This window comes from Salvia splendens, chromosome 7 (assembly GCF_004379255.2).
Source record: "Salvia splendens isolate huo1 chromosome 7, SspV2, whole genome shotgun sequence".
NCBI lineage: Eukaryota > Viridiplantae > Streptophyta > Magnoliopsida > Lamiales > Lamiaceae > Salvia > Salvia splendens.
Genome location: NC_056038.1, coordinates 2,434,555 through 2,678,347, shown reverse-complemented (window position 1 = coordinate 2,678,347; position 243,793 = coordinate 2,434,555). Strand labels below are relative to the sequence as shown.

General features: G+C 38.4%; 34 protein-coding genes, 1 long non-coding RNA gene and 4 pseudogenes across 65 annotated transcripts; 23 read left to right on the top strand and 16 right to left on the bottom strand.

Annotated features, from left to right (window-relative positions):
* The first annotated feature begins 1,205 nt into the window (after window positions 1-1,205).
* LOC121742573 lies at window positions 1,206-3,598 on the top strand. The gene is made up of 3 exons (XM_042135754.1): window positions 1,206-2,034; window positions 2,782-2,936; window positions 3,012-3,598. The coding sequence occupies exons 1-3, from the start codon at window positions 1,470-1,472 to the stop codon at window positions 3,267-3,269; spliced, it is 978 nt and encodes a 325-aa protein (XP_041991688.1). The 5' UTR covers window positions 1,206-1,469; the 3' UTR covers window positions 3,270-3,598.
* Window positions 3,599-4,544: 946 nt separating this feature from the next.
* LOC121742697 (cytochrome c oxidase assembly protein COX15-like) lies at window positions 4,545-10,469 on the bottom strand. Of its 4 annotated transcripts, XR_006038088.1 has the most exons (10): window positions 10,238-10,469; window positions 9,072-9,367; window positions 8,555-8,777; window positions 8,232-8,471; window positions 8,062-8,136; window positions 7,663-7,794; window positions 7,435-7,587; window positions 5,933-6,010; window positions 5,026-5,106; window positions 4,545-4,946 (listed from the first exon to the last, which is right to left on the bottom strand). XR_006038088.1 is itself a non-coding variant. In XM_042135923.1 (9 exons), exons 1-9 carry the CDS (start codon window positions 10,454-10,456, stop codon window positions 4,851-4,853), a joined length of 1,512 nt encoding a protein of 503 aa, XP_041991857.1. In that variant the 5' UTR covers window positions 10,457-10,469; the 3' UTR covers window positions 4,545-4,850. The 4 variants fall into 4 exon arrangements, 3 of the variants coding, with proteins under 3 accessions (XP_041991857.1, XP_041991860.1, XP_041991859.1); XM_042135923.1 differs by lacking the exon at window positions 5,026-5,106; XM_042135926.1 differs by lacking the exon at window positions 5,026-5,106 and having other exon boundaries at window positions 9,072-9,387; window positions 10,238-10,375.
* A 3,570-nt stretch (window positions 10,470-14,039) lies between these two features.
* Window positions 14,040-15,947, top strand: LOC121811230 (protein trichome birefringence-like 36). The gene is made up of 5 exons (XM_042212043.1): window positions 14,040-14,401; window positions 14,793-14,964; window positions 15,034-15,215; window positions 15,279-15,437; window positions 15,521-15,947. The coding sequence occupies exons 1-5, from the start codon at window positions 14,070-14,072 to the stop codon at window positions 15,816-15,818; spliced, it is 1,143 nt and encodes a 380-aa protein (XP_042067977.1). The 5' UTR covers window positions 14,040-14,069; the 3' UTR covers window positions 15,819-15,947.
* A 5,232-nt stretch (window positions 15,948-21,179) lies between these two features.
* On the top strand, window positions 21,180-29,214 carry LOC121741758. 2 transcript variants are annotated; one of them, XM_042134644.1, is made up of 16 exons: window positions 21,180-21,380; window positions 22,128-22,612; window positions 22,848-23,091; window positions 23,675-23,955; window positions 24,129-24,287; window positions 24,441-25,202; window positions 25,284-25,375; window positions 25,870-25,932; window positions 26,019-26,107; window positions 26,185-26,250; window positions 26,477-27,103; window positions 27,282-27,356; window positions 27,551-27,618; window positions 27,728-27,785; window positions 27,995-28,205; window positions 28,398-29,214. In XM_042134644.1, the coding sequence occupies exons 2-16, from the start codon at window positions 22,197-22,199 to the stop codon at window positions 28,964-28,966; spliced, it is 3,780 nt and encodes a 1,259-aa protein (XP_041990578.1). In that variant the 5' UTR covers window positions 21,180-21,380; window positions 22,128-22,196; the 3' UTR covers window positions 28,967-29,214. The 2 variants fall into 2 exon arrangements, with proteins under 2 accessions (XP_041990578.1, XP_041990579.1); XM_042134645.1 differs by lacking the exon at window positions 21,180-21,380 and adding an exon at window positions 21,446-21,549.
* A 1,329-nt stretch (window positions 29,215-30,543) lies between these two features.
* On the top strand, window positions 30,544-35,470 carry LOC121742404 (ferredoxin-like). Of its 5 annotated transcripts, none has more exons than XM_042135528.1 (3): window positions 30,546-30,965; window positions 31,069-31,600; window positions 32,151-32,524. In XM_042135528.1, the coding sequence occupies exons 1-3, from the start codon at window positions 30,864-30,866 to the stop codon at window positions 32,327-32,329; spliced, it is 813 nt and encodes a 270-aa protein (XP_041991462.1). In that variant the 5' UTR covers window positions 30,546-30,863; the 3' UTR covers window positions 32,330-32,524. The 5 variants fall into 5 exon arrangements, 3 of the variants coding, with proteins under 3 accessions (XP_041991463.1, XP_041991462.1, XP_041991464.1); XR_006038046.1 differs by having other exon boundaries at window positions 30,547-30,965; window positions 31,063-31,600; XR_006038047.1 differs by lacking the exon at window positions 31,069-31,600 and having other exon boundaries at window positions 30,544-30,965.
* A 1,804-nt stretch (window positions 35,471-37,274) lies between these two features.
* Window positions 37,275-40,104, bottom strand: LOC121742667 (ribosomal lysine N-methyltransferase 4-like). Its single transcript, XM_042135873.1, has 5 exons — window positions 40,000-40,104; window positions 39,533-39,920; window positions 39,056-39,252; window positions 38,193-38,484; window positions 37,275-38,108 (listed from the first exon to the last, which is right to left on the bottom strand). Exons 1-5 carry the CDS (start codon window positions 40,011-40,013, stop codon window positions 37,449-37,451), a joined length of 1,551 nt encoding a protein of 516 aa, XP_041991807.1. The 5' UTR covers window positions 40,014-40,104; the 3' UTR covers window positions 37,275-37,448.
* Window positions 40,105-42,802: 2,698 nt separating this feature from the next.
* LOC121810979 lies at window positions 42,803-49,611 on the top strand. Of its 2 annotated transcripts, none has more exons than XM_042211728.1 (13): window positions 42,803-43,168; window positions 43,652-43,768; window positions 44,472-44,536; window positions 45,098-45,203; window positions 45,829-45,900; window positions 45,985-46,044; window positions 46,119-46,248; window positions 46,321-46,514; window positions 46,623-46,807; window positions 47,414-47,541; window positions 47,714-47,988; window positions 48,414-48,654; window positions 48,814-49,611. In XM_042211728.1, the coding sequence occupies exons 1-13, from the start codon at window positions 42,911-42,913 to the stop codon at window positions 49,437-49,439; spliced, it is 2,457 nt and encodes an 818-aa protein (XP_042067662.1). In that variant the 5' UTR covers window positions 42,803-42,910; the 3' UTR covers window positions 49,440-49,611. The 2 variants fall into 2 exon arrangements, with proteins under 2 accessions (XP_042067662.1, XP_042067663.1); XM_042211729.1 differs by having other exon boundaries at window positions 43,038-43,168; window positions 43,656-43,768.
* A 1,076-nt stretch (window positions 49,612-50,687) lies between these two features.
* Window positions 50,688-54,136, top strand: LOC121741654 (diphosphomevalonate decarboxylase 2-like). The gene is made up of 10 exons (XM_042134506.1): window positions 50,688-51,123; window positions 51,586-51,784; window positions 52,139-52,202; window positions 52,318-52,381; window positions 52,468-52,548; window positions 52,656-52,742; window positions 52,913-53,070; window positions 53,181-53,229; window positions 53,528-53,652; window positions 53,754-54,136. Exons 1-10 carry the CDS (start codon window positions 50,914-50,916, stop codon window positions 53,965-53,967), a joined length of 1,251 nt encoding a protein of 416 aa, XP_041990440.1. The 5' UTR covers window positions 50,688-50,913; the 3' UTR covers window positions 53,968-54,136.
* On the bottom strand, window positions 54,123-59,774 carry LOC121741655. Its single transcript, XM_042134507.1, has 9 exons — window positions 59,642-59,774; window positions 58,896-59,152; window positions 58,609-58,820; window positions 58,098-58,350; window positions 57,790-58,002; window positions 55,348-55,502; window positions 55,060-55,278; window positions 54,698-54,959; window positions 54,123-54,609 (listed from the first exon to the last, which is right to left on the bottom strand). The coding sequence occupies exons 2-9, from the start codon at window positions 59,148-59,150 to the stop codon at window positions 54,310-54,312; spliced, it is 1,869 nt and encodes a 622-aa protein (XP_041990441.1). The 5' UTR covers window positions 59,151-59,152; window positions 59,642-59,774; the 3' UTR covers window positions 54,123-54,309.
* A 478-nt stretch (window positions 59,775-60,252) lies between these two features.
* On the top strand, window positions 60,253-62,568 carry LOC121741961 (pre-mRNA-splicing factor cwc22-like). Its single transcript, XM_042134952.1, has 3 exons — window positions 60,253-60,686; window positions 61,166-61,355; window positions 61,459-62,568. The coding sequence occupies exons 2-3, from the start codon at window positions 61,349-61,351 to the stop codon at window positions 62,454-62,456; spliced, it is 1,005 nt and encodes a 334-aa protein (XP_041990886.1). The 5' UTR covers window positions 60,253-60,686; window positions 61,166-61,348; the 3' UTR covers window positions 62,457-62,568.
* A 152-nt stretch (window positions 62,569-62,720) lies between these two features.
* Window positions 62,721-66,551, bottom strand: LOC121741960 (R3H domain-containing protein 2-like). Its single transcript, XM_042134951.1, has 5 exons — window positions 66,062-66,551; window positions 64,955-65,657; window positions 64,327-64,690; window positions 63,068-63,459; window positions 62,721-62,981 (listed from the first exon to the last, which is right to left on the bottom strand). The coding sequence occupies exons 1-4, from the start codon at window positions 66,312-66,314 to the stop codon at window positions 63,409-63,411; spliced, it is 1,371 nt and encodes a 456-aa protein (XP_041990885.1). The 5' UTR covers window positions 66,315-66,551; the 3' UTR covers window positions 62,721-62,981; window positions 63,068-63,408.
* A 554-nt stretch (window positions 66,552-67,105) lies between these two features.
* LOC121741407 (R3H domain-containing protein 2-like) lies at window positions 67,106-72,354 on the bottom strand. 4 transcript variants are annotated; one of them, XM_042134141.1, is made up of 6 exons: window positions 71,871-72,354; window positions 70,231-70,933; window positions 69,616-69,979; window positions 68,317-68,712; window positions 68,127-68,228; window positions 67,106-67,565 (listed from the first exon to the last, which is right to left on the bottom strand). In XM_042134141.1, exons 1-4 carry the CDS (start codon window positions 72,121-72,123, stop codon window positions 68,662-68,664), a joined length of 1,371 nt encoding a protein of 456 aa, XP_041990075.1. In that variant the 5' UTR covers window positions 72,124-72,354; the 3' UTR covers window positions 67,106-67,565; window positions 68,127-68,228; window positions 68,317-68,661. The 4 variants fall into 4 exon arrangements, with proteins under 4 accessions (XP_041990075.1, XP_041990074.1, XP_041990077.1 ...); XM_042134140.1 differs by having other exon boundaries at window positions 67,106-67,560; XM_042134143.1 differs by having other exon boundaries at window positions 68,180-68,228.
* A 74-nt stretch (window positions 72,355-72,428) lies between these two features.
* Window positions 72,429-74,945, top strand: LOC121741408 (nifU-like protein 4, mitochondrial). Its single transcript, XM_042134144.1, has 3 exons — window positions 72,429-72,820; window positions 73,190-73,351; window positions 74,254-74,945. Exons 1-3 carry the CDS (start codon window positions 72,604-72,606, stop codon window positions 74,712-74,714), a joined length of 840 nt encoding a protein of 279 aa, XP_041990078.1. The 5' UTR covers window positions 72,429-72,603; the 3' UTR covers window positions 74,715-74,945.
* A 974-nt stretch (window positions 74,946-75,919) lies between these two features.
* Window positions 75,920-80,804, top strand: LOC121742427 (hippocampus abundant transcript-like protein 1). The gene is made up of 14 exons (XM_042135562.1): window positions 75,920-76,567; window positions 78,184-78,295; window positions 78,389-78,501; window positions 78,581-78,703; window positions 78,787-78,959; window positions 79,083-79,158; window positions 79,301-79,387; window positions 79,518-79,598; window positions 79,685-79,717; window positions 79,844-79,897; window positions 79,996-80,037; window positions 80,114-80,192; window positions 80,284-80,354; window positions 80,434-80,804. The coding sequence occupies exons 1-14, from the start codon at window positions 76,382-76,384 to the stop codon at window positions 80,530-80,532; spliced, it is 1,329 nt and encodes a 442-aa protein (XP_041991496.1). The 5' UTR covers window positions 75,920-76,381; the 3' UTR covers window positions 80,533-80,804.
* A 387-nt stretch (window positions 80,805-81,191) lies between these two features.
* Window positions 81,192-83,817, top strand: LOC121811630 (organelle RRM domain-containing protein 1, chloroplastic-like). 2 transcript variants are annotated; one of them, XM_042212512.1, is made up of 9 exons: window positions 81,192-81,586; window positions 81,901-81,998; window positions 82,131-82,371; window positions 82,444-82,541; window positions 82,651-82,686; window positions 82,842-82,922; window positions 83,017-83,085; window positions 83,169-83,275; window positions 83,359-83,817. In XM_042212512.1, exons 1-9 carry the CDS (start codon window positions 81,243-81,245, stop codon window positions 83,449-83,451), a joined length of 1,167 nt encoding a protein of 388 aa, XP_042068446.1. In that variant the 5' UTR covers window positions 81,192-81,242; the 3' UTR covers window positions 83,452-83,817. The 2 variants fall into 2 exon arrangements, with proteins under 2 accessions (XP_042068446.1, XP_042068445.1); XM_042212511.1 differs by having other exon boundaries at window positions 82,621-82,686.
* Window positions 83,818-83,943: 126 nt separating this feature from the next.
* Window positions 83,944-86,530, top strand: LOC121811631 (GDSL esterase/lipase At5g03610-like). The gene is made up of 5 exons (XM_042212514.1): window positions 83,944-84,137; window positions 84,228-84,404; window positions 84,922-85,199; window positions 85,818-86,103; window positions 86,200-86,530. The coding sequence occupies exons 1-5, from the start codon at window positions 84,074-84,076 to the stop codon at window positions 86,391-86,393; spliced, it is 999 nt and encodes a 332-aa protein (XP_042068448.1). The 5' UTR covers window positions 83,944-84,073; the 3' UTR covers window positions 86,394-86,530.
* Window positions 86,531-89,328: 2,798 nt separating this feature from the next.
* Window positions 89,329-90,715, top strand: LOC121740857 (copper transport protein ATX1-like). Its single transcript, XM_042133490.1, has 3 exons — window positions 89,329-89,451; window positions 89,930-90,005; window positions 90,274-90,715. Exons 1-3 carry the CDS (start codon window positions 89,443-89,445, stop codon window positions 90,504-90,506), a joined length of 318 nt encoding a protein of 105 aa, XP_041989424.1. The 5' UTR covers window positions 89,329-89,442; the 3' UTR covers window positions 90,507-90,715.
* A 1,302-nt stretch (window positions 90,716-92,017) lies between these two features.
* On the bottom strand, window positions 92,018-93,548 carry LOC121741666 (annotated as a pseudogene).
* Window positions 93,549-96,858: 3,310 nt separating this feature from the next.
* Window positions 96,859-97,523, top strand: LOC121740979. 2 transcript variants are annotated; one of them, XR_006037726.1, is made up of 2 exons: window positions 96,859-97,015; window positions 97,271-97,523. It is a non-coding gene; the product is annotated as an uncharacterized LOC121740979 (long non-coding RNA). The 2 variants fall into 2 exon arrangements; XR_006037727.1 differs by having other exon boundaries at window positions 97,214-97,523.
* Window positions 97,524-100,805: 3,282 nt separating this feature from the next.
* LOC121811290 (transcription factor TFIIIB component B''-like) lies at window positions 100,806-107,441 on the top strand. 3 transcript variants are annotated; one of them, XM_042212115.1, is made up of 18 exons: window positions 100,806-101,138; window positions 101,666-101,826; window positions 102,484-102,552; window positions 102,637-102,795; window positions 103,171-103,226; window positions 103,295-103,355; window positions 103,470-103,646; window positions 104,095-104,163; window positions 104,253-104,405; window positions 104,684-104,922; window positions 105,015-105,266; window positions 105,347-105,758; window positions 105,833-105,933; window positions 106,089-106,129; window positions 106,323-106,488; window positions 106,650-106,794; window positions 106,912-107,027; window positions 107,127-107,441. In XM_042212115.1, exons 3-18 carry the CDS (start codon window positions 102,495-102,497, stop codon window positions 107,280-107,282), a joined length of 2,361 nt encoding a protein of 786 aa, XP_042068049.1. In that variant the 5' UTR covers window positions 100,806-101,138; window positions 101,666-101,826; window positions 102,484-102,494; the 3' UTR covers window positions 107,283-107,441. The 3 variants fall into 3 exon arrangements, with proteins under 3 accessions (XP_042068049.1, XP_042068052.1, XP_042068051.1); XM_042212118.1 differs by lacking the exon at window positions 100,806-101,138 and adding an exon at window positions 101,173-101,497; XM_042212117.1 differs by lacking the exon at window positions 100,806-101,138 and adding an exon at window positions 101,173-101,569.
* A 5,974-nt stretch (window positions 107,442-113,415) lies between these two features.
* On the top strand, window positions 113,416-120,451 carry LOC121742578 (pleiotropic drug resistance protein 2-like). The gene is made up of 20 exons (XM_042135761.1): window positions 113,416-113,654; window positions 113,955-114,452; window positions 114,535-114,655; window positions 114,773-114,861; window positions 114,970-115,054; window positions 115,136-115,426; window positions 115,522-115,612; window positions 115,716-116,616; window positions 116,682-116,842; window positions 116,913-117,016; window positions 117,096-117,261; window positions 117,344-117,570; window positions 117,665-117,997; window positions 118,077-118,367; window positions 118,446-118,529; window positions 118,693-118,826; window positions 118,899-119,126; window positions 119,275-119,446; window positions 119,523-119,777; window positions 119,872-120,451. The coding sequence occupies exons 2-20, from the start codon at window positions 114,040-114,042 to the stop codon at window positions 120,142-120,144; spliced, it is 4,419 nt and encodes a 1,472-aa protein (XP_041991695.1). The 5' UTR covers window positions 113,416-113,654; window positions 113,955-114,039; the 3' UTR covers window positions 120,145-120,451.
* Window positions 120,452-121,025: 574 nt separating this feature from the next.
* On the top strand, window positions 121,026-125,713 carry LOC121811616 (protein GLUTELIN PRECURSOR ACCUMULATION 3-like). Its single transcript, XM_042212490.1, has 16 exons — window positions 121,026-121,167; window positions 121,277-121,374; window positions 121,845-121,983; window positions 122,077-122,105; window positions 122,191-122,287; window positions 122,365-122,420; window positions 122,510-122,617; window positions 122,958-123,014; window positions 123,269-123,360; window positions 123,867-123,951; window positions 124,260-124,412; window positions 124,501-124,577; window positions 124,731-124,892; window positions 124,979-125,091; window positions 125,176-125,269; window positions 125,359-125,713. Exons 1-16 carry the CDS (start codon window positions 121,100-121,102, stop codon window positions 125,428-125,430), a joined length of 1,500 nt encoding a protein of 499 aa, XP_042068424.1. The 5' UTR covers window positions 121,026-121,099; the 3' UTR covers window positions 125,431-125,713.
* LOC121811617 lies at window positions 125,685-127,506 on the bottom strand. The gene is made up of 4 exons (XM_042212491.1): window positions 127,145-127,506; window positions 126,203-126,313; window positions 126,000-126,080; window positions 125,685-125,823 (listed from the first exon to the last, which is right to left on the bottom strand). The coding sequence occupies exons 1-4, from the start codon at window positions 127,352-127,354 to the stop codon at window positions 125,749-125,751; spliced, it is 477 nt and encodes a 158-aa protein (XP_042068425.1). The 5' UTR covers window positions 127,355-127,506; the 3' UTR covers window positions 125,685-125,748.
* Window positions 127,507-128,059: 553 nt separating this feature from the next.
* Window positions 128,060-132,173, bottom strand: LOC121811452. Of its 2 annotated transcripts, XM_042212310.1 has the most exons (5): window positions 131,812-132,173; window positions 130,846-130,966; window positions 130,204-130,634; window positions 129,732-130,053; window positions 128,060-129,476 (listed from the first exon to the last, which is right to left on the bottom strand). In XM_042212310.1, exons 1-5 carry the CDS (start codon window positions 131,844-131,846, stop codon window positions 128,460-128,462), a joined length of 1,926 nt encoding a protein of 641 aa, XP_042068244.1. In that variant the 5' UTR covers window positions 131,847-132,173; the 3' UTR covers window positions 128,060-128,459. The 2 variants fall into 2 exon arrangements, with proteins under 2 accessions (XP_042068244.1, XP_042068245.1); XM_042212311.1 differs by lacking the exon at window positions 131,812-132,173 and having other exon boundaries at window positions 130,204-130,627.
* Window positions 132,174-134,621: 2,448 nt separating this feature from the next.
* On the top strand, window positions 134,622-140,196 carry LOC121741504. 7 transcript variants are annotated; one of them, XM_042134276.1, is made up of 18 exons: window positions 134,622-134,774; window positions 134,834-134,971; window positions 135,233-135,283; window positions 135,392-135,628; window positions 135,795-135,893; window positions 135,997-136,052; window positions 136,333-136,444; window positions 136,799-136,978; window positions 137,073-137,321; window positions 137,680-137,859; window positions 137,956-138,123; window positions 138,217-138,339; window positions 138,509-138,808; window positions 138,907-139,005; window positions 139,082-139,258; window positions 139,356-139,564; window positions 139,647-139,679; window positions 139,894-140,196. In XM_042134276.1, coding segments are annotated over exons 2-18 (2,409 nt in total). In that variant the 5' UTR covers window positions 134,622-134,774; window positions 134,834-134,836; the 3' UTR covers window positions 139,895-140,196. The 7 variants fall into 7 exon arrangements, 6 of the variants coding, with proteins under 6 accessions (XP_041990210.1, XP_041990214.1, XP_041990212.1 ...); XM_042134277.1 differs by having other exon boundaries at window positions 134,656-134,774; window positions 134,820-134,971; XR_006037887.1 differs by having other exon boundaries at window positions 134,638-134,971; window positions 139,647-139,806.
* Window positions 140,197-140,302: 106 nt separating this feature from the next.
* On the bottom strand, window positions 140,303-143,136 carry LOC121741505 (GRF1-interacting factor 2-like). The gene is made up of 4 exons (XM_042134282.1): window positions 142,843-143,136; window positions 142,251-142,327; window positions 141,021-141,105; window positions 140,303-140,890 (listed from the first exon to the last, which is right to left on the bottom strand). The coding sequence occupies exons 1-4, from the start codon at window positions 142,921-142,923 to the stop codon at window positions 140,558-140,560; spliced, it is 576 nt and encodes a 191-aa protein (XP_041990216.1). The 5' UTR covers window positions 142,924-143,136; the 3' UTR covers window positions 140,303-140,557.
* A 170-nt stretch (window positions 143,137-143,306) lies between these two features.
* LOC121742604 lies at window positions 143,307-151,076 on the top strand (annotated as a pseudogene).
* Window positions 151,077-151,263: 187 nt separating this feature from the next.
* On the bottom strand, window positions 151,264-155,057 carry LOC121742603 (probable leucine-rich repeat receptor-like protein kinase At5g63930). Its single transcript, XM_042135796.1, has 2 exons — window positions 151,878-155,057; window positions 151,264-151,741 (listed from the first exon to the last, which is right to left on the bottom strand). Exons 1-2 carry the CDS (start codon window positions 154,900-154,902, stop codon window positions 151,413-151,415), a joined length of 3,354 nt encoding a protein of 1,117 aa, XP_041991730.1. The 5' UTR covers window positions 154,903-155,057; the 3' UTR covers window positions 151,264-151,412.
* Window positions 155,058-166,935: 11,878 nt separating this feature from the next.
* LOC121811127 (growth-regulating factor 2-like) lies at window positions 166,936-169,051 on the top strand. 2 transcript variants are annotated; one of them, XM_042211926.1, is made up of 4 exons: window positions 166,936-167,535; window positions 167,657-167,821; window positions 167,903-168,254; window positions 168,323-169,051. In XM_042211926.1, exons 1-4 carry the CDS (start codon window positions 167,250-167,252, stop codon window positions 168,915-168,917), a joined length of 1,398 nt encoding a protein of 465 aa, XP_042067860.1. In that variant the 5' UTR covers window positions 166,936-167,249; the 3' UTR covers window positions 168,918-169,051. The 2 variants fall into 2 exon arrangements, with proteins under 2 accessions (XP_042067860.1, XP_042067861.1); XM_042211927.1 differs by having other exon boundaries at window positions 166,937-167,535; window positions 167,906-168,254.
* A 2,509-nt stretch (window positions 169,052-171,560) lies between these two features.
* LOC121740917 (protein IQ-DOMAIN 17-like) lies at window positions 171,561-173,881 on the bottom strand. 2 transcript variants are annotated; one of them, XM_042133578.1, is made up of 4 exons: window positions 173,714-173,881; window positions 173,404-173,637; window positions 172,320-172,640; window positions 171,561-172,116 (listed from the first exon to the last, which is right to left on the bottom strand). In XM_042133578.1, exons 1-4 carry the CDS (start codon window positions 173,825-173,827, stop codon window positions 171,688-171,690), a joined length of 1,098 nt encoding a protein of 365 aa, XP_041989512.1. In that variant the 5' UTR covers window positions 173,828-173,881; the 3' UTR covers window positions 171,561-171,687. The 2 variants fall into 2 exon arrangements, with proteins under 2 accessions (XP_041989512.1, XP_041989513.1); XM_042133579.1 differs by having other exon boundaries at window positions 171,996-172,103.
* A 2,119-nt stretch (window positions 173,882-176,000) lies between these two features.
* LOC121740981 lies at window positions 176,001-177,069 on the top strand (annotated as a pseudogene).
* A 4,221-nt stretch (window positions 177,070-181,290) lies between these two features.
* On the bottom strand, window positions 181,291-185,755 carry LOC121741392 (polyadenylate-binding protein-interacting protein 12-like). 6 transcript variants are annotated; one of them, XM_042134125.1, is made up of 11 exons: window positions 185,476-185,755; window positions 184,839-185,390; window positions 184,350-184,460; window positions 184,218-184,262; window positions 184,055-184,127; window positions 183,862-183,974; window positions 183,702-183,761; window positions 183,563-183,610; window positions 183,415-183,483; window positions 181,698-181,759; window positions 181,291-181,615 (listed from the first exon to the last, which is right to left on the bottom strand). In XM_042134125.1, exons 2-11 carry the CDS (start codon window positions 185,277-185,279, stop codon window positions 181,558-181,560), a joined length of 1,080 nt encoding a protein of 359 aa, XP_041990059.1. In that variant the 5' UTR covers window positions 185,280-185,390; window positions 185,476-185,755; the 3' UTR covers window positions 181,291-181,557. The 6 variants fall into 6 exon arrangements, with proteins under 6 accessions (XP_041990059.1, XP_041990056.1, XP_041990058.1 ...); XM_042134122.1 differs by having other exon boundaries at window positions 184,839-185,380; XM_042134124.1 differs by having other exon boundaries at window positions 184,839-185,374.
* A 5,568-nt stretch (window positions 185,756-191,323) lies between these two features.
* On the top strand, window positions 191,324-195,458 carry LOC121741665. The gene is made up of 7 exons (XM_042134520.1): window positions 191,324-191,512; window positions 193,419-193,588; window positions 193,796-193,917; window positions 194,714-194,784; window positions 194,869-194,955; window positions 195,056-195,269; window positions 195,454-195,458. The coding sequence occupies exons 3-7, from the start codon at window positions 193,878-193,880 to the stop codon at window positions 195,456-195,458; spliced, it is 417 nt and encodes a 138-aa protein (XP_041990454.1). The 5' UTR covers window positions 191,324-191,512; window positions 193,419-193,588; window positions 193,796-193,877.
* Window positions 195,453-198,115, bottom strand: LOC121741393 (annotated as a pseudogene).
* Window positions 198,116-207,411: 9,296 nt separating this feature from the next.
* LOC121811169 (two-component response regulator-like APRR3) lies at window positions 207,412-211,122 on the top strand. The gene is made up of 8 exons (XM_042211967.1): window positions 207,412-207,753; window positions 208,566-208,727; window positions 208,807-208,937; window positions 209,030-209,188; window positions 209,289-209,466; window positions 209,549-209,834; window positions 209,918-210,554; window positions 210,639-211,122. The coding sequence occupies exons 1-8, from the start codon at window positions 207,513-207,515 to the stop codon at window positions 210,744-210,746; spliced, it is 1,902 nt and encodes a 633-aa protein (XP_042067901.1). The 5' UTR covers window positions 207,412-207,512; the 3' UTR covers window positions 210,747-211,122.
* A 7,799-nt stretch (window positions 211,123-218,921) lies between these two features.
* LOC121810892 (NDR1/HIN1-like protein 26) lies at window positions 218,922-220,065 on the top strand. The gene has a single exon (XM_042211614.1). It carries the CDS (start codon window positions 219,294-219,296, stop codon window positions 219,939-219,941), a length of 648 nt encoding a protein of 215 aa, XP_042067548.1. The 5' UTR covers window positions 218,922-219,293; the 3' UTR covers window positions 219,942-220,065.
* A 1,292-nt stretch (window positions 220,066-221,357) lies between these two features.
* LOC121741664 lies at window positions 221,358-222,305 on the bottom strand (the record flags this gene model as incomplete). The annotated part of the gene is made up of 1 exon (XM_042134519.1): window positions 221,358-222,305. A coding segment is annotated over one exon (750 nt), but the record flags the coding sequence as incomplete, so codon positions are not given.
* Window positions 222,306-231,888: 9,583 nt separating this feature from the next.
* Window positions 231,889-232,317, bottom strand: LOC121741661 (RING-H2 finger protein ATL40-like). Its single transcript, XM_042134515.1, has one exon. It carries the CDS (start codon window positions 232,315-232,317, stop codon window positions 231,889-231,891), a length of 429 nt encoding a protein of 142 aa, XP_041990449.1.
* Window positions 232,318-236,492: 4,175 nt separating this feature from the next.
* Window positions 236,493-237,370, bottom strand: LOC121741517 (putative germin-like protein 2-1). The gene is made up of 2 exons (XM_042134300.1): window positions 237,229-237,370; window positions 236,493-237,013 (listed from the first exon to the last, which is right to left on the bottom strand). The coding sequence occupies exons 1-2, from the start codon at window positions 237,344-237,346 to the stop codon at window positions 236,493-236,495; spliced, it is 639 nt and encodes a 212-aa protein (XP_041990234.1). The 5' UTR covers window positions 237,347-237,370.
* Window positions 237,371-243,793: the final 6,423 nt, after the last annotated feature.

The window sequence follows — 243,793 nt, the reverse complement described above, 5'->3', positions numbered from 1 at the left end:
TGAATGTTGGAAACTGTATATGATCAAAATCATTTCAATAATCCACTAATAAATCTTGTTTTCTTTTTTGAAGCAATCTCATTTGCACAAATAATTAAATACATAAAAAAATATATTTTTCACACCATATAACTCAACTTATTGACCTAATTTATCATTTTGGGGTTCCACGACCTAGTATTTTTTAGTAAGTATACTGATCCATTTAATTACTATAATTTATAAATTCATTTTTATTCACCAAGATTGTCATAATTAGACTTATCATAATTATTATACATTCAACAACAAATTTTAAAATATGTAAGAAACCATTATTTCGTAGAGAGATAAGTACTATAAATACAAATAATTAAAACAAGTAAATAATGAGAATTGGTTGTTTTGTTTGTTGCTTCAATACGCTCCACGTGGCCCACATAGCTCATAATTGGGCTTGGGCCCAACAAGCCGCCGCTCCTCCATTCACGTCACAACGGCTATGAATAATTTATTTTTCTCAAATACAATTATTCATATTAATAGGTAAATAGTAATACTAGTATTATTATAATTCCTTTTTTTTATTACTTACATTTACTTTTACCCAACTTAATTGAATTAGGATTACGATGCCGTTATCCATTTAATTTTAATAATTAATTCCACAGTCGCAGCTCTAAATATGCTAAGAGTTGAACGACGTAAACACGGAATTTAACGCCATTTAAACTAGTATTAAAAGCACAATATTTATCACAGATACAATTAAATTAATAAACAAACATTTCCACGTGTCTGCCATGAGGGGACATGATCATAATTTCTTTCATTATTTTGATTCATGGACTTGAATAACACATTGTTTTTGGTCACACTAAAAACATATTACCAATAAATGAAGATTCGGTTTAGTGATTTTTAGAGGATAAAATACCAATTCCGTCAAAATCTCACATATAGTTATTTTTTAAATTTCAAAAAAACAGTACTCATAATAAACTAGGAAATGAGATTCTCTAAATAAAAAGTTAACATCCAATTCCACAATATCTAATAAATTTGTCATCTAATACTACTTGAATTTGAATAAGTATCATTATAAGATATAATTATCTTAATTAACCTGACACGTGGACGAGCACGTGACCCCACCAACGATCACGTGACCACCTTTGACTGATCATCACCATTTTCCTCCATTACTGAAATTCATAACTCAGCAGTAATAATCATAAGAAAAAAAAATAAAACAAAAAACCCATTAATCTGCTTTTTCCATTCTCTCTTCCCTTCTGAATCAAGCAAAATCCACATGCATTTATACATACACTATACATACAACCGCTTCGTCGCCCTCATTTCTGTTTACGCGCCGTTTTCTCCCCAACCAAAGCAGCCATAAATCTCGCAAGAAAATCCAGCTTTCTCACTCAATTACTCATCTCACATTTCAATTCGGTTCCATCCTTCTTGGATTTCTCAAAAAAATGGGGAATTGTTTGGGGACAACGAAGAAATCGGCGGCGGAGATCGCGCCGTCGGAGCTGATGAAGCCGGCGCCGGTGATAAAGCTGTACGGGCATCCGGACAGCTTCGCGACGTCGCACGTGAGATTAGCCCTCTCGTACAAGCCGGTGACGCTCCAATTCGTGCCCTCCGACGCGCAAGAAAACCCTACGATTATGTACCGGAACGACGTCGTCACGGGCTCGGTGGAGGAGATTCTCAGGTATTTGGACGCGAAGTTCCCCGACCCACCGGTGTCGGCGGCGGGGAGCGTGTGGGGGTGGTGCGGGGAGAAGACGCCGGCGGTGGTGTGGGTGGTGATGCTGCAGCATCGGAGCATGGGCTGGCATCTGGAGAGGATGGAGAAGTGGGCGGCGGACATGGAGGCGCGTGGGGGGAACGCGAGGGGGGATCCGTCGATGGGGAGCCCGAGGATGGAGGTGAAGAAGTTCGCAAAGAGCTACTCGCAGCTGCAGCAGGTATTGCTCGAGCACGCGCAGATGGAGGAGAAGGTCATGTTTCAGATCCTCGAATCCGCCGATCGAGGTAATTGGATTGGATTTTTACTGTTTCTATGGATAATGTCTTCGATTTTGACCTAAGGTACAAGTGTCTATTGCGTATGTACAACGTTTTTTTTTGCAGTCTCCGTTTTTTTGGGGGGAAACAGAATTTGATGTGAATGTGAGATCTAAGCTACAATATTTGTCGATGTTTTGTGTTTTTTGTTTATATTTTATAGTTGTATTGTCTTTTAAGGAAGTGTGTAAATTGGTTCCTTTTGATGGGAGTAATTAAGGGCATGATGTGTTGTTCATGAAGTTAAAAGAGGAGACTTTAAAGGGATGTAAAGCTCAAGTTTTATCTTTAAGTTCTTGATGACTAATTTCTTCTAGATTGGAACTTGAAAGTTGCAAAATTTGATAAATTGTTTTACTGATTAGTGATTACTAATTAGAAGAATAGGCCAAAGTTGTGTGCTTGGTTCACTAGTTATATTCAGGTGCGAAAGAAGAAGTTGATTGATTAGAAGGGAGTGGAAATTCGATATCGAACACTAATTTCTTGAGGAAAATCTAGAGTAAGTTGAGAGGGGCATGTGAATTGGAAGGTGTGTGAATTGGAGACTGCAAATTTTCTGTATAAATGGTGTCTAAATGTTTGCAGGAAACTGAGATTAAACTCAGAAATTGTATAGTGAATGTTTGCAAGAATTTCTAATGATTGCTTTGTGATGGTTGATTTGGAAATGATTTACATGTCAGTTATTGATGGTTCCAACGCATGATTTAGGGTTGTGCAAATCTGCAAACGAGGATCACGCAAGAGACCTACCTATAATGAATGGTATAAAAGAGGAGATTAAGATAATAGGAGTCATGAATGCCGGGAGCCCAGACTACCAAGAGGCCCTCGGTCGCCTCTTGTCCCGTCTCAAGAAACTAAAGGTGGGTTGGATCCTCCTTCTGTGCTAACCTTTAGGATATAAGACAAAGTCTAAACCTGCCTGTTTTTTACACCAGGAAAACTGCAAGCAACACTTTGAAGCGGAGGAGCGCGAGCTGCTGCCACTGATGGAGGCGACGGACTTGAACAAGGTGCAGCACGAGAAAGTGCTGCAGCAGTCCTTGGACGCGATGCGCGAGACGCACTCTCACCTGTTCCGTTTCTTCATGGAAGGGCTGTGCCCTCAAGACGGGATGCACTACTTTGGGTTGATCAAGAGATACTGCGACAACGTTCGAGCATCGCTTATGCTGCACATGACGGTTGAGCAGTGAAGTTGCCAATATTCTTACAAGGTAATTAAAAAGGTAGCTTTGCTGCTTTTTTTATCTGTTTCTCAACAGAGGGTGGTTGGTTTCCTTGCATTGCCATCAGAAGAAGAGATTGTGTCACTAGTGATTTTTTTGCTTTGGTTAGTTGAAAAGCATGATTTCCACATCCCACCAAACCTGGTTTGTAATGTATATCCATCACCAAAACTGTTTCATTGTAGAAAGTTATGAGGATTCATATTTTTCTTGAATTAGAGTTTCAGATCTTTGTTTGATGCAACTACAAGTGTATGTATATATGTATCTCAATACTATATTAGACAGTTTGAGCATCAGATTCCCACACACAAACACACACATCAGAGGTCCATCCAGCTATTCTTTAGATGTTTCCTTTAACTTTTGGTCTTTTTCTTTACAGCCTCTGCTTTTTTCTTGAAGCATTGTTGCAAGTTTTGAGGTGTCATGTCTTGAATGTTTATCCCATTTTTCGATCGAAATCCAATGTCTATAATGGTTCAATCAATTATGTTGTTTTTTTTTAAAAAATTTATTTCATTGAATTGAAATGATTAATTAATATTTTGCAATGCCATGTGTCTAAAGATTTAGTGAAGTATGAGGCCAAAATTTTAAAAAGTTAAAAGAGATTTTAATTGTAGATTTATCAAATGATAAAATGGGATATTATATGGGGGACAAAAAGTGTGTATATGCTTTTCGATTTTCAATGGAGATCTATTGTGTGGTTCCTAATTAATAATAATGGCAACAACAACAATTCTATCAAGAATTCATAATGTGGTTTTCAATGTTTCATTATTGGAAGGAAGAAATTGGTCTTTTTTTTTGTAACTAATTTTAATCCAACGGCCATTTGTTATTCATATGCAAGTTCTAGCACTTCAACAGAAAATTTCTCAAATCAGACAAACAAACAAACAAATAAATTCTAGAGTAAATATATAATATCATAACAAAATTTTAGTGTGTGTTACAAAATATACCACCGATTATTTATGAAAACGGAAATTTAATTTATTTTACCAAAACTATGAATTTACCAGTATTAAAATAGTAAGTAGTAAAGAAATTGGTGGGTTGAAAACCCAAAAGAAAGTAGGTGTTTTTAGGCCCACAAACCACCATGTTAATTGTATCATCATGCCCATTATCTCAAACATTCAACACTATTAGGATTACAGATTACTCAAATAATAGCAATACAAACAAGTGGAGCACTAGTTTATTATACAAATAAAAATTGACTAGGACCAATTCACATTAACATTAATGTATTTGTATTTTGCAGATTGAAGACACCGTAGTAAAATACATCATGGTATATTATACACAAAATGATACACGGTCAGATCATGATGTACAATAAACACACACACACACCATTTTTATTGCTTAATTGTTACGATCATAATCTCTAAAAACATTGTTTAAAACAAAATAGAAAGCATGCAAATGTAATTACGGCCAAGGCCTCCGGCGCCGCCCCGCCTCTGTCGCAGTTTCCTCCGCCACGGTGAGGGTGGTGGTTGTTTCCTGCACCGGCTGCTGCATACACCGGGGTCACGCCACCACCACTAGGGACGTGTGAGCCTCCGGAAACCACCGGACTGCCTCCGCCAACACTGCCGGCGTGGGCCACCGTTTTTTCAACTCCTCCTGCACAGTCTTGATTGATTAACATGATTTCATTTCTTTACAAATAAGAAATTCAAGATTGAAAATATAATACTCCTACCTAGTTGATGAATGAAAAGGAAAAGGAGAGGCATGAGCACAAGTAGTAGAAACAGCCTTTGTTTGCTTCTCATTTTTGCCTCTGAGTTTACATACAAAAACAACAAAGAAAAATTGTTGATTCATGTAATTTATATATAATCTTATTCCACTCTTATTACTAAAAGTCACAAAAAGGCTAATATTCTTGAAATGCAATAATCACTTTAAGTTATCTTATCTGTTTGCAAAAAAAGTTTATTTAGTTTGTGATGATATCGTACAGTCGAATCTTATGTAGATGGTGTTCGAGTAAAATAAGGAACTTTTCCAAGAGTTAAAAATGGAATTGGCAAACTCCAAAAGAATTTGTGTAAACTTTTTAAGAGCCCCAATTTTATTTTATTTTTATTTTAAGTTAACCAAGCAAATCTTACTTGTGAATAGTCTAAACTGAGGTTGTCATCTCGATAAGAAATTATATAAATCAAAGTCTTAGTTGAGTTCCATGAATACTAACTTCCCCCTTTATTCTAATAGTGCATGTTTTAGGTATAAATTGATTTGATTGATGTCTTTATTTTACAAATAATAACTTGTAGGAGTAAAAATTTTAGACGATCCACACATACTGAATTTTCTCCTTTATTCTAACGGTGCATGTTATAGGTATAACTTGACGTAGCATTGTGATTGATGCCCTTTTACTTTTGATCAACTTGGGCTAATTTGATACTCCTCTTTATTCTCACCAAAGGCCAATTGCTAATCAATGTTCAGCAGCACTAACACATCTTAAAAGTACTTAGGACTTATTCAGACAAGATTTTTTGCTAGTTCATAGTGTGTATCAATGATCTTAATATAATCTCAAGGTGGCTTTATCTGCATATTTATCCAAGCAGTTGTAGGATGGTCTGGAGTAGTACCTGAAGCAGTGGTGGCGGACGACGTTGGGGTCTAATATATTGGCAACAATTATAGGGTATTTTTTCATGTCGTCGTAGCTGAAAGTTGCAACAAAGATCAACAAAGATGCGCATGAGATGAGATAGAAATAATTAAATGATATGAAAATTCGAGTTATGTATATATATTTAATATTATTAATTATGAATAAATTTTGAAATAAGTTATATAACATCAAACTTTTTGTGTATAATAGTTGTGACACAAATGAGCTTGGCAGGAATCAACCACAGGCCGTGGAGTTGCTAGACCTAGCAACTCACTGCTTGCGCCATTGAGTGGATACATGATTATAATGAATATAGACAAGCTTATTTGGAATTGTTGGGGGTTCCATGGGTCCCCCAAGACCCTTCATAGGTCTGCCACTGACCTAATGTGCAGTCATACCCATTTTACTCCTATTCTATTATAAAAGTCAATATAATGAAAGTATGGTCCACAATCCACTAATTTATTTCCTTATTTTTCTTTGTGAAGTCAAAATAATTTCTTAAAACTCTGTGCCAAATCAAAATGGGACTATAAATAGCGGACGAAGAGAGACTTTAGTTGATAGTGCAAGTGCTTAGGGCACTAGTCTTTCGATCTTCTCAAGGGCCGTGTTCGATTCCTATTGGCTACAGACAAATACTCCCTCCGTCCACAAAAGATAGTCTCATTTGTGGATGACACGAGTTTTAATGAGAAATTGGTAAAAAAAAACGAGGAGAAAAAGTAGTAAAGTAAGAGGGATATGGGAGAAGAAGTAAGTAAAGTGAGTGAGAGAATTTTTTAGAAATGAGACTATTTTTAATGAACATCCCAAAATAATAAAATGGGATTATTTTTCATGGACAGATGGAGTATTAACATAACTTTGGGCCCCAATGTCAGGCCTTATTTCAAATGAAGCTTCTTCTTCAAGAAGCAAATGCTTTATCAATGTTATGCAACAGTGCCATTAAAATCTAGATTTACAAACAAGCAGGGATTTGGAAATTGAAGGAAATGAAGGAATAATATCAATTTGTTCGAAAAAATACACCACAATGCATGTTATTGGGTTGGGAACAGCAAAACGTTACCATATTTTATGAAATGAACAGAAGGTACATTGGTGGGGATAAGACTTTTTACGTTAAAAAAAGGAAATGCCATTTTAGGAGACCCAACCCAACACATTTTATGGCAAATTGAAAGAAATATTATGAAGGTCAAATTCTTGTCTCTCCCACAACTCAAAATTAGTTGGAATAACCATGAAGTTGGGATTTGCTCACAGTTATTGCACAACGAAAAATCCTAGTCGCCTAAGTTGATGCAATCTGTTGATTAGTGTGCATTATGTATAGATGGATAGATAAATGAACTAAAATGCATTAAAATGTTTATTTAACCTTTCGGCGAAAAGCAAAGAATTACACAAGGAAGTGTAACTACCAGATCCTGCACCATCAGGTCAGGTTATTGTTTTACTTACAGAAGAAAGAGTTTTGAGGAGTTGAGGAGAAGGTCGTCTCACGATGTGGTTCAGATATATTGCGAGGGTTAAGAGGGTCAACACGCCCGCCTGATGAAGAGTGCTCAGTGAGGGCGGTGCAGTCGACAAGAGAGGAGCTGTCCCCAAACTAACCTGCAGGATAATGGCCCTTTTAGAGCAATTCCCACAACAATGTTTGTACACATACAAGGAAGTTGATCTTAGTACCTGAACTGCAGCAATGCCAATAGTGCTTCCTATTAAAGGCCGTAATGCAGGAGGTATATCAGGTGTTCTCGTCGACCACCACAGGCCACCAATGGCAAGTAAAGATGCAGCAGCGAGTACTTGGTGGACAAGCTGGCATATAGAAGAAAGGCATATGAGTTTGATTATGCCATGCTTCTGCCGTGAAGCTTGTCTCGTGACTAATAAACACTGTTTAGTACTTGAACATAATCACAACCGATAAATTAACTTTGCCATGTAAAATTGTGATGATTATATATGGTTAGTGTTCTAAGTTTCATTACTTGTTAAGACATTTGATTCAACGCCTCAAAATTGCTATATTCCACACGGAAAAACTACAGGCGCTGTTGGTGTATCATCAAACAGATTTTGTACCTGAGTCTTCAAGACAAATACATCATCTGAAACCCATCCCTCGCTGGTACGTGAAGAAGCACTAAAGGCACCGCCCTGGAAATATCAAATCTACTTGGTTATGTAACCATACATAAATTTCACTTCAAACGATTCAGTTAGAAAACTGACAAAAGAAAAGGTATACTTACACTTTCAGCCACAAATGCTCCAGAGATAGCAGTGATCCCAACAATAAAACTTACAGGGAGAACAAAACGCTTGACCTTTGCTGCCTGCTGAACCCAGGCTATTGATTCCGCAGGGGATTCAGGCATGGCGACAGAAAGAGCCGTCCAAAAGAGCCCGGAGTAAACAGCAAAGGTTGAAACCGAATGAGCTGCTAGGTGGTAAAAACTTACTCTTGGTCCAGCAAACTCAGACTTGGGTTCCTAAGAGAAGGAAATAATTTTCTTTAGAAACAAAAAGCTATCATAATCAAGTAATGTAAATGCGGTAGAAACTTTAGCTTTACCTCTGAACACTTGGCTGTCCACCGCCCTATTAGTCCCTGCCCAGCACAAAGAGCAAATAGTCCAGAGAGCCTAAGTCCGAGGCGGAGTGTAATATATCCTTTTAAAAGAAAATATGAAAAAGGTACTCCAAACATAACGGCCAATGACCTTCCCCACAAAACATGAGCATACTCCATATAATACATTAACCTAAAATCATCAATAGTCATCTCTTTATTTACTCTGCAAAAATAAAAACAAGATTGGTTAACTGTTAAAAGTCATCTCAGGAAAGCTGAAAAAAGTTAATAAAATTGAAAGAACATGCATGTCCAGTAGCATTTCAAGTGCCCCCAACATGTACCAAAAGCCATGCAAAAAACCATAATTGTCATGGAAAGGGTTTAAGAGAAACAATCTGCATTATATACTTATTAAGCAAAACATTCTGATCTTGGAGTAAGCAATCTAAACAATGCTGAGGGCAGTGAGTGAGAGATAAATAAAAAACAAATTGGATTTAGTGACTTGATTTACCGTTTGTATTCATGGGATTGCTTGTATTTTTCAAATTCTGCCAACCAATCGTCATTAGAGAAAGGAAGACGGCCAGTGAATTTCCAGTCTGTCATTGGAAGGCCAGACTTAGCCAGCCGTGTGACGCCACCGAGAACCACCATGCTGTACACCCAAGCAGCAGATACAAAAAGCCAAATACCAACTACTTCCTGAGCATTGGACCCAGCAGTGACCAGAAGTTTCAATCCTTCTGTTCCTTTTGCATTTGCGGATGTGGAAGTTGAGAAATTCCGGAATGAGCGAATGTGGAAGTTCTGGACAGATAACAACAGTCCTATGTAAGGATTATGGTCTAGTTAGAAAATGAATTCAATAGCATAGTCTGAAAAGAGTGGATAAACTATTACGCATTTTAGAGCAGAAAACAGTAGTATAAGAAAATGAGTTGTATGATACTGTATATCTTAAATTTTCATCTAGTCATAGCAATTTCCAGTATTCATTTTAGTAATTAGCTGTACAACAGGTCATGTAGGAGTCAGAATTCTAGCATCCCCGATTGAAAATCTTAAGAAGCAAAACAACATCAAAGCTACCTCATGAAACACTAAGTTATTCAAATAGGAACAAATGTCCAATGAACAAAAGGATGCGCATAAAGCTCAATACAATTTATTGCAACTCGTTCTAGTCAGGAAAGGTTACAAGTGTTAGAATCCAGAAAAGAGGCAATATCCTAACCTAAAATAGCACATTGCATCAAAGCCAATATAATTATATGCAAACACAAATCATCATAAAAGACATTCATGTTGTTCACGCAATAAACATGACAAGAATTGCACTAAATGCATAACTCCAAAATGTAATATCAACGAAACATTCAGAAGCAAACGTTAGAGTACACCATCGAACCACCGAAACGAATAGCCTTACACAGGACAGGAAACAAGCAAACAAGCACCTTAACAAGCTCATACAGACTGAAAACTGCCGCAAACAAATCATTTTTTAGCTCATCGACTGATTAGACAAATACAATTTCAGCTCACTTCTCCGAATTTCTAGTGTCCAAAACATATAACTAGAGTAGATATTAATGAACGCGTTTTCTGTTGTGACGCTACAAAAGAATGAAAACAAATGAATCACAGCAGCGAAAGAAGAGACAAAAATTTGAATACCTTAACATTATTTTGAAGCAATGACCTCAAACCACAGCCAATGAAGCTTCCTGTGATTGAGGTTTTGACGGAAGGAATGATTCTCGAATAGTAAAAGCTTGACTGTGATTCGGTTGAAGGAGTGGAATATGCTTTCCATTTGCAAAACTTCGATTCAGAAGATTTGGGGGTTAGGGATTTGCTCCTCCTCAGAAGCAAAATCAATTTGTTTTCAATCATGATGAAAATTAGATTTGAGTACTAATGTGCTATTGAATATGTGGGTATATACGTCCAAAATTAATCCAAACTATCCGTTCACAGACGTCCCCAAACCGAACCGAACCGGCCCGGAACCATCACCGGCGGTTCCGAACCGGAACCGGAACCGTCGGCGACGGTTCGAACCGTGCGCAAACCGTAACCGGCGGTTCCGACAGCTTTTCAGGCCTATTTTCGACCTACACGTTAGGCTTTTCAGAAACCGTCAGTGGAACCGCCGGTTTTCGTCAGAACCCATTGACGAAACCGGTTGTTCCGTCCCAAAAACCGCCGGTTCCGGCGGTAAACCAACGGTTCCGCCGGTTTTTCGATAAAAAAAGAGAAGTATGAAAATTTTTATCTACCTTGGGACGCAAAGTTAATATTTGCTCTGATGTGTGGACGGATTCTTACCATATAAATTCTTACATGGGAATTTCATGTAATTTTATAGATAATAGTTGGACTTTAAATAAACGTTTAATTAGTTTTAGACAATTTCCTTCACCACACACCGCACAAGCAATTGCATCTTTAATTATTCAAGTTTTGAATGATTATAATTTATACAACAAAATATTTTCGGTTGGTTTTGATAACGCAACCGCTAACACGGCAAGTATACCCGAATTAATTGTGGCTTGCTCTCCGGTGATAAGTGGTAAGTATTTTCTCCAAAGATGTATATGTCATATTTTAAATTTATATGTACAAGATGCTTTGTCTTTATGGCAAAGACATATTCAACCTATTACAATAGCTGTATCCTTGATCCACTGGAAGTCTCATATTGGCAAGGCGTGGAAGAAGTATTGTCATTCGAAAAAAATAAGGTACACAACTTTTAATTTAGATGTGTCTACTAGATGGAACTCTACATATGATATGTTGCATTCTACATTAGATCATATAGAATATTTGGTTGATTTTTATAGAACTTTCCCCGTAGATGATTTATATCTAACCTCTTCTTGTTGGGATCAAAGCATGAATTTATTTAAATTATTCAAAGATTTTAGAAATGCCACCGTTGAGTTATCGAGTGTGTATTATTGCACATCCGTTCGTGTTTTAGAACATTGCATGTATATATCACTTGGTTTTAAAACTGCAATGAAAATTCCGTAAATAATCTTGAATTAATGTGTGTTTTATATTGAAAAATGGCTAAGTATTTCAATGAGATCCCAACGGTTTTTTTGCTTGCAAAAGTTTTGGATCCAAACTGGAGACTAGTTGGTACTTTAAAAATTTTAGAATTTTATTACAACAATTTGGCTTCTATTGATCTTGAACCACTCCGAGCTTTGCAATCGAATGACGAGGACGGCGACAACAACATAAACCTAGCCCAAACATTCCAAATAAACCTCCCCCACCTCTCAACCCTGCAAAGAAGTTTTGAGTTCGATTTGCGGGCTCTCTTTCACGATTACGAAGCCAAGTACAACAATACCCACCAAGTGAGACCTAGACCCCCCGTCAAACACATAACTTTGGCTTCTTCCAAGTTGATGACCCCGACACCTAATTCCAATTGACGTACATATACGGCTACAGCAGCGGAGAAAGGATGGCAAATTTGGCAAGTGAGTTAGATTTCTATTTTGACTCACACTTTCCTTTCAATGATGAAGAAGGAGGTCCTGTTCCCCAATAAATCGACGTCCTAGATTGGTGGGGATCACACGAGAAAGATTTTCCCATCCTTGCATCAATGGCCAAGGAGATCTTTTCGGTTCCGACTTCCACTGTCGTCGTCGAGTCCGCCTTTAGTGTTGGAGGCAACGTCTTGGACGACAGAAGAAGTAGACTCACCGGGCAAAACATGGAAGTCACCATGTTACTTGATGATTGGTGCTCCGCCGAAATTAGAGACCAAGAAACGGATTGGGACAATCAAGTAGTACAACCCGACCAAGACTACTTCCCCGACGAAGAGTAGACCAATTCCTCTGATCAAGCCAAGTAGGTAAGCAATGTAAGAGAACTACGTGGACTTTGATTCCAAAATGCAATTGAGCATTGAGGATACGTAGGCATCTCAACTTAAATTTTAAATTTAAGTTGAGCTCAAGTCATTTTCCTTTATTTCTTTTTTCTCCCATTTGTTTCGAATATGTAATTTGTAAATTGTAATCAAGACTTTAAGTCTTTTGTAATTTATAATTTTTAAGTTGTAATTTGTAAATTTTAAGTTGTAATTTGTAATTTTTAAGTTGTAATTTGTAATATAGTTGAAATTTGTATCAATAAAATTGCATTTGTACATCACATTATTCTAATTTTATTTATGCAAGTATATTTACATTTTTTACTTGAATTACAATTTTAACAAAAATAAATAAATAAATAAACATGAACCGCCGAACCGGCCCGGAACCAGACAGGAACCGGCGGTTCCGGACCTTGACGTGAACCGTCGGTTCACGGTTCAAGAACCGGAACCGTCCAAGCTAGGACGGGCCGGTTCAGGTTCAAGAAAATCTTGAACCGGAATCGGCGGTTCCGAACCGTGAACCGCCGGTTCCCGAACCGTGGTGACGTCTCCGTTGCATGGTTTTATATTTATAAACTTAGGCTTCATTGAAAAACTGTGTTTTAATTAAGTAATTCACCAATAATTTACTATTTGACTTTATGTTGTAAATTCGACTTCACTAATATTCATCGGCTTTTCATTTTAATTAGCAATAAATTATTTGTAAAAAGTAGGGCAAATGTTTGATTTTATTCAATGCATATGCATTTAACTGAAATGTCTTCATTTCTTGAGTAATTGCTCCATGGATTATTTGGTTCGACAATTTGTAACAAAATATTTTTAAGCTAAGTTGAACGTTAGGTAGTTTTTTTATAATTACATTGAGGATGAGATATTTCATTGTAAAATGCTAAAATGATAGATTATTTGACCAAGAAACTACACCACAAATTTGTTTTTATGATATGGATTTAGTAAATCGAGCAAGCTCAAAAAAAGTTGTGCCATTTAAACTTTATTTGATGGGCCAAAAGTCTCGCTGAATCACTTTAGCATGCAGGCCCATAGTCTCGGTAAAACAACTATTCATTTGGTGTCTTGAAAATCTTGTTCCTTTTTTTTAAAAAAATACATAATAATAATAATATTATGAAACCAAAGTTTCTACATAGTTAAATGATTATAACAAAAAATAATAAAAATGAAAACACACACATACTTTTGTGTAAATATGCATGAGCACATAGCATATAATTAATGATATATTCACGTGGGGTTGGTGGTCAAGTAACCCCACATCCTGCTCACAAGAGTTCGAAAACTTCATTAAATTCAATTTTAGAGCTTCCACTACACCATGGCGGGACAATTCTAATTCTTTGCGTTTGTGATATGCTGTCAGACATACGAGTTTCGTTTTCTGTATTCGCCACAGTACAGTATGAAAGTACTAAAAACAAGTCAAAAGCAATGAGTGTGAGATGGCCCATTTAATTTACCGCAACTCAAGCCAAGATTGAAGAAGCACAAAATCTTGTCAAAACTTTCAGGCATTATAAAACACACCTCACTCACTTTCACTCACACCAAAGACTTTCCTGTCTGAAAATGGCAGACTTCCAAACCAATAACCCTCTCCTTCTCTCCCTCTTCTTTCTTCTCTCCCTCTCCTCCTCTCTCATCCAATCCTCCAATTACGACCAACAAGAGCTCCAGTGGCTAGACGACAAAGATGACGAGATCTCCATGTTCCAAAGCAGACACTCATCCCTCAGAAGCTGCGATTTCAGCAAAGGAAAATGGGTCTACGATCAAACCTACCCTCTCTACGACGCCAACTGCCCCTACCTAAGCAGCGCCGTCACCTGCCGCAAAAACGGCCGCCCCGACTCCGACTACGAGAAGTGGAGGTGGAAGCCACATGGCTGCTCTATTCCTAGGTGATCACCCCATTAATGTACTAGTATTCAAGATTCTTTGGAGTGTACTAGGATTTTTTGGAGTTCTCTAGAATTTTTGGAGCATACTAGGAATTTTTGGAGTGTACTAGGATTCAACATTCTCTGGAGTGTACTAGGATTCAAGATTTTTTGAGTGTACTAGAATTCAAGTTTCTTTGGAGTGTACATGGATTCAAGATTCTTTGGAGTGTTCTAGGATTCAAGATTCTTTGGAGATTTTTTGGAGTGTACAAGGATTCAAGATTCTTTGGAGTGTACTATGATTCAAGATTATTTGGAGATTTTTTGGAGTGTACTAGGATTTTTTTGGAGTGTACTAGGATGCAAGATTGTTGCATATGTGTATAATGTATGTGTTGTGAAAATGCAGGTTTGATGCATTGGATTTTCTTGGAAGGATGAGGAGGAAGAGGATCATGCTGGTGGGTGATTCCATAATGAGGAACCAGTGGGAGTCCCTCGTTTGCTTGGTCCAGTCCGTGGTCCCGACAGCGCGAAAATCGGTCATCTACAACGGCCCTACTATGGCCTTTCTTGCTCTAGTGAGTGTTCACATTTCATAATTTTTTGCACGATTCAAGAATGAGTCATGACTCTGCCAATTTGGGCAGGATTTTGAGATGTCTATTGAGTTCTGTTGGGCTCCTTTCTTGGTGGAGTTGAAGAGAGAGGCTGATGGGAAGAGAATACTGCACCTAGATTTGATTGAGGAGAATGCCAAGTATTGGAGAGGTGTGGATGTCCTCGTGTTTGATTCGGCTCATTGGTGGACTCACTCGGACAAACGAAGCTCGTATGATCACCCGTTTCGCCTCTGTTTTACGCGGTTTTAGTGAGTGATGTTCTTTTCTTGCAGGTGGGATTTTGTGATGGAGGGGAACAATGTGTACAAAGGCATCAATCCATCACTTGCTTATGAGAAAGGGATGAGAACTTGGGCAAAGTGGATTGACCTAAATCTTGATCCTAGGAGGACTAAAGTGTTCTTTAGAACCATGTCACCTAGACATAACAAGTACTACTATGAATCTATGATTAAATATTTTATTACAAATTCTGATTATTTAAAATAATCCAAATCTTGGCTTGTTTCTGCAGGGAAAATGGAGGGAAGTGTAGTAAAGATACGGAGCCGTTGAAGTATCTAACCCGACCTCATGTCCCGGAGCCAATGGTGGTTCTGGTGAAGGTGCTGAGGAGCATGGAGTTCCCGGTGTCGTTTCAGGATGTGATGACGTTGTCGGATTTGAGACGGGACGGTCACCCCTCGGTCTATGCCCGGGTAGCCGGGGGGAAGAACAACCAGCTAGTGAAGGATCACAGCTCTGATTGTAGCCATTGGTGTCTGCCTGGAGTGCCTGATACTTGGAATGAGATCTTGTATGCAATGCTTTGAATTAGGACGAATGAATAGTTGTGGTTGAAGTTTATGATTGAGTTAAGCTTTGCCAAGTGTTTGTACCTTTGATCTATTGTAAAAATGTTATGTTTTATAGTTAGATGTTATGCTTGTTTGCTTTTTACATTTATTGAGTCTTCTTTTGTCTTTTTGAAAGACGGTGTTATGTTCCTATTTCGATGTCGATAATATGTGTTACGTGTATACTGATGATGTCGTTTTATACATGTTATATACTCCATATTACTAAAAAAAATTAAGTAATGAGACTCAATATTATCTAAATTTCAAAATTTCTAAACCAAATTGGGATTATTTTATATTGAGTGTGATCATTATATGACATTTTGTGTCATTTGGCATAAACAATGATTTTATGAAGTCCCAATGTAATGTTATAGAGGGAAAGGCAATGCAAAAGAAACCCAAGCCATAGTTATATTTAATGTTGAAATGGGGTGTGAAATGACCAATTAACCCTTGGTGACAAATTTTCGTTCATTTGTAAAAATTGACTGTATAGTTTGCATTTCTTCACCTTTTTTTTATCTGTGCCATTAATTCCTCCTTGTGACTTTACAGCACCAAATGTAAAATCATAGTGTCTGAAAACACTACATGATGCTTTGCTAATTGCCATTATTAGGGCAAACTTTTTTTGCATTGCACTCTTCAATGATTGTTACCACTTCTAGTGAAAATAAAGATTCATGTTCTTGAGCAGTAAATTAGATCAAATTTTATAATGACTATCAAAGATGTCACTTTTTTTTTGAGTTTCAATCTTATAGGAGTATATCAAAAAATAACAGAGTACACAACACCGATAATAACACAATCTTATTTTTATCTTTCTAACTCATCTCAGGTCTATATTAGCAACACTACCAAGCAAGACCTTACATTCATGAACTTAACAATTTGATTTGGAATTTTTTTTTACATTAAATATGAAATACATATGAGAGTTTTGCAGTAGTTAGTAATTTTCTTGACCGATTAATAATCATGTAAATTACTCTTGCTTTTTATTGGAGAATGGATTAGTTGTGTTGGTTGAAAAAGTGAAAGTGGTTTTTTGTTCTTCACCAAATTTAAATAATTGTCTGTAAATAATTAAAGTATGCAATGACTCCACATCCTCTCTAGTTTACTTTAGATCCTTCCCTATCCTACTTCAAGCTTTTTCCAATTAATCACTGTTTAACTCTTTATACTCTGATTATAACTTTAACTACACTAAATTAAAAAAGAAAATATATAAAATCTCAACCTTCAAAGAGCTAAACTTTATTTCCTTGTAAAATGAAAATTTAGTTATGCACAAAAAAATTTCAATAGTATACACAAAGAAACCTCAGTAAATAGTTTATTCCAAACACAGCAGATAGGATTCTATACATTCACCTATAAATGCAGCAAACCTCCAGGAAACACCATGACCTCCCCCTTGTCAAGAACCTTACCGAGGATAGATCCTTCCATCCGCCACGAAGGCAACCTCAGTTGCTCGTGGGTGATAACGTGGGAAGTTTATGCCACCGGGCTCAAAGTTCGCGCGAAAAAACAGACATGCCACAAGGTTGATAACACTTAATATAAAGTTACAATTATTGTTTCAAAGGGCAATCATCTCTCTTCCACTGAATTGAGTGAATACAGAAGCAACTTATACAGTAAGATGTGAAAGATAAAACGAAGAAAATAGGCCGGAGCATGAGAAATTCTGCGTTTTATTAAAGCAAGGCAGTTAAAAAAAAACACAATCCTGTTTGAGTACCTGAGATAAGGAACTGTTCAAAGCAGCTACTCCGTTTAATGATCATTTCTTTTTCTTAAATATAGTCATGACCTTTTTAATGTTTTGAAATTTTGCATGAGTTCAAATTTTCATGTCCAGTATCAATAAAAATTCTGGAATAAATTTATAATAGTATATCGTATATAAATCCAAATTCAAATATTATGAGTAGTGTTAAAAAGCTAATACTACTACTATATTAGTTCAACACCAGGATTTGATGAATGATGATAATTTATGTGCTTGCAAACCATCGAAGTTTTTTTTTTATTACAGCAAGAGCAAGAGACAATTTTTTTCACGTTTTCAAATATAACTAATTCATTAGGGCATCCGCAATGGTACGGATGTCCCGGCGGATATCCCAAAAACACCTCCTGCCACGTCTTAAAGACTTCCCACTGCACTGCCACGTCATAAGGACATCCCACTTCACAGTGGCGGACATCCCCAAAGAATCCCGACGGACTTCCCACATTAATAAAAATTCACAAATTCACCAAATTATAATTTACGGAATTAAAATTTACGGAACGATTACGGAATAAAATTTTCATTAAAAAAAAAGAAAGGTACATTTAAAAAAAAACTAAAAAAAGTACATTTCAACAAATAAATATTTCATCCACGACGACCCCTCCGCTGCCATACTTCTTCAATTATACCGGACGTCCGCGGAACTCCGGTGTCCGCAGCGGACGTCCGTGTCCGCGTCACCTTTGCACAATGGCGGACGTCCCACACGGACGTCCGGCACGCCGGTCGGACGTCCGCCGGGACGGGCGCTATTGCGGATGCTCTAAATATATATATATTTTTAAAAATTATAAATTAGTAATGTTTTTTTTAGTACTACAACGTATAGGACGTAAGAGCATGCGCAGCGGTGGCGTCCGTCGCCACCGCCGTCCGCACCGCTGGCACGGACGCCATCCGCCGCCGCTGCGCTCGCGCCGCTGGCACGGCGCTGCTCGATGTATCGAGCACGTCCGTGCCAGCGGACGCACACGTGGCGCGCTCCCATTCGTCAACGGCATAGCCGTTGTGTTTAAACAATTTTTATTTTTTTAAAAATCGGTATTTAATTATAAATAATGCTAAAAAATAAAAAAAATATTTTCCAAATCCCAAAAATATGGCCGTTTTTTCCCGTTTTTCTGAATTTTTTTGATTTTTTTTATTTTTTTTCCCAAAATCATCTATAAATACACACATTCATCACTCATTTATCACATCAATTCACCTCTCATTCATCTCTCATTCATAATTCTTATACAAACTATCAACACATTCAACCTTCACTCAAAACATCAAATGGATTTCACTCATCTTATGGCGGAAGCGGAGCGCGAAGAACAAGAATACTACGAACAACATCGTGCCGCTTACGAAGCATATGTCGCGGCGAATACCCCCGCTCATCCTCCTCAACGCACTAGATCAAATCGCCGCTACATCCATCGTGACCGAGAGGGAGCCCACGAAAGGCTCGTTCGACTACTTTGCCGACCATCCGCGGTTTCCGGCAGATTACTTCAGGCGCCGTTTTCGCATGTCAAAGCGCTTGTTCATGCGAATTGTCAACACATTGTCCGCACGTGTTGAATACTTTCAAACAGGTGTAGATGCAGCCGGCCGGCAAAGTATCACGGCGTTGCAGAAGTGTACGTGTGCCATCCGACAACTCGCTACTGGGCAAACGGCCGACATCTTCGACGAGTATTTGCATATCGGTGAGTCCACTGGAATCCTTTGTTTAAAGAATTTTTGCGAGGGCGTTCGTTCTGCTTTTGGGGATGAATTCCTTCGGGCACCCACCACCGATGATTGCCAACGGTTGCTTCGTCTTCACGAATCAGTCCATGGCTTTCCCGGAATGCTTGGCAGCATTGACTGCATGCACTGGAGGTGGAAGAATTGCCCGACTGCTTGGAGGGGGCAACACTTAAGCGGTCACAAAGGCGGCGGCCCAACACTTATCCTTGAGGCGGTCGCCGACTATCGCCTATGGATTTGGCATGCATATTTCGGCGTTGCCGGATCCAACAACGCCTTGAACGTGCTCTATTCTTCACCACTCTTCAATGATGTGATGAATGGTGTAGCACCGGCGATCGACTTCACCATCAACGGAAATACATACCGCATGGGTTACTATCTCGCCGATGGTATCTACCCAAGGTGGTCGACGTTCGTGAAGACGCTCCACAACCCGCACGACCCGAGACAGGTTCTTTTTGCGCAGCGTCAAGAGTCAGCGCGGAAGGACGTCGAAAGAGCATTCGGGGTCCTTCAAGCTCGATTCAACATTGTGAAGGCCCCGGCTCGGCTGTGGTACGTGAATAATATCGCCGACATCATGTTCACGTGTATTATATTACACAACATGATTATAGCCGACGAAGGGCCGAGGGTGGCTAGCTTCTACGACGAGGACGAAGCCGGAAGCTCAACAGCGAGGTCTCCCCCACGCCGAGGCGAGCATACGACGGTTGGCCAGAGGATCGAGACAAGACACACAATGCGCGATACTCGAATCCACAATCAACTACACGAAGACCTAATCAACCACATGTGGGCGAAATTCGGCAACGAGTAGTGGTTTTTTTTAATTTTTAGGATTTTAATTATGTAATTTTTAATTTTTAGGATTTTAATTATGTAATTTTTAATTTTATTTGTCATTTGTAATATTTATTGTGGTTTTTAAATGAATTTTAATATTATGGAAATGTTATTGTTTAATTGAATTTTAAATTAATTGTGTCCGTCCTTGCGAAAGAGCACAGTTGTGGGTGTTGTGCTCTTGCCAGAGAGCAGGCATGAATAGTACCGCCCGGGCCCACAACCGTGCCGCTGGCAAGAGCACGGTTGTGGATGCTCTAATCATTTTTTGCTTACTTGGTTTGATACGGAAATTTATTTGTGATTGTTTTTGGTTTATAGATATGATTGACACAATGCTTGTAGACTTATGGATAAGATGATTAGATTACTATAAGTAAGTGGGTTTAGTTGGTGGGATTGGTAACCCAAGTATACCACTTAAATATTCAACCTATTTAATTTTCGTTGACCAATTTTCTATAGTTGGACGAAACTGTCCTATCTTGAGATCGACAACAATTTCCAAAGTCGAATTTTGTGAAATTTTTCTGTCATCATATATAGAATTGCAATGAAATATTATATCTTATGTTTTTCTTAAAAGATTAATACTAGTAGTAGTAATGATTTGTCTCATGTAGTACTTTGAATCTTCAGTTTATTGTTAGTTGAAAGAAAATATCTTTATCAACTAAGAGTAATTTTTATGTATAATGTGTTTTCTTTTTTAAGTTAACTGAGAGAAACTATAACAAAACTAGTTTGTGACAAAATGTTCTGACATCATTTTCGCCTTTTGTTTAAAAATGTCAACCTTGGTCAAAGTTGCTTCGATTGCCCAGACAATAATCCCACTTTTATTCAGATATACACTAAAAAAAGTTTAAAAAAAAAAACAAACACCAAAATGTAAGTGAGGAATAAGTACAATTTTTTCCCAAATTCAGTATCAGAATGAAAGCAATAAAAAACATGTTCTAAATTTTAGGGCAAAAAATCTAATTAATTTTGCCCCCAAAATCCAGCTATCTAATTTATTACTGTCGCCGTCTCTCTTTCTCTCTCTACTGACGTATATTCTCTCTCTCTTCGATTTCCCCCTTCTGTCTCGGCGGTAGAGCTCTCCGATCCCGGTCGATCTATTAATGCAGGTTAGCCTGTTCGATCCTCTCGTGTTTAGCGCGATTGATTGGAGCTGGAAGCTGTGTAATTTATTGAATTTTGGAGGGAACGGGAGTTTATGGATAAACCCTAATTTAGACTTGGTCAATTGGGGGTTTTCAGTGTTTGAATGCGAAATTGGAGTGTTTTCGCATGCAGTTTATATGCTGGCTTGTGATTCACTGCTGCTTTTCTTCGCTTAATTTGGATGATTCATGTTCAATTTTGTTTTTGGTACTTTAGGTGCGAATTCATCGAATTGATAGGCAGTTACATGAACTGTTGTGTATTGGCATATTTCTCTCGTATGGTTCAATGTTGTCTTTTGGGAATTGTATGTTTGTAGTTTGATTTGAGCCGCTAAAGAATTGTTTTTGAAGCGTGTGGTTAAAAACTGCAGAGTGAATTGTTGGACAGTTAGATCATATTTGACGGGATGCTTCACTTGTTTGTAAAGAGAATACTTAAGTATTTGAATGATTTGGAAGTTTAACTATATTTAGAAATGTCAGTGTCAATCACGGAAGTCTTTAGTTGCCCAATTTCTGTTGGTACTGAAGTGCTTCATTTTGAAATGAGATTACTGTATCTATGCGCCTTTGACTAAATACTGCTTATCTACACCCCTGACGCATTCTGGGAGTTCCTTTGTGATATTTTGTGTCAAAGTTCATAGATGGTAAACGATGTAATATCCTTCGAATCTCTGATGACTTTTACGTTTCTGGCTTTTCCAGTTTTTGCTGCATAGGTCGTGTGAACTTTAAAGAGGAAGGACTTAGAGACATGAGTTATTCATCCTAATAATGGATGGAAACTCAAGGTATGAATTGATGTCAGCCAGTTCAGATACTAATTTTGCTGGTAACTACCAGAGTAGTCAGAGGGGATACGCTTCTCCCTCTTTGGGTCGGTCTTCAAGTTTCAGAGAAGGTTCAGAAAGTAGGAATATTAGTTTTGGGAAGGCCAATTCTCGAGGTAGTGCTATTTCACCGGGAGATGTGCCTTCATTATCTCAATGCCTAATCTTGGAGCCGATTGTTATGGGTGATCCAAGACATGCTCGGTCTGGTGAGTTGAGGAGGGTTCTCGCTAATTCAACTGGGAGCAATTCGGAAGAGAACTCTTTCGGATCTGCTCATCTGAAGAATTCACCTCCAGCAGCTGTTGAGGAGCTAAAACGATTAAGAGCAAGCGTTGCAGATACTTGTTTCAAAGCCAGGTAAGTTTAGATACTTGTTTGGAAACCTTGCATGTGCTGCGCATTGAAATGAATTGGCCATTTACTCCATTCTCTGTTTATGTTCCAGAGCCATATCATACACAATCTTTTGACATGTGTGCTAAATTCTAAAAATTATGTAATGGATTGTCTAGAACCTTGCACTTGTATGATTTTTTAAATTTTCTTATCATCCTTTGTATATTCTGAAACAAACACATCTCTTTTTGACCAGCGATCGAGCTAAAAAGTTCGATGAGCATTTAACTAAGTTGAGCAAATATGTTGAGGCCTTGCCCTCTAAGAAGCCACAGCAGCTGCGGAATGAGCTGTTGACAAATGAAAGATCTAGTGGTGCAACCTTGAAGATATCTCAGATACATCGGAACTCTTCTGAACTGGGAAGTCAGAAGTTTGATGACCGGTCTAAGAATGTTGGTCTCAGTAAGCGGTCGCGTACCTCAGCAACTGAACCTCGGGTTTGTAAAACTAGAATCTATTTATTATCTCTGCTGTGTTGGGTTCTAATATCATACTTCTACTTAGCAAATAGATTGCTAGTTGAAAGTGCTCATCCCACATCTTACATTCTGTTACCAGTGTGTCAACGATACCAGTCTCTCTTTATTTTTGATAAAAACGAACACACTGCTGCCAAGAATATTCACCCCAGTAACAATAGGAAACCAAGAGTCATGACTAGAAATAACAATAGGAAAGCAAGATTCAGACTAGAAGTACAAGATAACCACTATTCACTCTAAATTGGATTACTTAATAGTAGCAGGAAAGATTGCTGATCATGCACTGAAGAGCTTGTGTACATTGTGAACTCACATTTCTATTTTTTGTCCTTTTACATGTAAAAGTTAAAAATGGTACATATCAAATAAGTATCTTATGATTATTATGCCTTCAATGCACTGGTATCTACTTCACATTCTTGCGTTTTATATTTCTAGTGGTTATCAATTGAGCTTCATTAATAGTTTTTGCAGTTTGCACATTGGGCCATTTTCTTTATTGTGTTTAGAATTAATTGCGTATTTTTTCCATTTTCAGGCAGAATGCAGGAATAACGCAGTACTGCGCCAGCCTATGATAGTGACAAAAGAAAGAGACATTCTAAAAGATAACATTGCAGATTCTGATATGGTTGAGGAAAAAATAAGAAGGTTGCCTGCAGGTGGAGAAGGATGGGATAAGAAAATGAAAAGGAAACGCTCTGTTGGTGCGGTATCTTCAAGATCCCTTGACAATGATGGTGAACCGAAACGCAACATGCATAATAAGCTTTCTATTGATTCTAGCATGCTCCCTGGTGATTCTGCCCATGGTTTTAGGTAAGCAAGTTTCTTGTAATCTTGTTGCCATTATTCACTGAACTATCCAGAAATTGTGCAGCCTACTTGTTTTTCCCCGGAAATTAGTTGTTTGTGGGAAGTATTAATTTATGGAACGGTTGATGGTATTTATTTAATATCATAATGTCTTTGCCCTGGATCTATTTTGACAGATCAGGATCTTCGAGCGGTAAAAAGCTAGAGCCTATGCCATCTCCTGCTGGTTCTACTCCACGGCTAACTTTCAAAAGTGAACAAGAAAAATCAATGCTCTCAAGGGATGTGTCCACGGGACCAATAAAGGAGCGACCTCTGGGAAAAGTAAATGTTAAGTATGTGCCTCTCTTTTTATACATTTGTACTTAGGCTAAGATCTTTATTTCAAACTTATTCCTTCCGCAATAATCATCCCCAATCAATTTAATTATTTAGTTTGACCTGAATTGGAATTTATGGGAATGACAATTCTGCTGGATCGCCTTTAGGTTGAATAATCGTGAGGAGAACCATACCATGTCATCTAGTCCAATTGTAAAGGGAAAGGCTTCAAGGGCACCACGGAGTGGCTCTATGGCTGCTGCCAATGCTCCTCGTGTGGCTGAAACTTTGGAGAGTTGGGAACAGGGCCAAGTTGTGACTAAAAACACTTCCATTGGTGGGCCTAACAATCGCAAGCGTCCCTTACCTTCAGGATCATCCTCTCCCCCAATAACTCAATGGGTTGGTCAGAGGCCACAAAAGATGTCACGAACAAGGAGAACAAATCTTTTCCCAGTATCAAACAATGATGAAGTACAGATGCAATCTGAAGGGTGTTCTCCTACGGACTTTGGTCCGAGGATAAGCATTGGTGGGATCAACTCTTCCCTTCTTTCCAAGAGTTCAGCTAATGGAAGCCAAAATTTTAAAGTAAAATCTGAAAATATTTCATCTCCAGCCAGATTGTCTGAAAGTGAAGAATCTGGTGCTGGTGAGAGCAGAATAAATGATAAAGGTGTGGGAAGTTGGAATCAGGAAGAAAGGACTGCAAATGCAGGGCCAAGTGTTGGGCCATCAACAATCCCTACAAAAAAGAATAAAATTGTTGCCAAAGAAGATATTAGTGATGGTGTGAGAAGGCAAGGGCGAAGTGGTCGAGTTTCACCATTTTCTAGGGCTAGCATTTCACCAACAAGAGAAAAATTAGATACTGTGGTGGCAACCAAGCCTCTTCGAAATGCAAGGTCTGGTTCTGAGAAGAGTGGAAGGTACTTTATTTTCTTTGCTGATAAGCTCTAGTTTTCTGTAATTTTTTCCAATTTCTCATTATGTCTATGGATATGCCACAGCAAGTCCGGTCGTCCTTTGAAAAAGCTGTCAGACCGCAAAAACTTTTCTCGTCTTGGCCATATGACAAATGGGGGATCTCCTGATTGCAGCGGTAAGCCTTTTAATAAATTTTAGGTTATGGGCACAGTGCTCATGGAAGATTTAGTTCTTGTAGTTTTCTTGATTGTACTATGTGGTTACTGGTTAGTGGTAGATAAAATCTGTACATTGTAGGTTGATCCTAATTTGTTTGACGTTCTGACTTAACTTTTTGTTTAGATCCATGAATTACTACCTGTATTTGTCGATTTCTTGAACCGTGTAGAGCCTAGACTAAGATAAAAGCTCCATTTTTTGGATTTTTCTAAAAATCAGTACCTAGTTATAGTCAATAGAACTTGTGCCTTGTGCTTAACTTGCTTTATCAGTTAATCATATGCTCTTGTTTGATAAATCAGTCTTACTGCTTTCACTTTAACCAGTTCATGGCATGTTTAGAATGAAGTACGATCCCCTTAGCAGAATAAGTGATAAGAACCTTAAGCCAGTTTACATGTCTTCAGTTTTGAATTAATTATAACAAAATGAGGTACTATTCCTTATCAGGGGAATCAGATGATGACCGAGAAGAACTCATGGCATCTGCCAATCTGGCCTGCAACTTTAGCTGTAAGCATCACCGTTATTTTTATTTTCTGGTAAGAAAGTTTATCGTATATGTTTTGCTGATAATTCATGTCATATCCATACTGCAGTCAAAGCATGTTCAAGTGCCTTCTGGAAGACATTTGAGGCATTGTTTGCTTCTATTGGTCCAGATGAAAAGTCATACTTATCACGAGAGGTGAAGCCCTATTGATGGTTACGTTGATTCTCCAATTTTTGTTCTCGATTCCTAAAAGTTTCTTTATTTTGAATCAGCTAAAATTGGCTGAAGAGTCATGTACAAGTTTGTCTCAGTATCGGAGTAATGGGAACTTTGATCAGGTGAATGTGCTTTGTAACTAGTATCTTTCATCTTATTGCATTTGAACCTCATTCTGCAACACTTGTTGGTTCATTAGATATTCCCAATCTGCTATTTGTTTCTTGTCTTGAGCTGAATCTTTTGTGCATCTGTCTTCTAATATTTTCTAAGAGAATTTGTCACAGCTCTCTTTTTTTACTGTACCTGAGGTCCTGATGTTTAAAGTGCTTGCTTTTCTTTTACCAGGATGATTATTTCCGTAAGGATATGCCATCTTCTGGGTCTGTTTCTTTCAGAAGCAACCATTGCTCGAATTCTTTGGATAGGATGGATTCTGTTGAGCAGCATCAGAACTCCTCTGTAGGTGGGTCCTCAGATGCAGAGAAAAGATTTGGCAGAAGTACTCCACTTTATCAGAGGGTACTATCTGCTCTCATCGTGGAAGATGAAATTGAAGAGTTTGAAGAAACTGGATTTGGGAGACCAAGGAATTCAGCTAATAATTCACACTTCCTCTCTGAAACTGAAAGTCAGCATATGAGCAACTTAGACTTCTCCGAGCCAGTAATTGGTGCTCAGACAAGGAAAAATGGTAATGTGCATAAGATTTTTCCTTGTAATGGGAATATGGATGTGGATAGGAGCCCCAGTGCACAAGACTATATGTGTAATGGTGATCTGACACAAAAAGATGGTTTCATGCACTCAGAGGTTGAAGTTTTGGTTAGGCTTTCAAGATTTGAGCATGCTCCACAAAGCCTGCTTCCGAATAATAGTGGCATTTCTTCCTTAGATTTTCAATATGAGCAGATGGGTGTTGAAGAAAAGCTTGTAGAAGAACTGCAGAGCATTGGCCTGTTCCTGGAAGCTGTGGTAAGTTTCAGATTGTAAAAAGACTGATACTGAAAATTAAGTTTCATAATGGCCATCCTTTTCATCATGCTAAATCCTCTTAGTGACATTATTGATAAGTTAAAGTGCAAATATGAGATATTAATTCTTGCCTATTTTTATGTATTGTGTTTTTGATGGTCTAATTGATACAATGCAGCCTGCATTGGATGACAAAGAAGATGAGGGAATCAACCATAAAATTGCTCAGTTGGAGAAGGGACTTCTTGAACAGGTCATCTTGCATGATATCATTTTTCTCAGAGTTATTCTTTCTTGATATCATTAAGATATACATTTCTGTGTATTCGTTGATGAGCAGTTCTTTGTTATTGCTCATGCTTCCTTCCCTCTCGAACACATACTCTCAACATCGCAAGGCTGTCTGCATCAATGTGATTGATTTTCTTTCTTGTGCTTAAAATTTAGGTTCGAAAGAAGAAGACATGCTTGGATAAAATAGATAAGGCCATTCAAGAAGAAAATGACATTAGAAGGTAAGTTACGTATTTCTTGGATCCTTCCTATGTTAAGACTTTGTTATCAAGGAGCAGAATTATTGTTAGCATCTAGTCATGATATATAACGTGTTTTATTGTACGCCAGGGACCCTGAGCAGGTTGCGATGGACATGCTTGTTGAGTCGAGCTACAAGAAACTTCTGGTCAGTTTAAATTCTTGATTCTGTCTCTCTACTTATCACTTGAGATAGAGTTATTATATATTGAATTGTTGAATTTTCACTGATTGGTTTTCTAAAGTTTTGTCAGTAACCATCATGAGTATTTAGCAAGGCACTGCACCATTTCCTCTTTTATTTATGTTAATCAGAACTACCTTCTCATTTAGATTCCTGTTTGGAATGATTTACAGGCAACTAAAGGAACCTTGGCCACTAAGCTTGGGATTCTTAAGGTGTCAAAACAAGTTGCTTTGAATTTTTGCAAGAGGACGCTTATTAGATGCCTTAAATTTGAAGATTCGGGTATCAGTTGTTTTTCTGAACCTGCACTCAGGGAGGTCGTATATGCACCACCTCCTAAGTTCTCGGAGATGGATCTACTTAACCCAGCTTCTGCCAATGGTAAGCACTTGAATCTTGTTAAATGCAGTTACAAATAGTCAATGCAAAATATGATCCAACTTCGGGCAAGTCAATAGTTCGGTAACGATTTTCAGTACATCTTAGAAGCAATATTTGCATTTCAGTTTTATTCTCTTTGTATTTTATCTTCTGTTCGGGTTAACAGTCAAAATGCTTTTTATGATTCGGCAGATACACTTGGGACTTCACATCGTTTCGATCATGGTGTTGCTAAAAATGGGCCAGTATCAAATAGAGGAAAGAAAAAGGAACTATCGCTCTATGATGTAGGTGTTTCTGTCTTCCGAGCTTCGTCTGGTCTAGGCATGTCTGGCGGTGCAAAGGGAAAGAGAAGTGAAAGGGATAGGGATTCAAGCAAGAACGGGAGGCTGTCCATGGGTGGTGCCAAGGGCGAGCGCAAAACAAAAACGAAACCCAAACAGAAAACCGCTCAGCTTTCCATGTCTGGAGTCAACAAAATCACGGAAACAGGCAGTGAAGTAGCAAACAACAGGAGAAAAGATGTTAGATTCATGTCTTCCGGTAATGCCCCTCCCGAGTCATCGGAAGACGCGGCTGACTTCTCAGCTCTGCCCCTCGACAACATCGACGGGATAGAAGAGCTAGGCGTGGACGGTGACACAGGCGCACCGCAGGATCTCAATTCTTGGTTCAATTTCGAAGTGGACGGTGAAGAGCACGACGACGTTGTCGGCCTCGAGATACCCATGGATGACCTCTCAGACCTACTCATCTTCTGAGCCCTCGTTGTACAGCTTCTCGGAATACTGATTTGTTTAGAGGAATCGACTGCTCATTTTTTAAAATTTCATCGTCTTGGCCTAATGGCTGTTGTAAGTATACATTTTTGTTGTAACTTAGGAATAAGTTCATAGTCATCATATATTTATATCTCAGAGTAATTCTTTTCTCCATTAAGAGATGCTATGAATGTAATTTTATAATTCTTTTTATATTTATTTATTCAAAAAATACAAGTTGACGTCAATGAAAGGTACAACTACCAAACCTAAAACTGCACCGGTTTCTTGAATCTTTTGTCATTTCTTATTTCTCTCTGCACATAAATACATGCAGATCAATTCTTGCCTATGTCAAGTTGAAATAATGAAGTATCTGAGGCTTCATAAGTCCCAAGGTGAGACAAGCTTCGCTGCCACAGAGGCTCGTGGTGGGAGCAACGATGATGATGACCGTGGAGTCGACAACCAGAAGGTGAAAAGCCTGATGGAAGCCATGCATCGAGTCATTTCATATCGCAAAAGAAAGAACCCGTCTCCAGATGCTGCTGCGCCGTCTGGTTCACACCTCGGGCCAAAGAGATCTACCGGTGGAACCAACAGACTGTGAAGTGCTCTACAGACTACAAGCGTCACAAGTGTGGTATAATAATGTGTGCAGCTCTCTCTCTCAAATTTACACTAAGAATGTAATGATGAATTCTGGATTTCTTTGAAGAATTTCTTTTATTAATGGATTATGGATTCAGCTGCACACCATCAGACTTTTGTGAAAACCAAGAACTAATCAATAATCATCAGAGCAAAAATCACAAGATAAGCCTTTGGTTTCTGTTCTAACATGGCCTTCTGCTTATGCATCAGTCACAATATCCATCATTTTATATTTTGGGAGTAGTAGTAGTAGTATTCTATATTCAAATCTTATCAAAATTCATAATTTAAATGACTATGATCCTTTTTGTTATGATCTAAGTGTCCTTTCTTTTCATCTTCTAAAAAACAAAATTAACATTTTTTGGTGAGTCATACTCCATCCGTGATTACATGTCCTACTTTTTGGTGACTCGAGTTTTAAGAAATGAAGAAGTATGATTAAAAAATACTCCCTCCGTCCCCGAATAAGAGTCGCTAATTTCCTTTTTGGGCCGTCCCCCATTAAGAGTCACTATTCATTTTTACCATAAATGGTAGTAGGTCACACATTCCACTAACTCACTCCAATCACATTTTATTATAAAATCAATATAAAAAAGTGAGTCTCACATTCCACTAACTTTTTCAACCAACTTTTCTTTACATTTCTTAAAACTCGTGCCCGGTCAAACAACGACTCCTATTAGGGGATGGAGGGAGTAGTCAAATATGTATCTTATTTTATAATAAAATGTGAATGCAATGAGTTTATCAGTGAAATAACACAAATGACAATAAATGACAAAAATGAGAAAATAAAATGGATGAAATATTAATTTTCTTTGATGATAAACCGCCCCTCCCCCCCAAAAAAAAATTTATATCAATTTGCATACTCCAGAATTAATTTTGTTAAGAGTTTGACTACATTTTTGCAAAGATTTGTTTAACGAGACCATTATATTTTTTCTTATATTCTATTGTAATTTGCATACGTACTTCTCCATTTCAAGAAAGGAACCCTAAAAAAGTAAAATCTCACTCTTCCTGAAACTTCCCCAATCATCACGCCACAACCAAAACCAATGAAAACCCCTTAATCTGATTGATTTCTCATTCGATATCTCTAACTCTCTCGAGTTGCTGTTTAATCGAGTGTTTCTTGATTCTTGAAACTCAAATATTTCAGCCTGCAATTTTTTAAAGATCAATTTTTTCTTCACAGATACTTGAATACATACAGATTGAGCAGAAAGGAAATATGGGTGTTGGTTTATCCGTGCTTAATAAAGTCAGGGGCGGATCTCTATATGTTATTAAAGAGAGGCAATTGCCCCACCTCATGTTTTTCATCCCATCCCAGGTATTTATATACCCATTTTAAATTAATTTCTTTTAATCTTCTACTAAATTTAAAAATTCCTCCATATAAATTTGCCCCCTTTCCTACAAATTCCTAGAGCTAGAGGCCGCCTCTGCTTAAAGTGTGCAACTTTATTCATCTTCTTCCTCTCCCTCCGAATGTTCGAGTTCACTCTGCTATCAATCCCCTTCTTGTATGCATCTCTCGTCTCATTCTTGGTTTCCATCGCATCCCATCCCATCCATCAATCAATCTGCCGATCCTCTTGGGCAAAGGGTCAGATGGGAATTTCCCAATCTGGTCTCTGATCATATACAGCCCTTACCTCTATTTCGTGAGGGCTTTTTCCTTCATCAGAGGGTTCACTAGTGGAGAGCCTCCATATAGCAAGATTGATGAGGGGTTGTATGTTGGGGGGTGGCCTTATGCCCCTGATAAGCTGCCACCTGGCAACCCCGCGATCGTTGATTGCACGTGTGAGTTGCCGAGGAAGAGGGAGGTCACGGGGAGCGCGTACCTCTGTGTTCCCACGTGGGATACGCGCTCCCCTGACCCGGGGGAGATTGAGAGGGCTGTGAAATGGGCTTGCGGGAAGCGGGCTCAGGGCGTCCCGGTTTTCGTGCATTTTGCTTATGGTATGATCCCTGCTGGTTTTGGGGTATTTGATGGTTGAAATGTCATGATTGTGATTGTATGTGTGTCTTACATTTGTGTATTGTGTGATTTCTTAGATTGCATATGCTTCTGTTTTTGTCCATTTTACCATTGAAGGTGATGTATCAGGTTGGAGTTGGGATCAATAATAATTAGTTTTGTGATTTATGTTTGAACTCTGATGCTCATGATTGTTTGAATGTTTTTGATGTTGTAATGCTTAGTACTTGGTACAAATCTTGTTCATTTTCATTTCATGTATTAAATCTTGAACATTCTTTATAGGCATTGAAAACAAGTAAAGTAAGCATGTTTTATGCAATTGTAGCATCAAAATATCATGTTAAAACTCAATGTTCAGTTCTCACAGATCCTTACTTGCTTAGTGAATGAATACTTGCTTTATGGTTTAGTGAATACAACTGCCTCTATTTGTTTTTTCTTCTGTAGCTGAACCGTGATTGTCCCCTTTGGGGTTGTATGGTTGAGCAATGGCCTCGTCCCGAGTTTCTTACCCTGTGATCGTTTCAGGTCATGGGCGAAGTGTGGCTGTAATGTGTGCGCTGCTAGTTGCTCTTGGGTTGGCAGAAGATTGGAAAACTGCGGAAAAGATTATCAAAGAGAAACGACCTTACATCCGAATGAACTCTCTTCACCGAAAAGCCTTGGAAGAATGGTCCAAGGACAGGCTATCCACCCCAAAAAGATAAGGTAGAGATGCATGGAGTAGATACTTCTATTCTTCATTTTATCATTGTATTCTGATACTACAAAAGTAATTTCCCAATTTCTGTTAATCATATAAATGTCCAGTGTCTCTCTCTCTCTCTCACACACACACAGAGAAGTAGTTCTCAACTGTAACTGTTTAATGCCAACTATAACTATTTAATATAGTAGTGATACACTGTGATAGCCAAGCGACTATAGGGAGAGCACATAATGGCTTATACAATGGTAAGTCTCGACATATTCGTCGGCGACATAATACTGTGAGGCAGTTGATCACAAGTGGTGTTATCGCAGTTGATTATGTAAGATCAGTGGATAACTTAGCGGATCCGTTAACGAAGGTTTAAACCGTGATCAAATGCATAAATTGCTAAAAGGAATGAGACTGAAAACCATATTTTAAAAGATGATTATAGTGGTAACCCAACCATACGATTGGAGATCCCATGGGCTTGGTTCAATGGGAAAACGAAGCTATATGAATCTAGTTGTAACACTCAGAAGATTTTTAATCTTTGTCTATTCTTTAGAAAGCATTGAGTGTTGTAACCTGCATATGGTAAGAGGCTAAGTTTTGACTTTTAATGATTCTTAGAAGCCTCGAGAAGGTAGGTATTGCAGGATACCTAGAAAAGGAATCACCTATGTAAGTGAAGAAGTGTGGGCCGCTTCAACTTGTGAATCACTTATGAATCCAAAGTGGCGTTCCATAGCCAGTAAAGGACACAAACGTGAGAACTGATGAGTTTGTAAATAATATTGTGTCAATATTATTGTCTCGGTATACACCAAGGAGGAATGGTTTAAGGCATCACGTCCACCAGGCCGCCAGTATGCCCGATAGTGTTGACTATGGAAAGTTCAAAGCTCCAAGCTACTATTTCAAATGCAATATTGTTTCTCGAGAATTGAGCAAAGAGTATGCATGCATGCATGCATACACGTCTTGTGTTGGTTTGAGCTTGCAGTGCTCTAACCAATGTGGGGGATTGTTGAAAACGTGTTAAATATGAAAGGCTTCAAGCTTTTCATATTCAAGTCCTTTGGCCTTTCATGTAAACCTTCATTTGGTTTATGGTATCTCTTAATACCAAGACTTTTGAAGTGGTCTCTCTTATCCTATAAATAGGTGGGTTTGAGAGATGAGAAACATACCAACAAAAATCATTCTCTCTTCTCTCTAGCTCTCTACATCATAGTATGCATATAGGAGCATTGCATAGCTCGATTCTCGGAACTCCATCAAGTTCTCCGGTTCCTAGCAGGTTTGAGGTGCTTCTACACGCTAGGAGGAAGTCGTTATATCTTTGGGGGCAATACGCCATTCCGTGAACACTAGTCGGGGAGTAATTTATCTTGCGAAAAGAGGATTTCCCTCGACTCGACTTACTGTTGGTTTGTTTTATTATTTCCGTTATAATTTTCATTCCACTTTTGTTGTTATCTTCTTTCAATTGTAGTAATAGTTAGAGTACCGCCTACACGTCTTGGGAATTTTATCCCATTATTTCTAACAACTTCCGCATAGCGAACTCCGATCAATTTCTCTCCGGCGAGTTCAGCGCAAACCCCACCGTTTTAATTGTTTATTAATTAATGTATTTCAATAATTATACCAATGGATTGGGCCTTTGAATTGGGCTAGCAATATAGTGTGTAGAAAATTTGAAGCCCATTGGACTTCAACATATGGTGGTGATTACAAATTCCAGAGCATTCTTGAAGAGTCATGTCCTAATTCCCACCACCTTATCTTATGATTCAATATGGTTTTGCCAAGAGACAGCTCCTAAGCTGACTTTAGATGGGACCCAGAGGTCATCTCTGTCTCTGATGATCTAGCTCTTGCCACCACAGCATAAATACACTACCATGTTACCTTATGGCTTATGCTAACACTAAATCACTTCACTTTCTATTTTCCAATTTACTACATTTCTCCTTTTCTCTCTAGAAGCTGCTGCATCCTTCTTGAGGTCTCTCTCCCTCTCTCTCTCTCTCTTTTGGGAATGAGTAAATGAGTTACTGTTTTCTATTGCATGATATTACATGTACTAGTCTTGTTTGTATAACTCATGACTGGTTTGATATGATAAATTATGGTGGGAGAAAGAAAGGGTCATTTTTTTTACAAATTAAGTCATATAGTCCGGAGTAGATGAATATTGAACTTTTTAAAGATTAATCTCTATGTAATTCTTCTTTATATTTTTGTCATCATCTTCTGTTTTGCTAAGGGAAATAGCATGCTATAGTACCATAGTCCATAGCATAATCTCACCCCTAAGAGTACATATTATGGTAAGATCATAAATCTGAATACTGAACACAACTTTGTAATAAGTAATGGATTAAGAACATAATTTTTGGGGATTGGATCCACTAGGTTGAAATAGTTTGAAGTTCACTAGGGGTAGATTGTAATTTTACAATGTGAATTAATAAAGGGCAGCCATATTCATGCTATAGATCACAACTTTGTTTGTACATATGTTTCAGGTGCAAAATGTGGAGCATCACCATTCCTTCACCATCCCTACTCAAATCACCACCATCGCTAAAACCCGGGGCTCTACGCCAAAACTTGGCCTCAATAGGCCCGGGGAAGGGCGTTTCAAGCGTGTTTGGCTTGAAACCGCGCCCTTGCTTCAGGGCGCGCGCAATGGCGACCGTGTACAAAGTGAAGCTCATAACACCGGAAGGCGAGCACGAGATCGAGGCCCCGGATGACCAATGCCTTCTTGATTCTGCAGAGGCGGCTGGCATCGAGCTGCCTTACTCGTGCAGGGCCGGCTCGTGCTCGACCTGCGCTGGCAAGCTCGCCTCGGGCTCGGTCGACCAGTCGGAGGGCTCGTTCCTCGACGACAAGCAGATGGAGGAGGGATATGTCCTCACCTGCGTTTCCTATCCCAAATCGGATTGTGTTGTTTGTACTCACAAGGAAGAGGATCTCCATTGATATCACGTTATGTTCATATTAATGAGAATGGTTTAAAACTCAATTATTATAGTCCTATTTAATTATTTGTATAATGTCTGGCATTAATTTACTATCCAAATAAATTGAACATGGTTGTAAGTTTATTTTATAGAGGAGTACTGCATAATTTTCTTTTCAAGTAACGATTTTGGTTTTTATGAAAAATCAAATCAGCAGTCGATCAAAACGAACCAAGTCAAAATTAAATATTTATGAATATGCCATTTTTTAAGTCATTTTCCCACACCATTCATTATAATTCCCCTAAAATATAACTTAACGACAAAAATAATCCCAATTGTCAAAAAGGACGACCAAATGAGATTACTAACATTATCTATTAAACAAATATAGTATATATAAAAAATAGCCATGAAGAAAAGAAATTAAATATATTCATTAGTTTACACTTTTTTTTTTGGCGCCCCTACCATTTGACCACTTACCCGAACCGGACCGGTCTGATCCAACCAAAACGAATCACACCGGTAATCTTTTTTGGGACCGGCTTTGACCGGTTCGACTTCCAAATATAGAGCTGACGATCCTCGAAAACCCGGTTTTCTTGCCGTCACCTCCCTTGAACCTGACCCTCCCCGTGCAAGATACTCGCGGCGAAACCGGTTCGGTTTCATGTACGACCGCCTTGCCGCCCGGTTCAGACCGGCTTCTAAACAGCGGCTTCTTCTCCGGTGGATTACCGGTTTTCTGGACCTTCTGAAGAGCAGAAAGCGGCGGCGCGAACGATTTTTGATGGGAGGCGGCGGCGGAGCGCTGAGAGAAGGATTTGAAGTTGCGGTGGTAGCCTATCTTCAAGGATGATTTGCGCTGCATTACAGCATTGCGATCGAACCATTCGCGTTCGTCACCGGTGGGGATGTAGAAGGATTCCGGTGGAAGATCGGAGGAGGTTTCCGATAGATCTAATTTCGATTGATCAAACGCCATTAGAATCACTCTAGAGAGAGAGAGAATTGGGAGGGAAATTTTGGAAGGGGGAAGATTGAACAAAGCATGAATATAAAAGAGATTTAGTCATTCATTTTGTTATAGATTTTGTATTTTATTTTGAGATAATTACGAATTATATGCATATAAATAGAATTTGGCATTAATTGCAATAGTTATATAAATTTTGAATTGTTGTAATTAGGAGTTTGGACTAAACTTTTTAAATTGTTGTAATTATGAATTAGGACTAAGATTTTTAATTAGATATAGATTTGGGAGATGAGGGAATTATATGGTATGCTGAGTACGTTATTTCCGATGAAATACCTTAATATATCAAGGTAAATGTAAACATAGAAAATATATTAGGATTGTCAATGGCAGAAGTTTGAACATGGATGTTTCAAAATTTTCTAAGATGAAATTTATTGAGCTCATTAAATCCAAGAACCGTAATTGATATTCCCATCATTAAATTTAACGACTTCCTTAAATTTCAAACTTTAAAGTCAATATTCAAAACCGTTAAGTGCTGTCACTAATGATCTCATCTATTTCATATTAAAATTCACATTTGATTTTGATCATTCAAAATTTGTCATACCTCGATCTATTTCAAATTTGATGTATACCACCACCAAATTTGCATACATTTTAAGGCTATCACTTATTTATACTATCCTTCAAGCGTCACATCTTTTTCCTCCTACTAATAGGTCGAAAAATCAAATTATCACGGTCACAAAATAAACTTTGAAACATTATTGATTATTTAAAAAACATTTTTAAAGTTTCGAATATTATTTATATTCTACGTCAACGTCAACTAAACAACTTCCTGAATTTAGGTGGATTAAGGATCAGTTAGGTAGTATTTATTTATTAGTACTATTATTTCGTTAACAATAATATTTTTTTATAATTGATTAACATAATAATTATTGCAAAAAATGCTAATGATTAACATAATAATCTCATGGAACAACTGAGAATCGTAGGAAAGTTATGATTTGATTCGTATGAATCGAATAGATTGACAAGAGTTATAATCCAAATATAATGAAACTCCAATTCTCGCAACATGTAAATAAACGGCCAGTTTGAGCGGCATAAATAAAACTTGGAGCAATGAATCTGCTTTGCTTTACTGCATTGTTCCATCACAGTCACGTCTCCGTTCCTTTCCTCTTTCTTCCTCCATTAGCGGATACTATAGTTGCAGAATAGCGTCTGAGTTTCTCAAGTATCCTCCTCTCACTAATACGCAGCATCAACGAATGATGCAGCTTCCCCTCCGTTGCACGACAGCACCCGTCACGCGATTTCACGTCTTCCTCCAGAGAACTCGGCCCGTACAGACTCTCTCTAGAGTCAGCAAGGGAAGAAAGAGCTGCCCCAACGCCCGGCGTCAGCAACAGTTTCTTGCTCGGATCCGAGCCTTTGGCAGACAGAACGATCTCCTTATTTAACAACTGGAACTTTGCTGCTGCGTTCGTTTCTCCTGTACCCGACACGGCTTGATCAAGTGCAGGGGATTCATCCTTGGGCAACAGCATTATGTAGAGTAAAACCAACAGCTCGTCTTGAGGCTCCCCGTCACATGAGATTTCAAAGTATTCGGAATCTTGATCCCCACATCCCGAGTACCCCATCTTTCTCCAGATTGATAGCCTGCTTCTACTTTGGCGACATGAAAACAAAGATAAGCTCCACTGGACTACAATATCTAAGTCGATGTTCAGAATATCAAAGGGATTATCAGCTTCTGTAAATCCATATCTATGCAGAAGGGCTGCATTGCCTAAATGTCCATATGTATTGAACACCTGAAACAATATTAGTCTTTTCAGAACCCATCGACAAAATTATGCTGAATTGTTATCTAGTCACACTAGGGCCGATATAAATACCTCAGCTCCAGCTTTGACATCTTTGATCATGATAATTTCCAGGAAGGGAGACTCATTTCCTGAGCCCGAAGAAAGTTCTAGGTCACTCCCACTTCCATCTCCTCTTTCCGAATGAGAATCATGAATTACCGGCTCATCATCTCCATCACTTTCATGGTCATTACCCTCCTTTTCACTGGAGGTGTCATCATCTCCATCACTTTCGTGGTCAGTACCCTCCTTTTCACTGCCGGTGTCATTATCAGATTCAGTTGTAATATGTACATCCTCAGCAGCTGTTTTGTGATTAAACCTAGATTCACGAGAGTGGAATCATTGAGAGATGGGAAGAAGAGCTGTGAAGAGAAGGATAAACAACATATCGACCCCTTTGAAAAGCATCACTAGAACACTCAGTCAGAATGTCAGACAATTTGGCCTCTGGTGAACTATACAGGAACAAAACAAGAATGCATATGCTTAAGATGGGATAGTGTAATTAAACAAAATACATTAATCAACACAAAATAACTTTACTTCGATCTTAGTTGTTCAATATTCAGATACCTCAGACGAATTTTCATCAACACGAAAGACCAGACTTTAGACGTTTCAGATTCAAATGAGCTTTTCAGCAAGCAGCAAAGCAAATAAATATGTTAAATCGATCATCTGTAAGCTAAATATGGATATGACATTCTGGAAACAGGTCATGGAAAACATAAAAGGTCCGAAACAATGATTCAGAGATCTATGTTTCAGAGATTTTTGTGTTAGTACACTAACTTTGAATATCTCATCCGAAATAACCTTCACAAACAACAAAAATCCATGTCCTACATTTTCAATAGTGGCAAACATTATGAGATTTAAGAAGAACTCACAGATCAGCCAAAGGGACCATGCCGTAGCCATGATACTCATCGACCTGAAATGACCTCGAAGCAACTAGACTCTTTGCAGCAAAATATTCATCAACGGTGAAAGATTCCGGCTTTAGCTCAAAAGAGTCCAACTCCAAAACAGGTTTTATGCATTCCTTCCAGTCTTCAAAGACCAGAGCCTTGTCTTCTTTAACTGTCTGCCTACACATTCCATTGATTGTTTGTCAATACACTACAGAGATACTAATATGTGCTCAAAAACCACAGACTATTGATATGTAGATGCTTCAACCTTGTGGTTTACAGATGAAAATAATCAAATAGAGGCGAACTAATTAGGTTTCAATTACAATAATAAGTTAGTCATGATTAAGCTCTAAGCCTCTAATTTCTAATCGTAATTAACTCAATTATTTGCTTTAATATCTGAATTATCATGTATCATTCTTGAGTGAGCTTTAAGCGTGATGTTCTGACCTTGTGCAGTTCAGTTCCGGCGAGGAGAGAGTCGATTTCGGAGATTGACCAGAGCAGCGGAATGGGCTCGAAATTAGGCAGTATCTGCAAGTACTCGAACCACTTCGAATCGGCGCCGAGGATCTTCTCGTACATTAGGGCAAAGCAGAGCCCTAAATTGCCGCCGAGCTCCGCCTCCTCGATGAGATCGCTGGCGGCGGAAGTCGCGACGGTGAGGCAGCTCTGCTTAGGGATCTTCGCCACGACGTCGCCCTCCTTCAAGTCGCTTAAGGCCTCCACGGAGATCGGCGGCGAGTCGTTGGCGCAGCCGCTTTCGGTTGCGAATAGAAGGGCGTCGCTCCACTCTACGCCTTGGTCCTTCATCCACCGTTTGAATGCTCTCATCTTTCTGCAATTCATAGGCGATTAAAAGATGATAGTGTGTTGTATTCGGAAATAGGCGGCGCGGATGATAGAGGCGGAGTTACCTGGCGGCGGCCATTGCGCTCCGGCGATGCAGGGAGACGACGAGAGTTGGGCTTGGCGGCGCCGTCTTAGTTAAACACTGCAATTAAAACTATGGTAAATTCTCGGTATATTATTTATTCCTATTTATATTATCATGTCAAAATGAAAATATATGAATAATTTATTTAAAAAGTTATGAATAGTTCCATGTTGTTGTCAAATTATTGTCACACTCGTCTAATGAACGATCGATTCCATAATATTCTCACTATTTCAAAGTGTGAAATAATTTTTATGAAATGATAAAAAAAATGAGTAAAGGTCAAACTTGGTCATATCCTAAACATATGGTTTGATCATAAATATTACGTTTTGAATTATTGCATCCTATACATTTCAACTCGGGCCAAAATGGACGGAACCGTCAACGCTTTTTAATCAGATTTTGACCTAATTAATAAATTTGTTAATAATTTTTAATTATTTTAAAATAAAAGTATTTGTTCTAAATAAAATGAAAAAAATATTTATTCTAAATAAATAAGATTCCTTCATTAAGGTGCCTCCCCTCCGCCGTTCCAGCACCGTCCACTCCCGAGAACCCGCTGCTCCGCCTCCACCCAACCCCCAAAACTAATCGAAGTGAGCCGCTCCCTTCCCTACGACTCCCTGACCCCCGCTTGCAGCCTTCCCCTCTTCAATCACATCTTTGGCAACACCTACAACCTCCCCTCACCGCCGCTAACTACTCTTTCCCCTTCAACTCCAACTCGTCCAATGCCGTCCTCCAATTCTCTGGTGCCTCCAACGGTACGCAATATGACTGCATCTCCGCTGTTTGGCTCGCCGGCGCCGAGCTCCTCCGCACCAGCACCCCCGAGCCCATCCCTCAAGGGATCTCCTTAACCTTCCGCAAATACATTACCCGCTACTCCACCCTCCTCCACCGCTGAAACCTTACCCTCTTCGTCATGCTCGAGAACATCGTCGACGACTTCTACATCGACATCTTCCACATCAACATCACCTTACTCTTCAACAACATAATAGAATCCCCACTCAAAATACCCCTAGAAAACACATACGCAACCCCCAACAGTCATTCGCGCCCACTGCGTCGCTCGAATTGGACCAAATCCTTGCCGATTTGACCGTCTCGATGTCCGCCGCCGGAGAGGAATGGTTCTAGTTCATAATCCCTAGCAACACGTACAGAGCCGTGATCGAGGTCTATGTCTCCGCTCACAGTGACGACGAATTCGGGTACTCAAACCTGCCTGATTACTACATTTAGAGAAATAGATTAAACGTCAAGCAAGACAATGGCATCTTCAGCGAGGTTCTCGTCAAGCTCGGTGCAATCGGACCTTTCAACCTACATTCCTACAAAGTCGAGCTTACTCCATTTCTAGGTATGCTGCTCGACGACAAACTGCACAATTTCCGATTCGGAGGCGCTGAATCGACCCCCTTCTGGCTCGTGGACGCCTAGTTTTAAATAATTAGAAATATCAATGTTGTTTTAATTCACTTTAGTATTTTAAATTAATTAATTAGTTGCTAATAAAAATGAAGGGGGCTAATAATCAAAATTAAGAGTTTAATTAGGTCAAAATCTGATTAAAAAGCGATGACTGTTAATATTTATCGGTTCCATTTTGGACTAATTTTGGCCCGAGTTAAAAGTATAGGATGCAATAATTCAAAACTTAATGTGTAGTACCAAAATTGTAAAATGGTCATATGTTTAGGACCAATTTTGACATTTACTCTAAAAAAAATATAATTATATAAGATCTAAAATCATCAATTATATAACAAAATGTTATTATGAAATCATAAAACTAAATAACTTTTGAAATAGAAAAACGAACGCGGATATGTTGATTAGTGTGGCAATAAATCCAAACCGCATATGCATATTTCTAATCAACCATTTAAATTTAAATAATTATACTCCGATTGTTTCAAGAATATTCGATATCTACACTATCAATAAATTAATTACTACTACTTCTTTGGATATTTCATTTTAATTGATATATTTTTTAAAATGAAAATATCAATATCTCTTTTCTATTCTTTTTTATTTGACTCATAAAATAAAATTGAAAAAGTCATCTATCAAATAGAAAATATTTCACTTAAAATGAGACAAAAGGAATATAATTTAAGGTTACTAAGAGAGTCTATGGTTTATAAATTGGAGTATGATTGAGGTGTGATAACGCAAGTTATAGTTATATTTGTATGTCTGAAAAGTCGAAGGGTGCCAATTTATTCTAGTTAGGTCTAAATAATTAAATTCCATTATACTACTACTTTAGTTGTTAATATTGGTATGGGGGCCTAAATGAAATAGTACTAATGTGTAAAGAGACAAAGGACGAAAAATCCATCTACAAAGACTTTAGTGCATCCACAATGGCGGACGTCGGACCGGCGTGCCGGACGTCCGCACCGGTCCGACGTCCGCCGGGACGTCCGCCATTAGGCAGCATGCATACGGATACGGACGTCCGTTGCGGACACCGGAGTTCCGCGGCTTTTTGGGACGTTCGTCGGGATGTCCGCCATTGCGTTGACACGACGGACGTCCCGATTTTTTATTGTTTTTTATGGATATCCGTCGGGATGTCTTTGGGGATGTCCGTCATTGTGTAGTGGAATGTCCTTATGAAGTGACATGAGGTGTTTTTGAGAAGTCCGTCGGGATGTCCCCGGGATATCCGTCCCATTGTGGATGCTCTTAAAGTGTTAAACAAGGGCCTAGAAATTTTCAAAGTGCATTACTAGTTTTATTATGTTTTTTTTTATTGGCGCGGTTTCTAATTTCACAAAAAAAAACTCAAAAAATTTTACGAGTGAATTCAGCTCTGCGTTTTGTTAAAACCCTAAACCATAAACCCTTCTACCATAGAACGGCAGAAAATGTCGGCGCCGGAGGCCATGTACGATGTCGCAATGAAACCGAAATTGCTCCGTTCGCTGCTGAGGGAGTACGTCCCCGATGAGAAGCATCCCTTCACTAACCCCTCGGAGCTGTCGTACGTTGTCTCCGCCGTCAAAACCCATAAATTGTTATCGGAGCGGACACCCCCTGAGACGCAACAGGATTTGGTGGACGCCTGGAAATCGGCCGTCGATTCATGGGTCAATCGATTGCTCGCCTTGGCGTCTAGCAATTTGGTAATAAGAAATTTAATTTGCATTTAATTGTTTCATTGTTTTCGTAGCTAGTCTGCATTGGGACTTCGTCAGTTCGTTGTACAGGTTTTGTTGTAGTATCTGTGGTTTATGTGCTGTGTTTGCTCAATCAGACAAGCAAATAGCACCGATTCAGATTTTACTGTTTCTAGTAGTTTGACTGAAATGTGGAATGGATGAGATATGTGCCTAAATTTCTCACAAATGTAAAATTAAATAAAGTGAACTTTTCTTGTGGTGATTTTATCCTGGCTCAATAGATTTTGTTTTTGGGCATCAATGTGTGCCGGTGTAATGTAGGTTTATTTTGTAAATATTTTTTCATTCTATTTTATTTTACTCTTTGGTGTCTTTCGACATGTTTATGGTCGCTGGGTATTTTATGAGTAATTGATATTTGATGAAGTTAATAAATATGGTGACATGTACTTATATGTTTTTTTGGTGTTCATGGATGTTCTTTAGCCAGATAAGTGCTGGGCTGGGATATGTTTACTTGGATTGACCTGCCAACAGTGCAGTTCAGAGCGCTTTTTAACTTCATATGATGTTTGGTTGAACAAGCTTCTCGCGCATATACAGGTATGTTCTGCTATTTAATACTCCCTCCGTTTCTTCATAGTTGAGGAGAAACTTTTCGGCACGGAGTTTTAGAAAAGAATGTTGGATGTGTTAAATAAATAGATAAAAAAGTAAGAGAGAGGAAAAGATAGAGAGAATAAAGTATAAAGTGAATAAAGTAGAGAGAATAAAGCAAGAGAGAGTAAAGTAAGAAAGAGAAAAAAGTTACCATATATGGAAATGACTCAACTATGAAGGAACTTCCCGAAATGGAAAAATGACTCAACTATGAAGGAACGGAGTAGCTAAGAATGTAATCGTGCAACCATAAGTATTGTTGGTTCATATTCTTTAGAATTGAATGTAAAATATTGTTATTAAGCTTCCCATGGTTCTAAATAATACTTTGCAGATGTAGTGTATTCATGTTATTTTAGAGGTGAAGTCTCTCTGCACTAAAATTAATGAGCAGAAAGAACTTGTGGGGAGATTAAAATAAAAGAATTTCAGAATCGTAATATACTCCCTCCGTTCCAAGCTAGATGTCATACTTGGGTGGTGGCACGGGATTTGAGGAGATGTTATTATGTGTGTTAAGTGGAGAGAGAAAAAATATTTTTATATGTTAATGTGAGAGTGATCTTTTTTCCAAAAAAGGAAATGTGACATCTACCTTGGATATATATTTGTTTTGTTTACGTTGTTTCTTTTATCTTCTTACCAGCCTTCAGAAGTTTCTCATTTTGTGAAGGCATCTTCTTGTGCCTCTCTATCAGATATGTTTACAAGGTATGTGGATTTGAACTGGTCTTTGTATGTATGTTCATTATCCATGCTGTTTCTATTTAGTTCTTGAAAAAGATACGAGTCAATCACTTTTTTTATTGTTTTGTATGAAATGTGCCATGGTGGAATAATGGAAATTCTTTAGATTCTATGTATTAGAAACAATTTGAAAATTAGAGATTCTTCAGTATTACGTGTCTCGCTCGTGTTGCTATGCAGAGATATCTGTGCACATATTAGTTACACTTCTCAAGTAATAGGCAATGGGAAACAAAGAAAAACCTCCATATGGGGATCTTCAAACTAATACAAAAGCTTGGGTCTTGTAAGGTGTGTAGTGTAGTTGACATTTGTATCAACCTATTAAAGAATCTGAGATAGATATAGTCCAGTGTGCCCTACAGAAAATTATGTTAGGGACTAGGGTGTTATCTGCTTCTTCATGTCAGATGTGAAGGTTCTGTTTGATCTGTTAAATTCTAGCTGTCATATAAGATTTAGCTGTTGTGAACTTATTACACTATCTTGAATTGTTTAGTTTTCTAATTTTGTTATGTGAATTAGGCTGGATGATTTTTCAAATGTGAAAAAGGATGCAACTTCGCTGGCAACAAAAGTTACTCAGCAGTCACTGAAGCTGTTAAACGAGGAGAACTCATCTGTTGTATTGGTTGGTATATCACAGGATTCTCGTGCACTGATTTTTAATGTGTTTTGGTGTGATTTTTTTTTGTATTGGATAAAGTTGTGATAGATGGGCAGCACATGTATTATGTAAGTGAAGGTTAGTTAGAATTGTTTTCAATAGTGCGATGTAAGTGAAAGATTTGTGATCAAAATGCTATTATATGTGTACGACAGACATGACTTAAACTAAGGTATCTGTGGTTTGGTTCAAAAAGGATCTGTATTGCAAACTCATTCAAGTGCATTTAGAATTCAGATGTATTGCACCTATCAGTGGCATGACAGTTCAGATCTTTATTTATAGATTTATAGTTAATTAGTTAAATATATACTTCCATTTTATTTAACTATATGCAGACTTGTTTTGGAAGATATCTAAGATTGGAAAAAGTACAAATAAGCAAAGGATACTGAATTTGTACTGAGCTTGCCTTTTTACCTTTTGTTTTACTTCATCTATATTTGTCAAAATTATTTTATGGCCCATCAAGTCATTATTATGAAGATGTTGACTCTTATAACACTAATTGAAAAGTGATAGTTTCTGCTGTGCAAGTTTAATCATTTTTCCTTTTTTTTTTCTTTTTTCTGGGATGAATTAAATGCAGGAAGAAGCTATGTGTCTTTTACGTACCTTGATTGATTTCGTTCCATCAGCAGTTCACCGACATTATGACAGTGTAAGTGGTTACCCTTTATAATCTACAAACATACGGTATATTTGAAGAGATTTGACCTCTTGTTAAATGAATTTATTATTTTAGGTTGAAGCTGCTATTGTTTCAAAGCTCATATCTGGAAAATGCTCTCCAAGTGTTTTGAAGGTGGGAGTTTGTGAAATATTTGATTTGTCACTAAGTTAAAATTAATCTTACCAAACTACTGGCACTTGGTACAGAACCTAGGCCATGGGTTATCACTGCTTCCAAAATCCAGAGGAGATGAGGATAGCTGGTCCCTGATGATGAATAAGATTTTACTTTATGTAAACAGCCAGTTGAATGATGCATTCCAGGGTCTTGAAGAAGGTACTGAGAGAAGTTTCCATTAGCAGTTGCTGACATTAGTAGTAATCACATGTCTAAGTCGTTTTATTACAGAGACCAGAAATGCTAAAGCAATGAGGGCTTTGCTTCCGGCCGGCAAAGAACCTCCACCTCCACTAGGAGGCTCAGAAGTGTCTGATCAAAGCTCAGATATTTCAACCAGGAGCCCCGAGCGACTGTTGGCATCTAGAATTTCTTCTCTTCTGCAGTGCTGTTCTGACATGCTAACAACTCCTTACCCTGTTATGGTATTCTCTTATTTTTGCATCTGCTTTCGAATAAAAGCATGAATTCATCTTTTGCGGTTTGATTTTCTGCCAAGCAGAGTAAAGAATAACACTTGTGTGAAACATCAGGTTCATGTTCCTATTTGTGGTTTAATAGCCCTTGCTGGGAGGGTGCTATTGGTCGATGGCTCCTTACCTCTATCTTCTTATTCTTTCATGACCACCCTGAAACAAGAATTTGTTTGTTCGGAAATCCCAAATATGCAATTCCAAAGTCTGGAAATCCTCACTGCTATTGTCAAGGGGCTGGGCAGGTATATCATATATTCTCAAAGAGCAACTGATACCAAACAAGAATTACTGTACCGATGATGTTGATCTGATGTGGTGCTTCTAAGGGTAGCATGCTTATATCTTTGGCTACAGGTTTAGGTCTAAGTGCATACCATTTCATATCACAGCACTGTGTCAATAAGTGTTAATAGAAGAAACAACTTTGCCATGTAAGTAAAGGTGAAAAAAGAAGAGTAAATCACCAAGAAACTATTATACCTGAAAAGAGACGTATGGTCCTAAGCTACATTCTACCCAAAAGATGAGTGTAGGAGAATATTGTAGATATTTCAATTGAGTTCCCTAAACTGTACCGACTTTTGTAACAATCGCAAGCATTTATTAGCTGCCTGATTTGAATTTAAAATTATAAAAGTACAAATGGAAGATTGTAGGATGACTGAGGCCACAAATAAGGAGTTCCTACACAGATCATTGTCTTGTTTCAATTGTTGTCTAGTCTTCTAGAATGTAATACTACAGAGTATCTGTTAAAATTCTTCGAAGTGCTTCAGTTTTAATTTTTAAACAAAAGTTCTTCAAGCTAGCTCTGTTGATGTTCAGACTTTCTTATTTCTTTCACGCAGCCAAGTCTTACCTTATGTTGCGGAAATTTTTGAGTTGCTGAAAGAATACTTGAGCAGATGTAAAATCCCTGGGCTGAAGATAAAAGCATACTCAATTCTGAAAGTCCTCCTAATATCAATGGGCGTTGGTACGATAACATGTTTTAAATTTTTATTATTAAATGCTGATGGGTAGACTCCTGTAACCATGACATTTACAGCGTTTCAGCTTGAAAATGTTTACATTGCGCGTGTGTAATGTTGAGTGGATGCAATGAAGTCTTCGTTTTGTCATAGTCTTTATTTTTGCTCTTTGGGCAGGGCTTGCAATTCATGTTAGCCAGAATATTGTCAGCAATGTATTCGTTGACTTAGATTTCCTTGGGATTGAGAAGGACGTCAAAAGCTCAGGTGCAAACACAAAGGTCCAGGCAGAATTGTCCAATGACTTCCACTATAAGAAAAGGAAGCGTGGTAAAGTTTCATTGCAAGAGCAGCCTGCTCATGGTGATCTGGAAGGGAAAATGTCAATTAATTCAACTCCTATATCCGTGAAGATTGCAGCGTTGGAGGCACTAGAAGCACTCCTCACTGTGGTACGTTCTTCTGACGATAATCATGAGTTAAGAATTTAAGATGCAAGTTTTTCTTTGAAATGTTTCATTCCATCTTGTATCCTCAGAAATAGATGATATAACATTGACTACCACCTTTCAAATGCTCTGTTACATTCTAATGGATGGTAAATCCAAAGTGCCAGACTTTGAGAATTTTTCTTGGGCGTTTCAACATTGAGATTCATTCTTTCTGAAAATTACCACAGTACATGTTTTAAGCATGAGGCCCACAATGATGTCCATCTTAATACCTGAAATATAGTTTTTGGTTTAGTTCAAGTAAAAACTATCTCATACCCAACTATATAGTAATAGTAGCTGTTTTTGCCCTGTTAAGTTAGACAACGGTTGAGTGTTTGTAATATTATATTCATTGAGTTGAACAAATCTACAATTGTCAACAGGGTGGTTCAGTTAGATCTGAAAGCTGGCGAGGAGACGTTGATAAACTGCTTATAACTGTGGCCACATATGCTTGTAGAGGAGGGTCCAAGGAGGAAAGGAAGATTCTTCTATCAGGTGATGCTACGCCTACGTGGGCAGACTTCCAAGTAGCTGCATTACGTGCACTTCTGGCATCTCTTCTTTCGCCTGGCAGAGTACGCCCATCTCATCTGGCGCTTGGTCTACAGCTTTTCCGTAAAGGTAATATATTATGCTCAATCGGTCTTCCTTTCTTGAATCTTACAAATGTACAATTGCCTAAGAGTATGCATAGATTCGTCTGCTGCACAATAACGAATATAGACACGAGATGCTCTTTCTGCTGCTTCTCTCTGTTGCTTATGCTTGTATATTCTGTAGGCACGCAAGCAGCAGACACAAAGCTTGCTGAGTATTGTGGGCATGCACTGCTGGCTTTAGAAGTGCTCATACACCCGAGGAGCCTTCCTTTGTTGAATTTCAATTCCGATGGCGATGGGTATAAAGCTCTTGGCCACTTGCGCGATCCTATATACCCTAGTGGAGACAGACGAATTCCTAATTATCAACATGATGGGCCTGAATCAGAAGAAGACGACCTCATTGAAAATTGGCGTGGAAAAGACGATGAAATGGAAATTCAAGTCACAGAGAGGCAACAGCCCATGGACCCTGCTGACGAAGTCACTTCTGGTGTTGATGTCCTCAAGAAAAATGAGGTTACAACCTCAGAAAATGGTCCTGACAACAATGGCATTGAAGTGAAACGCTTCAAAAGTGGCCTGTTGGAAAACGTCGAGCTAGAGCCTGCGAATGGGAAAGCTGCACCAGTAGAGAACAACGTCACAGCTGAGAGTGGTGCGGTTTCTGTTTCAGAGACTATACTTGAAAGAATATCTGCTAGATTATCTAATATCGACAGAAGTAATGCGATGATGTTCGAAGCAGACGATGAAGCTGAAGATGTATTTCCAGACATCGTGGATGGCGATCCAGATTCTGACTAGATTATTGAGACTTGATGGTTCACTGGTGGAGTTCAAGAGCTTGCTCTGATTAATGTTCAACACCAAATTTTGATGGATGATAGTAGCAAATTTTTGAGTTATTGTAGTTTATGTGTACTACATTTTAATGTCATGAAAATTACCATTTTAATGATATGTGATCTCTTGATAACTGTGTGTTTGATTCGCTAATGAAATATCTTAAGATGGATAAATTATCACATGTTTCTATATCTTAGTACTTAGTAATTGGAGATTAAACTGAATTATTTTCATTCATAGTTTGACTCAACAGGTCAATCAATTGGTGCTGACTTATTTGGCTGTTTTGGCTTTTTTTACTTTTTAAATTTGTATATCTCAAAATTCTAAATACAACAGCTTACGATTATAATATCGTTTAAAATACTGTTATATTGGTAGTAGCCTTGTACTAATATAAGATTGCTCAAGTCACACTACTAGTCTATAAGAAATTCTTTGTCAATTGTACCAATAATAAATTAAGAAGGCTACACTCAAATAAACCTATATTCATTTAGGATACAAGAGTACTAATAAATAAATATTTTAGGCACACCATCACTTTTTATATTCAAAGCTTGGCTGTCTAATTTAGACTCTTCAATTTATTCACACTTGACTTAGTGGAGCACAATTTTTAATACTACTATAGTATGATATTTATTGACAATTTTCAGCAGCCTTCCCACTTAACCTACCACTCCACCACTGCACCACTTAATAGTCAATTAAGTAGCACTATACTAAGTGAGTGTCGATTTTAAGTTAGGAGTAACTTTGCTATTTTTTTAACTATTCTATTGATTTAAATACGAGAAATATTGTGTATGACCATATTAATATACTACGACTCAAAAGCTATAATTTTAATCTGAAAAATATAAATTACAGGATTAGATTAATATATTTTAACTTTCAAATTATACACAATTTCCTACTAATCCAAATCAACTGAGAAAAATATTAAAATTATGATTTATATTTAAAAATTGTGATAAAATTGACACGAAAACTTATACTAGTTTTTCTGACAATTTATCCTTTTAAGTTATTAATTGTTATTGATAATCATGTCACTGATGAAATGTTTTAAATTTTGTCATCTAAATTCATAAATTTTTTTGAGTACATGAAAAAATCGAACAATATTTATTTTGTGAATTTAAAAACTTGGGATACTAACATGAGTTATTGACTAAATTAGTATGCAACGGCGCAGGCAATGCTGGTGCCTAGTTTGTAACGAAGCCTAACTAACTGTTTTTTAAGCTCATTCAATTCAACAATGGCGTCTCTCTAAGCTGACCAATCTACCCCTTCCACACACACTGCGCATGAACGTATACCTATAAACCAACTCAATCCACACACATTTGCATAACTACTTCGCCTCAACCTGTCAGATCCGATCCACACCAGCCACAGCGAAGGCAGAAATCGAGACAATTTCATGGCGGCGGACAAATGGGTTCTGAGTGTGACGGCGCAGACGCCGACGAACATAGCGGTGATTAAGTACTGGGGGAAGAGGGACGAGGAGCTGATTCTTCCGATTAACGACAGCATCAGCGTGACTCTCGACCCCGGCCACCTCTGCACCACCACCTCCGTCGCTGTCAGCCCCGCCTTCACTCATGATCGTATCTGGCTCAACGGGAAGGTACAATTACATCGAGTTTTATGATTTTTTTTTCTTGCTTGCCTCTTTAATTTTGTTTGAGTTGATGCCGTTTGACCTAATTGTATTTTGTATACAAATGTGTGTGTGTGTGTGTTGTGTGTGTTAATTCAGGCTTGAACTGATGATTTCTGCAGTAAAAATTATTCCACTTTAAGATAAGGTTTGAAGAGATTTATGAATATGATTAAAGGTTTGGTTGTTTTGGTCTTCATAGTGAATGTAAATTTGAAGATGGGCTTGTTCAATTAGTGAGTTGAGTTTGCTAAGGAATGTAGAGTTATGAGTACAATCACAGGAGATATTGAGGAAAAATAACCAGGCTTGGCTAGTGTCCACCATTGCTGTAGCTTGATAAGACTATTTGGGAGTGCTGTATCCGTTCGATTAGCCCTATGATTTTTTAACAGTGCAGTATATCTTATGTGTTTCTTGCTTGTGTAGGAGGTATCTCTTTCTGGTGGCAGATTCCAAAACGTGTTGAGAGAAATTCGCTCACGTGCTACTGATTATGAGGATGAGAAGAGGGGCATCAAGATCACAAAAAAGGAGTGGGAGAAGCTGCGTGTGCACATTGTTTCTTATAACAATTTCCCTACTGCTGCTGGTTTAGCATCATCAGCTGCTGGTTTGGCATGCCTAGGTAATTTGATATTCACTCAATCACTTGCTTAAAAATAAGATCCTGCCTTTTTTTTTCCTGTTCCACATCACATGATTATCTTGCACTCTTTCAAACAATGAAGCATTTCTATTCTTAGAGTTGTGTAAATGAACTTTCTGATTGCCTGAATATGAATTTCTGTTTACCTTAAAAAAAAAAAACTATGAATGGTTGTTTTGGGTTGTTCACCCAAAATTCTAGTTCTGTGTTCACAAATTTTCAACAAAATATGTTGATTATTGCAATTTTCAAATGTCTTTTAGTATAGTAAAGTGGCTGAAATATTTCAGTTCTACATCCATTCTAACTAAGGTGATCATTTTTATTTTTCAGTTTTTTCCTTGGCAAAGCTCATGAATGTGAAAGAAGATCACAGCCAATTGTCTGCTATTGCAAGGTAAATATAGATTTCCCGAGTTCATTGATCTCAGATATGTCCTCACTATCTTCTGACCAGAACCGATACAATTTATTACAAAATTAATTACTATCTTTTTCTGTATACATATCAGGCAAGGGTCAGGAAGTGCTTGCCGCAGCTTGTATGGTGGATTTGTCAAGTGGATCATGGGAAAAGTAATTTTCATAAATAGATTATTTTATATACTTTTTGTTCTTTGATTATTGTTACTTTTCTAATTAATTTCCCTGGATGACTGCAGGAGGATAATGGCAGTGACAGTGTTGCTGTGCAACTTGCCGATGAAAAGCACTGGGATGACCTCGTTGTTATTATTGCAGTGGTGTGTATCCGTATCTATCTTAACATCACATTCATTTACTAGCTTTTGTGTAATTGTGTTATTATAGCATATTACTTGTTATTAAGTGGTGTTTGTTTGAATTTCAGGTAAGCTCAAAACAGAAGGAAACTAGTAGTACATCTGGAATGCGTGACACAGTTGAAACCAGTGAGCTTATAAAACATAGAGCAAAGGTATGCCAGTGACATTCCCTAATACTGTATGAACTTTGTCAATATTTCACGCCTCACTTGATTTTTGAAATCCCTCTCGAGTCTCTTTGCTGTCTTTGTCTTTATGTTGGATAGTATGGCATCAGTTTTTAGACTGACGAAGAATCCAATGTCTTGTTGAAATTTCACAGGAAGTAGTACCGAAGCGTATAAAAGAAATGGAAGCAGCTATAGCTAAGCGTGATTTTCCTTCTTTTGCTCGTCTGGCTTGTGCGGACAGTAATCAGTTCCATGCAGTTTGCCTGGACACCCTGCCCCCCATATTCTACATGAATGACGCATCCCACAGGCAAGCACCCTTCTTCAGTTTTAATCAACACCATATTATCTTTTCAAATAATTGAGCATTTTTTTTTGTAAATCGTCACTTTGAAGCTCATCGAGTCATGAATATTTCAGGATTATCAGCGGTGTTGAGAAATGGAATCGTCATGAAGGAACACCTCAGGTTAATCTCTTTCTCTTTACATCTAGAATGAATAGGGGAAGTTTTTTCAACTTGCCTTTCGGAACAATCACCTTTGAACTAATAGACAATTTTTTCCACTTTCTTTGGATGTGAGCCTTTTCGTTCAGCTTCACAAGCTGATAAGAAATCAAGATAGTCGAAACGCAACTCCCTATCCACAAATGGATTGTTTGAATGCCCACTTCCTATTAATCTCTTGTCACTCAACACGTTCCAGTTATTTTAAGATAGACTTTAGCTAGAACCAGAAGGTTACTAATAGAAAGATGATTTACAGGTGGCTTATACCTTTGATGCTGGGCCAAATGCAGTTCTAATCTCAAAAGACAGGAAGACTGCAGCCCTTTTGCTTCAGAGGTTGCTCTTTCAGTTCCCTCCTCAATCAGATGCAGACTTGAACAGGTAGTTCCGAGTTCCCAAATTATAGGTGTTTCTTGCATACTATATAATCTTGACACATGATAACTCATGTGCTCTTCTGTATGCGACCCCCATTTCCACAGTTATGTCATTGGTGATAAGACGATACTAAAAGATGCTGGCATTGAGGACTTGAAGGATATCGAAGATTTGGCTCCGCCTCCTGAGAATGCATCAACCCAGAGATGCAGGGGAGATGTTAGCTACTTTATTTGCACAAAACCCGGGAGAGGACCCGTTGTGCTAGCCGATGAAAACCAGTCTCTTATTAACCCTGAAACTGGGCTGCCCAAGTGAATATCCACATTTCAAAAGTCGTGTTCGTACTGAGAAAATTCAAGATGTGAACCTTTATATTAATTGTTGTAATGAGTTTTCTTGTTAAGCCATTTCATCTTGCTTTTTTACCAAATTATTGTGTAAACATCTCTTCAGAAATATAAACAAATAAATTCAGTTTGCCATATGTCTGTTTTCCATCTCATTATAATGCAAACACTATTCCTCGTACATAATTTCCTTACTCCAAAACTCATTCTAAGCTACATTCTATCAAGAGTTGGGATTAAATTCATGTAACATGAAGTCTCAACAGACACAAGAATAACAACACAGTGCAGGTATCGAACATTTCTAAAATCACTTGTCGCCTACCAGGAGCGCGTTCAAGATAGCATCTGTCGCGGTGGTGTCACCATGTGGAAACAGATGCCCAGCATTTGGCATTTCATGGTATTGTATCCACGGGAGCTTCTTCGCAATGTAGCGCTGCAGAGTGACGGGAACCAAGCCATCATTATCGCCCTGCCACACGTGCACAGACCCTTCTCTGTTGAGGAAAGGATTATCAAGATCCATAGGATCAAAATCCCAACTCCCAAACCCAATCATCATATCACGGTGAAGTGACTCGAACAGCCCCTGTTGCGTTGAATAATCCTGTCGACAAGCAAGATAAGAAGCTATTTGAAGTAAAAGCAGTTTCCTCAGTTTCATGCCATTCTAAAAATGAGATGAAAACAAGTACCTTGTTAACCATTGAAGCCGATAACTTTGCAAGAACTTGGAGATCCGGTGCAGTGAAATTAGGTCTTCCAGCAGCAACACTGGAGGGAGGAAACCATTTCTGAGTGTTCCACCAATAAACGAGTGAAGGAGCGTAGTGTGCCACCCGTAACGCCCATTGGTCTTGTGGGAACTGCTCATAGTATGCTTCTGTTGCTAGCTTCGCAGGAAAACCCGGCCACCAATAATTGACAACGGGTGCTATCATCGCCACTCCTGCTAGCCTGCCATCATATACCAATTTCACATAACCAAACCCAAACAGTTGATCATATGAAATCAAGGAGTACTAATTGTACACAGTATCAAAGTACATTTTTTTACCTATGAGAAATGTACTTGAGGCAACCCCAAACCACTTGCCCTCCCATGGAAGTTCCAATAATGTAAAACTTGGGGCCGAGTGCTAGTTTATCTCTGAGCTCCTCTATGTCCAACGCAATGCTCTCCATCGTTCTTTTTGGGTCAGGATCACTCTCTCCATAACCCGGTCTATCAAACGAAACCAAGTGTATCCCCAGTTTCTCAACCAATGCCTGAAAAGTACTTACAAGTCACCTTCACCAAGAGCAGAGATAGCTAACGAGAAAGGGCTCTATAACTCAAAACCATACCGATCTAGCAAAGTGCGCCTCGTTTTTATTAGAGCCAAATCCATGAACCAGAATGATCTTATAATTAGCTGTCTCTTTGGAGACTCCATGCTCCATGTAGGCTAAGTGTCTTCCATCCCTAAGTCTGATTCTAGGCCCTTCGACTGATGGGCCACCGGTGGTGCCACAGAGCCGAGGGGTTGGAGGACACAGGGCTTGGTATGACCACGCTAGTAACGCGATCAACAACACTGCTATAGCTTTCCAAAACATAGCTGCCATAGAGAATACTAGTATTATACATGAGTCCTTGTGAGAGTTTAATCTCTAAAATTTAAATCAAGAGAGTGAATTTATAAAAATACAAGAGGGCAAGAATTGGTTAGCACAGTCTCTTAATCCCACTAGTCACAAAATAAAAAAACAAAAGCTTCATGTATTTTTCTTGAAATCGGTTGTAGCTTCATCAGATTATTACATTGTAATCAACTGAAAATATAAGATACATCCCAGATTCAGAATAATCTACTCCAAGAATCCAAATTCACAGCAAAAGCCCAACTAAAATTTTCAAGAAACAGGATAATATGAATATATTTATGAATATGAATCTGAAAATGGAAACAAATACAACTTCTCCAACAATCCCACATATTAAAAAACAAACAAAAACACACATATAACAAGAATCTGAAATCGAATTATGTGCAATAAAAATCTCAAACAGAAATTAAGTACCAAAGCTTCAACCTTTGAGAGACAGTGTGCTCTTTGGATTGCTTCAGCTAATGAGTTAATCCACCAGTTTGAAAAACCAAAGAGCAAAGTAAACAAAGAGGGAAAAAATTCGGTTTTGTTTATGAAAATGGTGGTTGAAGTTAAATATTTTTCAAAGTGGATACGCCTACTGCATCAATAGTGATATCAGAAGCAACTAACACATTTGACTTTTATCTATTTTATAATCATATAAATTGAATTTTTTTCTTCTTCCATAATTCGTAGTATCATTTATTATTTCTTTTTATATTATAAGACCAGTAACTCATAATAATATTATTACTCGTGAAAAAAAGAGTGGAATCATAAAATGAAGAGAAATATAAGGATAATTATAAATTTATAATGATAAGATAAAAGAAATTAAATAGGAGTAATACTTCGTTATTTTGTGTTTAATTGAATATTTAAATGTAAGGATCAATAATGCATTAACAAACATGTCTAAGATTCCCTATATCTATAGCATTCGTACAATATTTATTAGTGTCATTAAAAGCCAATGGAGAAATATCTATTTTATCGAATATAGTTTCGCACCTAAAATTTGGTAGGTGGGATAGATCAACAAAATAATGAAAATGTGGTTGTAGTAGTTTTGCCTTTTCTCAGGCTCTTGTATAAAGTTTTAAACTAATCTATTCTACATTGTAGCCATCACGTTGCAATTAATTGCGGTGAGAATATTTTAGAAGTATTTTAATAATTTATAATTTTAATATATTTTTGAAAATATTATTATTGAATTAGTTTTATTTAACATTAATATTGCTATTTGATAAAATTAAGTTTAATGGTAGTAACTATATGAATTATTTCTTATTTTTTTATGTTTAACTAATTTTATTACTAACTTGGTTATCCCGAGTTTGATATAAATTTTAAAATATTGCTGCTCAATGATAGCTTTCTAACACAGTAGTATTCATAATTTTGGATTTTAGTGAAAAAAGATGATCTAAAATAATTTGAAAGTCACTATTACGAAACTCTATGTTTTCATTTTTATAGTAGTATACTAGTATGTATGTACAGTTAGAAAGATATTATTGAGAGCTTTCAAATCATACTCCTAAAAATTGATATAGGACAACAAAATTTAAACTTGTATCAAATTCTAAAAAAAGTAAAAGTTTATGTTTGGTAAGAAATCAAAATTTTAGTATACTTTATCAAAATTAATTCATAAAATAGATATTTCTAACATTTGTTAATTTTTTTAGGTTGTGACTTGTGACACGTGTTGAATAGAGTTACTAGGCGTAGTAAGACTAGGAGTAGTATCTTTGTCATCCATAATAGTAGTACAATAAATAAGTCATAATTACTTGTAGACAATTCACAATAAATAATTAACGTAGTAAAAGAAAATTTTATGATAATTAAATTTTGGTAATATCATTATTCATCAAGAAAGACCCTCAAAACCAGCAATCATCAATCAAATGCAATGAAAAAAATGTTTGCACACTCTTGATGCGCAGACTTGTTCTTGTAAAGGTTCTTCACATAAAGAATCATCTAGAATTGAAATAAAATTGAAGTAACAATCACCCTCAATGCATAAACATGAGCAAAAAAAATATCAGTGAACCATTTTATAAGCCATCAAAAGCTTGCTCAATATGGCATCTTTGACAGCAGTTTCACCACATGAGAAGAGATGTCCAGCATTTGGCAGTTCATGATATTGCACCCATGGCAGCTCCTCTGCAATGTACCGTTGAAGCGACACGGGCACGACCCCGTCATCAGTGCCATGCCACAGATGAACAGAGCCCTCCCCATGTGGGAAGGGATCCTCAAGCTGCATTGGATCAAGATCCCTGTGCCCGAATCCCACCATCATGTCGCGGTGGTAGGACTCGTGCACGCCCTGCTGCGTCGCGTACGCCTGGTCACATCAACGATCGAGCAATCATGTCAGCAAGAAACCGAAGATGCTAATGGCATTGCCCTGTGAGAGGGAAAGTGTACCTTGTGAGACACTCCTGAGGCAGCCATTTTAGCGATGATTTGGAGGTCGGGAGCTGTGAAGTTTTGGGTCCCTGCAGCAACGCTGGAGCCCGGGAACCATTTCTGAGTGTTCCACCAGTAGACGAGCCAGGGGGCGTGGCGTGCAACACGCAATGCCCACTGGTCCTGCACGGGTTGAAGATGGTATGCCTCTGTGGCTAAAGCCGGGGGAAAACTAGGCCACCAGTAGTTCACAACTGGAGCTAACAATGCAGCCCCTTTTACCCTGTCACAGTTTATAAAGTTATACAGAATTTATCAAAGAAAAACACCTAAACATATCAATAATGAACAAAATATGTGATCTGAGGCAAAATTATAGAACAAAATATGTTATCCGAGGCAAAATTATAGAGCAAAATATGTGATCTGAGGCAAAATAATTAAGCAAAATATGTGATCTGAGGCAAAATTATAGATCAAAATATGTGAAATGAGGCCAAATTATAGAGAAAAATATGTGATCAAGGCGAAACATTATTACCTGTGAGGAATGTATTTGAGGCATCCCCAGACAGCCTGTCCTCCCATGGAAATTCCGATGATGTAAAACTTTGCACCGAGTTGTAACTGAAGTCCGAGTTCTTCTATGTCTAATGCTAGGCTCTTTATGGTCCTCTTTGGGTCGGGATCGCTCTCTCCATAGCCCGGCCTATCAAAGGACACGAAGTAAATGCCCAGTTTCTCCACCAAATCCTGTTGGAAGCAAAAATAGATAATCATTTGCAATGTTCCTATTACCTCCATAGCAAAAGGGGATAACGTTGGTACCGTGGCAGTGATGGAGGCTTCGTGTTTGCTAGAGCTGAAGCCATGGACCAAGATGACCTTGTATTTGGCTGCCTCTTTGGGGACTCCATGCTCTTTGTATGATAAGTTCCTTCCATCCCTTAGTTGGATTCTAGGTCCTACGAGGGGTGGCCCGCCCTTTGTGCCACAGAGGCGTGGTGGTGGTGGTGGGCGGAAGGGCCGATAAGCCCATGCCACGAACCCAATCAACAACACCACTCTAATTTTCCAAGACATTGCTGTGAATAGGGGAAAAACACATCTCAAAAGAATTCATTTCCTTCTTAGGTTATAACCCTACATTCATGGCACTCAATTTCTATGATCAAATCTAATTCTCACAAAACCAGAGGCATGGATCACTCTATAGCCTTGAATTAAACACAATTTATGTGAATGTATGACTCATTGTGTGTTAGTATGCACAAAACAAAATAAAAATTGGAATAATGTGGAATTGAAAACCTAGTTTCACCATGCACCCAAATTCATAGTGCTTAAATACAGCAGAATTCAGATAATTTTTCATTTTTATTATATATTGCTAACAATAAAACCTTACAAATTCCAAAGAAACAGAGGATCATTCATGTACACACCAACATCATTAGAAATTTCCTAACAATCCCACAAAATCAACACACACATAGATATATGAACAAACCAAAATTGGAATAATGTGAAAGTGAAAGTGATCAAACAGTATGAATTCAACAAAAAATTGTCACCTCTATGATAGCTTTCTGTAGAGATTGCTTCTGCTAATGCATTGTGTGTGTGTGTGTGTGTGTGAAGTAGATAGTATTTGAAAAGTGAAAGTTGAAATGTGAAAAGCCAATATTTGAAAGTGACGAGAGAAATTCGTTTGGTAAGACTATACTTTGTGTTAACTCTTAAGCAAAGAATATTACCAAAAAAAAAGATAATATGGCCTTTATACACTTTAATGCAAAAGTTTTTTAATTTTACTATTGGAAATAAAAGCCTATGAAGTATTCAAATATTCAATAATTATATTGCTGATTGCCACACTTATACATGAATATAAATCGTTTATATACGATAAACCATAAATGTAGTAATATATCATTGATTGAATAAGTTATTGTTTCTAATAAACTATGATGATCAATATTTTTGGATTCAAACCTTAGTCAATTACTACTAATTTATGGAGAAGTAAAGATACGTACCACTCCTAAATATCTAATTGGTAGTATTAACTTATTAAAAAATAATTAAATAATGTTGCGAAACAGATAAACATATCTAATTAGATATTTTTGTTAATATTGTTTTTATGGAAATAAAAATCAAACGGATATTTTTGATATGGAAATATCGTGATTACTGATTAAGGTGGCTGTTCATAAGGAAATAACGATCAAGATTGTTAATCCTTAATCCTTATATATATCGATTTCCTTTACAAATCTATATAAGCAGTGCACAGAATTTTGGATCGAGATTGATCAATTCAATGGAAATCTCGGATAACAGCCTTGAATATCAAAGAGCATCAATGGATGGGTGAACAAAGTGACCGCCGCGAACATCAGGAACATTGTTCCGGAGCTGTTTGCTGAGAATCTGATTCGAGGCCGGGGTTTATTCTGTCGAACATGCCTCAAGTCCCAACTCGCGTAGCCGGGATTCACCGACGTTTTCGCAGCTCTGGTTTCTGTCGTCAACGCCAAGTTCCCTCAAGTAGGCCATCTTTTGCTGCGGAGGATCGTACTGCAACTGCAGAGGGCGTATAAACGCAACGACAAGGTTTGTATCTTAAATTCGTTTGAATATGGTTGTGTGTTATGCTGAATATCTGTGCCTAATTGTGTGTTATACTGAATATCTGTGCTTAATTGTGCATTGTGATGAAAATCTTTTGGCTGTCAAACCATAATTTTTCCCCCCCTATTTTCGTTAAAATTCTGAAAATCTCTGCTTAATTGTGTGTTATGGTGAAATCTGTGCTTAATTGTGCATTAGGGTGAAAATCTTGTTGGCGGTCAAACCCTAATTTTCCCCACTAATTTCGTTAAAACCTTGAAAATCTCTGCTTAATTGTGTGTTATGGTGAAAAATGTGTTTAATTGTGTATTATGCTGGAAATCTTGTGGCGGTAAAACCCTACTTTTTTCCCTAATTTCGTTAAAACCTTGAAAATCTGTGCTTAATTGTGTGTTATGGTGAAAATCTTGTGGTGGTCGAACCCTAATATTTTCCCCAATTTCGTTAAAATCTTGTGGCAGACACAACTAGTTGCGGCGGTGAAATTCTTAGCTCACCTGTTGAATCAGAGGATAGTTGATGAGCTTATCGGCCTTGAGCTGCTGACGTTGCTGCTGGAGAAGCTGACCGATGATAGTGTTGAAGTAGCTGTTGGCTTTGTTGCAAAATGTGGATCCTTGCTGCAGGACCTTTGCCCCAAAGGAATGAATGGTAAGACTTAAGAGTCTGGTTTGTTATTGTTTAGGCAAAAAAACTGTAGTTGTTGATTTGCAGGATATATCTCTCTGAAACACTGTTTCTTCGATCTTATCAGGTGTGCTTGAGAGGTTGCGAGGGATTCTTCACGAAGGAGATATAGATAAGCGTGTCCAGTTCTTGATTGAAGGCCTCTTTGCGTTGCGGAAAGCAGCAAAGTTTCAGATTATGCATCCGGAACTGGACCTGGTGGAGCAGGATGACCAATTCACTCATCAAGTTTCTCTCTTGGATGAGATAGATGGTGACAGTGGTTTAGATGTGTTCCAGCCGGATCCCCAGTTCGTGGAGAATGAGAAGATGTACGAGGACCTAAAGAAGCAAATACTACCTGAAAACGAAGATGATGAAGATCAAATTGCAGATTCAGTGGATAGCGATGAGGAAGAGGAAGAGGACGAGGAGCAGATAAAAGACCAGACCGGGACAGACTTGGTTAACCTCCGGAGAACCATCTATTTGACAATCAAGTCAAGTCTTGATTTTGAAGAAGCTGGACATAAGTTGTTGAAGATCGGCATATCTGGTCTGGAGATGGAGCTGTGCGTCATGCTTTTGGAGTGTTGCGGTGAGCAGACAACTTATCTCCGCTACTACGGACTCCTCGGGCAGAGGTGGTGTCTGACGAACAGAATCCACCAAGAGAACTTCGAAAAATGTTTTGCCGACCAGTACTCCATGATTCACCGGCTGGACACTGTTAAACTGAGAAATGTCGCAAAACTATTCCCTCATTTGCTGGCCACGGATGCGTTGCAGTGGCGCATCTTGGACTGCATTCAGTTAACCGAAGAGGAGACGACTTCTTTGTCTCGGATCTTCCTCAAGATTCTCTTGCAGGAGCTGTCCGACCACCTGGGAATTCGGTTGCTTAATCAACGCCTGAGTCAAGACTCGTTCGAGTCTATTTTTCCCAAGGACAGTCCGAAGAACACTAGGTTTGCTATCAAATTCTTCACTTCCATTGGACTTGGTGGGATCACAGAGAACCTGCGTGAGTATCTCAAGAACATGCAGAACGAAGGAAAGCAGAAGAAAAGGAAAATTAATGTATAGTACTCCTAGTTAATCTCGTAGTAAATTTTAGTATGGTTATCATCTAAAAATTTTGAAATGTGTAAAAGGCTATAGATGTGAATTGAAATATATTTCCATTATGATTGGACCATATGTAGTGTTCATAATTAAAACAATTTAATTAAAGTGATGACACGAACAGATGATTATATGAATAATTGAAGTTTTCTTTATTATACTTGACGTATCTTATTAAGGAAATTAAGATGCTATCTCAATTAATTGTATAAGTAAAAATTAGACTAAAAGGAGAATCCAGTTCTCAATTAAGATATAGTAATTCACAGTTAGAATAGCAACGATGGCAACAAACAACAGAAGGCGTAAAATGGGGCATTACAATTGCTATCATGGAATTTAAGATGATCAATCAAACTCAAGCATAAGACAAGTCATAATAGCCACAAGTCTAAACAAATTATATTCAGCCGACTAACAGACGGCAATATCCTCACTTGATACATTCTTCATCCTGCGTCGCAGTCAGCCATATATGTACCGGTGCTGTGACAACAAAGCAAATCGGAATAAGATAAAAATCCAATTTTATTTTTTCAACAAACAAGAGATGAAAGCCAGTAGTAATATACCCCATGACGAATGCAGAACACTGTGATGTTGCAGTTCATGGGTGGATTTTCATCATCATCATCATCATTACAAAGCAGTAGCAAAGCAGAGGTCTAGGGAACTCATAGTACAATCTTTTGCATTGCCACTGTTCTCATGCTCCGTCTACACGACGAAAGCCATATAAACTGAGAGTAGCTGAATGGGTACAAGCAAAGAGCACATGATTGAGCACCATCCAGCATATCTCAGTTTCTTATGCCTGCACCCCACTCGGTTGGGCCAAATTTGCTGCCCTAGCAGCAACAGGTCAACCACACCCAACTCGATTCTGAGAGGGTGCAGGCATGGCCCAAGCCCCTCACCGGGGCAGGGCTAATCTGAAACTTGCATCAGGTTGTTGCTGATGAGACTGAAAAGAGAGATGAGTTCAACTTAGGATCATAAATGATTGTCGAGAAATGTCTATGTCCATTAAACTAAACAAGGTAGACAGAGATGAGTTCAACTTAGGATCATAAATGATTGTCGAGAAATGACTATGTCCATTAAACTAAACAAGGTAGACAGGCCCTTAAATCAACTCATTAAATGAGACTAGTCCCTCAAAACAATTATAAAAATGAATGCACAAACACATCAGTAACACTGTATATGATAATGCACCTGGGATTGGAGGATAGTAGTTAGCATGTGTCATTACAATACATATCCAATTAGTCACTCGTGTTAGCAAAACTTGTCATTATTGAAGTTATAGAGCAACCAGCAATGAAAACAAAGATAAACTCCTTACCCTAACCAACCATAGGGTGATACTATATGCAGTCAATTGCTTCATCAGTTACAGGAAACTTACAGCAATCTTACAACTTTCAACATCAAAGTTTTATTATTTAAACAAGAATGTGTTATTAAAGAAAAAAAGAAACATTTCAGAGTCTCAGACATGTAAGGAAACAAACTTCTACAATCTACATGGATCATAACAATAAGCAAATGTCTATTGATTCCCAGTGCTACTTTTATCTAAAGTAAATGAGTAATATTGTCAATTTATTATGAAAGGACAGCATTAATCCATAAACTGCACATGGAAGTGATGCATAATCCAGCAGCTCCATTATATGCTAAAAACCAGAAATAACAGATAACTTATATCATGAAAATACACTTAGGAACAGTTTCCCCTCAAATATTATTAATGATTCCAAGTCCTATGATGTGTGACCTTTAAGCACATCATGATAACTGAAGTGATGCATTTTACATATCATACCTGTGAAAAAGGCTGGTGAACTGGATCAAGAGGATGGAGATATGGCATTCCAGGTCGTTGACAAGGGTATTGGGGAGAACGTAAATAAAAACCAGAGTTTGGTGGGGCATTTACATGACCAGAGTTAAAAGGAGGCATTTCTGCATGACCATATCCAATGCCAGCTGGAGGAGATGGAGCAATCCACGTCCCTGGTATGTGTTGAGGAAGATGCATGGGTTGGTGCTCTGAAGAAATTGGGGGTCGGTGACCAGATCCAAGCTGTGGGAATTCAGTGTTGTAATTCACTGCAGGTGCATACATAGGCTGAATGGGGTACGGACTTCCACTAAATCCAAAGGCAGGATCAAACCTCTGCAAGTATCTGGAAAGAAAAATGATATACTAATGTGAACTGATTATAAAGATAATGTGCATCTTTTGAAGCTGTTCTAAAGGTCATTAACATACTACTATTTCCACAAGGACACTGCATTGTACTAGGATATCACCAGACAAACTAATAGTAATATGCAAAGATAATATACGAGGAAATCATATCTTGATAGGAAGAGATCTGAAATGGTAAAAGATAAAAAGGACTATTGGAAAGAGGTAAAAAGTATTGGAAACGGAAGATTAAATATACCTGTCATAGTTCCTGTCATAGTCAGGATCTTTCCGTTCAACTTCGCGGTCCCTAAAGACCGCCACCCGACTATTTGTCTTTGGTCTTCCAATTGGTTCTCTCTCTGTCCTACTCTTAGGTAACCTACTGCTAGATGTCGAAGACTCGGACAAGCTTCTGGCAATAACCCCATCGGATCCACCACCTCTCTCTTCTGCCTTGGTTAGTCCTAAGGAACCATGCTGGAAATTATCATGAATCCTGCCATCACTTCCCTGTCTTGCAGCATAACTCCGCATAGAGCTGTTCGAACTAAATATCCGAGCCCTAGCCCTATTGTATTCCTCCTTTCTTTCTTCAACACTTTTTGCACTGTTTGATTTTTCAGAATGCGCATTCGAATTGCTATTATTTAGATGCCCTTTTTGTGGCCTCTGCTTGATTGCAACCTTAACCGCACCAGAGTCTTCATTAGGTAGATTTACAGGGATGTCAGCAAGACGAATCAAAGGAAGTCGAATATTAGAAGTCTTGCGAACAATGATTTTGGAGCCAGAACCATCTATAAGGCTATTATCCAACAAAACCATGGACTGCAGTGAGTAGTGCTGTGCAACACGGTGAGCAGCCAAGCGTAAATAAGAAGTGGGCAACTGTTGGAATTCCATCTGCTCCCTTGTAGGGTCCCGAATGAACTTCTCCACATCCTGCTCCATTCTCAACACTGCACAAACATGTCATCTCATAATTTTTTATAGATTCAAGACAAAAGATGACGACCAAGGTACTAATATACTGTTGATGACCATGACATAACAATCATCAGGTATAAACTTTCTAGCTGGATTGAAAACCATCAAAATTCAAAATTTGTGTTAAAGATTGTCAATTATTTTGGGAGCCAATAATAAACATTGATCAAACCAATAGATTGTTTTTTTACAGATCGAGCTTGAATTATATAGTATAAGCTTCTTAATCTATTTTTATCAATCCAGGCCTAAAGGGAAGACAATTCAAGTATTTAAGCTCGGTTTTCCAGTCATGAATACAGAGGTAAAATTGAGAATTTAATGATTCAAAACATGTACAGCTCTTCAATTAGCAGTCGGAGATGGAAAAACTCACCAGAGAGCCGCTCACGAGGATTTTGTATAGCTTCCCGCAGAAACTGATCTACTGTGTTGATCAAATCCTCCAAAACACCCAAAGCCGGTGCGGATTCCTCAACTCTCTCCTCCTGCTTGTTGGAGTTGATACTAGAAGACTCCTTTCTGGAGGAGTGCATGAGGCGGCGCATGCCCTCCTCCACGTCAGCAACCTCCCACGACTCCGGGCCGTCCTCCACAGAGCCCAGCGATGACGCTCCGGAGCCTTCCATGGCTTCTTCGAATAATCGTGGCCGATTAGTCTTCAATGCTTGGTTATTGAACAGAAAATCGTCAAATCCAGCTCGAATTCGAGAGAATATGAGTGTCCGATTCGAAAGAGCCGTCGAATTTCATCTAAACCGCGCGCTGATTGGGGGAAAAGGTGAAGTTTTGATTAGGGTTTGTAGAGAGAGAGAGGGAGACGATAGAGGAGAGAGAGGTCAGCACGTGCAAGCCACATGATGCCTTTCTTCGGGGAATATGAATGGATTCTACTCGGTGGGAATGTACCACTTTCTATAGGAATGGTACAACTGTAAGATTCAATTAAATAAATTCATAAAATATTTATTTCTTGAAGGGGAATTAGTGTCACAAGGGTACTCCCACATATGTGAAGCTTATAAATCTTTAAACTTATAAATTTGAACTTGACATCATTGAAATTCAAATTTTATTATTCATATACGGTTATTGCAAATGAATTTAAAAATATTAGCATAAGAAAACTTAATGGGATATATAAAATCATCTAAAGAAAATAGATGGGTAGGACTACAATACATGGGTAGTACTTATAATTATAGGTCAATTTAGGTATTTATATTTTATCTTCAACTTTAAAGTTCACTAAAAATAAATAATTTTAAATTTGTAGCCGATTATAAATGACGTGGGAATGACATGATAAAATTACTATTAAAACGATAAGTTAACATGTTAAAACGATGGGGCTAGCAGGTTCACAGATAATTTGTGAGTATCTCAAGAACACGCAAAAAATAAAGTTTGTTCCTTATACTTGACTCACACAGCATTGGGATGTTTTTCATATGTAAATTTATTCTGTTTTTGTGAAATAACAGAAATGGGGATTACAAGATGTAGATGGGGTACAACAATAAGCAGAATAAACTAGAAAAACATTAGCAGTTTTTAGAGAGAGAGAGAGAGCTGTGCTTCAATGGCATAACACTGATAAGGACTTTGAATGTCTTGAAGAAACATGTTTCTACTTGTGAGGTGTTGCTGAAGTAGAGCTGGTGTTGAGCTGCATGGCCTCTATTTCTTGAAGCTTCTGCTTTATTTGCAACCAGGCCTGATTCTCCTGGCTGATTCTCTCGGCTATCTTGCGCATCTTTTCGTTGCATCAGCTTAATGTTCTCCAAGTAGAGCTCCGTGTTCTGCTTCTCCATGTCAAGCTCCGACTTCTGCTTCTCCATGTCGAGCTCCGACTTCAGCTTCTCCATGCCTCACCTGTGCTTCAAGTGCAATCAACTCAGGTGTTGTGTTCGTTGTTAAGACAATTGATCTTGTATTTATACCAAGAGAAGAGCAGAAAAAGCAACAATAGTTGGGTTAAGACAGGCTGTAAAGGTTCTGAAATTGCCAAATTTGGTGGTGTGGTATGCAATGTGAGTGTGAGTGGCAATGAGACAATTATGTCAATGTGTGAGTATTAAGTGGCAATGAGATAATTATGCCAATGTGTGAGTATTAAGTGGCAATGATATAATTATGTCAATGTGTGAGTGTGAATGGCAATGAGATAATTATGTCAATGTGCGAGTATAAGGTGGTAATGAGATAATTATGTCAATGGGTGGGTGTGAGTGGCAATGAGACAAATATGACAATGTGAGTATAAGTGGCAATGAGACAACATCTCTTGCAACCCTCCAGCTAATGCAGTTAGTTAACAAATAATCATTAATAAATAAAACTCTAAAGCACAAATTAGGACATTATAATCCTAGTGCAACATAAAATGGGGCGTTATAATTGCTAGTATCAGTAAGCAAAGTCATGACCACAAGTCTAACCAAAATATTTTCAGCCAGACAAACATCGCTCCAACAGATGGGAATATCCTCACTCGATACATTCTTCGTCCAGAGTTGCAGTCAGCCATATGTGTACTGGTCCTGTGACAACAAAGTGAACCGTAATAAGATCAAAATTTGTGTTTATTCTGTCAAGAAAGAAGAGATGAAAGCAAAGCAATCGATATACCCCATGACAAAAGCAGAACACTGATGTCAAAGCTCTGATATGTTGCAGTTCATGGGTGGATTTTCATCATCATCATTACAAGCAGTGGCAACGCAGAGGTCTAGGGAACTCATACAATCTTTTGCACTGCCACTGTTCACATGCTCCGTCTACATGACGAAAGCCATATAAACTGAGAGTAGCTGAAGGGGCACAAGCAAAGAGCACATGATTGAGCACCATCCAGCATATCTCAGTTTCTTATGCCTGCACCCTACTCGGTTGGGCCAAATTTGCTGCCCTAGCAGCAACAGGTCAACCATGCCCAACTCGACCCTGAGAGGGTGCAGGCATGGCCCAAGCCCCTCACCGGGGCCGGGCTAATCCGAAACTTGCATCAGGTTGTTGCTGATGGGACTGAAAAGAGAGATGGATTGAATTTAGGATCATAAACTAGAAATGTCTTTGTCCATTAAACTGAACAAGGTAGACAGACAGGCATTTAAATCAACTCATTAAATGAGACTAATCCCTCGAAACAATTATATTAATGAATGCACAAATACATAAGTACCATGGTATATAATAATGCCCCAGACCAATGAAGATAGTAGTTAGCAATTTAGCATGCGTGACTATGGTATATATCTAATTAGTTATAAGGGTAAAAATGAATCCCAGGCCCAGGGAAGTACAATTGTACCCTCTCATAAAGTCCCGGATCAATAAAGAAATGCATTTCTGCTCCACTGTTGCAATAGACACCTAGGGCACCATAGGCAATTAGGCATTCAAGTAATAACACGTAGGGCGAACAACATATGCACTTCTAAGCACAGTTAGAAAACTGAGCAACAGAAGGAGATCCAATGCCTAAGGACAAAGCTATCATGAGCTGCGACTAGTGTAAATGCAAAAAAAGCAAAGACAGAAAGTTACAAACTATTTTAGGTCAACTCCTCTAACCAGCTCTCTATAATTTTATAGAAAGGATGGTTTTCATATAAGTAACTAGCTGATAGATGAGTAAGTTGAATGGGATAAAATGTCCATTTATGGTCATGAAAAGCCATACAAGAAAACATAAACATTCCAAAAGTCTCCTACAACTCAGGAGTAGCATCTTCTTTGTTGGAACTCATTACTCTTGTTAGAACAATTTGTCATTCTTGAAGTTATTGAGCAACCAGCCATGAAAACAAAAATGACTTCCTTGCCATAGCCATCCACAGGATGTAAAAGGTGCAAAACTAAAGAGATGTGAACACGTGGCCTTTAAAGCACATCATGAACTGAAAAGATGCACTTCACATATCATACCTGTGAAAAAGGCTGGTGAACTGGATCAAGAGGATGGAGATATGGCATCACAGGTCGTTGACAAGGGTATTGAGGAGAATGTAAATAAAGACCAGAGTTTGGTTGTGCATTTACATGACCAGAGTTAAAAGAAGGCATTTCTGCATGACCATATCCAATGCCAGCCGGAGGAGATGGAGCAATCCACGTCCCTGGTATGTGTTGAGGAAGAGGCATGGGTTGGTGCTCTGAAGATATTGGGGGTCGGTGACCAGATCCAAGCTGTGGGAATTCAGTGTTGTAATTCACTGCAGGAGCATACATAGGCTGAATGGGGTACGGACCTCCACTAAATCCAAAGCCAGGATCAAACCTCTGCAGGTATCTGGAAACAAAAATGATATATCCATGTCAACTGATTAACAAGATGATGTGCAATCTTTTGATTTGAAACTATTCTAAAGATCATTAACATATTACTATTTCCTCAAGGACAGCATACTACATTGTAAGATATCACCACACAAACTAACAATATGCATTCCCTAACTAAGATAATATACAAGGAAATCATATCTGGAAATGAAGAGATGGTAAAAGCCTGAATGATATTTGAAACAGGGAGATTCAAAATACCTGTCATAGTTCCTGTCATAGTCAGGATCTTTCCTTTCAACTTCATGGTCCCTAAAGATCGCCACCCGACTATTTGTCTTTGGTCTTCCAATTGGTTCTCTCTCTGTCCTACTCTTAGGTAACCTACTGCTAGATGTCGAAGACTCGGACAAGCTTCTGGCAATAACCCCATCGGATCCACCACCTCTCTCTTCTGCCTTGGTTAGTCCTAAGGAACCATGCTGAAAATTATCATGAATCCGGCCATCACTTCCCTGTTTTGCAGCATAACTCCGCATAGAGCTGTTCGAACTAAATATCCGAGCCCTAGCCCTATTGTATTCCTCCTTTCTTTCTTCAACACTTTTTGCACTGTTTGATTTTTCAGAATGTGCATTCGAATTGCTGTTATTTAGATGCCCCTTTTGTGGCCGCTGCTTGATTGCAACCTTAACCGCACCAGAGTCTTCATTAGGTAGATTTACAGGGATGTCAGCAAGACGAATCAAAGGAAGTCGAATATTAGAAGTCTTGCGAACAATGATTTTGGAGCCAGAACCATCTATAAGGTTATTATCCAACAAAACCATGGACTGCAGTGAGTAGTGCTGTGCAACACGGTGAGCAGCCAAGCGTAAATAAGAAGTGGGCAACTGTTGGAATTCCATCTGCTCCCTTGTAGGGTCCCAAATGAACTTCTCCACATCCTGCTCCATTCTCAACACTGCACAAACATGTCATGTCATGATTTTTTATAAATCAAAGACAAAAGATGATGAGAAAGGTACTAATAAACTGTTGATGACCATGACATGATAATCATCTGGGATGGATATTAGAAGAGTGAAATATAAGTTTCAGTTTTTCACAGATATCAAGAGTCAACTATGCATACATAAATTAAAAAAAAAAACTATGCATACATAAATTCACAGTATCATTCTTCGCGAACGTTATTATGAAGGATGTGCAGGAAAGTACTCAAGTACATCATGCAACTGATCACTTAATTTAATTCAGCTTCGAGCTAGAAAGTGGTTGCAAAGTATTTGGGATACATTATCAGTTTTGATAACTGGACACGAATTCAAGTACTCTGTATTTGCTAAAACATTATCAGATAAATGCTATCAGATAAATACCCCAAAATGCTTGTGGTCATAACTCACATATGCTGGAATTCAATTTTCTTGTCCTTGATTTGAAAATTTTTTGGTAATTACTGATCCACCGAGCCCCTCCTCCCAGAAACTGCTTACTAAGTTTTCTAAAATAAGCCCTTCCTAAATGTATAGCCTCGCTAGTCAGCTACTATAACAATATCTTTGTGTATACATATGCTCAAAGATTAATCATTAGTTCAGAACAAACTTTCTAGCTTGATTGAAAACCATCAAAATTCAAAAATTTGTGTTAGAGGTGGTTAATTATTTTATGAACCAATAGTAAACATTGTTCAAACCAATAGATTATTTTTTACAGATCGAGTTTGAATTCCAGATAAGCTTCTTAATCTATTTTTATCAATCCAGGCCTGAAGGGAAGACAATTCAAGTGTTTAAGCTCGGTTTTCCAGTCATGAATACAGAGGTCAAATTGAGAATTTCATGATTCAAAACATGCACAGCTCTTCAATTAGCAGTCGGAGATGAAAAACTCACCAGAGAGCCGCTCACGAGGATTTTGTATAGCTTCCCGCAAAAACTGATCTACTGTGTTGATCAAATCCTCCGAAATACCCAAAGCCGGTCCGGATTCCTCAACTCTCTCCTCCTGCTTGTTGGAGTTGATACTAGAAGACTCCTTTCTGGAGGAGTGCATGAGGCGGCGCATGCTCTCCTCCACGTCAGCAACCTCCCACGACTCCGGGCCGTCCTCCACAGAGGCCAACGATGCCGCTCCGGAACCTTCCATGGATTCTTCGATAATCGTGTCTGATTAGTCTTCAGTGCTTGGTTATTGTACAGAAAATCATCAAATCCAGCTCGAATTCGAGAGATGATGAGCGTCCGATTCGAAAGAGCCGTCGAATTTCATCGATAAACCGCGCGCTGAATTGGGTTAAAAAGGTGAAGTTTTGATTAGGGTTTGTAGAGAGAGGGAGACGACAGAGTAGATAGAGGTTGTCACATGCAAGCCACGTGATGCCTTTCTTCGGGAATATATTATATATAGACTTCGACACATTTTTGTTTGTATTTTTATATTTACATTTAATTAATTACTAGTAATTCGTATAATTCGTATAGCATACGAATTTTCCCCCAAAAAGAATTAGCGACACAGCGGCCAGAGCGCCAATCACCGCCGCCGGAAAACTGGGAATCAACTCATCCTCCGCCGACACAACTCGGAAATTTGAGGAAAGAGGGAGCAAAAATCGTTTGATTAACAATGAAAATTTGGGGAAGACTGATAAATCGAGCAATTCTTCTGAGCAGTAGCAATGGCGGATTACTATCGAAACCCTTAAATCCTCGAAATGGGGCTTGTGGGTCCGGCGCATTCCGCCGGAACATCTTCTCGTCTGCCTCGTCTCCTTCTAGTTATTTGTCGGATTTGAACGTGCTGAAGTCTTCATTACGCTCCTCCCAGCGGAATCAGTTCCAAGGTCTGTTCAGCTGTAAATATCTTTATGTGTCTGAAAGGCAGGATTTTGATAAATTGGTAGGCGGATTAGGTTAATTTCATGTTTATTAATTAGTGAAAATAAGGCTTCCGAAAATCCCTACTGTTTGAGGGTTTGAATAGATATTTGTGTTTGTTAGCGCTGATAATAGTTGGTTTTCGTAAATTTGCTGTTCCTTTTATTTAATTGTGTGTGAATAATGAGATTGGTTTGTGTGCGCTATCTGTTGGCCTTCTACTGTTTGAGAGCGAGCACAAGTGGTTGGTTTTTCATATGAAAACTACTTGATGTAGAAACAGATTTCTGCAGGGTAATGTTTTTGCTAACAGTTCTAAACTTGGGATATGACAGAGCAGAGGAGGAGCATGTTTATCCAGACACAGTCAACTCCTAATCCCGCCTCGCTGATGTTCTATCCCGGGAAGCAAGTTATGGAGACAGGGAGTGCCGACTTTCCTAATGCACGCTCTGCTATGAGTTCGCCACTGGCAAAGAGTCTTTATGGAATTGATGGTAGGCATTATCTTCCTACTCTCGAAAAAAGGGTTTACATACACAAGTTTCTGTTAGTTATATGTTTCTAATGAGCTGGTACTGCACCTTGGAGAATTTATTAGTTGCAGAAACATGATACACTGAAGATTTTGATATGTGCTGTGTCGTCCAATGACTAGGCTTGTAGTCGAATCTGGAGAATAAGACAAGATAGAATTTGTTTCTAACTTGGAGTTATATAAATCGCGTATATAAGGCACAGTTTCTGCATTTTGCTTGTGCCTTGTATTTAGATTCTGGCATATCATTTCGGTTTGGCTTATGATTTTTCCGTTTTTGGAATAGAAGGACAATGAATGAATTAATTAAGAACATTCCTACGAGTGCATTAATTAAGCGAATGACTCTCGAGTTGGATTTTCCATATGGGGACTACTCAAGGAGATTGCTCTTATTTGGCATAATTATGTAAGTTCCATGAGCATTATGTAAATTGTTTCCAGTGGGAGAGACAGCGAGCACCTTCTTAGTTATGGGATCAAAAACAGAAACCTTGCAGTTGATTTTGCATAGGAGAAGAGAGACAAAATGTGATTGTCAAGAAAAAGTTTAAGATGAGATTGAAATTGCATTCACTAGAAATTAGGTGGTTTGAAGAACCTTATAATGAAAAAATTTAATTCCGTGTTGGTTCATGGTTGTAAGAGTATGTGCATGATATTCATTAAGCTTGGCTCTTCTAAATATCATGAGAATGTCTCGTGTGTTGTCTGTGATATCATGTATCCAAGCTACCATCATGTCATTATCTATATTAGACTTTCTAGAATCTTATCATCTTCAGATATGGAGTATAATTTTTAGGTTAATGATTTCATTGGAATTGATCATAAGTTCATAACTTATCCTTGACTGTGCAGGAGTGACCAGGGTCTTCTTTGGATCAGATTTCGTGACCGTAACAAAGTCAGATGAAATCTCATGGGATTTGCTCAAACCTCAAGTCTTTGCAGCAATCATGGATTTCTATTCTTCTGGACAGCCATTGATATTAGATTCAGCTGTTGCTGCCTCCATGGACACAGCCATCAAGGAGGATGATTCAGAAACTGTTGCCATGATCAAAGAGCTCTTAGAAACTCGAATCCGGCCAGCAGTACAAGACGATGGTGGTGACATAGAGTATGTAGGGTTTGATCTGGACACCGGAGTAGTTAAGCTGCGAATGCAAGGAGCCTGCAGCGGATGCCCTAGCTCATCCGTCACTCTGAAATCTGGGATTGAGAACATGCTAATGCATTACGTCCCCGAGGTCAAAGGTGTGGAACAAGAATTTGATGAAGAAGAAGATGCAACGCTAACTGGAGCGCCACACGAGTAATTGACACTCTATCACCACAGTCCACACACATACACATAAAAGAGGAATAAACTTACTACTACTACTAGTTTGCCTATCTCTCCAACATTTCTCATTCCGTTTGTTCTTTGTTGCTCTTCGGTAGCTAACTTGTTGCGATCATTTGATCGTTTAGCTTTCTAGTAGCGCATTGAAGCTGAGGAACAGTGAACTTGCTCGGTTCTGCTTAAATATTTTTGGTGCTTGATCTCATGATCTGTTACACTGTATAGTTTTTATCATCAGAAACCAACCTGCAAAATTAATCTTCAATTTCAAACTTGAAAATAGTTGAAATTGTATATAGTCCTTCTCTGAATAAATTTTTGCCGCGTGCTCATATTGTGAAATTATGTGGATATTCAGTCTTTTTCTACTCAATTTTAAGTTTGCCAAAAAAACCCACGTCTCATGCGGCCATTAATTTTGCCTATACAACTTGAACCAATGACTACCATATGTTTCATAATTAATTATGCAAAAGATATTCTTAACTCACATGGGCAAGTGTTTAATTGATTGGTCGAATTATTATTATTAAAATAATTATCATTGTATAAAATACTCTTTCTATTTACAACTAAAAGGTCAATTTTTTAACACTGAGATTAAAAAATGCAAAATAATGACGAGTTAAAAAGTTAATGAAATATAAATCTCATTTTTTAATTGGAGTACTTTTATCTCTATCTCAATTAAGTTGAGTCAGAATGTCTGGACACGGAGATTGAAATTACGTTGAACAGTAGGAGATGAATAAAGAAGGATGATGAAATAAAGTAAGAGTGATTATATATTTTATTTTTTATTAAAAAGGAAAAAATAATTCAATTTAGTTTGGACGAAGGAGTATAAATAAAATGAGTTCTATATGCATGCTTATCATTTGATTTAAAAATGAAATATGATTTTTATTGGATGGATAATTTTAGTAACAAACGAGTGGCTAAAGTATTACTCCATTAATAAACATGTGTTACATCTTATTTAGAAGAAAATTTGTAAAAAATAAACCGAGACTAATTAACATAATTTTTGTGGATGGATAGCAATCTGAAGCTTCAATCATCCATCCACCACGTGGCACCAACTGCTCCCTTTCCCTCCACCTGCATTTACTACTCTAATTTCATGTAAATTCTCCAAATTCATGAAGAATCAATGCAGCAGCAGCAAAGGGTGGACTGCTAAGCATAAAGTTTGTGTCTTGATCCCAAATAAAATCTGAAAGAAATAATGAAATGGTGCGGGTCCAGATTTGATGAAGTTGAAAGCCACTGGAGCGTGCTATCCATTCGCTGGCCACACGCCCCATCCATGGCGCCACGCGAATTCACCGTGCCCCACCCTATCCCAACGCAGCCGCCCCGTACCACCAATTCAGCACGAGGTACACCTCCGCCACGAACCCCCGTCGATTTCTTTAATCCTAAGCGTTTGAAAATTAAAACCCGTTGTTGGACGGTCCAATCACATCGCCATTGCTGAAATTAGTTTTCCCAACTACCCTCCTTTTTTTCCATCCTTGAATAGCAATAGTATAAGTTAGAATTTAGATAGAGAGAGAGAGAGGGAGTGGTATTGATTATTGATCATCAAGAACTCTATAGGAAGAGAGGGGAGTGGGGAAAGTTGGGATCTTGGTGAAGATGGCGGCATGGTTGGAGGGGCTGAGGCAGCTGAGGCCACTGGTGCACCTGCTGTTGCCACTGATGGTGCATTGGATTGCTGATGAGATGACTGTTTCTGTTCTGGTTGATCTCACAACTAACGCCCTCTGTCCAGGAGAGGAGAATTGTTCTGAGGCCATTTACATCAATGGCATCCAGCAAACTGTCAGTCTTTCTTCCTTAACACACACACACACACACAATTCTTTTGGTTGGAAGGTTAAAGTTGTGAATTTTTTACAATTTACACTGAATTTTGTATGAAGTGTTTAGTTCTGATATACTTATCCATTTGACTCATCTGGGCATGCCTAGAGTTTGTTGATTTTCTTGTTATGTGTTCTTGGATTCTTGGTAAATTTCTGTGGTGTTTTTAGAGGTTGATTGGATTTGGCTCCCGCTGTAATGTAATGAATTCATGTACAAAGCGTAAGAGTGCAAGTTTGAGATATCTTTGGGTTGCTTGTGCCATTTGATTAGTGAAGATATTTTCTATATTCTTTAGTAGTAAAGGTCCATATTAAATTATAAAACTATCCCACTTTTCAATGACTGATGTTGATTTATTGTTTTTAATAAGCTTATCCATTGATTTTAATTTTATGCAGAAAATGACATTTATTTGGTTTTTTACTTTTTCTAGTTACAGAAAGAAAACCCTTTTTATTTATGCATTGTTTAGTTCACTTATATATTACAGAATTTAATGGCCATAATAGGCATCTCTTGTGGGTATTTCTTTTAAATTGACTACTGAGACTGATACACATACGTCACCGGATGTGTATAACCATTACAGTCTGTTGTGATCGTTTGACAAAAGCTAATTTTGATAGTTGTGATAGACCACTGAAGGTGCTCTTGTGGGCATCAGTTTAGTTCAGTGAGGAGAATATGGCTGTCATCAATGAAAGGGAATTCTGTCAGTTTCCAATTTGTCAAGCTATGGATCAATGGCATACATGACATTATCTTGCTGAGTTTTACTACGGATGCCATATTAGAATAAAAAAGCTAATTCGAATACAAGGTTGTCTTAAAGATTTATAAGCACGGGCATTGTCTATCTCTTAATGACAAAGATAAACGCTGATAGGGAATTGGGGATATATAAGTTCTTTGTATATTAGCCAGATAAGTGAAGATGCTACTAATCAGGTCAACTTGCAGTAGTGATATGGCCAGGCTTTCAAATATCATGTCACAGTTGAGACCATTTATGTATACATTTCAGATTGGATTTCTGATTGACTTTCATTTGAGTGCTAGAGAGGAGATATTAGCCTTTTATTTATTAGATCTGCTGCCTCTATTTAGATATTATCCTGGTGCAGAAATATTGGATAGAGATTATAAGGTCAAGAAAAATGATTGAAAAGGCACGCTGCTTTGGAGATTTTTATTGCTGGTTACCAATGGGGACCAAGGCCGGAGGAGTAGTGTGGTTAAGGCAATGAAAGTTCATTTCCTCTTTATTGATATAGTTACTACAAATCTTCACCCAGGGAACCTGAAAAAGAATTAAATAACCAATCAGAGTTGAAAAACAAATGAAGGGGAAGGAATATCTCTTATGTATAACCTGACCAGCAAAGTCTATTTTTTTGCTAAGGATACATTGTCCATTAACCAAAGAAGCTTATTGTAGCAAGACTGAAGGAATAATTACCAATGCAATTAATACCGCTGCTTAGTATCTCTATAATACTTGTTGCACCACTGCACGCACTGCATCGATATTGTACTTCTCTGAATTCAGCTTGTGTTTTGTGTGTTTGTAGATTACCGGAATATTCAAGATGATAGTTATACCCCTCTTGGGTCAGCTGTCTGATGAGTATGGACGTAAACCTTTCCTACTTCTCACAGTATCGACAAATATTGTTCCTTTCTGTATGTTTCCTCGAAGCCTTATAATATTCACTATTCTTTGTTGTTGCTTTAATGTACTCCATTTGTTAACCACACATATCATCATTTTTGCAGCTTTACTTGCGATCAATCAAGCTAGAGGAACAGTCTATGCTTATTATGCTATTCGTACTATTGCTATGATAATAAGCAAGGGGACCATTTTCTGCATTGCAGTCGCATATGTTGTAAGTTCATTGCTGATACCATGCAATACTATCTGCCAATACAAGAACTGTGTTTACTCACTCTTTAACAATATCTCAGGCCGATATAGTCGATGAGGGCAAGAGGGCTGCTGTTTTCAGTTGGATGACTGGCCTTTTCTCTGTATCACTTGTCATAGGAAACATGCTAGCACGTTTTCTTCCGGAAGAATATATTTTCCAGGTAAACTTAAGATGTGACCTTTTCTCCATTTCATGTATCGGTCTTTTACCCACATAGTTATGTGACGTTACTTTCAATTTTAGGTGTCGATAGTTCTGTTGACCTTCGTCCCAGTTTACATGTGGCTGTTTCTGAACGAAACAGTGAAATCAACTCGAAAATCAGACCATGATATTTCTTGCTTAAACAAGGCAGTTAGGATTGTTACAAATCGATATTACTCGATGAAGAATGCTGCTTATATTGTTTTTAGCAGGTAAATATTAGACGTTTCGCATTCATTTTGTCTATGAATACACATTTTCTGATCTGATTCTGTGCAAGCATAAATAGCCCCAATTCCTAAAATCTTATACTAATAGCCTTTTAATTTCCTTAGCCCAACGCTTAAGCGCATTTCTTTCGTCTCCTTCTTCTATGAGCTGGGATCGTCGGGTATCAGCAGTGTCATAATGGTACGTCTCTGACAACTGTATCAGAAGTTATTGAAAACTTCTACATATACACTTTTCATATTCAATTTTTCCTTTTCCATCACATCTGTCAAAAAATGGAAAAATGGCATACAACCATTAATAATCCTTTATTATCCTGCAGTACTATATGAAAGCCGTTTTTGGTTTCGACAAAAATCAATTATCAGAAGTTTCGATCATTGTGGAAGTTGGCTCAATCTTTTCTCAGGTACTTGATCTTATGCTCTCGGGATTATTTTCGTATTTAACCACTGTCATGAACCTCCATCCATTTGAATTGTTGCTGTGACAAATGTCTTCTCATCCTAATTCTTGCTCGTTCAATTGCTTGTTTGAAGATATTGGTGCTTCCGCTACTTAATCCTTTGGTTGGCGAGAGAGTGATTCTTTGTGCAGCCTTGCTCGCGTATACTGCATATGTGAGTTACTATAATACGTAAAAGAAATCTGAAAACATCTCCTTTTCTCCAAAAAGAAAGGGTCTCACACGAATTTGTTTACGCAGGGATTGCTTTATGGATTGGCCTGGGCACCGTGGGTATGTAACTCGTATAGACACATGCTAGAACTACTCCGACTGAAAATTTAGATTTATTTTTTTTCCAGCAACCACAACGTTAATTTTTTATCGTGTAGTTCTTGATTGCTAACCATGCCAACACAGGTGCCTTATGTGAGTACTTGTTTTGGAATCATCTATGTCCTTGTCAAACCCGCTGTAAGTTCTTTTCTTTCCTCGTCGTTGCCAACAAAATAAATGTAGATTTTCTCCATCATGATCTCGTCTAACTTGCTCAATGTTTTCAAAAATGGCAGACGTATGCAGTGATATCCAAGGGATCAACTTCAGCAGATCAAGTGAGTTCACTTCTGAATACTAATGATGGATCTCTCGGCTGTGTTCTCACTTGCATCTCTCGTTTTCTTGAATCAGGGTAAAGCGCAAGGCTTTGTAGGTGGCGTGCAATCCATTGCAAGCTTTCTTTCACCACTTGCAATGAGTCCTCTAACCAGTGAGTCTGCCACTCGATTATATCATCCAGATAAAGGAATGCCGTGGAGTGCATCTGATTATCTCTTTTTTCGATCTTTTCTTTTTCACAGCGTGGTTTCTATCAAGCGACGCACCTTTCAACTGTAGAGGTTTCAGCATCATAATCGCCACACTGAGCACGGTAAGCTAGCTTGATACATACATGTCTGCACTGCTTAAGGTTTGGAGCGTGTTTGCCTTATTGTGGCTCGATTGCTCAGGTGGTGGCGTTGTGCTTCGCGTGGACACTTAACCTAGACGCGCCAAAGAAGAACGCGGAGGAGCAAACGGAAGATGTGGAAACACCACTTCTGTCATAATCATCAACTACTGGTGGTCATGAGAAGGGAAATCTACTCTTTGGTTGGATCTCTCTCTTCTCTCTAGTATGGAAATGATGGTATTTAAGTGAAAATTTTGAGGGAGAAGATGGATGACATGTTGGCATGGTGTATAGGTTGATGGGAGAGATAGAGAGTACTAGTTTGTATGAAGTAGTTCCACTAAAATAAGCTCTTCTTGGAGCCTAATTAAATGTTGTATCTTATGAAATTTTATTATATCTATGAAATTCGGTTATTATCTTATTTTATTTTTGTTGTGTAAAATTTATTTATTCTTTTCATCCATTAAGCTAATTAAGTTAAGTACTACTACTGTACATAAAAATAGGTCATTTTGATAGGTTAGAAGTTCACAATTAGTTTAATTAAGATTAGTACAGTTTTATTGAAACTATATAACTACTGATAGTTTACAATATTTTGACAATAATAAATTAATTAAGAATCTAAAACCAAAATCAATTTTTAATATATTTACTGTTAGAACTTACAATGGGGATATTTCTGAAAAATGAAAGAAAAAAGAATTAGGCTTAATATGAGTAAAAATGAAAAAGGATTAAAATAATTCAATTTTGAAAAATGGACATTTAGATAGTTTAAAAAAAAATTAATTTAGAGTGAAAACTGAAAAACTGCACAAAATACTGCTATCCCTTCACCGATTCATGGTGTTGTAGTGAGACATGGAAGCACAGCTCTCTTCTTTAGCGGCGTTTCCACCAATCTTTGCTAAACATTCCACAGTCCCACACTGCAAAGTTCCCCCTTGCAACATCTCCTTCCCCGCCAGAACAACTTCTCGAGACCTCACCTCTCCAAATTCTACTTTTCCATCTTTTACTTCGACAATTATAAGAGCACAAATTGCTTCAACTACCTCTTCTTCAACGACCCATTCTGGAAAATTCAGCACTCGCGGCGATAATCAGCATTGGAGGGTGGTGGTCGAAGCCCCGCCGCGTGAGCTCATCGCTAGGTCCCAAATTATCGATTACTATGTCAGCAAAGTTAGAAGCGTTTTGGAGAGGTGAGCTTTTGTTACATCTTCGCAAGATTTTACCTTTTTCAATTTCTTGATGTTTTTTATTTCATGTTTGTGGCTCTTTTGTTGTTGATGATTACTTGTTTGTAACTTTTCTTGGAAGTTAGAAGAGTTTTGGACAGGTGGGTTTTTATTATATCTTCGCAAGACTTGACCTTTTTCAATTTCATGAATAATGTTTTTGATGTTTATGTTTGTGGCTCTTTTGTTGTTGATGATTGGAACATCATGTTCTTATCTCTGTGTATATGTGTATGTGGTAGAAATTGGTTTAATCTTGGTGGTGTTGTTTTTCTCAGTGAGAAGGATGCTCAGAGGTGTATATATGATGCTTCCTGTGATACCCATTTTGGTTTTTGCTGTGACATTGATGAACAAAGAGCTAATGAGCTAGCAAGTATGTCTCCCCTTTTCGCGATGTTGATGCGTTATCGTACTGTATACATAGCTAAATCATAAATAAAGACAGGTTTCTTTTGAATGGAAGTTGTGGCAATAGTGATTTTTAAGTGATGAATTTTGACATCAGGTGTGCCTGGAGTGTTATCTGTTAAGCCAGACCCAGATGTTGATTCTACGCAGAAAGACTACAGCTATCCGAGTATTGAATTGAGTACTGATTCAAAGCCTTTGCTTGGAAGCACGTTGCTGTTTCCTGCTGGGACTACTAAGCAGTGGCTTGTTCGGATGGAGAGACCAGCAATCGGAGCCATCAGAAAGGCGCAAGTGGTTGATTATTACGTTCAAGTCTTGATGAGAGTTTTGAGGAAGTGAGTAGTCTTACTCAATGCTCTATGACTCTTGATTCCCCCTTTTTGAGATGTTTCATTGTGTTTTTTCAGTGAGAGTGATGCTCAGATGTGTATTTACCACATTTCCTGGCAATCCAATTTCGGTTTCTGCTGTGAACTAGATGATGAGTGCGCTCGAGAGTTAGCTGGTTTGTATGCTGCATCTTAATACATACGATCGACATTTTTGCTATGATAAATTGGTGACAGATATACTCACTGGTGTAGATGTGCCTGGTGTTCTATCAATCCTGCCAGACGAAAATTTTGGTTCAGATGATAAAGATTATGCAGGTTTTTCATCATTAAAACCGTTTTACCCATCCTATGGAATCTTCGTATTTTTCTTTTTCTTGTTTCGTTCTTGCTTGGCTCTCTGTCCACCAAAGGTAGGCCATAGAGTTACTTGTAAAATATTGGTGAAGCAACAAAACCGTATGCATTTGCAGGTAAGAACACCGGAGCCTCTGAAAATTCTTCAGCTTCGACACTGGCAAACAATATTCGAACAAAGAAGCTCTTCGTGACTGGTATACTTCAACTCATATACCCATGAAATTTCTGTTTTGTAAATCTATACGTGTAATTTCAGCTGAAAATACTCGCGTTGTGTTCTGTCCTTAGGTCTCTCCTTCTACACGTCTGAGAAAACATTACGCGCAGCGTTTGAAGGTTTTGGTCAGCTCGTTCAAGGTAATGAATGATCAAACATTTAGAGCGCGATTTATGAAATGAATGACCTTTATTTCTAAGCTTTATTTTTTCACTGCCATCAGTTAGAATCATAATGGACAAGATCTCCAAGAGGTCTAAAGGCTATGCCTTTGTCGAATACACTACGGAAGAGGCTGCGAGCACTGCACTCAGAGAAATGAATGGAAAGGTATTCCCATTTGTTATTTCTTGCAAGAATCATTCTCAACTCAAACAAGATTGTTTGATGTTTTTCGTGTTTCCTCATCTCAGATCATCAACGGCTGGATGATAACAGCCGATGTTGCCAAGACCAACCCACCAAAGTTCAGCAGGTCCCAAACCGGAGCCACTGCTGCATCTTGATGCATTGCGTTATATCTTCCCAGCACGCGAATTCAACCAATTTGTTCGTGTTTCTGCTCAAGCATGCACGCACACTGACCAGACGGTACAACACCGTGATTGTATCATCATCCGTTGCCATTTGTTCATCCGATCAATCCATCAAGAGATGATGAAACACGAAGGCGACCACACAGCTCGTCGGACAGAGGTTAGAGAACTGCTGAGGATGCAAATTTACATGAAAACTGTACAAAGGTTGTAAACCACTGTTTGGATTTGTGAAGCTTTGTTCATGTAATAATATCTGTTTTTTTCTAAAATGACTTATAATCAAACAGAGGCCTCAAGCATCTTAGCTAATTTTATTTTCACATTTTAATCTTATTTTTGTAATCTAAATTCACTGGTCATTAATTAATTTTGCTGTCACTCTACCAACCAGCTCCATCCATGGTTAATTATTCATTGGCATTATTTATCTAATATTTATTGTCTGTGAAATTATAGTAACATCATTTATTGCATTCGGTGTTAAATTTACAAGTTTCAGTTATTTCTCACCTGCCACAACTAATCAATTTATATAAATCTTGAATCAAATCAATACTATTTTCATTACATTTCAATTTATCGACCAAAAATGGGAAAGAAAGTGGTCTTGACACTATTCATCTGCCTCCTCTCTTCTGCTGTTCCCTCCAAAGGTTTCACACTTTTCTTCAACATTTTTACTACAGAGAGAGAGAGAGAGAAGCACAGAACAATTTGATGTCTGACATTGATATTTGAAGCAGGAAAGGATGATGTTGGTGGAAGAAATGTGAAGCTGCTGTTCGCGTTCGGAGATTCTTATGCCGACACGGGAAACCTGCAGTCGGATTCAGTATCGTGGAAGTCGCCTTACGGCCTCACTTTCCCCGGAGAACCTTCCGGAAGATTCTCCGATGGCCGGGTTCTTACAGATTACATTGGTATGTTTATGCATATAAGTATTATACGTACTACTATATGAATACTCACAATTCATGCTGACTCGAAAAATGTCTTACCAATTATGTTTCACTTCGTCTAAATCTATTGTAGTGTAGTCAATTTTATCACCACATAACAAATTGTGGAACAGAAAATACTACTACTAGTATACAATTTCGTGCAAATAAATTCGGTTTCATTAATTAATTAATGAGTTAAATAAAAAGATACTCCTATTTTGTTAAAATGGTGGCATACATATGTGCGACATAGGATTTTTTTATTGAGTCAGTAATTTCTCACCTACCGTTACCTGTGTTTTCATATGTTGGTCTAATTTTAGTAATGAAATTAAATATAAAGTTTTGATATATGTATACATAGCATAGGTGCCATTCAATTATCATGACTAATTATCATATAATAATTAATCTACAAATAAATTGTGAGATTCAATCACATGAACCAAAAACAATACATATTTGATCAATACAATTCGATTGTTACACCTTGCAGCCTCGTTTTTTGGCGTAAGGGCGCCTTTAGCGTACCGTCGGATCAAGAATTACGGCGCGAAATCAGTGGTAGAAAATGGGATCAATTTTGCTCATGGAGGCTCTGGGGTGTTCCAGACATTGTATGATCTACCAAACATGACCACACAAATTGATTTCCTCCAACAACTTATAGAGAAAAACGTGTTTGCCACACACGACTTGAGCTCCTCGATCGCCCTCGTGTCCCTTGCCGGCAACGACTATGGTGCTTATCTAGCTAGAAACGGCGCCTTCCAGGTATTCAAGTTGTTCAACTAATTACATTTCCTATTTTTCTAATCATATTTTTATTTATATATCGTGTGTCTATTTATAAATTATAATATCCCAATCATTACTATAAAAAACATCACGGACAACAACAAAAAAAAAATCAATTTATTCTACTAACTTTTAGTGATTTTATCATTTTTATCCCAACATTAGAAATTTATCTCACTTAATTTTATCCAATTTTTTTTCAATTTGATATTGTTTCAATCTTTTCAACTTGTATCAATTTCTATTATTAAAATTTCACTCCAACAATATAATGGTGAAATGTTTTGTCGGAGATGGCCAATTAGTTTTCTTCCAAAAGTAAATTATGTACATGAAGATTAATTTTTTTTTAAATAATTATCTGAAACTTTTTTGTCCCTTTCATGTGAAAGATCGGAAAATAATGAACTAGCTAATGTATTCAAGATAACTAAGTAGGTTGGAAATTATATGATAAAATTAATATAATTACTAAAGGTTGAGATAAAAATTTAAAAATTTAAATGTAATTTAGAGTAAATATAAAATTATTAAAAGTCGGGATATATTCGATCATTAACCCTTTTTTTAATCACGACGAACCTTGTGAGTCAGGGACTAGAAGGATTCTCAAGATCAGTGATCACCCAACTGATGTCAAATGTGAAGAGGCTAAATAGTTTTGGAATCAAGAAAATATTTGTGACAGGAATTGGACCCTTAGGTTGTTTGCCTCAAAGCACAGCCTCAAATTCATACCAAAATTGCAATGCAGCACTCAATAATTTCTCAATGTCACACAACCAATTGTTGGAGCAAAATATATTTCAATTGAACTCTGAGGCTGCTTCTCCTATCTTCACATATTTGGACCTCTACACTAGCTTCCTTTCTGCCTTGGGTACGAAATCTCGAATTTCCTGAAACGTCTTGACTGATAGTTCACGAGTTTGAATTTCACCTAACGCTTTTTTGGGTTTTTGTGGAATTTAATTAGGAGATGTGCCAAATAGATTGAAGCCATGTTGCAGTGGTGAGTGTGGAGGAGTTGACAAGAACGGGAAAAAGAAGTATGTGGTGTGCGGGGATCTTAGCCGTTCGATTTTCTGGGATTCGATCCATCCGTCTGATTCGGGTTGGGCTGCTGTTTTTTCTACTCTTAGGAAATCTATGCAAACTAATCTTGTTTGAATAATCACCTTTTTGTGTTAGTTTATACTACTATAGTTGATTGATTATGTTTCTATTGTGCTAAGACGACCTATGTCGAGTCTAAAATATTCCCTTCCGTCTTTATTCTTTTATTGAACTTTCTTTTTATGAGTGCATTTATGGACGCATGGTTAAATTGAAATTGCCAGTTCAACCTAAAATTGGACCGATGATTTCGATCATGGAATCATGATCATCTCTCACAGATTGAACAGAACTACTAGTTCTAATGGTTTGGTTTCGATTTCAGAATTTTTGGAATAGTTAATAATCAGCTTTGGCCCATAATCATGATAACTTGGGGAAAATTGTTAAAAACCCAGACAAAATTGCCTAAAATCATTGATTTTAGACTGGAATTGAAACTTTCAGTTACCAATTTAAACTCGAAACTGTGAATTTATTTGACTGACTAATTACACTTCCGCTTCTCTTAAACCGTATTTATCGATCAAATGAGAACAGAGAAAGATGATGGGCATCATAATAAAATAATATTTGTGTTGTGTTTTTTTTTTGTCAAAATAAAAGGTTGCTAGTTGAGTTGGATAGAACTTATTTTTGACATTAGGGTAAGAGAGCAATCCCTGAAATCAACTAAATGAGGCCACCCAAAGCCCAATGGATAATGGAATTTGTTTTAATTTATACTGCTAAACTTTAAAGAAAAAGGCAATGAAGTTAGATCCAACATTCAAAGGTTCAAATTAAGATAGTATAATGAAATGGCCTTCCCCTAAAAAAGCTAACAAATTTTAAAAAAAAACATAAAGGTAACAAATGAAATAAATGAAGATATCATAAGACTCGACACAACTAATCAAACAAACAGCGACTTTTGGCCATTTTATAGTAGTATTATTGAGTTGTCACAACTCGTTTATTAAATATTAACTAGTACAATTTGTACTACCATAACTAATCTTGAAAATTATGGATTACCTAGAATAATCGAGTAAGAATATTGACCTTTTGTCTAGAACGATTGAATTGAATTGTCAACCATCAAGTTAAGGATGAATTTAGCCAAATTAAGAAAGGGGGTAAATAGGGAGAACAAAACTACTGTATAAGTTTGAGAAATTTGAATCTTCGATACCAAGCCCTAATTTTTTTAGAAAATGTCATTTTTTATCTTATTTTACCAATTGTGCATTAAAATCTATATCCAACCAAAAATCCATATTATTATGGACCAAACAAGTATTATTTTGATCATTTTATAGAATCATGCATGGATTGTTTTTCTTTTGTAATTTAAGTTAAAAAGACACTAGCTAACATTATTTTGAGATGTCCGCATCAATTATAATTTATAAATATAAATTCTTGGTATGATATTATTAATATTTCCAATTCACTAGCTACCAATCAATTGCAATTACTTCTTCTGAACACAGACTTCCATAAGTACAATACTAGTATACATTTTCTAAATGATTAAAAAACCCAACAATTGATCATATAAAAATGATTTAGTGCAATAAGAATCATGTATCGATTGCTACCATTTTTTTAACCTTCCAAGTTAATAAAATGTACTACTCACTTATTACACGTGCATGTACTTCTTGAGCTTTGAAGTAGTACATCTTTGCAATTGTAGTACCATAGAATAAAGAGTATAGTATTTGGTAGTACTACTAATAATACTAACCCTAAAGAATAGAATGTGGTATTTTTAGGTCCACCTTAATCGAAAAAATATGCCTTCCTTCTACGATATGCCAAGAAATTTGGTTACCAATCCACAAATTTCCCATTTTCAACAACTTTAGGTACGTTAATTAGCTTTATTCATTTACTACCTTCTTATAATTAATAATGATGTGGTTTCCTTTAAATCGTAAAGGATTCTGTCCGCATCTTATTACATTCATCAATGCACTTGCTCGAGTGACGTGAGATACGAATACTTATTCTAGTATTCGTGTCTGAACATGATTAGTGGGTGCTTGAAAATATATTTTAAAAATGAATAATTATTTTAATAATATGGAACCTGAAGTATTTGATACGCATCGATTTTCCACAACGACATTCCATGATATTGAGTGATTAAGGATTTGAAAACCTTTGGAAAAAAGAAAAGCCATTGAATTGAATGTGTATTTGGACCAATTTGAATCAAAATGATTCAAAATTGACTATATTTGGGGTATGAGTAGCTTGTGAATATGATATTGTTTTTGGAAAGGACCCAATAAATTTAGAGATATTTTATGTGATTTTTGGATAAAATGTAAAATACTGAATTTAGAAGTGCAATTTATTTATTGGTGTGTGTGGCGGCGGGGGGATCTAGTTACTTTTCTATAATAAAATAAAATTTCTAGAACTTTCTAAACAAAGAACAAAATAAAACTAACGTTTAGATATATTGGCAAATTGACATTATGAGAAAATGAATTTATGTGCGGTGTAGCTAGTTATATTCCTATTTAAGTTATGATGTTTTTATTGATTTTTGGTTAATTTTAATGTGAAACTAAAATACAAAAAATTATACTAGTATACTTAAAAAAAATTTAGTAATGATTCCATAATAATTAAAATCAAAATTAATATAACAAAGTTAAATATGATCTAATAACAAATCGATATTGTTATGAATAAAATGTCATTGTTCTATTTTGAGTGTTAATCAAAACAACATTGATATATGACTGATTTTGTTGTCGCATTATATTTAATTTATTATATTAATTTTGATTCTAACCATTAGAGACAATTGCAAAAAATAGAAAAAATGATGCTATTATCTTGACACTGTCATACTCTTATCTAAACTTATTAAAATGGATTTTAAAATAATAAAATTAAAAATATCAGAAAAACAAATCCAGAATGAAAATCACCTGTCAAATCAGATTATTTTAAAATATTTATGTATTGTTTTAATAAATTTCTGCTCTATAAATATCAACAAACTCAGCGCCAAAGTCTCATCCCATCCCATTATCATAACCTTCTCTGACTTTTTTCCATCCCTCTTTCTTCATTGATCAGCTGCAAAACCTCAATCATCATGTCGCAGGTGAGTTTTTTTTTTGCCTTATAATACTTCAATTTTCCCCTAGAATTTAGTTGACTTAACTTGGTATCCTATGTTTGTGCACTTCTTTTGATTAGAATTTAATCTCATTTCGTCTGTCTTGCTTGATTGGTGGATTATTAAATTGATTGACTTTAATAAAAAAATTTTGGAAAAGATTTGATCTTGGGAAATTACTGTATCTGGGGTTTTGCATCCTAAGCTAAAAGAATGCTGAAAAGCATCAATTTGGGGCCAAACATGCATTGGATCTGCTACTTGTGGAAAAATCATGTTGTTTCTTTGCAGTCAACTGTTCTTGATTTTGAATCTTGTTTTGATTATTTTGTTGATTCTTGCTTAAATTAGGTTTCAAATTATGATCTAGATTGGTGAAACACTAAGTTCACATTTAAGTTTCTTGAAATTTATTGTTGAGAATTTCTATGTTTTGATTTTATCTTACTTGATCCTATTGCAGACTGTGGAGCTGAAGGTTGGCATGTCATGCCAAGGCTGTGTGGGAGCTGTTAAGAGGGTTCTTGGAAAGTTGGATGGTTTGTCAACTTCTCTATACATCCATAGCTCTAAGATCATCATGTTTATGAATATGTTTTTTAGTCCAATACTTGGAAATTTATTTGTGCTTGTTTCAAGAATCAATATCATCAACTCTTCTCTTTCTGATTTGGGTTTTTTTTTCTGCATCCATGATTTTTTAGTTAGTATGCAGTTTTTGTACATTGAATATTATGCTTCATTAAGCAGCTTATGTTCTCTTGCTAGTATGGTATTGAGAGATGGAGTGTTATTTGAACTCTACAGGTGTTGAGTCATACGACATTGATCTCGAGCAGCAGAAGGTGACTGTGAAAGGCAATGTCCAGCCGGATGTAGTTCTCCAGACTGTTTCAAAGACTGGTAAGGCGACTGCCTTCTGGGAAGCTCCACCAGCGGAGGCGCCAGCTGCCAAGGCAGCAGAGGCCGAGGCGCCAGCAGCTGAGGCACCAGTGGCTGAGCCAGAGATAAAGCCTTCGGAGACTGTTGCTGCAGCATAAATTTGTAACTCTGCCTTACTAGATTTTTAAGTACTATATGGAAGCAAAGATATGGTCTGTTGTATTCGACATATGTAATCCCTAATAACTTCTTGCACACTGCTTCTGCTTCTGCTTCTGCTTCACCGTGTAATGTGCTTTTCCTTTGTGTATCACAAGAGAGATGTTTATCTTTTATTTAAGAAATCGAAACAGTGGATTGTAAACAATGGTGATGCTGTTTCTTTAGTAGTATCAATTTATGCTCTTATAAGTTTATTGTATACACAGACAGGGTTTTGTTTTGATCAGGAACATCGTCAACAAGGTGATCCTAATCAGTAATGCAGACGAAGCAACATGCTCACATCGGGAAGCTGCTCAATCATGGCAGTTTTATAGTGTTTCACTTCAGGTACTCCCATCCCTGCTTCTGGATATCTGTTTCAGAGTTCACCTTAATGAATTGTGTTACTCATCGACCAAGTATTCAGCGTCGTTGCTGTGCTGATTCTCTGTAGAGAAACTTAGTCACCTGCCTAAAATGGAAGAGGTGGGATACCTCAGAGGCTATTTTATTTATAGGAGATTAAAGGACTTTATATCATGCTGGTTGTGTATAAATTCTACCTTAACGTGCTCGAATTTATCGCCACTGTTCAGCAGGAACGAGAAGAAGATGACGATGCTCTCATCTGTTGGCTGGTACAGACTGAAAAGGCACATCATCAGTATACTCTCTTGAAGATTACTGGTATATATATATATATATAGCTAGTTAGTCATCATATTGTTGCATCACACATTGAGCTTTCCACGTTCTGCAACGAGCCTTCCAGCTGCTAGACTCGTGCACCATCTGCTATGAAACTCGAATGGTGAAACGTTCCCTTTTTTTCCCAAACCAAAAACACATAATATGTATCAATCCACCTGAATAGTTGATGCATTCTTGATCAAGTCTTGATCGCGCGCACTCAACAAGATCAATGGTCTCGATCAAGTCCTGATCTCCGGTATCTAACCTAAACGAGGCATACACCGTTGCCTCGGATCAATCTGTAAACAAAATCAGCAAACCAGAAATCCTCTCTTTCAGCTTCAGTCCAATACGTGAAATATTGTAACATGGCCATATTAACGTGACAATTATTCCACATAAAAAGAAAGTAACCATTTTTAATTGAACGAAATTTACTATTTATGCCATCATAAATTTGTTCTATTTAGTCTCATTAACATAAAAGTGTTATCCGATCGAATATTGTTGATTTCGGATCGTCCAATAATTCATCGAAATCGCGAACAACACCAATTGATATTATAATTAGAAAAGAATAGTGGGCATCAATACATACTTAGAGCAAATCGCATGAAAAATATTATACATTTTGGCCAAAAAGTTCCATTTCATGAATGCAAACACTTGAAATAGATGGAACTCCATAAGATCAAAATTAAGAAGAATCAATAATAGGTGGTAGAAATATATATGATCAATGTCCAATACTAATGTTTTTTTTGTGTGTGTATTAATTGATTCTCATTAGTTTGTTTCTCTCCAAATCACCATAGGCATTGATCTTTCCCCGGCTATAGCTAGCCGAAACACTTCTCTCGACCCGGACCGTATCCTCATTCCCATGCACCATTTCAAACTCACCCCACTTGTTCCACACCTCATGATCAAATCTCGGATCAGCAAACTGCGACGCATGCTTGTACAATGCACGACCACGATCAATCTCCCCGAGATTCTCCTCAACTTGCGTGTATCTCAAACACATGACCTTCACATCCTCGTCCGCAAGCTCTGATCCGTTGATGGCTTGCTCGAAGATCTCCCTAGTCTTTGTTATGCCATACATTTCAGCTGCCTTGATAATATATGTTTGTGTACATTCCCAATTTTTCTATATGCAAGACCATAGTCTTCCTCCATCTTTGCATATTCAAGATACAAAGGCTTCACTAATTCTGCAGGAGCATCTACAATAGCCCTCTCGAATATATCTCAACCTCGTTCCATCTTAATTCCTCTATATTTCTCATCAAATTTGGACAGATATGCAACAAATTTGAAAATATAGGTCAACCAAATATCCTTCACATGTGGGTACTTGAAGATTGTCACACCTCTCTCATAAACTTTAAATGACTCTTCAAAGTAGTTGTGTTCCTGGACAATGAATGAAACAAAATTATAGTTAGTTATGTCTAGGTCTAGTTGGCAAATACTTCTCCTACTACTAAATCGAAAAAAAATAAAAAGTACTAAGTACTTACATTTCAAATCTACTATAAGAGAATTAATATCACTATAGTGGAGTACTACATTACTATAGAAACATGAGACCAAAACCAAAGAAGTTACTTGGAAAAAATTGTACCTCTCCACTTGATCTGGGCAGATGGTTCGTAAGTAGCACGTTTCATGAGGTTGTGTGCGGTTTTGAATTTTTTGTGTCCGAGCTCCATCTCCGCCCATTCACACCAAACGTTAGCAAGATGATCAACAGCATTGTAATCAACCTGCACAGCCTTATCAAAAATGGCGCGGGCATTCGAGACATCTCCATGAGTCTCATACAATTTAGCAAATGCAACCCACAGAGTATGGGGTTTCCCCACAGCTTTGAAGGGGTCAACTGTCCTCGCAGCTTCTGCGTAAGTCAAAATCTGTTTCGTCGGATTCCCTTGGAAAATCCTAACTCTCACACACGCACGCACATTGTGAGGGTTCTGCCTCAGTTGAACATTGTTAACTAACTCTGAACTCCTGTGAATCAGATGTTCATATCTGTCCAACAGCATATCCACATCATTTTCATCCTTGAACCAAAACCCTTGTTCATCATCATAATCCATATTCTTCATTTTGACAGACAACACAGTCTCCTCAAATTGCGAATATGCATCAAACACGACGCTGAAATCCCTCTCTGTGGTTACTGCCACCATCCCTTCCTCAAACACATCTCTTGCCTTGTCAAGAAGGCCTCTTTTGATGTAATAATCAGCCAAGCATGTCCAAAGACTGCCAACTTCAACTTGAGGGACCATGTTCCATCCTAAAACCAAACCAATCAATGATAGTAAGAGTGGCTCATGTGAGTTATATAGTGATTTAAGCTTGTTCTTCCACTGATGTGGAAATTGGAATAATTAGATAGTACTTCTGTTCCAGATGTTCATCTTTTCTTTTTAGTTTGTCTCATTCAAGATATACACTTTCTATTTAGAAATAAATCCATCTTTCATCTCACATCATGAAAATGAGGCATGCATCTTCTTCAAGTTATTATCCAATAATTAGAATATATATATCAATCGGTCAAAACAAATGATAAGGCTCAATATTGCAAGTGCTCAAGTCTTTTCATTTAATTAAATTAAATATAAATTATATCAACGATTTTCCAATACGTTTGAAAAGCCATGAGCTATTTTTAAGTCGGTTGTTTTGTCACCTCTAATCTATATTGTCCATGATATGTTTATGCTTTTTGAAGTTTGCTTTAACTTGTCGTCATCCTTACTATAATGACTTAAAAATACATTAATAATGACCTAAAAATGATTTATATATGCTTGGTTCTGCATTTTTTTTATTAAGAATAAATTTTGTATAGATCAAAACCCTCTCTATATATATATATACTCCCTTCGTCCCCAAAGAATATGCATTTTGGGTTCGGCACAAGTTTTAATGTAAAATTAGTAAAGTAAGAGAAAGATGTAGAGAAAAAAAGTAATTAAAGTATTGGTAGTGGGGGATGTGTCTCGCCTCATTAGAGAGAAATGAGTTTTCAAAATTGAAAAGTATATATTCTTGTGGGACGGACTAAAAAAGAAAGAGTGCATATTTTTGTAGGACGGAGTGAGTATATTTTATCAGGTTAACCCGTAAATTAACATACTATTATTTATTTGCGACAAGTTATGTGTGACATCAGATTACACACTATGTAGGGGTAATAAAAATCAGACATTTAATTACAGACCAAATTGGAAAGAGAGACATATCCATTTTATCTGCACACTAGACATTAGATTGGAATATTATATTACATATCAAATAAGTGACTACGTCCCAAAATAAAGATCCTATTTGATTTATAAATTAGACATTAGACCAAATAATAAAGTCGACATTAGATTAGAGACCAATTAAATTGGAGAATTGTTTGGAGATCCTCCCCCAAACATTCTACTTTGTTATGGCTGGTTTCTTAGCCTGGCCACACTCCGAGTCATTGGACCTCTCAACGAAACCACCAATAAATAAGATAACTTATCTAAAAATACTATAGCTTGTTAAGAGAGATTCTATAAATTTTACAATTAAACATTAGAGTCCGTGTATAGAGTCATAAAATAATCAATTATAAGAACGAAAAATCTTGAAGGGGACGAGGGTGGGTCGAATGCCAAGGATATGCGAATGGAGTTGAGCTGGGCTAATGTGATGAACAAGATAGCATTAGAAGCCACCAATTCAAATCAAGGAAGCTTATTGTTTTAGCATTGAAAGCAGCCTCGTTTTATTGAGGTGTTCACACTGTTTACTAAGATAATAACGTCGTACTATCGCCTTTGCAATTGCTTAATTATTCTCAGAAATGTCACAGTATCCTCAAAAATTATTTGTCTATAACCCCACTTATTTGCATTTCTCAACCCTATTAACGATTTGTTATTTGACAAATTACGCAGATTTTATGAATTCTCAGTTTTAACATAAGTTTCAGTTTTGAAACTATAAAATATATAGTGCATCAGCTCTATCTGGAGAAAATAAAATTGGTGGGGTAGGGATGGACATTTCGATATTACATAAATGCACTCCTACAAGTAAAGGGGGTTCGGATGGTTATTGGTTGTGCTCGAAAGGTTATGAATCTATTTACAAGTCCAATCCCAATGTCTTGATTTCTAGTGGCAATACAGCGTGTGCCCATATATATATATATATAATGTTGTAGAAATAGATAGAAACAACACAACTTATTTGTGAATTCGTGATACACAATTCACAAATGCCAGGTCCTTGACATTTGTGAGTGGCCTCAGTATTTCATGCAACATATCATTTGCGATAGATTCTAGCGCCATTTAAAGCTGGGGTGAGGGAATTTAGAATTTATTACATACTTATTTAATTTATAATTTAGACAGGTGATTATTTAATTTGTAGTAATAGATTGGGACAATTTATTACATACTCAAATAATGCAAACACATCTCATATATACATTAACATAATTAATTTGTTATTATTAACTATTATACATTTTGTGAGCTCATTGTTTTGTCAAAACAAATGATAATGCTCAGTAAGTATTGCAAGTGCTCAAGCGTCTCTTTTCATTTAATTAAATAGATTGTGTCAACAAACAATGCAATGCATTTTGTGCAAGTAAATTTAATCTCCATCACGTTACGGTCTCTTCTCAGCCAATCTCTTTCAAAGCTTCATCACATATGTGGCATTTGAGATATATAATGTCTCATTTTGTCGTTTTCATATGTCTGTAATTATAAATTCTATTTTTTCATTCTATATAAATGCACTAGATTCTACTAAATCATTATACTCACCTAATCAGGTTTCATTAAATAAAATAATGCATAAAAGTGATACTCATGATCTACTAGCTTTTTGCACGTCTAATTTAAGTAAATGGTTAAATAAAACACAAATTTGATCTAATTTGTGTTTTTCATTCTATATAAATGCAATCAGATTCTACTAAATCATTATACTCTCCTAATCCGGTTTCATTAAAAAATTAATGCATAAAAGTGATACTCATGATCTACTAGCTTTTTGCACGTTTAAATTATATAAATGGTTAAATAAAACACAAATTTGATCTAATATGTGTTTTTCATTCTATATAAATACACCAGATTCTACTAAATCATTATGCTCACCTAATCAGGTTTCATTAAAAAAATAATGCATAAAAATGATACTCTACTAGCACTAAAGTATCGATATATGTCCATAATAATATGTTTGAAGCCACACATATAAGTAACAACCAAATCATCAATTAAGACACGAGATTCTTGAAACTTACAATCAGTAAAAAGACTAATGAAAATGAACGCACCATGAAATTCTAGTCTTGGAATTGAAGTCTCCGATTCCAATTCTGTTGTTCGGCATTAAAAAATAGGTGGATTTGGAATTAGAATTGTTGATTTGGAATTGAATTCCAATTCAACTATTCTAATTCCATAGATTAGCAAAAGAATTGTAAATCAATTGCATGAAAAATCGGGTTAAAATTAAAAAAGACGCGGACCTTTTTTCGGGTCAATAATGAAACGGGTCACATATAAAACAGGTAAAAAAAGCCCTAGCCGCTTTCTCTCTCCCTCTCTTTTCGCGTTCCCTGTTTTTCTCTCCTTCCCTCTCTGGCGAGCCGCGATTCTTTTGGAAGAGATGTTGAATTATTTCGCAGGCATTTCGATACAACTGTGCCCTAGCCGCTTCTCTACGATTGATTGATGATAATCTGGTACTCAAATTTTTTACCATGAGTTTCGTGTTTGATGGAAAGCCAAAGTGAAATTCTAATTTTTTTTTGTTCAACTTTTGAATTTAACCGGTTCTTTCAACAAATTTGTAGTTAATTTGTGTTTGATATTCATTTTTTTTACATGAGGGGCTTTGTATTCAGTATCCCAATTTAGTTAATTTTCACCATATAATGCAGTTTATGTTGTGAGCAATATGTGAGAGGGGAATGGTAACTGAACGAGTGTAGATGCAGGTTTAATCCATGTTAATTTATGGGTGAATGATACGCTACACATTCAAATAGTAAGAGGCAGCTAGCTAGAAACGCAGCTTGAAGAAAGAGGCAGCTATCTAGCAGAATAGTAGGTCTTGATTATGATAGGTGAATGATACACTACACATTGTAAGTCTGTAACACATATTCATATATATAAAGTAGTAGTAGTATCTATGTATGTAAGTATGCATGTAGATTAAATCTCAGCAGACAAAGCCTTTTCATCTAATTCCCCCAACTGCCTGCTACCTCACTTACTCACTCTTATAATATCTCCATTCTCATGTCTACTAATACCTTTATTCCATTATTTATTCTTGTTCATGCCATGAAGTGTTAAATTTCAATCAGATTCCTAGAGTTACTGATGCAGGATAGATTGGATCATAACACTAAGGGCATTAGCAATGGGGCGCCCTAAGGCGCGCCCTAAGGCGCGCCCTATGGCGCGCCACGTCAGCAGTTTTATCCTCCTACCTCCCCACCTGCAGTGGGGCGCCCTAAGGCGCGCCCTAAGGCGCGCCCTATGGCGCGCCACATCATCATTTTATTTATTTGTTTAATTGATTTAAATGTTTTCAACTAACAATTAATAACGAGTAAATAAAAAGGTCGAAATAACAAACGGGGACACATTAATAAAAAAAGAAGTTACACCGTTCAACTTACAAAAAAAAAAACTAAGTCGGTGCAATTCCCAACTTCCGACGCAGTTCATCTATCAATGCCCGGAGGTATTCGGCTTCGTCGGGGTCGGTACACTTCTTGAGGGCCTTGTGCGTCTCCAACAACGTCCTCGCCATCGACGCTGTCGCCAACGACGAATACACTTCGGCTGCCTGGGGCGAGAGCATTTCCGGGAGCGGAGGTGGGGTTGCAGCGGTCGAGGATGAGGTCGCGGCCGCCTTCCCTTTGGCCTTCGCAGCCTTGACGCCGGGAGGACGTCGGGAGGACATCGGTGTGCCGGAACCGCTGTCGTCCACGTACAACCGGTTGAGGTCAACCGGTTGATTGCCGCTGCCGCTGCTCGTGTAACCACCAACTTCGGTGGTCTTCATCCTCTTTGGCGCACTAGTGTGCAGAATTCCACCTTGGAATTTCTGCTTGTCCCTCAAAAGCGTCCAGATGGCCTCGTGCTTGAACTCGCCGAACATCGACCGGTACGACAATATCGCTTTAGCACGCACGTCTTCCCAGCTCTCGCCGCTCCCCTGTGCCCGCGCGCACTTCTCGAACTCCGCCGCGTACAAGTTCACTTGCTTCTTCACTTGATCCCAGTGCTTGCGGAGTTGCTCACGCTTGCGCTTGTACGCGTTCGGCGGCTTGGCCGCATTGTAGAGGTCGGCGATGCGCTCCCAGTACGCGAACTGCCTCTGGTTGTTCGCGAATATCGGATCTTCCGATATATCTACCCAACACCGGGCCAAAATGAGAGTTTCCTCGTCGGTGTAGTTTGTACGACCGGGGGCGTACTCATCGCAATCACCGGGAGGCGGCAACTTCTGCGCCCGCTGCCGGTTCCGCTTCTTTTTGGCTGGGGCGGAAGCGGTCGCGGCGGGGTCGGGATCGGCCGCTGCGGCGTCACGTCGGGAGGGGGCGACTGGTCGGGTTGGAGACGGCTCCATGTCCGACAACCCATACGAGTCCGTACTGAAATCGGGATCGTATTGGGCGTTGGTGTCGAACGAACGATATTGGCCGGGTTCTGTACCCGGCCAACGCGCATCTCCACTAAACATAGGACTATTTGGACTTGAAGCCATTTCGTAGTAATTATGTAAATGTAAGTTTCGAAAGTGAAATTGTGAAATGAAATGTAAAACGAATGAACTCTATTTATAAAACAACCAAACCGCGTGCCATCGTCCGCGACCTATCGTCCGTGTACGCCACAATGGGGAGGACGATGGCGCGCCCGATGCCTATCGTCCGCAGCCATCGTCCGTGTACGCCACAATGGGGCGGACGATGGCGCGGACGATAGGCATCGGGCGCGCCATCCTCCGCGCCCTTAGTATCGGCCGCGACGATCGTCCGCGACCTATCGTCCGTATCCGCAATGGGCGCGGACGATCGATGGCGCGGACGATGCGCGCCATCGGGCGTGCCATCGTCCGCCCATTGCGGATGGCCTAATGGCCTCTTCCATAACGTACAAAAGATAAGTATTCAATGATACATAAGCATACTTAAAGAAACTCAACAAAGTTATCATGGTATCTTGCATCATTCCATGATACATTGATGGTGTGGTTGCTAAAATGCTATTGACTGTGGACGTATTATAGAGCCCAAGATTAAGCTTATGTCTAGGATCTCATTAACTTGCATCTTGTCATTGAAAATGACCTTTTGGGTTCATAGCACGAGCTTTGTTCTGTATTCTAAATGACAAATTAAATAGCTCTATTTTCTGGCAGGAGAGAGTGATAATTTTATATTATCTTACTTTGAATTCACAGGTGTCTATAATGACATTAAATCTTTATGATTACATGAAATATCATTATATCCGCCACTAAAAGTTCTATTTTTTCCATTTTGTGTAATGAACCATATACTCCGCTAAATGTCTAAATCATTATACTCACGTTTCATTGAAAAACTAGCACTCCCAACTAATCTATATAAAAATGAGACATACATTGTATTATACACATTTAGATTATGTAAATTGTTAAATAAAACACAAACTATTATCTAATTTATTAATATATGTTAAATGCAACAAAAGAATCGATACATGCATGTCCATAACAATATGTTCGAAGCCATACACATAATTGATAAATAAATAATCAATTAGGACAGATTTTTGAAATTGTGACGACCCAAAGGAAAAAGAAAATGCTACCTATTGGTATAATAATTACCAGAAGAGAGGTTTATCTTCTTTGGAGAAGACAAAGTGGAAGTCGCCAATCCGACCACAGTTGAAGAGGTAGCCATTGTTGGTGCTACCATTTCTCTTTCTCACTGTGTGTGACTGACGACCCCAGCGATGGCGTCGCGATTCGGGAGTCAGAGAGCGGTGTTGTCGGGCAACGAGAATGAAGGAGAGGAAGAGAATCGGCGGTGTAGGGATTCCAGAGTGGATTTAGAAGAGAGAATTGACGATTTGCCAGTTTCAAAACGTAAATACTAGTAGTAATAAATTTTAAAATCTGTTGTAAATACTAGTAGTAATAAATTTTAGTCCATGCTACGGTAAGTGAGACATGTTAATTAGTTGTTAAATAAAGAAAGAAAAAAGTAAGTTAATTAGTGGTTAAATAAAGAAAGAAAAAAGTAGTAAGAGATTATTGTTAATTAGTGCCGCATCAACATTCAACATGTTAATTAGTTGTCAATATATCAATCTTTTTGGTATTTTACGTATTTGGCTTATTAATGTATCTTGTAGATTATTGTATCTTTGGAGAGAGAAGTACAAAACGTTAATACTCATAAATAAAATAAAACAGAATACACAATATAAAGAAAACCAAAAATCCCCTCTCATAAAATAAACTACTACTCCATAAAACACAATACACAACATATAAACCCTAAAAGAGTAAAATTATTTAGCAACAATCTAAAATAAAATTAAAAACCCATAATTATAAGATTTAAAACATTAAAAGCCCAACATAGAGTAATACACTACGCCTCCACGTCTCCTCTTCCCCCTTGCCGCCGCTGCGCTCACCTGTTCACCCACAGCCTTGCCCCGCCTCTCCACCGCCTGCTTCGTCACTCACCTGTTCACCACAGCCGTCCCGGCAGTTCATAATTTGGTTTGACACAAATTTCTTCACCTCCAAGATTCAATTTTTTGTTGCCGTCGTCGCGATTATTGGAGGTCAGCACAGCCGTTTCTTCTTCTCGCCCTTCTCTCTCTATGTTTTACTTTTGCAGACTCAATGTTTTATAATTGTTCCAAAACTTATTGGGAAGCTAGTATTTCATTGGACCAATATACTTCTAATAGTGTTTGCCATCAATGAGTTTCCCACATTGGGCCTTTCATATGAAGCCCGAGAAAATAAACACGACGCTCTTTGCGCGCGAAATAACTGCCAACGCCGCCCTACTGCCCCCGCCGCATCTCCCATCTCGCATGCGGCGGCTTATACTTCTTTTCCCTCTTCCAATCCACCATTGATATAGAAATTCAAGCTTGGATCTCGAAAGTCCAAACCCAATTATTGTGAAAATAAGGTTGGAAATCCTTCTGATTTTCCAGCACCCTACAGTTGAAATTGTGTCTCAAGTAGAAGAATTTCATCCTAGGTTGAGCAATTGAAATTGGGATTTTGTTTTTTATTTTCATATATAAGCATGCATTTGTGCTAATTCATATGTTTTGTCATAAATGGGCGCTCTCAGCTCGACTAGCGCCATCCTCTCAGCTCGACGTGTGCCATCGGTCCCCCACCAAGTCTCCGGTGAGCCTTGGGAGCAAAGCTTTCAGTCAACAGGCCACATTTTCGGCGCGATTCGGGAGCTCCACTGTCGGCAGCGGTTCCTCGTTGAATAACTGAAGAACGGTGAGTACAATGTCAAGTAATAGTTGTGCAATTTATTGAATTTAGTGTGCCCTGTATGTGTTGGCTCTAAAATGCGGTGTTGCTGTTTGGGATTGAAGCTAGGGTTCTACAATTCTATTGTGGGGCCTACAAATTCTAGTGAATTTTAGTCTGCCAAGATCAATTTGCCTCCATAAATTTTCTCATTATTATGTGTTTTTGCTGCATATGATTTTGTGGGATTATACCTGAGATCCATGACATACTGCTATTTTTTAGTCTGTCAATTCAGTGGCACTAATAGATTTGCCGGAATCGTTCTCATTGATATTTGATATATACAGTTTCTATACATTTGAATCATTATTTTTTACAATTGATGCCTAGATGTTTAAGTTTCTTTCTTCTTTAACTAGATTTGTAAGATTATCTAAGTGATTGTACTGTATGAACCCCTCAAGGTTACTGAATTCCCTAATTTAACAGACATTATGCTACTGAAATAAGGAGAAGAGACAGAGTTGCATAAATGTTTGTGTGACTATGTGAGTTCTTTAACCATGGGAAAACTAATGAACTAGTAGCCCTCACAAATAATGTCACCGATGAGTGATGGCAATGACTTAAGAATGAAATTAGGTTGTTTCCTGTTTGTAATTGAGAAATTGTTTTGTGCAGGATATATTGCGATGGCTGATGATTTCGATCCATTTGATGATATCTTTGGTGACGGGCCAGTGAAGAATGGTAAGATTTTGAGTATTTTTGGTCTCCTGTTTCAAAATGTGTCTTGTTATGCAATGTTATTGATGATGTTGCATGCCTAAGCAGCTAGGGCAGCAGGTAAGTTTCGGCCCAAGCCAAAGGTCCAACCACAGAAGAAGGTCTCAGCAAAAAGTTCGGTTGCTTCCTCACAGGCAGTCCAAACTGTTCATTCTGCACCACATGACTCAAGTGAACCTATCCACACTGTGAAGCCGCTGGAGCAAAGTTAGTAATTTCATGGTTGTTTGCACATTAGTTATTTTGGTTACAAATCTTTTTTTTGAACAGTACCAAAAGTCATCTGCCTTTCAATTGTTTATCAAAAACATAGATGGATACTAGTACGATTTCGGTTTTGAATCTTCTGCCTAATGACAACACAATGGCATGCCAAATCATTGATTTTGTACCTAGTAGTTGAGTCATTCTATTACGAATGTAGAGCAATTAGAGAACGGTTAGCATTATTTTGGTTGAGTTTAACAATATTTAATCACCTAAAAATGTGTTTGAAGAGTGGCAAATGAATCTTGTTGTGCAGTTTTATTATTAAGGATAGATTGATATTCAAGTATTGATTTTTCCTATATGTGATTTCAGGTTTAGATGTTGTGCCAAATGACAAGCCCGACTTTGATGCTGTGTCAGTAGAAGAGGTGAGTACTTTAGTTCTATTTCAGGATCATTCTTTTAGTCCGCTGATGCAAATATTTCCTTCGCTTAGAATCCTGATGTATTAATTGGGTCTGAAGCTTATGCTGATTCTCTTCATCACTCTGATATCGGTAAGAGAATACTCTATAGTGTGATTGCCCTCTATTTACCGGTTATTTTTTCCCTAAGCTCATCTTAGCTATCAATTTGGCTACTAATACCAGCTACTTTACTTTACCTCACAGGATGCACCATCCCTTCTTCAAAGGAAGTAGCTTCTAATTCCCCCAACGATGAGAATATAGGAGGAAGGGTAGGGACTCAGGTTTTTTCATCCATTGACAACTCTACAAATACATGTAAGACGGCTGAGGTTACTAAAGATTCTGACCTGGCATCAAGAGTAGATGCCTTAGGTGCTGGTGAGCCTATAGTTTTAAGTGCTGATGCATATAATGACATGAATATTACTTGATAGATACACTTGCTCTGCGCATTTGTGACAATTACCTATTGGCTTGTTTAATGATGATGATATTCCTGGCTAGAATGTTTCCAATTAAATCATTCTTTTACAATTGGTGCCTAGATATTTATCTTTCTTTCTTAGTATTTAACTAGAGTTGTAAGATTACTTAAGTGATTATACTTTAGGAACTCCTTAAGGTTACTGAATGCCCTAATTTAACAGTAAGTATGCTACTGAAATAAGGAGAAGAGATAGAATTGCATAAATGTGATTTTGTGAGTTCTTTAATCATGGGAAAACTAATGAACTTGTAACCCTCACATATAATGTCACTGATAACAATGGCTCAAGAACGAAATTAGGTTGCTTCCTCTTTGTAATTAAGAAATTGTTTTATGCAGGACATGTTGCAACGGATGATGCTTTCGATCCATTTGATGATATCTTTGATAATGAACCAGTAAAGAATGGTAAGCGGCTGGGGGGGGGGGGTTTGAGTTCATGTTTCAAAATGTGTTTTGTTATGCAATGTCATTAATGATGTTGCATGCCTAAGCAGCTAGGGTAGCAGGAAAGTTTCGGCCGAAGCCAAAGTTCCAACCACAGAAGAAGGTCTCAGCAAAAAGTTTGGTTGCTTCCTCAAAGGAAGTCCAATCTGTTAATTCTGCACCACATGACTCAAGTGAACCTATTGTTAAGCCGCTGGAGCAGAGTTAGTATTTTCATGGTTGTTTGCACAGTAGTTATTTTGGTAACATATCTTATTTTAACAGTACCAAAAGTTATTTGCCTTTCAATTATTTTTTCTTATTTTCAACAGTACCAAAAGTTATTTGCCCTTTCAATTATTTTATTGGAAAGATATATGGGACATATTAAGAGAACTCTATAGTTTGATTGCCCTTTATTTGTCCAGTTAATGTTTCCCTAAGCTCACCTTAGCTATCAATTAGGCCTACTAATACCAATTACTTAATTTACCTCACACAGAATGCACCATCCCTTCTTCAAAGGAAGTAGCTTCTAATGCCCCAAACACTGAGAATATAGGAGGAAGGGTAGGGACTCAAGTTTCTTCATCCATTGACGACTCTACAAATACCTTTTATGTGGCTGATGCTACTAAAGAGTCTGATCAGGCAGCAGAAGCAGATGCCTTAGGTGCTGGTGAGCCTCTAGTTTCAAGTGCTGATGTATATAATGACATGGATGGCAGACGAGTAATAGAGGTAAAGGGCCAGTTTTTATGTGTTTGTGTTGTTTCTCAACCATTGACTTAAACATGCATTCACTGAGTTTGAGCTCCAATTATCAATTTCAGGAGATGGATGTCATGGATTCTGTAATGCCGGAATTAAACTCACTTCAACAAGATTCTGCAGAAAATAATTCGATTCCTACATCTCAAAACGGCGATGCTGTTGATCTTTCATCTCCGGGATTCACTGATACTTTTCCCACCAAATCAACATCTGAACTTTCTTTGGATGAAGAGTCTATAAATCTGATGGAGGTGCCTAAATCAGACTCGTGTATCCATGTGGAGGATTTGCCTGAAGTTCCCTCTAAACTAGTAAGTTATTTGTTCTATAAGTTGTTCTGCTTGAACAGCTATTTGCAGCTTAACTTATGTTGTGTTTTCCATGCTATTAGGCTTCTCGTCGAGCAAAGACCGGAAAGCGTAAACCCAGTGCTGCATCAGATAAGCAGCAAGCTTCAACATTAAGTGAGGAGACTGGAGCAGCTGGTAGATCAGTACGCTCAAAGAAAAGGGATACGAGTGTCAGTAAATTAGTGGACGAGGAAGGAGATGAAACCCTTTCCAGTGGGCAGGTCTTTGAAGAGCATCCTTTCAGTTCTGCAATAGATGAACAAAACATAAATGGTGAGCAACCTCAAGTGGAAAATGGATCACAAAAGAAAAACTCGAAGCGGAAGTTGAAGAAAACTGAGAATGACAAAGAAAAACCACCTAGAAAGAGCAAGAAGGCAAAAGAGGCACCAGAACAGGAGACATGCACAAAGCCGAAAAAGTTCTCTCACTCTACTAGGCGGAGACGAATTTGTAAGTTGTCTGGTACTGATCTGTATTTAGTTTGATTCCGGATTAATATACTGACGAGAAACATTTCAATGTAGTGGATAAGAATTTGCTCAACATTCCTGAAGAAGAATTTAACCCTAGAGAGCTGTCTTTTAGGAATTTGATTCTCCTTGCAGAGTACAAAGAGAAGCAGATGGTATGTGTAGTATGCATTAAATTTGTTTTATCGATAGCCTAAAGCTTGCAACTACTAATGGATGTAAAAATTTTCAGTGAAATGTAATTTCAAGTTTACATTGTTACTTCTCCAGTTTTTATTGATACAACCATTTGATCATTCAAATTATGCAGAAAACAACGGGACAGGCAGCAGCACCTGCAACACACCAGAGGTAGTATCATCTCTTTGGTTACAGTAAAATATAGTCATGTTAGAAATGGTGAATTTTGGCATGCCTGAGTGAGTGAGAATGACTAGTTTAATCATTTGAATTATACTAGAAATCTAGAATTACTCTTGACAATATAATGCCTTATGTTATGTGGATGCAACATAAGGTTCTGGGTGTTTTGTTGCTTTTGCAGTACTCGTAATTCTGATTACAATTATGATCCATCTACTGGATTGTACAATAACGATGAAGAAGACGGAGCTCAAGAAGACACCACAGAATACTTCAATTATCAGTCTAGAATGGAAAAAACACCCAGAGTAAGATGGACAAAACAGGATACTGAACTATTCTATGAGGTACATTTCCTTCTTCTAACACATAAATGGACTAGAATGACAGTTTTGCGTCTGCTTCATAATGCGGATTATAAACAAAGGAATAAAACTCATTATTCTCCCCGTGAACCGAATCAAGTCCCTACCGAGTCTTAATCTTTTGTTTCTAATCTATTTGACAGGCCGTGCAGCAGTTTGGGACAGACTTTTCTATGATAGCACAGCTTTTTCCTGGCCGTACCCGGGAACAGATAAGGAACAAGTACAAGAAAGAAGAACGACAGTACCCACTGAGGCTTCGTGAAGCCTTTACTAACCGCAGCAAAGGTGAGCTTCCATTAACTCTACTTAATTTGGGAAGATCAGTACCGAATGTTTGAAGTAAAGATACTTGTTGGATATCTCTATAATATGTCTCAATGTCGGTATATCGCCATCGTGCAGATCTGTCCCATTTCGGAAAGGTGATAGAGAACTTAAATAAAATAAGGGAGCAAGAAGAGTTGGAAGATTGCACGAGCACCGAAGGGGTCCCGGATGAGGGTGTGTCAAATGCTGATGTATGTTTGCTGTTATACCAATTCACATCATCTGTACCTAACCTTTTCTATTGTTGTTAATGAAAATTCTCTTATATACCTTTGTCGTTCACCGCGAAGGATGATGGAGGAAAGCACGAGGATGGTAAGAAAGAGGAGAATGAGGACGCAGCCGAGGTTCAGAGCGCTGCAAAGCCGGAGATGGAGGAGGAGGAGGACGAGGAAGATGAACTGTCGAGATATAGCGACATTATGAGTGACATGGGTTTCCTGTAAAGCAATTACTATTATTTGTATTCCATTTGAGTCGATCTTGGTACTTAGAGGATATAATATTGTCTCAAAACCACTCGGCCAAATAGGACAGAGTTTATTTATAAAACCAATGATTTGAATATTTAGAGTTCCAACAAATGAATAAGATTATTTCTGTCATATTCCTACTTTATTGAAACTCTATCTATGTCTATCATTTAAAATCTTTATTGTTATAGATTAATGTGAACTGAAGTTTAATCTCATTTGAAAGCCACACGAACCATTCGCTTTTATTGGCTAGTCTCAATGAAGAAAACTAGTATCTGCTTTATCAAAGCAGCTAATTTTATACTCTATTAGTCTGCCATTACATATTCTTACTCTAATTTCGCATGAGTTTTACGAAATGTAAATGAAAATCAAAATTCATTTATAAAAATAGTAAAAATAAAATAAGATATTTTAAAGTGAACCGACAAAAAAAGGAATTTATAGTGAAATATATGACTATAAGGGAAAATTGATCTGGTTTTATTGAATAGTAATATAAGAACAAACAAAATTGATGGCATAGACTTTGACTTCAGAAGATGGTCTATATTGCAAACAACTTGCCGGGGTTGAGTTTATAGGTATACCATATTTGATTTGATTCGATAATTTAGACAAAGATCGAATTTTTTAGCTTGTCACTTAAATTCAAAACGATGTCAAAAAAAAAATATTTTTATTTAAGAATCTAGGTCTTTCCCATATGACAAATATTTTGGCTTACACGGGTCACTTCAATCTCGAATAATTTCAATACAATTTAATCTTAAGCAACCGAATACTTTCGAATAAATGGTTTTGCACTTTTAAAAACTTAAATGCCCAAATAAAGTCAAATCGGTGCTTAATCCAAAAGTAAAGAAGATAAAGACGAAACCATTTGATTCGTACTTAAAAATACGCACAGCTCAGTTGGTAAATGTATCCTCATGTGGTTGCTCTAAACACAAACCATTTTCCTAAAAATGTTCATTAATTTGCTACTCCTACAATTCACTGCGTAAAAGGGAGGTATAGATATTAAAATAACATCAAAACAATGAATGGTAAATGTAAAATATCATTTGCAACAAACACAACCAACTACAAAGACTGCAGCTTTTTAAACTCATCAACATTTATAAAGTCTTACAGTATTACATATCAACCTAAACCAAATGAAACTAGTGAGTTTACATGCACAGTTCATAGCCATCTTCTTCACTATAATACCAGAAAATGTGTTCAGTCTATGGGAGTAGATTTCAGTGAGTTATTTGTTGTTACAATCAAAATGGAAATTGTTAGAAGATTACACGGAATCAACACCAAATCAAGGGAGATTATTTGGGAGGATATTAGGCTACAATTAGAATATAGCAATAATGATAATTTAGGTTTACCATATTTGTAAATATCTTTACCTTCTTAACCGTGTACAATCTCTGTGAATAATCAAGAAGAAGAACCCTTTTCTCCTATTGAGTTTTAACATGGTATCAGAGCGGGTCGCCGACTGTGGGTCATATTTAACTGACCCAGCAGTATATCTGGGCTGAAACCGAAAAAAAATGACTGACCCAGCAGTATAACTGGGCTGAAAATTTGGGCCAAGTGGTCCCAACCGATCGAAAAAAATTGGACCGATTGTCCAATCGATTAGAAAAAAGTCCAACCCTTCCAAGGTTCACCTTGAAGGGTTTGGAAGGGTTTGAGGGAGGGTGTTGGCAATTGAAACTAAAAATATAACATATAACTGTCCCACATCGGTGTCAAGATAAAACTGAAACTAGTATATAAGTCTCATGGGTCCCTCCTCCTATCACCAATTGGTTTTAGGATGGAACCCACGGATTTCTATCAGAAATCAATAAGTTGTTTCATTTGCTGTATTGTTTTCAAGATTATATACTTAATAGGCTAAAAACAGAAAATAATTATGAAGTCAGCATGTAAATTTTGCTTGTGCTGATTTGTACACCACGATTGAATTTTTATTAGCATATGGGTTGGATTAAACTAGTATTATCTGCTTCTTTGCTCTTTCATGGTTGTGTATTAGCTTTATTGAAAGCAAGATGGGAAGGTTGTGAGGGAAGAGGTTGATTTCGCCAACATGGGGGTTCAAGAAAGGAAGCATCTCATGGATAGTATACTTAAAACGGTTGATGATGATAATGAGAGGTTTCTTATGAGGGTGAGAGAGAGGACTGATCGGTGAGGCAACGTTTCTTTCTTTCGTTCTTTCTTTCGTTCTTCATATACTCCCTCCGTCCCTCTAAAGATGACTCACTTTCCTTTTTAGTTTATCCCACCCAAAATGACCCAGTACTAAAAATAGAAACTCTTTTATCACTACTTTATTCCATCTATCTTACTTTACTCTTTCCACCTAACACATAAAATAAAACAGCATAAAATCTTGTGCCGTCCAAGGAAGTGGTACTTAAAGTGTGTGTTAACATAATAATATGACCGTCCAATTTCGCGAGAATATTTTCATGTTTCAAATCACGATAAATTATACTCCACTACTTAACATTGAACATGTGTATTACTATGGAGCAACCGCCATTTCAGATGCGTGGAACCTAAATAACCAAAAAACATAAAGCTATTATTGTGTTGCATAATTAATGTTCACTTTGTTTTTCATGATGATCAATTGGTTATGGACATATATACTTATTTGTATTATTCTACAAAGTCTACAACACGGGACCATATGCTAAGGTATAGACATACTACAAGATCTTCTAGTAGATTTAAACTATTTCTTGATACGTAATGTAACAATTATTTTAATTTTGAACACAATTAATTACAACCTATACTTTTCTCATCTAAAAATTCAATTCAATTCAATTTAATTCAATTCAATTCAATTATAAAGTAGCATGAAGTACTAACAAAACAACATTTTCATTGAACATTTCTCCGGCTGTCATTGCCAGAGGACATGGAGGTTGCCACCAGGACAAAAGTCCGTCAGCATTTCAAGTATTTCCCTCTTTACCCCTGACCTATAAGCCAAACTCCTCTTTATCCATCACCGTAGACGCAAAAATAGCACCCTCGTTTGCACTTGAGCTCCACAAGGTACATGGTGGTGCTGATGTCGTCGTTCCCTAGCCGCTGCATGAAGTTGAAATCGTCGCACGAGCATCCTATTTCCCAAAAAGTATCAGCGTTTGACGCTTGAACTTGCATTAGACGCGGTATCAGAACTTGTCGTATTAACAAATTTCTTGAGATTGAATTTATTACAAGTGGTACCAGAGTCCGAGCACTCGATTAACTTCACTTCCACGCCACTCGTGTTGTCCACGTGGATAATCCATATTTTTGTGACTATGGAGAAAGATTAAATGAAGATGTATACAAATAGTGAAGAAATTAAATAATTGGAAGAGAATTGGCCTGGCAGTTTTGTTGCGTTGGGTCGTTATTCCAGCTAGCTAGGGCCCAAACAGGCCCATAAATAATACTACTAATGTTTTATTTGAAAACAGCATGAATTGATTATTGCATTGAATTTAATTTAATGTTCGAATTTCACAAAATCTTGGATAATGTTCTATTTCATTCATTGTGTTTCGGGAATTTTATAATTTGGTTTTGAATTTCATATTATTAGCAGATTATTTTTGGTGATAGACAAAATAAAATTTTAATATCTAGCTAACTACTATAAAAGTAAGCTTTTGTTGATTTTTTTTTTAATACATGCATGGTTAAATCTATAATAAATACTTGATAATTATATAATTTAATGACCTAACACCAGAAGTATCCAGAAAAATAAAAGACCCATATGTGCTCACGGACCAAATATTGGCTACTTTAATGTGAATTTAAATATAAGAAATATACCGCTTTTCCATAATAGGTTATATCGATCTAGGTTTACCGTTTATACAAAACAATAGATCTTAAAAAAGAATACCAAAGAAAACCACGATATATTATTATATTAAAAAATATGATTGAATTGATTATAAATGTTAATTTCAAAGCTGGCGCACACCTGTGGACCCCAATGAAATGTATTTAAAATGACTTAGGTAGTTCACGAAATAATATTTTAGTATTATGATTGGTTGTAAATTGCACCAACTATTTGGAAGCTATCGACGAATGTTCTTATCCTATAGTTCGCATTATTGGACGTTTCATGACATGCTACTTTTAGAGTATTTGGCCAATTATAAAATTAAATTTGTACTTTAAATTGAATCTAAGATGACACCAAAATATCTTCATGAACAACACTATGTAGTTTCAGTTGATATGTTGAATTGTCTAACTACATCAAAAGATCATAATTCATCACAAAATTATAAATAAATTCAAATTTAATCATCAAAATAACGTCGATATGGTGTACTGACTCGTTATTTCAACACTAATTTTGTCTTGTCATCTTCAGTCATTACAATCGACATTCCACATAGGACACAATTCTTATCTGAAACTAGATACTCATGTGGAACGATTCTATGGAATGGAACATTCAATCTTCCGATTAAACCATATCTCATATCGGAAAATGAACAATAGTTGCAAGCATATATATGGGCTACCCTAACTCCATTAGTATGAGGCCTTTTGAAGAGTACCCTAAGAGCAAAATCATGCCTAAGTCCGCGTGTTTTTCACCCGCTCGGGTGACTTAATGGCACATAGACACCCGCCCTGGTGAAAGTCTCTGGAATTCTCACGCTTTGGGGTTAACACGCAGTGTTCGTATAACGGTCGTAACTTCTTCTACGGGACTCTTATTGAGGTGTTTGTGTTTAAGATATCCACGCGAAGCTCTTTCGAAGACGAAGAGAATGATATGCATTAAGGACTCAAAATCTCCAAAAATGTTATCTACTCTTCTACGGGACTCTTATTGAGGCGTTTAAGATACCATTCGACTCTTCTACGGGACTCTTATTGAGGCGTTTAAGATATCCACGCGAAGCTCTTTCAACGATATGCATTAAGGACTCAAAATCTCTAAAAATGTTATCTACTCTTATTGAGGCGTTTAAGATAACCTTCGACTCTTCTACGGGACTCTTATTGAGGCGTTTAAGATACCCACGCGAAGCTCTTTCGACGAAGAGAATGATATGCATTAAGGACTCAAAATCTCCAAAAATGTTATATCGAACCAAGGCTGCTGCACATCCACATATTTTGTAGTACCTTTTCTACAAGGAGCGTGAAGCAATATTAAAAAAATTTATACACTAAAAATTCATGTATTTTCCACTATATTAAAAATTATTCGTAAAAATCTGAATCGATGTAGTATAGTTGACGTAATTTTCGACTATTGGCCCTTTTTTAAAAATTCGGTTGGTATACATTGGGCCCCGCACTCGTTAAGCCGCCAGAATAGTAAGTTTCATTACGTTGATGGTGATTGGAGACATAGTTGTATTAATTTGACAAAATGTACTCTCTTAAATTGTTTTCTTCTGCACTTAATTTTAAAAGCATTCAATTTGTTAAGACAAAGTCTAATAAAACATCCGTTAATATTTAACAATAGTAAATTACTCCCTCCGTTCCAATCCTAAAGAATATATACTTTGGATTCAACACGGGTTTTAATGTAATATTAGTAAAGTAAGAGAAATGTAGAGAGAAAAAGTAATTAAAGTATTGTTAGTGAAGAATGAGTCACACCTCATTAGAGAGTAAAGACTTTCCAAAATTAGAAAGTGCATATTTTTGTGGGACGCTTGTGGGACAGATGGAGTATATTAATTTCAACGTTTCAATTTAATTATCATCTTTCAAACTTATATTGCTTTATTCAATTGTTTCTATATTTTCGTGTACAATTTATTTTTCTTTCACCCCCCTACCGTCAAATAAAAAATGCTTCGCTCTAAATTTTAAAAAGAAAGTAAAATCCAAAGAGTAATCACTAAATTAAAAAAATAAATTCGTTACAAGTGGAAATAAAGAGTGGTAAATATTAATGAGCCGTAGTATTATTCCTATTATTATTATCGCAATCTTCTAGAGGGCTAAACATATAAAGTTAGAAGTCTATCACTACTGGATAAACCACATTTTGTTTTCAAATTAAAAGAGCTGGCGTTGATGAATTATGGTTAAATTCACATGTTTAGACTTTAGATTATGCTACTGTATGAAATGCTCCATCTTTGAATCGAATCTTGATGTCACATTAAGCTTGCATTGTCCCACAAAATATCAAGAACAAAATAGATGTAAATTCCAACTTCAGCTACTGCCAAACAAATCTTCTTCTCAGTGTACACACAGTAGAGGTCCCTTTTTATAGTGGACAAGTTATTAGCTCTGCAGCTCTTTCATGCTCCTCTCTCTCTCTGAGTAAGTTTTTTTTAGCTTATTGATGATGATCTGTACCAAGATTGAATTTTTATTAGCATATGGGTTGGATTAAACTAGTATTATCTGCTGCTTTGCTTTTTCATGGTTGTGTTTGGGGATATTTATGTGGTGTATTAGCTTTATTGAAAGAAAACTTGGCTGTTTTTGCTTTATGATTATCATAATAGTTATTCCAACTTGGCTTTGCTGAAATCTCAAGCATTTGGGGATACTGTAGAAAAATGAAAAAGCAGTGATAAGGTATTTGATGCTGAGAGCTTTTTTGTTGCTTATGTGTAGCGCTGAATTGTGTGTAGCTTTCATGTGGGAATCGATGATATCAGTCTAAATTGAGAGAAAAGGGGGGATTTTTAGTTGGATTAAGATGGCGTCGCCGCGTACTGGTGAAGAGAAGGGTGCTGCCGCGGTGAGGTCCCTGAGCCGTGGATCTGCCAGCAGGCGGATCAGCTTCGCCTCTGTGAGCACGAAGAGCTGGGCTTCGGCTAGTGTGAGGGAGGTTTTCACTGCCCCGGGGCAGGATGCTTTTCAGAGAAGTGGGAGGGAGTATGATGATCAGGATGAGCTTATGTGGGCAGCCATTGAGAGGCTGCCGACGTATGACCGGACGAGGAAGGGGATTTTAAAGCAAGTTATGGAAGATGGGAAGGTTGTGAGGGAAGAGGTTGATTTCGCCAACATGGGGGTTCAAGAAAGGAAGCATCTCATGGATAGTATACTTAAAACGGTTGATGATGATAATGAGAGGTTTCTTATGAGGGTGAGAGAGAGGACTGATCGGTGAGGCAACGTTTCTTTCTTTCTTTCTCTTTATCTCTCATTTTTTGATTAAGATATGAAACTGTGATTCTTGTTTGTGTAGGGTTGGAATTGATGTTCCAAAAGTAGAAGTTCGCTATGAGCATTTGTCCGTTGATGGAGATGCTTATGTTGGATCGAGGGCGCTTCCAACTCTGTGGAATGCTACACTGAATACGGTTGAGGTAATTGGATTTGATTCTTAATGTTTTCTATCTCCTTTTATGTACACAGATAGCTATAGTTCTGAAATCTTCAGATAAATATGTTTCTTATACTCAGAGATTTTGATGCATGCACAGGGAATTTTCGAAAAAATCAAGCTCATTCCATCGAAGAAAAAGGCTATCAAGATACTGAATGATGTTAGTGGAATTGTGAGGCCTTCGAGGTTGGTTTACTACAAGTTCTACAACTCATAGATGTTAAAAAGAGATTAAGTTTCATCACTATTTGTAGAAGGAATTCAGTTTACTCATTCTGTTGTGCGTTGTATTAGGATGACACTGCTCCTCGGGCCTCCTGGCTCTGGGAAAACGATATTGCTCAAGGCTCTTGCTGGAAAGCTGGAGGAAGATCTCAGGGTATGTGATTACTTCTCTTGTTACTACATTGCCATTTTCTTCGTCTCCAAAGTCACTTTTCCTGTTTCTTTTGGATGATAGGTGAAAGGAAGAATCACTTACTGTGGTCACGAGCTGTCAGAGTTCGTTCCTCAGAGGACTTGCTCGTATATCAGCCAGCACGACCTTCACCATGGGGAGATGACTGTCAGGGAGACGTTAGACTTTTCTGGGCGTTGCTTGGGAGTTGGAACCAGGTACGACCTCCTTGTAGAGCTGTCCAGGCGAGAAAAGCAGGCGGGAATTAAGCCCGACCCTGAGATAGATGCGTTCATGAAAGCCACTGCAGTTGCTGGCCAAGAATCGAGTCTAGTAACAGACTATGTTCTCAAGGTTTGTTGCTTCTTGTTGTTTGAAACTAAGCCAAGAAAAGGTAACTAATCCTATAACTATAAGCATATCATTGAGGTAAATTTTCATGATTGCAGATTCTTGGATTGGACATTTGTGCTGATATATTGGTGGGAGATGAGATGAGAAGGGGGATATCCGGTGGACAGAAGAAACGGCTCACAACTGGTAAAACATCGGGTTTTTTCAACTTGTTCTGAGCTATGGATTTCCCTCTGCAACTGCGTTGTAATAATGTACTATTGAATTATGTTATATTGGGGTGATATAGGTGAGTTTTTGGTCGGGCCAGCGAAAGTTTTCTACATGGACGAGATCTCAACCGGTCTTGACAGCTCAACGACGTTCCAAATCATCAAGTACATGAGACAGATGGTTCATGTCATGGATGTGACTATGATAATTTCCCTCCTCCAGCCTGCACCAGAGACATTTGAGCTCTTTGATGACATTATCCTGCTTTCAGAAGGGCAGGTCGTCTACCAAGGCCCTCGCGAGAACATCCTCGAGTTCTTTGAGAGCGCTGGATTCAAGTGCCCGGACAGAAAGGGAGTGGCAGACTTTCTACAGGAAGTCACTTCAGCAAAGGATCAAGAGCAGTACTGGTGCAAGAAAGACGAACCTTATCAGCATGTCTCCGTGGCTGAGTTTGTGGAACGCTTCAGCACTTTCCACATCGGGCAGAGAATCTTTGACGAGCTTGCAGTCCCTTATGACAAAACTAAGGCCCATCCGGCTGCATTGGTCACTGAGAAGTATGGTATATCCAACATGGAGCTCTTGAAAGCCAACTTGTCGAGGGAGTGGCTTCTGATAAAGCGGAATGCTTTCTTGTACGCATTTAAGACGTTTCAGATAACTGTGATGTCACTAATCACCTTCACAGTGTTCTTTAGAACGGAGATGAAGTCTGGCCAGCTAGCTGATGGGGGGAAGTTTTACGGAGCACTGTTTTTCAGCTTGATCAACGTCATGTTTAATGGCACGGCTGAGCTTGCTCTTACTGTTCTTCGACTTCCAGTGTTCTTCAAACAAAGGGATGCTCTGTTTTACCCTGCTTGGGCCTTTTCTTTGCCAATTTGGCTTCTCAGAATCCCCATTTCGTTTATGGAATCATTCATATGGATTATTCTTACCTATTACACAATTGGATTTGCTCCTGGACCTGATAGGTATGTCCTTGTGATTCCCTCTCTCTCTCTCAATAGGAAATAAGTTCTTACACGATACGTTTCAGGTTCTTCCGCCAGTTTCTGGCCTTTCTCGCGCTGCATCAGATGGCCTTATCGCTATTCAGATTCATTGCTGCACTTGGAAGAACACAGGTTGTTGCAAACACTTTGGGAACCTTCACTTTGCTAATGGTGTTTGTTCTTGGTGGTTTCATCATTGCAAAAGGTTAGTTATATTTTCGAGTTTTTAGCCGTACTCTTCCAAATGTATTTGCATCATATATCCTACTTCTCAGACGACATTGAGCCATGGATGATCTGGGGCTATTACATTTCGCCTATGATGTACGGCCAGAACGCTGTAGCCATCAATGAGTTTCTGGATGACAGATGGAGCACTGTAAGTTTGTCATGCTATTCAGTAGAATGTGGCAAAAATTCTACTTGTACTGATATCTTGCTAACTTGTTTCGTCTCAGCCAAACACGGATCCGAGGTTTAATGAACCAACGGTTGGCAAAGTCCTTCTTAGGATGAGGGGCATGTTTGTCGAGGATTACATGTTCTGGGTATGCGTCATTGCTCTCTTCGCCTTCTCTATTCTCTTCAACGTCTGCTTCATCGTGGCGCTGACTTACCTCAACCGTAAGCATTGCTTCTGCTCTTTTCTGCACACTGAAATCAATCTTCATCTGTCGTGACGAATTGGCTTAAAACTCTTTTGCAGCCTTTGGAGATTCGAAATCTCTTATCCCGGACGAGAATGCCAATAAGAAGAAGAGTCTTTCCTCTCATGGAAGCTCAACAACTTCTGCAGGAAAAGAGATGGCTACAAGGAATCAATCTGTTGGGAATAGCTCTGCTGTGGATGGATCCAGTAAAGGAATGGTGCTCCCCTTCACCCCGTTGTCACTAGCGTTCGAGCATGTGAACTACTACGTTGATATGCCCGCTGTAAGCCCCCTTTTCTTCTGATATGATCCAAAAAAGAAAGATGCATCACTAGTTGGTCAAGGCTTTAAATTACTATTGTTGTTGGTTTCTTTAGGGAATGAAGAAGACCGGGGTTGAAGAGACGCGTCTGCAGTTGTTGAGAGACGTCAGTGGGGCGTTCAGGCCAGGTGTGCTCACAGCACTTGTCGGTGTTAGTGGGGCGGGCAAGACCACACTGATGGATGTCTTGGCCGGAAGGAAAACAGGCGGATACATTGAAGGAACCATCAGTATCTCCGGCTATCCCAAAAACCAATCAACTTTTGCCCGTGTCAGCGGTTACTGTGAGCAGAACGACATCCATTCCCCATACGTTACCGTCTATGAATCTGTCGTGTACTCTGCCTGGCTGCGTCTCTCTCCAGACGTGGACGAGGAAACGCGCATGGTATGCTGAGTTGATATCTTTTCATCTCTGCGTGTGGCTTTGAATTAGCACTGTCTTGATTTTTTTTGTTTTGTGTTAGATGTTTGTTGAGGAAGTGATGGATTTGATTGAGTTGAACCCTCTGAGGAACGCCTTGGTTGGCCTTCCCGGAGTGGACGGTCTGTCGACCGAGCAGAGAAAGAGACTGACCATAGCAGTGGAGCTTGTTGCCAATCCATCCATAATCTTCATGGACGAGCCTACATCGGGCCTCGATGCACGAGCTGCTGCCATTGTGATGCGGACTGTGCGCAACACAGTTGATACCGGACGAACTGTCGTCTGCACCATCCACCAGCCTAGCATAGACATCTTTGAAGCCTTTGATGAGGTAGAGCTAAATATATTTTTTCTCGAATTTTTACTCGAGTTTCTGAACCGGCCTCATATCATTGTCGTTGTCGTGTAGCTGTTGTTGATGAAGAGAGGAGGACAGACAATTTATGGAGGGCCTCTTGGCCATCACTCTCGCTTGTTGGTGGAATACTTTCAAGTAAGTATTTTTGCTCCAAATTTGAGACTATATTATTTTATCAAAATCAAATACTCCATTCGTTCGCCATTAAACGTCTCATTTTTCCATTGCGAGATGTTCATCATTGTCTCATTTCAAAGATATATGAACTAAGCATATGCTGTTATTTATTCTACTATAGTCTGTTCCTGGGGTGCCTGAGATCAAAGAAGGCTACAATCCAGCTACTTGGATGCTGGATGTCAGCACTCCTGCCATGGAAGCTCAACTCAACGTCGACTTTGCTGAAATCTATGCGAAATCCGAACTCTACCGGTATGTAAGATTGCGTTTAAGCGCGAGTTTTTGCACATTTCACTCCTTTTTGTAACACGATCTTCTTTGCAGGAGGAATCAAGAACTCATCAAAGAACTCAGCACTCCGGCCCCGGGATCACAAGATCTGCATTTCCCGACCGAATACGCGCAGTCGTTCTCCACCCAGTGCAGAGCTTGCTTCTGGAAGCAGCACTTGTCTTATTGGAGGAACCCTCAGTATAATGCCATCAGATTCTTCATGACAACGATCATCGGGATCATTTTCGGGATCATATTTTGGAACAAGGGGGAGGAAATGTGAGTGAATTTTCTCGTTATAACATATACTCCATCCGTCTCATTCACAACGAAACATTTCTTTTTCAGCACGAGATTTTATACAGTGTTGTTTAGTAGTGCAGAGTTGTCACGGCCATTTCATTCGAGTTTTGTTGTCTGAACATAGGTCGAAGCAGCAAGACCTGATGAACTTGCTCGGAGCCATGTACTCCGCAGTCATGTTCCTCGGTGGCACAAACACGTCCGCTGTCCAGTCCGTGGTGGCGGTGGAGAGGACCGTGTTCTACCGCGAGAAGGCAGCAGGGATGTACTCTGCATTGCCTTATGCATTCGCGCAGGTACTGATATAGTGGTTTCAGTTCTCGCTCTACATAGATATTTGTTATAGTATTTATTTATTTCGTTTCCCAACAGGTGGCGATCGAGTCGATCTATGTTGCGGTCCAGACGTTAGTCTACAGCTTGATCCTCTACTCGATGATCGGGTTCCATTGGCGCGCGGACAAGTTCTTCTGGTTCTATTTTTTCGTGTTCATGTGCTTCATCTACTTCACCTCGTACGGGATGATGCTCGTTGCCCTCACCCCGAACTACATGATCGCCGCCATTGTGATGTCGTTCTTCCTCAGCTTCTGGAATCTCTTCTCCGGCTTCCTAATCCCGAGAACGGTAAGTATCACACGCACGCACGCTCTAACCAACTGCGCGCGCTATTAGGCCAAACTCGGGTGTAATGATGTTTGTATTTGTTTGTGTGCCTCAGCAAATTCCTATATGGTGGAGGTGGTACTACTGGGCGTCCCCAGTGGCGTGGACGATATACGGGCTGATCACTTCGCAGGTGGGGGACAAGAGCGATGGCATGGTGGTGCCCGGGATCAATGATCTGGTACTGGTGAAAGACTATCTGGAGGAGTACCTAGGGTTCAAGTATGACTTCCTAGGTGCAGTTGCTGCAGCACATGTTGCCTGGGCGATCCTCTTCTGTCTCGTTTTCGCCTACGGGATTAAGTTCTTCAACTTCCAAAGGAGGTGAAGGGATTTGGTATACAATGTAAGGATTCAACTTCAAGATTTGCTGCACAGAATCATCTGCCAGTGTAAAGAACAGATTTTTCTTGCAGTTTATTGGTGTAAAGATAGTTACACTTCTTGTTCTTTTACCTTTTTTCTGTTTCTGAGTTGAAAGCATATCTTATGCTTGTTTGATCAGTTTGTTTCCCATATTTCTTACAGTTTTTTTTATGTAAAGACAGTTACACTTGTTTTTTCTACCTTTTTTGTTTGAGTTGTAAGCTGTGTATGGCATTTTCTTGGATTGTTACATGAGCCAAATTTGTGCATTGATCAGATCTTTACTTTATTGCAAGGATATAGATGAGGGTAAGTTGTCTGAAACATCACTAAATTTTGATCAAATTCTAGTATGTCCTGCAATTTTAAAATGAGTCATTAAACCGTTAATTTAACATTTTTCTTAGATTCTACAAATCTAATTAATCTAATTTGGGTGAAATTGTTTTTAATGTGACTCGTAGAAATTTTACAAGGTCGAGATCACAAGTGAATTTTAAATTTTTCCTAATATATTTAATAAATAATCCAATCATGTCATTAATTTAAAACATATGTGAATCAAATCTACAATATATTATAAAAAAAGAATATTTCATCATTAGAAAATTGAGAAAAATATGTACTCTTTTATATTTATGCTAATTTTAAAAGTTGAAGTACGACCTAGAATTTGACAAAATTCATGAATTTTCTTTTAATAAATTTTGATCTAGTTTGTTGATTGTTAAAATCATAGTATCCCAAAAGTAAATAAAACTTAAAATAACGTTGTACACAAAATTTGGTTAAAAGCAATATTAGTATATTACTATACACATTTAACCTACATTTTCATTCTAATTATTGTTTACATCTTCTTAAAAAACATCTGAATCATATAGCAGAGTCTGGAACCATCGTCGTAGGAGAGAGAGATGAAGACTCATTGCTGGGTTCGAGCTTCGGATTCTGATTTCACTGGCCCACTTCCCCAACCTCGAAGGCAAATATATATCTCTCTCTCTCTCTCTCTAACTAGACATTTCCCGATCACATAAAAATTGAATCTTGTTCCATTTAATTACTCATTTGCGTGTCTCTTGGAAATGCAGTGGGCACACAGCTGTGAACATCGGGAAGTCGATGATTGTATTCTTCGGTGGCCTTGTAGACAAGAAATTCCTAAATGACGTCACAGTTTATGACATCGGTGATTTTTCTTTATACTATTTGCTCCATATATGAATCATGTTTTGCAACTGCCGATTGTGATTACTTGTGTTTTTGTCCTGTAATATTCTCTTGAGTGCATGATCAAATGTTAAATACTGTGAAGGTGAAATTTTGATGGAATTTTTTAAGTTGAGAGGCTTTTATGCTGTTATAGATTGAGGGTGACACTAATTTAATAGTGAGGGTGTTGAACAGAGACTAATGTGGGAATTGAAATTGAGTATTTCTGTATTCGACTTTTTGGAATCGAGCATTGATACATAGATGAGACTTTTTATATGGAATTGTTGTCATGTTGAGCTCAAATTGATATCCAGGACACGAGAACACAAAATCGAGAGCATCTTATCATTCGCCGTTCTTCAATTGGATGAAATATATCTGAAATCTTGTGTGGTTTACGACAGACATTATCTTGTCTTAAGATATGTATTTGCACTGTTACAGACAACGATATGTGGTTTCAACCAGAGTTTATGGGCAGTGGTTCGGATGGGAATACGGGGCCAAGTCCACGTGCTTTTCATGTTGCTGTTTCAATAGATTGCCACATGTTCATATTTGGTGGGAGGTCTGGTGCGAATAGGTATGTAGTAAATTATGGTTCTGAAGCATCCCTGTTGCATAATTACTAAGCTTGTTTAAATTGGTCTTACTCACATGTAAATTTGATATACAGGCTAGGTGATTTCTGGGTTCTGGATACCGGTGAGCTTTTTTCACAGCCTCTTTGGATAATGAGCTGACAGTGGAAACCTGGCATGGTGATTCTTAATTGATTCTTGTTGGTCAGATATTTGGCAGTGGTCACAACTGACCACGTTTGGCGACTTGCCTTCACCTAGGGATTTTGCAGCTGCTTCGGCTGTTGGAAACAGTAAAATTGTGATGTAAGGGATGAGTCTTTCTTGCAGCTGATTATTTGGATTCTTACTCTTGTTATTCAAATTATATTGTTCGGATGCAGGCTTGGCGGCTGGGATGAGAAAAAGTGGCTCTCAGATGTCTATGTCCTAGACACATGTAATTTTAATGTTTATGTGATGAAATTTTATTAAGTATGTTTTAGAATGATTGCATTGCACCATAACACACTGTTGCTTCTTGCACAGTTACACTTGAGTGGATGGAGTTATCAGTTTCCGGGACGATACCTCCACCAAGATGTGGCCATTCTGCTACAATGATTGAAAAGCGGTTACTCATCTATGGTGGCAGAGGTAATCTTCGATCCTCTAATGCAGGAGCTGGAAATTGTATTTTCTGCCAATCTGTTACTAAAAGGTTAGAGCTTTGGGAATAACGCTGTGTCGCTATAGAAGCAAAACTCTTTACCTCCAAAAATAGGATACTGGTTGTTTTTCTAGTTCAGTCCTGCCTTTTGAATGTAAATACTGCTCAAATTTAATTGAATATATTTGTGATACCCCTACTCTGTTATTCCCTCTGTTCATGCTTGAATGCTTTAACTTAGTAACCAAATTAGTGATAATGCTACCTAGTTTGCAAAAGCAACATTAATATGCATGAATATTTTTAGTATATTTTCCATCTTTCCAGGTGGTGGGGGTCCAATCATGGGTGATCTATGGGCTTTAAAAGGACTCATTAAAGAAGGTACATCATTTACTCTTCATTTCAATCACGTCATGTTGTAGAAGGAAGATAAATGATTCATGAGTTCAAGTGAGGCCTCGTTTCCTCATTTTATTTTCAGTTGTGTCATCATCAGCTAGTAGTTTTTAAATCTGGTACATACATAGTATAGTTATTGTTTCCTATTTGATCTCATTGACAAATTGGTGTTTCAAGAATACCTCGTGTATGCTTGACCGATTTCCTGATGGTTGGGTGTCTCTTGTGGAAGGAAGAGAATGAACCACCTGGGTGGACCCAATTAAAGCTACCGGGACAAGCTCCTTCACCCCGTTGTGGACACACTGTGGCTTCTGGAGGGCCTTACGTAATCCTTTAATCTCTTTTCTTTATCAAGATTCCATATTAACTGTAGTTTGTGTGCTCATTAGGCTGACAATAAGAAATGGAACTGAATTCAATAAAGCATTATATAATACTAGCTCTTAGATCAATAGGTTATTGTATCAAATTTCTGCTTCAACTTGCTGAAACAAGTTTCCGAAGGGGCATTATATGTTGAAATATATGGATACTTAAAAGTGTTCCTGACTATGCACTCGTTAGAATAAGGCTGTTTAAGCAAGCATAGTAGTGTTTTAAAACTTTTGTATCGACATGCCTATCCCATAGTCTTTTCCTGGATTTCCTTAATATTTATCTTCACTCAACATTTGAACCAAATATGGTTGGAGAATACTAACTGTTATATGTGACTATATGAAGATGGCATTTGCTAATGCTCTGAGTCAAATAAGCTTTGGTCAGTTTGAGTATTATCATCGTCGTTCTCATATATCATGCTTATTAATGGACAACTTTTCCCTGATGCAGCTTATGTTATTTGGAGGGCATGGAACTGGTGGTTGGTTGAGCCGTTATGATGTTTATTACAATGACTGTGTTGTTCTAGACAGGGGTGCGTTCATATTCGCCATTTTCCCTTCTAATTATTATTGTTTTCTTGGATTCTCTAATTTTGTTAGCCTTGCCTTAATACTTGTTCTCTATAACGTAATTTTTGGTCATCGTCTCATGTTGAAGTTGTGCGTCTCTATAACTCATGCAAAAACATGAAACCAAAAATGGGGAAATTTTAAAACAAATACTAACATACATCAGTGGTTTTAGCATTTTCACCACACGTTTGATCTTCCATGAATCTTATTTTGATTCTTCCCGTGAGTTTGAGCTTTGACAGTACGCTAATTTTGTCTTGTCATTTAGTGTCTGTGCAATGGAAACGCTTGCATATTATCAATGAACCCCCGGCTGCTCGAGCATATCATTCTATGAACTGTGTTGGTTCTCGGTACCTCTTATTTGGTGGCTTTGATGGAAAATCAACTTATGGTGATCTATGGTGGCTTGTACCTGAAGGTATTACTTCCTTTCCATTTATAGAAAGTTCTCGTAAATTAACATCATTGGTGTTTGATAGCGTTGTTTGGAATTTTCTTCATCACAGATGATCCTATTGCAAAGAGGTCTGGAATATCTTCTTCTGAAGTTGTTCCAGAAAGAGATACTACCATGGAAGAAAAGGTGTGTGTATAAACAGCGATAACGAAAGAGGCAGTAAAATATTTTAAACCAAGCCATTCTACGGGTCGCTTGCCCAATTGTATAGTTGTACCTAATATTGTAAATTTACGATTGTGTGTGTAAGAGAACATAATACAACCATTTCTTTTGCAGGAAAGCCAAAGAGAAGGAGATGCAATTACAGAGTTGCAGAAACGATTACAAATATCGGGTTTACTTTCAACTTCTGTGCACATTGTCGATGAAATGGAAGACAAAGAACTAATCCAACAAGCGTTAAGAGTTGGCGGTAAAGATGCTGTCAGTAATATGCAGGTTATTTTTATAACATCACATTTGTCTTAGTAGACTTTAGCATTCCAGAGTTCTTGCCTTATTTCCCGACTCGATCTTGGTAAAAGGCTGTGCAAGCACTCCGAGACCACTGGGCGAGATCTGCTCCAGAATCCATAACGTTGAAGGAGATTTCCCCATTACTACATGATTACCAACGGCTGATTACCCGCCATCATATGTGAGATTTGTCTCTTCTCCTTTACTATTTTTACTAAATGATTGTATTTACTATATTTCATTCGAGTTTCTTTTACTCTGACAGAGGAAAGGTTGGATCTAATCTTGAGCTCGCGGGACTTGGTTTCGCTGGAAAAGGTGCACCATTTCACTTCTACCACATTAAATCTGCTTCTCAGGTACAATATATAGCACTCTCCCTTTTTGTTCGTACGAACTTTAAAGCTTGTCTACAACACGTGTGTTTTGTTGTTTTTAAACTTTTCAGTTGCGCCTGAACGACATCTCGAGTTTATTAGCAGAGTACAAAGAGCTTCTCTCATCTACAAATATAAGTTGACAGACAGCACCCAAATCGGACTCTCTATGCACGTTGAGATGTTTGTGCATTCCTGCCACTGGGATGGCAGAAACAAGGGCGAAAATCGGGAGGTTTGTACTTGAAAATGCGTATTAATCAGTAATCTTGGTCACATCTGTTATGAATTGTATAAAATCTGTTTAAACCATAGAGTAGTTTTGTGTTGGATCAAACTCTTGTCTTCTGTTATGTTGCACCAAGTTTAGCATGAATTTTTTTTGACATACTCAGAATAGTGAAAATTTGATGGCATTCGATTCAAGAAATGTTCGAAAAAAAATAATAGAAATACAATGCTCAAGCCTTTAAGTTGGCTATCTTGCTGAGTTCTTCCAGCTTTCTCATTCTGAATTTCTCACTTTCATTCAACAGCTGCAAAAAGACAACAGAGCGAATAAGGTAAGCCCGGAAAAGATTATTCGATAAACGCTCCTTTTTGTTCGATTTTAAGATTGGATTGAGCATCTTCCGCGTCCCCATCTGGGGTCGCGGGATTTGCTTTATTTCTTCTACTTTGGTCCAATTTCCATTTGAAATTTGTGGTTTACCTCCATAAGGGATGTGGTGAGTTGGGATCTTTCATTGCTCTTTTCTTGAAAAGCCTCCATTGCTTCTTTATATTCTTTTTCCTAAAAAAAAAATGGGGCAAAAAAAGAAAATAAAGTTAAAGAATTTGTTTTATTTTCAACAATGGTCAAAAGGAGAGAGTTGTGATTTCCTTTTTCTTTACTAAAGAAAGAAAGAATTTTACTTTTTTTTGGCAGATCTGTTGAAGGGATTTGAGGTCACGATTAGCTACTTCTAATCTTTTTCGAACATTGGACACCTCTTTTCTCATTGGATCTGTCAACTCTTCAAGTTCCTAATACATTTACACAAAGAAATAAATTGAAAATTAAGATTCTTGATGTCGCAGTCATGTAAGAATAACCTAACCAATAGAAAATGGAATGGAAGTTTGAATAAACTCTAGTTTCTTGATCCTTCCGCCTCTAAAAAAATATTCCAAAGTAATTTATATGATTGAAAAATTTCTCAAAAATCGTGTGCAGATTTCAAGATATTCTGAGATACTGGACTTTTGTTTTGAAATTGAATTAATTGACTTGTTAAATGTATGATTTTTTTTTTCCTTTTAATCATGTTATTTTACCAAATGTACCTAATGGAAATGACAAATTCAAACTATATGTTACGCTAAATGAGTTGAATATTAAGTACAGTAAATAGTAAAAAGGGCCCAAATTCAAACTACATCATTGAATGACAGAATGGAATTGAGGGTAATCACTAAAAAGCAGTATGTATTCTAGATTTCAGAAGTTTCACATCCAATTATGTGACACGAAATTCTAAATATTCCCCATAAAACATCAATTATGTGACACGAGATTCTATATATTCCACTTTAGTTCATAAAAAAAACACCAAGTACTCCTAAAAAAAATTCAATTGGAATCTAATGATATAGTGAAAGTGTACATTGGTTAAAGTATATTTTCATAAGCTTCTCAACAAAATCAAAAACAATATTTTGGTTGATTGATTAATCTTAAACTGAGAAACAATACATATAGAAAAATGAATGAGCCATAAGATTAAAATTCCGATCTAATTCTCAAATTTGACTAATTAATAGTAATATTAAAAATCATAATTTGAACATAAACTTTATTAATAAAATAAACATTACCGCCCAAACTTGAGTCAAACGCTTGGCCTCTTCCTCTGCGCGGGTGATCTGAGATTCAAGCCTCCCTCTCACCTCCATTTTCCTCCTCTCGATCTCCTCATCCCTCGCTTGATAGCTCGCTATCGCCGTTTTCGACGTCTCGTCCTCCTCCCCGTCGCCCGCCGAAGATCGGCCGCTGCTACCAATGCTCACTCCCAAACTCTTCTTCATACTAATTTCTTTTTTTCCCTCTTTTGAAACAGGGATGGCTACCACTGCCCCTTTTATATTTGAATTTCCCTTCTATTTATTCATACGCTATAATTTACGAATTTTGAAGAATTTCCTACTTTTTTTTGTTGCTTTTGCTTTAATTCTCCCTCCATTTCTATTCAACCTATTTTTGGTAAAAACAAAACAATAAAGCAACATTGTTTCTTTGTCACACTTTATTTTTAACTATGCTTTGAGCTCTGAGCCGTAATGTTGGATCCACACAATTATTATTATTAGTACTATTACTCAATAAAAATGAAATCTTTATTCAACTCAATACTTCTAAACAAATTAATTAATTTAAATTCGAATGAAAGTGATTGGGTATTATTTTGGGAAGTGTTTGGTTGCTAACTTAGGTTGAAATATTTTGCTATGAATGTCATATGTTGGTGACATGATGCTTTTCTTCCTTAACTGGCGGCAACGTCACGACGTGATAAATCAAGATCAACTAAAATCGATCTCACCAATCCATCATTATATAATTCAAGAATGCACATGGTGTAGTGTGCTATTAAGATCTGAATCCATATTTTTTTTCCTAGTAGAAAATTCACTAGGACATTTAAGTTCGTGATGCTTGCGACCAAGTTTTAAATTCTTGAAAACATCAAATTTTGCTGAAAATTTATGATTTTATAGACCAACATCCCAAAATAAATTAAATTACCAATATTCCATTGGAAAATAATAAAAACATGGTACTACTATATTACATCATATGTCCAACAAAATAAATGCCCCTTCAATATATCTACTAAAAAGAAGGGGGCCTTTGTTTCTAGATGTATCATACAACAGAAGAAACTCTCTTTCATTGCTCACATTGAGCATGTTACAAGATATAAATATGTATCAATGCTGCTCTCTACAGAACTAAACAAGCTGATTAAAGTTGAAGGTGGTAAAATTCTACTACTAATTACTACAAGATGTTCACTCCAAGGTAATAAGAAGCAAAAAAAGAGTTATGTAATAATCCATACCCACCAAAAGAAGCAATTCTTGATCACACCATTCAAGGCTACCTGTACATGCTTGGTCCGGGGTGTCCATCTTAAGGAGACAAGCGTATGAACGGTGGTAGCCCCTTCTCGGAGTTCAGTGAAGTCCTTGAAATCTCTTCCTTGTTTGAAGAAATATTGGTGTATGGGAAAAACGGATACAATTCTTGAGGTGGTGGGACACGAGGATCAAGATGGTTCGTTGAGGTAGAAGGGCTGGGATCGCCTCCCCCAAGCCGAGGCTGGCTAAGAAACCTATGCGGAGGAGCTGCAGTAGACCTTATTTCTGGAGTAAAGCTTCTGCTTGGAGCAGTGTACATGCGGTGTAGGTCACGTGATACATCACTTCTTGGCTCCACATATGGTTCGGTGAAATTGGCAAAAATTAGTTGTGGACCAATGCCGGGATTGACTCTAGCAGTCGGTTCAAACTGATAATCTGTTGGCAATCTGAAGAGGCCAGGGGTTGCGAAGGGAATCTGGAAGCCATTCATCGTGTTTGTGTAGGCGTTGGGAGGTTGAATGACTCTGCCAGACATTCGTTCTGCTACCTGATGCGAGCTACTGAGTTTCTCGTTCAGTGATAGTTTGGCACGCTGGAGTGCTTCCAGGACAGATCCTAAACTAGTAGAAGTTTCCTGAGGCACGACTGCAAGATCGAAGGATGAGGAAGCCCCTGAGAGAGGGACGTTTTTCCCTGCATAAGGCTGAGATGTCTTTTCTGGCACTTGTTCTGTGGACATATATTGTCGGGATCTGTGTCTGGATGCCTCATCGGCAGCTCTCCCTGAGAAATCTTCAAGACTTTTCTCTGTCTTGGGAAATGAAAACTCGGATGCTGATGATTCGGGGGCAGCTATGCTGGTGTTGTGTTTGTCATCCCGCAAGCTTCCCTTCTCGTCGTCTGCTGCAGGTGGTGAACCTTTGGAATTCTGGGGAGGTTCAGCTGCCTGTTGCTTCACTTCTTGATCGTCAGAATCCAATGTCGCAGCAGCACCAGGCGGCTCGAGTGATTTTGTCTCGTATCGTTCTTCAGTCACATCCGAATGGATACCTGGATCACATGAATCCTGATAGTAAATGGAGAAAATTGTTGTTAGATAAAATGCATGAACGTTATATAATGAAGCTATTTCTATGACGTCTAGAATTTGACGAAGACGCTGGGATTGCTTCTCTTAAATCACGAACTCAAATTAAACTTCAATCGAATATGCAACCCGAAAGACCATATAAAGGAGAAAGCACAAACACAAAATGGCATGTAGATAGCCGAAGTATACCTAAGGTGCAAAATTGAACCGGCCAAAACAGATAAAGCATACCTGTGTGCCATTGTTATTCTCTCTGAACTTTTCTTCCCATTCTCTTTGGGCATTCTCCTCCTCTTCGTATCGGCAAATGAGCTGCGCCTGATGCAACAGTGCACTTTCCATGTCTTTGTCCTTTTCCGGTACACCAAAATGGTGGCCATTAACTTTTTGGGTTCCATTACTTTTTCCGGAAACTGTTTTTTCCGGAGGGTTTTCCCCATTAGCGTACCCAGAAGTTTCTGGCGATGCAATGGCCTCGCCATCAGAACCGTTTGATGAGCCTTTGGAGTGCGTGGTCTTCTCAGTCCCGTCATTCTGCAACTCTTCTACTGATCTGGCACCACAAAACAGAATCACATCATCATTGATGATCTGAGGAACTTACTTTGCAGCTCGAGCAAATCACGAATAATGCTCCATAACCAAAACATGATCACATGTTGAAATGAACTACACATTAAAATTCATGGAAAGCAAATGCTACCTTGTGTGTCTGCGCCTTATCCTACGACATGATTTTCCACTCCTTGATGACGAACCGTTAGATGAAAAACAAGCTCTTCTTCTGACGGGATCTATGTGTTTCTTCTTTTCAACGGAATGCTGAGAATCTCGAGTACTTTTCCAGGACAAGCTTCTACCAGTTGATGGAGAAGATTCAATTTCAGAACTGGTATACGCCTCCATCTCGTTATTTCTTGATTTCAAGTTGGTTGAAGCTTCTCCTGTCGTCAAAGGACCATTGCGAACTTCAAAGTCCTGTGAGTTTTCCTCCTGCTCGGATGATGAATCGAATTCTACAGATACATCACCTATTTCATGTTTTTTCAGAACCACAAGAATATCTGATGTCGCCTTTTCAGCCTTTTCTCTCTGAAGCGAAACAAACTTTAGCTGTTCTTCGAGTTCTGCCACCTTCATCGTATTTTACAAGTTTAGATAGACCGATTATCTAAGAAGGTAAGACAGTGGAATGAAGAGAATGAAGAGATGCATTCACATCCTCAAAACCATTCCATTTTGAATAATTCCTCAAAAATCATGAAATGAGTGGAAAATGCTGACCAAAAAAATACATTTAACAGCCAATGCAAGTCAAAGGGAACTAAAAATTACTGCAACTCACCCTATTAGCCAGCTCATGAGCTCTTTCCCTTGCTGTTTTTGAGACAGATCTTTCAGATAACAGCCTTGCTCGTAGAAATTCGATTGTCATTGGATCTGATTCTTCCATGTTCTCAGTTTTCCTGACAAATAAAAAATAAAAAATGATCAGCTCATGCATGTTATAAACTCCCTAATTCTTCCCCTTTACCCCTAAACTTTAACTTCATGGGATATCCGAAACAACGGAAGTGCAACTCCAAACGTGATTTTAAAGTGATAACTTGCAAAAGGCATGGTGTTCAAGCCAACACGGAAGCTGAAGAAGATGAAGAAGAGGGAAACTAATGCTTTCTTCGGTCATATCATATTTGTATAACACTATATCTAGATTCAAGCGACAAAACACAGAAAATACTATTCTTGACAACATAACATTTATGCCTTTTCGTATTCTTTGAGTAAAATTGATCCCAAAACAACAACATCCTGACCCTGAGCTACTAAAACAAGTAGTAACTTACATTTCCATAAGCAATCCATACATTCATACCGCACATTATTGAGACGAACATCTAGTACCCCAAATCACGTTTCGTATCCTATTCCAACTTCATTTAGACATGTCATGAACACAAATCGTCACAATCGAGATACCTAGCTTGGGACGCAACATCATTCCCAAAAAGAGCACACACTGCACAATATATACTTCAAGTCTAAACTACTCTGCTCCTAAATTCAATTTCATTTCACACTCAACTCATCATGGATTTGGCCATCGTTTTTTCTAGACACGACAATCACAAAAACTGCATATATCTTTACTTTTACAGAAAAAGGCCCTCTTTCTAAAAAAACACAAAATGCGTTAAACACCAAATTTCCAATAGAATTTCCCTTAAAAATGAAAAATAAGCAAATCTTGCTAAAAATACAATAAAAACACGATATTTAGTTTGAAATTAAAAAAAAAGTAAATCTATACCTCAGCTCCCGATCTTCATTTGCAGAAGTTGACATTTCTAGCTCTCTTGGCCTCCGGAAGAAGCGAAACTAAAAAAAAAAGGTCTAAAAATGCTTCAAAAGGTTTGAGAGGCGATCAATTTTAGTACTCCAGCTCCAGTAGATTTGATCAGCACTCCAATAGAAGACAAAAACCCACAAAAATTGAGATGAAAAGAAGGAATTTTTTAGGCAATATTGCATTTTTGTAACCTTGAGAAACACGGTGTCCGCGGAAGTCAATTGAGACTAAGCCTAAAGTAAAAGTAGGGTCTTCCATTTTCATTTTATTTTTCAGTTTGGAATTCTGTTAGTTTATCACAACTTCCCCCAAATCAACAATAACAGTTCAATTTCTGTCTGAAAACAACAAACATGAAATCGTAATAGTAATTGTAACAGTTATAGTACTCCATGTTTTAAAAAGATTGGATTCATTTGGTATACACAAACAAACAAATTATTTTAGGTTTCATTTGAATTCGACGAATTAGATAAGTTATTTTAAGATATTAAGTTCGATTTACAACCATTATAACTAATTTTTTAAAAATATCTCAAAACTTTAAAATGTATGTAACTTTTTTGATTTAAATTATTTTTTCGCACAACATATATCAAATTAAAGATAATTTCAATAGGGATTCTAACGAGATCTCACTTGCATATATTCCGATGTCAAAATTTTTAAAAAAAATCACAAATTTTCAATTTTTTCTTACAACAATAAATGTCATCCTGATATATAAAATATGTCAATATAATATATGTAGAATGTTAATATAAGCAAGGTGTTAACATTCTCAAAGCATTGTGTTGATACTTTTCTAATACTATATTCACATTTAATTAATAAAAACAAAAATTACACGTGACAAATTATAGACCCCAAGTTTTCTAGAATCCTATAGTCTTAAATTAGTTGTAGTTAGCGATTCATCACTCACCCAGAATATACTACTATGTATACTCCTATACAGGCAATACATAAAGAAAACAAATGTTCAATAATTACAATTTGATCGCTTGATCAAATTATGGAACTTAGTCAAATAAATAAGAAATCGCAGTAGCAGTACTTTTTGGGCATGGTGTATCTTCAAGCTTCAGTGTTTTTATAAAATTAAAAATATCTATATATTTGGGAGGAAATTATATTTGTAATCAAGTTTTGTGATATTTTAGTTGAAATCACATGGAATTTAATCTAAGTCAACCGCCGCGTTTATCGTATAATAACTTCACACGACTAAGAAATTTTATTTTATTGATAAAAAATTAGTTGTTTCTTGGGATACAAGTGATTTTGAGGCTTATAAATATGTGCCTCCATAAGTACAAAATAAACTCTAACATTTAAACCTATTTATCAATCCACAACATTCTTTTTCAAAATATTGCCCACTTTTTTTTATTAAAAGTTTGATTATAGTTTGCAACGATAGAATGGAGATCGATCTATTCGACAATCATGGTTATACAAAGACTCACAATTTAATCAGATGGAAGTCGGGAAAAATGATCGACTCGAGGCTTCTTGATTTGCTAGAATCGTTGGGAGAGATCTACATCAAAAGGCGCGAATTCTTTAAGAAGATTTTTGACGAAACTTATGAAGAATTGTTTGAGATGGTCGGAAAGGCCTTGAAGAATATGAAGAAAATGGAGAAGACAAAGAGCATGAGGCGAAGCATGAGCATGAGGGTGATTGGGACTAGATGAATTGACGACGAGATCGATGAGATAAGAGACGAGAGATTCAAGGTTAAGACTCCAAATGTGATCGTAGTGGGACAAGATGATCTAACTCAGACCGCAAAAGATCATGGTCTGACTCAGATCGCAAAAGATTCATTCATCTAGTACACTGTGATTCTCCATTTATTTATCGTGTAATTATGTATACATACTTTTTAAATTTGTTTTGCATTTTTTTAGCTTTTCATAGTTTGACAATGATTTAAGTATATACACTACTAATTGAAAGTGTTTGTACATTGGCAGTGACCATCCTACAATGAATAAAGTTATTGAAATTATAGTCTGAAAATTTTGTAAACGATATTCATTAAGAAAATACTAATTTTTTTTTGTTGTAATAATGAATACATTCTTTTGTATCCAAAACACAAATATTTTAAATTGATCCAAATTTTTTTATTAAACTTACAATTATATAATTTTTAATTTTCTTTTATTATTTTAATCATCATAAAATGTACTATAATTTCATAAATAAATGAGATAATTTAAAATTTTGAATTTTTAGTTTTAATTGAATATATAAGTTTCAAATAATTAAATTTGACTCCATAACTTAAATGGCTATTATAGTAAAAATATAGTAGTACTAATTAATTACAACTACTAAGAGCATCCACAATAGCGGATGTCCCGATGAACGTCGGACCGGCGTGCCGGACGTTCGCCATTAGGCAGCATGCATACGGATACGGACGTCCGCTGCGGACACCGGAGTTCATCGGCTTTCCGGGACGTCCGTTGGACGTCCGCCATTGCGTTGACATGATGGACGACCCGATTTTTTATTGTTTTTTGTGGATGTCCGTCGGGATGTCCTTGAGGATGTCCGTCATTGTATAGTGAGGTGTCTTTATGACGTGCCAGGTGGTATTTTTAGGAAGTCCGTCGGGATGTCCGCCGGGACATCCGTCTGATCGTGGATTCCCTAAGCAGAATATTTCTCACTAAAAAAAAGAGAAAACGAAACTAGTCCACGGAAATTCATAGGTGCGAAGCAGGCAAATATTTTTTAAGCCCCTCTAAAACCCTTAATTCATAACAGAACCCCAAAATCTGCCGCAAAAACGTACAAAAATTTGTTGGATTCTGTTCGTCGTTACTATCTTTCTACATACTTCCAAATCCCATCTCCATTTTCTGTTCGCTTACTCTGATTTCTCTCTCTACGTCTGGCCTTTTGAGGTAAGGTTTCTCACCACAAATTAGGGCATTTTTAAGGATAAAAAGTGTGATTTTTTTAGTTAATGGAGGCCGCCCCCGGTGCTACTGCCGCGGTGCGCAATGGCGGGGTTGCGATGCCGGCTTCTTCCTCGTTTGAACCTTCCCGCGACGAGTGGCGCGTAGTATCTGAGCAATCGGTTAGAAGCTCCGGTAACGAGGTGAGGATCTGCTTGTAATGGCGTTATTTAGCCTTAGAATTCGGATTGGGAAATTATTTTTGGGGAAAATGAACTGAAGGTCCGGAAATTAGTGAATATTCTGCTAGTGCTGCTATATTCCTGTTTAGTTGTCTGATTCTCGGAGCTCTACTTGTAGAAAATAGTGTCTGATGTAACATTGCACTAAAATTTGGGTCTTTTTTTGTGAATAATTCTCTCTGTATTTTTACTATGTTTGTGCCTTTGTGGCTGCATGCACAGGAGCTGGAGCGCTCAAAAGTAGGTCGATCGGATGAGAGATTAATATACGAGGTGATAGCTGTGTTCTGCAGAACTATTTTTTCTTCTTATTCTCTATAGCTGGTTAGTTGTTGCAATAAATTGATGAAAATGAAAATAAATGATTGTTTTTATGTGAAGGTGCAGCATGGAAGAAGGCAACTCGATGTTGATTTTCACTCGATCGCGATTGATGGGGGTCTGGATAATGATATTTTGCAGCAAAGACTTCACAATGTAGTGGAAAAAAGGGAGGAGTTGCAGAACATGGAGCTTGAACTTCGAGCCCAAATATCCGCACGATCTGAAGTTGCGAGATTGCATAATACATTTGATGGTCAGATAAAAGAGCACATGAATGCCAATGTCAAACTGCAGGTTTTTGTATTTATTTTGTTATGGAAACCGTGATGTATGTATACTGCTACTGCATTGTGGACAATCATGACTTTTCACTAAGGTGCCATCCACTGTGGGTATACACAAGGATGTGTGCTAATCATGGACGTTTCTTGCTAACCTTGGAAGGTTGGTTGATTTATAGGAACAACTGCATGAAAAGGAACAGAAGATATATGAGTTGGAGAGAAGGATGGATGAAAAGGAAAGAGAATTACATGCTATCAGATTGGACAGTGAAGCGGTCAGTTTAAAAATTTGATGCTTTATATTTTCTCTTTGATTGGGAGTCTGCTACTGGTTCATGGTGAATATTTCTGAGTCTAACCTTTCCTCTTGTTTAGCAGGCTTGGGCCAAAGAGGCTCTTTTAAGGGAACAAAACAACAAGCTCCAGAGCTACATGTATTTTTCTTTAATCTTGAATGTATCTTTTCCTATTTCTTATTTGTATTCTTCTTATTAGATGATATTAGAAATCATGTTTCTTTGTTATCTAATCTTTTTTGTTGCATGCTTTACTCGAACTCATTACTTACTTTTAAGTAGTTTTTCTGTCATAATAAGCTATACTTTAATGTTTTTCTTGCAATGTTTGCATCATGGGTAATTGTGTAGGGCTGAAATAATTTATATATCTTGCAACTACTATGTGTACGTCTCACATTCTCACAATTCTTTGTAGGATGGAGAGGGATAATGTCGAAGCTGATAGAGCACAGCATATTAAACAAATTCATGATCTTCAGGAACATATTCAAGAAAAAGAGCGCCAGTTCCTTGAATTGCAGGAACAGGTTTCTTGATTATTTTATGTGTCATGCGTATCTTTATCTTTGCAACATTGTCTCATTAGTTTCCTGGAGCACCTGTTTAATCGCCATTTAGTTAGCTTCTTTAGTTCAGATTGATATTAATTGCGTTTGTGTAAACAATATGGGTTTGGTCTTGTTGACTTACACTACTCTATTTATGTTATCACTGCACTGGAGCTTTTGTTTGTCTTTGTGTGTGTGATACTGGTTGATAGTTCTGTTGAGATGTAATATTAGTTTGTTCTCTAGGTAACGTTTTATTTGACAATGTGACTAAAGTTTTATCTGCCAAGTTTTTAAAGATTATAATACAGCAGATTGCAATGTCTGTTGCAGCATAGGATTGCTCAAGAAACTGCCATTTTTAAAGATGAGCAGATAAGGGATGCACAAACTTGGATATCTCGTGCTCAGGAAATTGATGCATTGCAAACATCCGCTAATCACACCTTACAATCTGAACTGAGAGAACGAACAGAACAGTATAATCAGTTGTGGCTTGGCTGTCAAAGACAGGTTCTTAAGATGAAACAATCATACTAGAAGCCATTTGCAACATTGGTTGTTCTCATTTTCTTTTTGTAGCTAAAATAATATACTCTGATGTCAGTTTGGGGAAATGGAAAGGCTTCATTTGCACGTACAACAGCTCCAGGTTGAAATGGCCGATTCAAGAGAAAAGAGTAGAAACCAATCAGATGTGTCTCATGTTTTGCATACAAATTCAAATGACGCGTCTCGACTTGAACATGCGAATGGTATCCAGTTGGAGGTGAATGATCGCAACTCACCCGCTGTAAACACTGGTAGCTTAGAAAATGGAAATTCTGAAACTTCTGGAGGGACCACTGTAACACAGGTAAATCTTCTGAATTCTTTTTTGTTGGTATTTTTATACAAGCTTTTCTCTATTTGTGCCCTTTTGAAGCTGGAAGCTCTAACATTGTTTGCATGCCTAGTAACTCTGTAATTAGCACTCGTTTCTTTCAGTTTCTCATATTAGTACTAGATTTTGCAAATTCATAGTTGTCAAAAGTATCCATCTACGCATAGGAGCTGAAATGAAGGAAGGATTCCTGCTGTAATTAGTTCAAGTCGCAATGTAGAAAACATTTCCCCAACTTTTTGTTCTGCTCACCTTTTTCTGTTTGCTGAGTTTTTTTTTTTTCTTTTTCTTCTTGCTGAGTTTTGTTCCCTCTTTTTTCTCTCTTGAACAGAATGACCAAGTTAATGGTGTTCCATTTGCTCGATCATCCATGTTTAGTATGCCGGCCTACCTTCCAACTGCATTGCATCCATTTGTAATGCAACATGGTGTACCTCATCCCTCACAAGTCACACAGTCTCCTTTGTCATTATCCGGTATGCCATTGGTGCAAAATTGGCAGAGCCAGCAGGTAAACGGTCTATTGCCTTTTTTTCCTATGTTAGTTGATTTTGTGCATTTCTTTGTTTATATAAACCTAAACCCTATATAAACTGAACATTTGCAGTATCCTGAGCAAACTGAAGGAAATTTGTCTAGGACAGATTCTCATTTTGACCATGAAGCATTAGCCGTAAATGAGCATGCTCATCGTGCAAACTATGTGGATGCAAGCATCGATTCACAGCTAGATGCTGCTGATTCTGTGGTTCCATCACCAAATGGAGAGGTAGAGGTTGGTTGCTTAAAGATGACTCTTGTACACATGGCTGTGTTCCTTATTTATGCCCTTATATATCTTGTTTATAACTATGTCATGCATTTTTAGGTGCATGACTCTATAGATGAGAGCCATGACAAAGCCCAATCTCAGCTGAACTTGCAGCAAATATCATCCCAGTTTCATGAGGCTCTTAGAGTGGATCCCCTTGATAATGGCAACGACGATAAGGTTTTTCTAATGTTCCTCTAGCACTTGTTTTGCAATTTACTTCTGTATAATTGCTTGGCCATAGCCTATGTGCTGAAACTTATGGTCTTGAATCTGGACTTAATTCCTATGTTTAGTATGCTTCTTTAAAATTAAATTGATCAAACTACCACTACTACTACTACCTCAGGAGAAGAAAGGCACACCTGTAACTAGTCACAGCATGGATGACAGAAATGCAATGATGGAACATCCTAGTTTTGCAATCAATGCATCTTCATCAGAAGGACAAACCCGTGCTGTTAATTTTAGCGAAACAGCCTCATGTACTGCCTCAAGTGATGCTTCAACCATTGCCTTTGCTTCCATGGAGCAGAAGAGTAATATAGCTGGAAATCTTGGGGAAAGTTATCTATTGGACGAAAGAGCATTGCTGGCTTCTATAGCTCGTGCTATAGGATCTGGTGGCAGGACCAGAATTAGTTCAACTGTGAGTTAATTTATCTGCTCCCACTTCATATTAGTAAATATATGTACTACTATGACTGTTATTCGGTGCCTGCTGATATCTGACATGTCTTGGTACAGCTTCCAAATAGACTTGGAAAAATGCTTGCACCTCTTCACTGGCATGATTATAAAAAGAAGTATGGGAAGCTTGATGATTTTGTGGGCAATCATCCTGATGTAAGTCCCCTTAGTCTTTATGTTTCAACATCTTGGTAGATGATGATCATTCAATGTGACTGTTATCTTGCTGCAGTTATTTTTGATCGAGGGAGACTACATTCAGCTACGAGAAGGTGCACAGAAAACCATAGCAGCCACAGCAACTGCTGCTAAAGTGGCCGCTGCAGCTGCAGCTGCTCCATCTTCTTTCACATCACTGACTCCTTCTGTAGCAGTTACTCCCATGGCACATTCCCACAGATCGAAAAAGGTGTCCTCTTGAATTCTCCTGTAAACTCTGACAAGGCCCCAGTTTCCATGATTTTGTAGTTGTTGGGCTTCCAAATATGTCTGACCATCCTTCTCAGTTCTCAGCATTGCAAAGTCAGAACTTGAACGGCAGCAACTTTCATGTTGCTGGAGGAGTCTCAAATGGTATTTTGAACAAATCAAATGCCGAACCGAAGAGCTCAGTTGGCAATGGGATGTGCCCTGACAGAATTGGTTATCATCAAAGCAAGGGTCCATCTCACGGGAAGCCTGGTATGACCATGGCTGTGCAAAAACCGAACAACAGGTTCTTCATAAGAATTTAGCAATTTGTCCAATAATAATCATTTCCTTAGACAATAAAATCTCATTATTATATTTTATTTCAGGACAACTACTGCTGCATCAAGTCCCAGAAGATAGTAAGTACGCGTATATTTGGATTGTGCTGTTTTCTTACAAACAGAGACCTTTGCTTGTGAATCTCCTGATGGCATAAACTATCACTTACATATGATCCAAGGATGAAGAAAAGCATGCACCAAATTAGTAATTGGACTTTAAATCGATAAAATGTGTATTATGTTTGATTACATGGATCCACTCATCATCTTGACTTCTGACTTTCATGTGCAGGATATTTTGGTAATTTGAGCGACGTGCTGATTAACTTTATGCACAACTGACCGGGCAGAGCAGACGCTTACAGGAAGAAGCTGTAACATGTCAAGTTGAAATATGCATTTCTATCTATCCCCTTGGAAATGTGATTCAAGATATAATTATGTATTGGTTACCGTATAGTAAATGGGGCTTTTTTCCTATTGGTGTCAAGCTATCCCATTTCTTATAGCTTTAATTTTGATGATGACTAAACTGAACCCCAACCATACTTCTATTTTGACCAATATGACATTAATCTATGCCAGGTTGTATGTATTCTTGTGATCCCTTTACCTCTATGTTAGTACGTGTTTGAATTTTGATTTATTTTCTGAAAATGTGTAGCCTACATAATGTGCTACCAAATGGAGTTCCAGATCAATTTCAGTGTAACACAAACATTCATTTGATACAGTGCATACATGAAAACTGGAGATCTATGTCTAGCTATGTAACTCGTCAGTCTTACAATGCCTCAGACTTTTTGAACCATCATTCTACAACATCTAAACCTAAATAATTTATAGTAATATCAAAACATTCATCTTAACTATTTCGGTTCATACTTAACCGTGGAAAGGTACTACTACTGAGCTGGATACAGCCATCACGGAAAGTGAAGCAAGCCTTAAAAGTATCATTCTCGGCCATCTGCAGGTCCAAAACTGGAGTTTCCTTGGTTATCACCGGAGACACCCTCCAGCATGCCTGACTGGCTTCCTGGAAAGCCCATTGAACCGCTCGGACCTGGCTGCCCAGGTAGTTGCAAGCCGTTGGGCCCTCCTCCAAGACTGAAATGGGCTGGAAGTTGCTGCTGGAACTGGAGCATCTGATTCTGCTGGTCCTGAGGCCGGAGAGCATTGAGCTGAAAGGGTGACTTCGCAACAGGAGCACCGGGTTGCTGCATTATTGGAGTATGGCTTTGCAGACCCGGACCAGTTCCTTGGGTTGCCACTAAACTATTAGGAAGCTGCATGAGAATATCATTTCATTAGGAGCAAGTATTGTGTGTCTCACCAGCACTGGAGGAATATACTTGGGTTACCGTTGCTGGTATAAACGCAATATCCAGTAGATTCATAATAAAACGATAGATGAACCTGTGAAGGGATTCCGGATCCTGGAGGCTGCGCATCAGCAATAGCAGCTAAATACATTAAATTCTTCTGAAGGATAGCTTGGTACCTGAAACATTTGACATGATTGAGGAATCAAGGGTACATTTGGCTTCATTTTTCGACTATATTTGCATTCTTGATACATACTTCCAGAGTAACACATCACTATTTCCCAACTTATCCTTCAAACACATCACTGTTTTACTAAGAATATTTCAGCTTCACATCACACTTTCCAGCTTATCTTCAAACACATTCCACCACAACAGCTGAAATTAATCCAACATAGCCTAAAGGTCTCTAGGTAAATATTGGGATTTCCATGTTGCATAGCAGCCTCAGGAAGTAAATCCAACATTCACACATTAAAAAATGCCAATAGAGTAACAAGAATTCTAGATGTTTTGGATATGGCTGCTCCGATATCCATAGAAGAAATGCACGCGACTAATATTGACAAACTCTTACAATGCCTAATTCTATTTCCACTTCTTAGCTCCTCTTTACTTTAAGTAGCATACTGCTCTCAATTATAACTTTTGAGTTTTAAGATTTCCTTTTGAACAATAACTACTACACGGAAATCCCAATATTTTGGTAATCAAATGGCACACGAAGGCAATGCCATTTTGGTAAAGTGTATATTAAGTGAAATACCAGCAACAAATACATCCTACTATATAGCAACATCAGTAGATAAAGGTAAGGATATAACAATGTAGAAACACTATTGAAAAGTCGAAAATAGCTAAAAGGACAGAAAGAAAGATGATTATAGAGAATATAGTCTGAAATTTAGAATTTCAGAAAAAATACCACTTTATTCATAGTTGGGATAGATATAGATGTGTATTTCATCTTTGTGCATCACATTCACATATCGGGAAAACTGTAAGTTCTGATATTAGCTATATTTTCTTTGACACAATTCAAAGCCAAAATTGAAAGAGCTAATTCAAAGCCAAAATTGAAAGAGCTTTTGTTAGTTATGGAAACAACTCATAGCTTAAATGCAACAAATGAGTTCTTCAGCTCTAGTTAAATTTACATTGTCCACACCATTTAAGAAGTCGTTTCAGAAACATTGTACTTGGAAACAAAGGATAAAGTTAAGTGATGACAAAAGTGCTGCAAACAATGACAATGGTAAAGATAAACAATCTATCTATCAATTAAACAAACCACTGGCAAACAAGAAGAAATGCGACTCACCTAGCGCACTCTGCTATTTTCCCCATATTCTGATTCTCCAGTATCGCCACAATAAGATTTTTGTTCTCATCCAAATACTGCATCAAGCATAATGATGGATACATTAAATCTTCCATTAAGTCGTTCAAATCCAAGAACAACTAGTAAATCTGTGCAGTACTAGTTAAGCCAACAAGCAAACAAAGCTACACCTATAATGGTTCTTGTTTTGGAAAAATACAAAAAGCACAAATCAAAGAAAGCAAAAGTTGGCCAAAATCAAAACCTTTACAAACAATGCATCATATGAAATCCAAGAACAACATTAATGGATGCACAAACATTTACATATTGGTGTTGGTTATGCATTTATTACTGTTGAAATGCATTTATGATGCATTTTAATGCCAGTAATCCAATTAGCACGAATTTAAGTTAGAACATAGTAGACGATTAAAAAAACCCCTATAAATGGAAATCCACAAAATCCTATAAATGCGTCATCCACACTCAGCAAAACTTTTCTATTTCGCTTCGATTTGTGAATACATACATATGCAAGCCTTTCAAACGCTTATGCAAGTAGTTGTACTCCCAGCAGTGAGAGGTGTACCTTCTGAATCTGCTCGGTGGAGACGACATTGATCGCCGCCGGTGAAGCTTGATTCATTGTCTGCGGCGCCTGTTGCTGCATTTCTCAGCAATTTAAGCTGAACCCTTCCTAATTCCCTCGATAATTAACCTTAAAATTGGGTATTCGGGAGCAAAGAAATCGAAAATTTTCTGATTTAGCCGAAGACGAAAGAGAATTTGGAAATTGAATTCTAAATTAGGCTACTATACTAATTTCCACTTTATGCGCAGCTTGCTATTCTTCTGCCTCTTCAACCTATTTTATCCGATTTCATAAATTATTTCTTTTCCTGAAAAATTGAAAGTACCAAAAAAAGAAAGTTATGGGGAGTCAAGCCTAGTTTCTTTATTTAATGAGGGATTAAAAAATATCAGCAAAAATAAGGGACCAAAAAGAAATTTCAAACAGAAAGAGAGGCGAAGAAGAAACCTTTTTCTCCATTTTCAGCCTAATCCGAAAATCTTTTCCCTCCATTTATCCAAAAGCATTCATTGCCATCTTCACACGCGCCATGCCTCCACTCCCCTTTCTTCACAACTTCTACCGCTCTCCTTTTCGCGCAACAGCTCTCGGAGTCTCCACCAACGCCGCCGCCGGCACCATCTCCACCACCACGGCGACTGCTAAATTCGTTCAATTTCAGCTCCGCATAGCTACTCTTAATTTCCGCGCCAAGGCTTTGATAGCAGCGGCTGCTTCCGGAGACAGTAGTGTGAACGGCGATGATCATCCGTCTATTGTTCTGGACAGCCTCAGAGTTCTGCAGTGGGATCAGCTCTGCGATTGCGTGGCTTCATTCGCCGGCACGACGCTTGGCAAACAAGCCACCAAGGTGAGTGAGTATGCACATCAATATTATCCAGTTGTATTTGTTTGTTTTCTATTCATAATTGAATGTAGAATGATCGTATTTATATCAATAATTTTTATTACTGTCGAGTAGTTTAATTTAGCATCAGAGTCAGGTTAATCAAATTCCTTTCTGATCCGTGATTGAGTTAAAGGAAGTTTAACATAGTATTGTGATACATCGTGTTATTTAAGTGCATGATTCATTTGAACCTAATTGGTAGCCTCTGTAGTCAGGGGTGCAAAAAGGATCTTAAGAATGAGACTTATGTATTTAGAAACAGGTTTGGAAGGGGAAGTTACAATATCAATATGTTAATGTTACATGGGAAAATGATGTAATATTACTTGTTGCACGGCTACGAAAAATTCAAACAAGCAAAGATAGCTTGATGATAGCTTGAGTATTTAGTTAATTTTTTTTGTTTGTTCAGTACATTTGTTAATTTTTGCATGTGCAGGACCAGTTATGGAATTTGAATAAAACTTATCAACGTAGCATAAGGCTCCTAGAAGAGACCAAAGCAGCTGTGGAGATGCACAAATATGGAGCCATGACAGATTTTACTGGCATTGATGTTGCCTTGGTATGGTAATTCTGTACTTTATGATGCATCAGTTAAAATAATTTGTTGTGTGTGAAATATGCTATATCGGGCACTACAGAAATACGAGTGTAATAGATTATAAATGATTGATAGTCCTATTTAATTCCATGACTATTCTTTCTTTTATTCAGAAGAAAGATGGAATGAAATCCTTTTTCATTCACCTTTCTTCGTAAATGGAATAACATAGTACAAAACATGTTAATTGATCCTCTTTTATTTGAAGGTTGAAACTGGCATAAAATGTGCTCGTAGAGGTTTTCCTGTGAGTGGGAGTGAAGCAATGGCTCTTGTAGTTCTTCTACGACTTGCAGAAACACTACAATTCAATGTCAAAGCTGCAATAAAGGAAGATTCAGATTGGTTTATGAGGTTTATGCCTCTATCAGAATTGGTACCATAATTGTTGGAGTGACAGAATTGCATTTTCAATTGTTTGTCTAATGTATGGAATTATGCCTTATTGAGCAGTTATGTTGCAGATTACAGAACTTGTTATAAGTCAGTCGTTGATTAAGTTTATAGAGCAACTTGTAGATGAAGATGGCTCAGTAAAAGATTCTGCGGTTGGTCAATATTGCATTTACATTCACCAATTTGGCATCTAGTTCACCTTCTGGTTGATCATGAAGTTTTCCCATTTCAGAGTTCAAACTTGCGGCAATCACGTGATCGAGTACGGCTTCTTGAGAAAAAGGTAAAGTTATGTACTGCTATATCTTAAGCTGTGATAACACTAAGTTGATGGAATATGTTGATTGATATTTGGCTTGGGATATGGAGTATTGGTTCTATTGTTGTGTGTATGAAGCTAGTGAAGTCCATTTAAGGGTGACCAATTCATAATTTTTTTAATATTTCCATCATTCAGTTATACCTGTTGATGGAAAACGTGATCAGAAATGAAGCAAAAGAAACGTCTAATCTGGTAACATACTCCTTCCGGAAAATGTACTTGTGATGTACTGATGTTTTCTTCATCTTTTGCACCAACTCCGCATAGCTTCTTATAGATGTAAAATAGTGAGAGTGAAACCTTTTCATATGTAGATTCTAATATATTCGAACATTTATTGTAAATTTGTGACTGTATAGGAAATATGTAATATTGATGGCAGATGGTGCATAAGCTCAGTTGCTGCAAGGAGTTTAAATATTGAGGGATTATTGTTGGCAAGGTGCGATGACTTCTTTCAATATTTTACCTCCACAGTCTACGAGATGAACACTGGTGATTAGTTTGCTAATAGCTGGCCTTTTATCGTTATTCTTGCCTTTAAAGTTATGACATTCAGACATTGTAACACAAATTTTAAAAGATAAGAGGCATGTTTGATCCAGTTGTGCAGACATTGTAACTTTTTTGGGGAGATTTGTAGAATTTATCTTTTTGTTACATCATAATTATTGATTAACAGATTAAGGCATTACGTCGTTTGAGACAGCAGTTTAAGTGAGTTTCATGTCAAACTACCCCATTGATTTCCATTTAAGCATAAAACTTTCAGTTTCAGATAGTAATTTTTTTGGTTACTACAACTTTATTTATCAATTAAACATAGTTATGTATTAAAAGAGTCACAAAATTTTCGAAGATGTAGTACACTACAATCCGCTATGTTTTTCCACTACGAACTCACGTGAGAGAAATAATACATAACTACAGTGGTGCAGGCGCAGGAAACCTCATTGAGCCTCTCTCTGCTGTTCCACTTAATGATGAGCTGCAGCAAGCAAGAGATTCTGTTGCAAAGGCAGAGCAGGAGGTTCTTCTAAAGATAACAAAGAAGGTTCTGACAAATTTCTTGAGCTACTGCACTTTTCTTGTATATATGTACTTCAAACCTAATCTTATTTTCTATTTCTTGTACAGATGCAAATAGATTTGAATGACATTGAAAATATATTCAACAGCATTATTAAGATAGACACGGTATGTCAAGGAACCTTGTCGTGATTACTATTGAGTACTATTGATTACTATTGACACGGTATGACACGGTATGTCAAGAAAATATATTTCTTGTAAGTTGCATTGTCGTGAGTACTATTGATTATTTATGGCCCTCTCTCTTGTCGAAACTACTTTTATTCTTCTTACTAGCCCATAAGAAATGCTGTTTTCCGACAATGATTATTGCCTGCATAAATTACTTATTACAGTTAGCAATATTTAAATAGTGAAATTAGTTCTATCAGCTGACCGAACTGATTTTCTACACAGTGTTTTGCAAGGAATATTGCCATTTAATTGTTGATGACTGGAAAAGCATAACTTATATGTGCCATAGAGATCCACAAATGGGGATAGTTTCTTTATTAGCATAATGCTACATTTGTCCATTGTGTGTGTGCGTGTATAATATCTGTGCATACATGCTCGAAATATTGTATTTATATATTTATAATGTGATACAGATTAATGCTAGAGCAAAGTACAGTCTTTCCTTTGAGGGTGCATGTCCTGATTTATATCTGGCAAAAGATGAAGATAGAGCTATTCATGCTGAAACCCCAGCAGAGGAGGAAATTTTATCGGAACAAACTAGGAGGACGTGGATTTTGTATCTGCCTAAAGCTCACCATCCGTTATTGCTTCAGAAGCATCGTCACAGTTTACAGATGGCCATGAAAGATCTCAGTAATGCAAATGCTGTACGTTATGCTTCATTTATATTCATGTCTCTTCATACAATCGTACTTCAGATATATATGTATAGGACTTGAAGAGAACAATCCTTAAAAACATTATCTGGTTTGATTTTACATATAATTTTTACAAGATTCACTACCACACATAGCTTCTTTCTGTTCCTTTGTTTTTCTAAGTTTTGGATCGGGATGTAGGGGCAAGTGAAGGAAGAATGACCCATATAGTGACATTGTCTTGTTGGGTAAATATAGAGCTCCTTCGGTGGTAATGAGCCTAAAGAGAATGTTTTAAGTGACAGAGCCTGAATTTATTAACTGTATGACATGGCATGTGCTTTTATCATGTGACTTTGTGGCTGATAAGACAGTTACATGTGTCGAACTTGCTGCAGAGGACCTAGCTTCAGGAGCTACTATTTGCATGACAAATACTGCGAGAAATCATCTTGATGGCCCGTTTGCTAGTTACATCTTCACTTGGTGCTATATTTTTCTCCTTGTTAGTAATCGTTAGGGTACAGTAGATAGTGGCATACTCAATACAATCTTTGTATTACGGTTTATGGTATGATTTGAGATCTATAAGTTCTGTAATAGTCATATGCTTTTTCCAGGAGATCAGGAGAAGGAAACAGCTTGGATGATCTGCAAAGTTTAAAGAAGATTTGAATGTATCGGCTTTGGGAATGCAGGTAAAAACCTTCACAGAAAAATACCCTGCTGTTTCAAGCATAGCTAGCAGGAGTATAGCTTTTGTGATTTCTAAATTGTTATTTCAGGTTGCTAAGTTGAAGCAAGTTTGTCCAGTCCCTTTCGATATATTGATATCCCAGAAAACTAGAGTTCTGATAATAACTGGCCCCAACACCGGAGGCAAAACCATTTGCCTGAAAACAGTTGGATTGGCTGCTATGATGGCAAAATCAGGTATGTCAAATTTTTATGTTCTTTTACTTTTCTATATATTGATCTCATCCAAGGATTATCATATAACAAAGCAAACATATAGCTGATGATTTGTTTTACTTATTGTGTTTTATTTCCTAATATGTTCTGATGCTATCAAGGTCAATGACATTATTGCAGGTCTATATGTTTTGGCTTCAGAAGGGGCAAAAGTTCCCTGGTTTGACTATGTACTTGCTGATATTGGTGATGAACAGTCTCTATCTCAATCTTTATCTACCTTCTCTGGCCATCTAAAACAAATTAGTGTAAGTTGGCACCATAACTTCTTTTGTGTCTCATGTAACTGGATCCTTAGATTAGTGTTTAGTGTTTACCTTTCATTTGTAACTGATGGTGATTATGAGGTGGTCCCTGTGAGACCTTTCCCCCTTCAATTGCGGATTGCCCTGGTAATGATGTAGCAACGTGAACTTCAACTGTTCAATAACACTCAAACTGGATCAGTACTTTGTTATGAGATGTACTGTACTCTGTTTATTATATTCGTGCTCATAAAACTTGATGAATTCTAACTGCTTTCCTGATTTGTTCCCTTGTTGAAACTCATTGTTTAACTCCTACTTTGAACCTTACAGGAAATCAAGGGTCTGTCTACCAGTCTGTCATTGGTGCTCTTGGATGAAGTATGGAATTTAAATTATACACTCTTCAGTTCATGTGTTGAAAAGCAGTTGACATATTTTTTATTAGAAAATATCAAATAAAAACAGTGAACCATGATGGACTTTTTTTTTAAAAAAGCATGCTGATAGTATACCAATTAATTTGTATTTTCTATCAACATTTTTTAGGTAGGTGCAGGGACAAATCCTCTCGAGGGAGCTGCCCTGGGGATGTCACTGCTGGAATCTTTTGCTGATTCTGGGGCCTTGTTGACAGTTGCATCTACACATCATGGAGAACTCAAAAGTCTTAAATACAGGTAACTTATGTCAAAATGAAAATGACACATGACTGTAGCCAATTAACATTTGTTTTTTCACCTATGACAGCAATAATGCCTTTGAAAATGCCTGCATGGAGTTTGATGAAGTGGAGTTGAAACCCACATACAGGATCCTCTGGGGAGTTCCAGGTTTGAAATATGTACTGTTTGTTGGCCTAGTGAGATGCTATGCTGAAATTTGAACTCTGGCACACAATATGATATTCATCTTGCTCCTATGGCCACTTATTTCTTCCCTCTCCTATTTTGTTTTGGTTGTATTAGCAATAAACATCCAGTATCAACCGCAAATTCTTGTTCCTGCTTTCTACATTTACGTTCCGAAGCTCTTTGATACACTTAATTTGCATCAATTTTAGGACGGTCAAATGCTATCAATATTTCTGAGAGGCTCGGACTGCCTGTTGAAATTTTGAGTAATGCGCGCAAACTATATGGAGCAGCTAGTGCAGAAATAAATGAGGTATTTGGATTTGGTTTAATGAACACTTCATGATTGGTTGCCTATAGAGAGGGTCACTGAATCTCCCAACAAATATACGAGTTTCAGTCTTCAATAGATCACGAATTCTCATATCAATCTATGACATTTCAACTTCAGAGATTTCAATGATTTGTTGAGAAGGAGTTGTTTCTTGAATTCTTTACAGCTATGCAACTCTATGTCCTTTCCTGGTCACTGTTATATCCTTTCCCGAAATAAACTAGTTAATTTCCCAGGAAGGTGATATCCTGACTGTGTCAACTTTGCCAAGATTGACTTTATTACAACTCTGATAAATAAATAGATAATAGTTTGAATGTCCACAGATCTAGATTTTGTTGTGCTTCAAGCAAATAAATTGTGATTCATATATACTAGTTTGTCAAACACATTCAAACTGGCAAATTCATTTCCAATTTTAGTGCAGGTAATAATGGATATGGAAAGATTCAAGCAGGATTATCATGAAAAAGTTCATGAATCACAGCACTATCTGAGGTGAGAAGCTTTTTACTATTACAAAATATTTTTGTGGTTTAGGTTAGTGTGGCAATTTGACATATTACTGGCAAATTCAGCACTGAATATAGTGTTAAGGCCTAAGGGAAAATGTGCTGGGATTAATTTCACTTACTGTCTAATAATCTTAATGGTAACTAGTAGATGCTAGGAATACATCCTTCCAAACTCACCTTGCGTACAAAGCAAGTTTGCTAGAACTACGATTGAGCTGGGCATTTTTGTTGAACTGGTGGTTGGTGCAGAAATGATTCCTTGTTTTGGGTTCAGGATCTCAAAGAAACTTCACCAGAGTCTACTGTTGACTAGAAACAGAGTCACAGAACATGGGATGATGGAAAAACAAAGAATGGTGCAAGAAATATCCAAGATGGCTGCTTCAGCACGTTCCACCATGCACAAGAATCTGCGAGAATCTCGATCACGTCCTACTCCACTGCTCAAACAAACAAAAACAGAGATGGATAAGCATGCTTCAAATATTGTTAATCAACATGCTGCCGGTACAGGTGAAAATAGAACTTGTGTGGCTACTGAGTCTTCCGAGCCTGTGGATAATACCAAGCAGTCAATTACAGGTAATCGAATTCAAAACATAGGTCCAACCTTTTTATGACATCACCACTCTGAGCCAAAGTCAGGTGCCTTGCTTGTTTAATTAGGCCTTACAATTTGGTTAATATTGGGAACAAACTCGCTAATTGAACCAGAGGAATGCCCTAGACATCCCCATCTTAAGTAACTAGTTCTTACAGTGTTCCATTTTCTTTTTGTGTTTGTTTCACATTGCAGAGAAGAAACTTAAACTTCCAAAGGCTGGTGACATGGTGAATGTTCCTTCGCTCAGCAAAAAAGCTGCAGTGTTGGAAGTGGATCTATCTAAAGAAGAAGTACTAGTTCAAGCTGGTTTCTTGAAGGTTAAACTGAAGCTCGCTGATATCGTGCCCTGCTAGCCTTCGTTTCCTTTCTCCTCCAGAAGATAGACATACTCAATGAACTACTACTGTTAGATTTCTTTTCTTTTTCTGTTTACTTATCGTAGCAACGTTTAATCTGCTGGATATATGATACTTTCTAGTGTATAAATGTTAGTATCTGTCCAATTGGTAAATTGTTGTATATACATTGCATGTGCATTAATGGCTAGCACATTTTTTGGCATAATAAAGTGCACATGTTTTGGCTATACCTTTATCATATTTTTGGTGCAGCACAAGAGCTTAAGCAAGTACTACTAAACAGTAATAGCATGTTTGGTACATTTTTGTTCATAGAATTCCATCCCTAGATGAGTTATCCGCCCTACCAAACATGCGCTAAGTATATTTTAGGAAGTGATCCTCTTTCTAGCTAACAATCGAAGTACATTCATATAAAACTGGTAATGGTATCTTGTGGCTTAATTTTATTTATCATCTAGAACTTTACAGGTTATCAGATAAAAATACCAACTGTCATTGCGACAGAATTCCTTGGCAAATGTTTACATGGAGATCTAATCTAGGGAATTCTCACATTCACCTCAATTTTTTTTTTGAAATTTAAGCAGAGAACTCACTACATCTCTCATTGAGGGCCTGATATCTGGAACCATTTCAATGCATTTTAAAGCAAGATCCACCATCTCCATTACTTCTTGCTGGTCCTCTCTCTCCCAGTGCATGATTTCTTCATCTAAGAAACCGACGTGATGGCTGTAACCATGTAGTGTCGTCCTTACCCAGGAGACAATATCTAAGCCCTCATCAAAGCTGGGATCCACAGGTAATTTTCTGTAAAGAAGCTCCAGCAGAATTACCCCATAGCTGTATACATCACATTTATCCGTCAACTTTGATGAGTATGCATTCTCTGAAACGAAAACAGTAAGGCTTTATGAGGTTAGATTCTTGACAAAAAGTCTTGATTTCTGAACATGTTGTAACTGTTGAAATCCACAAGATTGTAGCATAGGATATCTGAAAGGGAAAGATTAGCTGATGCTTACCTGGTGCTATATAGCCAAGTGTTCCAACAATTGTAGAATCTGTTTCGTCTTCATCAACATCTGAATCCAGTTTCGCTGTCCCAAAATCTCCAATCTTCGGTTCAAATTCAGAGTCCAGCAGTACATTGTCTGATTTGATATCTCTGTGAATGATCGGAGGCACACAATCATGGTGAAGATACGACAAACCTTGAGCTATTCCAAGAGCAATACGGCATCGTTGCCCCCAGGTCAAAGCTACGCGAGGCAACCTCTTGTGCAGCAGATGATAAAGAGTACCTTCAGGCATGTATTCTGTAACTATGTATCCATATCCACTCCTGATGCTGTATCCTCCCATTCTAAGTATATTTCTATGCCTGACTAGGTTCAAAATTCTCATCTCCGTGTTGGATTTTGCCTCAGTTAGATCCACCTTCTTAATTGCCCAGTGCTTTTTTGATTTCATCGATTGTGCTCTATAAACAGTTCCATGCTTGCCTCTTCCAATCACATATTTATCACTCCAACCTTCGGTTCCACGAAGAATGTCAACAAATTTCAGATCATCTGGTAAGTCTTCGTAGCTTGATTGATCGTGCAACAGCGACTGTTCAGGAGTTGATGGGGTATGGTTCCAAAAACGAGTTACTAACACGTATATGGCAGCAAGAAGGCATGCTGTCAAGAAAAATGATCCGGTTATTATACCAGCAAGGAGGCCTCCTCGATGTGCTTTCTTGTGACTTCTGCAGTTGCTGCCATTTATGGATGCTAGGCAGAGTCTAGGATTTCCGTCAGATGTTCCGGGTTGCTCCAATGGCTTTGCCCAAGCAGCAGGAATTTGGCCTGTGAGTTGATTATATGATATGTTCAGAAATCGAAGTGATTCCATATTTTTTGCCTCTGATGGTATCTCGCCTGAGAAATCATTGCTTGAGATATCAAGAATCTCCAACTTTTTGAGATTGCCAATGCATCTGGGCATTTCTCCAGAAAACTTGTTACTACTGAGGTTCAAACTATTAAGATCTTTATTCAGACTGCAAGGAAAGTGACCCTCAAGCAAATTGTCCCCAAGCTGCAGCACTTGAAGTTTTTGGCTACTCACAGAAGCATTGGGGATCATGCCTGTCAATTTGTTGTCTTGAAACTGAATGATTGACAGTGATGATGAAGAAAGGATCTCAGACGGGACGCCTCCCTCAAGTTCATTCTTGCTGAGGTCTAGTTTGTCTATTTTTGGACAACGACTCAGCTCGGGTGGAATTTCCCCTGTCAATCTGTTTGAAGAAATATTCATTTCTACCAGATTTTGAAGTCCCCCAAATTCCTTAGGTATTGAGCCTGAAAACTTATTGTCTGAAAGATCAACAGTTGAGAGATTGCTCCAGGAACCAAAGACTGTTGGGATAGGTCCTTCAAACATGTTTCCTCGAATATTAAAATATTCAATGCTGGATGAATTTTCCAGCTCATTCGGTATGCTTCCTTGCAAGCTATTGTTGTCAAGAGACAATCTAATTAGAGACTTACATTTGATGATTTCTGTGGGGAAACTGCCTACAAATTTGTTGTCGCCAAGGGTGAAACGTCGAAGACGGTTGCCAGAACATGCAGCGAGTGGAAGTTCTCCCGTGAACTGATTTCCTGTAAGATCCAAGATATCCAAACCAGGGACGAGATTCTTGCCCAGATCTGATGGAATCACCCCATCTAAGTTATTTACAGCCAAATTAAGAGTTGTAAGGTTGGTCAACTTGGTAATACCAGGTGGTACTCTGCCTGTCATGCTATTATTGTAAACGCTGAACACTTGAAGAGAGATCAAACTTCCTATACAATCCGGTATAGGACCCTCAATATGATTGTGACTCAGCATGAGAAACTCCAAACTCCGGAGACCACATAACTCGGGAGGAAGAATTCCACTGATGTTGTTTTCGCGCAAAACAACATCTGTTAGAGAAGTGCAGTTTCCAATTCCCTGAGGTATAGGACCACTGAGCCTATTTTTATAGAGATTCATGATCCGCAAATTCCTGAGATAAGAAACTGAAGCTGGAATAGGACCAGTCAAGACGTTTTCTGATAAGTCGAGGCGAGTAAGCTTATCACATCGTCTGATATCTTCAGGAATGCTCCCATTGAACTTGTTTCCAAAAAGCATGAGGCTCGTTATATTCCTGAGACTCCAGACGGACATAGGAATTTGCCCTTCAAAGTTGTTTCGAGCAAGGGACAGTTCGTCAAGTTGCATCAGCCCCATGAAGATATCCTGCTCCATTACTCCTCCAAGCTTGTTAATAGATGCATCCAGGAATCGGAGATTCCGACAGTTGCTTATGGACGGTGGCAAGGAGCCATGTAATGAATTGTTTAGCAGAACCAGTTCAACAAGTGGGCATCTTGATGGAAATTCAGGTAACGTACCATTGAATGTATTCAAATCCAAATAGAGATACTTCAAATTCAGAACTGAAAACAGCTCACTAGGAACTTCACCGCTCAATGAGGTCGCGTTCAACGCAAGATATTCAAGACGTTTGCATTGGCCTATCTCGGGTGGAATCGTGCCAGATAGCTTGTTCCCGCCCAAGCCAAGCGCCAGAAGCTTGCCTGGCTTGAAAACATCAGGAGGAATTGGTCCTGACAGGTGATTGTTGTTGAGATTAACATCTATGATCTGACTGCAGTTTCCAAGCACAGTAGGAACGGTTCCATTGAAATTGTTGCTGCTGAGATCAACAAGGACCAGATCAGAAACCCCACACAACAATGAATACGAATCTTCTAGAACCCCAGTGAGCCCTAACCCCCTCAGCTCCAACTTTTCCACTCGAAAATCTTTTTCATTTGAGTAGCAAGAAACACCAGGCCAGCTGCAGTGAGCAGAAGCTGAGGTGGTCGGGTTCCATTGCAGGAGAGACTTCGAGGCCTCCGGCAGACTGTCTTGGAACCGGAGAAGCTGCAGCGCAGCTTGAGGCTGCGAAGCAGATGGGAGTGGGACAAGAAACAGAACATAACCAAGAATCACAATAAACATATCGGTAAGCTTGTTTGAATCAGTAGGTAATTTTGAATTCGAGTGTTATTGGATTTTGTGTGTGTTTGTTTTTGGCAAAAATGGTCATTGACATGGATCATGTGATGAAGAACCACTGTGCCTAAACATGTGTGATTTGTTTGTTTTTGTATATTTTATAGAAGGGAAGATGCTTTGAGTTGAAGAAATGGGTATATGTTTGTCTGAGGTGAAATGATTCTAAAGTGGTGTTGGTCCAAGAAGAGCTGCTGAGTGACAACAGCTCTCATTATTTTTTTAAGGTAACAGTTTTCCACCATACTATTTGTCTATTTTTTAAGCTGCGCATGTGCTTATCGTTTTACTATAATTTTGTGGTAACGTCCGACTTTTTTGGCATATTGTGATTTATAATGGATGGGGATGTTTCCGTTTGGTGGGGGTGGGTGATGGGGTTTAGTTTAGAATATGAAGAAAATTTCATAGACTAGTGCTCGAGATATAAAATAATATTGAGATATAATATGAAATATGTCAATACGAGGAGGGATGAAAAATCGTTCAACTATTTCAATCTCATCAAAATGGTGAGATCTATAATCGCAAGATAAGGGGGCAATATTCACTGTAGAGCCGGGCCGACGAGCCCGGGGAGTTTGGTTGTCATGCCAACTGAACATAAGATTATAAATAAAGAGGGAAGAAGTTTTGGTTGATATTGACAACTGAACGACCCCCTAGTGTATATAACATGACTCGGAATTTAGAACTATTTTAGAAATTACTCCATACGTCCCATAAAGTTTGTCCTATTTTACTATTTTCTTCCATCTCACAAAGTTTGTCCCAATTGGAATCTTTCTAAAAATAGACATTAAATACACCTTTCAGTCTCCTCAACGTGAGACCCTTATTCCACTATACACATCTATTTAATACAAAGTCAAACAATTTATTAAAATCTGTGTTGGGTCAAATTGGGACAAACTTTATGGGACGGACGGATTATATGATATTGCTATATTTTTATGAATGAAAATCGAATGAAATATTGAAAGGGGAAATTGGGCAAACCTTATATGTGGAAGGGATATTTAAATCCCGCACTCCAACTAAATGATAAGTACAAATAATGTCACTGTAATGCTATCAGATACGCGACTCAATCTTGTTATCACAACGAGATCGATTCCGGAACGAGAAGAACGAATACTTGATATGAAAATGAATGAGCAAAAAACAATTCTTGGAGAGTCAATGGAAATCTTGTGTTTTATTTGTGTGGAAGATTACAAAACTCTTGGATGAAAAAATTCTTTTTTCTTTTTCCACAGCTCGGCTCTATTTAACTAACACTTATCTAACAACTAGTTCAAACCTAACGGCTTTCATTTAAAGCTAACTAACTAGTCGCATCCGACGACGTGCATCAGTTAATAACAACTGTCAACTCCGAACTCGTTTAAGTTCGGCCAACACCGAGCACCAACACCGAGCACTGAGCACCGAGCTCAACACCGAACATTGAGCTCGGTTAATCCCTGAGCACGACTACAAACTCGACCAATCACCGAGCATGATTGCAGTTCGTCAGATCACTGAACAGCATATCGGTCCCTAATCGCCGAACAGTATATTGGTAACCGAACTGAACTGATTGTGCAGTGTTGCCCCAATCCTCATAACAAATCTCCACCTTGGGACATAACTGGACAATCCATAGATTTCATCCATCTTCCACAATCACTCCAGCTGAATCAGATTCACCAAATCCATGCAATACTTCAACTTAAGTCCGGGCAACACCTTTGTTAGCATATCAGCTGCATTGTGCTCAGTAGCTACCTTTTCAATCTTCACTGAGCCCATTTCAACTTCATCCCTCACAAAATGAAGCTTAACATCCACATGCTTGCTCCTCTCATGGAATGTCTGATGTTTTGACAAACATATGGCACTATTTGAATCACATAATACAGTCACAGCTCCTTGATCAACTCCAAAATCCGAGCAGATTCCTTTCAGCCACATGCTCTCCTTTACGGCCTCAGCCATGGAAATATATTCTGCCTCAGTTGTTGAGAGTGCCACCACAGATTGCAAACTCGACTTCCAACTTACAGCAGCTCCATACATGCAGAAAACATAGCCGGATTGGGACTTCCTTGTGTCAATGTTAGTAGCAAAATCAGAATCACAATATCCCAATAGAGGCTGTGCATCAAAATTCTTACTTCCATCAAACAGTATGCCATAATCCTGAGTACCATTCAGATACCTTAGTATCCATTTTAAAGCATGCCAATGCTCCATACCTGGATCTGCCATGTATCTGCTCACAACACTTATGGCTTGGCTGATGTCTGGCCTTGTACACACCATGGTGTACATGATGCTTCCCACTATGTTTGCATATGGGATTTTATCCATCTCTCTTCTCTGACTATCATCTTTAGGGCACTGATTTACACTGAGCTTAAACTGCTGGCTCAGGGGCACACTCACTGGTTTGCTTTTATCCATCTGAAATTTCTTGATCACATTCCTGATGTAATCTTTCTGAGTTAGCCATATCCTTTTCTTGTCTCTATCCCTTATGATCTCCATTCCAAGGATCTTCTTTGCATCTCCAAGATCCTTCATATCAAATTCAGATTTCAGATCACCTTTCACTAACTCCACCTCTTCCTTATGCTCTGCAGAGATCAGCATATCATCTACATACAATAGTAGATATGCCACAGCAACTCCACCTCTTCTCTTGATGAAGACACAATGATCATACAAAGACTTCTCAAAACCGATCTTATGCATGAACTCATTGAACCTGAGATACCACTGTCTTGAACTTTGTTTTAGACCATACAAGCTTCTTTTCAGCAAACACACCTTTCCTTCATTTCCTGGTTGGACAAAACCAGGAGGCTGCTCCATGTAAATTTTCTCTTCGAGCTCTCCATGAAGAAAGGCTGTTTTGACATCGAGTTGCTGCAATTCCCAATTTCTCTGAGCAACAATGGCAAGTAGAATCCTGATGGAGCTATGCTTTACCACAGGGGAGAATATTTCATTATAATCTACTCCCTCCTTTTGTGTAAAGCCTTTGGCCACCAACCTGGCTTTAAATCTGATTTGATTGTTGTTGAAGGCCTCAATTTCTTCTTAAAAATCCATTTACAACCAACTGTTTTCTGATCAGTTGGCCTCAACACCAAAATCCATGTGTGATTTTTGTACAAGCTATCAATCTCCTCCTGCATGGCTAATAGCCACTGATCCTTCTCCGGACTCCTTATTGCTTCCTTGTAATTTGAAGGCTCATGATAGTCCATCTCCTCAGCTATGGCCAGTGCATAGTGCATCATATCAAAATCCTGAAATCTGGAAGGGAGCTTGATCCTTCTTCTGGTTCTGTCTCTTGCAACCAGTCTCTGTGGAGTCTTGATGTTACTTTCATGTTCAGAGGATCCACCAACACTGGTTTCTTGTGAATTTCTCACAGTATCTGGTGGACTTCTTACAGCATCAGATGAGGATTCCCTCTGACCCTCCACCTCAAACTCAACAGTCTGAACTTGCTTCATGAAGAAAGGCATTTCAGATTCCCTGAAAATAACATCCCTACTGATGACAACCTTCTTACTCCCTTCCTCACAGCACCATAATCTGTAACCTTTAACTCCAACCTGATAGCCTATCATCACACATCTGAGAGCCCTTGGTTCCAGCTTTCCTTGTTTGATGTGAGCATATGCTCTACACCCAAATGGTCTTAATTTTGAATAGTCTCCATAAGATCCATACCATCTACTATCCGGAGTCTGATTTTCAATGGCAGCAGAGGGGCATTTGTTGATTAAAACAACAGCTGTGGAGGCTGCTTCTGCCCAAAATGGTTTTGACATTCCAGATGCTATCAACATGCATCTTACCCTTTCAAGAATGGTTCTATTTATTCTCTCGGCGACCCCATTTTGTTGTGGGTTGTGAGGCACCGTTCTATGCCTTTTAATTCCTTTTCTCTTGCAAAACTCATCAAACTCATGGGACAAAAATTCCAGCCCATTGTCAGTTCTTAGGCATCTCAAAGGCTTCCCCTTTTCTAGCTCAACTGCAGTACACCACTCCTGAAATTTCTTGAAGGTCTCTGACTTTTCTTTCATGATCATTATCCAAACCTTTCTTGAAAAATCATCAACAAATGATAAGAAATACCTGCCTCCTCCAATGCTATTTACTGGTGCAGGGCCCCATATGTCACTGTGAACATATTGGAGAGGTTGTGTTGAGTTATGTTTGCCCACTCCATATGGCAGCTTCTTGTTTTTGCCAAGAATGCATTCTTCACACGATCCAATGGCTCTTTGTATCTCTGAATCAGCCATCTGAATAATGCCTTGCTTTACCAGCTGCATCAGCCCAGTGTCCCCCACATGGCCCAGCCTAGCATGCCAATTGATGGTCTTTTGTGTGTTGTTAGCTGTTCCAGCAACTGCCTCAGCTTTCAGATAATAGAGCACATTGTTTCTGACAGCCTTCATGATCATTTGGCCATCCTTTTTGACAAGCATCTCTCCACCAAAGAGAGTCAATTCGTAGCCATTCTTCTCAAGAAGACCCAAGGATATAAGATTCCTTTTAATGGATGGGATGTATCTCACATCAGTGAGAGTTCTGAAAATTCCATTGTCCATCCTCAAACATATGCTCCCAACACCCCTTACATCACACACATGGTCATCTCCCAGCAACACCGAGCCTTCAGATTCCTTTAAATCTTGGAACCAGTCGAGATTGGAGGACATATGGAAACTGCAGCCTGAGTCCATGATCCATAGCCTTGATAATGGGCTATCCTCCACCACATTGAGAGCTCTTGCCTCTTCAATTTCCTCAGTGATAGCTGCTGTACCATCTCCTTTGTGATTTTCAGATTGCTTTTTCTTCCAAGCAAAACAATTTTGCTTGATGTGTCCTGGTTTCTTACACCAGAAGCAGCTTCTAGATTCCTTTTGATCTCCTTCCTTAGATGATCTTGGCTTCCACTTGTCAGATGGGGGTTTCTTGAATTTGAATTGTTTCTTTGAAGTTGCCTTCACATTGAGGCTTTCAGCAGCTTGATCGATTGGCTTGCTGACACATTTCTGCATTGCCTTCAGCTTTAATGCAGAAAATACCTCCTCCAAAGTCACTTTCGAATCCCTTCCAAGAAGTATTGAGTCTTTGAATTGCTCAAAACTCTGAGGCAGAGCATTCAATAACATCAAAGCTTTATCCTCATCTTTCATGGGATCATCCACACCCTCAAGATCATCTATATACTTTCGAAAATCTTCCAGCTGATCCGCCAGATTCTTGGAGTCAGAAAATCTAAAGTTGAACAATCTTTGCTTGAGATGCAACCTATTGGAGATTGACTTCTCCATATATATTTTCTCCAATTTCTCCCACACTCCCGCGGCATCATCCTCTTTCTGAACCTCCCTCAAGACTCTATCGCTGAGGCACAAGACAATCGAGCTATACGCCTTGTATTCCAGTTCTTGACATTTCGCCGCATCCATCCCTTGAATCTCTTTCTTGTCCGTCTTGGATTTCACATAATCCCAGACGCCTTGCTGCATCAGAACAGCTCTCATCTTCAATCTCCACAGGCCGAAATCATTTTCGCCGGTGAATTTCTCAACGTCGAACTTTGCGGTAGACATTGTTGAATTCGTCGTCCTTCTTCGATTCCCACAGACGGCGCCAATTTGTAATGCTATCAGATACGCGACTCAATCTTGTTATCACAACGAGATCGATTCCGGAACGAGAAGAACGAATACTTGATATGAAAATGAATGAGCAAAAAACAATTCTTGGAGAGTCAATGGAAATCTTGTGTTTTATTTGTGTGGAAGATTACAAAACTCTTGGATGAAAAAATTCTTTTTTCTTTTTCCACAGCTCGGCTCTATTTAACTAACACTTATCTAACAACTAGTTCAAACCTAACGGCTTTCATTTAAAGCTAACTAACTAGTCGCATCCGACGACGTGCATCAGTTAATAACAACTGTCAACTCCGAACTCGTTTAAGTTCGGCCAACACCGAGCACCAACACCGAGCACTGAGCACCGAGCTCAACACCGAACATTGAGCTCGGTTAATCCCTGAGCACGACTACAAACTCGACCAATCACCGAGCATGATTGCAGTTCGTCAGATCACTGAACAGCATATCGGTCCCTAATCGCCGAACAGTATATTGGTAACCGAACTGAACTGATTGTGCAGTTTTGCCCCAATCCTCATAACAGTCACATTCACTCTTGCTTAAATTGGGTTGACGCGTGTGGTATCACATATTGTCTAAATTCATACATAGTATATTTTTTTGGTAAATTAATCCTTTCATGAGAAACTGGAGTAAAAAGTGGTCGGTATGATTAATTAATAATGTAGGAGCTCTTAATAATCTCTCATTTGAACACAAAAGTAAAAATATTCTATTCAAAGCTACTAATAAAATCAGATTCAGACAGATCTATAAATTCTAGATTTCACGAATGCGACTTCATAGATTTCTATAAAGCTTAGGTTGTGAGTTGAGGACCAAGTTTTTTACGTACTCTTTTGTCATTTTTTTCTTGTTCTAGTTTCATATTTAAATGACATTTAGGTGATGACTTAGGTGAGTATAAGTTTAAATTTGATGTGGCAGGTTTAGAATTAAATCTATAGAAGAGTTTATAGGATCGAATTTTGGATCTCTGGACTTTAAAAATTATACTCCACCACCATTAAAAAATATTACATGTTGATCATGTTGAGGTAGACTTTATGGGTGTCTCACATGAGAAGATATTTGACTATTATAGGTCGGTTGGTATGAAATCCAAAATGCCTTCATTAACTGTCAAATTTTTTAAAAACCAAAATTGGGTTAGTTAGATCCAACAGATCATGTTGAAAAAATGATTTTCGCGTTATAGTTAATCTTATTGTTGAAATAACGGGTATGTATATTTTCATTTTCTTTCCTTCTTTTTGACATGTTCTGTTAGGTTTGAATCAACTCAAACGCAGTAAGAACGATGAACAAGAATTTAACGTGGTTCGATCGTAAAGATCTACGTCCACGGACAACGGAGATGACACTTTATTCACTTCACACCTTCAAGATTACAAATGCTCGATGCCTTACTTCTCTCTGTAAATCAACTAGCAAAAACCGCAAAGAAGCTATTGATTTGTTTACAACTAAACCCGAGAGAAGAATGATCGAAAAACTGAACTACTAAGAGTGTGTGTGTTGCTTATATATGAATTGTCTAATAGAAATATGAAATGGATGTTAAATCAGCTGTAACAAACTTCAAGCTGTTACTTGCCAACTTGCATCTTCAAACGGCTGCTTCCGATTGATGACGTGGATTACCGAACTTCCAACGGCTATAACCACTTTTGAATTGTTCTTCAAACTTCATGAAATCACAACTCTACTTCCTTCTTCATTTTCAGCTCTATCACATTCACATATTACATGTTCATACTAGAATAGATAACGTGGGTTTTTTTCTACTTCAGGATACAATAAAGATTCCCAAAACGAGAACTTTTTTTTACATTACAATTTTGGGAAAACCCCGTATTGTGTTTAAAAACGATTTAGTGTGCAAATTTTTTAAAATAAAAACCACCATCGGTAAGCAAAACCACTTGAGCAGTTTGTTTAATTTTTCAAATGTGTTTCCTAAAATTGTAATGTAGTAAGAAAAATCATTTTGGAAACAATAGACGTGTTTGATAAGATAGTAATATTAAGATAGAGAATTATACGTGAACATTTCTAATTGTTTGATATCATCTTTAAGCTTAACTCAAAGCCATACATAAGACAAGGGCATGCCTCAATCTTGTCAAAATTATAACTTTAACCATGTTTATGTAACTCACCAATTTGTCAAATCCCTACATAAGACAAGGGCATGCCTCAATCTTGCCAAAATTATAACTTTAATCATGTTTATGTAACTCACCGATTTGTCAAATTGAGCCATTGTTATTTAATACCATACAAATTTAGATAATTTATTTTCTATAAAAAGCAACGAAAAAAATCTTATCTCTGCATAACTTGACATGAAGCTCATACTTCTTATCTCGTTTGATGTATATGTTTTCATATCACACCTTTCTTATCAAATAGGTAGCTTCTCCAAAGTAGAAAAAAAAATCCAAAATAATGTCCTCAAATTTTATAGTTATGAAATATGGATGGGCCTAGCTCGATGACTGAATACTCAAGCCCTGTCATCTTGTGTATGGTATGTTGAAAATAGGAATCCATATTGGGCTATTGCATGGAATTGGGGTAACAAACATCGATCCAATTCTTTTCACCATATAATATTAGTGGCCCAGTTTTACTCAACTCTCATATTTACCTTAGCCAAAACGTTCTATGATAAAAGAAATGACATGTTTTTAAAAACATTGTAATTGTTCCAGATCTCCTACGATACCAACCAATGAATAAATTATATTTTCTAAATTACTAACAGGGGCATAAATGTAAGAAGAAATACAACTCAATGCCCTTTAGTAATCTGAATATATGTATAGGGGAAAAAGAAAAATAATTATAAAAAGGTGGGGTAGAATGGGAAAAGAGAAATGGTTGGTGGGGGAGAGAGAGTGGTTGTTTCCTTGGGGGTGGTAGCTTTCGAATCACAAAACGAATCCACTGTTGTTTGGTGGTCCATTTTGCAATTATTCTCTTGTTCCTTCGCTGGAAGCATTCTTTATTTTGGATAAATTTTTTAAAAAAATATAGAATTTGATTTAATTTTGTTCTCTGATAATTTTCAAATCAGTTGGAATAACCATAAAGTTTGGATTTGTTCTAAATTATCCAATGCCAAAGTTTTGTATGAAATACAGTATATGATATGGAAGCCGTAAAATCATGTGCACATCCTTCAGTGAATTAAATGATGTTATCTATTCTTAAAGAAAACAATATTGTTTCGTTGAAAAAACGCCTACTGTTATTGCATGTGGTCTGTGGATGTTCAAATTTTTTTGCCTATGAGAAAAATTGCGAACAGATCTAAATTTTATGATTTCTTCGACTGATTTTGAAGTTGCGAGACTAAGCAAAATTTGACTAATTTGATGATTTTTCCAACAATTTGCTCTTTTTTCTCTCACAACCAACTGGCCCGCTTAATTATATTCATGTTTTTTTTATGAATACTAGTGAAATGTGGTTTCAACAAAAATAAAACGAAACCCATGTTGAATAATTAAGTTAGGTGCAATGTATGGTGCTTTTCAGACCCAAGTTTAAAGTCACAAGTTAGGACAACAATTGTATGTTAAGTTCACTTTTGCATTATTATTTATATTGAGTAATGTCATAGCACTGCAATCATTGAAATGAAGATATTTAAGTTAACAACCTAACAAGCTCATGAGACTATTCTAAATTAGTATGTACCATATTTACAAATATCTTCAAGAAATTCAACCTAAAATTGGCTGCAAAACTTACATGCAAATGTGAATATGTGTTTGACAATACACGGCCCTCAAGAGGTGGATTTGTGTTAGTAAAGTGATGGTTCAAAAAAATTTATTAGCAAATATAAACACAAAATTTGTAATTTCAGACACCTTGTCCCTAAACTTTTAAGTTTTATTTATTAACCTCTTCAGGATTATTATAAAAACATTATTCGGAAGAATGAAAGAAATAACGTGATGTAACAAGTTTGAGTGCAACTATCAACTGTAACAAGTTATGAAAGTTATATTTTATACTAATTAGAAGGACAGTATATAAATTAAAATTATCAAATTATTCTACTAGTTCTTTTCTCTCAAAATTTGAGAACACTCATGAATTAAGATTAAATATCCAAATCAAAGAAGTTGCTAAGTTGGTAGAATAGCAACAAGAAAAATTGCAATTGAGATTTATATGAGGGGTATAATTGTCTTTTAAAAACATTTGATAGGGACTTGCCATCAATTCTATCTCATTCAACAGCTGTACAACCCCTCCATCATTAATTAATGAGTCCCACTCTTTTTTTTCTCCTATCTCATATCTCACTCCCTTCCTCACCCATAATAATGCTTCACCATATATCTATATTCATTTGTATAAATGTTACTCTAAAGTCTAAATATTCCCTTTTACTATAGAGTCATTAATGTGAATGTTCATCATGCCATGAAACAAATAGGGAAATGAGATGGTTTTGCAACTATGATTTTATTTCCTTTGGTAATATATGTTGCTAAATTGAGTCAAAGGATGGTACGATTATTTACCATTGTATCCCTTCACCTCATTCCATATGAGATCTAATCAACAACTCAATTATTTAAGCATGACTACCACAATGCAATTCTCTTCATTTGTCATTTCAAGACTACTTTCCATGTCTTGTCAACATCACATTAAGTTTTTTGGCCTTTGATTTTGAAAAGTTTTGGTCTCAACCCTAAAACAAACCATTCATGGTTTTGATGACTTTTTTTAGTTCTTGAGTTAGTCATCCATTATTAACAAGAAGTGCCCACTTGACCCGAAATTGAATTGACGATTTTGATTTTCGAACTACCCACTATAATTGCTATCTTTCTTTTTTTAATTAGTAACACAAAAATATACATTCTTTTCTTTTTAATTCGTCCTATAAGAATATGTATTTTCTAATTTTAGAAACTCTTTTCTCTGTAATAAGATGAGACCTATTCCACACTAATAATACTTTAATTACTTTTTTCTCTACGTCTCTCTTGTTTTACCAATTTTGCATTAAAACCCGTGTTGAACCCAAAATACATATTCTTTTAGGACGGATGGAGTACTAACTATGGTAATGTCGGGCCAACGCCTACTTCCATCAGTTTGATTTTGATTCTAATACTCCACCGTCTCTTAAAAATAGAAATTTTTTCTTTATTTATCTGTCCCTTAAAAATAGAAAATTCATATTTTAGAAAAAAAATCTCTAATAAGGTGTGATCCATTCTCCCAGCCACATTTTTCTTTCTATATCTCTTGTTTTATTAATTTTGTATTAAAACTCGTGTCGTTTAAAAAGTATATATTTTTAGGGAACAGAGGGAGTATTTTTGAATTATGACTTAGTTAACTGTCGATTTTTGCTCAAAATCAGGAGAAATCATGAAAAAAATTGGGAAAATCATAGAAAATGAGAAAAATCTTAACAATAATAAATTCGCAATTTCGAACTAAAACATGAATCTCCAGCTTTAGTTTAAAACTAAAACCATGAAATTTCTTCTCGGGTTAGTTCATATTCAAATTTTCTTGATACCGAAATTGATAGCTTTTGAACTAATTTGAGTACTCCATTGGTTTCTTGATTATATTTTTAGTAAGAAAAATGACAGCTGTGTTTTTTAAAATTTGTCTTGGCATATATTGATGGATGATTTTGATGCATAGGAAAAAGTTTAGTAGTAGTAGTAATTACAATTAACGGGCTTCGAATATAAGTTTACTTAAAATCCAAGTATGTACTCCCTCCGTCCCGGGCTACTCGCACATTTGCTTTTCGGCACGGAGATTAAGGAATGAGTGTATAGCAAAGTCAAAAATAGCGGCTGTAGGTGATAATTTTTACTAAAAATGGAAAGAGTGCAAATAACTTGGGACGCTCAGAAAGGAAAATAGTACAAGTAACACGGGACAGAGAGAGTACTATAATTTATTTTGATCGTTTTTAAACTTACTCGTTAAATCTCTTTCTCTAAAAAAAGTAAAAATGATGTAGTAGTTTTAAAAAATCAAGTACGTAAATTTAATCAATAGTATATCGATCATTTTAGATTATAATCATCTCTAGTTTGATGTCATATTCTCAATTTCCCCTCGCATTTTTTACCACTCCCAATTCAAAAAACCGTTATTGCTAACGTGCGTACCTAATTTTATCATCGTTTGAATCAGACTAAAAAACACAATTAAAACAATTCCAAAGTGCTTAATTGGAAAAAATATTAGTAGTACTTAAATATATTATCTTCCACAATTAGTGCAGTGTTGAGAATGTCGGAAGCAAGGAAGCAAAAACAATGGCGGCAAAGCTGTTACTAAATTCCAGCCTTGAGCCCCCACGCCCCATCCCTCATCCAATCAATATCCCACTTCTGTCTCTTCGCACAATTCCATTGCATTAAAACCTTAAAATTTCTTCATACGTAAATTCGACCTTCCACTATTTCCCCCCTTTTCTTAATTTTAGGGTTCTTCATATGTAAATTCGACCTTCCACATCCAATCAATATCCCACTTCAGTGATTATCTTAAAAAGGAAAGCCGATTTTTGCCGTTTTAGGAATGACTAGTTTGGAAAAGGTAGCTAATAAATCATCAACTGGCGATGATGTGATCCGATTGAAGAAGCTCATGAGCTCTCACCGCCGAGGAGAAGTCAATCCGGGCCGACCGTTGGTTGGAGGCGGTGGTGGTGGGGCCAGCAGCGGCGGAGCTACCGAGGCGGTGGGCCATGCGTACGGTGATGATGTCTCATCATCCTCTCGCCTTGGTGGTGAAAATTTTGCTACTAATTCGCAGTCTTTTGACATCTTCGCAGCTTATTCCGCCACGCCCTTCAAATCCCCAGGTAAATTTCCCTCAATTCTCTCTCTGAATTTTTTGGGGGCAAGCGAGGTGTTTGATTAAATGCGCCAGAGAAAGCTCATCGCAGTTTTTTTTATGACTAAATCTCCTATTCTTTCACACAGAGGAGATGGCTGCTGCCGCCGCGGCGTTCCCTTTCACATTCGCTCAATGGCAAGAGTTAGAGAGACAAGCAATGATTTACAAGTACATGATTTCGTCTGTGCCTGTCCCTCCCGACCTTCTCTTCCCACATTCAAGAAACTTCCCTTCCGATTGCCCCGCTTTATGTAAAAATCCAATCTTGATTTTTTAAAAATTTCGTCTTTTGATTTAGCTTTAGCTTGAGCTATAATCTTGATTTTTGGTAGCAGTGTACAATGTGAGATATTCAAGAAATGGAGATCCGGAGCCGGGTAGATGTAAGAGAACAGATGGTAAGAAATGGAGGTGTTCGAGAGATGTGGCGCCCCACCAGAAATACTGTGAGCGACACCTGCACAGGGGCCGCCCCCGTTCAAGAAAGCCTGTGGAAGTTAAAAACAGTGGCGAAAATCTCAAGAAAACTCGCACTGAGCAAAGCCATGTTCCTCCTAGTACTACTGTTTCTGTTTCTGCTTCTGCTCAACAATTTGCTGCAGGGAATGATGATAGTATCAATAAGCCCCTTTCTGTTTTCAATGCTAAAAATGATCCCTCTTCTTACAGAGGACTTAATAATAGGTATGATTTGGTGTGATGTTGTGTGAGTGTGATTTTGTTTGATTCTTGAATTTTGATTTATAATGAAGGGATTTGAGCTTGATGATGGATGGGACTGATCAGCGATGGCAGCAGCAGCAGCAGCAGCATTTCATTGAATCGAATATGGGATTTGTGAATGTTGGCTCCTCTTCCTCTGTTTATGGCTCAACTTCCCTTTTCAATCAAGATTATGTCGAGCCATTGAATGCGCTATCCTATTCGAATTTCTCGGCCCCTGAAGGCTTCATCGATGCCTGGTCGATGAGCAATCTCGACAGCATCAGCAGCGGGAATGCTGAATCGTCCGTGACAACGAATCACGGGAACTTGTCCCCTTCGCTCAATCTGTCCATAGTCATGGCTGCTGCTGATCAAGAAATGGGAAGCATTGAGCAAGATCCGAGATGGATCAACCCTCTCTATTGGGAGCCGTTCGCGCGAGGAGGGCCTCTTGCTGAGGCCCTGCAGCCGGGATCAGTCGCCATCTCCGGCTGCGACTTGGTCAGCGCCCCCGCTACTAACGTCTCTTCGCCCACCGGGGTTCTCCACAGGACGCTGTTCTCGCACTCGGATGGCAGCGTCTGCAGTAGCCCGGCTCCTGCAGCTCCGGCATCAGAAATCGCGTTCCACCGGCTCAACTAGTCCCGGTGAGAAGGTGTGGAATTTTCAATGTCTCTTTACTTTTGGTTTGTTGAAGTTGATTTGTGGATTGTTTGAATGGTTTATCTATGAAGATGTTGAATTTTCATATATGATGGAATAGTTTTGGGAGTGAAGTAGTAGAATCTCTATATTAAGGAATTAGTAGTAATTCTTGGTGATTAATTTGATGACAAAATTGAAAGGGTTTGAATTTGGAGACAGCTAGATAGAAAAGTAGATTGTGTCCTTACCTTCTTGGCTCTTGAAATTGGGTTGTGGTTGTGGGACAATGTCCTATTTCTTTTGTCGGGAAATATCTTGTTTGATTGAAATATGGAGAAGTCCCTTTCTCTTAGTTGAAAAATGAATCTTGTCACCACTTTTTTCAACTTAGAATTGACTATATTTCTTCATTGTGAGCTAAGCTACATCTGAATTGAGAATAAATTGTGTAAAACGAAAAAGGTAATATATGACTTATATAGTTATTATGTCATTATTATTTGCAATAGTATCAGCTGGTATGATGTTGGAATTTTAGGATTTTGACAAGAAATGTGTGAATCATATGTGAAGAAAGAGTTGGGGCTGCTGGGATAAATATAAAATTAAAGTTATACATTGTTTTCATTTTGGAAATATAATGAAAAGATTGGGGGTTGTATGGTGGCAAAATAAATTTTTTAATTCTTTTGCGATCAATAGTCTTTTTTAAAAATAATTTTTGTACGTTCATAGAAATTAGGCCGTATCTATTTGCTTATTACTAAGTACTATGATTCATTATTATTTTTTTTACATGTTATACTTTACTAATTTTACATTATTGATAATGAACGGAGGAGGGAGGCTGGGAGGGGTACAATATAAATTCAAAATTGAGAATAGCATTTAATCACAAAAATATTAAAAAAATAAGACTGACGAAAAAACAATTAAAAACTCCATTATTTATTGAAAGCTTGAAGCCCAAAAATATCCTACTTAAAAGCCGACTCAGACTCCAACTGATTTGGGCTAAGCCCAATAATGAATAAAAAATATCGTAGTACTGCAACAGAGTAGGAAAAATAAATTTCTCTAAGCCCAATAACCAGTGAAAATTCTTGCATAAAAAAAAGGTACTCCATGAAAAACTCTTCATCCATGATTAGGAAATAGGAATCACATTTAGTTCCAGAGTTTTAAAAATGTAAAAAAAATGTGAGTTAAAAAATAATAAACTATTTTATATATTAATATTATAATCAAATGTGAGTGAAATGTAAGACTCAATTATCATTTTAGTACTACTATTATAATAAAAGTGAAATGTGATATTTATAGCAGAATGATCAAAATAGAAAAACTAAACTCTTATTTTCTATAGCTAGGAGAAGTAAATAATAACCATATTCCCTTAATAGATAAAACTATTCCAACATTACTAGTAGCACATACATTAATATTCCTTGTTTACTTTTTCAAGATGATAATCCTTGTAGTATATAGACATTTTTTGAAAACTAGATGGTTCGTACATATTTTAAGATATGCAATATAAAACACTAATCCACCTCTAATTTCACCAACACACACATTAGATACTCATAGCATGCACTTCCTACAAATTATGATGGATTATAGTCATAATTTATCTCTCCAATGATTTGTAGAGAGATAATAAAAACAATATCATGGTTTGTCCTAAAAGCCGAGCTACACTTCTATAGTAGAACGTGACATACATTATAGTATTACACTAAAGCTGCAAATTAAGGATCCCGCATTACTAAAGCGTATATTTGAACATCTTTTAATGTATAACAAAAGGGATTTTTACTCACCAAATTTTTCACTAGTGCTATAAATAATGCTAGCTACCCTTTTCGGGTTGACTCCTTTCCCAGACTATCACTCCATGGGCCACCATCTCGAGTTGGCTTCTCTACGGTTCGTTGGCTACGGCTGGCTCTTTCCCCAGGCCACCACTGCCACCACTCTGACGACCGACTCCTTTACCAGACTATCGCTCCATGGGCCATCACTTCAAGTTGGCTCCTAAATGTCACGTTGGTTACAACTGACTCTTTCCCCAAGCCATCACTTTGAGTTGGAGGCTTCTTAATAAAAGTATCAATGTTATAAACTACACCCTCCGTCCCTAATAATTCGTCACCATTTGACTCGGCACGAGTTTTAAGAAATGTAATAGAAAGTGGGTTGAAAAAGTTAGTGGTACGTGAGTCCTACTGTTATATATTGGTTTTATAATAAAATGTGAGTGAAAATAAGTTAGTGGAATGTGGGGTCTACTACCAAAAACGGTAAAAGTGCAAGATGAAATTTTTAAGGGACGGACCAAAATAGAAATATGTGACAAATTTTCAGGGATGGAGGGAGTAAAAATAATAACTTATCACAAAATACTAGATTATCAAGATAGATAGTTCGTTTGCTTTACACAATCAAGTCATTACAAGGCAAACGGGATTTCAAATAATCAAAAAGATAAAATGGAGAACCATTATTAATCCTCTGTATATAAAACAAAACAAAACAGTTTGGGACAAATTTTCTTGCACTGGAGTTGGCAACACATTTATGCTAACATAGCAAAACAGAGCAAAAATTTGAGAAATTAGAAGAAAACAAGAATCAAGATCAGACATAAGCTGTTGTGGGCATATCCAAGATTGTTTCCTAAGCTTATTACATTCAAAACCATGTACACAATCTACAAATGTAGAATTAAAGAAAAAATCAGCCAAATCTTGCCTCCATGTCTCACTCAGTCTGTGCCATAGTAAGGCTCATCTCTCCATCTTTGGAAGTTGGATTGATCCTCAAATTCATGGGCTGGGAAGGAGAGGCGCTTCCTAGCCGTGCCGGCTGCCTCCCTGCCCGGGCACGACGGCCTCTGCCTTGGCGTGCTGTTTGGCCTAACACGCGCCATGGCCGAGGCCGTGGCTGCCATATAGTTTGGCCGAGGCAACGGGCAAGACCTCTCGCTCATGCTCACCCTTCGCGAGCTAGCTTCCCCGTGCGGGCTGCACGGGATGGACCTCGTCTTGGACCATGCCGGGGTTCTCGGAGATTGGTGGCTCTTCACTTCACTAGTCTTCATTGGATCCCTTTGATTGCATAGATACCTATCTTTCCTCATCCAGCTATACCCATTTTCCCTCCTTGAATAATCTTCCACATCTGTGGCCAAAATCTGAAAAATGAAATGTTTGTCGACTGCACATAAGTTTGATATATATATATATATAGAAAGAGGTATGCAAAAGTAAATAAAAAATGAAGTGTTTGTGAAAATTATACGCTATTGAAAAAACCACTTTCCCTCAAATTAATTGGTTGGAGGTTCGAGCCATTATAAGGATAAATGAAAAATATAAGTATTAGTCATTTATTTACCTGTTGAGACAATGCATGGGCTAATGTGTGGCCCTGTTTGAGTGAGCATTCTTTTGCCTTTTGAATGAGGGCGTGGATTTCCCCGAGCTCGGTGGGTCCCACGCCCAAGCTATTCGAAGCTCGGCTCGACGGCCTGAGGCTGTCAGGGTGAAACACGGCTTCGCACGACAGCCTCCGGCGCTGATCACAAACGATAGCTTGGACTCGAACCAAAGATTGGATGCATTGGAGGGTCATTTTTGCACGTTTTCGGACATTGTGGCCTCTTATTAGTGCTTGCAGTTTCACCACGCCTTGTAGAGCATTTAGAGCTCTCCTTGCCTAATCAAGTAACATTTGAACTAATGATTTAATAAAAATTTAACAATTTTGGTATATAATAAACATAAATTATATCCTCCCTAATAAAAGTTACCCACTTCTTGTGTAAATTGACAAATTCACTCACCCCTATGGACAATTTTATAAAGCTACCCACTTATCTTAGTCATGTGAACGTATCAGTGGCGGATCCAGAACATAATATCGAGACAGGTGGATTCATTTGGTGAAAATGATTTACAACCCGAGGTGGATGTTAAAGAGAAATTTTCGTACTTTATAAGTGGGTAAAGTTGCAATTTTGTAATGTAAATTTTATCGAAAAATCAAAAGGAGGTTTAATGTCTAAGATAAAATTGGGTATTTTATTTGTTTATGAGAAGGTGTATAGTTTGTCGTTTCCACACAATATTGTTACACACTCTAGATAACATTCATTATCCAAATACGAAATTTTACAAAGGAGGATGAGATCAGAATATTCTTTAATACAAAAATTAGATTTTAATTCAATTACAAATCCAACACAAATTTCTAATAGCAACAAATTCAAGTGATACAAAAGTCATAAGTATACTAGTGATTATTTTTTCAGGGAATAGAGAGAATTGATTAAAAGTATTCAACGATACAATCCGAAATAAAAGACCAAAACATAAAAGGAGGATAGATAAAAGAGTTACGCGCTAGAAAGTATACTACTAACATTTATACAAATGCATGAAATTTAGAAAAAACAAAGAAAAATGGAAATTGTTATTACCAGGTATCCTCTGAAGATTCTCTGAATGAGAATGGCCGCCTTGTCTTCTCTCACCAAAACATTCTCGACCGCCGCCGCCGCAAAAGGACACTTCTGCTCCTCCATTTTGGGCTGCTTCCTCCTCACCGAACTGATCTCTTCTCCGCCGCAAATCCTCACCGCCGAAGAATTCGCACATTTCGCCGTCTCAATGCTTAGATTCTTCCGAAAAATCCATCTCTTCTTCCCCCTTTTCTGAATCAAAAACACACACACACATACACATTTAGTTATAGTAATCAAAAGAGATAAAGAGAGAGAAAATGCATACTTTTTCTTCATCTTTTTGGTTTTCTTCATCTCTTGTTGTGGTGATCTTCTTCTCATCATTGGTGGGAGATCTGAAGGCCTTCTTCACAGCATTCAGCCATGAATTCTTCCCCATCACAAGATGAAATGTTCAAGACTGGGTTTATGCTTTATATAGACGGAAACAATATCTATCTCACTATTTACCAGATGGAGACGTTTTCTTATATTCTGCCTTTTTATAGCAAAAATACTAATAAAGTTATTTTAAAATGTTTACACATTAAATTTTGTTGGTAGCACAATGCTGGTGAATAACGATAAATTATAAGGTGAATAGTAGTGGTAATGTTTTATGGGCGATGTACTCGAGATAAAGTCAAATAAAAAAGTACTATTGATTTTAATTATACTAGTGTATATACTATTAATTGAAATAGATAACAAAATGGAATATCAGATTATCGAGAGACATTATTTTGACTATGATAAATTGAAATTTGCTGATTTAGTATTTCATTTTCAAATGTATCTCTAATTTGACTAAATTTTGTGATTTATCTCTAATTGAATAAACATGTAGTAGTGTGATAGTTAGGCATATAAAAAAGTGAAAATAATTAGGGGTGAGGGAGTTGGAGACAAGCATGAGGGAATATGTTTTTCTCGAGAGATGTGAAAGCTGAAAATACTAATATGAGATGCATTTTCTTTTTGCTACTTTATTTTTCTATAAGCTAAAATGAGAAGCAATTTCTTTTTCTTACTTTAATTTTAGTAGTATAAGCTTTTATCCTTTTATTTGGGTATTGTTGAAGAAACTCCACATGGTAGATGATGATTTATGGCAGAGAAAGCGTAGGAATTAGGGAACACTGTTGTTTATGGGGATTGCTATTTGCAGAGATGAACAAACAAAGGATCTCCATTTTTGGTTTTCTTTATATACTTAAAAAAAAATCTTATTGTTACAAAATGATAATAGGTATATCTTATTGTATATCACAGACATATATAGGAGTATTAAATTGAGCAGTGGTGGGGGTAATTGATAGCCTTCCGCATCTCTATAGTAACTCTAATTTATAGTTATGCACCCTAAAATAAAACTTTTGGAATTCCATGAATTAGATATAGCAACTTTAAGTGATGATTTATCTAATTTAAAAAATGATATGGTGGTGAGTCCATTTTATTTCCCTTAAAACGTCGGTCCTAACTCCAATTGTCTTTTCATTTTTCGGCCTAAACGAAGTGAATGACACTTTTCTAATAGTTTTATTTATCTGTATTACTATATATACAAAAGAATTTACTAGTTGCTTCTTCTGTAAGAGTGTAATGAATGCACACGTTTTTAGTATACATGATATCTTTATTACAAATTTCTACTACAAGTTTGTTATTTGACTATTTCATAGCAATATCGACTTAATGCTCTTTTTAAGTTTTTTTTGTGACAAATAGTAGTACGTAGAAAAAATAAGATGATAAGGCTAATATAATAGTGGGCTAAAATCTTCTTAGGCTTTGATCCAAGGCCGCATAGCTATTTTTATTTTGTTAGCTACTTCAAAACCAATCCTTTATAATTCACTCTACATCTTGATCTTGTATTGTGTCCATTCGAAAACATCAAATGCTGAGATCTTCTATCTTGTAATAGAGATATTTAAAAATCAAATCCGATTGTGGTGTTGAGTCTTGCAATAGAGAGGTTTAAGGATCAAATCCGGTTGCTTCACGACTCGTCCATAAAAAAGAATGACACAACCATGTATTTTGAATAGACAAGAGAATCCGAGAACGATTTCTTACATCCGTTGTTGACATGGTGCCACAATTATCTTTTCACGTCCAAAACTTCTTTTTATCGGATCCACACAATCCGTCCACCAAGTAAAATCACAGATCCAGTTAAAAATCGGCAATTTAATTTTTATACCGATTCTCAACTTTTTTTTGATTTTCCATGAGTTCGCTAGTTTTCTAGTTATGGCTCCGAAAACTTTGAATCCAAAACCGAACTGCTATAACTGATATGCCGGTCGGTTTTGATTCAACCCGTGATCGGAGCCAGAACTTGCATCCTATACACGAGAGAGACTACTGGCCCATGACATCATATGGCCCTCAAACTTCAGGTCAGGCCCATGAAAATAACTTGGCCCAATAACAGGCCCAATCACAAAACTAGATGATTCGCGAATCCTGCACAGAAAATGAAATAGTATTATCTAATTTTGCATGAAAAAATTTCGAAAGAACATTCAGGAAAAACACACAATCATCTCTCAATCAGTCAAGATGAATCCACACTCTTCTACCATCACTCTATTTATACACAATTCCATTCCATCGTCATCAATCAGATTTAGTTCAACAAAATTGATTTCATTACTCCTCTGTTTTCTTCTACAGTTTGCGTTTGCTTCATTATAAAATGGCAGCCGGAATTCTGAGTTTTTCTCCGCTTTCATCAAACGCCGTCGTTCCACCGACAACCAGAGCTTCCACCGCATTCTTTCCTAGAGCAAGACCGTCGCCATCTATTAGAGCTCAGGCCGCCGGAGAAAACAAAGACTCCGCCGTCGACGTTCATGTTTCAGCGGCCAAGGCGGCGGAGACCAGCGCACCGCCGTCGAACGTCGCCCCCGGCCACTCTCCGCCGACATATCTCCTTTCGGTAAGTCGATTTCCCCTGATTCAGTTTCAATTTCAATTTAGGGCGAAATTCGCGATTTAACCTTGCCATCCACGAGATTCAGTCCAATCGCGAGTCGAATTCAAATTAGGGCAAAAAAATCACCAATTATTGATGACTCAATTGCTCGATCTCCTCACACAATTGCAGGATTGCTGGACAGAGCGTCGCCGATGCGGAGAATGCTGGACACAATGGACAGGCTGTTCGGCGACGTGATGGCGTACCCCGGCGCGGCGGCGGCGGGGGACGTGCGTTTGCCGTGGGACATGAGCGAGGACGAGAATGAGGTGAGGATGAGATTCGACATGCCTGGATTGTCGAAGGAGGACGTGAAGGTGAGCGTGGAGGATGACGTGCTGGTGATCAAGGGAGAGAGGAAGGTGGACGGCGAGTGGTCGAGCGGGAGCAGCTACAGCTCCTACGGCACGCGGCTGAGGCTGCCGGAAAACTGCGAGAAGGAGAAGGTGAAGGCGGAGATGAAGAACGGAGTTCTCTGCATCTCTGTGCCGAAGACGAAAGTGGAGAGGAAAATCGTCGATGTGGAGATTCATGGTTGAACAAATTCATGGTGTTTTCGAATAAATTGGTGTAAATAAAAAAAATTACTGCTCTTTAATAAATTGGTGTAAATTACGCATAACTCGAAGGTCTCCTTATTTAGTGATATTGAATTTAATTTGACAAATTTAATTGAAGAAATTCAATGGGTAGAAATATGGATAATCTTGCTATCAACACGTTACACGCCTCATAAAGTCAATGGTAATTACAAACAAACAAATGACCAAAGGCTTCATTCATTGCTTCAATAACTAAAAGAACAAAGATTATGCTAGTTAAATTTCAACAACACATGTGTGCCATGTATGTGTACATAGATAGCATTATTAACATGGCACTACCTTTTTCTTACTTAGTTAGTTTAATTTCTTACATGTTTTTTAGGATTGAGGAGTTTGTTGAAAATATTAAATCAAGATATGGGAAAACATTATATCAAAGTATAGAACTTAGAATAAGAGCTTGTATTGCTATATTAGCATCACAATTACTATAGTATTTATAGGAATAATTCATATTGATAAAACAATTATTTTATTCTAAATTTTGATTTGAATATGCTCTAATTATGCGAACAAACTTCACATTGGGGCATCCATCATAAGGCGGACACTTCCAATAGCCCCGCCATTTTTTTTGTCCACAACCCCAGTTTATTTGTCCGCGCCCACAAAAAAAGTGTCCGCAGCTATAGTGGACACTTTTTAGCCACTTTTCATTTTATTTCATTTTTCATTTATTTTAATTCAATTATAATTAAAATTATCGGACTACACGTAATTAGAAAAAAAACGGCTATAGTTAAATAAATTAAAATTAAACACTAAATTTTCGTCGTATTAAAGTAATGGAAAAATTATACAACGAAAATTTAATCAATAGAAAATTACAATGTTCTTCACGATGCACCACCTCCCCTACGTGCCCAAACTTCTTCAATCAAATCGGCCTGGAGTGTGGTATGTGCTGTGCTCCTGCGCATATCAGTGAAACGTTGGAGCAAATATTCATTACTACGTGGTACACCCATCTGTATTAGCACGGAGGCAATACCGTGACTTGTACTTGCGCCATCTTCCGGTGCCCAGCGCTCTGCAGCAAATCCTTCATCTTCTATTATCATATTGTGCAATATTATACATGTTTACATAATATTCGCGACATCATCTTCGTGCCAAACTCGTGCCGGGCACCGTATAATGGCTCATCGCGCTTGGAGCACACCAAAAGCTCGCTCAACATCCTTCCTAGCAGCCTCTTGTTTTCGGGAAAAATATTGTTTCTGCGGTCCAACTGGTTGGCGAATTGTTTTGACGAATACGGGCCACCGAGGATATATCCCATCTGCCAAATAGTATCCCCTACGGTACTGCGTTCCGTTAGCTACGAAGCTGATTTCTGGACCCTCCCCTCGGCACTCATCATTGAAGAGAGGCGATGACTGAAGAACATTGATGTGGCTGTTCGAACCTGCAACACCGAAATACGCATGCTAGATCCGCAAACGGTAGTCAGCAACAACTTCTAGAATCATCGATGGACCTTTGCTTTTGAAACCAGTAGTGAACTGGCCTTTCCACGCCACCGGGCAGTTTTTCCACTCCCAATGCATGCAATCGATGCTTCCTAACATCCGTGGGAAACCGTGAACCGAACCGTGCATATCTAGCAGTCTCTGGCACTCATCAGAGGTGGGCTTTTGTAGGAAATCCGGACCAAATATTTTTCGGATCCCCTTACAAAACTGCCTGAACACCGTTAGGCTAGTTGTCTCACCCATCTATAGGTATTCGTCAAACAATCAGCCGGTCCGACATAGGCAAGTTGCCTAATTGCAGCGGTGCATTTCTGAAAAGTAGACAGCCCGATCCGGCCAGTGCAATCACTCCAGAGGATAAAGCACCGGTACCGCTCCGCCAAATTCATGGCTATATGGTTGAAGAGTCGTTGCAACATTCTGAATTGCCGATGGAAAATCTCGGGTGGATAACGGGGGTTATCCACAAAGTAGTCCGCCATTAGACGCTGGTGCGCTCCGCTATGGTCTCGTTGGATGGTCCGATGACGAGTAATCGCGGCCTCCGCCAATTACGCCGCGCGCGCCGCATTCTCCTCGTCGGCTTGGTTCTGCACCCCTTGAATCAAAGAATTCCACGCGTCATTCCACAAATCGTCCATTTTTAATACCAATTGAATCCACAAATTTTACTGAGAGAAAGTATGAGTAAAGAGTTGGAATGGTGTGAAAATAAGTGAATAAGGTGTATTTATAGGTAAATTAAATTGAAATTATAAAAAAAACTGGAAAAAAAAAAATTTCGTCCGCCCCAATCCGCTGTGCTGCGCACTTCCGCGCTATAGGCCTGCACGCCTATCGGCGCTGCGCATCTCCCTCGGTGTGTCCTCGCACTCTTCTCGCCGGAGGGCCTTCCGCCCCAAAAATTGCGTCCGCCCGAGGCGGACGCTACCCGCACTATAGTTAGGCGGGGCGACGGCGGCATGGGGGTGGCCGGCGCGCCACCCCTATAGTGGATGCCCTTACTACAATTCATTTTCTTCTGGAATGGGAAGGAGACCAGGCTTCCAGCTCGTTTGATTGGACAGCAGCTCCTCCAGCTGCTTCTTCGTTATCACAATCTTTATTCTCTTCACCGCCGCCTCCGTCCGCCGCCGCCGCAACTGAAAGTTTCCAAGGGAAAAGATAGTAAGCTCAAAGCTTGGAGCCAAAAACTTGCCACATTTTCTTGATTGTGTCACTCCAAACCCTTCAAAATTTAGTAGCAATTCATTCACAAAAACTGCTGATTTCAACTCCATGACTTTGCCATCATCCACTTTCACTACCTTCAAAACTTCTCTTCTTCGAATTGATAATTTTAGGCATTCCATAATTTTAGACAAGCTAATTTTGCGTTTGGTTTTGAAGATTCTTATAAGGAAGGTGACAACAATAGTCCAAATTTAAAAGGTTAGTGAAATATTTCAAATAAAAATGGTCAACACGCATGCAAAAGAGATGTGCAAGCATGGGCGTGGCTCAGCCTATTTGTTCTCACTGTACAACCACTAAAGCACTGTGTACTACCGGTTCATGCATGCTAGGATAGTCCTATTAGTTATTCTTCATTGTCTAATATTCATACTTCATAATCCATTTGTCCACACTGGTGTTGACGACGACACTAACTGCTCCGACACAACGTTATGTAATTATTTGTCACTTTCTCAAATCCAAATTCTTGATACGCCACTGGTCGGTCGACTTCCCAACTCCACTGGAAATTGGAACCCGTCATTGTATTGACCTTGACCTAATCTGTGTGAAATCTTATTTATTTTCTACTATGCATTAGTATTAATTTGCCAATGTAATAGATTATGAGTACATGGTTCTATAATTGTTTGTCTAAATAATAAAAAGGGAATTTGCTTCCACAAAAATGATGTTGAGAAGCCAAAAACAATGTCATTGTTATAAATGGTTATTTTGTTGTTTTATTAGTTTTTTTTTTTTATTTTGTTATATTTGTGTGGGTTCTCCACTAAGGTAAATTGTCGTTATTACAAAAGAAGAACACAAAGACACCAATTATGACTTGTGAAGAGACAAAGATTTCGTCCTTCCACGAATTTTGCACTTTATAATGATTTAACTAATTGCTTTTGCAATTTGTAACCTTCTCCAAGTTTGTGAAAGAAGATTGTGGAAAGAGGGTTCATTTATACTCCATAAGCTTGCCTAGTAAAATTAATATTAATATATAAAATCAAATATTTGAAGATAGTTAAAATAGAATTAATTTATCAAAATAAATATTGTTTTAATCAATCAATCCTAATAATATATAAAATCAAATATTTGAAGATAGTTAAAATAGAATTAATATATCAAAATAAGTGTTGTTTTAATCAATCCATCTTACGACTCAAAGTAAACTTTCCGCTAACGGATATGATCTCAACAGTCCGACCAGATTACACCTTGAAAATATCTCCGACTATCAGCCAACACAATAAGACTAAACACCAACACTAACACTAACACTAACACTAACACCAACACTAACACTAACACGAATCGAGTCATATCATACATATGAAGTACAAAAAAAAAACTATCACCATAGCCTTGACTTAGCAATCCCAAATCAAACAGAGGAAGAAATCAAGAACTTCTTTTTCATTGTTCTTAACAACTCCAACAATTTATGACCTAAAACACAACGAATTGAGATGATCTTCTGCTGATAACCAACATAATGGAAAGTATTTTAAGCGCTATATAAGAGGCAAGCATTGGTAATACCAAAGGACGAAGCAACGCCACAAAATTTGGCAAAAAACGAGAATCGTTAAAACTTCCAAGTGAGAACGAAGCATGTGGTAAAAGTAGCAGAAGTAGTGTGAGGGAAGTGCCTACTAAGCTCAACGCAGCGTAATGTGCAGCATAATAAAGCCTCGAAAATAGTCGTACTCTACAGGCAAACCATACATCTGAAGCAGACATAGGAAAAATAGAAGCTAAAAACACATAGATACCCCATGGCAAGTATCAGTTTCTATGTATATATAACTTAAAAGAGGTGCTTCATGAGCAATCAGTGCATGGATTGGCGTGGGGCACGGGGTCGGACTGGAGTCTTAGATGGGCTAACTCTGCAAGTGCGAATATCTCGGATTAATCATTTACCACAAGGAGAGACTGTCACATAGATTGAGTGAATGGATAGGTACGAACCTTATGGGCAGTGATCCTAAGACTGCTCCGCTGCAGTTCAGCGCTGCTATTGCACTCTCCGCCTGAAAAGGGGGAGATCAGTTGCATCAAACGTACATGCCAATAGCACGACTTATTCGGATTTACAATAAACAGGAGACACAATCTGAATTGAGAATATACAATGTGAAGTTGAGATGATGTATCAAGAAAGGACCGATCCAGAAAGTGTCATACATTCAACATGTAAAGATTACTGGAAACTAATTCTTAGCCCTCCCGAGAGTATAGTAGGAAAACTCCTAGTTGGAAACAGCATAAGAAGGGGGCTAACTTATCGAAACATCATCGTGCCAGATAAGAAATGGATCACACTTGCATGTCACAACAAAGTATAAAAATCAAGAGGAAGAACTGAGTAAGGTTGCAAAAATATATTGTTCACTGTGAAAGGAATGTACGAAGATCTTATGATAGAAATTCAGTAGCAATATGTGGTCTTATTTGAAAAAATTAATGTATTATACTCATATTAGGCATGCTAAATGAAAGCAATAATATTATATGTAATTTTGTGGAATCTTATTAAAAGCTAAAAACCAACTACAATGAAAGAAAAGGAACTAACTGAATCTATAACAACACTAAATAGGGGTATGGTTCAACATTTGCAACTATTGTTACTTCTATCCTTAAATGAATCAGAGAAAAAAAAAATAGGGGCAGGGCTAATGTCAAGCAGCACAATCCGAGACAATTATCCGAAAGTGTTGACACGATTGTCTAAAATCTCACCAGTGAACCTCTCAGATATAAGCACGTTTCTATATTGCATCAAACAGATATCATGGTTGACCCATTTATCTATCATGGGACTCCCAAAATATATTAGACCCGTAATCATGAAGGCCTTTCTTCACTGATTATTAACATTTGTTCCTTAGCTTCCTAATTTGTCCGACTCGCACTAGAAGAAGCATCGTAGAATGAAAAGGTGAAGAAAAAGGAAAAGAAAGTGAGAAAACATGTACATAAAATGGGCAACAACAGCACTGCATCTTTCCGGAATAAAAGGTGTCCAAACAAATTTGTATGGTTGAGTATGGCACAATAAAGCAAGGTATTTTGCAAGCTCATATATAACAAAAGTAGAAACATAATGGCAGCATCTATAGGCTATAGCATGTCTACACGTCAAATGACATAACTAGTGAATAACGCTTGAATATGTTGAAGAGGATTGGCGATGTCAGGATTTGTCAAAAAGTTTGTTAATAAAGTTTTGCAAAAGAAATGGTACCATGCAATATGTGGATGGTTGACCATATGCTAAACCAACAATAGGTTGAAAGAATAAATATTGGCATTTAGTGCGAAAGGAAATTTGATGCAACAATGTTTCCTTACACAATTCTTGACTAAGGGAACAGATCAGCACTCAGCAGCACTGTTACTAAGTATACTATACGTTACGACATTCACAAATAGTAACAGATTTTCCTCTATTAGACACGAACAGAAGATGGTACTCTAATATGTCCAACAATTTTTTCCTTATACAATTCTTGACTAAGGTAACAGATTAGCACTCAGCAGAACTGTTGCTAAGTATACTATACATTACGACATTTACAAATAATGTAATAGATTTTCTCATGCAATGTCAAGTTTGGCAATAAAATAATGACTTCTCGTGCTACAACAAATAAAGAATGAGGGGGGAGCCTGTTGTTCTTACCATCACAAACTCCACAAAAGCTATACGAGTTGAGTGATGATAATCACCAAGCAACCTCAAACGATAAACCTGAGTCAACAGATGCATTTCATGAATTATAACAATTTCAATAATGAGTTGTTCAGGGGTATCATGAGCAGTTACAAACCTCTCCGCAAATAGACTCAAAGAAGAGTTTGACGTCTGCTTGAGTGACCTACATCAAGCAACAATAAATCACTTTTTTGTGCCTGGCAAGAAATTGCTCATTGACACTGCATGGAAAAAATTTCTGAAAACCAAAGTACCTTTTTATCTATGTTTGTGCAGTAGATAGTTCTTGCACACATCTCCCTTTCATCCTCAGACTAGTTCACGAAAAAGAAACACTCAGCGTGTCATTGTTGAACTAACTATTGCTTTCACGTGTCTAGCAAGTAAAAGAAAAAAGGAGAGAAAATTTCTTACCCTTGGCAAAAATGTTGGATTAACAGGGGCAATAGCAGTTTTGGAAGGTAGCACTTTCACAGGATAATAGCCGAGCATAGTTCCAGCTAAGCTCAAAGCATTCCTTGCCCCTTCTGCTCGTCAGCAACAAACAACTTGATGTGAGAAGGTTAGAAATTTAATGAAATACACACAAAAGGTACAATGTCCATACCCTCGTCAGTGAATTCAATGAAGGCAAAGCGAAGAACGGAATTGGGGTCACCACAGACACGGCAATCCACCACCTTCATTATGAAAATCATGGAAAACAATTACTACTATTTAGTAGCTAATGCTTGAAATAGTAACCATATTGAGGGAGAAAATACATTTACCTGTCCACAGCCAATGAAAAGCGCCGCAAGTTGCTCTTCGGTTACCTACATCCATCACAGGAAAACGCCAAATTTCATACGTTTTTAAAGGAATTGAATGATAAACCGGCCTCAAACCTAGATTCTCTTTACCTGGTGATCAATGTCAGAGACATAGACCGTCCGCCTAATCACGTCCTCTCTTTGAGCCATGCTCGTTCGGCTATTCATCCTCCGCTTCCCATTAACAAAGCCATTTTTCTTCTGCAAATCACAACACCATCACCATTACCAAACAACCTCTTAAAAAACTAAAACAACAGAGAAACACTATAGGACAAAAATACGTAATCATTGAACAACTCACAGTAAATAAAAATCAATATCCGAATCTCACTTCTTCGTATCCAGACAATTCGGGCTTCAACAAATCCATGAACTAAACAACCCCAAGCCATACTACATTAAACCCAACACATTCTCATCATCTATAGCCCTATATTTTCCAGCAACCAATCAAAAGGCAGTGGGAACTCAACACCCCAAAGCAAAATAAACACAACAGAAACAACAAAAAAAAGAATCTTTGAAAGAGAATTCAACACACAAACACAATATCATTGATCACGTAAAAATACCAACCCTTCTAAAAGAATTGGCAGTGGGAACTCCCGAGTTAACCTGCTGCTGCATCACAAAACCATTAGTGCTGAACCCAAAATGCCCGGCCGCAGCCGCTGCAACCGCAGCAGCGTGAGGCGGCACCAGCAGCTTGTGCGGCCCACCACCGAAGGCGGAGAGAGACGGCGGCACGAATTCCTTCGCCATCGGATTCAATTTCGACAGCATTTCCTCCAAATCCCGCATATCCCTCTTAAACCCCTCCCCTCCATCGTCTTCCTCCCCATCCATCTTCTTCTCCAAAGTTCCCCCATTTCCATTGATAGCCAGCTGATGATGGCCGTTAGGCATCTTATGGAAACTCTGATCAGCCGGCTTAGCTGCCTGCCCGTTAACCACCGCGTCGTTGTCGCAATTCGACGACGCAATCGCGTTAGCTCCGGCATTCTCCACCACAGCCATGATCAAAGAATCACGCTTTTTCCGCTCTTTCACTTTAATTTTTTATTTTTTCCACACGGGTCTGTCGAAAGCAACAAAATCGGGTAGCGTTTTACCTGATGCTAAACGAAGCTGGAAAAAATCAAAGCTGGAAAAAATCGAGAATTCTGCAGAAATGCTAAACGAAGGGATTAAAACAAAATCGGAAGCGTTTTACCTGATGGGCCGAGCTCTAAATTGCCTCCATTTCAGCAATCAAACTGGAAGATCGTGAGCTAAGATATCAATAAAAAAACCGGAATTATTAAAAAAGGCAAAAAACAGAGCACGCCTTTTGCTTATAGAATTTGTGGGTTATTTTAGTATTTGCAAGAATATTTTACTGAGTCTGCAAGGAGAAGATATGCGCAGAGAGAGGAGGAACAGTGCAAAGTATATAGACAGAGAAGAGGGTTTTAGTGAGAGAAAAATGTGGCGAATTGAGGTTTCTCTTCGGATCGTCCGTTTCAGCTTTTCTAATTAAAATTAATTATAAAATATACCGTATTATCTTTTCTGATTGGTTGGAAATAGCAGTTTCATTTTAACTAATTTCAATAATTATTAAAATGTTCCAAATATAGTTGCCAAAGGAATATAATTTGCACATATAAAGCCAAGGCACACGGCGTTTCTCTTTTCTTTGGATAGACCGTTTCTAGCTGTTTTTTTTAATAAATAAATAATATGATCATATAAATAACTTTATGATTTATTAATTTTACTTTAGTTATTGGGTATTGCACTTTATTTCGATTTTATTTTTAAATCATTTATTTGTAATAGTTGACCGTGCAACAATAGTAGATACTTCTACCGCTTTAGGAAATAGGAATATTCCAAAATCAATTCTTACAAATATGATTATAGCAAAATCTAACACCTTAACTAAAATTTATAATGGGTCAATCAAAGAAATACACATGTCATTTATAACCGAACGAATGTAGTATTTTATTGGGATGTGATAAATATAAAATCATAGAAGTAATTCATAAAAATGAGAGGTGGAGAGGGAAACTAGCTTTAGTAGTTTTTTTTCTTGTTCTAATTTGGACTTAGTTTACAACGCCTTGAATAAATTTATGATGCATAAACCGGATAGGACGGAGGGACCCTACCGACCTAATGACTTTTATATTTGTATGAAATTATTTTTTTTTTTAGATTTTGGTAAATGAATAAAGATATGTAAGTCATAGTATGACTAGCTATAAATAATATTTTAATAAAATTGAGGTTTTATTCAATATTTAAATAGGTTAGCATTGTTATGTCATTCTATTTGTTCTAGAGAGGGGATGATTTAATTAATAATAAAGGGAGTATAATAATTATAAGAGCATTATCAAATGAACCATATATTTTATATGTATTGAAATTTTAAAACCACGGTGATGGATGGATTACTCTATCAAAATTTATTTATATTATACTATATCCGCCCACGATTATCGATTTATATTTCCTTGTTATGGGTAAATAAATACATGTTTCATTTTATTTTTTACTAATTTTGATAAATGGATCATACATTCTATTAATTCATTTTATTCAGATTTTATTATATCTTAAATTATTTCTATCCGTATTTATTTACTAGTACATTCTAATAATGAGGAATCATGGCCACATCATTGAGAAACAACAATTCTAGATTAGTGACACGGTGACACCCATTGAGTAGTATATTTTATGTATGATGCTAATGTCATCATTGAAAAGCAAGATGGTTGTCAGTAAAAGTAATATAGAGTGCGATTGTAATTATTTGAGTGAGAGACATACAACAGTGGTTAATTAGGGCTTAAGTACAAATTCCGTTTATCATTCCCTAGATTTGGTGTTTTAATCAACATGATGATTCTATGCTAAATATAGTGATCACAAATAAGCTTAAAAATTGGAACAGTTTATCCCGCTTTTAAGCATATATTTGTTATATGGAAACGTGACTATTTAAATATTTATTTATTGGTTAAAAGATTAAACATTTAAGTTGAGATTTTGGTCGTAAAATAACCATTCAAACCATGAAAGACTAAATTTTGGCCGATTTTACGAAGTTTGAAATTAAATTACATATTAAATTATTTGAGTTTTAATTTTTTCAACTATTTTTTATATATAAAATGTAGTACTGTTTTTATGACGTTTTATTAAAATAAATATTTTTTTCTTTTCTTAAACGTCATTTAAACATTAGTAAAATATTTGGATGGGAGTTCAGGGATAACTGTTAAAAAATTTGAAGTTTATGAAATTTGAACAAATTTTATGATTAATCAAGTGTTACTAACCTGAAATAAAATGAGTGAGTCTAGTACAAATATGAATGAATATGAATTATAGTAAAATGTAATTTGCTTAGTAAAATGTTTTTTTAATTTAGAAATTGTAAGTTCAAGTCCCTATGATTAAGAGATAAAAGAATCATTATGTACTTTCCTTTCAATTTGCAAGTCGGTATTTGAATTACTCGACTATATGATACTCTCCATTTCATGTTAGTAAAGTTTTTTTTCGGCACAAGAATTAAAAAATAGATATTAAATATATTAAACAAAAAGATAATAAAGTATTAGGAAATAGATAAAAGCAAAGAGAAAAAATAAGAGATGGAAAATGTGTTGGTACTTTTTATCAAAAAGGGAAATAATTTTGTTATTATGGAATGTTTAAAAATAGAAAAATAACTAAACTATCGGATGGAATAATAAATAAATAGTAGAGTATTAATATTATTAGAAAGAGATTAAATGTGAAGTTAAGTATGGATGGATGTGGATGATATATTATGAATATATAGTAGTAGATGAAATAGATAGTTGCATGAATGAATGGAATACAGTAAATCATAAATAATGATAGTACTAATATTGTGTGAGGAGGTGCCACGTGTAACGTGGCTTTTGTATCTAAATCATAAATAATGATAGTACTATACGACAGCAGTGAGATTTGAACTCACTTATTGCAGCAAGAACTGCCCTTCTGTTGCCAACTGCGCTACACCCCTGCGAACAAACTAGTAGATTTATAATTATAAGTACGGTATTGGTGTCCAATAACTATTTCTAAGTTACTCCACTCCCTCGAGCAATCTCTGTGGTGCAATAATCTCCACTGGTCATAAACTCGCTGAGTATTGTAACAATTTTTTGCATAACAACATTTGACATTCAAGTTTTTAATTTTCTTTTTTATTTTAATTTTATTTTATTTTTATTTTTTGCTTAAGTTTAGCCTGTCGAGGAAAAAGAGAAGGGAGCCATGTATATTGCTACGATTACTCACATAATAGTATTAGACGTGCATTTATTTTTTTTAAAATTACTGTTTTAGAAATGATTTAGAAATGAATTTAATTCTCATCTAAGAATTGCAACTATGACCATAAATTCATATAATATATCATAATTTTACTCTAGAATTTCATAATTTAAAAGTTGAAAGTATTTATAAATAAAACAAAATATAAAAAGCATGACATTTGTCTTTATTAGAAGCGTGATACTATCAATTGGAACCTTACACACCTCGTTTATCTCATGCGTGCTTAGTTGCTTTCTTCCAATTTATTTATTATACTAATCTTCCCTCTCACATCAATGTCTCATGGTCCTAGTATCTTAAAAATGGCGATAAATTTATAGACTATATTGAATTATGTAAGTTGCAACACATTTCCTATTGTTATTGAGATTGTTTGTGTTTATTCATAACACAATATAGTCTATAAATTATTAATATAATTTGTACAGAATATAAGAACAATATAATTATACTGAGTAATAAATAAATTAGAATTTAATGGTTTAAAATAAGCATCACAATAGTAACCTAGTGCTGACTGCTGACCACTAGTTTGAATTTCAAATGTATGCATGTGGAAATAAATCATTTAAACTATCACATAAACATATTCATATCAAAACCGTTGTTTTCTTTTCCAAATAGCACGTTGAATTCGACCAAAATTAGTCATGGTGACCGATGCATTAAATGCTAGCTATTTTGTATGTGAATATGTGAAAAGAAGTTATGCTACTTGTTATGCATTTATTTTTACAATACTATCAGTATCAATCAAAGAGTTGTTGTCACAAAAATGAATCTAGATACATCGATTTTTTTTAAGTTGAAGAGCGACAATAAATACGAGTACTATAAAAAATAACCATAAAAGAGTAACATGAAGCTTAAATGCAAAATCATTGCATCAATTAACACAAAATGACAATCTTGAATTTCAAATTAAAATTTACTATCCATGTCCCCCAAATATTGTCTCACTTTGACCCGACATGAGTTTTAAGAAATGTAATGGAAAGTGAGTTGAAAAAGTTAGTGAATTGTGAGTCCTACTTTTATATATTAGTTTTATAATAAAATGTGAGTAGGAATGAATTAGTGGAATATAAGGTCCACTACCAAAAATGGTAAAAATTGAAATGGGAGAAACTTTGAGGGACGAACGAAAAATGAAAAAATGGGACAAATTTTCAAGAGAAAAGTGGCTATCAAGCTTAATAAAAATGTTTTTTTCTTACATCTCTCTCAAAACACTATTATGAGAATTTTCTATTTTTTAAAATTTATTTAGACTGAGACACTTTAATACGCTAGACAAAATAAACTTTATTGTAATAGATAATGTGAGACACATAGTAATGTTAGCACTATGAAGACATGCCAATAAACATTATCACGGGCTAATTTCTTACAAGAAAAGATAACAGAACAAAATATAAGAATAAATATGACCTCTAATAATAAGCAATAGTGGGAATTGATCAGGGTAATAAAAAAGTAATACATATTTTTTGGCCCCAAAGGAAAATTACATTATTCTACAAACTAGGAAAATAAACTGAAATTTTAAAATGATAAACAAGGATTCTTGTCAATAAAGGTGAACCAAATATAGAGCTATACAAAATATAAAGCAACATTTTTTTTTCTCTTGGCGGTCAAAAAAAGGATATCCAAAAAATGTAATAAAAATTTTATCATACAATGGTCAATGAAATAACTAAAATCCAAAAGAGGAGCCTAAACGGCTAACCATATATATACATAAATCACCAAAAAAACAAAAATAAAATTCTCAAACACACACAAACATCATAATGTGAAATAGGAATTTCCGCCCGCAGGGGCGTAGCGCAGTTGGCAACGGAGGGACAGATCTTGCTGCAATGAGTCTGGGTTCGAATCCCACTGCTGTCGTGTAGTTGCTTCTATCTCTCAGGCACAAGTGTGAGGCCTTGGGAGATGGGCTTCTGGCAGCCAGTGGGTTAGGGTCTCCCCCTTAACGGGCTACTGCGTACCCTGATTGAACCCCCTCACATGATGTCGGACCGGAGTGTGGGGGCCGCCAAGGCGACGGAATCGCCTTTGCTGCAGTGAAATAGGAATTTTCACATCATAAAGAGCATGAAGTAGCACACTCTTTTGCCCACTTAATTAATACTTGATTAATGTACTCCAATGACTAAAATTAGTGGACCACTAAACCTAAATAATTCAACATTAATGAGATATAGAAGAAGAAGGAGCGGTGCTCTGTCCGGGGAGATGATTTCCGCCGCCGGTTAAGGAGGAGGAGAGAGGGAGAGAGAAACTTGAGAGAGATGGAGGCGTCGCATGTTGCATTAGGGTTTTAGAATATTATTAATTTATTGTATATTATTTGAAATTTTTGTTTAATATTTTGTAGGCGTTTAATACTTCTTATAAAACTATGTAATCAATTTATAGTATCTTTCTTGATTAAATACAGTTTTTAATTTGCATTTTTTATTTATTGAACTTTGTATAATATACTCTCTCCATCCGTGAATAGGAGTCCCGTTTTTCGATTTCGGTCCGTCCGCGAATAAGAGTCTCGGTTCTCCTTACTATATTTGGAAACAATAACCACCCCTACTTATCCACATAAATTTCAAAAGTGCCATTAAAAAACCCCAAATTAATTCCCTATTTTTCTACCCAAGACCCTCCGCCTCGCATCATTTGCATAATTCAGTCTCTCTCTCCCCCATTCTCACACACTCTATCTCGGGAACCCTAATCGCCCGTCGCCTCCATTGCTCCTTCTCGCCCACCGCCTCCTTCTCGCTCCGTCGCCACCATCGCCTCCACCTCTCCTTCTCGTTCCGTCGCCACCACCGCCTCCTTCTCGCTCGTCGCCACCACCGTCCCCTCGTTCGGTATCGTTTTGCTTCAATCTTGTCTTTTGAAATCGATTCCCAGCGGATTTGAATTGGAGTGTGGATTTCGCATATTTCTGTTATGAATTTGATTAGAAATTGGTTTTGTTCTTGGTTTATTCTCCAGATTATGACTGCAATTTAGTTGAATTGTTTCTTTGATTCAGCGATGCAATTGTAATTAAAGTAGTAGTTCCAAATTCAGGGGTAAATACATATCTCATACAAAATGTTTCACATTTGTTTCATATTAGTACAAAAAGTTTGAAGTTTACGTAATCATACAAAATATTTCACTTGTGTTTCACTTTAATACATTCCGTTACATGTGTTTAAACGATGTTAACTTTTCACTTATGTGACGTAGAAACCATAAAACAATGATGAAATTTTTTGTACTAATATGAAACAATGATAAAACTTTTTGTAGTATCATGAAACAATTATGAAACATTTTGTACTTCACATAGATAAAGAGTTAACGACATCCAAACAAAAATAACGGAATGTATAAAATTGAAACACGAGTGTTGTATGATTTATGTAAACTTTAAACTTTTTGTACTAATATAAAACAAATGTGAAATATTTTGTATGTGTTATGTATTTACCCCAAATTCAATCAACACACAGCAACTATTATTATAATCAACTAGTTTCTTAAAACCTGTGCCCATTAGGAATGGGACTCCAATTGAGGGAGTATTTTTTAATTATTTTTTAATAAATAATTAAGTTTCTTATAGTTAGAATTGAGTTGACTTTGATTTACTTATATTTCTATCTTTTAGACTTTCCAAAATTTTGAAATATGTATGTGTTAAATTTAAATTTGGCTACACCAAAATAATTATAAAAAGTGAAGTTAAATTAATGTTATTATTAAACAAAGAACAATATTGCATCATAAGAACATTTTTATTAATACGAAGACATGCTATGTGTTAGTTTCGATTACAATTTATAGTACGTCTTTCTTGATTAAATACAGTTTTTAATTTGCATTTTTTATTTATTGGACTTTGTATAATATATATTTTTTAAATAAATTTTTTAATAAATAATTAAGTCTATATATATAGTTAGAATTGAAATAGGGAAAAAACAATGAAATAAATAGAATTAGAGTACTACGTGTTTAAAATTCTATCATCCTACTGCTTTTCATATGATAGTGGTTACGTTTAACCATAGCAACCTCCGCTATGTTATAGTATAACACAACAGAGGATTCTCCCCATCTTACACGTGTTTTTATTGAATGTGTCTTTGTTATATATCTCTCATAAAGCAAATTGTCTATAAAATTTAGATGTTTGTGTAGTGTTTTTTTGTCATTTGTCACTTTGTGTGTATTTGTGCATTTTGCATATGCATTTTATTTTTGTGCGTACTAATGTAATAGTTGGATGAAAGATATAGCCATACATGGTTTATGGTTTTATATATTCATTTATTTTGTATTTATAATTTGAAACTTTTATGTCTCGTGCATAGCACGGGTGTTAATACTAGTAAAAATAAAAATCGGGACGTCCGTCGGGAACCAGCAATGGCAGACGTCACGACGGACGTCGTTGGAAATACGTGGAACTTCGGTGTCCGCGTCCGCAGGTCGCTCGCCGCGCGCGGACTTCTGGCACACCGGTCCGACGTCCACCTTTTGCGGATGCTCTTAATGATGACCAGTAACTAGTCAATCAAATGCAATTTTAATGCAAATAAATTTAAACTTCCTAATTTAAATAGTTTCATTTAAAAAAATTCTTCTAATTTATACAATTTCGTTGTAAACAAATGACTCTTTGATATACTCCTATAGACTATAGTCCTATTTAACTTGAAAATAATTTCAAACTTCATAATTTTTCAATAAATTCAAATTTCTTGATTAATTTTATGACAGGGAAAATATTTGAATAATAAAAGTATTTAAATAAAATCAATTTCTTCTGCTGGGCCGCCGCCATCTTAAGTCTTCATCTCCACAAGCCCTGATTCCTGCGCAGAAATACTGAATAAGTGAAAGTAAAGCAGATTCCGAAGTTGCCATCCACAGCTCGTTTCAGCCACGCGGTAATCCTTTACCCTTATTACATCTTGCGTTTTTTACTTTTTCAAATTTTCCAATGCTAACTGCGGGAACTTATAACCTAGTTATAAATTTTTGAACTATTTGTTTTTATAAGAGGACGATATCGTTTATCCACTGCGAAATTCAATTGATTTGGTTGGGTTTGTTTCATGTATTTTGTTGGATTGAAGATCTTGCTTGTTTTTCAGTTAGGAAAAAGGTTTGACTATGAAGGGGAAATGAACGAAAAGAGAATCTTCATCCTCCAATTTGGATTCCCAGGAACCTAGAATGGACATCAAGTCCATCCTGAAAGATATTGAATTTTTGGGTAAAATTAAGTCTCTTTACATTTACTACTATTATAATCCAATTTGTTGGATCTTTGGTTAAGTATGTCAATTTCTTGGAGCTGTTGTTGTAGGGAGAAAAATATTGACAATTTGATTCATACCTATTGCTGTCATCATTCTAGTATATTTGATCTTATTCTTTGCTGTAATATTTTTATAGTGAAGAAGTGCATCAATGTTTTGAAATATTTCTCTGAACTATGAAGGCAAAGGAATTCAATATTTTTTTCAATGAATCCGTTCACATGGTTTATTAGAAATTGCTCCATGAAGTTTCAAGGGTTTGTTGTTGGTTGTGTAGAATAAGGTCTGGAAAAGATCACCGTCATAATAGGTTTGAGATTTTGGTTGAAGATCACTAACGTGTAATCTTTTGTTGATGCTTTGCACCCATGGCTGAATTGCTCCTTCCTCTTACTATGAACTCTTTCCTTTGTGTGTGTATGTTTGTGTTGGATTTGACAAATGAATTTGATTAACCTTTTGAATTAATCCTTTCACCGAACTAGTTGTATTCATCAGAAAGTGCTCCATGTGGGTTCGAAAGGTTTGTTGTTGGTTGTGTAGAATAATGCAGAATAAGGTTTGGAAAAGATCACTGTCCAATCAGGTTGAGATTTTAGTTGAGGATCACTAACTTTGCACCCATGGTTGGAATTGCTCTTCCCTCTTACTGCGAACTCTTTCTTTTGTGTGTGTTTATGTTTGATGAGACATATGAGATATGGGTGTACTACAATATCTTGGAATGTGTGTAATTTCTTGTTAATTCAGGTTTCTCACACATGATATGGAAACAGAAAAAGGACTTGGAAAATAAGAAGGTAGTGTCACTCGGTGGAAAGGTATGTTCATTTACACCATTACTATTGCTGCACATATTGAGCTCTCAAGTACCACGTATGAACTTTGTGTTTCTTGTTAAACAGCCTCCAAAGAAACAGAGGTTACCTCTTAATGTTGCTAGAGTTTCAATGAAGAATCAAAAGGATAGAGAAGAGAAACTGCTTCAGGAGGTTACTTAACATTCTCAGCTTCATCATTTCATTTAGTCACTCTAAAGCTGTATGTCAATTAAGATTAGAAATGATGTGTAAATAATTGGTCTCTATACAGAGAGCTATACTTGGAAGGTTTGGAGCCTACAGTAGCAGTAGTTCCAAGAAGGTGCCAGAGAGGAAACCAGCAGAGGACAGAATTCTGAAGTCGATGCAAGGCGATTTCAGAAAGGGGGTTCTCAACGTCGGGCATCTGTTGAAGCCCTCAGCCCCTGAAGCCTCTAACTACAAGGGCAGGCACCCTACGGGTAAAGGGAAGAAGAAGAAAGATGGCAAGAGAAAGGGTGGTGGTGGTGGTGGTAAGAGGCGTCACTAGGAATATATCTCGAAGTGACTACTCTTCTTTTAAATTTCTTCGCCTTTCTGAACCCGGCTATGACTCTAACTGTAGAACATACATACATTCATGCCTCGTATCTATTGGCATGCTCAGATTTGTTTTGTTGATCAATGTAGAATGAAAATTTGTGTTGCTAATTTCTGATATATAGTTTTCAGTTTATTCTACCTGGTAGCGCAAAATTGCATAATACATTTAGCAACAAGGGAATGTTTGCAAAGGAACTTAACACTATTTACAAGAGATCTCATATTTTTCAACTCTCTACAAACTTCATTTTTAACTCATTTTCATCTAAAAACACCTTCTTGAGCAGGAATCAGCTCGCGGTCGACTCAACGACCACAGGCTCCAGTTTCTCTGTTTCACCGTTTTGTTTAGGGGTGATGAGACCGTATCCCCCGGCTCTCCGTTTGTAGACTATGTTGATCTCACCTGCAACATGGCACTCTCTAGCGTAAGTGTCAGTGAGGAGCCCCGTCATATATAAAGATGAAAAGACGTGAAGTCAGCTAGGGGTGGGCAAAAAAATCAGAAACCGAATACCCAAACCGAACCAAACCGAAATTTTGAAATTCGGTTCGGTTATTTCTGTTTTTTGGTTCGGTTCGGTTTTGAAAATACAAAAATTTTGATTTTTCGGTTCGGTTCAGTTCGGGCGAAGAAAAAAACCGAAAAACCGAATTATATATATATTCTATTAATTTAATATATTATATTATATATAATATATAGTATATTATTTTAATAAATTCTACTATATTATATATATTATATGTATTATTTATTTTATATTATATATAAATATTCTATTAGTATATATAAAATAAAATAAATTACACACATATATATTAATGTTATATTTATTTTTTCGGGTTTTTTCGTTATTTTCGGTTTTGTTCGGGTTTTTTCGATTTTTTAAGTTCGGTTTTCGGTTTTTTGGTTTCAGTTTTTCGGTTTTTCGGGTTCGGTTCGGTTTGGATTTTGAACTAAATTAGTTTTTTCGGTTTTGGTTCGATTTTGACAAAAAACCGAACCGAAACCCGAATGCACACCCCTAAAGTCAGCTTACCAGTTTCTTCGTTGCGAAAGCCATAGAAGTCATGATCGAGGTTTTTCAGCTGCTCGACTGCCTCACTAACAGTCACAGGGGGCATATCGAAGTACTTTGTGCGAACAATCTGCAAACAAAAGTGTATATACCGGGAGATTGCTAAGTTAACACAAATATAATGCACAGAAAAGCACACAAGGCACACAAGAAAGTGAAAAAACAAAATTAAAAAGAAGAAAGAGATGAGGAATGACAATTTCTTCCTCTTCAACTCCTTCACCCTGAATTCCCTCTGCATCAGCCTCATCTGCTTCATCGGGTACCGCCTCAATATCCTCAGCAACCAAGAGTGCACCGTGATCCCTAACCTTGAGCCTGTCGAAGCCCTTCATATGGCGACCATGGTCCGAGTCTTTCTCCTTAATCTTTTTCAACTCTCTGGATAATGGAAGAAACCAAATCTATGCTCCCATAGAGCTACTCAGCATCTTCTTCTGCTCGAACCACTCCATGTTTCTTAGTGAACAAAGTAACCTACATACATTACCACAACTACTTAGATAGCATACTAACAAACACGACCCCAGTAGGATAAATACAACACGGTTGTAAGACACACGCACCTCACACCTTCGCACTTTTGGGCCTTTCCCTACCTCTCCACCACGGATGGACAACCTGACATCGACTTCCCTCACTAAATGGCTATGCTTTTGCACTGCCTTACCTAACTTCTCTTCCACATAACTCTTCACAGAGGGATTCAGCTGCATTTTCAATCCATGAGAAGATCAATGAAAGAGCATCAGAGAATAAGCTCACCACAGTTTCCCCTCAACATTATCCCCTTTGTGTGTGTGCGTTTACTCACCTCCCATCAAATCGATTACCGCTACACCTCTTCAATATCAGAAGTGAGAACTGACTAACTACATATTGAACACTAGTTCAAGCTTTACCTCTTTAGCAACAAATAACAACTAATTATACCTCTAAAATCAAGAAAGTTCAGTCACATTCCATAAAAAAATATGAATTTACTAACTAACTATCTAATCATCAAACTACACATTGAACACTAATTCAAGTTTAGCTGCACATGAATGATCATTTTCTTTACAAAATCAAGAATCCACCGGCCCACAAGATTCCTCTCAAAACTCAACCAGAATCAGTCAAATACAGCAATTCTAAGCATGAGGAGGAAAAGGGCACCTCCAAATTTTTGCCTTGGAGAATCAATTTCACAGAAGAGAGAGGGCAATCCCATGACATTTTCATCCCAAACGATCTCTGAACAACCAATTCACGGCCTCGGAATCCCGAGCCGAGAAAACTGGATTTCTGTGAGGGAAATGAAAGTGAGTGAGAGCAGCCAAACGACGAAGAAGAAGACGAAGTGGAGCAGGAAACATGGTGTTGAATTTGATAGGTGAAGCTCTTCTGAATCGCTGGAGCTACGAGTAGCGCCATTTTTCTAGTGCTTTAGTGATTGAGCTTCTCTCAGTTTTACTGTTGCAGATGATGATTGTTCTTGAAGATTGCACAGGAGGGGATCCTTTCCTGGGAAATGAAATTCAAGAAAGAAACAGTTGCAGTGACGATGAGAGAGAGAGAGTGTGATGATTATCCAAAGTGGTGTGATGGGTGACACGTGGTATTGGATTTTGGCGGGTAGTGAAATGGGCCGAATATTTGAGGCCCACTCTTTAATGAAATGGATAAGCCTTGTGTTGGATGTATGTGCAATTTAAAATTCTTAAGAATATTAAAATCACAAGTAGTAGTAATTTTTTTTAAATCACAAAAATAAGTCACATTTGGCTCATTCATGAATCATGATACTCAAACATATGAATCTGAATACGAATAAGTCAAATAAATGGCCACCATAAGATTAATGATTTTAGAGTGGCCAACATAATGAGTATTGAACCATTCATTATGAACCTAGCATTCTGTTAATTTTTTGAAATAAAAAATAGTACTTCATATAGTACAGATACCATAGTACAATATGAATTAATATATATGTAAAAGCATAGATAATTTTGAGATTATGAAATACACTTAGATTCATATTCACTCACTACAAAATCGATCTTTATCGAATACATTTGATTAGTATGCATCTTATGCATATGTTGATTAACATATTGCAACACAACTTGGATTATGCTCATTGTTGGTACAAACCAACATAAGTTTTGGTTCCAATCCGCCCAACATAATAGAGATCGCGGTCATAGTTCAACTGTTGATGACCGGTTCAAATTTTAACTTGAAAAATATGGTTTTGTATCAACGGTCCGGTTTGATTTAAGCATCATTATTTACACGTATCCACGAGAAATATCTCAACTTTATGACCGTAGAGCAAACCCCATCTCTCACAATTGTGAAGCTCACCCTTGATGCGACTTTTAAAACTAAATAATGTACCATGATTTTAACTTATTTAGTTTATCATATCATAATTATCAAACACACTCTTAGATAAGATTGCTCCTAATCCCAACTATCAAACATGCTCTTAAAATATAGCAGTGGTAATAAAACATCGTAAACTTAAAAGGCGGACCAAAAGCAATCTTAAACATTGTGAATTAAGAGTGTTATGCTAGATTTTAATTCTAGACTTTATTTTATGGATGACAGTATAATATCAATTTAAAATAAGTTTAGAGCTACCCTAAATCGTTAAGGATACATATTTCTAGTGTTATCCATTTTGTGACGTGTATTATCTTTCTCTATCACTTTTGCAACTTGGAGTTTGGTATACCTAGGCATTCACAAACCGGCCCGGCCCGCCGGTTAACCGGCGGTTCGGAACCGCCGGTTCATGAACCGGAACCGGGCCCGGAACCGGCGGGTTGAACCGGCAGAAGGGTCGGCGGGTCGAAAGGGCCGGTTCAGGTTCGACAATATCTTGAACCGTGAACCGGCGGTTCGGCGGTTCGAACCGCCGGTTCAAAGGGCACAGTGTAAAGTAGGCTAGGGGTTCGTAGGGGTTCAGGTAGGGTTTAGGTAAACCGGCGGTTTTCCGGGAAACCGATGGTTTTCGTCAGAAACTGCCGGTTTTCGGTCAGAAACCGCCGGTTTCCGCCGGTTCCGGTGACTTTTCAGAGGCTAGGTCGTAGGTGCAGTGTTTAGGCCTGCAAAACCGGACATAAACCGCCAGTTTTCTGACGCAAACCGTGGACAAACCGCCGGTTTATGCTTGAACCGCCGGTTCCGGCGGTAAACCGGCGGTTCGACCGATTTCAAATTTCAATTTTTTTTATTATCCAATTTTACTCCTATAAATACCTCACTTCTCCTTCATATTTCCTTACCTCATTCTTGTGTTAACAAGGATTTCATTCTCAATCTTCATTTCTCTATTCTCTCCTCATTCTCTCTAATTGCGCAAGTTTACGTTTCAATTCTACACTTTCTACTCACCACTATATTTGTTGTTGTGCTCATAATTTACCACTTCTTTTATACTTCATACATATTTCATTCCAAGTCCATACTACTTTCATTTATCAATATGTCTTCTTCTCGTGGTGGATCGGGACGTGGTGATCGGGTGTTTATATCTTTCGCATAGTTGTTGGGATAACAGTTTGGCTTTATTTAAATTGTTCAAATATTTTAAAAATGCTACTGTTGAATTGTCGGGTGTTTATTATTGCACTGCTGTTCGTGTTTTGGAGCATTGCATGTACATATCCCTTGGTTTTAAAACTGCAATGAAAAATGCTTCCTCTTCTCCCGAGTTAATGTGCGTTTTGTATTATATGATTGAAAAATGGCTCAAGTATTTCAGTGAGATTCTTAACGTGTTTTTGATTGCAAAGGTATTGGATCCAAAATGGAAATTAGCAGGTACCTCTAGAATTTTAGATTTTTATTATAACAATTTGAGTTCAATTGATCTTGGTCCCCTTCAAGCAATCCAATCCGATACCAGTGACGAATTTGGAGTCGACCTCTCAGAAACCTTTCAAATAAACCTCCCGGACCGGTCAGTTGTGCAACAAAACCTCGAGTTAAACTTGCGCTCTCTCTACACCGAATATGAAACCAAGTATAACACCACCCACCAAGTCAGAAGACCCCCTCCTCCACAACATAACTATGGCTTTGCATTTCAAGCCGATTATGATGACCCCGACGCGCAATCCCAACTAGCCGACCTATACAACTACAGCACCGGCGGAAGGTCCTCAGGTATGGTCAGTGAATTAGATTTATATTTTGATTCACTCTTTTCCTTTGGTGATGAAGGTCCTACTCCTCCCGGAACCCACGAGAAAGATTTTCCCATCCTTGCTTCAATGGCTAAGGAAATTTTTTCTGTTCCGGCTTCCACCGTAGCCGTCGAGTCCGCTTTTCGTGTTGGCTCGCGTGTGTTGGATGAATCAAGAAGTAAGCTCTCGACGAAAAATATGGAAGCCGTGATGTTACTTGATGATTGGGCCAAAGCTGACGTCCGAGAACAAGAAAATGATTGGGATGATCGTCAAGAGGGATCACAAGATGAATTCACCGGGGATGAAGCTTAGGCCAACCGTCAACCGCCGCCGGCCAAGCCAAATAGGTAAGTAAGGTAAGAGAACTACGTGGACTTTGATTCCCTAATGCAAATGAGCAATTGGGATACGTAGGCACCTCAACTTAAATTTTAAATTTAAGTTGAGCTCAAGTTCTTTTTCTTTTATTTCTTTTTTTTCCCATTAATTCATACTTTAAAAATATGCAAATACAATTACATAATTGTATTTGTATATACTCTAGTCGATGAAGTATATTTCTCTATACGGCTAAATGAGGGAAACTTTTGACAATTCTACTATAATTGTTGATTGTTAGACGAAACTCAACATTTAAAGTTGAATTGCTAAAGGTGTCCTTAATTTAGTTATGTAGAAAGATCTTCTTCGCCGGTTAAGAGTATATATATAATACACTTATACGTTTAAGAACTTCAACGTCGTTCTTGTCATTTGTAATTAGTTGTTGACTAGTAGTCTCATTTGTATTTAAATTTTGTTTAAGACTTCAAGACCGGCATATGTTTTCGATTTGTAATTGTTGTAACTTGTAAACATGCAATTTCAATAAAATTGCAACTTTAGTCGTATTTTATTTCAATTTTATTTACTCACATTTCATACATAAACAATTGTAACTTGTAAACATGCAATTTCAATAAAATTGCAACTTTAGTCGTATTTTTTTTTTCAATTTTATTTACTCACACTTCATACATAAACAACTTTGAAAGTGTAATGTAATTTGATTAAAAATTGAATAGTTGAAAAATGCAAAAAAAAAAAAAGTCGACGAACCGTCGAACCGGCGCGGAACCGGCGGTTCAAGCCGAAAACCGGCGGTTTTGAGCCGCCGCGTAAACCGCCGGTTTGTTGAACCTGAACCGGAACCGCCGGGAGCTAGGCGGGCAGGTTCAGGTTCAAGCATTTCCTGAACCTTGAACCGCCGGTTCATGACCCTGAACCGGCGGTTCGTGACCCTATACCGATAAATCATCACAAATATCAACAAATTGAAATATCGTACGATGTAATATCACAACGTTACCACACAAAATAAATTAAAAAGCATGACACGTTTATGGGGCTTAAATTTCTTTTCTCATTTATGGTCTTAAATTTGAACCACATAAAGAAAATTAGTGTATCTTTTAGGATATTTATTCTTGCAATCTAATTTTCAACTTTAGATGGTTTGGCACCGAATTGATCAAATATGACAATATATCGACATTTTAATTTAGATAATAAACCATATATTTAAGAGCATCCCCATCTATACTCTTACCAACGAGCACAGATGTGGGCTCGGATCCACTTTTACTCTCTCTTCTTAGGCAAGAGCACAACACCCACATCTGTGCTCTTCCGCAAGGACAAGCTCAAGAGTCCCACCATTTTATTATTCAATTTAAATAAAAACATTTTCACAAAATTAAAATGCATTAAAAATATCAGGAATACTATTACAAATTAGAAAAAATTACATAATTAAAATCCTAAAAATTAAAAAGTACATAATTAAAATCCTAAAAATAAAAAATTACATAATTAAATTCATAAAATTAAAAAACCCACTACTCGTGGCCGAATTTCGCCCAAATGTGTTTGATTAGGTCTTCTTGTAGCTCAATGTGGGCTCGGGTATCGCGCATTGTGTTCCTTGTTTCGATCCTCTCGCCTACCGTCGTATGCACACCTCGGCGTGGGGGAGACCTCGCGGTTGAGCTTCCGGCTTCATCCTCGTCTTAAAAGCTAGCCGCCATCGGTCCTTCGTCAGCTATAATCATGTTGTGCAAGATAATACACGTGTACATGATGTCGGCGATATTTTTCACGTACCACAGCTGAGACGGGGCCTTCACAATGTTGAATCAGGCTTGAAGGACCCCAAAAGCTCTTTCGACGTCTTTCCAAGCGGACTCTTGACGCTGCGCAAAAAGAACTCGTCTCAGGTCTTGCGGGTTGCTGAGCGTCTTCACCAAAGTCGACCACCTTGGGTAGATACCATCGGCGAGATAGTAACCCATGTGGTATGCATTTCCGTTGACGGTGAAGTCAATCGTCGGTGCTACACCATTCAAAACATCATTGAAGAGTGGTGAAGAATAGAGCACGTTCAAGTCGTTGTTGGATCCGTCAATACCAAAATATACATGCTAAATCCATAGGCGGTAGTCGGCGACCGCTCCAAGGATAAGTGTTGGGCCGCCGCCTTTGTGGCCGCTTAAGTGTTGCCCCCTCCAAGCAGTCGGGCAATTCTCCACCTCCAATGCATGCAGTCAATGCTGCCAAGCATACCGGGGAAACCATGGACTGTTTTGTGAAGACGAAGCAACTGTTGGCAATCATCGGTGGTGGGTGCCTGGAGGAATTCATCACCGAAAGCTGAACGAATGCCGTCGCAAAAAATTTTAAGGTAAAGGATTCCAGTTGACTCACCGACATGCAAATACTCGTCGAAGAGGTCAGCCGTTTGCCCAGTAGCAAGTTGTCGGATGACACACATACACTTCTACAACGCCGAGAGACTTTGTCGACCGGTTGCGTCTGTACTTGTTTGAAAGTATTCAACACGAGCGGATAATGTGTTGACAATACGCATAAACAAGCGTTTTGACATGCGAAAATGGCGCCGAAAGTAATCTTCCGGAAACCGCGTCTGGTAGGAAAAATAGTCGGCAACGAGCCTTTCGTTGGCTCCCTCCCGGTCACGATGGATGTAGCGGCGAGTTGATCTAGTTGGTCGAGGAGGAGGGGCGGGGGTATTCGTGGCGACATAGGCTTCATAGGTGGCACGATATTGTTCATAGTATTCTTGTTCTTCGCGCTCCGCTTCCGTAATGAGATTGATGAAATCCATTTGAGAAGGTTTGAGTGAGAGAGGAAGATGTAGATAAGTTGTATGAAAAAATATGAATGAGAGATGATTTGATGTGAAAAATGGATGATGAATGTGTGTATTTATAGATGATTTTGGGAATAAAAAAATCAAAAAAATTCCAGAAAAACGGTAAAAAAACGGCCATATTTTTGGGAATATGAAAATATTTTTTTTATTTTTGGTATTATTTTAAATTTTTTAAAAAAATATAAAAAATGAATTTCCAACGGAAATGCCGTTGGCCAATCAGAACGCGCTACGCTAGCTGCTCGCTGTCACGGATGTGCTCGATGCATCGAACTGTGCCGCGCCAGCGGCAAGAGCTCAGCGGCGAGCAGACGGTGCCGCGCCGCCGGCACGGACGGACGAACGAACACCACTTTACCGCTGCGGATGCTCTAATTGGATACCGAATCCAACTGGCAATTGTTTTTGTTTTTTAAGTTCAACAAATATGAAGATATGTATACTTATTTAATTATATAAACTAGGTTTGGACCATTATTAAAGTAATCGAATTTGTTAGGAAGAAACTTTTTGAAGCTGATATTTTTAAATAGTTAGACTCCTTAAACATTATATGGTATTCCATGTTTTCTTTAAGAGTGAACTACAAAAATAGTCCTTAGACTATGAGTTTATCTCATCTATAGTTCCTGGACTTTAAAAATATTGTCAGACATCCATGGACTAAGGGTTTATCTCGAAAATGGTCATTTTCACTATTTTCGGTCGAAAATACCCTTTTGGGAGAGTTTTGGGGGGTTTGGGCAATTTGGTATTTTTACACTTTTAACATTTTAAATATGATATTATTTCAGTTATGTGCTAAATCTGATATTATTTCAAAATTATCATTCTTCTTCCCTTTTGTCATCCTTCACTTTGTTTCTTTATTTCAATATTAGATTTAATTTTATAAAATTAAATTTTAATTTTTAAATATCAATAATTTTTTTAATTAAATTTATTAATTCATGGACACTATAAATATTGATTAAAACTATTAATTTTTGTATTTAATATAATATTCAGCTGAATTGAAGAAGTACAGAAAATAATATTAATCATGATGAAAAAATAAGAGCTATTCTATTTAGCCTTCGTTCGGTTGCTATAATTGCTTGTGATTGAATATTACGAAGTTGACTAAAAATTTGATCCTACTAAAAATTTTATAAAGGAGTATTTTTGTTGAAAATTTCTAGTAAATTTTGATTGTTTTCAAATTAATAAACGAAAATTATATTAGTCTTACATTAGATGCATATTTATTTCAGAATAAATCGTGTTATATGATCTATTTATGATTAAAGCTATTAAATATTGATTAAAACTAAGGCGTTGTCATACCTTATTGATTAAATATTAGACACTATCAGTATTGGTTATGACTATTAATTTTTGTTATTTAATAATATTTATAATTAAAAAAATTTATTGATATTTAAAAATTTAAATTTAAAATTTAAATTTGTGAAATTAAATTTAATATTGAAATAAAGAAACAAAGCGAAGGATGACAAAATGGGAGAAGAATGATAATTTTGAAATAATATCATATTTAAAATGTTAAAAGTGTAAAAAGACCAAATTGTCCAAACCCCCCAAACCCCTCCCCCATCCAAAAGGTATTTTCGACCGAAAACAGTGAAAAAAGACCATTTTCGAGATAAACCCTTAGTCCAGGGATGTCTGACGATATTTGTAAAGTCCAGGGACTATGGACGAGATAAACCCATAGTCCAAGGACCATTTTTGTAGTTCACTATTTCTTTTAAAGAGGATTTTTGTGTCACGTGTTATAATATTATATATAGAGCCGTATCATTCATAAATATAATTATTTTTTATGAATAAAAGGAACATTAATTTTATAAAGAAATACCGTTGAGAAGCCTACTTACTATTGATTCTCTAACCGTCTCTTAAAAATATAAACTATTTTACTAGTGCGTCTCTTATAATTATAAATTTTTCAATTTAGAAATATTGTTCTCTTTAATAAAATGAACTTCATTATCCACTAACAATATTTGAATAAATTTTTTATTTTTATCTCTTTTAATTTACCAATTGTGCATTAAAATCTATGTCTTTTAGCAATAGTGAAAGTTGAATGATGAAATGAGACATTTACAAATAGTGCATTTGGAGCCCAATACGTGCGGTGGTGATCAACCAAGGAGAGCACATGCATCACGCAATGTGATTTAGCGAGCCTCTACACTCGAGGCGTGCCAACATGATACCATGCTCTACTGTCTCACATAAATCATATAGTACTTCGAAAATTGTATTGCGTAAAAATATACTCCCTCCGTTCTCGAATAAGAGTCGCTAATTTCCTTTTTGGGTCGTCCCCCATTAAGAGTCACTCTTCATTTTTACCATAAATGATAGTAGGTCACATATTCCACTAACTCACTCCACTAACATTTTATTATAAAATCAATATAAAAAAGTGGGTCCTACATTCCACTAACTTTTTCAACCAACTTTTCTTTACATTTTTTAAAACTCGTGCCCGATCAAACAACGACTCCTATTAGGAGACGGAGAGAGTAGTATTAAAAAAAAGATATTATCGAATCTCCCACCACTAGTGTTTGACATTATGACCCTCCAAATGAAAATATTCTACAACTACTATTCCAACTTCCCATTTGTCAAGTCGTCGTTTTCCTTCACTAATATAGTTTAATTAAAATAGAAATACAAGGATTAGAGATAAAACATTTGGACAACTCTAAAGCCACAAATTAGATACACCACGTGTCGAATTGAAGATGAGCAAATCAGAGACATCAATGGTTGATTCCACGTGTCGAATTATCATCCATTAAACCTCAAAATATCTTCTCATGTGTGGCCCGCGTGACAACTTGTGCATAAATATCTTTATGAACCTGTATTTTATTCTAGTTGTAAATAAAGAGTGTTTAATATCGACCGTTGGTCCCAACCCCCTCTTTTAATTTATACCACCAACCACATTTGAAGAGGGCAAATAAAATAAAACAAAATAATAATATAATAAAGAATGGTGAAAACCAATGGCCACTTGCTTTTTGATTGGGGAAGGACGTGGCCAATTTGGGCCATTCATTACAATATCAATAATGATCCTAGATATTTTATGTCACTTTCTTTTATTGCATGTCCAAAGCAAGTATGAGCACTCACTCAATTGCCCATCAACTTTTTATAATTCTATAATTCCCTCAAAAGTTTGAAAGTATTTAAGTTTAGTTACACAACAAAGATAAATGGATAGTAGTCATTTAAATGCTAAAGTTATATAATTCCACCAAAATTCGTGATTAAATAGTATTATAATGGTAAAATGATAAAATTTGTTAACTCTTTAAGCCTTCATATATTCAAAAAATGAAAACTTTAATGATAATAAATTGATTTATTTTACTTATAAAAACGGGTAATTTGATGTAGTAGTCACCTACAGGGTGTTAATTATAATTTTCATAAAATATGGGGGTAAATCAGAAATTTTTTAAAAAATATCTAAATGATCCAACCAAAGACTAGACTGAGTTGACCTTCAAAGTTAAACAAGAAATGTAAGCCATCAGATAAGAGGCGGTTATACAATATCCAATAGCAACAAAATCAAGAATTTGGGTCTCCAATTTCAGATATTTCTTTAACTTAAAAAAAGCTTTCATTCTTGAAATGGGAGAAGTTGCGATGAGCAGTGAAAATGGAATGGAATTGCAAGCTCGAGAAGCGGAGATGGAAAGAAACGGGAATGGAATTACAGCTGAAGAAGGCGGCGCCGCCGTGGAGGGGGTTTCTGAGACAGTGAGGTGGGAGAGGTTCCTCCCGAAAATGGAGGTGAGGGTGCTCTTGGTCGAGGCTGATGATTCCACTAGGCAGATCATTTCTGCACTTCTCAGGAAATGCAGCTACAGAGGTTGGTTTTTTGAGTTCGGATCATTGCTCTAAATTTGGATTTAGAGTTTTTTTTTTTTTTTCTGGGAGAGTGAAAAGGTTGGGGTTTGATGTGTGGGATTTGAGGAATGTGACCTTTTATGTTCCAAGATTGAATCTTGTGGATGTTTGTTGTGTGAATGTGTGATTACAAGGCTGATAAGCTGAATTTTCGGTTTTGTTTTGTGATTGTCTTCAGTTTTTAGTGCATGTTTGGTAGGGTGGATAACTCATCTAGGGATGGAATTCTATGAACAAATATGGTGAAGATATTTTGAAGATTTATTTTTCATATTTGTGGATGTTTTGGAGAATAATCATGAAATTTTATGTATAAATCTTTTGATTATTGCTATATTGTGAATTAATTATGTTTTAGCTTGCTAGAATGATGATATTGAAAGTTACAAGTTGGAGATTTCAGGTTTAGCTCCAAGAAAAATCAAACCTTTAGATTGAGACTGTTAATTTGGATCATTTCTTTTGTAAATTTCAATTTAAGCACTTACCAAGTTGTATTAGTTCAAGTGACATGACAAATCTCTGGAAAATTTGCATCATGAATTGTTTTGAAAAAAAATAGAAAGTTGGCCATTAAGATTACAAATTTTGGAAATTTTGTTTAAAATTGGAAGTTTTGTTGGCAGTTTGATACATCTATGTGGTGATTTCAGTTTGTAGGATGTAAAGTTTCCACATGTAGTATTTCTTGCTGAATACTCATAATTGCAACTATGATAAGAAGTAGTTTTTGGTTGGTTTTGTTTGAAACTAAGCTGTGTTTATCTGAAGCAGTTGCTGCAGTTAGTGATGGATTAAAAGCCTGGGAGGTTCTGAAAGCAAGGCCCCATAACATAGATCTCATTATGACTGAAGTCGAACTGTCATCAGTCTCCGGATACGCGCTTCTCACTTTGATCATGGAGCACGACGTCTGCAAAAACATTCCAGTAATAAGTAGGTTTACTTGAACGCCTCTTGGTTTTCCTCAACACTTGATTCATGGTTTCTAACACCAATCTGTCTGTTTTGGCAGTGATGTCTTCTCACGACTCGGTTAGCACTGTCTACAATTGCATGCTGAGAGGTGCGACCGACTTTCTTGTCAAGCCCGTCAGGAAAAATGAGCTCAGGAACTTGTGGCAGCACGTCTGGAGGAAACAAGCTGTAAGTTGGTTCAATCAATCTCCATGCTTTTGTCCGAGAAATTTGTTGTTTTCTTACTAAAAACTGATCTTGTTTCTGTTGTATGATGTCAGTCGAGCACTGCTGCTGGACCGGGACCTCCTGATGAGAGTGTTGCTCAAGAGAAGGATGAAGCCACCGCTGAGAACAATGATACGAGCAACCATTCTAGTGGTTACATGTCGTGTGTACAGAGGAATAAAGAGGGCATCGAGAAAGGAAGCGATGCTCAGGTATTTTGGCTTCTCTACACTTCATCCTATCCATATTTTGAAACAGATGGATAATCTCAAATAATACGAGACTCATTGAGAGCGCCTATTTGAGCTGCAGAGTTCATGTGCAAAACCAGGATCGAAAGCTGAAGAAGAGGAAGACACTGAACTCGTTAAAAGCCACCCCTCGAAACCAGAAAGCCCAAAGTGTCTTTCAGATGGCATTAGTACTCCCGGACAGGAAGAACGCCATCAACATAAGAGTAAAATCCGAGCACATGATAGTGAGACCGAAGGTAATGTTCTGTCACATAGACCTCTTTTCTTCTATCAGTTCGCCTCATGGATCGAAAATGCTTACTAACATTTTGCTGATAGGATTGCAAGTGGCAGCCAAATCGGACTCTGATCAATCAGCGACACGAGAAGACAAGAGCTGTGATGATAATCAGGAACAGCATGGATATATTTTAAGAGAGGCCATTGATTTGATTGGAACTTTTGATAATAATCACCTCAAAAAGGGCAGTCTTGCGACACCTGCCTCGATTTCTAGTGCAAACAAGTTCAACATTTTGCCTATGTTGGATCTGTCTTTGAGAAGATCTCAAGTAAATGATGAAAGTCAGAGGCTAAACCACTCTGATGCTTCTGCTTTTTCGAGGTCAGTTAACACGAACCATTTCCCCCTTCCATTGATCATCAGTGATTCTTTGATAAACTGATGAAGAAACAACTCTTTTGCAGATACGTGAACAAGCCGTTGCAGCTCAGTCCCAGCGCTTACAATCAACACAAGGACATTGAGACGAGCTCGGAGAAACAAGCCGGTCCAACACTAAACTCACCCTCTACGCCTGCTGTCCAAACAGGATGGCCTGAATTCACATTCTCCTACTCTAAAAATCGAGAAATATCTCACCCGGTTCCTGTTAGAGGCGTAGGATTCGGAAACTTGAGCAGCCCTTATGGTTCTACAACGCCCTCATCGGGATCTCCATCACTGCCTGGTCAAGGTGCCACTACTCACCACTCAGAACCCTTCCCACAGTCGAATCCTCTCTTTCAGTCGGACCATCAGCCCTCGACTCCTCAGCAACTTCTCAGCCCTGCAGACCACAGGAACAGCAACTCCGTAGATCAGACAGAAAACAAACAGGACGAGTTGGAGGATCATGGCCTCGTCTCACATGGAACGAATCAGAGTGCTAAGAGCAGTTTCTGCAATGGCAACATTAGTCAAGTTTCTGGATGCAATGGCACGATCAACGCTCACGAAGACAGCTTCCACCACCACGATGGTCCCTCTCACCGAGCCATGCAGAGAGAGGCCGCCCTAACGAAGTTCCGCCAGAAAAGGAAAGATAGATGCTTTGAGAAGAAGGTACATTGAATTTCTTTTATGACAACTTTATGATTCTGACTATAAAACATAATTTGTCATTACAACCTTTTTTTTTCTCAACAGGTGCGGTACGAAAGCAGGAAGAAGTTGGCTGAGCAGCGGCCACGTGTAAAGGGACAGTTTGTCCGACAACTGCCAACGGATCAACCTGAAAGCTCGTCGGCTGGTTAGCTACATCAGGAGCAAGTTATGGCAGTAACAAGTAGTGTGATCAGTTAGAATTTGGCATCTCTTGATTCTTTACTTTGATGTATGTATGTATGTATTAATGTATGTATTATAGAGCTGAGATACAACCTAACTAGTTGTATAGTAGAATGTATTCTTCACCAACTGCTTGTACATGGTTTTTTGTTTTTTGCTTTTTTGCCTCAGTTTTTTTGTAGCATTTTGAGGCATTCTATACATTGGAGATAGAGATTGGCTTATGCAATGTTGTGTTGATATAGATTTGTGGTGTTGTGACCATAGTTAAGTTTTGTAGTTGGTTTAGTAGTATCTTTATGTACTACTAAGAAAATCAAGGTTTAATAATTTGATTGTATCATCATTTAAGTTTTTTGCTTTTATTATTTATCACTATTCTACATTTAAGTATATGCTAGAGATAAAAAAGATACTAATGTACTCAACTTTCAACTTGAGTAAACGGTTTCTCGATTATCAGTTAACCGAACCGATTGAGGCAATTATCGATTAATCAATAACTGAAATTTTTAGAGTAAGTACTAGGATTTGCACCTAACCTAAATCCTACATTATTTTTGCTAAGTAATTTATGTTGAGTAGTAGCCAAGGAAATAGTAGCAATGACGGCTTCAGGCTCGATCGACCCCACCTCCGGCCTAATAGGGCTGGAAACTTAATTAAATTCGGTCTTTGGAGTTGCTGTCGGCGATGGCCATTGCACGGCCTCTATTTTTCGTGTGATAACGACCTTCTTAATTGTGTTCGACCCACTAGTTTTGTTTCTTGGATTTGTCGTTAATAATGGAAATCTTATGAACCACACTCCGTAGATTGAGTAGTTCAAGAATGGTAGATAGATAGATTCATTTATCAAGCAAACGTTTAAACACAAAAATCCAACCCTTTGTAAGTAAAAAGTGGCATAGCCTTATCTAATTGGAACCCACAATTTTGCTAGTGATTTTAATCTCACCCCATTATTTATACTAGTCATTTTCAATGGTGCTAAGTGCCAGCTTCCAACGTCCACACATTTTTCCTTTTTTTCTCTTGAATAACAACTACTCCACAAAGCATATGATATACTAAAACCTTAATCATTAATTCAACCCAAAATTTAAGATATTATGTCTCTTGAATGTTTGCTATAAAACATTGAAGTAATGGTGGGGTGATTTGGGGTCCAAAAATGGAGAAAGATTCAACAAAAGCTAAGTCGAGATGAGAAATCACTACTCATGAAAATGGGGTACAACAACTTTTTCTAACTCAATCTATGGTCTAACTTTTTTAAATTTCAAATTTATCGTAATTTCCCAATTAATGGACTAAGGAGTATTCTTATTCAAGATTCTTAGTTAAAGGGACCCTCATTGCAATCAAACCTTGCCTTTTCCATTAAGTAGTGTGATACTAAAATATTTGGCATAAACTCAAAGATTTGATAGTGTAATTTGTACATAAGTATGCAATATAAACTTCTAAATATTTGTAGTGCTTAAAATAAAGCTCAATTTAACAACTTCTTTACTAATTAAAAAAATAAAATATTTAATTCTAATAGGTGTTGTCATGTGGCATAGAACTCTGATAGGATCTGGTTATCCTATCTACGATGAGCACACAAATACGGAGTTGAAGAGCAATAAACCCTAGCTTGAGAAACTAGGTTTGAACGATAAAACAAAGAGAGCAAGATGAGAAAAAGATTTTATTCTTATTTCCCAATAACTCGATCTAATGGGAATTCTATAATTTATAGAATTCCCCCTACTTGATTCGGACATTACGACTTGGGAAAGAATCAAGAAGAAAACCCAAGAAAATTTGACTCTATTAAAATAACAAAATAAATATTCTTAAAAGGAAATAAAAAGATCTAACAAATCAAATGAAATCTCCATAACGAACTGGCGGCTTTCTGATCCTCTTCGAATGTCTATCTTCCCGCTGTTCTCCACGGTCTGGTTCGTGACTTGTCGACTCCTCTTCATCCTCTGATTCTCGTTGGTTCCCTTCGTTGGCTGTCTCTGCAAACATGTCCCTATCAACTCCCCCCTCGTCGGGAATCACCTTGCCCTCAAGGTGCAAATGCGGATAGTCTTGTACCAGCTCTGCTTTGGGCGCCCATGTAGGAGTCGCCCCAACATCCGACGCCCAATGTACCAGCCACTGCACTTGAGGAACCCCGTCTACCCTCACCGTGCGCTCGGCTGCCGCGCGCACTGGAGTGTCCAGTGGCCGCCCCCTCAACAGCTCCGATGGTAGCAGAACCTGGTCCGGAGATGCTGCAGAGCTTACAAACGGCTTCAAAAGAGAGACGTGAAAGACGTCATGAATTCTGCTCTCGACCGGAAGTTGTAAACGATATGCCACTTTCCCGATCCACTCCACAATTTCAAATGGACCGTAGTATCGGCGGCCTAGTTTAGCCGAGATGGGCTTGCCCACCGACTGCTGACGGTATGGCTGAAGGCGGAGCCACACCTTGTCGCTTTCAACTTCTGGAGCAAAGTCTCCCTTTCTTCGAGCAGCTCGGCGACCTCTGCATTATGAGATGGCCGGGAATAAGTATCAAACAGATTAGGGGCTCACGCCCATAGAGAGCCTCAAACGGAGACATCCCGATGCTCACATTCACGGAACAGTTCATTGCTAGTTCGGCCCAGGGAAGTAAAAATGACCAACGGTTGGGACAGTCAAAGGTGTAGGCGCGGAGATACTGTTCAAGAGCACGATTAGTAACCTCCGACTGACCATCAGTTTGCGGGTGATACGCCGTCATGAACTGCAGCTTCGTGCCACTAAGCGAGATCAATTCATCCCAAAAATCGCTCATGAATATAGAATCCCTATCCGACAATAACTTCTTAGGGAAACCATGGAGCTTAACCACCGTGTCCACAAACAACCGTGCAACTCGCGGCGCATCAAATCCCGGCTTCAAGGCGCCGAAATGAGCATATTTAGAGAGCCGGTCAACCACCACCATTATGGCCGTGTAGCCCTGGGATTTAGGAAGGCCAACAATAAAATCCATCGAGGCGGCCTCCCAAACCAAATCGGGGATAGGAAGCGGTTGAATCAAGCCGTTAGGCTTATCCCGAACATACTTCGTAGTCTGACAAGCGACACACGCTGCCACGTACGCATTGATGTCGTCGCGCATACCTGCCCAGAAGAAAGAGCTAGCCACGCGGGCGAAGGTCCGACGAGCTCCCGGATGACCGGCCTTCGGGGCTGAATGGCATTCTGTCAAGATATCCGGTATTGCAGCAGAGTTCCTGGAGAGAAATAGGCGGTGCTTAAAATAAATAAGCCCGTCCCGGACTGAGATGTGCGCCTGCACGCGACCGTCGGACACGGCTTTCTGCAAATCCAGCAGCTCCTGTAAGGAAGAGTTCTCATGGCGAACGAGGTCAAGCAGAGCCGCTGCCGGCCGTGTGAACAGGGCCAGAAGGGCTGGATCAGCCGCGTGCAGCCCGTCAGTCTGTCGTGAGAGAGCATCAGCGACCCTATTCGACGCGCCCGACTTGTACTCAATGCGAAACTTGAATCCCATGAGTTTTCGCAAGTAAAATTGCTGGTCGGGCGTTTGCACCACTTGAGATAGAAGATCCTTTAGGCTGCGTTGGTCGCTGCGGATGATGAATTCACGACCCAACAGGTATTGCCTCCATTTCTGAACAGCCTCGACTATAGCATAGAGTTCTTTGTGGTACGTCGAAGCCAGACGTCGACGGGGCCCCAACTTCTTGCTAAAGTAGGCGATAGGGTGATTTTCTTGGAGCAAAACGGCGCCAATCCCCAAATCAGAGGCATCGGTCTCAAGGACAAATGGTAGCTCAAAGTCCGGAAGACAGAGGACCGGTGCCGAGCACATGGCGGCTTTAAGTGCGGTGAAGCTCTCGGCGGCAGCCTCAGTCCAGTGGAAAGCCTCTTTCTTAAGGAGCTCGGATAGAGGTGAAGCAATAAGGGAATAATTCTTAACAAATCGTCGGTAGTAGCCCGTAAGGCCAAGAAACCCCCTGAGCTGCTTCACAGATGTCGGCAAGGGCCACGCATTCATTGCTTCTAATTTCGCCGGGTCGGCGTGGAGCTCGCCCGCTGATATTATATGACCCAAATAGTCAATGGTGTGGACCCCAAAAGTGCATTTCGACTGTTTCACAAAGAAAGTGTTATCCTGCAGAATGTGGAGGACTTGACGAAGATGCCGCTGATGGTCTTCCGGAGTGGTACTGTAGACCAAAATATCGTCGAAAAAGACGATCACGAACTGACGTAGGAATGGCTGGAACAAACTGTTCATCGCTGCTTGGAAAGTTGAAGGCGCGTTGGTTAAACCGAATGGCATGACGAGGAACTCATAATGGCCTTCGTGCGTGCGGAAAGCAGTCTTGTGAATGTCATCGACGTGCATTCTAATCTGGTGATAGCCTGATCTCAGATCCAACTTTGAAAAAATACGGGCCGCGTAAAGCTCGTCAAAAAGCTCATCCGCGGTAGGAATAGGGAAATGGTCCGGGGTTGTTGCAGCATTCAAAGCACGATAATCCACACAGAACCGAAATGAGCCATCCTTCTTACGCACCAAGAGCACCGGGGAGGAGAAGGGGCTCGTACTGTGTTGTATGACTCCCTGATTAAGCATCTCGACAATTTGTCGCTCAATTTCTGCCTTTTGGAAATACGGGTATCGGTATGGCCTCACGTTAACTGGTTTCGTCCCATCAGGTAAGTGGATACGATGATCCCATCGTCGAGCCGGTGGTAGCTCTTTAGGAAGGTCAAAAGCTGAAGCAAACTCCGACAAGACCTGCGAAACCGAAGGGTCAACCTCGGCGATGCCTGAGGAAGACTGCAGAGCGCTAGACTGGACCAGGAGTAACTCAAAAATATCCGCCTCTGAGTCCGTGCTGATGAGGGAGAACAGGTTGTTGTATGATATTGGGAGCGGTGGGGCGTCCTCCCCACGCAAAAATACCGGTTGATCGTTCCATTCGAAGCGCATAGTGAGGTTCCGGTAATTTTTTGTGATGTCGCCCAGATCCTGTAACCATTGAACACCCAGAATGATGTCCGGACCCTTGACTTGGAGCACAAATAAGTCGATTCCAAATTGGTGACCCTGCAAATTAATAGGAGTGTCCAGACAAGCGAAAGCACACTTCAAAGAAGCGTTGTCGCCCACAAATACCCGGAACGGAGATATAGCATTAACCGGTAGGCTCAACCTCTCCGCAACTGCTGGCTGAATAAAGTTGTGGGTGCTACCCCCATCAATCAGAATAGAAACTTCCGTACCATTGACGCGCCCCTGCAGACGAATTGAGCGTGGTTTGATCCTAGGACAAAGAACGAGGATCCTGGAGACATCGCCCGTAATCGCCATATTCTCACCATCTTCCTCAGGGGTAGTCTCGTTGTCCAGTGAAAGCTCGGCGTCGTCGTCATCCACGCCCATGAGTGCATAAAACTTCTTAGCACAGACATGTGATCTAGAATATTTTTCAGGGCACCACTAACAAAGATTCAAGCGAGTCCTCTCTGCTCGCTCAGCCGCCGAAATTCGCACAACAGGGTAATCGCGGGGGGGCTGACCCTCACGAACCTGCTTCTGATCAGGCTGGATGTCCTTCTTGGCATTAGGGTCTGGCTGCTGAACTGTGCGGTTCCCCCTGCTCTGCCAAGATGGTTTCGGACTGAAAACTGGAGATGCTGCTGCCTGGCAAACTGCCAGTTGCTGTGCTAGAGCGAATGCGTCCTGCAGGGTCGCTGGGCGTCGCCTCAAAAGCTCCTGTTTCAAAGCCGGTTTAAGGCCGACGATAAATAAGGAAGTCAGCGTGGAGTCGCCGACGTCGGTAACTCTCTGGAGCATACCCTCGAACTCAGTTTGATAGGCTTCCACAGTGGACGTTTGTCGGAGGGTAGCCAATCGCCCGACATAATCCTCGTAAAGATCAGGATCGAACCGCTTTTTCACCGCGAGAAGGAAAGAATCCCAGGACTTGGAGGCGGTGTTGTCTTCCCAATAGGCTAACCAATCTTCCGCCGCATCGCCAAATAAAAACGATGTTAGATATAGGCGGTCAACCAAGGGTGTGAAATTGTGATTGTAATACTTTTGGATCATCCGAATCCATTTAACTGCGTTTTCACCCGAGAAACGTGGTGGTCCAGAGGTCAACTTAGGGTGCGACTCTGCGTCAAAATCGATCGGTTTGGTTGTGATGGATGGCGGCAAGGCCCAGCCCCGAGTGGAAGGCGCCGGATTCTCGACGACCTGTTGGAGGGCGGTCTTTGTGCGGAGAGAAGCCGCGAGATTAGTCAGAGCATCATTAATATTGCGGTTAACGATCGTTTGTTGACGAACGGCAGCCTCCTGTTCATGCTTATGAGCCATCATCTTCTTCTCATATTTTGCTTAACGCAGCTGCATATCAAACACCATCTGTCCGACCTCCTGGGTAGTATACTCCTGGGTTCCTGTCACCACCTCGTCATCGTCGCAATCAGATGGCATGGTGAAGTCGGACTGGAGGAAGAGTAGATCAAGAAAGCACCAGATGATAGGATCTGGTTATCCTATCTACGATGAGCACACGAATACGGAGTTGAAGAGCAATAAACCCTAGCTTGAGAAACTAGGTTTGAACGATAAAACAAAGAGAGCAAGATGAGAAAAAGATTTTATTCTTATTTCCCAATAACTCGATCTAATGGGAGTTCTATAATTTATAGAATTCCCCCTACTTGATTCGGACATTACGACTTGGGAAAGAATCAAGAAGAAAACCTAAGAAGATTTGACTCTATTAAAATAACAAAATAAATATTCTTAAAAGGAAATAAAAAGATCTAACAAATCAAACGAAATCTCCATAACGAACTGGCGGCTTTCTGATCCTCTTCGAACGTCTATCTTCCCGCTGTTCTCCACGGTCTGGTTCGTGACTTGTCGACTCCTCTTCATCCTCTGATTCTCGTTGGTTCCCTTCGTTGGCTGTCTCTGCAAACATGTCCCTATCAAACTCATCCATCATTAATCAAATGGTCATGTGTTCGATCTTTGCCTTATGGAGCATCCATAAATCCTTAAGTCAGCTTTCTCATCTTTCAGGTGTCGATCTTTGCCTTATGGAGCATCCTTAAATCCTTGAGTCAGCTTTCTCATTTTTCAGTTGCCTACAAATCAGTGCGATGACTAGTCACTAACTTTAACAACAAAAAGAAAACAAAAAAAAATTTAACACCTTTTTTACCAATCAAATTCAATCACCAAACAACACACACACACACTAAGCCTTCATACATGATACTACATCCCAAGCACAAAATTCAAAAGTGATAGAGGACTGATGAGTGGTCAAGTGATGTTCATCTAAACCTTAGAAAACATTTTTTCTTAACACAAAAGTAACTAAATTTGGTTGTAATAAGTGCTGAAATTTTCCAAGATTCCCCATGTCTTCCTTTAACTTTACACTAATTTATGAGTTATAATCATTAAAAACCGGACATGTTTTGTGAGACTAATATATCTGCATGACTTTTCACAGTTGCAACCTTTCTCACTTACCACTTCCAAAAGTGATTAACTTTTTTCCCGATAATTCCTAAAGCAACATAATCGGAATCTTAAGCCCATGAAAATTATTTTTCAAGAAACACAATTTTGTAAAGTATATGCATGACAGAGAAGTGGAGTGCCTGCATATTCATGAATCATTATTGATATGTTGCTTGTAGGTTGGGACTCCTCGTCCACTATGTTACAACACTACCAAAACCCATTTGAATTCATTAGTACCTTGTAACAAATTAGTAAATTAGACAAAGTCATCTAATAAATTTGATAATTAAGTGGTTAATCTCTATGTTTATATCAATTCATGGCTGATCTGAAATCTTCGGAATAAAATAATTTTCCAAAAATTTGAACCAAACTTGAAAATCGAAAAAGAAAAAAACTTATTTCGCGACTTAGGTTGCAAATCAGAAACATGTGCCTAAATTTCCTCAACAAAGAAACCATCGATTGATCAAGTGACCGATGTCAGAGATTGAAGCAAAGATTCTATCACTCATCCGCAGTCGTGCTTTTCTGGCCATTGCTTCTTTTTCTGTGATTCCGGTTGCCCCGAAATTTGGCCATTTATCGTTGTTGCGGCTTTTGTTAGCTTTTGATAGATTAGGCCTTTCTCATTGTCTTGTGCTTTGCTGTTTTATTGAGTCGTAATTCTGTTTGAGTTTGTGCAGTGTGACTTTCTAACGCTTGTCACGAACCTTTGCTCGCCTTCCCATGCCGCCAACTTACCATCGTGTCCCTATAATTTGGTGCCACGTGGATTATTCAAACAGTTACACTTACCTCCAAAACCTTGTACTGAAAGTAGAAAGCCAAAAACAATCAATTGCTGCTTTTTCTCCCCATGAAAAAAGCCCTTTATTAACCCCTCATCTCTCCATTCCCTTCCTCTCCTCACCACACCACACCACATCTCATCTCCCTTCCTCTCTCCTCAAATGTCTAAAATAACAGAGATATCACCCAAAGACTGCGCCACCAAGAAACGAACCACCACCATCCCAATCCCAAAACTCAACAAGAAGCTCTACCTATACCTCTCCACACTCCTCCTCTCTCTCCTCTCCCTCCTCCTCCTCATCTACCTCACCCTCCACCCTTCAAAGCCCCACTTCTCCCTCCAACAAGCCGAGGTCGACCAGCTCAACCTCTCTGGCCCATCCTCCCTCCTCAACTCCTCCATCCAGATCACCCTCCAGTCCGACAACCCCAACACCAAGCTCGGGATCTACTACGACGAGTTCATCCTCTACGCCTCCTACAAAGGCCAGAGAATCACTCCCGAAGCCGCCATCTCCCCCTTCTACCAGGGCCAAGGGGAGACCAACCTCCTCAGTGCGTCGCTGGTCGGGTTCCAGCTCCCCGTGGCCCCATCCTTCGCCTATGAGGTGCAGAGCGATCAGGGGGCCGGGAGGCTGGTGTTGAGCTTCAAGGGGATGGGGCGGCTGAGGTGGAGAGTTGGGAGCTGGGTTTCGGGGAGGTATCGGTTCGTTGTCAGCTGCGTTGCTGTTATGCCGCTTGGGCCGGCTGTGCCTTCGCCCCCTCTGCGTTCGAGGTCGAGCTCGGAGTGTTCTACTGTAATGTGATAAGTGTAATTATGTAATATGATTATGGTTTTCTTGATTGCTTGAGTGTTGAAATGTTATTGTTGATGATGTAAAGTAGCTTTGTGTGATATGGAAGAAAGAAGAAGTGGGATTTTGTGGAGTCTTTTTGGTATTATGATTGTTATGGGATTTTTTTCATTTTTGTAATGAGAAAAGATGAAAGGGAGATATGAAAAAGTGGGAAATGTGCGTTTTGGTGCTTTCTTGATTGAGGAATCTGCGTCTCTCGTGATTTTATCAAACGCTAGGGGGCCCATGTGCCGCGACTTGACTAGTCGTGGGCGGGATGCCACACTCGATGAAATGCACACACGCTAGATATATTGGCCGAACCAAGAGTCTCGTGTTCAAGACTTGGCTGGTCGTGGGCAAGATGATACACTCGATGAACAAAATTTAATACACACACATCGGATAGATATATCGGTAGAGCAGAGAGTCTCGTGTTCAAGACTTGGCTGGTCATGGGCGAGATGATACACTCAGATGAATGAAATTAATACACACATCAGATAGATATATCGGTAGAGTAGAGAGTCTTGTGTTCGAGACTTGACTGGTCATGGACAAGATGATACACTAGCTTGATGAAATACACACACGTCTGATAGATATATCGGCCAAACAGAGAGCCTCTTGTTCGAGACTTGACTGGTCATGGGCGAGATACTACATTCGATGAAATACACAGTCTGATAGATTTATCGGTCGACATATTGTTCGTACAGAGTCTCATATTGGAAGCCTGATGATTCCATGTCATAACACATGGTTTGAATGATTTGGCTCAAGCGTAGTACAAATGAAATGGATTTCACTCCACTACTTGAGAAAATATATCAGCCAGTTTTGTTAAAGATTAAATTTTGACAAATTGGGCGTGTGATACTATACAATCAATCACAGATCAGCAATAATCAAAGAAATTGGGCAACAATGATTATTTCAAGAGAAAGAGAATGAATGCTAATCCTTCTCTTTTTCAAGATCTCCAGAAAGTCATCATGCTTATTTTTCTTCAAAAAGTGGCAGATAACAAGATTCTGGAGCTGTATTATTAGGAGGGTCCATGGAAGAAGAAAAACAGTGTCCCTTCTACTAGTTTAAACAAGAAAAAGATAATCTAAACAAGGAAAAAAAGCAGTTTTTTTAACTTTTTGGAGTTCCTAAGCTCCAACTACTTCTACTAAATTTGTTTGTCCCTACAAACAACACAAGAGGAGAAAGAGATTGTAAAAAAAATAAAAAAACTAGATTTGACTATACTCTGTTTACTGCAAGAACAGCAAAAAACAACACACAACACATCAATTCTCTTACAACATCCTGTTAAAACTAGTTAAAATGTAACAGAAAAATTATGACTAGCCACCAAACTCAATCCAAACACAAGAATTTCCCAAAGCCTTCAATCTCATTATACACAAATATATACAACCAAGCCTCCAACTTTCGTTGAATCAAACATGTATATGATTCTTGAAAAAGAGAATACAATCTCTCTCTTATTGGTTATTACATGTGGCTCATGATTCATATACATACATTGCTCCAAAATCGAAAAAATGCAGGGCATCAATGGGGGAACTCACCTCAGACTGAATCAGAGTCAACCCACTTCCAAAAATGCTTTTTACAAGAAACCGCCTTCTCATCCAAACCCCCGTACTCATCCGCCTCCTCCGTCGAGAATTCGCCTTCCGGCAGCCCCTCCACCTCCGCCTGCACCGTGTGCAGGACGTACCGCGCCGGCAATCCGGGATACGACGCCGACGCTCGCTCCTCCACTTTCTTCGTATAAGATTCCGGCACCAATCGCACAATTCCCCTATTTTCGTCGCGATTCCCGCTTCCTAGGGTTCCAATTTCGACGGAGGTTCCAAGCCCTAATTCCTCTCTCACGGCGCGGTACAGCGCCGCCTCGACCGATTCCCCCGGCTTCATCTTCTCCGAGAGGGGGCGGCCGCGGCGCCTCACGTCGCCGTTGGAGAGCTCCTGATGCGATTCGATTAGGATTTTACCGTCGCCGCGGACGATCCTCGCGACGACGACTTCGACGGTACGGACCGGCGGGATCGAATCGGCGAGATCGGTCTCGCCCTCGGCGATTTCGAGCCAGAGATTGTGGACATTCTTCGTCCCCGGCTTGACGCCCCACGATCCGAAGAGGTCGGCGGCTAGGCGAGGGCGCAGCCAATCGGAGAGCGTCTGCGGCGTGGCGAACGGCGGAGGGAGGCGGAGGGGATTCAATTTTCTAGGGCTGAGGGAAGACATTTTGGGGATTTTGCGGGGGTATAATGGGAAAGAGAGTTTGTTGGTGTTGTTGTTGAGAAATTTCGGAATATGAGTTTAAATTCGCTGACCTTTCGAGATAAGAGATTCAATTCGCTTACCTTTCGAAATATGGGTCCGAGACATACGAATTTTTCGGAATAAGGGTTTTAAACCTTTTTATATTTATTCTCTTCATTTTTCTTATTATTTCCCTTCTAATAATTATAGATTTACTAAACTATCTTTTAACCCATCTCTCAAAAATTTTATTTTACGTCCCTCCGACCGATTTGCGCTCCACTCTTAAAAGTCAACCTTCTCTCTCAAATAATTATTTTCATTTGGGGCTTCCTCTCTCTTTCCGAGCTAATGAACATGTAGGGACCTGCAATTCATTATGTATCTTTATCATGTTCGTTAGACGATGAAATTGAAATTTATCGACTAGTTAGCTGAATTTTGAATTTTAATTGTTGTTTGCTTATGATTTTGAGAGAGTATTTTAGCTGCTTCTCAATACAGATTATCGTTATAGCAGCAACTTGTTTTCGTGAAATGCCTCAGCTGGCCGATAATGATGTTTCAGCTCTCAGTTGATAAGTTACGAAGTACAAGATGTCGTTAATATACGTTTATGATGTATAGAGAAGAGAAGATTGACTTTTAAAAGTGGAGCGCAAATCGTTCGGAGGGAGGTAAAATGAAATTTTTGAGAGATGAGTTAAATGATAGTTTAGTAAATCTATAATTATTGGAAGGAAAATAATAAGAAAAAGGAAGAGAATAAATATAAAAAATGTGTAAAACCCTTATTCCGAAAAATTCGTATGTCTCGGACCCATATTTCGAAAGGTAAGCGAATTGAATCCCTTATCTCGAAAGGTCAGCGAATTTAAACCCATATTCTGAAATTTCTCGTTGTTGTTGGGGAGGAAGAGGATGGAGGTGGATCTGGGGGAGGTGGATTTGGGGGCGAGGAGAGAGAAAGCGGTGAAGATGATGTCAGGGAGTGACGTCGGCTTCTTCAGCGGCGGTGGGATTGGTGGCTGGGGCGGCGGAGGCGGTGGCATGGCGGTGGGTGATTTGGGATTCATTTATGATTTTTTTTTATTTAGGGTTAAAAATTGGGAAGAGCGATGATACAATTATGAGTAGGAGTATGTATATAATTATGATTATTTTTGTGAAGAGTGATGATATGTTTTTTAATTAATGAATCTTAATCCATGAATTAAATGATACAATCAACAAGTAACGGTGTAAAATTGAAAATAATACTAGTAGTATTTAAATTATTTTCAAGACTAGACGCCTTGGGAGGTTCAGACAATAGTGCTCCACAAAAGATGGAATCATCTTCTGAATTCAACCTTGACGGTTTTGCAATTGCATTTTGACTTTTTTTGGTGTCAAATTGCAATATTTAGAAGTACTTTTTTGACAAATCGTAGTACTACTATTTTATTTCTGCAACCTTTTTTTTCATCCATTCGTCCAATTAGTACAACTCCAAAAAGTCATTGTAGATAACAATATATTACTTATTACTAATATACTCTTTATTAGTTCCAATTGAAGGGTGATATTCGATTTTTTCATCTTTATAATTAGAACAGAATTACAAAGAATTACTACGAAATTAAGTTTGAAATGACCAAGAATCGATCAATGAAAGAACACTTCAATTGCCGTATACAAATGTAACATTCAAGTGTGAGTGTATGGTTGTTTATTGATGGTTTGGCGAATTTTTGATGGTGATGAATGCAGGAAAATACAGATCACGACACAGAGATTTACGTGGTTCGATTTACTGAGGTAAATCTACGTCCACGGGAAGAAAAGAGGGCAGAGTTGTATTGCTTGATCTGTTTTCTACAGCTTACAATACAGACTTGCTATTTGATATTTTATCTCTAGAGAGCTTCTTTAGAACTTAAACTTTTTCTATCTGATCTAAGTTCTATTTATACATTGAACCAAGATCGTGGCATGCAGCACCATTTACTAGGCAGTGGATGTCGTGGAGATCGTGGCGATCTTGCATGGGTCCACTATCCTGCATGAGTTAATGACTGCTTGACACCACTAAATAGATCGTGGGTGTAGTGGAGGTGGAAATCCTGCATGAGTCCACTATCTCCTAGTTCGGTCGAATACTGAGACCGAACTGCTGAATTATTGCCGAGCAGCTTTTGCCGATCTGAGAGTAGAGCTTGATGCCGACCTGAGAGCAGAGTTTGATTGGTTGGCTTTTACCGAGCTGTAGGCTGGGGCCGAACTCTTTGGTTGTGCCGAACTGAACTCTTTAGTCATGCCGGACTGATACTCTTTAGTCATGCCGAACTGATACTCTTTCTTGGGCTTTAGGCTGATGGGCTTTACTGCTGTTGGGCTTGTTTAGTACGTACTCCATCACTACCCCCCCCCCCCGAAAAGCGAAGTGAATCACTTCGGCATTCTGGATAAAGGTACGGGGTAAGTTGATGTTTGTCCTCGGTCTGATGAAGTGAACTCTTCTTTGACCGGACTTGGTTTGTGTCCTAATTTGGCGAGTTTTATCGCTCGGATCGGACTTTCCGTTGTCCTAATTTGGGGATCGGACTTTCCCTTGTCCTAATTCGGCGAGTTTTATCGCGTGGATCGGACTTTCCCTTGTCCTAATTCAGGCAAGTTTTATCGCGTGAATCGGACTTTTGTTGCAGTTCGTTTCAGACGAAGTGCTTGATTTTTAAGCCGAATTGTGGTCTTGTATCCTCTTTAGAAGCTTGGACTTCACAATCGTTGGCTTATTGCAGTTCGTTTCAGACGAAGTGCTTGTTTCTTAAGCGGAATTGTGGTCTTGTATCCTCTTTAGAAGCTTTGACTCACAATCGTTGGCTTATTGCAGCTCGTTTTAGACGAACTGCTTGTTTAAGCTGAATTGTGGTCTTGTATCCTCTTTAGAAGCTTTGACTCACAATCGTTGGCTTATTGCAGCTCGTTTTAGACGAACTGCTTGTTTAAGCTGAATTGTGGTCTTGTATCCTCTTTAGAAGCTTTGACTCACAATCGTTGGCTTGTATATGTTCTAAGAAGGGGATCAGCCTTCGAAGAACAAGATACCTCAGTGACATTTGTAAGAGACGACACGCACAGAGACAGACAAAACACACAGACAAAACGCACAGAGACAAACAAAGACCAAGCAAATCAAAGAAAGCACAAAGACCAAGCAAACCAAAGAAAGCACAAAGACCAAGCAAACCAAAGAAAGCACATTGACCGAACAGGACTCAAGACTGACTGACCGGACTGTCTCTTACAAATGGAACTTCTTGAGGTTGGAAATGTGCCATGTTCGGGGTACCTGTTCTCCTGACATGTGAGCCAATTTATAAGACCCTTTGCCGAGGACTTCTGACACCCGATACGGACCTTCCCATGTGGGTTCGAGCTTGCCCAGCTTTTCTGCTCGGCTTACTTCGTTGTTTCTCAAGACGAGATCTCCCACTTGAAATTGCAGCTTCTTCACCCTTTGGTTGTAATACCGGGCTACTTGCTCCTTGTACTTGGCTGCTTTTATGCATGCCAATTCTCTTCTTTCTTCGGCAAGATCTAGCTCGGCTCTCAGTCCGTCGTCATTCATTTCTGCTGAGAAGTTTAGAGTTCGGGGACTGGGTATGCCGATCTCCACCGGAATCACGGCTTCAGTGCCGTACACAAGACTGTACGGAGTTTCACCGTTGGAGGTTGTGGGTGTAGTTCGGTAGGACCATAGGACTTGAGGGAGATTTTCTACCCATTGTCCTTTGGCTTGTTCTAACCGAGCTTTTAACCCTTTCACCAGGATACGATTTGTTACCTCCGTTTGTCCGTTTGCTTGTGGATGAGAGACCGAAGTGAACCGCTGTTGAATATTCAGCTCTTGGCACCAATTCTTGAACGTCTTGTCGGTGAACTGAGTCCCGTTATCCGAGATGAGGATGTGGGGTATGCCAAATCGGCACACTATGTTCTTCCAGACGAAATCCAATGCCTTCGAGCTCGTTATCGTAGCTAATGGTTCAGCTTCCACCCACTTCGTAAAGTAGTCCACGGCAACGATTAGGAATTTTATTTGCCGAGGAGCTTGTGGTAGTGGTCCTACTATGTCTATACCCCATTGCATAAAAGGCCAAGGGCTTTGCATAGTGGATAGATCGGTCTGCGGCATCCTTGGGATATTTGCATGGATTTGGCACTTCGGGCATGTCTTGACGAGCTGCACTGCTTCTTGTACCAAGGTTGGCCAATAATATCCCCATCTTAGAACTTTTTTAGCTAAAGCTCTAGCTCCGATGTGGCTGCCGCACGATCCTTCATGAACTTCTCTGAGGATGTAGTCCGTCTCTTCTGGCCCTATACATCGTAATAACGGCTGAAGGTAGGACTTTCTGTATAAGACTCCTCCATGAAGTTCGTACCGAAGTGCTCGGCATGTGATTTTCCGAGCTTCTCTCTTATCCTCGGGCAGTTGTCCTTGATCTAGATACTGTAAGATCGGCGTCATCCAGTTCGGCGAGCTGGTTACTGAATGTACCTCAGCTTCATCAATGCTTCGATGCATCAATTCCTCCACCTTTGAGCTTGGACATGCGGCTAACTTACTCAAAGTATCTGCTCGGCTGTTTTCTGCTCTGGGAATGCGGATTATCCGAAAATAAGAGAAACTTCGGCTAATGCTTTGCGCTTTGTCTAAATATTTCCTCATCCTCTCATCACGGGCTTCACTTGTACCCAACATGTGATTCACTATGACTTGTGAATCACAATGGATTTTGAGAGACTTGATACATAGACTTTGCGCTAGCTGGAGTCCGGCAAGGAGGGCTTCGTATTCGGCTTCGTTATTAGTGGTTGGGAATGAGAACCGAAGTGAATAGGTTACCTCGTGTCCATCGGGAGCGATAAGCAGAATACCAGCTCCACTTCCCGTTTTATTCGAAGCTCCATCTACGAATCCGCTCCAGCAGTCCGGCGGCTCTTCTTCGGATTCCAAGGGCTGTGCTAGTTCGGCATTGGTAGAATTTTTCTGTTCGGCAATGACAGGGATTGCTTGATCGAACTTGGCCTCTGCAAGAAAATCTGCCAAGGCTTGTCCCTTGATGGCTTTCCGAGGTAGGTACTCGATTGAGTGTTCTCCCAGCTCTATGGCCCATTTGGCGATTCTGCCTGATGCTTCTGGCTTGGTCAAAACTTGCCGAAGAGGCAGATCGGTTAAGACGCATACCTTGTGAGCATAGAAGTATGGCCGCAGTCTCCTTGCTGCATTTACTAACGCCAGAGCAATTTTTTCCAGAGGTTGATACCTTGTTTCTGGACCTCTTAATGCTCGGCTTGTAAAGTAGATGGGAAACTGCTTTAGGCCTTCTTCTCGTACAAGCACCGCGCTAATGGTTTGATCGGATGCCGCTAAGTATAAGAAAATCACTTCGGCATCTGTTGGAGCAGAGAGAATTGGAAGCTCGGCTAAATAACTTTTGAGCTCGTCAAAAGCCTTTTTCTGCTCGGCTCCCCACTCAAACTTTGGTGCCTTTTTTAACACTTTGAAGAACGGCAGTTGCTTTTCGGCTGCTTGGGAAATGAATCTATTTAATGCGGCTAGACATCCAGTTAGTCTTTGCACATCGTATATGGACTTCGGCATCGCCATGTTCTGAATAACTTGAACTTTTGAGGGATTTGCCTTGAGTCCGTCCTTTGAAACCCAACAACCCAGAAATTTTCCCGAATCTACCAAAAAGGTACATTTTTGGGGGTTGAGTTTGAGGTTGGCTTTTCGGAGTACGTCGAGAGTGGATTTGAGGTTGTCTTCGTACTCCGAAGTGCTTTTGCTTTTGACAACTATGTCGTCGACATACACTTCAACCTGTTTTCCGATTAGGTGCCGAAAAAGCTTGTCTACCATCCTTTGATAAGTGGCTCCGGCATTCTTTAAACCGAATGGCATCTTTTTATAAGCGAAAATGCCGAAATCGGTAATGAAAGCTGTTTTCGGAGCGTCACTCTCATCCATCAACACTTGGTGATATCCTTTGTATAAATCAAGAAAACAGAAAATTTCGAAGCCGATCAAAGCTTCTACTTTTTTGTCTATGTTCGGAAGGGGATAGCAATCTTTAGGACAGTGCTTGTTTAGATCGGTAAAATCTATGCACATCCGCCATCCTCCTTCTTTTTTCTTGATCATCACAGGATTGGCCACCCAAGAAGGATATTTCACCTCGAATAGTACATCCGCTTTTAGTAATTGGCGGACTTCGTCATGGATGACTTGGCTTCTTTCTGCCGCAAAGAGTCTTTGCTTCTGTTTTACTGGCCGGATTGAAGGATCAATATTTAACCGATGAGTGATTACCTCGGGGGGCACTCCGGTCATGTCCAACGGAGACCATGCAAAGACATCTTTGTACTCCTTGAGGAGCTGAATGGTCTTTTCCCGGAGTAGAGGCGTTCCTGCGAAGCCGATCTTGACCGTTCTGGATGGATCATCTTCGTATAACTGAACGGTCATTGAGTTCGGCTCTGAAGTGACTTCGGTCATCTCGCTTGCCTCTGACTCCGGTTGCTGTGATTGCTATGCTTGATGGTGCCGAACTGATTGCTCGGCACTTTTAAGCGCAATCTGCAGACATTCTTTTGCTCTCTTTTGATCACCTCGGATGACCGCTATCCCACCTTTAGTGGGGATCTTGATGGTGAGGTGATAAGTAGAGCAAACGGCCCGAACTGTGTTGAGCCAGTCTCTCCCCAGGATGATGTTGTACGGGGACCGAGCTTTCACCACAAAGAACTCGATCATCGTATTGGAGCTTGTAGGCGCTTTTCCCACCGTGATCGGAAGGCTGATAATACCTTCAGGGCGGGTGTCCTCCTGGGCGAAACTTTTCAGAGGAAGTGGAGCCGGACTGAGCCGAGCTGGATCCACTTCCATTTTATCGAAACATTCTTTAAAAAGAATGCTGACTGACGCTCCTGTATCCACAAATACTCTGTGGATCAGTTTGTTTGCCACTCCGGCTTGAATGACAATAGCGTCTTGGTGAGGAGAGATGGCTGGGACGGGATCGGCATCTGAAAATGTAATCACTTCGTCTTTCTTCAGCCTTTTATGTGTTGGCTCCTCTTGATTGGAACCTCTGCGTTCTGCTTTTAGGGACGACTTAGTCTTCCCGGCAGGGAGAGCATCAATAGTCTGGATTACTCCATCATATTGCGGCTCGTCGTCGTCTTCGGGATCCTCATGCCTTTTCGGATCCTGAGGATTGCAGTTCGCACCTCTCTGCCTTTTGTTCTTTTTCGGCTGCTTGCTTTGGTATTTTTTTAACGTTCCTGTTTTCACAAGAACATCAATACCTGCAGCCAAATTTCGGCACTCCTCGGTATCGTGACCGTGGGCTTGATGGAAGGAGCAATATTGATCCTGAGGTCGCCGCGCGGCTGATTTCGTCATCCGCTTTGGTTTTTCGAACATATCGGAATGTAGTTCGAAAATTTCCGCTCTTGACTTGTTCAATGGTACGAACTGAGCGGGCGGCTTCTCAGGATTGAGACGTGGCCCCAATCTGCCTTGTACCGGTGCCCTTTGAATTCTTTCAAAAGGAGTTCGGCGAGGAAGCACCTGGCCGCTTTGATCGGGCTTCTTTTTCTCTTCTCGGGATGAGCTGTCTAAAGACCGTTTTCGACGGTCTGCCTCATCCGCACGGGAAAACTGGTCCGCAATGTCCCACATTTCTTGAGCTGTTTGCGGACCGCACTCCACGAGCTTTCTGTAGAGAGCTCCGGGCAGGATTCCATTTTGGAATGCCGAAATGACAAGTAGATCGTTGAGATCATCTACTTGTAGGCATTCCTTGTGGAATCTCGTCATGAAGTCGCTGATCTTTTCGTCGCGACCTTGACGTATAGAAAGCAGCTGAGCCGAAGTGATCCGGGCTTCCGCTTTCTGAAAGAACCTCCTGTGGAAAGCATCCATTAGATCTCGGTAAGATCTAATGCTGCCTTGGGGGAGGCTATCGAACCACCTTCTCGCGTTCCCGATAAGAAGCTCGGGGAACAGCTTGCACATATGGACCTCATTGAGACCCTGGTTCGCCATATTATACTGATAGCGTCCCAAGAAGTCATGAGGATCCACTAGCCCGTCATAAGTCATTGACGGTGTCCGGTAGTTCCGCGGCAAAGGAGTTCGGGTGATATCGTCCGAGAACGGAGTCTTTAATGCTCCGTACATGGCGAACCCGATATTTCTTCGGTACGGAGGAGATGGAGTTCTCCTGTGGTTCCGGTACCGAGGAGGAACAGGAACATGTCGGGGTTGAGGATTCTTTCTCCTGGAAGACACGTCACTACTGCGGTAGTGACTTTCATGTCTGGATGAGGAGGGAGAATCCGCCGTTGTCTTCTCCGGCTGTTGGCTCTTCTGCAGGAAGGTTAAGAACTCATCCTGCTTCTCAGCCAAGAACAGCTTGACAGCTTCATTTAAATCGGGCTGCTGGGAAGACTCGGTGCGATCTCTCCTGGAGTGGCTTGTTCCTTCTTCGTGAGAACCGGAGGTAGATGTCTCCCGAGGCCGTTTTTCAGACCTGCGAGCTGGACTTGCTTCCTCATGGTTTTCACGAACGGTATTACGGGTAGTATGTGATCTGGTATGCATTTTTTTGGGGTGGAAAAAGGGTCAAAAATTCGCTTTATCACAAATTTGGTTCTCTGTTTCCCACAGACGGCGCCAGTGATGGTTTGGCGAATTTTTGATGGTGATGAATGCAGGAAAATACAGATCACGACACAGAGATTTACGTGGTTCGATTTACTGAGGTAAATCTACGTCCACGGGAAGAAAAGAGGGCAGAGTTGTATTGCTTGATCTGTTTTCTACAGCTTACAATACAGACTTGCTATTTGATATTTTATCTCTAGAGAGCTTCTTTAGAACTTAAACTTTTTCTATCTGATCTAAGTTCTATTTATACATTGAACCAAGATCGTGGCATGCAGCACCATTTACTAGGCAGTGGATGTCGTGGAGATCGTGGCGATCTTGCATGGGTCCACTATCCTGCATGAGTTAATGACTGCTTGACACCACTAAATAGATCGTGGGTGTAGTGGAGGTGGAAATCCTGCATGAGTCCACTATCTCCTAGTTCGGTCGAATACTGAGACCGAACTGCTGAATTATTGCCGAGCAGCTTTTGCCGATCTGAGAGTAGAGCTTGATGCCGACCTGAGAGCAGAGTTTGATTGGTTGGCTTTTACCGAGCTGTAGGCTGGGGCCGAACTCTTTGGTTGTGCCGAACTGAACTCTTTAGTCATGCCGGACTGATACTCTTTAGTCATGCCGAACTGATACTCTTTCTTGGGCTTTAGGCTGATGGGCTTTACTGCTGTTGGGCTTGTTTAGTACGTACTCCATCATTTATCATTTGAAAAATTATAGTAATAGTTGTTTGATTTTTCCTTCATATCGGTTGTTTTGTGGCTTGACCTTGATAATTGTTTATGTCGTGGCGTGAGCCTTTTGATCTTTTATAAAAAAAATTGCAACTTTGCCCTTGATCGATCTTAACCTTTACAAAAGAGAAATCAAAGGTTTTACATAAAATATGGTTTGAAAAGTTTGTAACGTAACTCATTGAAGCTCCTCCATCAAGCAATCATATCCAAACAAATAGACCATTCTTTCCGATCTCCACGGATCTTTCCCATGGCCCGCCATCTCCCAAGAGACGAGCCGAGCTCTACAAACCGGGCACGTTTCTCCACCGCGGTCGATCCAAGAATCGAGGCACTCGACATGGAAAGCATGCTCGCAGTTGCCAAGTTCCCTCACATTGTGCCATGCTTCTATTCTACTCAAACAAACCGCGCAATCATATTCTTCCTCCTCCTCCTCATTACGTGATTTGAAGGTTGCATGTTCGACTACTAGAAGGCGATCTTTGTCGCCAATTTTGATCGTCAAGTAATCCGGAAGCAGCACGCGTTTAGGAGATAGACGAGACTTGTCATCGTCTTCGAAGTTGCTTCTAGTGCGTGTGTGTGTGTGATATGGCCTCATGAGATTTGAGAAGAAGATCAAGTATTTGTAGGGTTTTATAAGTGGTGAGTAGCAACAAAATCCCATTCAAGAAGAATATGTAAATTTTGATTTTGGAGAGATATTGATATTCCTTAACAAGGGAATGCAAAGTACAATTGGAAGTATATTTATAGCCTAGAGGAAAATGCACCCTCGAGGTAGTGGTGATCGATGACTTTGGTGTTCTTTCGTGTTAAATATGATAATGTCGATAAATTTTGAGACTAGTCCAGTTACACGTAATATTTAAGAATATAATAAGAAGAAAAAGAGATAGTACATGTTACACTAAATTATAAGTTTACGTGGACGTCAAGTATTCGATATATGGGAAATTCAATGATACTTAATTATGTGAGTGGGGCTATTACAGTATTTGATAAAAATATTTGATAAAAAATTTTAAACAAATCATGCATCTGTAACTTTCGTTTCCGACGTAGAGATGTGGGCTGATTCTGCTCCTTTGGTGGTTGGCTTTGATATAGTTTCGTTTCTCCTTTTTGTATATTTAGTCCGTGTTTTGTGTATTGATAGCATAGAGGGTCTCGGCTTGTGGGACCTCTACTTTGCACTTTCATGTTCTAGTTTGGTTCTTAGTCACTTTTGGGCTAAGAGCATGTTTCTCGAACATTACATTTGGTTCTTATTTACAGGTTGGGGGTCTGCCTCAACCCCGCCCACAAAAGCGTGATTCACATTTTACATAGATAAATGTGTGAACAAATCATTCAAAGTTGCTTCTAGTGTGTATTTATGTGTGACATGACCTCATGAGATTTGAGAATAAGGTCAAGTATATTACAAAATGTTTATTTATATCTTATTTTAATATAGTAGTATATTTTTTTATGTATGCAATATACAATACATATATAAAACAATGATCAAATCTTTTATATTAGTAATATATAATGATGATAAATTTTTTTGCACCAGCATGAACAATATTGAAATTTGTGTACTTAAAAAGTAAAAATATGTCCACAAAAACGTTGAAATACAATTTTTTTTTAATATTCGATACATACATACATAAAAAGTTTCATCAATATGAGATAACGATGAACCATGTTTACACAAATTGTGTGATTAAAAAAGAATACAGAGTATATCCACTCTTCATGGTCTCCAAGGGGCATGGAACTATATTATTCTACTATAATTCTTTAACGAAAGAAGATGCAAATTCAGTTTTGATATCAAAAGCTATCATATTAGAGGTAATTAATGGGTCAATTCGATGATAACCAAATCGAAATTTTAAATCAACCAATATATCAACCTGGTCTTTTTCATGCATAGGTCATGCGCAATAGTCGTCCACTATTGCAAGAGTCCGAATCCGAGTCCGCGTCCCATCCACATGGTCCGTGCCCGTCAGTCGACCGTTCGTCCACTATTGCAGACGCTCGTGCCCGACAAAATTTCAATTTTTTTCCTATTTTTAATTATATATCCCATTTCTCATATTTTACTCTAATCACTTCCTCATTGAAGAGGTGATCTGATTTTTGTCGTAGTGTAATTTTTTTAATTAAGTATTTTGTTATAACTTTTTTAAAATAAGTATTCTTAATTAATAATTGTTCAGTATTTTCGTAATCGAACTAGAAATGAACAACAAAAAAAATACGTCTATTATATTCGACTGTATATACATCAGTAAGAATCCTTCGTAATTCCAGAATAAATCAATTTTAATATTTTTTTAAATAAAAAGGAAAAAGAGAAAGAGACGATGGCGATCCACAATTATGAATCAATACGGTACAATCGTCTCGAAGCAGTTTAGCCCATCGAACTCCACCGCAAATCTCGGCGCTCTTTTCGTCCGGCGATCTTTCCCCGCCGTGGAAGACGAATTCGCACCTTCGTCGCCCTTGGTCTTCTTCAGATCATCAATTTTGGCGGCGGCGGGCGACCGAGAAGACAAAGAAAATCCGAGCTTCTCGCCGCAGAGAGCGTCGAACGTGCTGAACATCGACATCGACATAGCTAATTTGATTTGATTTGATTCAAATTGAATTGAAAATTTTCGAATTGTGAAAGGAATAATTGGAAATTGGAGAATGAATGCTTGCTAAGAAAGCGTTGGAGGGGAAAGAGAATATATAGAGACGTGGAGAAGCGTGTTTCTGCGTTTTGGAATAACCTCGAAGTTTCTATCACTACTCTTCTTTGCTTTTTGCGTGTTGTTTGGGTCTGGCGCTTACTACTATTTTGTTATTATTCTTATAAGAAAACTTTACTTTTAAATTATTAATACTGATAAAAGTCACAATTTCACAAAATACTTCAGAAATAATATAAGGTCAGACAAATATGTAATCGGTCAACAATATGCCGATTACATATAGTTTGTGATTATGATAGGGACTTCAACTTTTATTTTAATCTGGAATGGAGCTGATAATCTCTCCCTATAATTATTTAGTTTATTTTATGTTTTATTATTTAATTGTTATGATTTAAAGAATTAAATTATTAATCACATTCTCTCAATTTGGCATGAAAACGCCCCTAACACTTTAATTAGGATTGTTCCCTTTTTCTCTCTACAAATTCACTCAAATAATTCCTTTGATAGGCTAAACCCTGTCAGATTATGTAAGCACCAATGATTTGGAACCAACAACAATTAGCAATGACCATGGAATCCTCACACTTCTTCTACTTGGTTCCGAAGAGTAATAAGGGCGTGGAAATAGGTCGATATTTTCACTAGCAAATAGGGGTTTCCAAATGGCAAGATACTTATTAATTCTTGATTGTAATTATCATCTTATTATTCCAATGATTATAGTTGTCTAGAGCTATTGTTATAAGATGTAAACTATTTAAAAAAGTTATTTAGGATATGACATGTTGGACCAAACTAGATAAAATGTATCGTCTGGTCGCACATAATGTGCACAAATTTACACATGTAGAGCGGTCTGGTTGCACGCACCATGCACGAGTTTGCACCAATAGTGCAGTTTAGTCGCACGCATCATGCACGAGTTTGCACCAATAGTGAGTGCGCGTTGGTCGCACGTACTGTGCACTAGCCCGCATCTGATTGTGGTGGGTCTTATTATTTTCATCCCAAATCCTTTTTCGTTTGTTTAAATTGGTGAACAAGTGTCAAGTCAATTGTGGAGAAGGGGTCAATCAATCTTCAAATGCTGGCTAATTTGACCATTTGACCATACGAAATTATCATACAACCAAATAATAGGATGTTTCCATACTTATCCAGAGTAACCAATATAATAGTTCTAATAATCATTTTGGACATGAGTAAATTCCATTTTCCATGTAAATTGCGATTTTGGTGTATTGATTTGAGACTAACAATTGGACATCGTTTAGATTGTTTTAATTAAAATAAAGGGTATTTGTTTGTAAATTCACAATTTTTTATTAAATTCTAATTTTGCATACGATCGTATTTAAAATATGATCAATATAAATAATTTAAATAAAAATAGATTTTAAGAGATCTGTCATATTTATGTGATTTGAGTTGAATTTTTATTTTGATTTCAAAAGAAATTTGTAAAATGTCTTCTTGGACCCCCAATAGATCGGGAATTTGAATAGCTCAGTGTGTGAAAGTGTGATGTGTGTGAATTTGTGACTCAAAAATAAGTGCTAGTAAAATAGTTTGAAAATTATTTTAATTCTTTAAACTAATTTTTTTAGTAATAATTTGGGTGTAGACAACGCAATGGGCTCAAAAATAAGAATTGGAGTTTTGGTCAATTTGGGTTGGGCTTGGTTTTGGACTTTTAGTTGAGTTGAGCAAATGGGCTTAGCACGTTTGATCAAGATTTGTTACGTACAATCAGAAATATGAACGGCACAACTATTTTATAGATTTGTTTTTATTTTTATTATTTGGAGTGAAGTCCAATTGCCGTTGTAAAACTTTAGTACTCCTACTTATTTAAGCAATTAATTAAAAAATAGTACAAGAATCACAGACAAATATGAGCAAACCTTAAAATTGAACTCAATCTTTCTCATATCACATAAAAAAAGATTATTTGACTAAGCAAAATTGCACATCTAAGAATTTTTTTCCGCAAGAACAAACCTTATTATCGAATTCAATCTTTCCCATAGCACATAACAAAGATTATTTAACTAACCAAAAAATTGCACATCTAGAATTTTTTCTGCAAGTCCTTGATAATATTGACATCCAACTGAAACGCCTTCGAAAGATAAACACTGTCGATTTCAGGTTGAGCTGCGAAGAGCCCATTTGGAAGATTTGTAATCCCGGGATTCTGGCTATTGAAGGCCACCAACGCAACACTGTTTCCTTTAGCAAGATTACGCACGTTGTGCACGAGGCCGACCGGGACCACAAAAACATCGCCTTGCCCGAGGATCTTGCTGTAGTACTTGTAACTAGGGTACGAGGTTATGAACCCGACCTCCATGGAACCTTCTAGAACAACCACGAGCTCGGTTGCCCTAGAGTGGAAATGGGGCGGGAAAAAGCCATTAGGGGCCAAATCCGCGCGCATGAACGTCAGCCCGAGGCCGTTGAGCCCCGGCACGGTGGCTGCGGATGCGGTCACCACGGCGGCGCCGTACGGGTTTGAGGTGTTTCCCGGCAGATGAAGGCCGCTTCGGAAAAAGTCATTCGGGGTAACAGTGCTTGGATCCTTGCAAAGTGCTATAAAATTAAAACAGTAAGTTTTGATATTATTAAAAAATAAAGGTTATTTGATTTGACTATCAGTTCAATAAATCATTCTATTCTTGTAGCACGTCTGCATCATTGTCAAATATAGGAAATTGAAATTGACACTAAAAAAAAAGTTTTCTTGGAAAATTCTAAGCATTTTCTGATCGAGTTACGAGCATAATACTACGGTATAATAGTGTTACCCTTGCCGGTGGAGTCGGCAACGCAGAAATCTTGGAGAGGACTAACATCAAAGGCGAAGACGATGCACACGAAATTCAAAAGGGCCAAAAGGGAGAGCACAAGTGAAATTGAAGTCATTTTGAATCAAAGGTAGACTTGTTTTTTTTTCAATCTACTCAATCACTGATTGGAAATGAAGAATTAACCGGTTTTTATAGGAATATTGGGCTGAAATTGTTAGAGTTTATTGCCTTAATTTCTTCTAAAAATGGTAAAAAAAAATGGTCAAACGATATATTACACTCCCAAATTATACCCATTAATTGTGTATTGCCTTAATTTTCTTTCAAGATCTTTGACAAATCCTATTTATGAATTTCGTCAAATAAAATCAATAGCTAATTTATCATGATTTGATAACAATGTATCCAATATATGAATTCCATTAGATCTCATATTATATCAAACACAAAATTTTATCACTATACTGTCACAACTTCAGGATTTCAAATGACAAATAGTAGTAATAACTAATAGTAGTAGTAGTAGTATAATTTCGTAAATATTATTGCAGTAATAAATGTGACTAAATAAAATTGTGACGCATTCAAAAATATAACTATTTTTGGTACATTTGACAGTATATATAGCGGCAAAAGTGTAATTATACTTTTTATATGCGTAAATGTAACGTCTCGGACAATCTATTTATAATTAGTTATTGACATAAAATAGTTTTATTGATAATTAAAGTTATACAGTATAATAAATTTTTGTTTATGCTACGTGCAGAAAGATATGTGAGAGGATTGTGACACATATGTGAAACAAAATATTTTGTGATATGATGGGGTACGAACTAAACCCTAATGGCAAGCCCAATAACAGTGACGGCCCATCAGCCCAGAGCCCAAGAAAGAGTATCTGTTCGGCACCAAAGAGTTCGGCACGACCAAAGAGTTCGGCACGACCAAAGAGTTCGGACTCAGCCTACAGCTTGGTAAAAGCCGACCAGTCAAGCTCTCCTCTCAGATCGGCAAGAGCTGATCGGTAAAGTCCAGCAGTTCGGTCTCAGCATTCGACCGAACTAGGAGTTGGTGGACTCACGAAAGGCCTCCACGACCTCCACTATACCCACGATCTATTTAGTGGTATGAAGCAGTTATTGAGCAGTTATTGCTCACCCACGATCTTGTTAGTGGGGCTGCAAACCACGATCCTAGTTCAATGTATAAATAGAACTTAGATCTGATAGAAAAGGGTTAAGCTCTCTAGAGATAAAATAGCATATAGCAAGTCTGTATTGTAAGCTGTATTTTCGCAGATCAAGCAATACAAACCTGCCCTCATTTCTCCCCGTGGACGTAGATTTACCTCAGTAAATCGAACCACGTAAATTCATTGTGTCATAATTCTCTACCAGCATTTACTAACATCAATAATTCGCGGATCCATCACTGGCGCCGTCTGTGGGAAGCAGAGAACAAAATTTGTGATAAAGCGAATTTTTGATCCATTTTTTCCACCCAAAAAATGCATACCAGATCGCAGAATACCCGTATTCCAGCCCGTGAGAACCAGGAGGAAGCCAATCCATCCCATAGGTCGGGAAAACAGCCTAGGGATAAATCCACCACCAGTTCTCATGGCGAAGGAACAAGCCGCTCCAAAAATCGTCCCACTGAGTCTTCCCAGCAGCCCGATTTGAATGAGGCTGTTAAGCAGTTTTTGGCTGAAAAGCAGGAGGAATTCTTAACCTTCCTGCGAAAAAGCCAAAAGCAGCCGGAGACGAAAACGACGGATTCTCCTTCTCCCTCCGCACAAGAAAGTCACTACCGCAGTAGTGTCGCATCTCCCAGGAGAAAGAATCCTCAACCCCGACATATTCCAGCTCCTCCTCGGTACCGGAATCACAGGAGAACTCAATCTCCTCCATACCGACGAGATATCGGATTCGCCGTGTACGGAGCACTGAAGACTCCGTTCTCGGACGACATCACCCGAACTCCCCTACCACAGAACTACCGAACTCCGTCGATGACTTACGACGGGCTCGTGGACCCTCACGATTTCTTGGGGCGCTATCAATATAACATGGCGAACCAGGGTCTCAACGAGGTCCACATGTGCAAGCTGTTTCCCGAGCTGCTCATCGGGAACGCGAGAAGGTGGTTCGATAGCCTCCCCCAGGGCAGCATCAGATCTTACCGAGATCTAATGGATGCCTTCCACAGGAGGTTCTTTCAGAAAGCGGAAGCCCGAATCACTTCGGCTCAGCTGCTTTCCATTCGTCAAGGTCGCGACGAAAAAATTAGCGACTTTATGACAAGATTCCACAAGGAATGCCTGCAAGTAGACGATCTCAACGATCTGCTTGTCATCTCGGCATTCCAAAATGGAATCCTGCCCGGAGCTCTCTACAGGAAGCTCGTTGAGTGCGGTCCGCAGACAGCTCAGGAAATGTGGGACATTGCGGACCAGTACTCCCGGGCCGATGAGGCAGACCGTCGTAAACGGTCGTTAGACAGCTCATCGTCCCGAGGAGACAGAAGGAAGCCCGATCATAGCGATCAGGGGCATCCTCGCCGGACTCCATTTGAAAGAATTCAAAGGGCTCCGGTGCAAGACAGATTGGGACCTCGTCTCAATCCCGAGAAGCCGCCCGCTCAGTTCGTACCGCTGAACAAGCCGAGGGCGGAAATTTTCGAACTGCACTCTGACCTATTCGAAAAGCCAAAGCGGATGACGAAATCAGCCGCGCGCCGACCACAGGATAACTACTGCTCCTACCATCAAGACCACGGTCACGATACTGAGGAGTGCAGAAACTTGGCTGCAGGTATCGATGTTCTTGTGAAGGCAGGGACATTGAAAAAATACCGAAGTAAGCAGCCAAAGAAGAATAAAAAGCAGAGTGGTGCGAACTGCGCCCCTCAGGATCCGAAAAGGCAGCCGGATCCCGAAGACGATGACGAGCCGCAATATGATGGAGTAATCCAGACTATTGACGCGCTCCCTGCCGGGAAGACCAAGTCGTCCCTAAAGTCAGAACGCAGAGGCTCCAATCGAGAGGAGCCAACGCATAAAAGGCTGAAGCAGGACGAAGTGATTACGTTCTCGGCTGCTGATCCCGTCCCGGCCATCTCTCCTCACCAAGACGCCATTGTCATCCAAGCCGGAGTGGCAAACAAACTGATCCACAGGGTGTTTGTGGATACAGGAGCGTCGGTTAGCATTCTTTTTAAAGAGTGCTTCGACAAACTAGAAGTGGACCCAGCTCGGCTCAGTCCGGCTCCGCTTCCCCTGAAGAGCTTCACCCAGGAGGACACCCGCCCTGAAGGTATTATCAGCCTTCCGATCACGGTGGGGAAAGCGCCTACTAGCTCCAGTACGATGATTGAGTTTTTCGTGGTGAAAGCTCGGTCCCCGTACAACGTCATCCTGGGAAGAGACTGGCTCAACACAGTTCGGGCCGTTTGCTCCACCTATCACCTCACCATCAAGATCCCCACTAAAGGAGGGATAGCGGTCATCCGAGGTGACCAAAAGAGAGCAAAGGAATGTCTGCAAATTGCGCTTAGAAGTGCCGAGCAGTCAGATCGGCACCACCAAGCATAGCAATCACAGCAGCCGGAGTCAGAGGCGATGACCGAAGTCATACCGGAGCCGAACTCGATGACAGTTCAGCTGTACGAAGACGATCCATCCCGAACGGTTAAGATCGGCTTCGCGGGAACGCCCCTACTTCGGGAAAAAAACCATCCAGCTCCTCAAGGAGTATAAAGACGTCTTTGCATGGTCTCCGTTGGACATGACCGGAGTGCCCCCCGAGGTAATCACTCATCGGTTAAATATTGATCCTTCAGTCCGGCCGATAAAACAGAAGCAAAGACTCTTTGCGGCAGAACGAAATCAAGTCATCCATGACGAAGTCCGTCAATTATTGAAGGCGGATGTGTTATTCGAAGTGAAGTACCCTTCGTGGGTAGCCAATCCTGTCATGATCAAGAAAAAGGAAGGAGGATGGCGGATGTGCATAGATTTCACCGATCTAAATAAGCACTGTCCCAAAGATTGCTATCCCCTTCCGAACATAGATAAAAAAGTAGAAGCTTTGATAGGCTTTGAAATTTTTTGTTTTCTTGATCTGTACAAAGGATACCATCAAGTTTTAATGGATGAGATTGACGCTTCAAAAACGGCCTTCATTACTGATTTCGGCATTTTCGCTTATAAAAAGATGCCATTCGGTTTAAAGAATGCCGGAGCCACTTATCAAAGGATGGTAGACAAGCTTTTTCGGCACCTGATTGGAAAGGAGGTCGAAGTGTATGTTGACGATATAGTCGTCAAAAGCAAAAGCACTTCGGAGTACGAGCACAACCTCAAGTCCACTCTCAACGTGCTCAAGAAAGCCAACCTCAAACTTAATCCCCAAAAGTGTACCTTTTTGGTAGATTCGGGAAAGTTTCTGGGTTGTTGGGTTTCAAAGGACGGACTCAAGGCAAACCCCTCAAAAGTTCAAGTCGTTCAAAACATGGCAATGCCGAAGTCCATACATGACGTGCAAAGGCTAACCGGATGCCTAGCCGCACTGAATCGATTCCTTTCTCAAGCAGCCGAAAAGCAACTGCCGTTCTTCACGGTGTTGAAAAAGGCACCAAAGTTCGAGTGGGGAGCCGAGCAGAAAAAGGCCTTTGACGAGCTCAAAAGTTATCTAGCCGAGCTTCCTATGCTCTCTGCTCCAACCGAAGCCGAAGTAATATTCTTATACTTAGCGGCATCGGATCAAACCATCAGCGCGGTGCTTGTACGAGAAGAAGGCCTAAAGCAGCTTCCCATCTACTTTACAAGCCGAGCATTAAGAGGTCCAGAAACAAGGTATCAACCACTGGAAAAGATTGCTCTGGCATTAGTAAATGCAGCAAGGAGACTGCGGCCATACTTCTATGCTCACAAGGTATGCGTCTTAACTGATCTGCCACTTCGGCAAGTGTTGACCAAACCGGAAGCATCAGGCAGAATCGCCAAGTGGGCTATAGAGTTGGGAGAGCACACAATTGAATATCTACCTCGGAAAGCCATCAAGGGACAAGCCTTGGCAGATTTTCTTGCAGAAGCAAAGTTCGATCAAGCAAGTCCTGTTATTGCCGAACAGAAGAATTCTGCCAATGCCGAACTAGCACAGCCCTTGGAATCCGAAGTAGAACCGCCGGACTGTTGGAGCGGATTCGTAGATGGAGCTTCAAACAAGATGGGAAGTGGAGCTGGTATTCTACTTGTCGCTCCCGACGGACACGAGGTAACCTACTCACTTCGGTTCCTATTCCCCACTACTAATAATGAAGCCGAGTACGAAGCCCTCCTGGCCGGACTCCAGTTAGCGCAAAGTCTGCTCGTCAAATCTCTCAAAGTCCATTGTGATTCACAAGTCATAGTAAATCACATGTTGGGTACAAGTGAAGCCCGTGACGAGAGAATGAAGAAGTATTTGGACAAAGCGCAAAGCATCAGCCGAAGTTTCTCCTATTTTCGGATAATCCGTATTCCCAGAGCGGAAAATAGCCGAGCAGATATCTTAAGTAAGTTGGCCTCAGATCCGAGCTCAAAGGCGGAAGAATTAATGCATCGAAGCATTGATGAAGCCGAGGTACATTCAGTATCCAGCTCGCCGAACTGGATGACGCCGATCTTGCAGTATCTGGATCAAGGACAATTGCCCGAGGATAAGAGAGAAGCTCGGAAGATCACGTGCCGAGCTCTTCGGTACGAACTTCATGAAGGAGTCCTCTTTAGAAAGTCTTACCTCCAGCCGTTATTGCGGTGCGTAGGACCAGAAGAGACGGACTACATCCTCAGAGAAGTTCATGAAGGATCGTGCGGTAGCCACATCGGAGCCAGAGCTTTAGCTAAAAAAGTTCTGAGATGGGGATATTATTGGCCAACCATGGTACAAGAGGCAGTGCAGCTCGTCAAGAAGTGTACGAAGTGCCAAATTCATGCAAATGTCCCAAGGATGCCGCAGACCGATCTGTACACTATGCAAAGCCCTTGGCCTTTCATGCAATGGGGCATAGACATAGTGGGACCACTTCCTCAAGCTCCTCGGCAAATGAAATTCCTTATCGTTGCCGTGGACTACTTCACGAAGTGGGTGGAGGCTGAACCATTAGCTACGATAACGAGCTCAAAGGCATTGGACTTCGTCTGGAAGAACATAGTGTGCCGATTTGGCATACCCCACATCCTCATCTCGGATAATGGGACTCAGTTCACCGACAAGACGTTCAAGAATTGGTGCCAAGAGCTAAACATTCAACAGCGGTTCACTTCGGTCTCCCATCCCCAAGCAAACGGACAAGCGGAAGTAACGAACCGGATTCTGGTGAAAGGGTTAAAAGCTCGGTTAGAACAAGCCAAAGGACAATGGGTAGAAAATCTCCCTCAAGTCCTATGGTCCTACCGAACTACACCCAAAACCTCCAACGGTGAAACTCCGTATAGTCTGGTGTACGGCACTGAAGCCGTAATCCCGGTGGAGATCGGCGTACCCAGTCCCCGAACTCTAAATTTCTCCTCAGAAAT

Coding starts and splice junctions, on each gene's coding strand:
- LOC121742573 (XM_042135754.1), top strand. CDS start 1,470: ATGGGGAATTGTTTGGGGACAACGAAGAAATCGGCGGCGGAGATCGCG. Junction 2,035..2,781: donor CCTCGAATCCGCCGATCGAG/GTAATTGGATTG, acceptor CGCATGATTTAG/GGTTGTGCAAATCTGCAAAC. Junction 2,937..3,011: donor CCCGTCTCAAGAAACTAAAG/GTGGGTTGGATC, acceptor TTTTTACACCAG/GAAAACTGCAAGCAACACTT.
- LOC121742697 (XM_042135923.1), bottom strand. CDS start 10,456: ATGATTGAAAACAAATTGATTTTGCTTCTGAGGAGGAGCAAATCCCTA. Junction 9,368..10,237: donor TGCTTCAAAATAATGTTAAG/GTATTCAAATTT, acceptor TTATCTGTCCAG/AACTTCCACATTCGCTCATT. Junction 7,588..7,662: donor TTGGCATTGCTGCAGTTCAG/GTACTAAGATCA, acceptor ATTATCCTGCAG/GTTAGTTTGGGGACAGCTCC.
- LOC121811230 (XM_042212043.1), top strand. CDS start 14,070: ATGGCAGACTTCCAAACCAATAACCCTCTCCTTCTCTCCCTCTTCTTT. Junction 15,216..15,278: donor CACTCGGACAAACGAAGCTC/GTATGATCACCC, acceptor CTTTTCTTGCAG/GTGGGATTTTGTGATGGAGG. Junction 15,438..15,520: donor ATGTCACCTAGACATAACAA/GTACTACTATGA, acceptor TTGTTTCTGCAG/GGAAAATGGAGGGAAGTGTA.
- LOC121741758 (XM_042134644.1), top strand. CDS start 22,197: ATGGATGGAAACTCAAGGTATGAATTGATGTCAGCCAGTTCAGATACT. Junction 26,108..26,184: donor AGTCATACTTATCACGAGAG/GTGAAGCCCTAT, acceptor ATTTTGAATCAG/CTAAAATTGGCTGAAGAGTC. Junction 26,251..26,476: donor GTAATGGGAACTTTGATCAG/GTGAATGTGCTT, acceptor TTCTTTTACCAG/GATGATTATTTCCGTAAGGA.
- LOC121742404 (XM_042135528.1), top strand. CDS start 30,864: ATGGGTGTTGGTTTATCCGTGCTTAATAAAGTCAGGGGCGGATCTCTA. Junction 30,966..31,068: donor TGTTTTTCATCCCATCCCAG/GTATTTATATAC, acceptor TCCTAGAGCTAG/AGGCCGCCTCTGCTTAAAGT. Junction 31,601..32,150: donor TTTCGTGCATTTTGCTTATG/GTATGATCCCTG, acceptor TGATCGTTTCAG/GTCATGGGCGAAGTGTGGCT.
- LOC121742667 (XM_042135873.1), bottom strand. Junction 38,485..39,055: donor ATGGTCCCTTTGGCTGATCT/GTGAGTTCTTCT, acceptor TCGTGAATCTAG/GTTTAATCACAAAACAGCTG. Junction 38,109..38,192: donor ATGTCAAAGCTGGAGCTGAG/GTATTTATATCG, acceptor ATATTGTTTCAG/GTGTTCAATACATATGGACA.
- LOC121810979 (XM_042211728.1), top strand. CDS start 42,911: ATGTCGGCGCCGGAGGCCATGTACGATGTCGCAATGAAACCGAAATTG. Junction 44,537..45,097: donor CTATCAGATATGTTTACAAG/GTATGTGGATTT, acceptor TATGTGAATTAG/GCTGGATGATTTTTCAAATG. Junction 48,655..48,813: donor TCTACAGCTTTTCCGTAAAG/GTAATATATTAT, acceptor TATATTCTGTAG/GCACGCAAGCAGCAGACACA.
- LOC121741654 (XM_042134506.1), top strand. CDS start 50,914: ATGGCGGCGGACAAATGGGTTCTGAGTGTGACGGCGCAGACGCCGACG. Junction 51,785..52,138: donor TGCTGGTTTGGCATGCCTAG/GTAATTTGATAT, acceptor TTTATTTTTCAG/TTTTTTCCTTGGCAAAGCTC. Junction 53,653..53,753: donor TCAGATGCAGACTTGAACAG/GTAGTTCCGAGT, acceptor CCATTTCCACAG/TTATGTCATTGGTGATAAGA.
- LOC121741655 (XM_042134507.1), bottom strand. CDS start 59,150: ATGTCTTGGAAAATTAGAGTGGTGTTGTTGATTGGGTTCGTGGCATGG. Junction 58,003..58,097: donor CTAAAATGGCTGCCTCAGGA/GTGTCTCACAAG, acceptor TGATGTGACCAG/GCGTACGCGACGCAGCAGGG. Junction 55,279..55,347: donor GCGCACTTTGCTAGATCGGT/ATGGTTTTGAGT, acceptor ACTTGTAAGTAC/TTTTCAGGCATTGGTTGAGA.
- LOC121741960 (XM_042134951.1), bottom strand. CDS start 66,314: ATGGAAGGCTCCGGAGCGTCATCGCTGGGCTCTGTGGAGGACGGCCCG. Junction 65,658..66,061: donor TCCTCGTGAGCGGCTCTCTG/GTGAGTTTTTCC, acceptor ATGTTTGTGCAG/TGTTGAGAATGGAGCAGGAT. Junction 64,691..64,954: donor TATGACAGGAACTATGACAG/GTATATTTAATC, acceptor TTTTCTTTCCAG/ATACTTGCAGAGGTTTGATC.
- LOC121741407 (XM_042134141.1), bottom strand. CDS start 72,123: ATGGAAGGTTCCGGAGCGGCATCGTTGGCCTCTGTGGAGGACGGCCCG. Junction 70,934..71,870: donor TCCTCGTGAGCGGCTCTCTG/GTGAGTTTTTCA, acceptor ATGTTTGTGCAG/TGTTGAGAATGGAGCAGGAT. Junction 68,713..69,615: donor TTCACCAGCCTTTTTCACAG/GTATGATATGTG, acceptor CTCTCTTTTCAG/TCCCATCAGCAACAACCTGA.
- LOC121741408 (XM_042134144.1), top strand. CDS start 72,604: ATGAAAATTTGGGGAAGACTGATAAATCGAGCAATTCTTCTGAGCAGT. Junction 72,821..73,189: donor CCAGCGGAATCAGTTCCAAG/GTCTGTTCAGCT, acceptor GGGATATGACAG/AGCAGAGGAGGAGCATGTTT. Junction 73,352..74,253: donor GAGTCTTTATGGAATTGATG/GTAGGCATTATC, acceptor TTGACTGTGCAG/GAGTGACCAGGGTCTTCTTT.
- LOC121742427 (XM_042135562.1), top strand. CDS start 76,382: ATGGCGGCATGGTTGGAGGGGCTGAGGCAGCTGAGGCCACTGGTGCAC. Junction 78,960..79,082: donor GCTTATATTGTTTTTAGCAG/GTAAATATTAGA, acceptor TAATTTCCTTAG/CCCAACGCTTAAGCGCATTT. Junction 79,159..79,300: donor GTATCAGCAGTGTCATAATG/GTACGTCTCTGA, acceptor ATTATCCTGCAG/TACTATATGAAAGCCGTTTT.
- LOC121811630 (XM_042212511.1), top strand. CDS start 81,243: ATGGAAGCACAGCTCTCTTCTTTAGCGGCGTTTCCACCAATCTTTGCT. Junction 82,372..82,443: donor TTGATGAGAGTTTTGAGGAA/GTGAGTAGTCTT, acceptor GTGTTTTTTCAG/TGAGAGTGATGCTCAGATGT. Junction 83,086..83,168: donor TTTTGGTCAGCTCGTTCAAG/GTAATGAATGAT, acceptor CACTGCCATCAG/TTAGAATCATAATGGACAAG.
- LOC121811631 (XM_042212514.1), top strand. CDS start 84,074: ATGGGAAAGAAAGTGGTCTTGACACTATTCATCTGCCTCCTCTCTTCT. Junction 84,138..84,227: donor TTCTGCTGTTCCCTCCAAAG/GTTTCACACTTT, acceptor TATTTGAAGCAG/GAAAGGATGATGTTGGTGGA. Junction 85,200..85,817: donor CTAGAAACGGCGCCTTCCAG/GTATTCAAGTTG, acceptor CTTGTGAGTCAG/GGACTAGAAGGATTCTCAAG.
- LOC121740857 (XM_042133490.1), top strand. Junction 90,006..90,273: donor GGTTCTTGGAAAGTTGGATG/GTTTGTCAACTT, acceptor TGAACTCTACAG/GTGTTGAGTCATACGACATT.
- LOC121811290 (XM_042212115.1), top strand. CDS start 102,495: ATGGCTGATGATTTCGATCCATTTGATGATATCTTTGGTGACGGGCCA. Junction 103,356..103,469: donor TCTTCATCACTCTGATATCG/GTAAGAGAATAC, acceptor TTTACCTCACAG/GATGCACCATCCCTTCTTCA. Junction 105,267..105,346: donor CTGAAGTTCCCTCTAAACTA/GTAAGTTATTTG, acceptor CCATGCTATTAG/GCTTCTCGTCGAGCAAAGAC.
- LOC121742578 (XM_042135761.1), top strand. CDS start 114,040: ATGGCGTCGCCGCGTACTGGTGAAGAGAAGGGTGCTGCCGCGGTGAGG. Junction 114,656..114,772: donor CTACACTGAATACGGTTGAG/GTAATTGGATTT, acceptor ATGCATGCACAG/GGAATTTTCGAAAAAATCAA. Junction 118,827..118,898: donor GCGAAATCCGAACTCTACCG/GTATGTAAGATT, acceptor TCTTCTTTGCAG/GAGGAATCAAGAACTCATCA.
- LOC121811616 (XM_042212490.1), top strand. CDS start 121,100: ATGAAGACTCATTGCTGGGTTCGAGCTTCGGATTCTGATTTCACTGGC. Junction 121,984..122,076: donor GGGAGGTCTGGTGCGAATAG/GTATGTAGTAAA, acceptor TTTGATATACAG/GCTAGGTGATTTCTGGGTTC. Junction 124,893..124,978: donor ATGCTGTCAGTAATATGCAG/GTTATTTTTATA, acceptor TCTTGGTAAAAG/GCTGTGCAAGCACTCCGAGA.
- LOC121811617 (XM_042212491.1), bottom strand. CDS start 127,354: ATGAAGAAGAGTTTGGGAGTGAGCATTGGTAGCAGCGGCCGATCTTCG. Junction 126,314..127,144: donor GTTTGACTCAAGTTTGGGCG/GTAATGTTTATT, acceptor TAAATGTATTAG/GAACTTGAAGAGTTGACAGA. Junction 126,081..126,202: donor AACAGATCTGCCAAAAAAAA/GTAAAATTCTTT, acceptor TTTTTTTTTTAG/GAAAAAGAATATAAAGAAGC.
- LOC121811452 (XM_042212310.1), bottom strand. CDS start 131,846: ATGTCAACTTCTGCAAATGAAGATCGGGAGCTGAG. Junction 130,967..131,811: donor AATGAAGATCGGGAGCTGAG/GTATAGATTTAC, acceptor TTTATTTGTCAG/GAAAACTGAGAACATGGAAG. Junction 129,477..129,731: donor AGAATAACAATGGCACACAG/GTATGCTTTATC, acceptor ATTTACTATCAG/GATTCATGTGATCCAGGTAT.
- LOC121741504 (XM_042134276.1), top strand. CDS start 134,837: ATGGAGGCCGCCCCCGGTGCTACTGCCGCGGTGCGCAATGGCGGGGTT. Junction 134,972..135,232: donor TTAGAAGCTCCGGTAACGAG/GTGAGGATCTGC, acceptor CTGCATGCACAG/GAGCTGGAGCGCTCAAAAGT. Junction 138,124..138,216: donor CACCAAATGGAGAGGTAGAG/GTTGGTTGCTTA, acceptor ATGCATTTTTAG/GTGCATGACTCTATAGATGA.
- LOC121741505 (XM_042134282.1), bottom strand. CDS start 142,923: ATGCAGCAACAGGCGCCGCAGACAATGAATCAAGCTTCACCGGCGGCG. Junction 141,106..142,250: donor AAAATAGCAGAGTGCGCTAG/GTGAGTCGCATT, acceptor CAAATGTTTCAG/GTACCAAGCTATCCTTCAGA. Junction 140,891..141,020: donor GATCCGGAATCCCTTCACAG/GTTCATCTATCG, acceptor ATTCTCATGCAG/CTTCCTAATAGTTTAGTGGC.
- LOC121742603 (XM_042135796.1), bottom strand. CDS start 154,902: ATGTTTATTGTGATTCTTGGTTATGTTCTGTTTCTTGTCCCACTCCCA. Junction 151,742..151,877: donor ACTTGGCTATATAGCACCAG/GTAAGCATCAGC, acceptor TTTTCGTTTCAG/AGAATGCATACTCATCAAAG.
- LOC121811127 (XM_042211926.1), top strand. CDS start 167,250: ATGACTAGTTTGGAAAAGGTAGCTAATAAATCATCAACTGGCGATGAT. Junction 167,536..167,656: donor CACGCCCTTCAAATCCCCAG/GTAAATTTCCCT, acceptor TCTTTCACACAG/AGGAGATGGCTGCTGCCGCC. Junction 167,822..167,902: donor TTCCGATTGCCCCGCTTTAT/GTAAAAATCCAA, acceptor GATTTTTGGTAG/CAGTGTACAATGTGAGATAT.
- LOC121740917 (XM_042133578.1), bottom strand. CDS start 173,827: ATGGGGAAGAATTCATGGCTGAATGCTGTGAAGAAGGCCTTCAGATCT. Junction 173,638..173,713: donor ACCAAAAAGATGAAGAAAAA/GTATGCATTTTC, acceptor TTTTTGATTCAG/AAAAGGGGGAAGAAGAGATG. Junction 172,641..173,403: donor GAATCTTCAGAGGATACCTG/GTAATAACAATT, acceptor TTACTTGATTAG/GCAAGGAGAGCTCTAAATGC.
- LOC121741392 (XM_042134121.1), bottom strand. CDS start 185,279: ATGGCTGTGGTGGAGAATGCCGGAGCTAACGCGATTGCGTCGTCGAAT. Junction 183,611..183,701: donor GCACAAACATAGATAAAAAG/GTACTTTGGTTT, acceptor TGCTTGATGTAG/GTCACTCAAGCAGACGTCAA. Junction 181,616..181,697: donor TTAGGATCACTGCCCATAAG/GTTCGTACCTAT, acceptor TCGCACTTGCAG/AGTTAGCCCATCTAAGACTC.
- LOC121741665 (XM_042134520.1), top strand. CDS start 193,878: ATGGACATCAAGTCCATCCTGAAAGATATTGAATTTTTGG. Junction 194,785..194,868: donor TAGTGTCACTCGGTGGAAAG/GTATGTTCATTT, acceptor CTTGTTAAACAG/CCTCCAAAGAAACAGAGGTT. Junction 194,956..195,055: donor AAGAGAAACTGCTTCAGGAG/GTTACTTAACAT, acceptor GTCTCTATACAG/AGAGCTATACTTGGAAGGTT.
- LOC121811169 (XM_042211967.1), top strand. CDS start 207,513: ATGGGAGAAGTTGCGATGAGCAGTGAAAATGGAATGGAATTGCAAGCT. Junction 208,938..209,029: donor ACGTCTGGAGGAAACAAGCT/GTAAGTTGGTTC, acceptor GTATGATGTCAG/TCGAGCACTGCTGCTGGACC. Junction 209,189..209,288: donor AGAAAGGAAGCGATGCTCAG/GTATTTTGGCTT, acceptor TTTGAGCTGCAG/AGTTCATGTGCAAAACCAGG.
- LOC121810892 (XM_042211614.1), top strand. CDS start 219,294: ATGTCTAAAATAACAGAGATATCACCCAAAGACTGCGCCACCAAGAAA.
- LOC121741661 (XM_042134515.1), bottom strand. CDS start 232,317: ATGAGGCCATATCACACACACACACGCACTAGAAGCAACTTCGAAGAC.
- LOC121741517 (XM_042134300.1), bottom strand. CDS start 237,346: ATGACTTCAATTTCACTTGTGCTCTCCCTTTTGGCCCTTTTGAATTTC. Junction 237,014..237,228: donor TGCCGACTCCACCGGCAAGG/GTAACACTATTA, acceptor TTAATTTTATAG/CACTTTGCAAGGATCCAAGC.